We start from the raw sequence: 230501 nt of genomic DNA on the forward strand, positions 1-230501 counted from the left end.
GAACATATGAAGCTGCCATACAAGATCTGTCCCATCTTAAGACTTAGGTACAGTGCATGATAGTCGATTTAAATCAAAACCAGATAGGCGGGGTAAGGGCAGGGAGAGGATCCTGGTACCAGACCTTCCCATTCTCACTAGGGTGAGGTCGTTGCTATTGAACTGACCTAGCTATAGAAATTGATTGGACACTTGGGTGGGTAAGATAAACTCTAAAAAGCATAGCAGGGAAAGTCAGATGCCGGGCAGAGTGGTGGGGAGTCCAGATGGTGGTGAACATTCTGGAGGTAGATGAGTGGGATCGTCATCACCCTCTAGATTAACCACTGGTCAGTAGAAGTACAAAGAGTCACATTGTACAAAGTAGAAGTACATTGTACAAAGTACATTGTACAAAGTAGAAGTACAAAGAGTCACATTGGTGGTTTCAGATTTTCCACTAGTCATGGTTTAAAAAGTAAAAAGACCAGGTCCCTGGGTGGCTCAGTCGGTTGAGTGTCCGACTCTTGACTTCGGCTCAGGTCATGATCTCGTGGTTCATGAGTTTGAGCCCAGTTCCAGGCTCTGCACTGACAGCACGGAGCCTGCTTGGGATTCTCTCTCTGCCCCTTCCCTGCTGGTGCTCTCTTTTTCTCTCTGTCTCTCTCTCTCTCTCTCAAAATAAATGAATAAATCTTAAAAAATAAATAAAAAGCAAGAAGACATAGGCAAATTAATACTATATTTTGTTTTGCCCAATATATCCAAAATATTATTTTCAATGCCATGGATATAAAAATATTAAGACATCTTGCCTTCTTTTTTCCCCAGACTAAGTCTTCCAAACCCAGTGGGCATTTTATGCCTGCAGCACATCACTAGCCGTATTTCAGGAGCGTGATAGCCATATGTATCAGAGTGCTGTAGATTCTAAAAGCACTACCGCCGAGTGGTAGGATCCCAAGCCACAGGCTGGGTTGTAGGTGAGACTCATTTCTGGGGAAGAACATTGGCGGGAGCAAGGCAGACAATCAAGGGTGTTTGGAGAAATGCGCAGGACAGGCCTGAAGAGGAAAAAGTGTTCCAAGTGAAGACAGAGTGAATGCAAGGGACAGAGACCCATTTAAACCTGCTTAAGTAGGGGTGGGATGGTTGTTCTGCATGGTGAGATTCCTTGGAAATGAATTGTAAGAAGTCACTCGTGGACCAGGAGTCCAGAGGGAATTCTGGTCAAATAATCACTCTCTTTGTCTCCCTCTTTGGGATTATGAAACCTCATCCCCATTTTAGTTTGTCTGCTTTGTTAGTCTCTTTCTACTCACTGATTTCCTCATGTCTTCATCTACTTGAACCTTAAAATGTCTTTCTCAGGTGCCAGCCCTACAACCTGTCAACCCAGCTCCACACCACTAAGTCTCCCACTGTCCCCATTTCAAGTTCCAAGGCGATAAAATCGGACTGGCCTCTTGATCAGTCATCTCATAGCCAGGAAGCCAAGCTCACCTAGTATAAAGAGGGCCACCCAGCCTCATTCATGATATCAGGCAGTGGTTCTCAAAGTGGGTTCTCCCCACCAGCAGCATTAGAAATGCAAATTCATGGGCCCCACCCTAATTCGTTGAATTAGCATCTCTGGGGATGAGCATAGAACACTATGTTGGAACAGTAGGTGAGGGCAGATTCCTTCAGGAAGGGATGTGGGTAGGGACTACCATCAAGGGCAAGAGCAAAGTCAGTGGCCTGGGGGGAATCCAGACCTGGAGAAACACAGGTCCCAGATGTGACCTCAGTTTCCATCACTGGGAACCAGGTCTACTGGGAGGGGATCAGGGAAGGGGTCATAAAGAACAGCTTGGAACGTAACCTAATTCTAAACCATGTCAAGACAGGACTGCCCACGAGGGTTTTTAGTAAACCCAATTCTCAGTACCCAGGACAGGCAAAGGCAGAGAGGAAAAGAGTGGGGATAGGAGAGGGAGAGTCAGGTTAACAGCTATAAGTACATGGGAGTTCTGCTTAGCTGCTTCGTTAGTTAAAGCGAGAACTAGATACTACATTAGATTAAATTAAATTCATGGTATTTTAACCATTAAAAAAAGTTGAATTTTAAGCAGTGGTAGAAACTGCTGAGTGCTTGACGTTTGCTTTTTCCATGGTGCATAAACTGTATTAAATTAAAAATTTACGCTACAAAAATAGCTTCAAAAAAATGGCTTTCACAGGGGTACCATTATTAACATAACCTTACCTCAGACAGATTTTTTATTACTGGAGACAACTCTTCTATGTAAAAAATATATTAATGGCGGGAGCAGAAGAAAAATACCGACTACAGATGGTAAGCATTTTCTTGCAAAGTCACATCAAATTTAACATTAGCCTTGGAAAACAGAAACATGTTTCAAACAAAAGGTTTTAAATATTCTTATGACCGTGTGTAGATTTTCACCTCTGGTCTAGGATTCCATCATAAAGAGTGCAACTTTAAGTGATTAAAATATGTAAATAAAAGAGCTTAAAATTTTTGCGCCAAAATGCTATTTAATGAGTTGTTGTTATAGTATTTTCACTGCAAGTTTCTAGTAAGTGGCATTTATGGAAAAAAAGACTTATTTTATTAGTAGGAAATAGGTGGAGTTAGTAAACTTGAGACAGATGCCTAGAATAATGATTTGATAAAAGGTGCACAATTCTACCAAGAGCAAATTAGAAGTCCTAAGGGAGTAAGATCGCTCTGAAAAGATTTTCTGCAATCCTCACTCCCATTACAGACATGTCTAGGTACAACTTATGTCGGAAGTGGATTTCTATTTTAGGAAGAAAGAAAAGGGTGAATTCCCTAAGAATTATTTTTCCTCCCTTTTTTCTCAAACTTATTATCTAAAAGTGTTGCCATGAGGAAGCAAAGCATGCTCCTAATGCTGAATGCTGAAATTTAATCTAATGAAAGTTTAGCTGAACAGTACGGTTTTATAGTGTTATTCTCATCTGACTCTTTTGTTTTACACGATGAGATTTAAACTTATACACAGGCAAGCCTAAACAGAGTCCTCCTCTGCGTATTAAGCACGTATACACTTTTCTGCACTGTTACTTACGTATCTGAACTTACTGCTTTAAACTTCACAAAAGGCTGGGGCGCCTGGGTGGCTCAGTCGGTTGAGCATCCGACTTCGGCTCAGGTCACGATCTTGCGGTCTGTGAGTTCGAGCCCCGCGTCAGGCTCTGGGCTGATGGCTCAGAGCCTGGAGCCTGCTTCCGATTCTGTGTCTCCCTCTCTCTCTGCCCCTCCCCCGTTCATGCTCTGTCTCTCTCTGTCTCAAAAATAAATAAGTGTTAAAAATAAATAAATAAACTTCACAAAAGGTAGCTTCCCCAGCTCCCCCACCATTTTCTGAAATCCTAATTATTGCTTAATAATACAAAGCTACAAATGATGTTAGTGGGTGGTTGGGAACGTAGCGTGTGCCATAAGAGTAAGGCAAATGTGTATTTATCTGTCAGTTTGCTAATTTTATTGCCATTGTCCATCCAGTCTTTCAAATTGTGATAGCAGCCATTGTTCAGATTCATTAGTGTAACTTCAGAGCTTCTGTAGTGCAAAGAAGCATTTCTCGAACTTGTTCACTGCTTTGCACATAGTAGGCACTTAGTATTTGAATTTGAATGAATTTCTAGTACCCTCCTTTGAATTTATTTTATTTTTTAATCATTTATTTATTTTTTAATTTACATCCAAGTTACTTAGCATATAGTACAATATTTTCAGGAGTAGATTCCTTAATGCCCCTTACCCATTTAGTCCATCCCCCCTCCCAAAACTCCTCCAGCGACCCTCTGTTTGTTCTCTGTATTTAAGAGTCTCTTAATGTTCATCTGTTTTGTATCTTAAAGTCCTCATATGAGTGAACTCATATATTTGTGTTTCTCTAATTTTGCTTAGCATAATGCCCTCTAGTTCCATCCACATAGTTGCAAATGGCAAGATTTCTTTCTTTTTGATTGCCGGGTAATATTCCATTTTATATATATCACACATCTTCTTTATCCATCCATCTGTCGATGGACATTGGGCTCTTTCCATACTTTGGCTACTGTTGATAGTGCTGCTACAAACATTGGGATGCATGTCCCTTTGAAACAGCATACTTGTACCCCTTGGATAAATACCTAGTAGTGTAATTGCTGGGTCTAGGGTTGTTCCATTTTCAATTTTTGAGGAACCTCCATACTGTTTTCCAGAGTGGCTGCACCAGCTTGCATTCCCACCAGCAGTGCAAAAGAGATCCTCTTTCTCCACATCCTCGCCAACCTCTGTTGTTGCCTGAGTTGTTCATGTTAGCCATTCTGACAGGTATGAAGTGGTATCTCACCTCCTTTGAATTTCTAGTCTAACTTGTAGAACTTTATATAATTTTTTGGATACTTTAATTGTAGGGCTGTAGCCAGACTGATGTGATGCTCTTGGAGGTACTTCATCTGGAGAATGAAGAGACATTACTAATAAATTGAAAGTAACGACCTGGGGCGCCTGGGTGGCTCCGCCGTTGAGCGTCTGACTTCGGCTCAGGTCGTGATCTCACAGTTCCTGAGCTCGAGCCCCACGTCGGGCTCTGTGCTGACAGGTCAGAGCCTGGAGCCTGCTTCAGATTCTGTGTGTGTCTCTCTCTCTGCCCCATCCCCACTCATGCTCTGTCTCTCTCTGTCTTAAAAATAAATAAAACATTAAAAAAAAAGTAATGACCTGACACTGAGCATTAAAATATATTAGACTTTACTAAATTTTAAATTTTTTTAACGTTTTTTAAATTTATTTTTGAGACAGAGAGAGACAGAGCATGAACAGGGGAGGGTCAGCGAGAGGGAGACACAGAATCTGAAACAGGCTCCAGGCTCTGAGCTGTCAGCACAGAGCCTGATGCGGGGCTCGAACTCACGGACCGCGAGATCATGACCTGAGCCGAAGTCGGCCGCTTAACCGACTGAGCCACCCAGGCGCCCCAGACTTTACTAAATTTTAAAATTGCATTAATAACAACCTTAAGCAAAACTAACAAAGCGCGTATAAAAATCTCCCGTCTCCCCCAGTTATCCTTAGTTTTCATTGTCCTAGATACTTTTGCATGCATACAACCTTTTGTTCTGCTTTTAAACTTTATTTGTAAACTGTTCATTTCAAGCTATTATATGATTTTCATAATTACCATTTAAACGGCTGCATAAAAATCGATGCGGATGATGTAATATCATTCATCAGGAGGCTGCTCATTCATTCCCCTTTTGTTCTTAACTGAACTTTGCAAAGAACATCTTCTGTATTATTATATATCAAGAATAAATTCCCAAGAGTGCAATTACAGGGTCAAAGGGTAAGGTACACTCATTTCATTTTCTATTTTTCCTCCTGAGATAACGAAATACAGTACTGTATGAAAAGCTTTTCATACATTGCTCTCCAAGGTTTATCATGTTGATACTCCTTTCAAGCATTATTATCAATCTCCTATCCTTGCACTACAGCTGGAAAAAGAGCCCGAGCAAGCAGGTAACCTGATCCCGTTCACCAGGTGAGTCCTGGATGGAGGTGGCAACTACCGTACCAGGAGCAAAACATCCCAGGAGATTTGCATTAGCCCTCGGTACGAGAACAGTGTCTTTTTCCTCACCCCAGCGACGCTAAATTCCCGAGGGCAGCGGACTCGGTTCCAACCCTGCTCGCCTCAGTCTCTCTGAGCGTCCTGCACGCAGTAGGCGTCTAATAAATGCAATCTGCGGTGCACGGACAAAAGCTCTGCCTTAAGTGGGCAGGACACTAAGCCCCTCCCGGTGCCACAGAGCTCCGCGCCGCCACTTTGTTCTTTTGCCCTCTCTCTCCCCCAAGTTCTGTGTGGGACCCTCGGCTGCACCGAGCACCGCCCCCCACCGCCAGAGCCCAGGCCCGCCCGGGCTCCGCGCCCCCGCGCCCCGGGCACCCTGCGCGCGCCCGCCCAGGCCCCGCCCCTCCGGCCCCGCCTCCCGTCTCCTCCCCGCCCCTCGGAGCCGACGAGTGGCGGCGGCGGCCCCAGGACCCGGCTCCCTCAGACAAGAGGGCGGGTGGAGGAGGAAGCGGCCGAGCCCCGAGTCTTGCTCCGGCGCCGCCGAGCACCGCCCGCCTCGGCCGAGCAGCGCCGTCGGCTCCTGGGCCTCGCCGAGCCGAGGGAAAGGCGGAGGCGGCTGCGTGCGGGCGGCGGGGGCGCGGGCGGAGGCGGCGCGGCCGGCCGCGGCTGCCGCTTTGTTGTGCGGCCCGGGCCGAGGAAGGAGAAGTGGGAGGAGGGGGGAGCTCGGCGTCCCGCTCCCTCCGCGGCTCATGGCGACGACGCTCGGCACATCCGGGACCCTCCGGCCGTGGCGGCCGCGGCGCCGGCTGCTCGGGCCCCAGCCCCGGCCGCTGTGGTGACTCCGCCGCGCCTCGCCGTCGCCCCCGCCCCGCCCGCCGGCCCCGGGCCCCGCGCCGCGGCCGCAGCCCCGCCGCCGCCGCCGCCGCCCCCGCCGCCGGGGACATGTCTAACCCTGGGGGCCGGAGGAACGGGCCCGTCAAGCTGCGCCTGACAGGTGAGGGGGGCGGCGGGAGCCGGGCCGGGGCAGCCGTGGGGTGGGCGAACCGGCGGGGGGGTGCCTGTGGCCTTGGGAAGGGCCAGGGTCGTGATCAATGGTGAGTTGGGGGTCGGGGACGTGGGAAGGCCTAGTTCAGGGGGAGTAATGGCAAAACCACTCGCCCTTGTGGGGAAATTCTTTAAAAAACCGACGGTGTCTCGGGGGTCTTTTGTTGAGGGAGGGCTGCTCCGGTTGGAATCGCAGGCGGAGTGGAGGTCGGAAAGCCTTGGCCGAGGAGCACGACTCTCTCCCGGGCCTCGGGGAGCAACCCCTGGGTTGCTGCCCAGGTGGGGTCGTCGGGGGGGATGAGGAGCTCCTGTGGCGGGGATTATTGAATCCGGTCGCTGACTGCGCGCAGTAAACACTCCTTAAAGATGGAGCGCTTAACGGGAGGGTGTGTGTGTGTGTGTGTGTGTGTTCCCCTGCTTGTTAACTTGTTCGCCCACTTATGCCCGCGTGCAAAACCTTCATTCTCTGCCGCCAGCCACAGCAGCTGGTGCCGCACACCTGAAACGCACGACTCGGGGACGGGTGGAGACCGAGGTGGATGATTTTCCGGTGTGTCCGCCTGATCGGATGACTCCGGCTCATTGTACACTCTGTGTTTTGGAAGTGTTTGATTGTAGGGTAGCATGTTTGGGGTTGTTCCTTGTAGGCCGCAGAACTTGTGTCTCACTTCTAACTCCAGACCTGCTTTGAAAACACACTTTTTTTTTTTTTTTTTTTTTTTTTTTTGGTGGACATTTCTAAGTATGTGCTCATACAGACTTGCAAGCGAAGTTTTCTCCCTCCCCACCTCCTCCCCTTCCCTTTTCTAAATGGAAAAGAATGTCTGGAGGGGTTGCTAGGTAGGAGGCTTCTCTCTTACAAAGTGCTTATGATTCCAAGTGCATTAAATCTTTGACATTACAGGTACACTTTGCTTACACAGTGCCGTTTTCGGTATTCTTACATGGTCGTGTCCCCCCATTTTAAGGACAAAATTATTTTTGATTTGAAAAGTGGAATTGAAATCAGTGTAATTATCCTGGTTTTACCATTCACTAAGTTATCCACGTCGATGTTCGAATGTGTGGTGAGAAAGATGGTTTTTCTTAAAGGTCTGGGTGTGTGTGTGTGTGTGTGTGTGTGTGTAAGAATAAACTGTAATTATGTTTGCCTACAGTGGACGTAGAGATTTATATGGACTAATTTTGTAATTGAATGCTTGTGTGTCACATCCCAGTCCACTGGCTGAACTTTACAGATAAAAACTTGCAGTGAACTTGGTTTTTGAGAATTTAGCCTGACTGTAAATTGGCTGCAACTTAAAAAATATATTACTTTTATGACAGTGTTACTTTTCCTAGGGAAAATTGCAAAGAATCATTAACTGAGTTGCTCTTTAAAAAAATTTTTTTTTAACGTTTATATTTGAGAGACAGAGACAGAGGGTGGGCAGAGAGAGGGAGACACAGAATCTGAAGCAGACTCCAGGCTCTGAGCTGTCAGTACAGACCCCGACGCAGGGCTCGAACTCACAAACCGTGAGATCATGGCCTGAGCCGGAGCCGAAGACAGACAGTTAACCAGCTGTGCCACCCAGGCGCCCCTTCAGTGAGTGGTTCTTAATGGAAAACCTGGATTGGGGATTCCCCGCCCCCCTCCATTTCCCCCATTCAGTTTCCTTGTTTTCTTATGAAACCTTTATTAGGGATCTTTGTTGCTTTAGAGTTTATCTACAGCTGTTCCTCTGTAGACCCAGTGCTGTGTCAGTGATCATGGGAAGAACCTGTGATTCCAGGTTTGCAGAAAGCATCGGAAATAGGCTGTTGGCCATTTACTTCTTTGCAGGCTATATGCATAATGAGAAAATGAGGGAGAAAACAGGTATTTTAATTTTTTAAAATGAGTTTGAGATTTTTACTGTGACTCAGTAGATCTTAAAGTGTTTATCTGTGGTTTCCTTACAGCCTATGCTACATTATAAGAATTCGTGAGTTCACTCAGGAGAAAAGATGACACTTCTTTTTTGCGGGGGAGAGGACACATTGGACTAAATTTGTAGAGTGATTTTGTATTTTTAGATTTTTCTGAGGAATATTAAATACACTGTGTCCCCTTGATTGTAAAAACAGTTGGAGGTACTCTCAATTTTTTAAAACCATTGGGAATTTGTCTCTGTCATATTTCAAGAAAAAACTGTTCAAATAATAAAAACATTGCCCTCTACTTTTTGGTTACATTTGGTGGATTCTCTTCTGTTTTGCCAGGAAAGTTAACTTCTATTTTTTTCATTTTAGTCCATTTACAAATTAGATGGTATAGATTTTAACAAATAGATTTCAAGAGCTGGATTCAATTAGCAGCTTTTTAGGACATAAACATTAAAGGGTTAGATGGAAAAGATTGTTTTGACTGACTGGATAAATGACAGGGCTGTGTTTGATGTGCGTCCAGGAATTGGTCTGGAGCTGGTGCCCAACTTTTCAGTCCATCTTGAGAAGCCAAATAAAATATTTAACCTAGGCCTCGTTTTGTTTAAAAAAAAAAAAAAAAAAAAGGTTGATTCTTTGTTAAGACCTTAAGAAATGTTTGGCATACCTTTAGACTAAGTGTTTAATAGTTTGTTTAGATCCGGGTTCCCTAATAGAGGAAGATCACTAAAAAAAATAAAAAAGTCACATCCCAGAGTGGATTTTTATTTGGTTTATAATACACTTGGGCTGTAAGATGCTTTAAAATTATTGTTCTTTGCTTTAAGACAGTACCATACTAGTATTTTAAATTTATAGAGTGCCTTTGATTCCAAGGTGCTTTATGAACTGTACTTACTCAATTATATCTTTAACATAGAGCTGTCTCTTTCCTGAAAGGTGTAAACAATTTTTGCCTGATGACGTGCATGCACACGCACGCATACACATTCTCTCTTTCTCTCCCTCACTCTCTCTCTCTCTCTCTCTCTCTCACTCACACACACACACACACACACACACACACACACACACAAACTGAAGAAGAAATATTTGAATCACGAGATCTCTGCCCATGACAGATATTATACTTTCCCCTGTATTAGTCCTTAGCCCACAATCACCTAGTGAACTGTTTGGTATTTTTGGTGCTAAGAAGGTAGGGTTAATTGAATCCCACATTTGAGATTCCTCAGGCCATTGGTGTTAAAATCTGATTTGGTTCATCAAGTTACTTCGGTTCTTATGACACATTAACACTTAATCATTAAAATGGGCTGTATGGTAAAGCTACCAATTTCAACTATTTCTATAGAAAATTGGTTAGAAAATGTAAAATTTGTGTACATGATACTTATGAATATCTGATACAGGCTTTTCTTACAATGCTTTGGATAGAAAATATTATTTGTATTTAGTTACTATAAAAAATTTGGGGCAATTTTTTTTATATCATTGATGTTTTTGAGAACCAAAGACTCAAAAAAGCAGTTTAGTATAATTTCTAATATTTCAGTGTCTTAGATATGGAGAAATAACTGACTTACTTCTCCAGAACGTATATTGCAAACCTTTTTGTAATTTAAATGTTTTTATATGCAGTTCCTCATGTTATTAATTTATAAAACCCTTGGAAGTAATGAGGTTAACCCTGTGTGTAGCTTGAGGAAAATCAACATTAAAAGTCTCAGTTTAGATATGCTGGTATCTTAGTATTGTTTTATTGTATATTTTATTGATTCAAGGCCTTAAAAATTACAACTTGAATTGTGTCTCATGGGTTTCTAATTAAGGGTGCTTGTAATTTGAGTGTCCCCATTTTATTTTCTTGGTTTCTGAGGTAGCTTAAGCTCCTGACTTTTCTCTTAAGTTACCTCTTCTAGTCTAACACTCAGACATGCAGTTGAACCTGTGTAGGTGCCTCGTGTAGTTTGGTTTGCATTGGTGAGTAAAGGGTGTTTTAATCATGGATTCTACTTTTTTCCTGTTGGTGGAACTGTAACTATCATAGTATATACTAGCATGTCTTTTATTTAGCTTATTTATCATTTAGCATGTAACTCAATTTTCAAGGTAAATGAAGGGCCACACTTTAGGCACACAAGATTTCTATTGTCGCCATTTTTGATGTCTTTTGAAAATTTTGAAGGTTTTCAAAAGTTGTAATATGTCCTACTTTTTTCATGTAGACCATATTTAACAGAACTTAATGTTTTATTTATGATTTGGTATCATTATGAATATAAATTATGGTATTGTAATGTGTAGTATGAGGCTATCATCATGGTGTATACAGAGAACTGTTTGACCCTGGCTACATGGCAGTATGTTGTTTAACCCCATTCTTACTACTTTTTCTCTTTTTGGTCTCGTTTTTTGTTTACTGTTACTTTCTCTGTTCTAAGAAGGCTAGACCCTTGAAATACACTGTTGTAATCAGCATTGTGTGTTTCTGTATGACTGACATATATTAAATGCTTATTAAGTGCCAGACATTGTACCAAGTTTATATCTTTTATCACTTTTAATTCTCCGAGAGGTAGCTCCAAGAGGTAGGAAAAAACTTGGAGAGGTTAAGTACATGTCAGAATCCCAAGTTGTCTGTCTAGAGAGCCTGTTACAAACGTCTAAGATTTTGTGTGGAAAAATAAAATATACATTCCATTTATTTGGAATTACCCTTGCCCTTGAGATTCTGGCTCATCTTTTAAGGTTCAACTCAAAGCTTACCCTTCTCCCTAGAACTTTCCTTGACCTGAATTGGCCTTTCCTCTGTGACTAAGAGGCTCTTCCTCTAGTGTCAGACCCAGCTCACTGAAGGGCATTTGTTGTTTCTATGCTGTCAGCTCTGGGAAGCCAGAGTCTTTGTTTCGGCTTGGATTGAGGGTTTTTGGCATTTTATTGAATGAACACTGGAGGCGTAGAAGTATTTCTCTGTCATTCTATATGTGTTCTTTGTGGCTAATGCACTAGGTATGAGTGGCAAGAGTTGAGGCTATAGACAGGGACCAACCCATTTAGGAACTTGTTATATTTTGCCAATTTTTTTTTTTTTTTTTTTTTTTAGGAGGAAGGATTGTAAGCTTTCATATCTTTGATGTTTAGAAACATTATTCTTGGGTGGTGCTTGGGTGGCTCAGGTCATGATCTCATGGTTTGTGAGTTCGAGCCCTGTATTGGGCTCGTGCTGACAGTGCAGAGCCTGCTTGGGATGCTCTCTGTCCTTCTCTCTCTGCCCCCTCCCCCACTTGCACTATCTCTCTCTATCTCAAAATGATACACTTTAGAAACATCAATCTTGAGGCAATGGGATGATGGGAACTCTGAAGACTGCTTTTAGGATAACCAGTTAAGAGGATGCTACAAAACTGGTTCTTCTTTTTTTCTTGTTCTAATTTTTGTTTCTAAATTTTTATTACAGATTATTGCCCTAAACATCTTGGTGTAGATAACTTTTTTTTAAGGATTATTTTTCTAGGATATTTCCATAGAAAGAGTGCTTTGCGTTAAAGAGTGTGAATCTTTTGTTAAGTTCTTGATAAATTTTTCCTCATGCTGCTTCCTGTAAGAATTGTGCCTGTTTAGGGAAGCAATGAATAAATAAACATACATTTTTATAGTACTGTTGCAAGCATTGGCTCTTGTTTTTAAAATTTTTTGCTAATTTCATGGAATACAGTATTTAAACATTAACTTGTGAAGTTGAATATTTTCCTGTTTATTATATTTATTTTTGTTGACTTGTTTGGCCTTTTCCTACTTGTCTGTTAGGGCCTTCGTATTTTTCTTAATGATTTGCCTGAGAATTAAAAAGATGTTAATTTGTTGTTATATTTGCTACAAACATTTTCCCCAGTCTGTTATTTGACTTTTAATTCTGGCCATTTTTGGACATGCACAAATTTGTTGTTTTAGTTAGGAGTCAAATCTGTTCAACTTTTCTTTTGTTTTTCTTATTCTATTATTTGGAAGGCCTTTTCCGTTAAGTTTAGTAAGTATTTAAGTACATTTTATTTTAGTGTTTCTAAAAAATGGTTTAGGAAGATATTCCTTCTCCCCACCCCCGCCCCCAGTTTCTGTTTAGTCATCTCATCATTATTTATTAACTAATTCTTCCTCTTCACAGTGATGTGCTATCTTTTTAGTTATGTTAAATTAGTTATAATAGAGTCAGGTTATCTCTTGTTCACTGCCATACTCTTTTCATTATTATAGCTTTATAATTTAGTTTAATACACTCATTGTGATGGATTTTTTTTTTTTTTTTTTTTTTTTGCTATTTTTACTTATTTGCTCTTCCACATGAATATTAAACTTGTCAGGTTTAAGAAAAAATTTCCTTGGTGTTGTAATCAGAATTGCCTTGCTTTGGAGGGAAAAAGAGGCATTTAAGTGTACTTAATTTCCTTCCTAGGAGGACGCTATTATTTTACATTTATTTAAGCTTTTGTCTGTATTGCTCAGGACAGTTCAGGTATTTTCTATGTTTGAATGTAATTCCAGCTAATTTATATTTGTGACATTTTCACTGTATTTTCTAATTTTAGTTATTATATTTAGGAACACAGCAATAGGTATTTTGCTTGATTAGAGCAATTTTGTTGCAAGCTAATCCTGTTAGTATTTCACTGAATGCTAGTTTTCTGGGTATGAGTACTTGGCATTTTTTACAGTAAAATCTTTACATTTAAAACATTTCTTTTGAACTTTTCCACTAATGTATAATTAATTGAACAAAAAGAAGAATTTTATGTTTGTTTTAGAATAGCTTCTGAAGGCTTGAACTGCTCTTTTTTTTTTTTTTAAGGAGGTTCCAGGCTGGGTGCAGGGCTGGAACTCACAACTCTGAGACCAAGATTTCAGTTGATACCAAAAGTTGGATGTTTAACCGACTGAGCCACCCAGGCAGTCCTGGCCTACTTTTTTAAAAACCACATTTGATACACTAAGAAGTATTGATGTGTATCTTAAGTTTAACAGTTTGATTTCTTACTAAAAATTGACAACTGACATAAAACTCGTTTTAAAATGAATCTTGGGGCTCCTGGATGGCTCATTTGGTTGAGTTGGACTCAACTCAAGGGTTGGTCGGTTGGACTCTTGATTTGGCTCAGGACGTGATCTCCCAGTTGGTGGGATTGAGCCCCCAGTCAGGCTCTGTACTGACAGTGTGGAGCCTGCTTGGGATTCTCTCTCCCTTTCTCTCTGCCCCTCCCTTGCTTGCACTCTCTCTTTCTCAAAATAAATAAACATTAAAACAAAGCAAAACAATAAATAAAATAAGTCTTGATGATAATGAATCTAATAGTACCTAAAATGTTAGGTAGGATTTAACTACATAAATTGCACAAAGGTTATTTTTCCCAGAAAGTTTCCTTATGCCCCTTCACAGCCAGTCTCCTCCTATCCCCAGTCCTTGACAACAACCACTTTACTTTCAGTCACTAGGGTTTTGCCTTTTCTAGAATTTTATGTCAGTGGAATCCTACAGTATGTAGTCTTCTGGCCCAGACCGCTTTCACTTACCATAGTGCTTTTGAGATCCATCCATCTTGTGTATCAGTTGTTTGTTTCTTCTTATTCCTGAGGAATGTTGCATTGTGCATGTATGGCTGATTTTGTTTGTCCATTCACAAATATCCACAGATATTTGTTCTTTCCAGTTTTTGGCCGTTACAAATAAAGCTGCTGTGACCATTCTCTTTGCGCGAACATGTTTTAATTTCTCTCCAGTAAATGATTAGGGTTGTTGGGTCATATGGTAAATATGTGTTTAACTTTTAAAAAAATCTGCTAAAGTGATTTTCAAAGTTGTGCCATTTCCAGCAGCGATGCGTAAGAGTTCCAGTCGCTCCCAATCCTCGCTAACACTTGAACACGTACTATTGTCGTCTTTGGTTTTAGCCATTCTAATTGATGTGTAGAGAGATTTCACTGTAGCTATGATTTTAATTCCCTTATTGACCTGCAGGGTTCAGCATCTTTTCATGGACTTACTTGCCATCTGTTTATCTTTGGTGAATATCTGTTCAAATATTTTGCTCATAATTAAAAATTTTTTTTCATTAAGTTGTGAGATTTCTTTTTGTATTCTGGATACAAGTCCTTTATCAGATATGCGTTTTGTGAATATTTTCTTCTGATTTGGGGCTTTCCCCCAATAGTGTTTCAAAAAGCAGAAGTTTTGAATTTTGATTGAGCGCAGTTCATCAAGTTCTCATTTATGATTCATGCTTTTTATGTCCTAAGAAATTAAAAAAAAATTTTTTTAATGTTTATTTTTGAGAGAGAGACAGAGACACAGAGCATGAGTGGCGGAGGGGCAGAGAGAGAGGGAGACACAGAATCCGAAGCAGGCTCCAGGCTCTGAGCCGTCAGCACAGGGCCTGACGCAGATCTCGAACCCATGAACTGCCAGATCATGACCTGAGCTGAAATCAAAGAGTCGGACACTTAACCGACTGAGCCACCCAGGCACCTCATAAGAAATCTTTTCTTAATCCACAGTCCTAAAAGTTTTCTCCTGTATTACAATTTTAGCTTTTACATTTACATCTGTGGCTTTTCTAAAGTTAATTTTTAAATATGATGTGAGAGGTAACGGTCAAGGTTTTTCCCCCCCCATATGGGTATCTGATTTTCCTGGTGGCACTATATGTTCACATACCTTTGTTTCTTCCATTGCATTGTCCTGGCACCTTGGCTGAAAATCAGTTGACAATATATATGTAGATCTATTTCTGGACTCTGTTCTGGTTCTTTTAGCTATAATTCTTTTGTTTTTTGTTTTTGTTTTTAATTTGAGAGGGGGAGGTGAGGGAGGGGAAGAGGGAAAGAGAGAATTCCAAGCAGGCTCCACGCTCAGCACAGAGCCCAGCGTGGGCCTTGATCCCACAACCCTGGGATGATGATCTGAGTCGAAATCAAGAGTGCAGCGCTCAACCGACTGAGCCACCCAAGCGTCCCACTTTTTGCTGTAATTTTGTCCTTTCTAAGTTTATCATTTATGAGCCACACTTTCTTGATAACTATAGCTTTAAGTCTTCTGATTTCAAACAATGATTAAAAAGTTTTTCATAGACATTTTGATAACAGTTTGATAAGCATAATTGAGTCTTTAATTTAGAATTTTATAATGTGTTGGAGCCATTATTTCATGTACTCAACCAACAAATATTTATCAATTTCTTGACGTTTGTAGGCATTGATTATTTTTATTATATAGTACCATGAATGGAGATGTAAGAAATCAGAATAAACTTAGATTAGGGTCTGTATTTTTCTCCTGAAAATTTCTGTTATGGACTTTTAAAAAATTTATTATTTTAGAGCTTGAGTGGCAAAGAGGGAGAGAGAGAGAGAATCTTAAGCAGGCTCCATGTTCAGTGCAGAGCTTGACACAGGGCTCAATCCCATGACCCTGGCATCATGACCTCAGCCGAAATCAGGAGTTGGATGTTCAACTGACTGAGCCACCAAGGTGCCCCTAATTTATAACTATTTTATTTCTTACTGATTGAAGTGAATTGCAACAAGTGTGAATTAACAAGGGATGCCTATTTATGAGTTATCAGCCCCTTCAGATCATTTTTGGGAAAAAGTGGCATAAAAAGAATAAACATAAAGAATGGAGCAATAGAAAGGAAATGGCATATTGTTACAAGTGTGTTGGGTTCTGGGTATTTTTCGGGTTGCATTATATTATGAGCAAGTATTTTCTGCAAGACCAAGAAAGTTAATTTTATTAAAATCTAAGCCGACTTTTTTATTTGACCATAATACATTCTTAGGAACTGTCACAAAACAGACATCCATAATGTAGATCTTATTTACTCTGTAAGATATACTTGGTAATTTTTGGGAGGCAGTTGGAATGTTATAGAAAGACTAGAGAACTTGCAGGCAGAAAATTTAAGTTTAGATCCTAGTTAGGCCACTGATAAGCTTTATGCCTTTTATCACCTACTTTCTTGGTGCCTGTGCTTTTAGTTTTAAGGGCATGCTTAAAATGATAATATTACTTATTTTAAGATTCTCCTGGGTGAGAAGTATGTGAAAAATACTGTTCAAGTTGTAAAGTGTTAATGAATTTTGTCATTTTTGACCAAAGACTTTTAAAAATAAGTTAGTCATCGGGTTCCTGGGTGGCTCAGTTGATTGGGTGTCCGACTTTGGCTTAGGTCATGATCTCACGGTTCCTGAGTTTGGGCCCCGCTGTTGTGCTCTGTGCTGATAGCTCAGAGTCTGGAGCCTGCTTCGGATTCTGTGTCTCCCTGTCTCTCTGACCCTCCTCTGCTCATGCTCTGTCTCCCTCTCTCTTAAAAAGTAAATAAACATTAAAGTTAAAAATAAAAATAAATTAGTCATAACCAATTATACGCTGTTATCTGTAGGAGCAAGTACAACATTAATAAGGATTAATATAGGTTTCTATTTAATTGATATCATGTCTTATGGGCATAGATGTCTTGTATACCTTGGGGGTGCCCAGTATATCAAAGAAGTCATGTAGTTAGATTAGCCACTGTGTTATAACTTTTGTCATTAACTCATATTGTGAACATTTAGGCAATTAACTGTGTTCTCTTCCCTCCCCTGTACCTATGGTGAAAAGTAGAAGAGCTTTGGAGAGTAGTTTGAATAGTTCAGGGTTTTTGGAGGTGGCGGAACTGTGTGGATCCAAATCCAGTCTTTAATGACTTAATACATTTCCCTGTAGTTTGCTGGTACTTTCAAGAATGGCTTGTAGTTTCACCTCTTGTCAGTAGGTGGGGATATTTCGGCACAGGTAGATGTCAGGCTGAGTTAAGACCTGTGAAACTGAAACCTAAAGTCCAAATGAATGTACTTGAAATAAATGGAGATGGAGAATTAGAATCTATCATGAGTGACACTGGCATATTTTAGGATAAACTTTATTTTATTTTTTAAAGTATTCTGAGAGAGAGCATGCGCACAAAGGGGGTGGGAGGATGGGGCAGAGAGAAGAGAGAATCCCAAGCTCCATGCTGTCAGCCAAGCTGTACTGGGGGCTCGATGTCACTAACCCTGAGATCGTCACCTGAGTGGAAATCAAGAGTTGGACACTTAACTGAGCCACCCAGGTACCCCTAGGGTAAACTTTCTTATATAAACTGTATGCTACATGTGTTGTAGGAACAGATACAAAAATTCTTTTTGTTATATTAGAATTGCAAACAGTAGTTAATTCGGTTTTCATTTTTTGTGTATGATCTTATGTCATCAGGCTTTAAATATAACTATTTCCCTAGTGAACAAAGAAAACTTATTGGTTGGTCCGATTATTCAGAATCATACGAATTTAATACTATAAGGTTAAATTTTTTAAAAATTGAATTTTGGGAATTTTGTAAAGGAAGAAGTATGAGAATTTTTTTTAAAATTTAAGAAAAGTAAAATGGCATTTAATACATGTGATACATTCAAAATACCATGCCTAAAGTAGTACTTGATACATAGTATATCTTTAGTAAATATTTGTGAATTAAAGAATGATTGAGGAAATTGAAAAAAGCTTACATGGTCTGTAGGACCTCATTTGAAACAAATAATAGGATCTCTTCTTGTGATGTCATTGAATTAACTGACATTTATACCTTAGTAATTTTGACAAAAGTTATGAAGGACAAGAGGACTGAAGTATTCCTGCAAGTTAATATTTGACTTCATGAATAGAACTCTTTCATCATACTCAGCAAAATTTACTTTTTTTTTTTTTTTTTTTTTAAGATTTTAGGTAATCCCTACACCCAGTGTGGGGGTGAAACTTAATAACCCCGAGATCGGGAGTCACATGCTCTGCCAACTGAGCCAGCCAGGCGCCCCAAAATTTACTTTGTAACAAATATCAGTGTGATATTCACCGCAAAGAGATCTGTTTTTGTAGCATCACCTAAGAAAATTCATGTATATAACACGTCTGTCAATGTTAGGGAGATGATATTTTTCCAGAGCTCTATAGTTTTAAAGTGTTCTCATTTATAATCTAAGTACTATTCACATCCCAACTTTATAAGTATTCTGAAACAATGAAAGTGAAATGAGAACCTTTATCTGATGAAATTTTTTATTTTGAAATTTTTTTCTTAAATCTCATGAATAGTAATAGATTTTTGAGGAAACAATTGGTACGACTATTCCAGTTCTGTATAAATGAAGTTAGTTGAACCAAAAGTCCTTTGGAATGAAATATAAATCCTTTTAGAGGTGCCTGGCTGGCTCAGGCAGTGGAGCATGTGACTCTTGATCCTTAGGGTCATGAGTTCGAGCCCCAGATTGGGTGTAGAGCTTACTTAAAAAAGAAAGAAAAAAAGAAATACATTTTAGTTTTGTTACTTTCTATATTTTAGTTTTCTATTTTCTAGTTTTGAATTTTTCTTTTTTTATTTGAGGTAGATAAAAAAGCTTAGGTAGGAAACTAACCTTTTTAGTACTTTAAAATGGGATTGGTGATGATATTTCAAATTTTTTCTGATTTCCAGTTTGGTTAACTCTTAAGTGTGTTTTCTCTAACTAGAAAGAGGATGTGGAATGTTGACAAAAATATTTACATATTCATTCAGGGAACATCTGTTGAGAGTTTTACATGTACCTAACATTGAGGTGTAGGTACTGGGATTTCAAGAAGAGATTTGGACCTTGATCTTGCTTTTGGGGAACTTGCATTATAAACAGAGACAAGCCTTGATGGATGAAGTAACCAGTTAGTGCTAGAGTTAGTGGTACACACAATGAGGGTGAAATACAAGAATGAAGGCCTATGGATAATTTTAAGGGAGCTCAATTTCCAGATTCTAAAGTTGATCAGTCTTTAAAATTTTCTTCTACTTTACGGAAGAAAGGTACGTCTCTTGGCCACCCCAAATAGTACAGTGTCCTGTGGTGAGAAGCATTCCAGGGCATCAAAGAGACAAATCAGAGTACTGGTTGGGTTGTTGAGAAGGCAGTGACTCCAATGACTGATTAACATCTTTTCCCAAGTCAGGTACTCTAGTCCTTAATTTTAAACAAAATCGAAGGACTTGATCAAGTTATTAGCTAATCATTAAAAATAGTTTTCATAAAATATAGAAATGTCAAGTAAATGCCATTATTTTCCAGAAAGTTAAAAAAGTCATGATTGTGATTTTTTTTTTTTTTGTCCTGTAACTCAAAGAATTAAAATAATTTGACAGCATGGCTCTAATAAAACCCCTTTCATTCTCATCTACTTATTTATGTGAATAAGTTTTCTTAGCACTGATAGTTATAAAAATGAAAAAAATAGGAATAGAATATTTACAATAAATATTCACTCATAGATATGTGAACTAATTGAAAATAAGAAAACCCTATCCATCTCATGAAGAGATGTATTTCTGCCTCTTTTCCTCCTCCTTCCCCCCCCCCTTTTTTTTTTTTTCTTTTGGACTAATTGGTTCTAATCAGGATGCAGGAGAGGTCTATGTATTGTTCGGTTGGTATGTCTCAAGTCTCTTTTACACTGTAACCCCCTCAGCCCCTCCCCCCACCCTGAACTCCTCACTCTTTCTTATGCTTTTCACATTTTCTCCTGTCTCCCAAATTTTTGACAGTGTTGTTTCCTTACTTTCCTTTCTTAATAGTCTTCCTGTCTAATCTACTCACCTATTAAGACACAGCTGAAGCATTATCTCCTCTGAGAAGTCTTCCCAGACTTCCTCAGGCAGAGTTAGGTGCCCCTTTATCAGTTAGAGTCCTGATAGAAAATAGGTAACATTCTCACTATAGGTGAAAGTGAACGTCACGAAGGGACCACTGACAAGAAATGGACAGGGTTACAGGAATACGACAAGGTGTAGTGCAGCGCCTAGGGACTAGCACCATCTTTGGGCTAGCAAGGGCAAAGGAAGAGAGTAGTTACAGGAACCCAGAGAGACCCTCACTCTTGCTTCTTATTCACTGAACCCAGTTTGAAGCCAGGGGGCAAGGGAGCCTAGTTTGTGTAGTCCATAAAAGTCAGCCTCTTGGGACACGAAGTCCTAGGTGAAGGGTGGAGAATGATCTGGAGGAACAAATGGAGAACATCCAGTACACCCTTATTTATACTCCTACAACACTTAAGCACACTTCATTGTGCCATGTATCATACTGACTTAAAATTCCTTGGTTGTATTTATGTTTTCCTCATAGCACTGGGAGCTGCTTTGTAGCTGTGAACTATTTCTTATTCTCATTTGCGTACCTACAGTGCTCATTAGGTATTTGTTAATTAAATGAATAAAAGTTTAAAAAGAGCTGGATGAGATACATAAATTAAAAGGTCTGTCTCTCTTAGTGGTAATGTGTGATGATTCTTTAAAAGAGAGTAAGCCTAATAATTTTTGCATCATTTGGCAGTTTTGATGCTTCTGCAGTAATTGGCTCACTCATTTTAGTTGAAGAGAGGCCAGGGATTGATTTGGTCTGTTAATAAGTAGCTAAATTTAGAAGGATTATAATGCAAGACCCTGAGTTGGCTGCTTGGTGGCGTGGTAAGTATATTTATGCACTTTTCTTTTGCTATAGGGGAATCACGATGCAGGGCGAGAATCTATAGAGGCTGTAAGGCTAATTATGTTGACTTTAGGAAGAATGTGCCTTACTAGACTTTCTATGGGTTATGACATAGCTTTTGCAAATAGAGCCGGGCTCTATCAGGAAAATCCTCCCTCACTGCTCACCAAACAAATTTTTTCTCTCCCCCTAATTAGTTGAAGTAATTATCATATTTGCTATAAAGGCTTGTTAGAATTGCTGCATAAAGAATTACCGCAAGGGCACCTGGGTGGCTCAGTCGGCTAAGCATCTGACTTTGGCTCAGGTCATGATCTCGCAGTTCTTGAGTTTGAGCCCCCCATCGGGCTCTGTGCTGACAGCTCAGAGCATGGAGCCTGCTTCAGATTCTGTGTCTCCCTCCTCCAATCTCTCTTTTCTCTCTCTTTTCTTTCTCTCTCTCAAGGATAAATAAACATTTAAAAAAATTGCTACAAAACTTAGAGGCCTAAAACACAAATAATAATTTTATTATCGCATGGTTTCTGGAGGTCAGGGGTTTGGGAAGGGTGGTTTTGGCTCAGAGTCTGTCATGTGTTTTATTCAGATGGTGTCTGAAGCTGGAATAGCTGGGGGTAGGCTGGGCATTTGTCTCTCTTCAGGTCATCGGAGAGCCTTTCCATTAGGCCTCTCTGCATAGGCTAGTTTATGGCGGCTCTAGGGCAATCACACTGCTGGCATGACAGGCTCAGGGCACCAGCAGTAGTCCTGAAAATAAGGTAAAGCTGCATCTTCTTTTCTGAAGTAGTCTAGGAAGTCCTTGCTGCATTTTATTGGTTACAAGCAAGTTGGTTCATTACAAGCTCCTCTAGATTCAAGGGGAAAGAACATAGACCTCATCTCTTGATGGAAAAAGGGTCCAAGAATTTGCAGCCATAAAAAATTGTCATAGGAGGCAGCTGTTGGCTATTTCTTTTTGTTTTGTGGGTTGGACTGCATACTCTTTGGTATCCTAATCTACTAGATAGCATTTTTCAGCTTTTATAATTTATTTTATGTTCTGCCTTTGAAGTTTCCAGGAATTTTATTAGAGAACACTTAACAAGTGGCATACTCAACAGCTTCTAGAAGAGTTATGATAGTTTGTTATTAAAGTATATTGGGGTGCCTGGCTGGCTCACTTGGTAGAGCATATGACTCATAATCTCAGGGTCCCATGTTGGGGTTAGAGATTACCAAAAAAAAAAATGTGTGTGTGTATGTATGTGTGTGTGTATCTATATACATACACATATGTGTGTATGTATGTGTATATGTGTATGTGTGTGTATATATACGTATATATATGTACGTACATATATGTATGTGTATCTATATGTATGTGTTTCTATATGTATGTATATGTATGTATCTATATGTGTGTATATATATGTGTATATATATGTGTGTGTATATATGTATGTATATCCATAGATTTTGGTAAAGCATAAAAAAGATAATGGAAACAAAAGCAGACTGGTAAAAAGAAAGAAGGCAGATACTGTTTGAAAAAAATTATGCAAAGATACCAATTCTTTAATTCTCTGGAATGATTTTTATATTGAAAAAATTTTATAGTTCAGGGCTAAAAGTTAAATAATTTTAGTATTCTCCCATCAGATCCATGTTATTTTACTTTAACCTTTTTTAATCCATTCTCCACAGAGTAGCTTCATATGTTTAAAAAAAAAAAAGTGAATTGGATAATTTTCCTCCCTTCAAATCCTCCAGTGGCTTTCCATTATGCTTTAAATGAAGTAGATAATTATTTGCATAAGATCCTGTACAATCTGGCCTCTGTTGACTGGTCTTTCCTTTGCTCATTATTTTATAATCACATTGATTTTGTTTTAATTTCTTGAAAAGGTCAGTCTCTTTCCCATCTCAAGGACTTTATATGTATTTTCTTTTGTGGGGGGAAGGAGGGATCTTTTTTTTTTTAATGTTTATTTTTGACAGAGCATGAGTGGGGGAGGGGCAGAGAGAGAGGGAGACACAGAATCTGAAACAGGCTCCAGGCTCTGAGCTGTCAGCACAGAGCCCGACGCGGGGCTTGAACTCAGACTGCCAGATCATGACCTGAGCCGAAGTCGGACGCTCAACCAACTGAGCCACCCAGGCGCACCTCTTTATCTTGTTGCTTATTTTTATTTTTCTGTGTCATCCTAAAGAATTCCTAAGTATTCTGTCTAAAGTAGCTTCTACCCTCATTGTCTATTGCTATATCCTGTTAAGTTCAGAGGATTTAATAAATTCACTTTTGTATTAATTTCTTTACATGATTATTGTCTTTTAAAGGTAAAAATACCTTTAATTTTAGACTAGTTTTAAAACTACAAAGATATGACAGTGTTCCTGTATATTCCATACCCAGTTCCCCCTGTTATTAACTAATCTTACATTAGTATGGTTCATTTATCACAATTAACCAATAATGATACATTATTATTTACTAAAATCCATACTTAAATTTTCTTAGTTTTTCCTAATGTTGGTCACTGTCATTTGTCTTTACTAGATTGGGAGCTCCTGCAGGCAGGGACTGTGTGTGTTTCATTCACCTAGTATAATACTAAATAAACACTTGGGAGGTACTCTGTAAATATTTCTTGAAAGAATGACCGCTAGAAAGATGTCTTAGAGTTATAGTCTAATCTCTTTCCCATAGGTGAGTAACTTGCTTAGGGACATCATGTGTGTCTTCTCTAAGTTCCATGGCTAGTTGGCAGGGTGGCTTGTGATATCTAATCTGCTATATATAGAGGTGAGTTTACTATGAATCTCATGAAACTAGCGAAATTCGTGAGACTAATGAACGTTAACTTTCAAGATTCTATCAGAGGGCCTGGGAGGGACCCTAGCAATGAGTTCACATGGTCACTTTAAAAAATCTTTAATTGCTGGGGCGCCCGGGTGGCTTAGTCGGTTAAGGGTCCAATTCTTGATTTTGGCTTAGGTCGTGATCTCACAGTTAGTGAGATCAATCCCTGTGTCAGACTCTGCGTTGTCAGCGTAGAGCCTGCTTGGGATTCTCTCTCTCCCTCTCTCTCTGTCCCTCCCCTGCTTGTTCTTTCCTTCTCTCAAAATAAATAAACACTAAAAAAATCTTTTATTGGGATATATTATATACATGGGCAAATGCAAAGATCATAAGTGCAGCTTAAGACTTCCTACAAACTTAACACACCTATATAACCAGCTCCCAGATCAAGAAACAGAACTTCTGTACATTATCACATAGTTATGAAGAATTTGCAAATGTAAGATATCCTGAGCACAATCAATCAAGATTGCTGTCTCTTTTTTCACCGACTTCCCCTCTATCATACTTGTCCTCATGTTGGTGGCATTGGAATGGCTGTAGGCATCTAGGACATCTGGGGTGGGGGAAACTGACATTGGGGATACATTTAATTGGGTATCAGCAGGATTTATTTATTTGGTTCATAGTCTGTTTATGTATTGTCAAGGTATTGTTAGCCATCCCAGTATAGGGATAGTTTCTAGGAGTACTCTGTGTTATGTTAACTCACCTGGCATTGTGACATAAATGTGCAGACTTAGGAATGGTACAGTAACATGAATGTGTCCCATGGTATCTGGCACCTGAAGTATGTGGTTAGTGGAGGAAGAGCAAGGTTTGGTGCCAAAAGCCAATTGGTGAATATTCTTCCAAATCTTAAAGCTTCGTATGAAAAAGACTGAAGAGTTTTCCCAAGTTTCACCACCATCCTAAAAGTTTACATAACATTACCAATAATGGCCCTGTGCTAGAAGAAATTTTTCTAAGCTGCAAACAACAAGAAAAATAGGTTCAAGTATGCTAGAGGAAGGACTGAATTATTTTTTTGTTATCTCTGTGGAAGTGGCAGTATAAAACTCTTGAGAAAGTGTGATACTGGCACAAACATTGACAGGTCAATGCAATAGAATCGGGAGTCCAGAAGTAAACTCGTATACTTGTGGTCAGTTGATTTTGACAAGGTTGCCGAGACCATTCAGTGGGGAAAGGTTAGTCTTTTCAACAAATGATGTTGGAAACAACTGGATGTACACATGGAAAAGAATGAAGTTGAACTGCCACCTCACGCCAGGTGTAAAAATTAACTCAAAGTGGGTTAATGTCCTAGTGTAACAGCTAAAACCATGAAAACTCTTAGATGGAAATATAATACCTTGGGTAGGAAATGATTTCTTAAATGACACCATAAAGCACAGGTAACCAAACAAAAACCCAACAAATTGGATCTCATTAAAATTAAAACATTTGTGCCCCATTGGCAAGGATTCTCATACATTGTTGGTGGGAATTGAAAATGGTTCAGCCACTGTGGCCAAAAGTTTGGCCGTTCCTCAAAAAGTTAAACATAGAATTAACATTTGACACAGCAGTTCCATTCCTAGGTATATAACTAAGATAATTGAAAACCCTAGGTTGACACAAAAATTTCATACCAACATTATTCATAATAGCTAAAATAGTTCAGTGGAAGCAACCCAAATGTCCATTAACTGATGAATACACAAAATGTAGTGTATCTATATAATGGAATATTATTCATCCATAAAAGGGAATGAAGTAGTAATGCATGCTCCAGCATCAGTGAATCTCAAAAACATCCTGTGTGAAAGAAGCCAGACACAAAGGGTCACCTCTTCTATGATTCCAGTTGGCAAATCTGTAGAGACATGAGGTGGATTATTAGTGGGGTTGCTAGGTATGGAGTTTCTTTTTGTGGTGATGGGAATGTTCTGGAGTTAGATAATGGTGGTGGTTGTATAGCATTGGAAATATACTAAAACAAATTGAACTGCACAATTTAAAATGGCATATTTCATGTGATGTGAGTTTTATCTTAATAAAACAGAATGCAAACAATCTGTCATATGGGAAGAAATAAAGAGTATGGGGCTGGAAAACTAGGAAAAAAGGTATTATAGGGCTATGTCATTAACAAAAATACTGTTGTTTTCTGTTTTTATGATGTGGTATTTGTCAGGTTGTTAAAATTATGATTTTCCCATTTTGAATTGACTGTTAGGTGTGAAAGCAAATTCTACATTCTTATTCTTCAAGTTGGGCCCCTCAAACTATAAACTCCAGGCTTCACAAAACCTGGATGCACCCTAGGATATATATTAGCATCAAATAAAAATCATTCAAGAGCTTTTGTCTTTTTACGCATGGGGGATTGAACAAACATTGATTTCTGTTCTCTCCCAAAACCCCGTTCCATGAGAGTAAGGGGATGAAAACAACGTACACTTAAAAGAGCAAAAAGAACAGAAGAGAAAAAAGCAAATACATGATGTGAAAAAAATTCAGGAAAATGGAAGGTGGTTGGAGTAGGTGATTTAGCTGAGAAAGTAGAATATATAAAATATCTGTAGTTGGATATACCAGATTCCTTGCAGTATTCCAACTAGTTCATATCTAGATCTCTACAAGAGGCTCAGGAATTGGAGGCACTCTATCTCTGAGGCTCCAGGTGAGATGTAAGGCTGAAAATGGGAAATGGTTTAGTTTGTAGAAGGTTCTCTATGTACTTCATCCCAGGCAGCCAGGTGACTGTTCTTCCTCAGCCCTCATAAAAAGTTAGTCTTACTTTGTGGAGAAAGTGAACCAAACTGGCTGTTTTAGAAAATATTGGACAGCTCCAGAGAAAACACAAATACTCTACTAAGCCTCTTATTGAAACAGGTCACCCTGCCAGGCACCCTACAGTGAAAGTTCTCAGTTGCCAGTGGTGGGGGCGGGGTGGGGGGAGCCTCACCACTGAGTCCTTAAACTTTCAGTTTCACGTAAAGAATTAAAAATGGCACTGACTTCTCATGGGGAGCCTGGGTGGTTCAGTTGGTTGTGTCTGACTCTTTATTTTTAAGTTTATTTATTTTGAGAGAGGGAGGGAGAATAAGTAGGGGAGGAGCAGAAAGGGAGAGAGACAGAATCCCAAGCAGCGTCAGCGTGGAGCCCCATGTGGAGCTCAAACTCACAAACCACGAGATCATGACCTGAGCTGAAATCAAAGTCGAACCCTGAACCGACTGAGCCACGCAGGCACCCCAAGTGTCTGACTCTTGATTTTGGCTCAGGTCATGATGTCACTGTAGTGAAATTGAGCCCTGTGTCCAGCTCAGCTCTGGGCATGGAGCCTGCTTAAGATTCTCTCACTCCCTCTCCTCCCCCCACTGCCCCCTTTCCTTCTTGCTTCCTCTCTCCAAAAAAAAAAAAAAAAAAAAAGGCACTGACTTCTCAACAGCAGCATCAGAACTGAGAAAAGAGTTGAGCACTGCCTTTGGTATTCTGAGGGAATCTGATTTGTAGCCTAGAACCCAACCATTTGTTCCATCAAGTATGAAGGCAGAGTAAAGGTATTTTGCATGCCAGATCTCAAAAAAATCGTGTCCACTTATCCCTTCTTAGCAAAGTACTGAAAGATATGTCTACCAAAATGAGGAAGCATACTATGAAAGAGGAATACATGGGTGATTGTACCCTTGTACACAAAGGGAAAGACAGAAGGAGGCAAAGTCCTAGGACAATAAACCTTAACAGTCCAGGGTAGGAGACTCTCCCTTGAAATTTCATGCAATATCTTGTGTATTTTTTCTTGAGAGAGGGTATATATTGGGACTCTTGTTTATAAATGACTGAAAACCAAACTTGTGAAAATACTTTGGCCAACTATGAACATTATCACTTAAAAATTTTTTTTTAATGTTTTATTTATTTTTGAGAGGGAGAGACACAGAGAGCACAAGCAGGGAAGGGCAGAGAGAGGGAGGGAGGGAGGGAGACAGGGAAATGGAGACACAGAATCTAAAGCAGGCTCCAGGCTCCGAGCTGTTAGCACAGAGCCTAACGCGGGGCTGGTAGCTGTGAGATCATGACCTGAGCCGAAGTCAGACACTTAACCAACTGATCTACTCAAGCGTTCCCAACATTATCACTTTTTTAGGATTTAGCAATTCTGTAGGTGAGAGAGATGGTATGCCTAAAAATTTTTGAGTTTGAAAGTCTTTTTTTATTAGGCAGGTTAATCACTTTTACTGTCAGAACTTTTTCCTTTTTCTCTGCTTTGGTCAATTACCTTATGGCTTTATTGCTAAAATACTTGCTAGTAGAAACACTCAAGTTTTAAAGCTGGCCGACAACCAAGTAATTACATTAACCTGGTATGTAGATATTTAAGAAGTCTGTGGATTGGTTCCAGATTAGCACTGTGAATCCGTTGAGTTGTATGTAAAATTGTATATGCGAACACTTTTTTTTTTCTTCCTGGTATCAGGTCCAGTTTCATATTACCGAAAAAGTAGTTCAGGGAGGTTAAGTGACTTACAAAGCTATGGTCTCCTCACTCCTGTTCTGGTGTGCATTCCTGTTACATCATGCTGTCTGCAGAGTCCTGAATTAGTGTAGTTTTTATTATATGATTGATTTTAAATTTCTTCAACAGTGTGTTTAACGATTAAGATGAACCTAAGAACTGATGTGGGTTTCTCTTCAGTGATACATTATGTTAAAACATCTGAAAGATTAAAAAAAAATGTGACAACCTAAAATAGACATTTCAAATAGTCCTGAACATTATGGAAAATAAAAATTTTTACACTTCTGTTTTGCAGAAAAATTCTGGAAACAGTCTTATAGGGTTAAAGTCTGCGTCTCACACACATTTTATAAATACGTGTATTTTGGAATTGCTGAAGAATGAGTATTTAGGGACAACCTGGGTTCTTTGTCTACTGTATTGGAACTTTTTTGTAAAAATGTAAATCTCCTTTTTTGCCCTAGTTAGTAATATCTTAATGACTGTTTCAGGATCTTGCATTCTTTAGTTTGCATAATCAGTCTGAATGCATTTTAGCATTGAAGCCTTAAGTAATCTAGGAAATTGGGTTGGACACACATTACATATTCCTAAGCTTTTGGTTAATTTTGGAGATAGAGTTTAAGGGCTAGTGTACCTTTCTGTGACATACCCCTTGAGCAACTACTGAGCTTAGTGTTATATCTAGGCGGAAACATACTTGGTAAGGAACTTACTTTAAGTAATTTGTATCAAACCTGTAAGGAGAGTTCAGAGCTTGTTTATTAAATAATAAAACCTGAGTTTAAGTCCATTAGGATGTATTTTAAAGGCTGAACTTGTCCGTTTTATAATATCATTTAAGAAAAATTGATTAAAAAATAATAGAGATGTATTTTAGAAGTTTTGAAAATTACTGTAAAGTACTTGAAAAAGAAGACATTACCCAGGGATTACCTTATATTTTGGAATTATATTGAAACATTTTCTTTCGTTAATCATCTGTGGCCCATAAGTGTGCTTTAATAGGGAAATTACTTTAAAAATAGATTTATATTGATAGGCAAAGACATTCTTTGCCTTTTTCTCTATTTAACAGTTTTTACTTTTACTATATAGTGAGACGGGAAAAGATCAGAGTTCCCCTGGGGTAGTAATTTAGCTTGAACTATGAAGAAGTCTTGCTGCTTGTTCTGCTCTTGTGATTGATTTGAGGTGAGTTGTTACCTGGATTTTGTATATTTTGTACGTAATTATAAAAAATTTAAAAAATGAATGAGCTAAATGTATATGCATGGCAAATTTAGCTTGTACGAAGCTTACACAGTGAAATTATTAATTTCCTTCTGCTGCCTAGTTTCTTAATGTGTCTCCTCCAGATGTAATCAGTTACCAGTTTTATTGACTACTGCTGAAGTAGAGGATGCTTGCGGGTTTTGTCCCCTTTTCTTGTTAACCTGTTCTATTCCTTTTGATAGCCTCTTCTGTCCCATTCTCAATCCAAGTCATTCCAGTGTTTTAAGCCTGCTGCTAGACTCAAGCTGTTCTAATCTTCAGGTAGAGAAGCATGAGCTAAAGCAAAGGATATAAAATGCCAAGTTATATGTATGGAGTAGGGTAGGGAGGGGAAGAAACGAAACACCCGAGGTCAGATTGTACAGTGACTTAAATGATAGGGTAAGGAGTCTGGATTTTTTATCCAGTAGGTAGTCAGAAGTTAATAAACATTTCCAAACAAGGGAGAAATTTTGGATTTATAATTAATTCCCCATTCCTCCCAACCCTAACTGTCAAGCCCTGCCTTTTCTGGCAAGCCCTGCCTTTTCTGCTTTGAAATTTCTCTTGACCCATCCCTTCCTTTTCCATTCTTGCTCATTCCACTACCATAAGTCAGTCTTTATTACATCAGACTGAGATTGTTGCTGTAGTTAACAAATGGTTTTTCTGCTTTGAATCCTTGCAGTCCTTTCTGGACATCACTCTCAGATTAATCTTACCGAGAGCTTCACTTTGATCATGTCTTTCTCCTCAGAAAGAAACTTTTAATATCTCCCTGTTGTTGACAGGGTAAGATCCAGACTTCGTCTGCCATTCAGGCCATTCCAAAAAATAACCCGGTCTACCCTTTTTAAAGCCTTCTCTTTTTCCCTTCATTTAACCTAGGTTTTAGAGAACTTGCAATGTTTCTTTTTACCCTCTCATATATCTTGCCCCCTCCATTTAAAAATTTTGTCTGTTTCTTTCCCCTGGGTTATCTCTTCTCTAGTCTCATCTTGACTTATTAAAAATCATACCCATCCTTAGAGTTAAAATTATACCTCTTTTGCACAGCTTCTTCAGATAACTTAGAAGCTAGTTTGAGTTCTTTTTTCTGAAATCTCAGAATTCTTTGCTTGTACTTAAGGCACTTGTTTAATGCTTTCTATTGTGCTTGTTTGTCTTAACTGTGCTTGTTTGCCTTGCTGGATGCTAGAACTTTATGGTGTTTATTTTCCACACACAGTGCCTTCATATACTTGGGTGCTTGATAAATACTTGTTTTGTTAATTGGATTTTCCTATTTTGGACTGACTTTTGTGCTGATGTGTTTTGGTAGTTCAGTTTAACACTGTTTAACACTAAACACAATTAACACATCTATCTAGTTTGATAGATGTTTAGTCATGGGTTCCCAACTAGAATATAAAATTCTTAAGGGCAGGAAATATGTCTAATCTGTACTTCCAGAATCCTTTCGTAGCGTATGCATAATGTGCTTTGTCTTTTAAAAATAGGGCTGAGATGCTTCTGCCTGGCATGAAATATTTGGCAACTGATTATGGGACTTAGAGTTTTTTTAATTGAAAAAATTTTAAGACTGGTTTCTCAAAACACATTTTAAAAATATATTTGTATGACAAGTAAACACAAATATGGAATGTCTGTGGCATTAGGTTAGGTTATATTTTAAGGAAACAGGTTCACGTAGCCTTTTGTGGCTACACATACACACATATACGGTGTGGTGCCCTTTTCTATGTATATTTTGTAAATATAATCTGTAATTTTCTATAATTTATGTTTGTGCAAATAATCAAAAACTTATGTACTTGTATAGGAGTTAATCTGTGACAAGAGTATCTTTTTTTTCTGTGTTTTGAATTTGAATTTGATGGGATGGTTGGTTTTATGACTACTTTTATTTTTTTGTTGTTGTTGACAGTTTGTCATAATGTATCCTGTATTGCTACTTAGTAAATATATTATCTTTTTTTTTTTTCTATCTTTGAGGAGGTATGTGTATATGAGAATTTATATACTAATGAGTTGAATAATGTGTATTCTTATGTCTTTGTTTTTGCCTAGTGATTCTTTTTCTTAAAACCACAGAAAAATCAGTACCTTTCATGTAGGTACTGATTCATGACTATTAGGCCAGTCATCTTGGAGTTAGGACATAAATAAATTAAAAAACAACATAAATACATATGAACGTTTGACAAGGTTCTTGGATTGTGTGGCCGGCTGTCTGGTTTTGTAACGGACAAGTGTTAGTATGAAATAAAATTGCAAACATAGTCTGCTTTTGAAGTGGAATTGAGAAGTTTGTGTTCAATTTTCAAAAGCTTTAAAACTATTCAGAGAACAAAAGGAGAAACAATTTCGTACATATATAATTATTTAGAAAACTAATATTATATGTCAACTACACCCTAATAAAAAAAAAGTTTAGATAGGGGCGCCTGGGTGGCTCAGTCAGTTAAGCATGCGACTTTGGTTCAGGTCATGATCTCGCAGTTTGTAAGTTAGAGCCCCACATCAGCCTCTGTGCTGACGGCTTGGAGCCTGGAACCTGCTTCGGATCCTGTGTCTCCCTCTCTCTACCACTCCCCCCTCTCATGCTCTGTCTCTGTCTCTGTCTCTTTCTTTTTCTCTCTCTCTCTCTCTCAAAAGTAAATTAACACTAAAAAAAAAAAATTAAAAAGTTTAGATTAAAAAATAATCTTGACCCATTGTTTTAAAAACTGCAAATATAGTCTCTATAATGCAAAATTTTGAAATCTAAATTATTAAAAAACCCAGAAAGTAGGAAATGTTCAATATTTTAATTTTCATTGTTTAATTACACATGTATACATGGTCACTAAAAATTTCAAACAATATAAAGGTGTATAGAGGTCTTTGAATCTCTCTTCCCTAGAGGTAACCACTGTTCATAGCTCATTGTATTTTTCTAGATTTGTTCTATGCATTTGACTTACACACACTCACACGGTTTTTTTCTTAATAAAACATGGAAATGGAATCATACTGTACAGGTGTTCTATGACTTTTTCATTTACTTTGTCTTGAAGTTATTTTAACCATACTACAAATAGTGTAAAATACAATTCAGTGATTAAAAATAGAGGACTCTGGTCTTCTTTGCTGAATATTTAGATTGTCTCTCTTCAGCTGTAATAAATAATGGCCCAGTGAACATTTTTGTGTGTGCATCTTTTGGTTCATGTTTCAGTATGTTTACAGAATATATTTATAGAATTCCTGAGAAGGGTAACTGAATTTTGAATATTGTGAGATAGTGCAAAATTTCCCTCCAAATATTAATTTACATGCATATTTAAAAATAATCTGTTTCTTTATAACCCTGAAAAACATTGAGTTTTAACAGATCTTTATAATTGTTGCCAATTTGATGGGTTAAAATGTTACTATGATATTTAAGTTTAATTTCTTTGATTCTTAATGTGGTAATCATATTTTCATTTTTTTCCCCATGTTTATTCATGTTTGAGAGAGAGCATGAGTGGTGGAGGGGCAGAAAGAGTGGGAGACACCGAATCCAAAGCAGGCTCCAGGCTCTGAGCTGTCAGCACAGAGCCCCATGTGGGGCTCAACCCATGAACTGAGAGATCATGACCTGAGCTGAAGTTGTTTAAAATTTTTTTTTTTTAATGTTTATTTATTTTTGAGACCGAGAGGGACAGAGCATGAACAGGGGAGGGTCAGAGAGAGAGGGAGACACAGAATCTGAAACAGGCTCCGGGCTCCCAGCTGTCAGCACAGAGCCCAATGCGGGGCTTGAACCCACGGACCGCGAGATCATGACCTGGGCTGAAGTCGGACGCCCAACTGACTGAGCCACCCAGGCTCCCCTACCTGAGCTGAAGTTGGACGCTTATCCGAGTGAGCCACGCAGGCGCCCCCATATTTTTTTATATTTTTATCTGCCTTTTCCACTTCTGCAAATTCTGTGTTTATGTTGTTTTAACAATTTTTCTATTCTGAATTTTTTTTTTTTTTTTTTTTTTTTTTTTAATTTTAGAGAGCGAGAGAGAGCATGAGCAGGGGAGAGGGATAAAGGGAGAGAGAATCTAAGAGAATCCGTGCTGAGCATGGAACCCAATGTGGGGCTTGATTCCAGGTTCCTGGGATCATGAACCAAAATCAAGAGTCGTACACTCAACCAACTGAGCCACCCAGGCACCTGCCCCTATTCTGAATTTCCCTCCCTCCCTCTCTCCCTCCTTCCCTCCCTCCTCCCTCCCTCCCTCCCTCCCTCCCTCCCTCCCTCCCTCCCTCCCTCCTTCCTTCCTTCCTTCCTTCCTTCCTTCCTTCCTTCATTTATTTATTTAGAATACAGGAGGGGCAGAGAGAGACAGAGAATCCCAAGCAGGCTCCACACTGCCAGTGCAGAGCCTGATGCAGGGCTTGAACCCACAAAATATGAGATCATGACCTGAGCCAAAACCAAGAGTGTAGGTTTTGGATATTAATCCTTTGTTATACTCTGTTTTGTTTTTGTTATACTCTATTTTGTTTCTGTCATTTCTTTTAAAATTTTATTGTAGGGGCACCTGGGTGGCTCGGTCGGTTGGGCGTCCGACTTCGGCTCAGGTCATGATCTCACGGTCCGTGAGTTCGAGCCCTGCGTCGGGCTCTGTGCTGACTGCTCAGAGCCTGGAGCCTGTTTCAGATTCTGTGTCTCCCTCTCTCTCTGCCCCTCCTCTGTTCACGCTCTGTCTCTCTCTGTCTCAAAAATAAATAAACGTTAAATAAAAAAAAAATAAAAAATAAATAAAATTTTATTGTAACTTTTGCCATACAGAACCATAAATTAACCGTTTAAAAACAATTGTGATGAGATTCACATTTAATATTGCATAAAGATCTAGTCTGGCATTATAAAATTGACATAATTACTATGCCAGATTTTGACTTCTTAAGAAAAGTTTAATAAAAACTGATCATTGCTTCGTTTTATTTTCTTGCGTTATATAACACGGACACTTAAAAATCGTACTTCTCAGTATAAAGTTGCATTCAGGTCTCCTTTTGTTCCTAATTTTAAATAATGAGGATAGCAATTTAAATGGTTGGATTATGTCCAGTGATACTAAAATGACTTTTTTTTAAAAATTTTTTTACGTTTATTTATTCTTGAGACAGAGAGAGACAGAGCATGAATGGGGGAGGGTCAGAGAGAGGGAGACACAGAATCCGAAACAGGCTCCAGGCTCTGAGCTGTCAGCACAGAGCCTGACACGGGGCTCGAACTCCCGGACCACGAGATCATGACCTGAGCCGAAGTCAGCCGCTTAACTGACTGAGCCACCCAGGCGCCCCCTAAAATGACTTTTAAAGGCAGTAGTTTCTGGATAGCTTTTTTTTTAACTTCTTTTTTTCCCACACGGGTGATTTCATTTAGAATTGATACATTTTTCTGAAAGGTAAAAGAGTAGAAAATTTGTTTCCTGTGGAAAAAATGTGGAATTTTTGATCTCTTTGGACGGAAGCCTCTTTTTTGATGTTGTAATAAGCATGTAAATATGCTACTTGAACAAGAGATTGATTCTAAGCGTATATAAAGAGAATTTGTGGTCTCTTCAACAAATTTGAGCATATTTTTTGTGTGGGTACTCTGAAGGAAATTCTGTCCTAAATAAATGATTAGTAAACTGATTCTAGTAATGTTTAACTCCTTTCAAAAATATGAAATAATCAAAGCTAGAAAATGACAAAAGATTTATCTTGACCAAGTAGGTTTTTTCCAAAAATGGAGGGTTAATTTAACTATAGCAGACATGTTAAGTGATCATTACATTAACAGAATAAAATAGGAAAAGCATATTTTCATCATGATTGATCCAGGAACAGATTTTAACACCCACTTATGTTAAAAAATGCTTAGAAAACTAAGCCTAGATGAATTTTTCTTAACTTGATAGTGGATTATTATCTACCAAAATCTTAAAGGAAAAATCACACTGAATGATCAAATGGTAGAATTAGGACAAGGGGTAAGTTCGGAAAGTCCAGTATTACCGCTTTTATTCATCATTGTACTGGAAGTAATCGACAGTACTTACGAGGCAAGAACAACAGGAATTAGAAAGGAAGACCTAAAATCACAAATGGCATAAAAACCTAAGGCTAAAGACAATACTGTGGGATAATGACCACCGTATTTGAGGGTAGAATAAAGGACCCAACAAGAGTTGCACTGAACTGATTTGTAAACTTAAATGTGATAAACATTTCTGCCACTGTATTTGATAGTTTGAAGTTTTTCATTTACTTTTAATCTTCAACGTTTGCCTCATTTTGGGAGTAAAGCACCAAGAAGTCTTTTTGTGTCTAGGATGTCATTTTTAAGTGTTAAACAGAGCAAGCCACAAATGATTTTTGAGATTACTTCAGGATGTCGTTACACTTCCTTGGCAAAAAAGCTTTACCTAGTGGTATTCACGGTAATTGGTGAATTTGTAGTTCTCAGTTGATTCTGAGGTAAATTATCCTCATTGCCTGTCACCATTCATTCATTCATTCATTCATTCATTCTGTTGCCTACTTTGTCAAAATAAGGCCCTGAATGTGGTATTGCTGCTATATGGATGTATGGAAAGATGAACGAGGCAATCTCTCCCTTCTGGAGATCAGTTATAGCTTTAGTGACAAAAATTATGTAAACAGATGTTTCATTTGTTCATGTCCCAAATGATTCATTTGGTATATGTGCTATTTTTATATGAGGGATATATATCAAATATATTATGGGAAAACAGTGAAGTAATTGGGTCTGTTTTTGGACTTTTTATTCTGTTCCGTCAGTCTATTAATGCACCAATACTGATGTCTGTTTATCTGTTAGTGGTTTTAATTATAGAGGCTTTGTAGTTTGTTTCAGTATCTGGTAGGACTACTCTCCTTTCCTCCTATAGCTTTTCCTTTTCTGTGTTTTCCTAGCTGTTTTGCGGTATTTTTCTTTAAAAAAAAATTTTTTTTTAAGGTTTTTGTTTTTGAGACAGAGAAAGAGCATGAGCAGGGGAGGGGCAGAGAGAGAGGGAGACACAGAATCTGAAGCAGGCTCCAGGCTCTGAGCTGTCAGCACAGAGCCCGACGTGGGGCTCGAACTCACGGACTGTGAGATCACGGCCCAAGCTGAAGTTGGATGCCCAATCGACTGAGCCACCCAGGTGCTCCTGTGGTATTTTTCACGTGTACTTAGGTATCCATTTTTCCAGTTCCAGAAAAAAATTGCCAGTATTTTTATTGGGATTTCATTAAATTCATAAATTAACTAGGGGCGGTATTTCAATGATGATGAGTGAAACATTCTAATCAATAATAAGGGATTTCATTTCATTGATTACATTTAATTGTTTTTCAGAGATGTTTGTAATGTTTCTACTTTATAAATGTCCGATTTTTTGCGGGAGGGTGGTCCTAATACATGATCAGTTTCTGTGATGGTTTTGTGTGTATGTGTGCTTAATATTACCTGTTTTCAGAGTGTTATATGTAAAGTCTGTCAGAACATACAGTATTTGTATACTGTGCTTTTACCTATGTTCCTGCCTTTGTCTTCTTTGGAATTCTTTAAATACAATAAAATGCTCAGCACTTTTTTTTTTTTTTTTTTTTTTTTAAGTTGCTTTAGTTACTTATTTCTTGGATGAAGCTCATCCTGTAGTTAGCCTCCTCAGGAAGGGTCCGTGGATAGAATATTTCTTGAGTTCTTGTACATTTGGAAAGAACTCTTTTTTAAGTCTTGATACTTGAAAGATTGTTTTGCTTGATGTGAAACCCTTGGCTTGCACTTTCTTTCCTGTATTTCTTGAAAACGCTTCTCCACAGTTGCCTTGCTATGGGTTGTTCTTGAGAAGTTGGATATCAACCTGTTTTCTTAGGAGTATTAATTTGATCTTGCCTGGTATCTCTGGGGATTTCTTTGTCTTTAAAGTCTAGTCTTACTAGGATAATGTGTCAGAGTTTACTGTTTGAGTCAGTTTTCCCAGATATACTATGGGCTGTTTTCAATAGGTAGAAAACATGTGTAGATTTGCTTTCTCTCATTTCTAGAAAGTTGTTTTGTACTGTGACTTTAAATACTAGCTCTAAAAATCTTTTGTTTTCCCTCCTTAGATTCCTAATTATATGTGTAGGTATTGACCTTCTCTGTCTCCTTTCCATTTCAGTCTCTTTATTTCTGCCTGCCTCCTTTTATCTCATTTTTGTTCTCTTGACTGTCTTCCTCCCTTTCTTCAGTGACCCTTACTAGCTTTTCATTTGATTTTGTTCTCCCATGGACGCTGTGTTATCCCTGCCCCCCTCCATTTCTGCAGTGGTCTTCTCATTTTTCAGTTTCTTTCCTGAGTTTGGTCAATTACTGTTGCCCTTTTCCTCTTCCTCCTCTTTCTTACTGTTTTCATCCTCTCCTTTTCTTTCTTTTTCTGTTCTTTGTTTTTGTACATCTCCAAACTCTTGAGCATATTTAATTCAACTTGAAGTGTTTTGTTATAGTTTTTTTTTTCATTGTGTTTGGTTTTTTTTGGGGGGGGGGGCACAGTTTTCTGAAGTGTTTTATTTGCATTTTCTGTTTTTATAGTATGTATGGAGAATATAAAATTCTTCATAGCTTTTTTTGGGCTAATTTCTTGGTAGTTGTGTATGTTCTTAAGTTACCTCTAAATAAAGTATAGTATTGAGAGTTGTGTGCAGTGAGTGTTTTAAGCATGCTGTTTGTTAAAGCCTCAGAATTGTAGAGATGAGAATTTTACTGACACCCCTGATGCCACTAAATAATTGAAGTTTGAAATCATTCATGGCATGTGAATAGCAAATCAGTGAAGGTGGTTGAGTCCTGGAATTTAGGCTTGCAGTACAGTGACTATGACACATTTAATGGTTATTCTTCTGTTGCCTGGTAAATGTATGCTAAGGGGTTTATGTAAATGAATGTACTTACTATTTTTACCCAGCTAATGCAGACATTTCACTGGGATCAAATGACACTGTGTGTTGGGGGGGTGTCAGTGAAAAGATGTTTCTTGCCTCTGCTTCTGTTTTCATACTGCACTTACTCTTTAAAGTTGTTCTCTCTGATTTTAAGGGATTCTGATGAACTCCCAACACTGGTTATAGAGGAGTGAGGAGTCTCTTGTTAGAGATTCTACCTTTTATTGTAATAATAAATACCATGTATCTCTGTGGCCAAGTACAGGTTTCCCCTTCTTATCCAAAAGTAGAGCATTTTTGTATGAAACCTTTCATAAGCTGAAAAATTGGATTAAAACAAAGAAACAGTTACCATTTTGTAAAATCGAAAATCCTCAGATTTCTCTTGGTTAGTGAAAACAGATAGTGATATAGTTCTGTTCTAAAAGTTTAGTGGGGATGGGGCGCCTGGGTGGCGCAGTCGGTTAAGCGTCCGACTTCAGCCAGGTCACGATCTCGTGGTCCGTGAGTTCGAGCCCCGCGTCAGGCTCTGGGCTGATGGCTCGGAGCCTGGAGCCTGTTTCCGATTCTGTGTCTCCCTCTTTCTCTGCCCCTCCCCCGTTCATGCTCTGTCTCTCTCTGTCCCAAAAATAAAATAAAAAACGTTGAAAAAAAAAATTAAAAAAAAATAAAAGTTTAGTGGGTAAAGCAAACTTTCAGATAGTGGAGGAAACTTGTATTAAATTCTTTACCTATATTCTCTCATCTAATTCTCAAAGTAATCCTATGAAGTAGGTAGATACAAATATTATCAGTATATCATCATCAGAAAACACTGATGATTATTAAGTCATTTGTATAAGGGCTCAAAGCTAGTAAATGTGGGGGAGATAGAATTTGAATGCAGATGTGTTTTGCTCTCTAAGGTTTGTTTTATATGGTCTTCCTAAATCGCTTAGATCTCTTGGCAGGTCTGGAGTGGAGGCCTTTGAGTAGTTTTTTTTCCCCTTCCCTAGGCAGTTTTTTGTCTCACTTGTCCCTCCAGCCAAAAAAAAAAGGGGGTGGGGGTGGACACAGCCATGTTTGTAAGTTCATTTAGAACCAGGTTTTAGGTCAAATAGACTGAGTGAGCATTTTGAATTAAGAGAAGTTTTTCGTTTTTTTGTTTTGTTTTTTCCCTGCCCATGTCTCTTTCTACAGCTGGCGTAATCAGTTGGAGATTCATTTTGTTTAACTGGTGAACTATTCCCTGGGAGGGTTGATGTTATGAGTGTGTTGGGGCACAGGGAGTTGTTAACCATGTGGTGTGGATTACACAGGACACTTTGGCCATTTTACCTTTAGACTTATGAACTAATGGAGGAATTTGTGATTAATATGTCAAAAGTTAATCAAGTCAAAACTTCTGGAGATTGAAATTTCCCTTTTTCCCCTTTTTAAAAAGAAAGTCTTAAAAGAACAGTGGAGTGATGGGTGGCTAATAGATGATCTGAGAGGCAGTATCTGATAGTGAAGCACAGGGTGACCATATGTTGATCTTCTCTAAACTTTCATTTGCTTCTGTAGAATGGGAATAGTATTATTAATCCAGAGAATTTTTGAGCTAGTTCCTATGAAGTACTTAGCACAGTGCCTGAGAAGATAGTAAGCACTCAGTGAATATTAGTTATTATGTGAGCACTTTCTCTACTTGATAGAGTATATGAAAATGAATTCCAAAGTAGAATTAAGGATCTTGTCATATTTCACTGTTTATTTTGTTTTTATTTTTTTATTTGGGGGTGGGGGTGGGCATTGGTTAAACGCCTTTTGTCTCATGAAAGAGTAGGTCAAGGAGCTGGTGTTTGAAGGAGAGCCATCAAGAAGTTTGTTGCTCATTTGTCAAGGCTGGTTAATTTTCCTTTTGGATTCTGAAACTTGGCCCTATCAAGTACCCTCTTACAATTATCTTAAATATCCACATATGCCTGTCATATTAAAAATGCCTTTCTTGATGGGTATTGAGGAGGGCACCTTTTGGGATGAGCACTGGGTGTTGTATGGAAACCAATTTGACAATAAACTTCATATATTGAAAAAAAATGCCTTTCTTTAGCCCATTTCTTTTAATTTCTGTTTCTTCTTTTCAAGTTTGACTTTCAGAAAAGAGCAGTCTTCTCTCATTTCTATCCACGTATCACCTTTCATTACGCGCTAGTCCAGTCTTTGCTCAGCACTCTTCCAAAGCTGCTCTTGGTGAGGATACTGGTGACCTCATTGACAAAAACAAAAACAAATGGACTTCTGTTTTAGCTTTCTTGACCTCACAAATTCATTTGACTAGTAGTTGATTTTAGGAATACCCTAGAGCTGGTGAAAATAGGGCCTCGGGGATGTTGAAGTTCTCTTTTGTCATGTACAAGGAAAGCTCTTAGCTGGAGCTTTCAGGAAGTTTGTAAAAGCAGTTTGTTCTTCGTCGGTTCAGCTACTGAGAGGCAAACTCTGGGCAATTCCTCTGGTTTTCTGAGGACAGTTTAAAAAACCTATTTGGGGTACATTTGGTTGTGTTCTATTCTGGTTGGGCTGTCATTTGTTTTCTCTCCCATTGTGGTTGTCCTAGAGCCTTTAAGTAGAAATTTTTAGGTCTGATTGTATTAGCACACAGTTCTCCTGCCTTACTGCTTACACCAACCTGTTGTACCAGTTTGGGTGTGTTGGTGGGAACTAACTTCTTGTGTTTTGGCAGGTTAGCTCTCTGCGTGCTTGTGGACCTGCAGGTTCCCTTTCTTTTGTGGCATCTAATTTGAGTAGGATCATATAATTTTAGAAATTCCCAATTGACTGATAATCTCGCAAGTGAATTGGTTTTCTGCTTGATGCAGGCATGACTTTGGAAGCCTCTTGTAAAAAAAACAAAATCTTCTAGGATCTTGGGTAACCACTTAATCTACATTAACTTTATATTTCACAACCTAGGGGCAGAAAAAGCAGATGATTATTTCCTCCAGTCACCTCAAGTGGTTAGTCTTTCCTGTCATTCTTTGTCTTCTTTCGTAAAACCACCCTGTTCACTGAGTTCAGATTTATAGCCAATCTTCATACATATGAGAGCATTTCTGGGTTCAAACTACATATAGTTGAAATGCAACTAGTTTCATGTCTCTCAGCTTGACGCTTGTTTAAAATATTAAATAGCTCCTTCCAGGAATCTTTTGTGATTTCTCAGGTCATTCTTCTAAACCGAACTAACACTTAGGGTTATTGTCTTTATAGGTTTTATCGACGTCTTCTGGGTCTAAGCCTTTACTTTCTCCACCAGGAGCCTATGTTTTTGGATAAGTATTTTTCTTGCAGTCAGGTCACCAGATTAATTTCCTGTAGACTGTAGGTCAAAACTGTCGTCTCAAGGCAGCCTTGTTTGGTGGGTGTTCTAGGCTCTTCCTGTAGGAGGTTTCTGACTAGGCTTTCTTTGGTTCTGAATAGTTTACCTGTTTATTATCATGATTGTTTTTCCTGGCCTCTGTTCTCTTACTTCTGTTTTTCTGTTTGCTTTCTGTCTCCTATTGCTATGTTGTTTTTAAAATTCTGTTAATGTTGCTGTTCTTCTTAGCCTCATATTCTTAAAATTTGTCGTTCTCTCTAGCCTTTCTTCTGTATTACTAAAAGGTCTTCTTTAAGATTCTGACTTAGGACACCAGTCCCAGTCTCCCAAGATTCTTTCTCAGGACATCACTTGGTTCCTCTGGAAATTTTGTCTTTTTAGAAACTTGTGGCTTAACACTGATCTGGTTGTCTCTTTAATTCTGGTGCAATGAAATTGCTCTAACTTGTCTTAAGGATTCTTAAATACTCTTTACAGTTTATAATCATGTTTTGCAGAAGGATAAAGTTGCCACAGTAGAGGAGGGGAGCTATTTTCTCTTTAGATTTTATCCATAAGTAAACAGCAAAATGTGGTAGAAAGGGTATGGATCTTGAAGTAAGAAAATTTTGGATTTTAAGTCTTCCTTTTCCGGTGGGTATTTTTGAAGCTGTAAGTCTTTTTTTTCCTCACCAATAGAATTATATCCACCTCCTAAGATTGTTGTAGGACTAAAAAGGACAGCTCTTATAAAAGATGATACCTAGAAGATAGTATCTATATAAAAAGTTTTTTTTTTTTTTTCCCCTTAAGGAGTGGACTTCAGTTGTCTAACCTTATTGTGGTAATCATTTTGCAATATGTATGTGTACCAAATCATCAGTTGTGTACCTCAAACTTACACAATGTTATGGGTCAACTGTATATTAATAAAGCTGGGGCAGGGGAAGAAATGGACCTCTTAGACCATTAAAGTAGTGAAATCCAACATCCTGAGAGCACCATTCATTCAGTAAAACAATATTTATTGGGTGTTTGATCTGTGTCAGACACTGTGGTAGGAGAAGAGGTTTAACATCTTTGTTTCTAAGGTAGTTTACTGTGTGTATTTCAGTATATTTTGGTAAATGCTATGATAGAGATAAACACAGTACCATGAGGAGACTGAGAAAGGAAAATCAAACTGGGCCAGTAACTCAGTAGATGTTAAGGATCACTTTCTGCTGGGAAATGATGATTGTGCTCAATTTTTAAGGATTATTAGGATTTAGCTAGGTATATAAGCTGAGTAGTAGTGAAGGAGTATAGTGAGATTAGGCTTGAGAAGATGGTGTTCAGGAGTCAAATTATAAAGTACCATGTGTGCTAAGGTGTTTTGGCAAGTCATTGAAGGATTTTAAGCAAGTGAATGTTACAGTCTGAGTTATTTTAGAAATTTTGCTATGGAAGGTGTATGGATGATGGGTAAAGGCTAATTTCCAAGCTTCCTTGTTGACTGTGTGGATTGGTTGATGCTGTTAAACTTGAGGAGGAGAGGGAAAGATAAAATTTGATAGTGCGGAGAACCCTAGACATCATTACTAAAGACAAAAATAAAGACTATTAGAGATCAAAAATTGAGCATTGAATTAAGAACTTTTATTGCTAAACAGGGAACCTGATCTAGCACAGAGTCTAGGGGGGGCTCTGGAAGACAGCATTTGAGGAGCGAGAAATGGAGATCTTTTAAAGTGAAAGACTATGAGGTATCTCTGTTTCACACTAGGAAAGCAAAATGCTGTTGATAGGCTGGTGACATGGCTTTGCTGGTCAGAGAAGCCATAGACTGGCCAGAAGGGGTCTGTGTATGTGTCTAGAGTATTTATGGATGTGCCCATCTTGAGATTATGGTGGATAGCCAGCGGCCAATGCATAGGCTAACCTGCAAACATATGTTTTGACCATACAAGGAACTAAATCTAGTTAAACTCAGTCTCACTATGCTAAGAGAACACAACGACCACTTGGTATTTGATTTAAATCACCAGAAAAATATTAGAACAATCATTTTTTAAAAAGAACCAAGCATTCTATGTTTTGTTCCAGTATCTTGTTTAGAAGTTGTTGTATGTGCAGCCATCAGCTTGATCTGTGGTTCTGGGGCAAGTTGTGTGTTGCTTGGAGTCGTCTGCTTCTGAAATTATTTTAGTAAATCCACTGGTTTGGACTGGTAGCTTGTTTTCACTATGACACATAAACATACACATCAGCACCTTGAAGCTTGACTGTAGTTGCTGTTGACAGGAGGACTTGAAATGGACCTTTTAGGTGAGGTCCTTTACAGAGGAAAGGGAACTTGTATTTCTTGGGGTAAGACTGAGTAACTCAGGTTACCCTCCTCAAAACTCTCAGTATAGTTTCACACAGTTTTTAGCTATATTTGTGTATAAGGGTATAGAATAAGTTTTTAGTGGATTGGGGGCCCAGTGGTGTTGGGCATATTGTAATGATTTCATAGGGGAGAAAGTCTATGTAGGTAATTAGTGCTAGTGGCAAAACTTTAGGAAGAATGAAGGGTTTCTGAAACTTGCGGGATCATATGAACAGTGGAGTTTCTAAGAGAAATATATTAGAGTTTCTGTTTAACTCCTTTAGTGAAATGAATTCCTTGATCATTTGATAGGAAGGTAGGGATTCCCTGCATTTCATTAAACAGTGAACCTGCTTCAGTGGCTACATGTTCAGTGGTAACAGAGTATCTTGCATGGGGAATGCCTTTGTCATTTTTAAGGTAAGTTGTTCCACAAACAGTATTAAATCAGAATTGACAAAAGGGGTATCTATAGGTTCAGAGGTGGGCATAATTAATTTTAAAGTTAATGCTAAGCAATCATGTAGTTCTCCTTTATTTGAGGAGGAATTGATACTGTAAGAGTAGGTTTTGAACAGAGTTGAAAAGTGTTACACAAAGTGAACAAGAAAGGATTTCATAAGAGGTAAGGTGGTTGATGGAAATGTTGACTCTTGCTCAGAAGTAACAAGAGGGGTGCCTGGGTGGCTCAGTCAGTTAAGTGTCTGACTCCTGATTTCAGCTCAGGTCATGATCTCACGGTTTGTGGGATCGAGCCCCATGTCAGGTTCTGTGCTGACAGTATGGAGCCTGCTTGGGATTTTCCCTCTGCCTCTCTGTCTGCCCCTCCCTCACACGTGTGAACTCACTTTCTCAAAACAAATAAGCTTAACAACAACAACAAAAAGTTTTAAGGAGCTCTTGGGACCCATCGAATGAGTAGAGAAAGTGCTACCAAATGCAAACAGGGATGGGATGTCTTAGCAAGATAAGCAATAGGCTTCTGGCGTCAACAGTGCTGTTAGATTACGTATGGAAGGAATTGAGGAAAGTGAGGTGTTTTGTTAAGAGTTATTGGGGATTCTAAGGATCACGGTTCCATTGATGCCCTGAAATCTTGAACAAATCTTTAGTCTTTTCCATTAGTTTTCTGAAGGAGCAATAGGGCAGTATTACGAAAGGCAATACATCTTTGCTATAATAAAGGCTCAATATGAGATTTATTCTTGATAATCACTTCAGGTTTAAATATTGGGAGTAACTGAGGGACGGACCCCTGGGTGGCTCAGTCGGTTAAGCATACGACATTGGCTTAAGTTATGATCTGTTCATGAGTTTGAGCCCCACATCGGGCTCTGTGCTGACAGCTCGGAGCCTGGAGCCTGCTTCTGAGTCTTTGTCTCCCTCTCTCTCTGCCCCTTCCCCACTCACTCTGTGTCTGTCTGTGCTCTCTCAAAAATGAATAAACTTTAAAAAAAAATTTTAAAAAATTTTGGAGTAACTGGGGCAGAGTTTTGTAAAGATGAGTTTGCACTCTTACTGGAGTCAGCACCATGTATTCTACCTGTGTCAGTAAAAATGTTTAGCCCAAAGAGTACAGGTATCTAACAGTGGGTTAGGAGAGGCCACTAGGCACAAGACAACAAGGGTGTCTGGGGCTGCTATAATTTGGTTTCGTGCACTTGTCATCTGGGATCTCTAAACATATGCCTTCTGTAGAGCATTTAATTTGATAAGAACATGCCTCACCCTAGCAAATTATACAGAGTAGAGGTCACACTAATGGAGACTCAGAAGATAAGAGAGTTTTTGGTGATAACTATTATTATTATTACTATTATTCTTTTAGTACAGTGAGGAAGAGTAGAAATGAATTTAAGGTAGAAACAGAAGACCCTATACCTACTAGGAATTTGTAGGTCTGTTCTTGGACAGAAAATGGTTTTCATCTTGTCTGGTAACAGCAGAGAATGTAATAGAGTATTATTGAGATTCTCAGAGGCATGTTTGTACTGTATCTCTAACTTGGATTGTTGGACTCCTTTCTTGGCTTTTAAGGGACACTCGGTTGTCTAGTACCTGAACTCTTTATAGATTCAGCATCTCCCTTGGGACAGTTCTTAATCTGCCATAGGAGGGAGTACTGGACTTTAAGTAAGTTGTTTACACTGAAGGGACGTGTTGGCTTCCCCTACCCTTTTCATTATTTTGTAGTTTTTTGATAATAATTTGTTGTAATTATTTACAGATTATTAAATCTGTTTGCCAGTCTGGTTATTTTTAGTTTTAATCTGTTAAAGAGCTGAAAAGACCTTGTGGTGGTCTGGTGGTCTATATCAAAATATTTCCTAAAATTCCTAAAACCTTCTGTTTATGATGATTTTGCTTGCAATTTTAGATTTTGGTCCAATCTACTTTGGTAAAAAAGGCTTCTGGGATGGCCAGAAGTACTTTTCTGTGTCTTTAACTTTCTTTAAATGTTCTTCTGACTTGGGATATCTGATCTGCATTAGGATCCTACCTTGTTTTTTCGAATTACCTCTGACATTCTGTTGGGGGAAATTAGTAGTCTGTATAAGCTTGTGAAGTTCTGGAAGGCTAGGGAACATAAGTGTCTAAAAGTATTCTAAATTCCTGAGAAAACCTTTGGTTCTCAGTGGGCTTGGGGATTCCCTCAGGGACTAAAGTTCAGAAATAATAGCATGACCTTCTTTTGAAGAGTGATAAGTCCTTAATGGAAATTGCACATTGTCTATGCCTCACTATATGAGTGCTCAGCAACAAGGGAGGAGGCAGGACCATCATGTTTAAGGGAGGAAGATATTAGGGAAACCCATGGTGATAAATGGAGAAAAGTATGAGGTTTTCATCTGAAGAATCAGAACATTAACGTTTTAGAAGATGGAATAAAGGCTGAGCTTTACAGGCAGGAAGTTAGGCACAGAGAGTAAGCTGCTTTTTCCTTTGCTTTTTCCAGGCAATCCTTCAGGGAAGTTAGTTATGAGCTATTGAAACAGTAAGATGTCTTGGTGTACCAGTTTAAAAAGGTAGACCTATTGTCTTGGGGGTTTTACCTCCTTTGGTTCTAAGGCATTTGCAGAAGTGTAAGTCTTTATTGAAATCATAAGTTCCCCAAAGTGGCTGCTGCCATTATAAACTATCCATGGTGTAATTATGCCATATTATTAGAAACGCACATGAACTTAGACTATAGTGAGTATACGTATACTTGATTCTTTGAGCTGACAGTCCCTGCGACAAATACGAAAAAGGAGATTCCTTTACCATTTGGTAGACAAAAGTATATACAGAGTGTTTAGGCAGTTGGGAGGGAGCCAGTATTCTAGTACCTGCAGTCCTTGAATCTGGCCCAAACTATGAGTTTTCTGAAGAATCTTAGACGAGACACAGGTGGACTGACAATAGAACATATACAGGACACATCCCCTCTCTTTGTGTCACTCAAGAAAGTGACCATATTTCCTCTCCATCTGTATCCATGAGAAACCAGATGGCTCTGAGCCAGAATAAACAGAAACTTGTGGGACAGAATAGAACAAACTCAGAACTGAAATCAGCTGAATCACTCTCCGAAGGTGTCAGAAACTTGCTAAATCCAGGGCTCAATAGGTTCTTAAGTGTCAGTGGTCTGTCAGCTTCAGTCGGTAGCTCAATCATATCTCTGTGGGACCTTCAAACTGTTAAAGCATAGCGACTCTTAGAGACCAAAGACCGAGCACTATATGAAAAAGCTTTATTGCCAAGCATGGAACCTAATCCAGCCCAGGGTTGAAGCAGGCTCTCAAGGATGAGGTTCAGGGCAGGAGAAATGGGGTAGCCAAATTTAAATCCAAAAGATCATGAGTTATCTTTCGTACTAGAAAAGTCCAATCTGTGGGGCACTGGGTGGCTCAGTTGGTTAAGCATCTGACTCTTGATCTCAGCTCAGGTCTTGATCTCAGAGCTGTGAGTTCAAGTCCTGAGTTGGGCTCCACGCTGGGTGTGAAGCCTATTTAAAAAGAAATAAAATAAAAAGAGCCAAATCTTTTTTTTTTTCAGTATATGAAATTTATTGTCAAATTGGTTTCCATACAACACCCAGTGCTCATCCCAAAAGGTGCCCTCCTCAATACCCATCCCCCACCCTCCCCTCCCTCCCACCCCCCATCAACCCTCAGTTTGTTCTCAGTTTTTAAGAGTCTCTTATGCTTTGGCTCTCTCCCACTCTAACCTCTTTTTTTTTTCTTCCCCTCCCCCATGGGTTTCTGTTAAATTTCTCAGGATCCACATAAGAGTGAAAACATATGGTATCTGTTTTTCTCTGTATGGCTTATTTCACTTAGCGTCACACTCTCCACTTCCATCCATGTTGCTACAAAGGGCCATATTTCGTTCTTTCTCATTGCCATGTAGTACTCCATTGTGTATATAAACCACAATTTCTTTATCCATTCATCAGTTGATGGACATTTAGGCTAAAAAGAGCCAAATCTTTGAGTGTTGTTGATTGCAGGTGATATCTGGGTTTGTTGGTTGGTAAACGCTGACTGGCTGGAGATTGTCTGTAGCATATGTGTGGTACAGAATTTTGTCTAGCTGCCTCTGTTTTTGTACTTTATATGTGTGAGTTAGGAATATGTCACCCATCTGCATCACTGGTATCAGGCTAGGTGGCTAGGACAGGGTTTATCAAGACTTGAGTAGTTTTTTGGATATGAGGGGGTGGGTATTAGGAGAGAGGTCTGGGTGTGGTGCTATAGCTGTATACTTTGCAGTGTGGTCTAGTACAGAAAAATACCAGCTTTCATGGGTCTTAATCTGTTCTTAACTCCTCTAGTAGTGTTCTTATTATCTGTTGATGTTCAGTAAACCACTCCAAAACTTAGTGGCTTAAAACAGTGACGTTTATTTTACTTGAGAAACTGCAATTTGTACAAGGGGTGGCAGGCTCGGTTTGTCTGTCTCCCACTCAGCATCAGCTGGGTGGCTTAAAGGCTGGGACCTAATGTTATCTTAAGATTCACTAATATTCACTGGCAGTTCAGCGGGCTGTCAGCTGGGGCCTTAGCTGGGACTCTCAGCTGAAGTTCCTACAAGTGGCCTCTTTATGTAGCCTTGGTCAGTTCCACGGTGAGTACTCAGAGAACCAAATGACTTCCAAATATGATACGTTGGGGAATAGGTTTCAACATACCAATTTTGGAAGGAGACAAACATTCAGTCTATAGCATACTTATTTTTCAACTATATCAAAATTATGCACTCTGATTTCCATAAAAGAAAACTTTACTAAAAATAAAACAACATTATTTGAGATTTTCTAAATGTGGAAATAGAGGTTTATGAACTACAAATAATGAAAAAGTATAGCTCTTCATTTTTTACAGATTTTATTATAGGGCCTGTCACATTTTAGTTGCTATGATAGATACTCTTGAGGATACAAAGACCTAATAACCTTTTGAAACAAAAAGCCTAAATATTCTGCCATTGCAGGATTTATCCTGTCTATCCATAATGATATTTAGATCATTATGTAAAAGTGATATGCATCTGAATTTTTCCAGTGGCCCAGAGAGCTTTCAGAGAATGAGTTTTCTCGGGGTGCCTGAGTGGCTCAGTCGGTTGAGTTTCCAAGTCTTGATTTGGGCTCAGGTTGTGCTCTAGGGGTTCGTGGGATCAAGCTCCGCATTGGGCTTTGTACTGACAGCACCGAGCCTGTTTGGGATTGTCTCTCTCTCTCCTCCTTTCTCTGCCCCTCCCCTGTCCCAGCTCTCTCTCTCTTTTTCTCTCAAAATAAACTTAAACAAGCCATCACAAATTAGTGCATATTGTAGTTATGTAATAGATATAAAGTTGCTTTGTAGAATCATCATCCCATTGTAATCTTGGCTTATTTTTGCATGTGTTTGAATAGGCTATGAGAACATGTCTTCACCTTATAATCAAACCATGTAAACATGAGACAGTATATGCTTATGCTTTTTCCTTTCTACATACTACATTTGTTTATAAATCTATAAAAATTTGTATATTACTTAAAAAGATTTATAGGGCTGCCTGGGTGGCTCAGTCGGTTAAGCATCCGACTTCAGCTCAGGTCATGATTTTGTAGTTTGTGGGTTTGAGCCCTGCATTGGGCTCTGTGCTGACAGCTCAAAGCCTGGAGCCTGATTCAGATTCTGTTTCTCCCTCTCTCTCTCTGCCCCGCCCCCACCTCCCCATGCTCTGTCTCTCTGTCTCTCTCTCTCTCTCTCAAAAATAAACATTAAAAAAGTTAAAAAAATTTTACAAAAAGATACTGGTAGGTTTCAGATGCTTTATTTTATATACATACTGAGTGTTTGAGGGGGCATTGTATATAAACAAGTAACAGTAGATTTTTGGCACTTTCATTGTCAGTAATTTTTCTTCTGCCAGTGTTGGTAAGGATTTAGCATTATGCCTTTCATTTAAACTCTACTTAGTCAAAAATGATCATTTGAATAGAACTTGGAGAGGGTGATGTGAATGGCAGTATGCCATTATAGAAAGAATCTAGGAAATGTGATGGCTTAGTCATTTGCGCTGAAAATTTTACTGGGAAATACTTAAACTTTTGGCTTGCAGTGCAGTGAGAGGGAGGAGAAGTGGAAAAAGGAAGCCTTTTGTTTATTGTAAAACAATGCAGTGAATTAGCCATAGTGATGTTAGAATAAGAGTCTAAACATGACGCATCTAGGCAAATTTCATCGGATGGCAAGTTCTGTTGTGACTCAATCCTGAGCCCCCTGTAGGGCTTCAGAATTTGTAAGACCTCAGTATTTGTAGAGGTTATTGAAGGCATACTCTGCACAATTTTCTAGTCTCTGGGGATGCAGTGGAGATCAAACCTCATGGCGTTTAATGTTCTAGTGGGGAAAGACTTTAGGAACTGAAGGGTTAATCGAACTGTTCACGTTTGGAAAATGTGAGTCTTTATGGATGTTTAAAATTGGTAATTCCCAGGGGATCCTGGAGAAGTGACTGATTCTAGGGCAGGGGCGGAGAACACACAAGATGAACCTGGAGCATTTTCTAGTGTCAGAAAGTATGCAAGTGTGCGCGCTCTTCCCACAGTGATGCACGTTTGTCAAAGGAACACAGGAACCAACTGCAAGAACTCCCAGTGGCCAAAGCTGGGACAGTTTGAGCAACAAAGTGAAGTAATACTGGATTATAACCCAGAGTATAAAATAAATATTTATGAGTCCGTACTGGTATAAATAAATGGTTGAATAAATAGATAAATGGAGAAGGATGGACAAATCTCCCATGCAGAATTCCAAATAATTTATGTGGACAGTCCACTGTTAAGGAGTGGGAAAATAACTCCCTGGCTCTTTAAAAAAAAATTTTTTTTTAAATGTTTATTCATTTTAGAGAGACCAAAACAATGTGTGAGCTGGGGGGGGGGGGGGCAGAGAGAGAGGGAGATACAGGATCCAAAGCAGGCTCCAGGCTCCAAGCTGTCAGCACAGAGCCCGATGTGGGGCTCGAACCCATGAACTGCAAGATCATGACCTGAGCTGAAGTTGGAAGCTTAACTGACTGAGCCACCCAGGTGCCCCAATAACTGCCTGGTTCTTAAATCAGGGGGATAGCACATAGTGACTTCCTTCCAAAGAGCACAGTATGGAAAGGAGGTTAAAAGAGTACCTTTAGAGTAGAGAAACGCTACAAACACTGCTTCAGTCACGTCAAGGTTAGTATCAACAGTGGTAAGTCACATTGATAGTATATGCCCTTGACGTGATATTATGAGAATGCACCTTTACCATTGTGGTCTTCTTCCCAATGACCCATAACCCAGAATAATCATGAGAAATCAGACAGATTCATTCTACAAAATACCTGATGAATAGTCCTCTAAACTGTCAAGGTCATGAATAATAAGCCTGAGAAATAATAACAAAGTCTGAGAAACTGCTGTAGCCACAGGAGCCTAAGGAGACATGATGACTAAATGTAACATGACTTCCTCAATGGGATCTTGGCACAGATAAGACAGTATGTGAAAACTAAGGAAATCTGAATAAAAAATGAACTTTAGTTAATAATAATGTATACTGATTCATTAAATTGTGATCCATGTACCATACTAATGTAAGATGTTATGAGTAATGGGATAATGGGTGTGAGGTATATGGGAACACTGTACTATCTTTGTAACTTTTCTGTAAGTCTAAAATTATCCTAAAATAAGTTTATTAAAATTAGTAATTACCTATCAACCCAGGAAATACTTCAAAAGTATGAAATTATAGAGAAGTTTTTTTTTTGTTTTTGTTTTAGTTTTTTAATGTTTATTTATTTTGAGACAGAGAGAAAGACACAGAGGGAAAGGGGCAGAGAGAAAGGGAGAATCCCAAGCAGGCTTCACACTATCCACATAGAGCCCAATGCGGGGCCTCATCCCATGAACTGTGAGATCATGACCTGAGCTGATATCAAGAGTCGGAGGCTTAACTGACTGAGCCACTCTGGCAGCCCTATAGAGAAGTATTATTATAAATCACAGTGCTTTTTTTTTTTTTTTTTTTATAGTTGCAGTCTTCTTTCCTATTTGTATTAGTAGCTTGTATTTACAAATGGGGTCTGTTCGGGAAACTAAATATCTTTGGCACTTTGCTCTGTTAGAGTAGATCATCAGGTATTTGAGTGACTACCGTTTTTAGAAGCTAGAAGGATGCGGAATACCTGAGAGCTCATTCTTATTGTTGTAGAAATAAGGTTAATATAATTGGTGGTTATAAAAGGTGGTAATATACCGTTTTATTGTATATGAAATCTGTGGTTTGTTTGTTTTAAGTGATCTCTACACCCAACATGGGGCTCGAATTCACAACCCTGAGATCAAGAGTCACACATTCAACTGACTGAGCCAGCCATGCGCCCCTCAGTGAGATCTGTTTTTAGGAAAGGGCCCTAAAATAAGCAGTGGTTACAAACAGTTGAGAAAGCCACCCTGATTTCAACAAAAAGACTTGCTAGGTTCAGAGAAGTAAAGAGTGAATTTTATTCTTTACCTTTTAGTTTGCTCATCCTTATACCTTGTCGGTTTTCTGAGGATTTTCATGGATGTCAATAACTATTTGAGTGCATATCATGTTTATGATACTATATGTATAACTGTAGGAGAAATAAAAATAAATCATGGCTTTGTCTTTAAGAAATGTATAGCTGGGGTGCCTGTCATCTAGTAAACGAGCTTATTAGGCATTTTGAATCCAGGCTCTACCTGGATTCTATAGAATCAGCTCAGGTCATGATCTTGTGGTTCATGGGTTTGTGCCCCGCGTCAGGCTCTGTGCTGACAGCTCAGAGCCTGGAGCCTGCTTCGTGGATTCTGTCTCCCTCTCTTTCTGCCCCTCCCCTGTTTGCACCCTGTCTCCCTCTCTCTCAAAAATAAATAAAACATTAAAAAAAAAGGAAATGTATGTTTTAGTGGGAACATAGAGGGATGGAGAGAATATCACGTGAATAATTTAATTTTTTATTTAATTTTTAGAGTATGAGCGGGAGAGAGGGGCAGAGGGAGGGAAAGAATCTCAAGCAGACTCCATGCTCAGCACGGAGCCTAATGTGGGGCTGGATCCCACGATTGCGAGATCATGACCCGAGCTGAAATCAAGAGTTGGATACCCAACTGACTGAGACACCCAGGTGCCCCACGTGAATAACTTTAATACAAGTATAGTGAGAAGGGACATACGAAACAAGTAGAGTCAAAGTGTTGTTGGAAATTCATAGGAGGGGAGAGAGAAAATCAGATTGTGAGAAAGGAGGAGATCAGAAAAAGTTTCACATGAAGTTGAGATTTGAATGGATAAGATTTTGAGGGTCTATGGTTAGAATAATAACACTTGAAGTAGGAGGAATGTTTTGAATAAAAGCAAAGGCAGAAAAGTCCTGGGTTTATTTTAGGGGACAAAGAGGCTGGTATTTTCAGTCTAGGGGTTAATGAGAGAGAAGGCTGGGATAATTGACAGCCTTCTAGATGAGGAGTGTATAGAAAAAGAAAAAAAATCTATAGAATCCAGGTAGAGCCTGGATTCAAAATGCTTATTAATAAGCTCATTTACTAGATGACAGGTAGGGCAAGCCGTAGCTCTTAGTTGTAGTTTACTTTTCTGTGGATATTAGAACATAACTCACAAACTTGCAAGGATCAAGCAAGAGACTCTGTGGAAGTTTTGGGGAGCACATTATAACATATTCTAGAAAGGGGCACCTGGGGTGGCTTAGTTGGTTGAGCGTCTGACTTTGGCTCAGGTCATGGTCTCGCAATCCGGGGGTTTGAGCCCTGCATCCAGCTCCGCGCTGACAGTTCGGAGCCTGGGGCCTGCTTCAGATTCTGTGTCTCCCTCGCTCTCTGCCCCTCCCCTGCTCGCTTGGTCTCTCTCTCCTCTCTCTTTCTCTTTCTCTCTCTCAAAAATAAATGAACGTTAAAAAACAATTAAAAAAAGAATTAAAAAATACTCTAGATGTGTTACTTAAATGTGAACATTGAAAATGGAAATAGGCAGAGTGATCTGTATATGATACCAGATATAATCTGGCAACTGCTTTAGATGTGCAGTGGTCAGGGAGAGGGAGAGATAAAAGAGACATTTGCTTTCTGGATTATTGGAAACGTGGTACAGTTCACAGAACTAGGAAGGTCAAAAAGAAGAAGAGCTGGTTCAGTAGGGAAGCTGTTTGGTTCAATTTTGAATAAATACAATTTTCAGTGCTGGTGAGATATTCAAGTGGGTATGTGGGGTAGGCAATTGAAATGTGGGTTTGGAGCTTGGGAGAAGAGTGAGGCTAGACATATACCTTGAGACTCACTTATCGATACATACTGAAAGCTTAAGTACAGAAACTTTGTTATAGACTGAATGTGTCCTCCCAAATTTTATATGTTGAAGGCCTAATTCCCAATTTGATGGTATTTGAAGGTGGGGTCTTTGGGAGGTAATTAAGTCATGAGAGTAGAGCCCTCATGATTGGGATTAGTGCCCTTATAAGAAGAGACTCAACAGAGAAGATACCTCTCTTGGCCATCTGATGATAAAGCAAGAAGGTGTCTTCCTGTCTACAGAACAGGAAGATGGCTCTCACCAGACATCACATCTGTTGGCACCTTGATTTTGGACTTCCTGGCCTGTGGAATTGTACAAAATGTTATTTTAAGCCACCCAGTGTATGGGATTTGTTATAGCAACCTGAACTAAGAAAAAAATTTTTTAATGTTTATTTATTTTTGAGAGAGACAGAGACAGAATGCGAGTGGGTTAGGGGCAGAGAGAGAGGGAGACACAGAATCGGAAGCAGGCTCTAGGCCCTGAGCTGTTAGCACAGAGCCCGACACGGGGCTTGAACTCACGAGCTGTGAGATCATGACCTGAGCCGAAGTCCGATGCTCAACCGACTGAGCCACCCAGGCACCCCACTTGCACTTAAATTTTAAAAAGTTTATTTGTACACCCTAATCTTGTTTCAGTTTTATTCGGTTAAAACACACTTCTTTGGAAAATTCTTTTGACCAAAATCTTCATGTGTTTGAAATTACAAGAAAAACTGTTTTAGTTGTTTGAGCCGCCTGGGTGGCTCAGTCAGCTAAAGTGCCCAACCCTTGGTTTCGACTCAGGCCGTAATCTCATGGTTTGTGAGTTCGAGCCCCACGTCCGGCTCTGGGCTGACGGTGTGAACCCTGCCTGGGATTCTCTCTCTGTTTCTCTCTCTGCCCGTCCCCCATCTCAAAAATAAAGAAAATAAATAAAGTTGTTTGGTATGAGTGAGCTGGAAAGGTTGCCTTTAATTGGTTCACTTGAGAACCCATTTTGCCTTTGGTGAAATATTTAAATGCTGACAGTTTGGTTTTTTTAAGCAAGAATATTTACCTTGTTATAGTAGAACCTTTATCTTTTAATAAATCTAATACACTAGTTTCATGAACTACCTGCCAGGTACTAAGTATATTATGGTAAACTTAGTGCCCCAGTTTGTTTTGTAACATGCATAAAACAAACTGCCTAAAATTCCTGGATTAAATGGCACTGTGGCAAGATATTTAGTTAAAAGCAGGTCTAATATGACTGTATAGGTAAACTGTTATATATCTGTTGAAAGAAGGAAATTGCTAATTTTTTTGGAGAAGGCCCTTTTGCATCCTAAGTTTCTGTTGACCATTTTGTGAACTTGGATCACGCCAGTAATTGCTTTAACCAGCGTTAAGTTCCCTTATAAAGGAAGAAGTAACCTGGGAGACTGTTTCATTTTATATATGATGGTTAAGAGACTGGATTCTGTAATTAGTCTGTTTGAGTTGGAATCTCAACTCTAGTACTTACACTGTAATCTCTGGCAAGTCTTTATGCCTGAATCTCCATTTCTTCATTTCTAAAATGTAGGTAATAATACCACTTTCTTCACAGAATAGTTGGCATATACTCGCACAGTAAATATTCAGTAATAAATATTCAGTGTTAGCTAATCTTCTTATATTCCTTGCTAAAATTATATTTTATTAAATGTATTTGTAAATTGACTTTTAGTGTTTTCAAGAAATATTTTCTTGTCAATAAATATATTTACATAATTTTAATGGATGTGTAATAATATTGCAGCATGCTGTTTGTCATCTTTAACTGTTTCATTTTTGTTATGTGCATAGGGTTGTAGCTGACATTTTTGCTCATTGCAGCATTTTGTAATAATGCTCTTGAATGTGAATCTTTGTTAGTGCTCCTGTTTAAAGCAATAAGTAGAATACGTACATGGAAAAATTTGTTTATGAGTTTTCTAAAGAGCTTAAATTTCCTTTTCATTCCATGTGTAGGAGTTGGGGTAGAGGTTGTTTCTTGGAGCAGGAAAATCTAAATTGCTGTCATGTGCTAGCCATCAGGAAGGGTGCGTATTAGTAGACATTTTTACAGTACTAGGCCATCTTGTTGGTATATGTATAGGATTGTTATCCTGAACTTCAGTTTTAATTTACAATGATAATATAAGTTCAAGGAAAAAAAACAGAGAAATCTACTCTGTTCAAAAATAGTACAACTTTTGAGTTGCAGGAACAGTATTATAAAATCTGTTTTCGTGGGGCGACAGAAGACGGGATGTCTGAGTGGTTTTTTCTTTCTCTCAAGCAGTTTCATTCCAGTCGGCAGTGTAATTGGAATGCAGCTCTAATCTGGAGGAGGAAGGGGAATTTTTGGCAAGAAGATACTGAACAGTTGGGAGTTTTACTCAGATTAAGCATAGACAGCCATTCATTATGAGTACAACTCAGTAAGAACAGCAATAGCATTCTGTTTCTACAGCTGGGATTTACTCTGATATTACTACATGGTGTGTTGCATATAGATAACTCCTATCCAACCATAAAAAAAATATTGATTTAAACAGTAATATTTACTGCATCTGCACTTCTGCAAATGGTTTTCTCCAGTCACTGCCTCAAATCAAATATACTAAAGGAGATTTTTCAAAATTTAAAGTCCTTTCTTGAGAAAACAACAAAAAAAAGGGCATTGATGGGGAACTTGGGTGGCTTAGTCGGTTAAGCGTCCGACTTCGGCTCAGGTCATGATCTCATGGTTTGTGGGTTCGATCCCCATGTCGGGCTCTGTGCTGACAGTTCAGGGCCTGGAGCCTGCTTGGGGTTCTGTGTCCCCCTCTCTCTCTGCTCCTCCCCCACTCAGGCTCTGTCTTTCAAAAATGAGTAAATGATGGGGTGTCTGGGTGGCTCAGTCGGTTGAGCGTCCGACTTCGGCTCAGGTCATGATCTCGCGATCTGTGAGTTCGAGCCCCGCGTCGGGCTCTGTGCTGACAACTCAGAGCCTGGAGCCTGCTTCGGATTCTGTGTCTCCCTCTCTCTCTGCCCCTCCTATGCTCATGCTCTGTCTCTCTCTCTCTGTCAAAAATAAATAAACATTAAAAATAAGTAAATGTTAAAGGAGGGGGGCGGGCATTGGTGGCACGATATAGGAATTATATCTGACCTGCAAGCTCTGAGAGCAGAGTACTAGGTCTTACTTATCTTTGTATCTGCAGAATCTATCATAGCACTTGGCACAAAGTTGGTGCTTAGGAAATATTGAAAGAGTGAATGATATAGGAAGTGCTACCTTCTTATTAAGCCTCTCAAGATGATCACATCTGCTTCCCTGTGAAATAGGACCAGGACACCAACAAGGCTCATCTTAGTTTATTTTGAACACCTCCTCTACTGATTTAAAACCATTTATCTGCAGAAGAGGTGAGCAGAATAGAACAGGCTAGGTTTTAGGTGTGTAGTCTTAAGAATGAGGAATGCTTTGAAGGAATTTGAGAAGGGTAATAACGTGATCAAAGTAGTCTAGTGAAATTAATCTAGTGCAAATCTACAGATTGAGTGAGACCTGGTCCCCAGTGGATTCTGGAGTAACGGTACTATGCTTAATAATGCCACATTTGTAGTTAGCATTAATCAAAATTAATACATGACTGCTAAATATCTGGAGTCCAGTGTAATGTTTTTAGTACAGAAATCAGTGAAAATTCATTGAACTATATAGTTAAGATTTCTTCACTTTCCTATATGTATTACTTCAATGGAAAGCTTACTAAACATTGAGAGATACTGAAATATTGATAACTGTCTAGGAGAAAGTCTGTACTCCTTAGCCTTTGTTCCAGGCCTTCCCAGCTTATAAATTGTCTCTCTTGCCAGTCCCTTCCTGTAACTTAGTCTAGCATTTCTCAACATTATTTTTATCTCTCTTCCTGTAATGATTGTTTAGAAAACAAAAATAAGATTTCCTTCGTAGTGGTACCCCTCCCTCCCTAGCTGCAGGATTCCCAGTCTTGGCTCAACTTTCTATAGTTTATGCTTCACAATAGGATAGGTTTACAAATACAAATTCATATCAATATAATTATGAATTTATGTTACAAACATAAAATTACATTATAATATTGTATGTACATTTCCCAGGAGATTCTGATACATACCTCCTTGGTTGAGATTTTGTTATGGTGACAGAGAGGAGTCTGTCTTGTTGAAATTCACCAAGTCATTGAGCATTTACTGAGCTCTCATAATTGGTACTGAAGATGGAAAGAGCAATAGGCTGTGGTTCTAGTACGCAGAATACATTCCCAAGAAAAAGAACAGTACAGAAAAGGCTTCTAGCTGTGAAAATTATTTATTTATGCAAATAGCTAAAATTACCAAATCTCAAATCATGTTTAACAGTCTCTCTTTTAAAACTTGCAAATGAGAGTTTTTGCTTTTAGAGTATAAAAACAGTTGAAGCAAAAACTGGCTGATGCTTTTGAGGTCTAGTGTTAAAGTTAGCAATCTGACCAATCTTGATATTTATGTTTTAAGTTAATCTTGTTTCTTCTGGAACCCTGGTACTGGCTTCCTAGTCTCTGGATTACTAAAATTCAATTTATCTTTAACTTTGAATCTGACTTTAAAGTTATTCTTTCGTGGGGTGCCTGGGTGGCTTAGTCGGTTAAGCATCTGACTCTTGGTTTCCTCTCAGGTCATGATCTCACTGGTTGTGAAATCGAGCCCCGTGTCTGACTCTGTGCTGACAGCGGGAGACCTGCTTGGGATTCTCTTTCTCCCTTTGCTTCTCTCCCTCGTGCACTCTCACTCTTTCTCAAATAAGTAAACTTTAAAAAAAAAAAAAAAAGGGGTTTATTTTTTATTTTTTATTTTTTATTTTTTGAATGTTTATTAAAAAAATTTTTTTTTAACATTTATTTATCATTGAGAGACAGACACAGAGCATGAGCAGGGAAGGGGTAGAGAGAGGGGGAGACACAGAATCTGAAGTAGGCTCCAGGCTCTGAGCTATCAGCACGGAGCCTGACGCTGGGCTTGAACTCAGGATCTGTGAGATCATGACCTGAGCCGAAGTCAGTCGCCTAACCAGCTGAGCCACCCAGGTGCCCCTAATGTTTATTTATTTTTGAAGGAGAGACAGAGCGTGAGCAGGGGAAGGGCAGAGAGAGAGGGAGACACAGAATCCAAAGCAGGTTCCAGGCTCTGAGCTGTCAGCACAGAGCCTGATGCGGAGCTTGAACTCACGAACTGTGAGATCATGACCTCAGGCCGAAGTTGGTTGCTGAACCGACTGAGCCACCCAGGTGTGCCCTGTGCCAAAAAAAAAAAAAAAAAAAGTTAAAAAAAAAATTATATTTTTTATTTTTCAGTTGACCTTTGAAACTTATATTAACAATATCTTAATGATTTTTAAAAGAAAATTTGTCAAATATGATCTGACTACTTTGTTTTAAATAAAAGGAAACGATAAAAATAAAATTTCACAAGTTAAAATTATGATTACTTGAGGATTAATTTATCTGTCACATAAAAAGTCCTCCTTTCAATGAAATTTTAGATTATTTTAGAGTCTGTTTCATTCATCCAGTAAATTTATTGAGCACCCATCAAATAACTGGTGCAATGTGTGCTTGTGTGCCACTGAGGCAGACCTGATTTATGCTGTATGGTGTTTACCACACCCATAGTCACAAGTGGTATTCTAAACTTAAGCATTTATAATGAAGTGTGAGGAGTGCATGTTATAACTGGGGGATTCTGTGAAAATACAAATGGGTGGAGGGTTGAGAGGAATATGTTCTAAAAGGTTTCCTTTCCCTTTTGAGATGATTAGGTGAAGAAGCCTGGGAAAACTGTTTCGGGCAGAGGGAATGGCATATGACTCTCTGGGTGAGGGATGGAGTTTGTTTGAGAAAGTGGAAGTTTAGTGTGGTTGGATCTTGGACTTAGGTTAGAGAGGAGGGGTGGTAATGAAAGATAAGATCAGAGAGGTAAGCAGGAGCCAGGGCCTGAAGGGCGTTGTTAACCAATATAAAGTTTGGGCCCAAGAACCTTGGGACTGTTTTGAAGATGGAGGTCAGCTACCTCCAGAGTGGTAGGTTGGGTGTGATATCCAGAGCACAGATGGAAGGATAGTTTTGAGGAATTTTTGAAGGGTATTTTGGAATGTTATTAGGAGGATGGGACATGTATGAAAGGCCTTAATTGTATTTTTAAAATTTGGGTCCATTGCAAAGAACTGGTGGAGGCTTGAGGCAGGGGACTGATTGGGAGGCTGGTTTTAGTGGCCTAGACTAGTTGATGGTGGCCTGGACAAGGGTGGTGGCACTGGTAATAGAAGTGGGCAGATGAAGGATATTTCAGAGGTGGAATTGATTAGAATTGGTATCTGCCAGGAGGTGGGGAGAGGGAGGAGTAGTGAAGGTTGCTATGGAGGTTTCTGACTGGAGCAGTGGAGTTAAAAGCAAGGATGTTTATTGAAAGAAAGTAAACCGGAAGAGCAGTTTTTGGGGAGGGAGAGATGGTGATTTTATTTTGGGGGCATATTTAATTTGTGTGGACCTGAAGTTCAGGAGAGAGTTAAGTTTGGGTCTTAATATTTAGGTGTCACTAAAATGGTAAAGGTCAGGGAGAATGCATGAAATGTGGCTCTTCAAATTTATTTATATTTTTTATTAAAATTTTTTAATGTTTATTTTTGAGGGAGCATGAGTGGGGGAGGGGCAGGCAGGGAGGGAGACAGAATCCAAAGCAGGGTCCAGGCTCAGAGCCTGACACAGGGCTCGAACTCATGGACCATGAGATCGTGACCTGAGCTGAAGTTGGACGTCCAACCAACTGAACCGCACAGGTGCCCCTTCAAATTTATTTTTTAGAGAGCAGAAAGAGCTTTGTTAGTCTGTTAAGCTACGAATTTTCTACTAGGAAAAATGTGGGTTCTTCCCCCAGAAAAATACACATACATATAACAGTTTACATATAATTCCAAGGTTTGCAGAGATGGGCATCTGTGCTTCTCAGGTTATAGAGTAGAAGAGGATCCAGGGCAAAAATCCCGAAGAACCTCAACTTCCGTGGATGGAATATAGGAAAACGATCTGGCAAAGAGGATTTAGAATGTATTTTATGCCTGGTATAAAACCAGGTGAAATGTGGTGTCAAACAGAAACCAAAAGAAAAGCGGGGTTCCAGAAGAGGGGGTGATGGCAAATCTCCTCAGGTGTCAAGTGTGATAAAGAATGAAAGATGTCCATTGGATGGATTTAGTAATTAATGTCCCCTGGGCTTTGGAGAAGCCACGTAGTGGCAATGGTGACAGAGGAAGCCAGATTGTTAATGAATTGAGGCATTAGTGGGAAGTGAAGAAGTTGAGTCAGTCTAAATTTACTTTGTAGAGAGTTTTTATCATGAATGGGTGTTGCACTTTGTCAAATGCTTTTTCTGCATCTATTGAGATGATCGTATGGTTTTAATCCTTTCTCTTGTTAATGTGATTGATCACATTGACTGATTTGTGAATATTGAACTGCCCCTTGCATCCCTGGAATAAATCCCACCTGATTGTGGTGAATGATTTTTTTTTTAATGTATTGTTGGGTTGGGTTTGAATATTTTGTTGAGGAGTTTTGCATCTATATTCATCAGAGATACTGCCCTGTAGTGTTGTTATTCCTTTTTTTTTAATTTTTAATTTTTATAGTGTCTTTATCTGGTTTTGGTTTTAAGATAATGCCAGCCTAATAGAATGAATTTGGAAGCTTTTCTTCTTCTGTTTTTTAGAGTAGTTTGAAAAGAATAGGTATTAACTCTTCTTTAAATGTCTGGAATTCACAGTGAAACCTGGACTTCTGTTTGTTGGGAACTTTTTGATTATTGATTCAATTTTGTTAGTACTTCATCTGTTGAGATATCTATTTCTTCCTGAGTCAGATTTGGAGTTTCTTTGTTTCTAGGAATTTATCTATTTCTTCTAGGTTGTCCAATTTGTTGGCATAAAATTTTTCCATAATATTCTCTTAGAATCCTTTGTATTTCTGTGGCATTCATTGCTATTTCTCCTCCATCATTTCTGATTCTATTTATTTGAGTCCTCTCTCTTTCTTTTTTTTTTTAATGTTTATATATTTTTGAGACAGAGAAACAGAGCATGAACGGGGGAGGGGCAGAGAGCGAGGGAGACACAGAATCTGAAGCAGGCTTCAGGCTCCGAGCTGTCTTCACAGAGTCCGACGTGGGGCTCGAACCCATGGACCATTAAGATCATGACCTGAGCCGAAGTCGGACACTTAACCGACTGAGCCACCCAGGTGCCCCGAGTCCTCTTTCTTGATGAATCTGGTTAAAGTTTTATCCAGATAAAATAAAGTACTGTTTGTTTTTGTTTCTCAAAGAACCAGCTACCGGTTTCATTGATCTTTTCTATTGTTTTTTTTTTTCAGTCTCTTTTTCATTGATTTCTGCTTTAAACTTTATTATTTCCTTTCTACAGACTTTGGGCTTTGTTCTTCTTTTTGTAGCTCCTTTACATATAAAGTTAGGTTGTTTACTTTTCTTGTTTCTTTTGGTAAGCCTGTTTTGCTATAAACTTCCCTCTTAGAACAGCTTTTGCTGCATCTCAAAGATTTTGGACCATTGCGTTTTCACTTTTATTTGTCTCCATATATTTTTTTATTTCCTCTTTGATTTCTGGATTGACCCATTCATCGTTTAGTAGCATGTTACTTAGCCTCCCTATGTTTGTGTTCTTTCCAGATTATTTCTTGTGATTGATGTCTATTGCTGTGGTAGGAAAAATGCATATGATTTCAGTCATTTTGAATTTATTGAGACTTGTTTTGTGGCCTAACCTCTGGTCTATCCTGGAGAAAGTTCCATGTGCACTTGAAAAGAATGTGTATTTTGTTGTTTTTGGATGGAATGTTCTGTGTATATTTGTTAGGTCTGTCTGGTCCTGAGGCGGGGGTGGGAGAAGTTAAGAGCTTTTCCTCTAAGATCAGGAATAAGACAAGGGTGTCCACTTTTACCACTTCTACTCAAAATAGTACTGGAAGTCCTAGCTGCTGCAATCAGACAAGAAAAAGAAATAAAAGGCATCCAAATTGGTAAGGAAAAAGTAAAACCTTGACTTTGACTATTTGTAGATACCATGATAGCTATATATATAAAACCCTAGAGACTCCACCAAAAAACTAGAACTAATAAATGAATTCAGTGAAGTTGTAGGATACAAAATCAATATACAGAAGTCTGTTGCGTTTTTATAATTTTGTTTTACTGTTTATTTACTTTTGAGGAGGCGTGGAATGCGTGTGAGCAGGGGAGGGGCAGAGAAAGAGGGAGACAGAAGATCCAAAGTGGGCTCTGTGCTGACAGCAGAGAGCCTGATTCTGGGCTTGAACTCATGAACCTGCGAAATCATGACCTGAGTGAAAGTTGGATGCTTAATTGACTGAGCGACCCGGGCGCCCCTTAAGTAGTTACATTGAAGGAGAAGTAGGATGGTGTCTGGAGAGTATGTGTAAATGCTGATGAGGCCATAAGTAGAGGAGATGGGAGAACAGGTCCCTGAGAAAGTGGTGATTTGCATATAAGATCTAGAACACAGGGGGAAGGACAGTGTGAGACAGGACGGTGGATATTATAAGCAGAAGGAAGACAAAACGAATGAGTATCAAAACATAACTTTGTAGGGTTAGCAATAAGAAGTTGGAGAATTCGCATATATTTTTGGTTTCTCTAAAGTAGGATGTGAAATCAGTTCACTTCTGGAATCATAGGACGGTGGTTTTTTTTTTTAATTTTTTTTTTAACGTTTTTTATTTATTTTTGAGACAGAGAGAGACAGAGCATGAACGGGGGAGGGGCAGAGAGAGAGGGAGACACAGAATCGGAAGCAGGCTCCAGGCTCTGAGCCATCAGCCCAGAGCCCGATGCGAGGCTCGAACTCACGGACCGCGAGATTGTGACCTGAGCCCAAGTCGGCCGCTTAACCGACTGAGCCACCCAGGCGCCCCCGGACGGTGGTTTTAAAAAAAGTCATTACCTCAGCAGTACTGAAGATTAGAATTTGGATTCATATATGTGTTGTAAATGTATTGATCCTGAGTATTCTGTACGGTTTATGTGGTGATAATGAAGGTTAGAGAGAAGTTCTTCTAAATCCAATTAGTGATTTGGTACTCTCAGTTACGGCTCTTAGTTTTCATATTTGAGTTTTTATGTTTTTAAAAATAAAACTGTTTCTAAGACAGGGCCTAAATGACTCTGGGTACTAAATCACTATCTTGTACTTACTTAATAATTTTACTCATTTACCAATGGCATCTCTCTCTTTTTTTTTTTAAGTTACTTATTTTGAGAGAGAGAGAGAGAGAGAATTGGGAGGGGCAGAGAGAGAGAATCTCAAGCAGGCTCTGCTTGACAGTGCAGAGCCAGATGCAGAGCTTGAACTCATGAACCATGAGATCATGACCTGAGCTGGAATCAAAAGTCAGATACTTAAACCAACCACTAAACCACCCAGGTGCCCGGCATCTGTCTTTAAAATAATTTTTATTTAACTTTTTTTAAAAGTTTATTTATTTTGAGAGAGAGAGAGAGAACGAGAGCACATGCAAGCAGGGGAGGGGCAGAGAGCGAGGGAGAAAGAATCCCAAGCTGACTCCGTGCTGTCAGCACAGAGCCCATGAACCATGAGATCATAACCTGAGCCGAGATCAAGAGTTGGAGGCTTAACAAACTGAGCCACCCAGGCTCCCCTTTATTTGAACTTTTAGAGTGATTAGTTATATATAGACTTATTCCCAAGGTTTGTTATGTTAAATAACACTAAACTTCCAGACCATTTCAACCGAGTAGAAGTGGGTAGAAATTAACCAAATATTACATGTATAGATATTTTATAAGTTATAAACCATACAGAAATCGATGTTTTCCCTTCAATTTTAACAAGTTTGAATTAAACAAGTTAATTTTATAACTCTATATAAGCAATAATTTTTTAAAGTGACATGTAACCACAAACTATAAAATTCACCCCTTTAGAATGTGCAGTTCAATGGTTAAAAAAATTTTTTTTAATGTTTATTTATTATCTTGAGAGAGACAGAGAAACACAGAGTGCAAGCAGGGGAGGGGCAGAGAGAGAGAGAGAGACAGAGAATCCGAATCCAGGCTCTGAGCTGTCAGTACAGGGCCAGACGCAGGGCTCGAACCCATGGACCACGAGATCACCTGAACCGGAGCCACCCAGGCACCTCCAATTCAGTGGTTTTAATATATTCGTAAGGTTGTGCATCCATCACCTTACGAGTAATAATTTCATGCAGGGTAATCCAGAGAATGTGGCTTTGGGATATCTACTCAGTGTATTAACTTTTAATTTTTGGTAGATACAGTAATCTGTCTTGTCATTGAGTGATGATTTAGAAGAAGGTAATTTATCTCTCCTATAAAATTTCTGTGGAGTTAGGTGGAGACTAAATAACAATGTTATTTTTAAAAAAATCTCATCTATATCAAGAAAGCTTTATTTTATTTATGATCTTCAGTATAAAATTATTTCATTAAAAAATGTATATGTCAACCTGAGTTTGCTTATTTTTTTCTTGGAACTATTTTCCCCTTTTCACTGAGCTGCTCTGAGATAAATCTTAATGGAAGATTGATTGGAAGTTGGTCCTTATTAGAATACCAGATTTATAAATTTTCTGGCTGTCAGCTGTTATGAGTGATCATTGCTAAAGTTGGAACCACTGGTTCAGCTGTCTTTTGCTAGTCTTTAATAAAAGCTTGTGATCATATTTCAAACCTTGCTATAATGTTTATCATTCACTGGTACTTTCAGTGTTTTAAAATGAACGTTTTGACAGTGCAGTCTTACCATTTTAATTCTTTCCATGTATTTTTTGTTTCCTTTACAGTACTCTGTGCAAAAAACTTGGTGAAAAAGGATTTTTTCCGTAAGTAAATTAACTTTAAATCTTGTATGTTGTGTGTAGACTTTTTGGATAACTTTTCAGAATTGTCTGGCTTTAGTGATTTCTCTATTCAGAAATATACTTCATACTATTTTATGAATGCTTTGGTTTGGACCCTTTTGGCAGTACTTTTTTTTTTTAAGAGGACTTTGTGCTTTTTAGCCGTTCTTCCTTTCCTTTTATCCACCCCTCTCACATATTTGTGTGAAATGTATATGTGTATAGGTGTGTATATGAGACATGTGTAAAGAATATCGAGGGTGTGCATACTACTAGGTTTCTAGAAAGGGTGGAGGTTATTTTGTAAACACTTTTTCTTTTCTAACATTTTATAGGAAATTTTATTCAGGCATTCACCATACCTTGGAAAGGAGAGAAGTTATTCAGCCTGCTTAGAATTTCCAGAGTGTAGGAAAGAAATCTCTGCCACATTCAGTCATAGATGCTCTTATGTCTCGGCCTCTAAAGCAGACATTTGGTTCCCCTATTTGCAGTCTCTTTGCCAATAAGTAGTCAAATTTTTTTGTGGCTTTATTTAGGATTAAGTTTTGTGAAGGAGGATTGGGAAGAACCCCTCACGTGTGTTTAAAATCTTTACCCTGTAATCTCATACTTCACAATAGCTTTAAGGTATTGAGTAAAAAAAATAAAATAAACATATATAAATAAGTAATTGAGTCAAAATGATATAACTTTTAGTAAAGAACTCGAAGCCAACAAAGTATTATATGTAATATATTTGAAGTTATAAATTGAGAAGATTCATTAGATTTTCATTTTTTATTTTATTTAAAATTTTTATTTTAGAGAGAGCATGTGCACACTCACAAGCAGGAGAGAGGGGCAGAAAGAGAGAGAGAGAGAATCTTAAGCAGGCTCCACACTCAGTGTGGAGTGATCCCATGACCCTGAGATCATGACCTGAGCCAAAATCAAGTGTCGGACACTTAACCGAATGAGCCACCCAGGTGCCCCAAGAAGATTCATTAGATTTTAAAATTCAAGTTCTACCAGCCCCCAGAAACTAGGTGTGAGTGCTAATTTAATACGATATTACTTAATTTTCAGGGGTTTCATTAAAAGAAATAGTAAGCTCTTGATGCATTTTGAAATCATACTTCATTCATCTCACTTGAAATTTTCTTCTAAGATATCTAGAGTAGAACCAGAATTAAAGCTTATAAAATAACATAAAACTGTATAATTAGAAATTTTTCTGGTTTCTGTGCTTATATGGGAAAGCAGTTAAATAGGATGCTGTGGGACATAGTTAAGAAAGTTTTAAGCAGTCTCCAATATGTGTACCAGGTGCTGTCTACCGTACTGCGTATCACAGCGGGAGAGGCCAGTGGCCTCTCTCCATGCTGCCACCAAATTCTGTCTTCACAGGCTTTTTCTGAACTACCTACTTCATCCCTGTCACTAATAACCAGTGTATACTCTTTTTTTTTTTTTTTTTTTTACCATTCTTAAGGTTGATTTGAGGTAGGATTAGTAGGACTGTGAAGTGGCAAATAGGATTGGGTAGGTAGGTGACAAGGAGAAAAGGGAGACGAGTGAGGCATGCACTCTCTTATAGCTCCTTCTGCATCCTCCAAGATGTCTGCTTTGGTTTTACAGATGAAATCTAACATTGTGTCTCCCAGCCTTCCTTCCCAAGTTCTTTTCTTTCCTCCAGAGTCCTAAGACACAGTTTCTCAAGTATAATACCCAGATCTACTTGTCTGAGTTTTCCTAGGAAATCTAGGAGAATCTTTGATTTTTGGTAAACTTTGGAGAGCCAGTTAATATCAGTTATACGATCTTTATCTGCCCTTACGTTGGAGGTAGGAAAAAAAGTAAGAAAGGACTCTTTCTCTCTTTCGTTAGTGTAGGCAGTAAAAATTGATAAAAGTTTTCTTAAGAGTTGTGAGTTTGCTTCTAGGGATAGGGAAATTAGGGGAAACTCTATGATTATCTTGAAAACCTAGAATGGAAGAAACATTTGATGGCTCTGGAAAGGGAAATCGGAAAGCCAATCTTGAGGCCTTCAGAAGGTGCTCAGCCAGGGATGGGCTATCACCTGGGTTCACAGTGGGAATGGCCTCTGCTGACAAACTTAAGTTTGTCATTGATCTGTTTATAAGTTGAAGGTTGCCCACATTAATTCCAGAGAAAAAATTGTAGTACTTCCTAAATCTCTTCATGAAATTTGAGTGAGAGTGTGTTTATTGTCAGAATGCAGTTATCATTGATATCAAAAAGTAGTGTTTGCTTGTAATCCAGTTTAAATCATGTTGAATGAGAAAAGTAAACTTTAATATCAAGCATGACTATAGGCTGATGAAACATGTGTGTGTATATATTTAATTATAGGAAAAAATACACTGCCAAGTGCTGTCTTGTAATTTGTGTATTAGAGATAATACTCTTTATTCTGGGTATCTACCCTTGCTGAGAAAAAATTTGCTAACTTTTTGGAATTGTTTTCAAGCTTATTGGCTTTAAAAAATAAACTATTTCCCCCTCTCCCCAAAATTTTAGAAGGAAAACTTTCTAAACGTATAAGAACATGGAAAAGTTTTATAGTGAATATCCACCATCTAGATTCTACCATTAACATGATCCTGTATCTGTCTTTATCCATTATCTGTTTCTTAAAGAATGTTTTCATTAGTATAATTTTCTTCTCTTTTATGCAACATTTGTTTGTTTATTTAAGTTTATTTATTTTGAAAAAGAGTGAGAAAGAGAACAAGTTGGGAGGGGCAAAGAAGGGGTGGGGGACAGAGGATCCGAAGCGGGTGGCACAGAGCCTGAGGTGGGGCTCAGACTCACGAACTGTGCCATCATGACCTGGGCCGAAGTCAGATGCTTAACTGACTGAGCCGCCCAGGTGCCCCTCTTTTATGTAACATTTAAATAAAAGATTTATGTGTAAGATACTGTGTTGAGTCACTATATTTAGGGGCCAAATTGAAGTCACTCAGAACCACGGTGATTGGTGAATGTTCTTTTTCTTCCCCCAATCAAAATAAAGCTTTATTTTCTCCAGAAAGTAACACACTTTTAAGTTGAAATTTTTGTTTCATTGTTATTTGCAGCTCAAGTGCATTTGTATAGCGAGGAAGTCTTCAGCTTTAGCTATTTTTGTATGACTCAGAAATGATGGGGATGATTGAGAAATTTTTAAAAATACAGAAAATACCTTAGCCACTTGATATTTACCACTAGAAGCCTCACTAACTTCAGAAAACTTGATAGCTTTTGATCACATCACAGTAACTTGGCTCTCAAGGTAAATTTTTGTGGACTGATAGAAACAGGTAAGTTGAAATATAGGTACTTTTTGTTGTTAGGGCATAGAGCTTGTGTTTTGTATTATTTAACAGAAAAGAAACATAGGAGGTTGGGACTCAGAATTTCATAGTTAATTAAGGACTTGGAAACCATGCCTAGTGTGTTTATGTGGAAAAGTTGTTCCCCTTAGTCCTTAATTCTTTAAACAACATCTAAAAGGAAAGCTTGAAATGTGATTTTTGTTTTTGTTTACAAACATACATTTGTATGTTTGCTGAGATAGTAGAATCAAAAGAAAAAGAATAGATTCTTGAAAATACTTAATGTTATTGAAGGTAGTGGGAAAAATATTCTTCCATTAAACACTTTTAAAAACGGTAGGTATTACTGAAATAATATGAATAGCAGTAAACTTCAAGAATATAGTTAAATACATCAATACCCTAACTTCCAAGTATCTTCTTAAATACTTAACACTCTTAAAATTTGGTCCTCTCTTATTTGAAGTTGACAGATCACAGAATCATAGGATTGGGGAACTGACGATGTGATTTATGCCTGACCTCGAATCTTGGCACATACGTATCTTGACTTTAAAAAAAAAAATTAGCATAGATATCGAGGTGCAGAATTTCTCCAATTATCAACCCATACCAACATTTTGTTCTAGTATTTTCTTTGTTTAAAAAAAATTTTTTTTAAATGTTTATTTATTATTGAGAGACAGAGAAACAGAGCATGAGCATGGGAGGGGCGGAGAGAGGGAGAGACACAGAATCTTAAGCAGGCTCCAGGCTCTGAGCTGTCAGCACAGAGTCCGACACGGGGCTCGAACTCACAAACCGCGAGATCGTGACCTGAACTGAAGTTGGGCGCTTAACCGATTGAGCCACCCAGGCGCCCCATTCTAGTATTTTCAACTGTCCATAGGAGATCTATGCTATCCCAAAATGTCATTTTTGTCTCCTTAACACTTTATTTAGTTCTACCTTCTAACTTTTTTTTTTCTCCAAAAGAACCACTGTTTTCATTGTTACTTAGGGCTGAAAACTATAGTGTCATCTTTGACCCTAGTTTCTTATAAACTTGTATTAGATCTTTCAGAGTAGTTTATTACTTCACTGTCCTTTGCCTTTTCCTGTGACTTCCCTAGTTCAGAGTCTGCTCATCTTACTGTTCGTTTATCCTACTGTGTGAAACTTATGACCGCTTCCTAGAGAGTCTCTGTACCAGTCTTCCCTTCTCCCAGTCCACCCTGAATACCGCTAATAGAAAAATATGACACCCTATTATCTACCTCAGTCACTTTCTGATTTCTAAGCCTCTCTTACCCACAGCATTTACTTTTAACATCGTAGCACAAATGATTTGGTTAGATTCCTCACAGCCCTTCAGATGCAGTCGTACCTTTCTTGTTGATCTTCCTGTTTGTCCTTTAAAGCCCAATGAGTCCCATCCCCCCCCCCCCCCCAAAAAAAAAGCCTTGATTTACTGTTCAAACTCCCCAACAGTTCTGTTTTTCTGAACTCTTACTTGTACTCAACTGTTGAACTGCATGGTACGTGAGAGGTATACTATAGTATAGTAGTTGAGAGCATGAAATTGAGAACCAGATTTATGTGCATGGGTTTAAAATCTAAACTTCAGACCCTGGCTCTCTCACGTACTATCGTTTGTCCTTGGATTAGTTAATTAACCCCTTTGTGCCTCAGTTTCCTCATCAGTAGGGTAGAGACTATAGTAACATTTACCCCATTGGATTATTGTGAGGAATAAGAGATTTAATATATGTAAAGCATTTAGAATAGTGCCTGACATAGTGTTAAAAGTATTTTCTTTAGAATCTATACAAACATCTGTTTGTTCTCTGGTTTCCCTCTCCCCCAAGGCATTCTTAACGTTTTAAGGCAGGGTATTTAATTTTTTGATTCAGTTTTTCATCACTCATGGTAGTTATTCAGGAAAACTGTTTGGCTAATTTGATTTCTCTGTAGCCCATATTCTTGTGTGAAAACCTGTAAGAAGCTCTTTCTTTAAAAATGCTACTAAGGAGGACCTTGGGAAGGCCCTAAGAGAACCAGAACTGTTTTAATCTTCCTGGAGTCAAAGGGCTGGTAAAGATGTATAAACACTTCCCTATTATGAGGTAACCTCTAGTCTTTGGTAGTTTAAGAGAATGTTTTGAGATAGCAACAAGAAAAACGTAGCTTTTGGTATTTAATGTAGAATTAACTTTAATCTTCGTTCAAAATGGACCACTTTTCATTTATAGCTAAATGTTACGCTTTTTATAAAGAATGGAATAATCTTTTGTAGCAAATAGTAAGTTTTATATAATTAATCTTCTATTTTCCATGTCACGTTATTCTTTAATTAAAAAAGAATTCTTCCCCTTTTTCCACAGGACTTCCTGATCCATTTGCTAAGGTGGTGGTTGATGGATCTGGGCAATGCCATTCTACAGATACTGTGAAGAATACACTTGATCCAAAGTGGAATCAGCATTATGACCTGTAGGTTTAAATGATTCATTTGAAATGAAACATAGAATCGATATTATTTGATATAGTATTTGAAAAGAATCACTGAAAATTATCAGAGTTTGATCTGTGGTATAATTTGGTCTTCACAGAGGGGCACAAAACCTAGTGGGAAGGTACTGTGACTTATTGATAGCTGGTTTTGGAAGATGAAATGCTCTTAGTAAGCCTATGGAGAATAAAACGTATATGCAGTATAGAGCAACCCCGTCCCATCTTCTTTCAGTTAAATAAAGGTATTAATTTACTTTAGGTCAATTATGAGTATAAAACCAGAAATCGTAATTGGAGTGCACTCATAGACATTCTTTGTGCTTTTATAGGGATGGTTTCTTTTTTTCCAATTTTAATCACAGTGCTATATGCACCATTCTAAAAAGGTGCATAATACTGTAAGGCTTTTTTTTTTTTAATATTTATTTTTATTTTTGAGAGAGACAGAGGGTAAAAACAGGGGAGGGGTAGAGAGAGAGGGAGACCCAGAATCCGAAGCAGGCTCCAGGCTCTGAGCTGTCAGTGCACAGCACAACGTGGGGCTCAAACCCACAAACAGTGGGATCATGAGGTGAGCCCAAGTCAGACGCTTAACCGACTAAGCCACTGGGGTGCCCCAATGTTGTAAGGCTTGTATTGGGAAACTACAGTTTGCCACCCCATCCTTATTCCTGATTCCCATTCTCAAGGTAACTAGAGTTACTTTGATTGTTTAGTCTGGTATTTTCTTCTCTTTCTAGATCTCATGCTTACTTTATACATCTCTCTGTATATGGGGTGGGGGGGGGGGACGCAGAGATTTAGTATATGCATACTTTTAGGTATTATTTTTACATTTCTTACCATAGAAGAAGATTTAGCTTTTACAACTGATCTCTCTCATCCCTGTTCCTACAGCACCCACGTGGCCCTTCCTTTCTCCGAGCCCTCCATTTGAACCTTTTTGGTTAAATCATTGTTCTGTATTTACATTATGATCATGTAACTATTCATAACTGAGTCACATGGTGTGCAGTGATTACATTTCCTCTCTTGATAAATTTTGTTTTTCTGGAATTAACTATCTTATTTTGCCATTTGTTTAGTTTTCTATCTGTCTCATTAATTCCTAGACTCTCCTACAGGACTGGACATTTCTGCATATATTCAACCGCATGAGCTATTCTGTTGGCTTTGTTTCCTTGTTGGAGATCTCCCTCCTGAAACCTTTGGCCTCTTCCTCCACGCTGGTCTGGTGGTCTAAGCTGGTCTAGGACCTGCGGCACAACTGTCCAGGAACCTCCTTTATCATTATGTTGGGAATTTCCTTTGTCTCTTCTGGGTTCAGTGATTTCCCATTTTTTGTTATTCCCTGTTTCGATGAAGTCTGTCTTTCATGGTCATCTTGAGAAAGAGTACAAAGATAGGGAAAATTTCTTTGAGATCTTGTCTGAAAATGTACTTTGTCTTTCTCAATGGATAGTTTGATTATAACCTTCTAGGTAAGACACGCACTTCTCTCCAAATTGTGAATATACGCTCCATTGTTGTCTAGGTCTAGGTCAGCACTTGAACAGAAATATAATGTGAGCCACAAATGGAAGCTTGTCTGTAATTTTAAATTTTGTAATAGCCACATTTTAAAAAGTTAATAGGGACACCTGGGTGGCCCATTTGGTTAAGTGTTCAACTCTTGATTTTGGCTCAGGTCATGATCTCACAGTTCATGAGTTCGAGCCCCATATCAGGCTCTGTGCTGACAGTGCAGAGCCTGCTTGGGATTCTCTCTCTCTCTCCCCCCCCTCTCTCTGCCCCTCCCCCACTGTCTCTGTCTCTCTCTCTCAAAATAAATAAAAGGTAATAAAAAAGATTAAGCTTAATAAACATATTTAATTTAGTATAGCTGAAATATTCTCATTTCAACATGTAATCAAGATAAAATAATTATGGTCTTTTTTTCTTATAAATAAATGCATAGGTTAAAAAAATAAACATTTCTCAGCTAAGTCTGAGATCTTAGGGGTTTGTTTGCACTTACAGAGTGCCTCAATTTGGACTAGCCTTAAGTACTCAATAGCTCCATGAGACTGGTGACTGCCCTTTTGAATAGTGCAGTTTCAGAGTATCATTAATGGCATCCTGATTTTGGTCTTTCTTGATTATTGTTTTCCACTGGAAGATTTCAGGGTATTCTCTTTATGCTGTGTAATAAATTTTTTGATGATGCACTTGGTATATATGTTACATAGTGCTTGGTACTTATTGGGACCTTTTAATCTGGATAAACTCTTTTTAAAAAAATTAAAAAGTTTTTAATTCCAGGATAGTTTTTTTATTTTTAAATTAAAAAAATTATTTTTAATGTTTATTTCTTTTTAAGAGAGAGAGAGAGAACAAGTGGGGGAGGGGCAGAGAGAGAGGGAGCCACAGAATCTGAAGCAGCCTTCAGGATCTGAGCTGTCAGCACAGGGCCCTACGGCAGGGCTCGAACCCACGAACTGTGAGATCATGACCTGGGCTGAAGTTGGATGCTTAACCAACTGAGCTACCCAGGCGCCCCTAATTCCAGTATAGTTAACATACAGTGTTCTATTAGTTTCAGGTATACAGTACAGTGATTCATCTTCCATTTATTACTCAGTGTTCATCAAGATAAATGTACTCTTGTGGCTCCTTGGTGGCTAAGTTGGTTGAGCAACTGACTTGATTTCAGCTTGGGTAATGATCCCCAGGGTCATGGAACTGAGCCCTGCGTTGGGCTCCACACTGAGCGTGGAGCCTGCTTGGGATTCTCCCTTGCTGTCTCTCCCTGTGCCCCTCTTCCTGCTCATGCTCTTTCTCAAAAAATAATAATAAATAAAAAATAAATGTACTTTTAATCCCCTTCACTTTTTTCACCTGTCCCCCCATCCACTTCCCCTCTGGTAATCATTTGTGTGTTCTCTATAGTTAAGAGTTTGTTTTTTGGTTTGTCTGTCTGTCTCTCTCTCTCTCTCTCCTTTTTTTTTTTTTCCTTTGTTTTATTTCTTAAATTCCACATATGAGTAAAATCATTTGGTATTTGTCTTTCTCTGTCTTATTTTGTAACATTATACTCTCTAGAGCCATCCATGTTGTTGCAAATGGCAAGATTTCATTCTTTCTTATGGCTGAATAATATTCCATTCTTTATCCATTCATATCTTTATGGACACGGGCTGTTTCCATAATTTGGCTTTTGCAAATACTGCTGCAATAGACATGGGGGTGCATACATCCCTTGGATGTTTTCATATTCTTTGGGTAAATACCCAGTAGTGTGATTACTGGATTGTAGGGTAGTTCTATTTGTAACTTTTTGAAGATCCTTCATATTGTCTTCCACAGTGGCTGCACCACTTTGCACTCCCACCAACAGTGCATGAGGGTTCTTTTTACTCCATATCCTCACCAACACTTACTATTTTTTGAATTTTTGATTTTAGACATTCTGATAGGTGTTAGGTAATATCGCATTGTGGTTTTGATACACGTTTACTTGACGATGAGTGAGTTTTCATGTGTCTCTTGGCCATTTATATATCTTTGGAGAAATGTCTGTTCATATCTTCTGCGCACTTTTATTTTTTAATTATTTTTAAAAAATATTTATTTATTTTTGAGAGAGTGAGAGAGAGCAAGCATTTGCGAGTGAGGGAAGGGCAGAAATAGAGGGAGACAGAGGATCCAAAGTGGGCTTCGTGCTGACAGCAGAACTCAAAAACCATGAGATCATAACCTGAGCTGAAGTCGAACGCTTAACCGACTGAGCCACCCAGGCATACCTCTTCTGTGCATTTTTAAATTGGATTGTTTGTGGGTTTTTTGATGTTGAGTTGTGTAAGTTCTTTATATTTTAGATACTAACCCTTTACTGGGTATGTCATGTGCAAGTATCTTCTCCCATTCAGTAGGTTGTCTTTTTTTTTTTTGTCTGTTGTTTCCTTTTCTGTGCAGAAGCTTTTTATTTTGATGTAGTCCCAGTAGTTTATTTTTCTTTTGTTTCCCTTGTCATAGGAGACATGTCTAGAAAGATGTTGTTATGGCTGATGTCAGAGAAATAACTGTGCCTCTTCTGGATGCTGAAACTCTTTAGTTATGAGGAAATTTTGTCTTTTTTATTTGTTTTTTAAAGATTTTATTTTTAATCTCTGCACCCATCGTGGGGCTCAAATTCACAACCCCAAGATCAAGAGTCGCATGCTGCACTGACTGAGCTAGCCAGGTGCCCCTGTCTTTATTTATTATAGGTGATTTCTTCTCTATTTTCTATTTCCTTTCCTGGAACTCCTGTTACTTGGATGTTACCCCTTCTGAATTGATTATCATTTAGTTGTCCTATCTTTTTTCTCTCATATTGTATCTCCAGTGGAATAAAATATTTTTGTTTCAGTAAAAAATTAAAAACTATGATGAACTATCTGGGCTGTTTCCCCTACTTAGTTTTCCAACATTCCTTTTATTGTGATTTCTGCTCTCATATTTTTAGCTTGCAAGATCACTTTGCTTATTGACTATCTGTTTTTCGTAATTTTGTCTTATTTCTTGGATGCAAGAGAAGTGAGTTTTGTTGCTTGTATTGCCTCTCTTTTGTCAAGGTTCCTTTTTTTTCTGTTAGTTTGATTTGGGTTTCTGTTTTTTTATATTTAAGGGGAGGCACTTCCATGTTGATTGGAAATTCTGTGCCCATGGGTAGAGGTAGTCCGCTTGCTAGGGTAGTCAGGTGTGGCTGTGACATATTCATTGCACAGAATTCTGCTGTTTCCTGCCCGGGGCTATATATTCTTGGATGCTAGTGTTCTTGGAGCTGAAAAGTTTAAGAATGTTAGGAGGTCTCTCTGTTGACTGTAGTAACCTCTTCTTAGTATCCATGCTTTTATAATGGACTTTTACCTTCTCCCTTAGCTGTGCCTGGTGTCCCTGAGTAGAGAACTTTTCAGAGAGTAAAGCGTACATCTCCTGCTGGGGTTGAGGATGACCTGGGTCAAGGAGGGGATTCAGGAGGGCTTTCCATTCCTTTTCAGTAATTTCACCAGTCCTTCTGTTTTAGCCCCACCGTCACTGTTAGAGTATCTTGGGCTAATAAGTCGGAAATATTTCAGGGATGGGGTGGCAGTAATAGTCTTGTTTCTTATCTGTTGTTCCCTGCAGGTGTAGGTGTCAGTTTTCTCCAGGTTGCTAATTCTGTTACTATATGTTTTCTATACCTCTACCATTTTGTCAGCATATCTCATGTTATAAACATGTTAACTGCCCTGATATCCTGACCTTTAAGTCTTTGGTCTTTTAAGCTTTTTGAGCTTTCTACTTCACTCTTCATCAATCTCAGTTTTTCTTCAAAATGTTCCACTTGCCTTACCTACAAAAATGAATTTTACATCTCCCATCAAACGTTTATGCCTGACACCTCATTACTTACTTCTAGACAATTAGTTCTAACCCACCCCCCTAGCAGAGTACCCAGCTCAGCCTAGACTCTGGACAGTTATTTAAATTTGACCTTCTAAACCACATGTGAACAAACATGTTTCTCCTAAAACATTGAGATACTGAGAGGCAGTTCAGAATAAGGCTTTTTTGTGTGCCCCTCAGTGCTATGGCTCAGTGACTCCAAGTTAGTAGGCAAATAAATAGGAACTAAAAAAGTAGGCAATAGAGAGAAGTGAGACTACCTGGCTTCCCACCCCCCAGCCCCCCACTTATTTGTGTGATCATTAGCTCAGTGTTTAACCCCTCGTGTGTCAGTTTCCATTGGTGACAGCAACAATAATGCCTACTTTAGACGACTGATAGGAAGATGCAGTGAGATAACCCCTGCAAAGTGTTTAGACTAGTACCTCACAGGTAATCTCAAATGTCAGACGCTTTTAGTAAATATGTTAGGTCGCACCTTTTTTATTACTTTATTTGACCTGTGGTGATTTTGAAATCCCAGCTGTAATAAGCTACTGTCTGTGTAACTGACTCAGCTTTTGAGTTCTTAATCAGATTGTTTTAAGCCGTCTCTTTAAGCTTCAGTCACATTTAAATTCAGCCAGAGACCCAGGTATAACAGTGCATAAGATGTAGTCTCACAAGCTTTCAGCTAAGTGGTGTATAGACACAAGTGAATAGGAAATTATAAACAGTATGATAAGAATATGGGGAAGTATAGGTGCCCTGGAAATACACAGAACTTTTTTATATGAATTTAGGAGCTAAGGACAGCTTCCTAGAAAAGTGGCATTTAGGCTTAGACCTTATGTGGGAGTTAATTTGAAAAAAGAAACGGGGGATGGCTCTAAGCAAAAGTAGTCTGTGTGAAGACCCAGAGGTGAAAGAGAACATGACTCTGAAAACAGTTGGGAGGGGCAGCATTGGGGAGTTCACGTCAGGTAAGGGGAGTTCGGCATAGGACAAGCAAAGAGAGGCGAGTAGGAACCAGCTCGTGAAGGTCCTTGAAAGCCTACTAATAAGTTTGAATGCTCTCCTCAAAGCAGTGGGGAGCAATGAAAAAAGGTTTTAAGTGGGGAAATGCTATCATCGGGTTTATATCCAAGAGCAGACACTTAGGCGGTAACCGTGGAGAAGGGCTTTGAGGGAGACAAAGATGGCAAGGAGACTCGTTCCTACACTGTGGAGTGTGGGGCGACCTGATCGGGTGGGGACAGCATGGATATAGGCAGAACAAAGGAGGTAGTGAATCCACTGGATACGCTGCAGGGGAGCAGGGGGGCAGGATAGCAAAGGAAATACTGTCTGCCAGGAGGCAGTCAGTGGTGGGGGGCTCTAATTACGGGGAGGGAGTGTGGGAGTATAGGAACATACGGACTTTTCCTTTTTTGGTACCTGTGCCTGACCCTAGCCCATTGGCCGGCTGGGGTCTGTGGATATTTTGAGGTGGGTCTCTTCATGAGCCTTTGCATGCAGCTGGGTGGTCACTGTGGTCGGCCCCTCTTACCTTACTCAGGTTTTCATTGCTCAAGCTTGTTGCCTAAAAGGGGCCCCTGTTTTCCCCCCTGACGGGTCGACAATCACAAATCTTTGGCATTTGGGCGGAGGGCTCATCTTCAGTATCTGCTTCATGCTAGACCTAGGGGAGGGGTGTCCCTACCTAAACCTGTCAGTCCGTCAGGGGTTCTGTGCAGTTACAGACCAGAGCGTGGTATTATATTAACGTGCTGATCAGCGAGATTCCCTGGTGGCCAGGTCCATGGGATTTAGGGGGAGGGGACTCTGATGGTATGGGCTGGAATTCTTGTTGGACCATCATTAGTATGTGGAATTGTTGGGTCCAGCAAATAGAAATGATGACCTTATGTTAGAAAAGTGGTGATGTGAATGTAGACATTCTAAATAGTTGATTATGGCCTTAAAACTAAAAAAAAAAAATTATGTCACCCTATATACACTGAAATCACACTATGTTTTGTGCTCTGCTGGGTTTGGGTCACAGGCTGTGTTTGCTGACCCCTGCCTTACACGCCTTGCTTCTACAGTCGTCAACACAGCAGCTAGAGTGATGTTGTTAAAACATATTTCAAATCTTGTTACTCCTTTGCTGCACGTCTCCCGTTGGCTTCCTGCCTTACTTGGAGAGAAGGCCAGAGTTCACACCATGGCTGACAAGGCCCTTTATGATTTGTGCCTGATTGGTTAGAGCAGGCTAACTGATGGAATAGGCAAACCCAAATTGTCAGTGGCTTCATACAAGGGCAATGTATTTTGTATAAAAGTTCATTTGGCAGGGAGGTGATTTCACTGTCTCACAGTCATTCCAGGACACAATTGACAGACGTTCCTCTGTTTTCAGTGTACGTTCTCAAGGTCTCTCTGGGCCTTGACAGCATAAGGGTGCTTATGCCAGTGGTGGGCTGTTCTAAGGCACGGGGATCAATACTTTATCATGCTGGGGAATCAGGCTTGGGGAACTGATTTAATGTGATTTTGTTTTAATGCTTGATCTGGGGGTGCTGTAGCTGTTTAATAATTGATTCTGGTTGTAGAATTTTGATACACCATGCAGTAGGTACTTGCCAGGTTAGGTCTGTTAGGTCTCTTTGAAAATTGGTGCATGCATGTTGGATGTTTTCGACCAGAGTTTTCCCATTTGTAAGCAACAGAAATGAAATTCAAATTGGCTTAATTTTTAAAAAGGGAATGGATTAGCTTGCGTAATTAAAAGTCCAGTAGGGATAGGCATGCTTTATGCACAGCTGGATCTAAGTGTGGTTTCCCTGTTTCTCATTGAAAAGTTTTAGTTCTCACTTCAGTGGTTTTGGCTTTTTTACGTACTAGGTGAATTTTTCTGATATTACTGCTTTACTGAATGACATTTGAAGATCAAGGTTGCTGGACCAAAAATTTGACCACTTAGAGGCAATGAAATATAGTTAGGATTCTACTGATATAATTATGTTATTTTATTATATTTTTGCATGGGATGGCACCATGTGAACAATTGGCTGTGGTAGAGCTCTTAACGTACTTGCAGGTATCCGCACAGACAAGTGTAGTAACGCTTTCCCCTGCTCTGCTTGTCTGCAGGCAGTGAAGTGAAATCTGCAAGAGTCCTGCTCGCTCAAGGCCTGCATACAGGAAAGAAGCAGGGGAAAAGCGTTACAATCAGCTTTTGTTCTACAGCATTTTAAAACCCACCAGGTATGTCAGATTTTTGGTCTGTCAGCCTTGACAATGCCCCTTGAAAACTGAGTACTCTTCGAAATGATAGGCCATGTCATTGAAATGTTTTTTAAATGTGACTGTGATAAAAGCTCTTGTAAGATTTTTGTTCTTGGAAAGAAATATCAGAAACCTGTAGTGTTATTTGACACTAGCTACTAAAATAGTTTTTTTACTACCACATTGTTAGCCAGTCTGAGAGTGGCAGATGTGATGAAGGATATATTAAAAATTCTTTATAGATTTTTACTTACAAGATTTTTAAAAAAATTAAATTCAATCTTGTGGGATTGATTGAACTCAAAACATATTTTGCATTATCTAACCATACTCTGAAACATTTGTGACTTTAGACTACAAAAGCAAAAGAAAAAATTTTACATTCGCTACTTGTAGTTGCCAAGTTACTCATTCAGTTATGTTGTTTTTTAGGTATATTGGAAAGTCTGATTCAGTTACGATCAGTGTATGGAATCACAAGAAGATCCATAAAAAACAAGGTGCTGGATTTCTTGGTTGTGTTCGACTTCTTTCCAATGCCATCAACCGCCTCAAAGACACTGGTTGTGAGTAGATACGAGTGTTTTTTAAAATATAAAAATATAGGGCACACACATTAGGCTCTGTGCTGACAGCTCAGAGCCTGGAGCCTGCTTCAGATTCTGTGTCTCCCTCTCTCTCTGCCCCTCCCCTGCTCGTGCTCTGTCTCTCTCACTCAAAAATAAATAAACATTAAAAAAAATTTTTTTTTAAAAATATAGGACACTTACATGGCTCAGGTCATGATCTCATTGTTCGTGAGTTCAAGTTCCATATCAGGTAGCTTGAACCCCACTTGGTGTGAGCATGAGCCCTGCTTCAGGTAAAAAAACACGAGCCCTGCTTTCGGTGAGCCCCACCTCTCTCTCTCTCCCTCTCCCTCTCTCTCCCTCTCTCCCTCTCTCCCTCTCTCCCTCTCTCCCTCTCTCCCTCTCTCCCTCTCTCCCTCTCTCCCTCTCTCCCTCTCTCCCTCTCTCCCTCTCTCCCTCTCTCCCTCTCTCCCTCTCCCTCTCTCCCTCCCTCTCTCTCTGCCCCTTGTGAGATTCTCTCTCTCTGCCCCTCGCTCACTTGTGCCCCCCCTCAAAAAAAAAATATGTATGTGTATGTTTGTTTTTGCGGGGGGGGGGGAGGGCAGGGATCCAAAAATTTAACTTCCTATGTATGTTTGAAACATTGGTAAAAATACTTGTTTAAATTTATTTTATGGAGTTTATAAAAAGAATGAAACATTTAAAATGATTCAGCTGAACTGAATCAGCTGATACTTAGTGTACAGTGAATTTATAAGTGTTAGGAAATGTTTGATATCCAAGAGTAAAAAGAAGGGTGTCAAAGTGTATATGCCTTTTTAACATTTCTTAGCACCCTTCTCTGGTTTTGGTGGATTAATGAGATAAAATGAGTTTTATTTAGGTGACTGGAGTGTTTAAGGTGGCAATTAAAGGGGAATTATTAGTGAATAAGAATGATATATAAAACTAAAAAAAGGTAAAAGTTCTAGAAGGGTAAGACATTGATTGTAAGACAGCTGTGTTAACTGCTTAATTATAGCTTAGTTTTACACTAGCCTGGGCATTTAGAAGATCAGACCAAGGTTAAGACATTAGAAATGATTTTCGTATTGGATTGGCAGTAACAAGGTGACAAAAAATCTTTTTGGGGGTCTTTCTTTTGGGACATAGCTGAAGATAACTTTTTTGACAAAATTTTTTGTTGTTTTTACAGAATTCTTTTTCATATAATGTAAAAAATATTGCTAGTCATTCATTGTCATGGGATTTTAGTCCAGATACCTCTGCTAAACAGAAATTCACATGGAATCTAGCTAAAGAAATTAATAAAAAAAGAGTAAATTTTTCTTGGAGTATTAGATACATTAAGAGATAGTCCCTTTTACTGTAGTATGATACCACAGTCCAGATATATAAGTATTGATCTGTTAAGAAAAAGGGAGAAAATTGCACCAGAAGCTCTGAGTCAGGGGAATTTAAAGGCACTTGAGAATTTCTTGTATTTCTGAGTTGACGAGGTGGCTGACCCAAAAGGAAATAGAGGACGCTGGGATGGGAAGAGGTCTTATAGTATATAAAAATGAACTGTTTTATTACCCAACCCAGCAGGCAAACTGAAGACTTACAGGCCACATGGATGACCTTATCTTTGGTTCAGTTTAGCCAGCATTTATCAAACCTTTAATGTGCCAGGCACTGTTCAAATCCATGGTGGATGTAAAGGTGAAAATGGGATGGATCCTGTCCTCTGAGAAACCAGGGCAAAGGCCTGCTGGTCTGTGCTGGCAGAGGGAGCAGGACACACTGGAAAGACTGAACAAGAGAAGAGGAATTGCCTTGCAGAAGTCTACTATACAGTTGATTTGGTAGCGTCCGTTTATTTTGCAAGGGGAAAAAATGTCTCTTTTTGGCTGGATAAATCTGGTGGGACACAGATTTTTCTTTGTGCTGCCTGTGGATGTTTCATTGCATTTATTTCCTTGACCTTTTTGATGTGTAGTAATACTTAATTTATCAAACATTTATTGAGCACACTGTACAGCGTTCTGCCAGTTAGGAGCAGAGAATTCAAAGACTAATGTATGGTCTCCTCCTTTTTATCAATTCATGACTTCTTTGAATAGATGGCATGCATATATATATATGTGTGTATATATATATATATATATATATATATATATATATATATATATATATATATATATATATATATAGCTGTAAAAGAATTCAGTTTTAAGTGCTATAATCAAAGTAAAAAAGTAAAAGCAGCGTGCTGTGGGTGACACTGTTCCTTCCTGTAACTGGCCAGGTCAGTGTTATGTCTGTTCTATTGATGAGGCATGAGAGAATAAATGAGTTGCTCCTAAATGAGTTAGTAGAACTGACTCAGACCCTTATCTTACAGTTTATACTTGGCTTCTTATTAATATTTACTTTATGTGTATGGAGGTCATTTGAAATGGTTAGATAAAAAATAACAGTGATAATAACTCACATTTATTGAACACTTATATGCCAGTTACCTAAGAGTTTTACATAATTACCTGATTTGATCCTTCAAAAATATGAGGTGTAGGTACTACGTGAGAAAATCAAGACTCAGGGATAAATTGCTTAAGAACAACAGCTATTAAGTGACAAGCCAAGACTCAAGACAAGTGTCTGAAATCTTTGGAGAAAAAGTAATTGCATGTTGGCAATGTATATACACCAGTGACTTAAAGTTTTTGAAATCCAAATTTATCAAAACTGTTGTTAAGACATTTGTACCAATTATATATACAGTTAGAGATTTTAAATGTTTGTTTCATCTTTAAAATGTTATTATTTAAATTATAGGCCTGGTTGCCATTGGATTATGGAAATTTACCATCACTCTATAGATGTTAGAAGCTCTGATATCAGCTTATTTTTTAATTGCTTTTTTTGTTGATTTCAAATAGATCAGAGGTTGGATCTGTGCAAACTTGGGCCAAATGACAACGATACAGTTAGAGGACAGATAGTAGGTAAGTGTGGAAATTTAAAGTTATGTGAAATTTTGGCATCATTCAGACTGACCTAAACTCTGTGTATCTTTTAAATCCAAGTACACTAACTATAGCTTCATTGTATTGGCTTAAATTAAATGAGTCCCATAAAATATTTCAAACAGTGGATCCAGGTTCCTGGCTACCTTAATTTAAAAAATTATTTAAAAAAAACCCTTCAAATTATGAATAATATAAAAAAAATAAAGGCTCCTGATGTAAAGAACTATTGATCCCTTAGGCATTCATTTAAAGTATGCGAATGTATGGTAGCACACTAAAATAAACTTTTACAGATGATCTGAAAGTTTTCTAAAAATAATCCTTAAACTGGTTTTTGATAAGAATATTCTATTGAACTTTGTTTAATGCTTTACAGTTTTATAATAATTGTGCTAATTGGAAAAGAAAATGAAGGATAGTATAGCACTGATTGAAAAAGGGGAGAAGCTATTACTTTACTCATAAGGTCTGTCTTGAATTGATTCAGAGGAAGGGCTTAAAGGTAAAATTTTCTGAGACCTAAGAATTGATGGATTGAGCTTTGATCAAGATACATAGTGTGGTAGGGGTGCCTGAGTAGCTCAGTGAGTTAAGCGTCCAACTTTAGCTCAGGTCAGATCTCACGACTCTTGGGTTTGAGCCCCGCGTCAGGCTCTCAGAGCTTGGAGCTTGCTTAGGATTCTGTCTCCCTCCCTCCACCCCCCCCCCCCCCCCCCCGCTTGTGTTCTTTCTCTTTCAAAAATAAACATTAAAAAAAAAAAAGATACATCATGTGGTAGGACACTGATATGGACTCCTTTAAGGCTTCTTAAAAACAATAAAATGCAAGTGGGATCCCACCACTTCACTACAGAGCAGAATTTAGGATAAGTTGATTGCATTATGAACCTGTCAGAGGTTTCAGTTACTGAAGTTACTTTTGAAGGGCTTCATTTTCCCAGGAAATGAATTGGGTTCATAATGAATTGCCAGAGTAGCGACCTAACAAAGCCCTGTTGTAGTTACCACAGGGAAGTATCTACACTGCAGCCTTATTGAGAATTCCTGTCATTCTTAGATTGAGAAGGGAGTAAAAAAAAACCTCAAAAATAAATGCTGGCATATAAAACTTTAAGAACAATCACATTTAATTTGATTTTGCATGTCATATAATAATTTGCCAACTAATGTCCAGTAGTAACAAAATAGTTTTACTAGGTGTAAATTGGCATTTATAAAAACAACCAGCTTTCCTTTGTCAGCAATTAGAAATATATCTATGGAGTATACTGTATAAAAAAGTAATGTTTTACTTTAAAATGTGTGCATGTGTAGTCCAATTTGAAGCTTTTGTATGAATTTAGTTTTCATAGTAGAGATGAGTTGGACTCACACATTATGCTTCATGATCCTGCCATTTAAAAACAGAATGAGTTCCAGTTCTTGCTGAATTGGACCTTTGCAAATAATTATAGGGGTACCTGGGTGGCTCGTCTGTTAAGTATCCAACTCTTGATTTTGGCTCAGGTCATGATCTCATGGTTTGTGAGTTTAAGCCCTGTGTTGAGCTCTGTGCTGACAGTACAGTCTGCTTGGGATTCTCTCTCTCCCTCTCTCTCAGCCCCTCCCCTGCTCATGCTCTCTCTCTCCCCCTCTCAAAATAAACATTAAAAAAATAATTATACATATTCGTAACACTTTTTGAGAAATGAAGAAAAGTATGCTAGAATACTAATTTTAAAAAATATATATCCCTTTCTAGTAATTTTATATACTTTTATATGTGTATATTTTTTATGGTTTTGGTTCAGTGAATGTAAAATTTTTGTTTTCCTTCACTTACTGTAACCATTATTAGTGTTCAAGGGGTGAATTATATCAATATATCAAAACTTGATTATTGGACGGTTAAGTCATTTTTTTTGCTATTATAACATTGAAAGTTGTAAGCATTTTTGGACACTTAGCTTTATCCTTTTCTTGGAGTGTTACCTTAGGAAAAGATATCCCAGAGGTGCCTGGGTGGCTCACTCTGTTGAGCGTCCGACTTTGGCTCAGGTCATGATCTCACAGCCAGTGAGTTCAGGTCCTGCATCGGGCTCTGTGCTGACAGCTGAGAGCCTGGAGCCTGCTTTGGAGTCTGCGTTTCCCTCTCTGCCCCTCTCCTGTTCATTATCTGTGTTTCAAAAAATAAAATGTTAAAAAAAAATCTACCAAATTGAGATGACTGATTCAAGTTTATAAATCTTTTCCCTGTTACGTTTAAAACTGTTACTCCGTTCTTCCCATGTCTTGTGAAGTTTTTCTTTTTTTGTTATAATATAAAAATAGAGAAGATAAGGAACACCCATAATATGCCATCATTGTTATTAGCTTGATGTATATACCTTTTCTGTTATTTTTAATGAGATTATACTGTGCAGAACTTTAAATAACCTGTTTTAATCTGTCCTAAACATCTTTCGTTGTTGCTGTTGTTGTTCATAGATTTATTTCTAAAGCATTTTTGAAAGAGTGGGCTTTTTTTAATGTTTTTAAAATTTATATATTTTTTTATTTTGAGAGAGAGTGCAAGCTGGCGGGTGGGGGGCAGAGAGAAGAGAGAGAGAATCCCAAGCAGGCTCTGCAGTGTCAGCTTAGAGCCTGATGCGGGGCTTGATTCCGTAAACAATGAGATCATGACCTGAGCAAAAATCAAGAGCCAGACACTTAACTGACTGAGCCACCTAGGTCCCCCATTTCTATAGCATTTTCAATGTTGTATAGTAGTCCATGGTGGGCAAATAATTAATGTAGCCAGTCGATTATTGCTGTTTATTTAGATTGTTTCTGATGTTTTAGTGCTAATGAACAGCGCTCTTATAAACATAGTACTTCTGTGACTCCTTATATTGCTAGAATTAGACCATTTAAAAACACAAACCCACCTAGAAATTGCTTAGGTGTCTTGTAATATAGCATTCTGGAGCTGAAGCTCATGAAATCCTTAATTTTGAGCCTTAATATTATTCTAAACAATGCTAATGAGAAAGTACATCGTTTTTACAGTGATTATACATTGGTAAGCATTTCACTTAGCTTTTCTGTATAAAAACTGGTTAATGTTTTCTAGTACAACTTTCATATAACATTTTGCTTATATTCACCGAAGAGAGGTGTATTACCATGTTGTCACCTATAAATGATACTCATATAAAGGAGTGATGTGTTGAACTTTCTGATTTTTCAAAAGTTTTACAGAACTGGATGATTTTAGAATTTTGAGATCCTTCCTAGAATGAAGGGTCTTAAAATATCATACTTTATGTAGTAACTATTTAGGAAGTTAGGTTATAGTTGGGGTACCGGGTGGCTCAGTCAGTTAAGCATCTGACTTCGGCTCAGGTCATGATCTCACAGTTCATGAGTTCGAGCCCCACGTTGGGCTCTGCGCTGATGGTGCAAAGCCTGCTTGGGATTCCCTCCCCTCGCCCTTCCCCCCGCCCCTCTTTCTCGCTCTCTCTCTGCCCCTCCCACCCCCTTGTATGAGTTCTCTTTCTTTTTCTCTCTCTCAAGAGAAATAGACGTTAAAAAAAAAAAAAAAAGTTTGGTTATAGTCAAATTTGCCTGTTCCTTTCTATCTTTGAGGAGAATTACCAAAAATAGAATTAAAGAATATTAAAGCAGCAAGGAAGGACTTCAGGCTTATCAGTTAGCCTAGCTTCCTCATTATTTAGATTGGGATTATGTAAACTTTTAGGATTTTAAGTGTTTTGTTCAAGGTCACAGTGCTAAACTAGGTATTAGAGCCTGGTCTAGAGTTTACGTCTCTTGCTTCCAAATTTATAGTGGTAGTTTTACACCACACTAGATACTGATGTAGGGTTTTGACTTATGGAATCTAAGTGTTGCCCTGTTGCCAGAATCTGGTGTGTTTTGTTAAGTATTTTAAAGATGGGTCAAGAATTAAACCCAAATTGATATGAACTTTTCCAGTTCTTCTGTATGTGAATATACCTTTAATGCCTCTCTTAAGTATAGTAGGAGGCTTGCATTGCCCCATTACAATGGGCAGAAAGGATTTAGACTCCCCTCCATGAACATGATAAAGCATAGAAAATCATAAAATTCTAATATCACTCCTAAAGGGAAACATCTCATGGAAAAAGAAAATATAGAATTTATTAGAAGCTAAAGAATCCATTCTAAAGTATTAAGATAAGCCAGATGTCTTTAAATATACATATTTTAAATTGTAGAAAATCTTTCTGGTAATTATTCTTAGTAATTTTTTTGTTGTGTTATAGTAAGTCTTCAGTCCAGAGACCGGATAGGCACAGGAGGACAAGTTGTGGACTGCAGTCGTTTATTTGATAATGATTTACCAGATGGGTAAGCTGAAATCATTAGAGAAATGTGTTGATAATGTCCTTCAAATAATGACAAATAAGTTGACATTTATTGTATACTTTAGAAATTTGCTGATCAGTTCCAGAATCTAGATTTTCCTTGTACTTGGAAAATTAGCAAGGAACCTTGTCAAGTCAAATTTATAAAATAAACCATGAATCAAATGTGTTACATTTATTTTTTAAGAGTTTTGACTAGGAGACCATCAAATTTCTTGACAGATATCTCTGTCTTGTAAATACTATGTATTTAAAAGAACAACTTTTTTGCATGATTAAATTATTCAAAACAGGGCATATAAATGCTGAATCTGAGACATAACTCCATTTAGAGGGATGGAATAGAGATTTGTGGAGTAAAAATGACAAGAACATAGGAACATTTGTTGAGTATGTGTGTGTCAGATACCGTTGTAAGCATTTTATGTCATACGTTAGATCGTTTAACTCATATGCATGTGATTCTGGAATTAGACCATCCGGATTCCAGTCCTTCCTCTTCTGTTTACAAGCTTTATGGATTTAATCAGTTCATTTAACTTCTGTGAGCATTGGTTTATATTTACTTCTAGAAGAGGATGGTGATAATAGTGTATATGCCATAAATTGTGAGGATTAAATGAGATCATTCGTGTAAAGCACTTAGCACAATGTTTGCATATAGTAAGTGCTTAATATATAGTAATATATTTTATATTATAAATATATATAATATTAAGATAATATATATAAATGATCAGCTACTGTTATTACTCCTGCCACTACTGTTGTTACCCTCATTCATTCCACAGATTAAAAACACGGGGTCAGAGAAGTAAACTTGCCTTAAAGGCCACATAATGGATGGTAGACTGGAACACAGACTTAATTAAGCCTTGATTCCACATCTCATGCTTTTGATCACTGCTTTCTCTGTCTGATACTAGTGCTGACACTTTCTGACTTCATTTTTAACTTGAATGAGGTGTAGTTTACGTACAATGAATTATTTCAAGTATATAATTTTGAGTTTTGACTTCAATTATTTTTGATATGGAATTTTACATCCAAGTCAGGGTATTTGCTCACTTTGTTTAAATTCTTCAAAATTGCCATAATTTAATTCTATTTATACCTCACGTTAGCTCCTTGATCTATATGTTCACTTTTGTGGATGGGATGTAGATTTTGGTAATTTTGAAGGGGAAGTTTGGGACGAAATAACTAAACAGTGTTAAGAGATTACAACAACGCAAGGCTTATTTTTCTAAGCTTTTGGTTCTTTATCGTACTTTTTTTCCCATTTGTTTTTATGATGTATCCTTTAAAAACTTGGTGTACATTTTATAATACAGTCGTACATATGTATAATTTACAAATTAATTGATAAGTAATACTCCAGTACTGTATTCTGATTGTAATCACAGGAAAAGACCTCTTAGCATTTCTTTATTTCCTGGTTTTTATGGCCTCTAAACCTCTGCTTGGGTTTTGGTGGAAGTATTAATATTATTACATTTCTGTGGTCATTTGCCCTTTTCTTTTATTGTTGTTACATGCATTAAAAAGTTATTGAGGAGGAAGTACCAGTCTTTTTAAAAAATTAATTTGGATAGGCTAAATGTTTTAAAAAGTTTTATATGCTTTAATGTTAGATTTAATTTTAAAAGTTAGATGTGATTTTTATTTTTAGTATGGCATTTTTTTTTTTTTCCACTAAATTCTGAAGAAATAGTGTAATTTAGTTGAGCCTTAATGACATTATTGAAAAGTTCTGAGTTTGGCTGATGGAGAATGTTAGGCACACCTCAGTGTAAATATTGTAGAAGTTTCAGAATTCCAGAAGATACAGTGTACATTTTAAAAATAAGTTGAAAAACATTCCTGTATTCTGTGTAATGATTTTCAGTTTGTCATTCCTGATTTATAACAGCAGATGTCTTCCTGGCTCGGTTATTGCCTTAAAAACATTCTGTATCCACCTTCTTATTAATGCCTTATCTCTCAATTTTTATTTAAGCTGGGAAGAAAGGCGAACTGCCTCTGGAAGAATCCAGTATCTAAACCACATAACAAGAACTACACAGTGGGAACGCCCAACACGGTAAGAACATACAAATATCTTTCCCTGGTTGTGCTGTTTGCCTTCCTGAAGTTGTCACTTTCTGTTTATCTGTCAGTCTTACCAGATTTCCTTTCTTGGTTTATACTGCTCAAGATCAGTAGATCTTACAGCGAGTGCCATTATTATTTTTTTTTAATTTTTTAACGTTTATTTATTTTTGAGAGAGACAGAGTGTGAGCAGGGGAGGGGCAGAGAGAGAGGGAGACGCACGCTCTCTGGCTCTGAGCTGTCAGCACAGAGCCCGACGTGGGGCTCGAACCCAAGAACCGTGAGATCATGACCTGAGCTGAAGTCAGACGCTTCACCGACTGAGCCACCTGGGGACCCCTAGCAAGTGCCATTATTATTTTCAAAAAGTAATTTTCGATGAAGGTTGTTTAGCAAGTCATCCTGTTATTGCAGCTCTAGGGCCTGTGAAGGTAATTAGTAAGTATTGATTAAATAAGTTAACTGAATAAATTGAGAAGCCATCTCATTTCTGGGACTGTTAAAAATTTTTTTGAGTCTGTTATTGAATGGCTGTAAGAGAATATATATACCGGATCTTCATTTGTTCAGTCATGTAGGGGTATGATTATATCATTATATTACATCTAGTAAGGTCTGTGATCAAGATAAGAATGCAGATGCTCTGAGACCATAGGGAGGGCCCCTAACTTAGAGCAGGGAGCAAGGGGATGGTAGAAATTGCAAAGGAAAACTCTGAAGGAGGGGAATTTCTGAACTAAATCCTGAAGAATGTTCGAATTTAACCAGGTGAGGGGAAGGCGATAAAAAGTGTTCAGAACGGTGGTAACCGTGATCATTCAGTTCACCAAATGGTTCTATGCCAGGCACTGTGCTCATCATTTGCTCTGTTACCAGGGAACGAGGCCGAACAGCCTTCATGGAGCTTAATGTGTAGAGACATGAGGAAGTAAGAGAATTTTTGGAAATTCCAAGAAAGTACTTTTTAAAGTAACTGATAATGAATAGGATAAGTGGCTGAATTTCCTTTTTTGCTTTTAAAGTCAGAACAGAGTTTATTTGCCACTTCTAGTGAGTGTTTGTTTAGCCCTCCACCCCCTTTTCCTAAGCAGGTCTGGCACCAGACATAGATCATCAAATGGTTCTCTAAGTTATACCCACTTTTATTTATTGGGGATTGATTGCCGAACTCATTAAGTCACAGTTTTCCCTATTATATTTTGATTCTCAGGTAAAAGCTTAGCTCACGTTGGCATTTTAAAAGATGCTTGAGAGTTGTATTTCTAGTATTAAACTGCCAAGGATTTTACTGAAGTCCAAGAACATTTTACTGTATCTGAGTGTAAATGAATGTGTACCTGTGTCAGTGCTTTAGTGAAGTCCATTTCCTTCTAACTCCTTTAACTGATGAAATTCACTTTAATTTCCACCAGTATAAAGTTGATTGTGGTTGTAAATGTTAGTTTAAAAATTAACTCTTGGGGCACCTGGCTGGCTTAGTTGGTTAAGTGTCTGCCTTTGGCTCAGGTCATGATCTCACGGTTTGTGGGTTCGAGCCCTGCATCAGGGTCTGTGCTGACAGCTCAGAGCCTGGAGCCTGTTTCAGGTTCTGTGTCTCCCTCCCTCTCTGCCCCTCCCCTGCTCGTGCTCTCTATCAAAAATAAATAAACATTTAAAAAAAAAATTAACTCTTGATTATCCTCTTACATTTTGGATTACATACCAGTATACTGGAAGTTCTTTGAAGAGTCACATCATCATCTTTATTCATTGTGTGTGTGTGTGTGTGTGTGTGTGTGTGTGTGTGTGTGTGTGTGTGTGTGTATGCCAAGCACTGTTCCAGGTACAGAGGATATATATAGTGGGAAATGAACCAGGCAGACTTTCTTCTCTCAGTAAATATTCTAGTAAGGGAAAACAAGGGTACAGATTTAAAAAAAAGTGTCAAATAATTGCTATGCTGAGAAACTAGGGTGATGTACTTACCAAATGCCTGGGTGACTACTTTAGGATTGAAGGTCAGGAAAGACCTCTCAGACATTTAAGCTTAAGCTATGATTTGAATGACCAGGAGGAGCCTGTCTGGCCTAGGGAGAATAAGAGAAAAAAGCTTTTGAGGTGGGAGGAAGAGCTCCTTTCCAGCACTAAAGGTAAACTGATCTTGGCAAGTTCAGGGAACAGGAAGAATGTCCAGAAGTGGAGTGAGAGAAAGGTGGGAAGTCAGATCTGAGAGGCAGGCCGAGGCTAAGTCAGGTAATGCTTTGTAAACTAGTACTCACATCTGTAAATATATGTGGATTTTGTATACAATGTAATTAAAATCAGTATAAAATGATTTCAATAAATAACTGACCTTCTGCTTTATCATATGAGTTTGTACTTAGAGGTGTCAGGTTTACTTTGATTCAGAGTTCTTGAAATCATTCTATTTGCATTGATCACTCCATTTCCTTGTGATTGTCCCTGCAGTACATATGTCGTCTAGAGAACTCTACTTTCGATATCGCACTTGGGTAACTTTTTTTTCCCTGTTACTTTTCAATAGACCAGCATCTGAATATTCTAGTCCCGGCAGACCTCTTAGCTGCTTTGTTGATGAGAACACTCCAATTAGTGGAACAAATGGTGCAACGTGTGGACAGTCTTCGGATCCCAGACTGGCCGAGAGGAGAGTCCGGTCACAACGACATAGAAATTACATGAGCAGGACACATTTACATACTCCTCCAGACCTACCAGAAGGCTATGGTATGACTAGCAGAGGAAAAAATAAAGTGTGATTTACTGATTTCAGCTTGCTAAGAAAGCCAGAAAATCAGCCGTAAAGAAGTTATTAATCTGGGTTTAGGGATTCGGCATGAAAATAAGTGTGTAAAACCTCCCAATCTGAAAAGTCTTTGAAGTGGTAGCGGACGGCCCGCCCAGCGGTTTGACTTGGGCTGGTCATTTAACCTCAACCCTTTGGCACTTACTTTATAAAGAAATGAGGTGAGTGACACCTCTCCTGGTCACAAAGCTGTTGCTAAGAGTACACGGAACAACGTGAGATTACTTTGCCAATAGGCACAATGTAAAGGTACGATGGTAGAGTTATCGATGATGATAATCTGAAGGCAGACCCACAGTGTGATTTTCTAGACCTGCATATTTAGAAGTGACTTCGAAAGCATATTTCTGACGGTATCTGTATATTTGTGTGGTCTATAATTTTGGATCATCTGAATGATTTGGGTTCGTGTTGGAAATGACTTAGTCACTTCTATGTTTGTATAAAATTATTATAGTCTTATATAATTTCCTAAATTGTAGAATTTCACATGGAAGATGACTTAAATCTTCTAGTTGAATACAGAACTTTCTAAAGTAGCCACAACTTGTGAATGCTCTTGTAGATACTATGAACTTGTCTTTTCCTTTCTTGCTCAAAGTTAACCAAAGGAATTACATCCTCGCCCTCTCAGCTGCCTGCAGATAAACCATTCTGGGCTGATGGTGACACCTAATGACCAACATTGGGAATCGCCTGATCTAACTTGTATTTTCTTTTTCCTCTACAGTATGTTGTAAACTGTTCTGCAAATGCAGAATTCTAGCTTTATTTTTTAAATATATTTGAACTCTTTAAAAAAACCAATTTGTCCATTAATTGTGCTGTGCTACACAGTTTAATGACCCAGGTAGCACAGTGATGAGAGCATATGGACTTGGGAGACAGACCTGGGTTTATATCCTGGCTTTGCCACATGTTAGTTGTGTGACACTGGGCACATTAATTTCTCTGAGCCTCAACTTATCTTCCACAGAATGGGGAAATTGATAGTCCCAACCATGTAGGTTCGTTGCAAGAGAGGAGGGGTGATTGCATGTGAAGTGTCTGACACAAGGTCCAGCACAGGAAGCACTTAGTAAACTCTGGCTGTTATTATTAATGTTCAGACCCTAGAATAAAGTATCTTCTGTCATTTCTCTGTAATTGAGATTATAAGGCAAGCTGTTTGGAGTGGGGTGGTTATATTTTTATTTTACTTGTGTGATTTGAATTAAAAACAAATTTTGTACACCTGAAACCTAGGAGTAAAGTGGGCGCCAGGGCTGAAGTTTTTGCAGCTGTCATCTATCACCGATTTTAGACATTTTTATGTTTATAATTTTAAGAAGCATAAACTTTAAATTGATTGACTTTATTGTAGGCTTATGAACAAAGGCATACTGATAAATAGTAGTAGTTTCACCATTTCATATGTTAGAATTTTTCATTAGATTTTGTTTAAAGACAAGTGGTTCTGTTGCTTAAAAACACAAATAGACTAAAAACCACTGTTGAAGAAACTCTTCAGCAGATACCTCCTCTTTGCCCTGACTTCCTTATTCTCTTCCCAAGAGCTCGGAGTTCATTTTGCCTTTGACCTTTTTCTCCCCAGAATGCATGCCTGTTCTTTTAGTCCTTCTTTTTCCAGCTTGCTTATTTTTGTATCTTTGTCTATTTTTGACTATAGAGTGTCTCTCCTAGTGGAGTATTCCATCTTTTTGCCTTTGTTTGAGTCTAAATATAGTCTTGAGAATATACCTCTCTGAAGAAAAGAAAATACATAAGTTTTGGTATAAAATTAGGAATAATAAACAACTATTACCAGCCTGCAGACCCTTTGATAGCTTTTGCAAGTCCTGTCAGCATCTCCCACAGTTGGTTAGCCTCTTCCTCTGAGCTTTCTTTTGTTCCGCTCAGGCTCCACTTTAAGAAAAATAAAAGATCATTTCTTCATGTTTGTTTGGTTTAAATATTGGTACTGTGACAATCTTGTTTTCTGTTTTCCATAGCAACGTGTTTAGTATTTGAGCCACGTTGTAAATTTGTTGGATTTTAGATAGCTGGCCTCTGGCTCTCATCACCATTTATGAGGTTGTTTTCCAGGAGAAGATGTATTGAGTTGAGAAAAAAAATGATTTATAAAGCACTTTTTTTTTTTTTTTGGTAATATAGTAAATTGGTAATTTGGAGAATTTATTAATATCATTCTAGTATCTATAGCTGTCTTTGATTTGGACTTTCTGAATATGTTTTTATTAGTGTTTCTTAATTTTACAGAGCAGAGGACAACACAGCAAGGTCAGGTGTATTTCTTACATACTCAGACCGGTGTGAGCACGTGGCATGATCCAAGAGTGCCTAGGTAAGAATATATCCAAACACGCTTCACACCACTGGATCCCTGTTTTACCTGGGATTTCTTTGATTATTTAATTTTCAATTTGAAATGGTTTATGTAAAAGGCTGTTTGTGACAGTCGTTTCAGGTAACATTTAGTGGAAAGCCTTTCCTGTTTCTCTGGAGTCCCACCCCAGGGCCCTGCCCCTAACCAGCCCCCAGTCCTTCTACCCTCTCACCCTGAAAAAAATCAGGGTGAAAACATGGGTCTCTGTGAGTTTGAAAATTGACCTGGAGAATAACATAAACCTTAAAATTATACACCCCCCTCCTTTTTTTTTAAAGGGTAGCAAATTGATATTTTTATTTCTGGTTACGCTTTTTAAATTTATTTTTATTTTTTAAAAATGTTTGTTTATGTTTGAGAGAGAGAGACACAGCACGAATGGGGGAGGGGCAGAGAGGGAAAGAGAGAGACACAGAATCCAAAGCAGGCAGGCTCTGAGCTATCAGCACAGAGCCTTATGTGGGGCTCAAACTCATGAACTGAGAGATCACGACCTGAGCCGAAGTCAGACGCTTAACCTGCTGAGCCACCCAGGTGACCCTGGTTAGGCTTTTTAAAAAAAGGTTTATTTAATTTAACCTAATATGAGAATATTCAGTGTTCTCTTATGTATTCCTTAATCAACTTTTGTTTTAATGTATAAAGGAAATAACCTAAATTATATTAAAAAAATTTTTTTTAATGTTTATTTTTGAGAGAGAGGCAGAGTGCGAATTGGGGAGGGGCAGAGAGAGAGAGGAACAGAATCCAAAGCAATCTCCAGGCTCTGAACTGTCAGCACAGAGCCTGGTGCAGGACTGGGACTCATGAACCATGAGATCATGACCTGAGCCAAAATTGGACGCTTAACTGACTGAATCACCCAGGCGCCCCTTATTTATTTACTTAAAACTTTTGTCCTTTTTTTTTTCTTTTTTTTTTTTTTTTTTGGTATCAATTGGTACTATCGTGATTTTTCTTTTTTAATCTGTTAATATGACCGATTACATGGATAAGTTTTCAAATATTGAACCATTCTTGCACCCTTGAAATAAACCTCACTTGGTCATGGTGTCTCATGAATTAAATTTCTTTTAAATACCAGAACTTGGACATTTAAACTGTAGGCATTGTTGAATGCATTTACTAACCAAAATGTGAGCTATCTTTTAACTAAGAAGATGGAATGACACACAAGTCAATTTAGTAATTTGACATAACTTTTGTTACATCTTAGTATCAAATAATAAGTTTTCAAACACTATTTAGCTCTCAGAGGAGATATTATTTTCTAATGAACAGATGCAAAGTGTCAGGTAATTCAGCTGAAACTGCAAAAAAGTTGAGTTCTAAATTCTAAATCAGCTTGATAAGCCGCGCATACACTTTTGTGAGATGAAGATATTTTATATTTTAAGTGCAGCATTCCCCTCCTCCCAAAAAAAGACCTATGGAGGGGTCAAGAGATCTTTTTCTGCCTAAAGCTTGTACTCAGAGCTCTACTTGTCAAGCAGTCATGTATTTGAATCAAAAACAGATGTGACAAGCTGATGTTGGATTGCTTTGATACTCTGTATTTACAGTTGACCCTTGAACAATGCAGGGGTTAGGGGCACCGACCACCCGCACAGTTGAAAATCTGTGTGTGACTTCTGACTCTCCCAAAACTTTGCCAATAGCCCACTGTTGACTATAAGCCTTAACGATAGATTAACACATATTTTGTGTGCTATTTAAAGTAAGCTACAGAAAAAATGTTAAGGAAATCATAGGGAAGGGAAAACACACTTTATAGTAAGTACTGTACTGTAAAAAATCTGCATATGAGTGGAGCTGCACACTGTAAACCTGTATTATTCAGTGGTTAACTGGTATTTATAAATGAAGCTATTATAATGTAAATGTTTTACGTTGTGATACAGCTTAATTAGAATCTTTCAAGGTGGCAACCAAAGAATGTGTTTTATCATTAATTATTCTATCAAGGTTGTCATTTCTGTGTCTTGATGATAAAAACTGTTTAAAAAAATAGTGGGGGAGAAATTTTTGTTTTGTTAATAAGCTCACTGAAAAGAAATCCAAGGGCCTAACTTTGAGAAACAAGAGTTTTGTTATGTAACTTATGAAAAGAAGTGTTTTGGAGTCTGTGTATACAATTGTAGGTCAATAATGAGCTTTTCTATAAAGTTATTTAAAATCATTGGCAGGAAATGTATAGAAGAAAAATGATTGTGTTTTTTTTTTAACTAAATTATTTATAGTGAGAAAGTTGATCTTTTGAGTTATCTGTTGAAAGAAAAGTGTGGAAGCTGGCATCAGAAGTTGAGAGAGATCTTGTTACCAGTGTTGGTAATGTTTCTTATTCCTAAGGAAACGTCAGTTTTTCATTAACGAGTAAAGGGTTTCTATAAAGGTTTGAGAATATTTTGAGTATCGAATAATGACTTTATAAAATAGTGCTCTGGGTTATTTTTCTTTAGTTTCTGTGTTCTAAGTTGTTAACCCTAAATATGTGTATCATATCTTTTGGAGGATCCTTTAAGTAAATATGCCTTTTGTGTGGAGAATCTTGTATCAAAGCAGATTATTATTATTTAGGTCGATTATTTAGGTTATATTAAAAAACCTGTTCAAAGACGTTTATAAAGTAGTATAACTCAGACACTTTTATTTAAAGGTACCCAATAAACTTAGATTTATCTGAGAAGTCCCATTTCATCATCTTTGGCGTTTCCCTTTAACACAGTGATGAATGCCTTGTTGTTCATTACTCTGCACACGATGTAGTCTTGCAGTCCAGATCGGTATTTTTATGGCTGCATAACATTCCATTTTTCTTTAATCATCTCCCGATTGGACATAAAGATTGCTTCCAGTTAGCTTCCTTCTCTTTTAATCCATTCTTTAGAGCTCTTCCACGTATGACTATGAATTTATAAAATTCTGAATAAAATGATTATATAATTTTCACTTTATGTCATTTGGTTTTGTAAACCAAATTCTGCATTATATCAAAAGAATTATTCATTCTTTGATTTTAGTAATCACTTTTCATTTCTAAAAATTCTGTGAAAAAAATCCATGTGTTTAATTGTTCCTTTTTTAAGTTTATTTTTTTTGAGAGAGAGAGAGAGAGCGTGTAGGAGAGGGGCAGAGAGAGAGAGAGAAAGGGAGAGAGAGAATCCTAAGCAGGCCCTGTGCTGTTAGCATGGAGCCCAACACGGGGCTCAATCTCAGGAATGTGAGATTATGACCTGAATGGGAATCTAGTCGGATGCTTAACTGACAGCCGCCCAGTCGCCCCACCCAATTTTATAAAATTATTACTAAACGTTGCATAGCCTAGCCATTCTGTTTGATGTAATTTTGTGGTTTATTGTTTCCACTCACTCTTAATCATCATGTCTTCGTTCAGGAGTATGTGGTGCTCTTGGTGAGTTTGTTTGATCTTAAGTGGTTGGAGGTCTGTGGACCTAAAGTGGGAAATGAGGAAGTTTTCGTGGACTCATTTCATCTCCCTTTTGAGTTCTCAGTGTAGTAGGGAAGTTCCAGATTTCCTTTTCCAAACTTGCTGCTGGCCTGGGGCTGAATTTCCCAGTTAACTACTCTCTGACAGCCCCGCCCCCAGCTGATGGCACCAGCTCAAGTCCCTTTTTTTTTTTTTTTTTTTTTTTTTTTTTTTTTTAATTTGAGGAGGATCCTTGAAACTTTTCCTCCTCTTTGGAGACTGGCGTTTTTATCTAAGCTTCAGTTTGTAGCAGAAGAGTCTCTTGGAGCACCTGTAAGCACAAGTCAGATCACTGTTGCGACAAATCTATGGGTGCTTATGTGTGTCTGCCATTATGTTTCACCTTGACCAAGAAGAGGTTATTTCAGGAAAAATCTTTTTCTAGTTTAACTTTTAAAACACAATTTTGATGAGATTTATCAGTATAATTATCTGTTACAGTTTAAGTTTACATTAGACGCGTTTTTATCTTATTCTTTAAGGTCCTGTGAATCTTTGTTTACATACAGTAGTACTTTAAGAATGTGTGGTACAGTAACAATGGTCTTTGATCCATTAAAAGCCTTTCTGCTTTTTTTTACTGTATCAGTAAGCATTAGAGCATTCTTCCCTGGGTGTCTTAAACAGGTTCTTCATTCACTAGCTTTATAGCTTTCAAAATTCCCAGTGGAGCAGTTTTCCCTTCAAATATACACTGTGATTATTTTCAGGATCTGTAAATTAAATAACGTTTCCAGTTTTGCTTTGTTAGAAATTAATATGGAATAAACATTTATTTATACAAATTTGATGGTGCAATAAAGAAAAATAATTGAAGGGAGAGTTTAGAGAACATTTCATTCCTTATGTCACTGACATTTGTAAAACAATATTTTGTCAGACAAGTATTGAAGTATAGTTTATGTTGGCAAATGTTGTGATTGCTTTTATATTAATTTGAAATCTGTATTACATTAAGGCCCAGGAATGAACTTACTAAAAATGGAGGCTATGTGATAAGTTCCTGAGCCATTTATGAATTGGGTTTTGAATATGCAAGTTTGTTAAACCATTGGGAATTAAAGATTCTAGCTGGACATCTCAGGTTTCTGGAACAATACGTTTTCTCAGACTTCATGGAATTGTTCTGTGTCATTTACACTTGCTTGGCTCAGCAGGCCCAGCAATGAGGTATTTTTTATTTTATATTTGTTTTTGCAGGGATCTTAGCAACATCAATTGTGAAGAGCTTGGTCCATTGCCTCCTGGATGGGAGATCCGTAATACTGCAACAGGCAGAGTTTATTTCGTTGACCATAACAACAGAACAACACAATTTACAGATCCTCGGCTCTCTGCTAACTTGCATTTAGTTTTAAAGTAAGTTTTTGAAACAATACATGTTAAAATGCAAGCCTGAACAAGAGAAGACTGAAAATGCTTTTTGTAATGTGATGGTAATATTGCTCTCTCCAGTTGTAAGTTACTTTTGTTGGACAAAATTTTGAGACTATGACAAGTTCTACTCTGATACAGAAACATTTTAAGTCCACTGTACCTAAGTAGCCCACTGCACTTAAGTAGGAACCTGTTCTGAAGCATTAAGGAAAGGGTGTGTATCAAAGGTGCTTATAGCACACTTGAAGAGACAGGATGCTTTCTAGGGGTGAGGTTTTTTATCTTTCCCCTGAGTACATCAGACGTAGCTCCAGGATGGCTGAATCCATCCCAGGGGTTTTTTATGTTTTTTTGTTAAAAATTTTTTAAAAGCTTATTTATTTATTTTAAGAGAGAGCATGCCACTAGCAGGGAAGGGGTAGAGAGAGGGAGAGAGAGAGAATCCCAAGCAGGCTCTGCACTGTCAGTGTGGAGCCTGACATGGGGCTTGAACCCACAAACCCTCAGATCACGACCTGAGCTGAAGTCAAGAGTCAGCTGCTTAACCTGCTGAGCCACCCAGGTGCCCCCATCCCAGGTATTTTTTTTAATCACCCTTATTGAAATGTAATCGACATACAATAAACTGCGTATTTAAAGTGTTCCATTTAAGTTTTGACATATTATACGCCTATGAAACCATCACCACAATGTAGATTGTGAACATATCTATCACCCCCCAAAATTCCCTCATGCTTCTTAAGTCTTCCTCCTGTACGGCTGCCATAACAAAATATCGCACACTGGGTGGTTTAAAACAACAGAAATGGGTTCTCCCACAGTCTGGAGGCCAGAAGTGTAGGATCAAGTTGTCCTCAGGGCTGGTCCCCTGTGGAGGCTCTGAAGAAGAATCTGTTCAGTGACTCTCTCCTAGCTTCTGGTGGTTGCTGGAAAAACTTGCTGTTCCTTGGCTTGTAGACACATCATCTCCATCTTTGTCTTCGTCTTCACGTGGCCTCTTGTGATCTGTTTCCACACACAAAACCTCTGACTCCAAATGGGTTTTTCCCTCAAACCTATCAGTTCTCCAGATCTCTGGACACCAGCTGGATATACGATGAGTGAATTCAGTTCTGACACTGCCTGTGGTTGGCGCCAGACCCCACAGGTTAAGGGTTCAGTCTCACGAGACCGTTACCGCTTCAGACACCAATCCCAAGTCCAAGGACTTCTCTGGTTCTTATTGACCCGCTGTAAATCGGGGAGTTCTCATGACTTCGTTCTGGGGTTCAGTAATTTGCTAGAATGGTTGGCAGAACTCCTGGAGATACTTTATGTACCATTACCAGTTTATTATAAAGGATATAACTCGGAACCACCGAATGGAAGAGGTGCATAGGGCAAGGTGTGGTGCTGGGGGAGCCAAGAGCTTCCAGGCCTTCTCTGGGTGCTTCGTCCTCCCAGTGCCTCAGTGCATTCACCAACCTGGGAGCTGTCTGCACACTGTCATTTAGGGGGTTTTATGGACATGTCCTCACCTATGTGTGATCAGTTATTAACTCAGTCTCCAGCTCTCTCCTCTCCTCAGAGGTTGGGAAGATGAGGCTGAAAATTCCAGGCTTCTAATCAAGCTTTGATTTTTCTAGTGACCAGCACCCATTCTGAAGATATCTAGGGCCCCACTATAAGAGTCACCTCATTAAAACAAAAAATGCCCCTGGGGCGCCTGGGTGGCTCAGTTAAGCATCCAACTTCAGCTCAGGTCATGATCTCGCAGTTCGTGGGTTCGAGCCTGGAGCCTGCTTCAGATTGTGTCTCTCTCTCTCTTTCTCTCTGCCCCTCCCCTGCTTGTGCTCGCTCGCTCTCTCTTGCTCGCTCTCTCTCTCAAAAATGAATAAACGTTAAAAACAAAACAAAACAACAAACCAAAATTACCCAGGAAATTGTAAGGGATTTAGGAGCTGTGTGTCAAACTGGAGGCAAAGACCAAATATTAGAACAAAGGACACTCCTGTCATCTCTGCCACACCGGAAACTGAAAGGATTTTAGGAGTTCCATGTCAGGAACCAGGAATGCCAAAGTACATTTCTTATTCCACACCTTTTTGTGTGTCTGGATCCAAATTTCCCTCTTTTTATAAGGCTACCACTTGATTGCATTTAGGGCCACCCTGATGCAGTATGACCTTCTCTTAGTACATCTGCAGAGACTCTAGATAAGGTCACATTCACAGGCATCAAGGGTTGGACTTCCACACATCTTTTTGGACACAGTTCAGTCCACAACACACCCCATCTTCACCTAATCTCTGGTCTGCTTCCTGTCACTATATATTCGTATGCATTTTCTAGAGTGTTAGATAAATGGATTCCTGCAGTATGTAGTCTGTTTTGTTTCTTTTACCCAGCATAAGTATTTGAGATTCATCTCTGATGTGCGTATAATTTATTTTCATTGCTAGATGGTATTCCATTATATGGATATACCACAATTTATCTCTTTCCTATTGATATTTGGATTATTCCCTCTTTTTGGTTATGACAAAACTATTATGGACATTTATGTGTAAGTCTTTGTATGGACATACGCTCTTCTCTAAGATAAATGAGCGCCTAGGAGTAGAACGGCTACATCGTATGATTTACGTTTAACTTAAAAGAAATGGCAGGTTGTTTTTCAGAGCTATTGTACCATTTGCCATTCCCTCCTGCAGCGGGTGAGACTTGTAGTTGCTCTGTGTCCTTGCTAACATTTGGTGTGGTTCACCTTACCACTTGTAGATGTGTGGTGGCGCCCCCTCGTGGTTGTAATTTGCATTTCTCTACTAACTAATGTGCATCTTCTCTGCTTATTTGCCGTCTTTGTATCTTATTTGGTGAAATAGTTTGCCTCCTCTTTAAAAAAATTGAGTAGTTCATTAATTTTTTGAGTGTTTACTGTTCTTTAGATATTTTAGAGTGCCAAAATACCAGATAAGTGCTTTGGAAAGATTTTCTTCTAGTCCATGACTTGTCTTTTCATTATCTGAACAGTATCTTCTGAAATTAAAAAAAAAATTTTTTTAATGGTTATTTTTGAGAGAGGGAGAGCAAGAATGTGATTTGGGGAGGGGCAGAGAAAGGGGATAGAGGATCCGAAGCGGTCTCTGTACTGACAGCAGAGAGCCCATTGCGGGGCTCAAACCCATGAGGTCATGACCTGAGCCAAAGTCATCCGACTTAACTGAGTAGGCACCCTTCTTTTGAAATTTTGATGAAGTTCAGTTTATCCATTTGTTCTTTTATGGATTGTACTTTTGTTGTCATATCTAAGAAATCAGCCTAACATAGGTCATGAAAATTTTCTTCTGTGTTTCAAAAGTTATATGGCTTTCAGTTTTACATGGAGGTCTGATTGATTTTGAATTTAATTTTTGTATGTGGTATGAGGTATACCCAAGTTTGTGGGGTTTTTTGTTTTGTTTTTGGCATAGGATTAGTACAGTTGTTTAGGGAGTATCTTTAATACTCTGTTTTGCTTTTGTTTATATGTGTGTGTAAAAAACACCTTTCATGTTTATGAGAGTAGTAAATAGTGGTTTGTGATTTTCATCAAAGCTGCATTTTCTTTGGGTAGATACATGTTTTAGGAATACAGTTTGGCCTGGTACATAAGAACCACTGGTTGTAAAAAAAAAAAAAAATCATTTTGGGTGATTTATTAGAAACCTTAAAGTTAATTTTGTTTGTTTTATTATGGCTACCATTGCCCTTTACCTTTAAGTTAGGAGATGATGCTCCTATCTGTTGTGTGTAAAGTTAAACTCCAAGATGATTCAGTGCCTGCATGGATATCCATAATGAATTATCAGACTTTTTATTTCCTGACAGCTTATTGGAATTAAGTAGTTCATTATATCATAAGGTTCTTTAAAAAAAAGTTCTTAGGTGTAACTTACAATACTTTTGCTGGGAGAATAAAAATATCTCTAGGTAATGTGTGCCTTTTTTGAAAGTATTCTATTTCTGCTGTACTTGGGAGATTATTTTCTTGTATTTGTAGTAAACCATGTATGTGCACACTTAGAAGTCACTTTAGTACAACAATGTGAATGTACTTAATGCCACTGACTATATTAAAAAGAGGTTAATACAGTAAATTTTATGTGTTGTATATTTTACCACAATAGAAAGAAAGAGTAGTCACTTTGTAAAGCATTTAGACTTGCTTGTAATGTGCTCATTTCTCTGTGCCAGTAACTTACATGTGACTTTCCACATTCTTGTGGTCTAGACTTAGCACGTATAGGAAAGGGGACTCCTGCCAAACTGCCAGCTCCAACTGTTTGTCTCTCCCAGAGAGACAGACTCGAGATAACAGGCACAGCGTTTGGCATACGCCTGAATTTTAAAATGGCTGATGGTAAAGTATGCAGAAAAAAATGGAGATGGCATTTGAGAAATTTGTTCTTAGCAGCTGTACAAAGCTGGATGGGTAAAACTCCATTATCCAATGCCATAAGTGTGTGTGGATTCTGAGACGTAAACTTCGGAGCTCGTGTATTGTCATCACAAATGTCAAGCAAAGAATATCGTAAGGACTGAAAATCGTACAGGCAGACTTGCTTTATAGGATGATGTTCTTTTAAATGTATAACCGCAATCTCTTTCATTTCAAATAGTCACATTTCTGTTTCCTTTTAGTCGGCAGAACCAGTTGAAAGACCAACAGCAACAGCAGGTGGTATCGTTATGTCCCGATGATGCAGAGTGTCTGACAGTCCCACGGTACAAGCGAGACCTGGTTCAGAAGTTAAAAATTTTGCGGCAAGAACTTTCCCAACAACAGCCTCAGGCTGGTCATTGCCGCATTGAGGTTTCCAGGGAAGAGATTTTTGAGGTAAATGGACAAGTCTTATTGTAAAACAGAGAAAAATTACAGTGTTTCATTCTGTTTTCTAAGAATGCTTTCTGGAACTCCTATCTCTCAAGAATGGGAGAGTTTTTACTAATTTCTGTTTTAATTGTAGGGAGTAAAGACAATAATATCAGAGATTTAGTATATAAGATAAACATTTAAATGGGATGAAGAGGGTGAAATATTCCAGTTGGTTCAGCTTAGTCTCTGCGTTGCCAATACTTGTTAATAAATTTTAATATATGTATTTTTAAAGTAAGTTCTACACCCAGTATGGGGCAAACTCACAACCCCGAGATCAAGAGTCGCATGCTCATACCAACTGAGCCAGCCAGGTGGCCTTGCCCTGTTGATGGACTTTAAAAGACCGCAAATGGTATCCATCCCTTACCTTCTAATTCTTCCAAAAGATGAGGGACTCTTAAGTCAAAAAAATCATTTTAATTATTTTTGGACTACTTCCTTCATTTATTGAAAATCTTTCTTTCTAGTATATTCTTTTATCTTTGGACTTGATAGCCCTAGAGGTCCAAGGCAGGGGTTTCCCACTCAGGATTTGGGAGCAAAAGATGTTTGGGGATTTGATAACCCTCTTCCTAAAAGATGAACTTTTTTCTTTTTCCTTTTTTTTTTTTTAAATTTTTCTTTTTGACATTTTCATTTTATTTGAGAGAGACTGAGCATGTGTGGGGGAGGGGCAGAGAGAGAAGGAGACACAGAATCTGAAGCAGGTTCCAGGCTCTGAGCTGTTAGCACAGAGCCCGACGACGTTTGAACTCACAAACAGTGAGGTCAGTGACCTGAGCTGAAGTTGGACACTTAACTGACTGAGCCACCCAGGTGCCCCTGAACTTTTTTCTATTGGAACAGTTCTGACCTTGTTTGCAAGTCAGTCATTTGTATTTTAAAATAATATGAAGATGCTGGCTTAATGAAGGTCACATAAATGACTCGTCTTGTTCTTTTGAGCTTTCTTTTTCTCATCTTTACTTTCTGTTGGTACCTATGACCTAAAATTAGGTCAACCAATTTTTTAAAATTTGGTACTTTTATGAAAAATTTTTTTAATGTTTATTTTTGAGAGAGAGAGAGAGACAGCATGAGTGGGGGAGGGACAGAGAGAGGGAAACACAGAATCCGAAGCAGGCTCCAGGTTGTCAGCACAGAGCCTGATGTGGGGCTCAGATTCACGAGACACGAGATCATGATCTGAAGTTGGACACGCAACCAACTGAGCCACCCAGGCGCCCCAATCAAATTCTGTTTTTAATGTGAGTGTAATAAACCACACTCAGATATCACCTCACGCCAGTCAGAGTGGCAAAAATGAACAAATCAGGAGACTATAGATGCTGGAGAGGATGTGGAGAAACGGGAACCCTCTTGCACTGTTGGTGGGAATGCAAATTTGTGCAGCCACTCTGGAAAGCAGTGTGGAGGTTCCTCAGAAAATTAAAAATAGACCTACCCTGTGACCCAGCAGTAGCACTGCTAGGAATTTACCCAAGGGATACAGGAGTACTGATGCATAGGGGCACTTGTACCCCAATGTTGATAGCAGCACTCTCAACAATAGCCAAATTATGGAAAGAGCCTAAATGTCCATCAACTGATGAATGGATAAAGAAATTGTGGTTTATATACACAATGGAATACTACATGGCAATGAGAAAGAACAAAATATGGCCTTTTGTAGCAACGTGGATGGAACTGGAGAGTGTGGTGCTAAGTGAAATAAGCCATACAGAGAAAGACAGATACCATATGGTTTCACTCTTATGTGGATCCTGAGAAACTTAACAGAAACCCATGGGGGAGGGGAAGGAAAAAAAAAAAAAAAAGAGTGGGAGAGAGCCAAAGCATAAGAGACTCTTAAAAACTGAGAACAAACTAAGGGTTGATGGGGGGTGGGAGGGAGGAGAGGGTGGGTGATGGCTGTTGAAGAGGGCATCTTTTGGGATGAGCACTGGGTTGTATGGAAACCAATTTGACAATAAATTTCATATATTGAAAAAAAATAAACTGATTGTCAGAATGAAACGCAAAAAAAAAAAATAATGTAAATGTAGTGATTGCTGTGGTTCATAGAACTTAAGTGTGGAGTTTTGCCCTTAGGCTTTTAATATATTTGTCAAATGAATTAATTTCAGTAGTATTAAGCTATATCCATCTTGTTTTTAGAAGTTCCATGAGATTTCAAACACTTAGAGCTTATCTATTGGATTATTGAACACATTTTATCTTATTTTAATAAATGTACATTTTGTAGGTAGAATGCGAGGGAGAGTTTAACAAGTTAAAAGCACCTAGTAACAATAGTTTATTAAAATTTTTTCAGGAATCATATCGGCAGGTCATGAAAATGAGACCAAAAGATCTGTGGAAGCGATTAATGATAAAATTTCGTGGAGAAGAAGGCCTTGACTATGGAGGGGTTGCCAGGTAAAGACTTGCTCCTGAGCACATGACATATAGTTACATTTGTAAGTTTAAGATGCTTCCTCTGGTGAACCTTCTCACTGATAATTTATTTTCTGGTGTAACATTCCCAAATGTTTGCAATACAGACGATATCCTAATAGATGTATTCACGCTGAGGTTGGGATAGTAGAGCCGTCACAAGGGTAATTGAGAACTCCCTAATGGCTCGTACAGCCCAGTGAGACTTTCTCTGAAAACTGGCTGCAGCTGTACATGGGCCATGTTAGGACCTGCGGGCTCTGTATTTTCTCTCTCTCCTTCAGTACATGTTATTCCTTCTGCTTTCCATTGTTAGGAGCCGTGTTGAGATTTTAATGACATATATTCTGAACTGAATGCTGTTTTCCTTGGCTTCCATTGCCATGCTTTTTGACCTTGTTAAAGTAATGTTTGCATGTGCATGTAAGTACATGTAAAAATGTGTGAACATACGTGTATATCGTAAATGGTCTTTAAAATGTTTCCATACAGGGGCGCCTGGGTGACTCAATCAGTTAAGCATCCGACTTTGGCTCAGGTCATGATCTCACGGTCCGTGAGTTCAAGCCCCACGTTGGGCTCTGTGCTGACAGCTCTGAGCCTGGAGCCTCCTTCGGATTCTGTGTCTCCCTCTCTCTCTGTCCCTCCACTGCTCGCACTCTTGTCTCTCTCTCTCTCTCTCAAAAATAAACAGACATTAAAAAAATTTTTTTTAGATGTTTCGATACAGAAGCTAATATTTATGATACATTCATACATATATATTTTTTACAGGTGTGAAAATTCACTTTATGTAAATGTGGCAGAAACATCATACCTTCTGTACTGAAACATCCTAGGGACCATCATGATAATTTGCTTCCCCCAATCTAAATGTAGCCTAAATTTAAATTTGCGTTTCCACCAAGTCCCATAATTGTTACTTAGCATTACTTGTTTTTACCTGTGTTTTTGTTCTGTGGCCTTTTTACCTATAAATGGGATAGTTTGTTTAGTTTAGATTTGTAGAGTTGATCACGTGTACATCATACTTAGGACTTGCTAGTTTCTGTGGAATTCTTAGGAGTTACTCATCACTAGATTTGAATGCTTGTCGAGACAGCTTGTTAATTATCTGTTGATAGACTCTAAATGCTGTAATTCTGTGTAAAGTCAAATAAGTAGTTGTTTTTTTGTTGTTCATTTCTTAACCTCACTACTGTCAGGGTTTGGGCAGACTGCATGGGATGTGACAGTGAACTGCTTCATTCTGATCTTTATTGCATAGTAGAACCCCAGAGTAGCTGGAATCTGCTTATATGTGTGTTCTAAATACTTGGTAAAACAAAAATTTGGGTTAATCCATAAAAAAACCTAGAAGACATTTCAGGTAAGTGTTAGGTGTGGGGGTAAGCTTGCTTATATGGAGACCACGTTTTTTTTTTTTATCTTTAGAATTTTTCGAGTATGACATAAATGGTGGTGATTTGATTTAGACTCCATCACTTACAGAACTTTGAGACATTTTTCTTGCAAATCGTGTTTCACTACATTTCCTAAAAACATATTACTCAGTCTGTTTAATCCATGATATCGGAACATATTTAAATACCTTTCCTAGTGGAAGAATGACAGGAATTGAGACTAGAACTACATCTTTTCAGGTCCTAGACTAGTGATTTTATTTCTCCAAGATGAATAACAAGTTATCTTTCATACTTTGAAAAAATAAAGAATTTAATAAGTTTAAGGTGATAGTACTGTCTATTACATGCCTTTTAAAACACCAATGTACACTTGAAACAAATGAGTAGTGTGGAGCCCACCCCCCCAGATGCAGGCTTGCCTTGTGTTCCTACCTGTACCAAATGCCTTGCAGCCTCTGACCACTTATACTTTTAAAGTTCACACAAAAAAGATGATGAAATGGGATCATTTCCTTACTAAACAATACCAACAACAAAACACACCCTTGTCCAAAAGAGAGTAAATTAACGCTTTGTTATGTATCAGTATAAATCTGCCATGATAGGAATGGACCAGAATAGTATAGATCACATGGATGTTTTGAAACAAAACCATATTCTTCTCTTCGTTTTGTATTTATCCTGGATTAGAAATGTATTTAGTAATTAAAAGTTAACAGACCACTAGGCTGCAGCATCTAATGAGTAATTGGCACTTCTGAATAATACTTACCCTCTCTGATACTGAAATGTCATAAAATTGCCCAAAATTGAGTGAGAAGTGATTTCAGTTTAACAAAACAAGAGTCTTCATTTGCTTTTTGGGGCATGATAGATTTTTCCAGTGTCATTTTATATAACTAGTTAGTGTTTTATGTGCTTTTATTTAAAAATTTCCTTGCTAAAATGATGAATTAATAGCATATCTTAATAAAAACATTCATTAACAAAAAGTTTCCTGTGTTCCATCTTGCTTTCTAGGGAGTGGTTATATCTGTTGTCACATGAAATGTTGAATCCTTACTATGGCCTCTTCCAGTATTCAAGAGATGATATCTATACGTTGCAGATCAATCCTGATTCTGCAGTCAATCCGGTAAGATTGGTGGTTATGACGATGTGAATTAACCTCTGACCTGCAGTGCTTTTGATGTTGAAATGTCAGTGTGGTTTATGATGAAGCGTCACTGTCCTTGTCCTAGCACAAGCTTGGACTTAGCAAGTTCTGTTGTAGAAGATTTTCTCAAGTAAATGATTACGGGTGTGTGCAGTAATTTGTGCTTTGGGATGTTTGCTGCATCGTTGTTTATAGTAGCGCTAACTGGAAGCAGCGTCATTGTCCGTAAGAGAGGGGTTGGGTAAATGATCACATGACGCAGAATTACGGTAATGGTTGAAGAGGAAAGGTTCTGGAATTAGAAAGATGTGATATCATATCCTGGTCCTATACTAGCTTTGTGATTAAGGCTCCATTTTATCACTGCTAATAATAATAATCTTAGCTTGAAGTTCAGAGAAGCGTCGTGACAATTAAACGGGACCCTGCACATTAGGTATTAGGCATAGCGCTGTACATTGTTAACCCTGTTACATACTGTTGACCACTCAACAATAGTTCGTAGCTCTTATTAATTTGTTATCTTTCCATAGAATGGCATATTATATAGCCACTAAAATGACACTCTGGGACAATAGTTAATGACTTAAAAAGACGGTATTCATGATATATTAAGTGAAAAGAAGGTTACAGAACAGTATGATACAATTTTGGTAGATATGTGGGTGTATGAACGTTGAAAAGCTCTGTAGTATCATACTGATGGAGGTTATTTCTGGGTATGAGATTATGGGTGATTTTTTGTTTTTGCTTGTCAGTATTTTCTAAATGTTTTCTTTTAAAGAGAAACAAAAGCTATTTTTAAGCTAAAAGGGAGGTTTAAAGAGGAGCTTAAGGGGCACCTGGGTGACTCCTGATTTCAGCTCAGGTCATGATCTCACAGTCGTGACATTGAGCCCCGTGTCAGGCTCCACGGTGGGCGTGGAGGCTGCTTAAGATTCTCTACCTCCCTCTCCCTCTGCCCCTCTCCTGCTTGCGCTTGCTTCCTCACTTGCTCTCAAAAAAATTTTTTTTTAAAGAGCTTAAAGATTACTTACTAGCCGGAGAAGTAAAAAGAGTTGAAAATGCAAATATCCAACTAACAGTTTATCATGATAGACAAATACATCCAAACATGCTAGATTCATTGCAGGGAACCCCTTATAAAGTTGGGAAGATTTCAGGTGAAGGTTGTGCCTGGGGAGCCCATTACGCCAGTGTAATTAGAGCTTGTGTTTGTGAGGTGTTTACCATGTGTTAGGGCAGAGCCAGGATTGTAAAGGGCTCAGCAGGTAAGATAGGAGAGGAAGACGACGCATCTGTTGAGTGGTTTCATGAAGCGACAGTGGGAGTGTAGTTTGGACTTCATTTCTAAAGATAATTTTTACAAAGTGACTGTACTCTCTGGGAGAAGCATCGTCCCTGGTGTAATAGTTTAGCAACGGAGAGGATCTTGAACGTGTGCTATAGAAACTCTCCCTGATGATTATTAACCTTTGCTATGATAGCCTACTCCATATAAATAAGTTATAGAATGTATAAACTGTTACTTATAAAAAAGATGAATGTTGCGTATTTAATTTTTATTAAAAATTCCCTGTGTAGTGTCTAACTTGAATATTTATATGTAAACTTCTCTCAATTTCAGGAACATTTATCCTATTTCCACTTTGTTGGACGAATAATGGGAATGGCCGTGTTTCATGGACATTACATTGATGGTGGCTTCACGTTGCCTTTTTATAAACAGTTGCTCGGGAAGTCCATTACTTTGGACGACATGGAGTTAGTTGATCCAGACCTTCACAACAGTTTGGTGTGGATTCTGTATGTATTGGGTCTTGTGTCCGCTCCTTACGGATAGAATGTGAGCCTTACAGATAACCGTTTCAAAATGCATGTACTGTTTTTTAAAAAATTTTTTAACGTTTATTTTTGAGAGAGATCGAGTGCAAGTGGGGGAGGGGCAGAGAGCGAGGGAGACACAGAATCCGAAACAGGCTCCAGCCTCTGAGCTGTCAGCACAGAGCCAGACGTGGGGCTCGAACCCACAAGCTGTGAGATCATGACCTGAGCCGAAGTCAGGCGCTTAACCGACTGAGCCACCCAGGCGCCCCATCAAAATGGATGTACTTAAAAAAAATTTTTTTTAAATGATGTACAGAAAATATTGAGAGAGATTATCTGAGTCTTAGGACCACGTAAGACTGTCCCTCTTTCTGTTGCTTTCCTGTGTGTTTCAAATCCCTAAAAGTTAATGTTACCACTTTAAAAAGGGGGAAAAAAAAAAAAAGGCAGTATATTCTGTTTTAAAAATTACCACATGTAATGATTTTCTTGACATGGTACAAGTTCTGTTCCAGTCCCGCACGTGTGAGAAGAGTAAATTCCTGCTGAAGTAGTGATTGTTGAAGCCATACTTTAAAAAAGCGATCTGTAAGAATGAGTTCTGTTTTGTCAGAATATTTATTTACGAATACACATGGGCCATACTTACTTTTACCAAATACATGAGTAGCTTTGTCTTGGGACACTCAGGCATTTGGTTGCTCGGGAATACCCGGATTCAAATAAGGCTTCTTACCTAAAAGCTGAACATAACCTAAGTTTTCCCTGTTTGTAAAGTCCAGCTTTGGGCAGGGCTCTTTGTCCTTACTCAGGAAGTAAAACATTTCCTGTGTGGATGAAGGTTAAAGCTCTTTGACTTTTGTGCGCAAGAACTGGGAGGTATGGTAGCATAAGTACCAGCAGAAGGAATCTGATCTTGTACTTGTTATGTTCTAAAACAGTCTCATTTTATCTGTCTCCCCAGTTAAGAGATCGGAAGGATCTGTATTTTAGATTTTCCAGTTAAATATCTTCTTCTCTTTTTCCTTTCTAGTGAGAATGATATTACAGGTGTTTTGGACCATACCTTCTGTGTCGAACATAATGCATATGGTGAAATTATTCAGCATGAACTTAAACCAAATGGCAAGAGTATCCCTGTTACTGAAGAAAATAAAAAAGAATATGTCAGGTAAACACTTTTATATTTTCAAACCTAAGAATTGTTTTAATGCTCTTGAACGGCTGTACGGAGAAACACTGAAGTATTTAGGTAGCGTTACTTACTGCTACAAAATAGGCCTCTGCAGAATTTAGTGTCTTCAAAACAACCACCATTTATTTTTTCTCACAATTCAGTGGGTCAGTAATAAGGATAGAGAACAACAGCGACAGCATTTTGCTCCTCCCTGGGGTGTCAGCTGGGGCTCACATCAAGATGGCCTCTTTTTTTCACATATCTGATGCCTCAGCTAGGATGGCTCAAATGGCTGGGGACTGGCTGGAATGGCCACTGGCTCACCCTCTGGGGTCTACTTCTCACTGTAGGCTGGGCCTCCCTGGTTATCTCCAAGTGGTGCCCGAGAACCCCCCCCCCCCCCCGCCCATCTTTTTAAAAAAATGTTTATTTTTTTAACAGCGAGAGCGTGAGCAGGGGCGGGGCAAAGAGAGAGGGTGCCAGGCAGGCTCCATGTGTGTGTGGAGCGCCATGTCGGTGTGGCGCTCTGTGCAAGGCCCGATCTCATGACCTGAGTCGAAATCAAGAGTCAGGTGCTCAGCCAACTCAGCCACCCAGGTGGCTTCTTAATGCTCCCCATGGCTTCTCTCTTCCCAGCGAGATAACCAGACTTCTTATGGGGTGGCTGGTTTCCCGGAGCACAAGAGCAGAAGTTGTCAGATCTCTTTAAGGCCTAAGCCTGGAACTGGCCAGATCACCTCTGCTGTGTTCTTTCTGTTAAAGCGAGTCACAGGCCAGTGCAGGCTCGTGTGGAAGAGGGGCGGTGTAGAGGCAGGAACACCAAGAGAGGTGGTGCATGCAGCTAGTTGTCACGTAGCTGCCGCAGCCGGCTGACAGTACTTCTGGGCTGTGACACCAGCCCTCGTCCTGTTTAGAAGTAAGCACATTGTGAGTTTAAGGGATAAGTATGAGAAAATACTCTGCAAATTTTACATAATCACCGGAGGATTTAGGAATTTAGAAGTTGGGTTAGATCATTTGGCCTGTGGTAACTAAAGTTCTTCTAAACATAAAACCGTGGTAATCAAATATGGGAGTTTGAACTCTGTTTTACCACATGTACACAAGAAATGTCTCTCAGTCTCATTGGCTTAAATTTTCCTGGTTGACACATGAGGCCCAACAGTCTGTTGGAATAGCTTTTTTTTGGAAAGGAATTTGATAACAGCTACCAAAGTGAAAATGCATCCTCGTTAGTATGGTGGTGAGTAACCTTGCTTGTCAAAATGAAAATGCATCTGCCTTTCAACCAGCAGCCCTGTTTTTAGGAATCTAGTCTATGGAAACACGTTAAAGAAATAAATTTAAGGATATTCAATTAAATATTACTTGTGAAAACAACTGAAAACTGGTGGAATGTTTTTAGGTGAGAATGATTAAATACATACATTCAACAGAATACTATATGAATATGTAGAAGAAAGAGACTGATATTTAGAAGAAGGAGACTTAACTGACTGGCATCCAGCTCTTGATTTCGGCTCAGGTCATGGTCTCACGGTTCAGGAGTTCAAGCAGGGCATCGGGCTCTACGCTGACAGTGCACAGCCTGCTTGGGTTTCTGTCTCCCTCGCTCTTTGCCCCTCCCCCACTTGCTCTCTAATCTTTCTCTCAAAATAAATACAAATAAATAGACTGTAGAAGATGTCAGATTTAAAAAGCAAGTTTTAGGGGCGCCTGGCTGGCTCATTGGGAAGAGAATGTGATTCTTGATCTTGGGGTCATGAATTCAAGCCCCACAATGGGTGTAGAGATTACTGAAACAACAACCACAACAAAACACTTTTTTTTTTTTTTTTTAAGCAAGTTTTGTAAGAATTCTATAGGGGGAAAAAGTCTGTGTTGTTGTTTTATAATTATTCGGAAGATGTCCAGGAAGACTGCATACCAGGTCAAATGTTTGCCTGGGGTAAGGGGGTGCAGGTGCCAGGCCTGGAAGTAGAGAGGGAGAAGAGGGTAATAGAACGGGCTTTCAGTGTTGACTCTTTGTTCACATTTAACGTTTGATTTTTCCTTACATAGAAAATAAACATGTATTACGTTTCTAAATTGGGAAAGAAAAGAATGGATGGGAATTTCCTGAATTTCAGTAATGTGTCACTTTAGGGTCCTAGACCCCATTTGCCAAGACTCCGTCATGCTTTCAGCACGCTGTCCTATCTCTTACCAGATACAGTTTTGGGAGAAAAAAAAAGTTACAGAGAAAGACTTTTTATGGAGGTGTCATTTTGCCCTCCTCTTAAACAGACAAAAAGAAGATCCGCCAAAGGGTCTCATGTGAAGTAACTTATTACTGAAAGTAGAGAATCGTTTCTCCAAGCCAGGAGGAAATGTTGACATATTTGGCAGGGGAATAGTTCTGAGATTTTTGAGATGGAGAAGTTTTCCTGGGTAGACAGATTTTTTTTAAAAAAGGCAATTCAGTTATAAGTCCAAGTAAAAAATATAAGTGAAGCTATACATTAGGTATAGTTTGGTGTACTTTTAAGATTTTATTTATTGTACTTTTTATTTATGTACTTATTTAATTTAGTTACATCTTCCAGTTTTTATAAAGCTCCAGGGAACAAGGAGTGTGTAATCAGAAAGTGCACACTGTTGGCTTGACTGTTGTCATTTTGTATCGATAGGAGGAGTGTCTTTACCTCCTGTCCCCGAGCCACCACCCCCAAAATAGAAGCAAAACACCCAGCACACGCAGATGACATTTTCAAGTGAAACTAGAAAAATAATCCGTTTTGGTTGCACGGGCTGTTTTTTTTTTCTGGTTGGTGGCATGCATGCTAGAATTCAGAGAGAAGTTTCGTCCAGATTTTAACTCCAGACCCATCGAATCTCTAGCCGCCTTGCCATTGACCTGCCCTCTCTGTGATCTGCAGAGTTGCTTTGTTAGCAGAAGGTTTCCACCTTTTAACTTACAGTGAACTGCCTCACAGCACGGCCTCCAGCACGCTTGGGAATCTGAAATTCCTTTAGACTCTGGACTAAATTCTTAATGCCAGGTGCTTGCGATGTGCAAGATTGCTGATGTAGAGATTCGTAATAGTTACTCAATCTGAATATATTCGATCATGTGAAACCCCTGGCCAATGTTTACAGGCTCTACGTGAACTGGAGATTTTTACGAGGCATTGAGGCACAGTTCCTGGCTCTGCAGAAAGGATTTAATGAAGTAATTCCACAGCATCTGCTGAAGACATTCGATGAGAAGGAGTTAGAGGTCAGTGTATTAATGTCATGACATCATTTAGTGTAACAAGGAAAGGTTGGGGATTTTCTGTTAACTTAGTTTTAGAGGGAAGTCGTATTGCTGGTGCTTTTGAAGCTTCACGGTGCGCTGCTATGAGAATTGGTATTCATGGGAAAAGTCTTTCCTGCTTTGGAATTGCTACAAATAAGCCATCTCTCTTACACTGTGAACATTCTTAACTTATTTGGCCATATTATCCTTTCTCGTTTTCAACTGATTTCATGTCTTAGGTGTACATTCTTCTAATGTTGTTTTCTCTTCCCTAATTAAGTGGCTGTTGATTTAATTAAATAAAACTTCATTACTTCGTCTCTACCATATTGCAGTTTATTTGAATTAGAAGCCAAGTCTCAATTGGTTTACACTAACTTTTGCAAGAAAGCATTTGATAGTCGAGACCATAGAGGCAGTAGTTAAAACGCTGAGGATAAACTGCATCTAAACATCTTTCCTCTCTTTGGAAATATTCATTACTAACAATAGCAGTAATAAACAGTTAACTGATTTGTTTTTGTTTTTGTTTTCTTTAAAGCTGGTCCTTAAAGCACCTGTAGTCTGGTTTTATAATTAAGACCTTTAACCAAATATATCTGAATTTCCACTGAACTACTTTGAGAAAACAATGAGGTTTTATTCTTCCAGGGGCATATTTTAATTAGTGGCTAGGGATAGCATAAGTATTTGAAATCTACAAATAAATGTAAAATCTGATTTTATTCATGAACTTCAGTGTGCTTTCTAAACTATAAATCTTGTAACAGACCTGTTAGCAAATCTCAAAAGATTGGTTTGATTCAGTATCATCCCCATTCCTTTCATGATTGAGCTGTTCCTTAGGGAAATGGCCAGGAGGAAGTGGTCAGGAAGAGGAAGAAAACATAGCAGGAATGGCAGCAAAGTTGAAATACAGTCCATTTTTATCTGTTCATACAACAGATGAGGAATTTGGCCTTATAATTACCATTCCTCTGGAGAAAAGAATTTAGGAAATATTTTTTGTGATATAAATAATTCTGTAATCCTATTTGGATCACCACCTCCCTGTTGAGTGTGGCTATGATTCAGTAATCTTTCTAGAACCCTATGAAAGCTTTGGTGGAGGTTTTATTCAGTAGGCCTAAGGTTTGTTACATACTTTCTACTGCTAATGAAATTAAAAATCTTTTATTAAAGTGTGTGTATGTATGTGTATATATATGTATATATGCATGTATGTGATATGGGATTAGAACTAATTATAAAATAGAGGATGTGCAGCTTGCATTATGCTTTACATTGTACCCTATCATCTTTCACTTTTCTAAACACATGATTGAGGTGAGTTAGTCTTGGGTTCTAAGGATATGTGAGTATGGATAGTATCAGAGTGATTTCGATACAGCTCATCTGTGCTGACCCTACATCAGGATGTCAGGCAGAGCTCTCTGTCAGCACAGTCGTGTATTTCGTACTTTGAAACAACTTGAAGATGATCAGGACTGCTTATTCAACACCCATTTCTTGAGTTCCTGAGCGAGCAGTACGGTTCTTTCACAGGATGGAGCGGAGCAGAGGAAACCGCTGGCCGAGGGAGGTGAACCAAATTGTCCAAATCCCCAAGCGAATAAGTGTTAAAACCCATAGTAGTATGATGCAGGTATTAAGGAAGGCACATGCAGACCGTAGTTACTCTCTGAGTCTAGTTTCTGTCCATTAAACAGAATTTAGAATTCTGTGGAAATTCGGAGCTTTGATCTTGTCATGTTTGTGAGCGTGGTGGTTCTCAGACCCTGGGGACGGACCTGCAGTAAGTAGGGACCCAGGGAGCTTTTTAAGTCCAGATCCCTCCTGTCGCCCCAGGCTCCCAGAATCTGAACCTCTGAACGTAGGACCCGATGGTGTGTGTATGTTGAAAAGCTTTCCAGACGACTATGATGTGTACCCTTGATGCTAAAGAACCGCCATATGAGAGCCAGCACTACAGATCGAAAGTTCTGTTTTGAGGAATTTTTGGCTTGACTTGGATTTCCATTGGCTCATTATTTGTGCAATATTTTAACAGCTCATTATTTGTGGACTTGGAAAGATAGATGTTAATGACTGGAAGGTAAACACCCGGTTAAAACACTGCACGCCAGACAGCAATGTCGTCAAGTGGTTCTGGAAAGCTGTGGAGTTCTTTGATGAAGAGCGAAGAGCACGGTTACTTCAGTTTGTGACAGGATCATCTAGAGTGCCTCTGCAGGGCTTCAAGGCTTTACAAGGTAGAAAAGCCAGAAGAAACACGCGATATGGTGTCCGAGGATTGGGGGAGGGCGTCGATATTTGGGTTCCATAGTTTACAAGCCATGGGCTTATAAACACATCTCTTCATTCTGCCTTGTAGCTATAGCTCTCGTATCTTGATACCTTCTCCTTCCTTTCCTTTGTTCCCTCCCAAGAGCCTCTGCTGCCGGGGTTCTCTGTGGTTGTAGTGAGTGCCGCACGCTAGAGACCATACGTGACGATGCTTGCCTTTTCTTTTCGGGTCACCCTGCCCTTAACTCATATCGCACATTCCTGTAGGGAAAGCCCGTCCCCTTCTACCTTCACACCTCAGCCCTGCAAAACCTACACCCACTTGGGATGCCTCTTCCCTCTACTTTTTTCTTCTTTTAATAGAAAGAGGCAGCATGAGTTGTGGAAGCTGTTTGGCCAGAGCACTTCCATATTGCATGGCATCAGACCATTCATTTACAAACCTATTCCATCTGTAAGAATTGTTTTCCATGGAATAGCGGTTTCGTTTGGGGGAGAGTTGGTAATGTTGCTAATGACAGTGGAGCTTCACGCAGGGGCGGCTGCTTCCTTTACCTCCGAAGCTGCTGGCGGTGACTGAGGACGCACACGGCAAGACTGATGCATAATTCAGCAGTGTTGGCCTCAGTACACCTGTCAGAAGTCCATGGGGAAAGCGCGCTTGGAGTTGTGCTCACATTCCCCATTTGGAGAGCTCTCATTAGCCGACTACCCAGATGCGTAAAGTGAAGCTGTATTTCTGCATACCCGTTGATGGGGTGCCTTACGTGAACTGAGATTTATTCCATAGGCTGCTGATCTTTTGTTCTCGGCCAAGTTTGAGGCATGAAACCTGAATTTGTATTTAGGTTGTCATCTTTTTGAGTTTGTGTGTGTGTGTGTGTGTATTTGATCTTGGATTTGTCCATTTACTTTTCTTCTCACGCTTTTGGCACATTGATTTTTTTTAGAAGATAGAAGTTGGTGAAGGATTTCCATCCTGGACTGTTTGTCAAATGAAATGCTAGCATATTAAGGAATCCAGTGTTTGCCAAGGTCATTTCCAGCTTTCAAAACCCAGGTTCTTTGCCTGCTGCCCTTGGCAGCTTATGTGGAGTCACCAGTATCCCCATCCATAGGCCCTGTGGTTTAGGTACCAGTTTTCTTCCGAGATTTGGGAGACCAGTGCAGGCAGGTGTGGTGACGTGACCCACATTTACTTGTTTTGTAGGTGCTGCTGGCCCACGACTCTTCACCATACACCAGATCGATGCCTGCACCAACAACCTGCCAAAGGCCCACACGTGGTAAGCTATTTTTGAAGCTTTCCCATCCTTCCATGTATGTGCGTGTTAGTTTTAAACCGATGTTTCATTTTCTGTTCTTATTACTAAAAGGACCTCTAAAAGGAATGATAAGCAGTTTTTAAGTGATTTAAGATTATTCAGAAATTGGTAGGAAAACCCAAAAGTGGCAGTTTCTACTTTAGAGAAATACAGCCTTTTTTTGTAATTTTCTGCGTGTCACAAAAAGTGATATGACCGTATTAGTACACACTTAGGAGGCCAGTTTGCTGACTTTGAATAAACTGCGTTATATCTGATGTGCTTATTTCCAGCTTCAATCGAATAGACATTCCGCCCTATGAAAGCTATGAAAAGTTATACGAAAAGCTGCTAACGGCCATCGAAGAGACATGTGGGTTTGCTGTGGAATGATGAACTTCACGGATTTACCCCGGACTCTATTTATACCCTGACCGACAGCCTCCTTTCAGCAAAGTTGCCCGGAATGCTGAAATACAGGAAAATGCCCCACCCCCCCCCCAAAAAAAAAAAAAATGTTTAGGACACTGTGAGGGGAAAGGACAATTTTGAAATTCCTTTTCAAGGAAAAAAGAGGTCTTTATGCTTTGCCATGAGGCCACACTCAGCTGCTATTTAAAATTAATATCTTGAACCTAAAGAATGCTGACTTTTCCTACATTTCCAGAGTTAGGCAGTATTCTACACTTAAAGACTACTACTATTTTTATAAAAAGGTAATCTATTCAGATCGCTCCACAGATTTCAAGTCTCTCAAACATCAAGACAACTCCAGCAGTCGGTACACATCACATTTCATTTGGATCGAATACATGATTTCGAACAGTTTCTGTACTTGCTCTTTGTAAAAAGAAATAAAATTATTTTGAACGATTCTACCTTTGTAAACAATTGGCTAAAGGAATCATTATCTTAAAAAAAAAAAGCCATTTACACGTTTAATTACATTTTTCTATAGCAAAGCATTATATTTTAAAAGCATTATATGTTTCAACCTAGCCTAAGCGAGTCTTTTGTATTTTTTTCAAGCACGAATTTCCTGGAATACAGCTACATAATTTTGGTTGTCAGATTCCTAATGCAACCATTTAGTCTAAACTTACTAGCTTATTTGATACAGTAAGATGCATTCAGGGCTCCTTGTTTTTAAGAGACTTTAAAAAAACCCTAATTTTTTATCTTGAATCAATATGATCAGGTATTTTGGATTTACTTTTCATCTTAAATGGAAATACTGCATTTTTATTGCTCCTCAGATCATGTAGATGGGATGGGATTTTCATTCTTTTGCTGGGTCAGCTTATCTTTAATACAGATGCTGTTTCTGTAAACCAAAGTCTCCTATAACAAGTGCACCTAATTTATATTATATTTGAATTACGGTCTGAGTTTCTATCAAGTAAACCATCCAGAATCTTTGTTTAGCTGCTCACGATGTTTTAATCAGCTAAAATTACAAAAAAGGAAAAATTTTATTTAGCAAGCTTAGAAAATCCTGTTTTTACCTAATAAAGTGGGCATGGGATGGGGCCGGGGGTAGGATTACTGAAGCAATAGTGATTCTGGATCTCTGGTATAAATTACTTTAGAACCAGGGAGTTCACTTGGGAGGTGAGGGAATCCCAGTTCCCTGGGTGTTGATCAGCATCTGATTTTGAAATCTCCAGATTCGGCTTTCAAGGTGTGTGACCCAGAAGGCAGCCAAAGTTCTGGAGTGAGGGATTGAAAAAATCTGAAGTCATGGATGAATTTTTAAATTCAGCTATCAGAAATCTGCACTATATATATACATTTCTTACATCGATGTGAATCAAGGGCAAATTTTAACAAGAGAGCTCTGTTTAAATTTTGCAGCTTAATGATCAAGTGATAGGTCCTTTGCGTTCTTTCGTTTGATGGATTGGTTTTCAGTCTGTGTCCAGGAGCCAAGGGGTTCCCGCGAGATGCATCAGAAGTACTGGCTTAAGACAGGAGGGACAGAGAGGGCGAGGAGGGCCTCGTTGGTCCTTGGGCAGGAGCCGCCAGCTCCCCACCCCTACCCCCTTTCCCCAGAGCAGCTCCCACTTTGTCTCTTTTGTGTATTGGGATTCCAAGTAAGCTTTCATGGGGTGGGAGGCTGGGGAGGGGATAAAGGAAGCGGAGATTTTGACGTTTAAAACAAACAAAGCTGAGAACTACCTGTGTGGTTTCTAAGTATTTGCATCCATTTCATTCAGCCAGATCGGACTGCTACGTGCAGGTTAGTCATAGTCATAACTGTGCGGGGGTAACGGGCTGACGCGGACCTTTTCCTTCCCAGGCACTTGGTGTTTCCCCGCTGCGTTGTTCGTAGTACCTGAGAACATCTTGAAATGTACAGAAAAGGTTTCTGAGCTATTGGATGGTCAGTGTTCAGCTCTCACAATAGTACCTTACTGGTTGCGGGTCTGTCTGTCTCATATTAAAGCACTAGTGCAGCATGATTGTGCCCACTCTTCTAACCTTCTAAAAAGTAAGTACGCGAACGCTTTAGAGAAATCTTGACTGACGGATGCAGCGATAAATGCTACTGTCATAATGGACAATAAAGCAGGCTCATACCATTGCTTCTGAGTGCCTTTTTAACTTTATACTAATGACTTAATAGAGCTTTAAAAGAAATCCACCCTAACGGTCTATGGTATCACCAACATAATTTATAAAGACACGACTTAGATTTCATTTTCAAAATGAGGTTACCTGATTTCTTCCAAATAGGTGCTAAGCAAACCAAACCCCCCAATGTGTCATTGAATCTTGGACTTGCACCTCATGTTTAATGTGAATATTTATTTCCACATATCCCTCTTAGCTGGGCTTTTTCCCAATCTCTTCCTCTGGCCGTGCTATTTCCGGTATGGGAGGTCACTTTTCCGTAACCCTGCCTTTCCATCATGAATGCTTAAGTATGAACTTTTGAGCGCTCATGTGCAGTACAGAGGTGAGTTTTGTTGCAAAGGGTCTTACTTCTTGATTTTTTTAAATAGTGCTGTGTATAGTGTACATTTTGTTTTGCACATAGTTTGTTGCCCTGATTGGGTTTTATTTTCATCGTCTTTTTTTTTTTTTTTTTTTTTTTTTACCCCCCTACAGTTCAGAGCACAGATTTCCTTTCGTTTTAAATCCAAGGTAATTTGCTTTCTTTTACAACACTAAGTCTGCTTTGACCTTCCAGTGCATCGAACTGGTTGCACTGTTGGGAGTTAGAGATTGTTCCGGTCGTCGTTACGGTTTGATAGAGCAGCTCTTTTCTGCCTGTTTTGTTCAGCTGCAGCACACGGCCGACAGGTGCCATTTGTGGTATCGAACGTTCTTACGTGAGGGTGACGATTGTACCAAGCGCTGAGTTGTTTTGTTTCTAGATGTAATTAGTCCACTTAATGTAATATTCTTCCTTCTCTCAAACTGACTTTAAAAACAAAGTTTTATCGTTTCATTGTACTTGTATTTATTACAGAGTGTTTTAGCTTTGATATTCTTTGTATTTTCACTCCGTTGTTACATGAGCTTTATCAATAACATCTGTATAAATGGTTTTTAAAAATTAACTATGTATGTGCCCATGCCGAAGTCGAGCAATAAAATGAATGCTGTTTGCACTGTCACAGCATCGAAGTTTTTAAAGAATACGGAGTTTATAATGAATTGCTTTGGACAAAAAAGCTTCACGACTGGCTTTGCAAAGAGTGACAGCGTATGAGGCATCAAGTGAGGAGTTTAAGGGGATTCACGTGCCTGCCTTAGTTGTGGCCCATGTCGCGCTGCAGCGCTCCGGAGCGCCCGGGACCCCGTGTCTCCAGGTAGAGCGGGGAAGGGGCTGGTGTGCTCCTGCCGCGGCACGTCGGTGGGCTGGCAGGAGCCGTTGGGAGGCCGTGTGGAGCTGGGTGTCTGAGGCTGCCCTGGGCTCGCTGGGGAGCGAGCCATCCCGTGACCGTGCCTGTCCGGGCCCCTGGGGGGCCTCATTTGCTCCCGTGGCGTTGAGCGGTCAAATCCTCGAAATGAAAAGGAGAAACCAATTACATTTTTCCGAGAAACCAAGACCTTAAGGATCGTGATCCACAACTCTATAAATGATAGTGGATGAAAGTCCACTAAATATATGGGTGGAAAAAGGAACGGGTGCGATGTTTTCCATGCAGCGTGTAGCCTGTGTGAGTCTCTCCGTAGCACAGGCCAGAGAGGAAGGTCGGGAGATGCGGTGTGAGTGGTAGTGGCTTATGACAGGTCACAGGACGGCATAGTGTCCGTTTTTTACATCTTTTTGAAAAATTTTTTTTTGCTTTGTCTCACATTGCCACGTTTACTGGTTATTATCTACAATTTGTAGTGTTAGTATAGTAAGGATTTTAGTTTTTTTTTTTTTTAATATTTATTTTTGAGAGAGAGGAGGAGACACAGAATCAGAAGCAGGTTCCAGGCTCCGAGCTGTCAGCACAGAGCCCAACATGGGGCTCGAACTCATGAACCATGAGATCATGAGCTGAAGTCAGACGCTCAACTGACTGAGCCACCCAGGTGCCCCAGCATTTTAGTATTTTTATAATCTGTAAATTACCCAGAAGTTTGATTTGGTATGTGTTCCGTTTTTCTGCTGTGGGGCGACCTAGAAGCTTTGTCTCTTCATTATAACGAAGCGTAACCTTGGTACCCACTGCATTTGTTTGTATTTTATATCCCAAACGCTTAGTTAGGATATATAAAACAGAACAAGAGCCTCCTAACGGGATCGAGGTAATTCTACAGAAAAAGGTTACATTCCTATGTTAACACTCCTAGCAAATTGGACAAGCCAGATTTTACAATTACATTTTATTAGGTATTTGCACAGACCTTTCTGTTCATTCAGCAGATACCTACTGTGCTCCTACTACGTGTCAGGCTCTGTGCCAGCTGCGGGGGATATGGCTTCTTCCTTGTGTTTGTGTTCATTATACAGTTGGCTACGTTTCCAGGGTAATGTGCTCAACGGTTGCCGATCGCATACTTTTGCGGGTATTTGGGCTACGGTTTATCTAGATTCACATTAGTCTATAATATGAGCTGTAAACCCCACCGGGTGGGTGAGGGACCCTTCTAGGGTGTTTCTCCTGCCCGCACCCCCCCCCCCCCGCCCCCCGCCAGGTGTTCGCGAAGTGTTCTGACTTTCAACACAGGAACTGGGAGTGAAGACGCACATCAGACTCCACCTTTCAGACGCTCACTTCTCCTGGAGATGATGCCGGCGCGGCCAGGTGCAGGAGCGAGACCAGACGGGCAAAGTATTTTTTATCTTTAATTGAGGTATAACTGACCTGTAATGTTAGGTTCAGCTGTACAGCTTTCTGATTTGGTGTGTGTATAGATACGGAATGATCACCACGGTAACGTCTAGTATAACATCCGTCACCACATACAAATTTTTTTGTGGTGAGAACTTTTAAGACCCAGTAGCAACTTTCAAATATGCAATACAATATTAACTATAGTCGCCATGCTGTACATTAATCCCTGTGGCTTATTCATTTTTAAAAAATTTCTAGGGGTGCCTGGGTGGGTCAGTCGGTTAAGCGGCCGACTTCGGCTCAGGTCATGATCTCACGGTCCGTGAGTTTGAGCCCCGCGTCGGGCTCTGTGCTGACAGCGCAGAGCCTGGACCCTGTTTCAGATTCTGTGTCTCCCTCTCTCTGACCTTCCCCTGTTCATGCTGTGTCTCTCCCTGTCTCAAAAATAAATAAAATGTTAAAAAAATTTAAAAAAATTTCTAAATGTTTATTTTTGAAAGCGAGGGACAGAGCACGAGCGGGGGAGGGGCAGAGAGAGAGGGAGACACAGAGAGAGAGGGAGACACAGAATTCGAAGCAGGCTCTGGGCTCCGAGCCGTCAGCAGAGCCCGACGCAGGGCTGGAACCTGTGAACCGCGAGATCATGACCTGAGCTGAAGTCGGACACTTAACCGACTGAGCCACTCAGGCGCCCCGGCTTAATTTATTTTATAACTGGAAGTTTGTACTTTTTGATTCCTTTCACCCATTTTGTCCCCCACCTCTGGCAACCACCAACCTTTTTTCTGGTTCTATGAGCTCCGTTTCGTTGGTTTTTAGGTATTTGTATTTCTGACCTATTTCACTTAGCAGAACACCCTTGAGGCCCATCATGTTGCAGATAGTAAGATTTCCTTTTTTTTTAATGGCTGAATAATACTGCATTATGTATAAATACTGTTTTCTCTTATTGACACTTAAGTTTCCATATTTTGGCTATCGTTAAAGCTGCAAGGAACAAGGCGGTGCGTGTATCTTTTCCAGGTAGTGTTTTCATTTCTTCAGATAAATACCTAGAAGGGGAATTGCTGGGCCACGCAGTAATTCTATTTTTAATTTTGGGGGGAACTTCCGTATTTTCTGTAGTGACGGTGCCATTTTACGTTGCCAACAGTGCACAACGGTTTCCTCTCAATCCACATCCTCACCCACGCTTCTTTTTGGTAACAGTCATCCTAACAGGTGTGAGGTGGTTTTGATTTGCATTTCCCTGATTAGAGTCGAACACCTTTCCGTGTACCTGTTGGCCCTTTGTGTGTCGTCTTTGGCAAAATGTCTTTTCAGTCCCTCTGTCCATTTTTTATTCGGATAGTTTTTTTGCTACTGAGTTGTATGAATTTCTCTATTTTGGATATTAACCCCTTATCAGATTTATCTCATTTGCAAATACTTCCCCCCATTCAATAGGTTGCCTTTTTGTTGGTTTCCTTTGTTGTGCAGAAGCAGCTTTTTAGTTTGATGTAGTCCCCCTTATTGATTGCTGCTTTTGGTGTCAAATCCAAAAAAAAATCAAGACCAATGTCGAGGGGCTTACTACCCATGTTTCCTCTAGGAGCTTTATGGTTCCAGGTCTTACGTTCAGGTCTTTACTCCATTTGGAGTTAATTTTTGCGTATGTATTGTTTTGCATGGAGCTGTCCAGTTTTCCCAACACCATTTGTCGAAGAGACTGTCCTTTCCCCACTATATATTCTTGGCTCACTTGTAAATGAACTGACCACGTATGTGTGGGTTTATTTCTGGGCTCTTCATTCTGTTCCACTGATCTGTGTGTCTGTTTTTATGCCAATACCATACTGTTTTGATTAACAGCTTTGTAATATAGTTTGAAATCAGGGAGCATGATGCTTCCAGGTTTGTTCAGAGGACAAAGTTTTAAAGGCAGAGGAGTTTCATGTTTTTTTAAGACAAGAAGAAATCGGTCCTATCAATCCAATTAGCTGGGTAAGGTTTGAATGGCTGAGAATGCCAGATAAAACAGGTTTCAGCACGTCTAGATTTGTGATTTTAACAGATCTTTTAAGTTGCAGCTCTAGCCCCAATTTTGGATTCTTCGGGTAGTTTATGTCATTTCTCTTAATGACACTCTTCTGTCTGCTGTGCCCTTCTCATTCTCTCTTCATTTTTTTATTGTGGTGCTTCTTGCCGTTGCAAATAAGTTTTCCCTGTACCCTCAGCCCCCTCACTAACGCTCTGTTCTCTTGGCTGACCTCCACGCTGGTTCTTCCTTTTCCTTCCCATGTTTTTCCGAGGAGGCAGCTAATTCTCCAGCGCCCCACCATACGGTAATGCATATACACAGCTAAACATACAAAGTTTGTCATATACACTTAAGAACCTTAAAGAAAAAAGAAAAACAACCTTCATCGCCCCTCCCCCTGGCCCCAGTCTTGCTTTCCAGATGGCATTAATCCCAAATATTCGGTCAGCTCTGATGTTTCTTCCATGTTTCTAAGTGACATGTTAATATTACTCATTAATTTTAAACCGTCTGGTTAGTTTCCTTTTATGGTAGTTAAGGATTTATAAACTCCCACCAATCCGCCTCTTTCCCTCCCTACTCATACGTCATATCGCAGTTCTAAGTACATTTTCAAATGCATGCATGATCAGGAGCGTTTCCTGCGTTCTTCCCTCTCCCCAGGCACTTGGATGGAACCATCTACTTGCTGAGTTAGCACTTCATTTGCTTTCTGTTTTTCGAAAAGAAGTTGGCATCTTTCAATGTGTCCTCCTCTCCTATTCTTTGACCTTTGCTTAGCAGGCCTATCCTTTTCCTGCTAAATTCCCTCACCCATTCTTTTTGGTTATTCCTAGTTATTTCTTAGCTTGGTAAAGAGCTGGCAGAACTAGCAACTTAATGTAATATTTAAAAATAAAAGTATCATTATACTTGTTTTAGCAAATTCAAATAGTATTAAAGTATATTAAGCACAGAATGAAAGTTTGTATCACCTATCACTCAGAGTGACACCTATTAATGTTTGGGGCCTATTCTTCCAGACGTCTCTACTGGTTATAGTTGTTGACCCTTGAACTACCTGGGTCCATTTATACATGAATTTTTTTGTACAGTACTAGAAAATACTATAGTATTTTAATGTTTTTTTTCTCTAGGTTTATTATAAGAATACAGTATATAATACATATACAAAATGTCTTAATTTTTGTCAGTAACGCTTCTGGTCAGCAGTAGGCTATTAGTAGTAAAGTTTTTGGGGAGTCAGAAGGTATACACGGATTTTTGACTGCACGGGGCCTTGGCACCTGTGGTCTCCACAGTGTCCAAAGGTCAACTACATACTCCATTATATGGGAGATCCACCCATACCACAGCTTTTAAAGTAAAATAGTATCACGGTGTATAGTTTCATTTGCTCATTTTACTCAAATATATCGTGGATAACAGATCTACTTTCATTTTTTCTCTTCATAACCATTTTTAGAATTCACGTTGTAGCCCTTACAGACCTAGCCTTGTCTTGTGCACGTCCCCGATCCTTTCCATTCACCTGCACTCACTCCCTTGTCCTGGTAGAGCACAGCTGTCTGGATGTCTGTCTGCAAGACCAGCGGATCCCACGGATCATGCTCCCAGGGCCTCTGTTGTTGTTCATCGCCATTGCTACTCTCTACGTTCCCTAACCGGAGCCTCTCTTCTCCCCTTCAGTCCTTTCCTGGGGTCCCGTGCCATTCTCTGGCTCTGATCAGCAAAGTCCCCCTGTCTTCAACTGCTCTGGAGCCTTCCTCCCCACGGAAGGTGTGGTGCCTTCCTGCTGGGTGTGGGGTCTTCTCCTCCTCCACGCCAGAAATAGGCTTGGTGTGCACTTGCCTACTTCCAGTCCACTGCGCCTCCTCCCCACCTGCAGGCACGAGGGCTCCTTCGAGGCACACGCCTTCTGGCTTTCCACACTCCGCCTCTTCTCACGCCGTCCCCCGACAACGAACAGAAGCCACGGCCACAAATTCTCACCTTCCAGCCACCAGGTGAAAAACCTACACACACGTGCTCTTTTAAAGGTTTAACCCCAGCTCCCACTGCTGATGACGAGCCCACACTTACAGCACTTTTCTGAATTAGAGATTTGTATTGTTTTTACCGAACTACAGCAATAGGTTTCAGGAGCTTGCTGCTCAATCAAGGCCTATTAACTAACTGCTTTGGTGCAAATATGACTAACGAAGAGTGTGTGCCTTTATTCCCTGCCCCCCCCCCCTTAACTTATAAATTCACAGCAGTGTACTTCAAGAAAATTTTTATTTAAAAAAATCATGTCATAAAAAGTACTGGAATGAATATATAAGTAAAGCATTTGGAAAGGAGTCTCCTGGTTTAGAGTGTTTACTGGCTCAGTTCTAGCTCTGTCCTGGTAACGTCCTCCAGAAACTTCACTTACAAAATCTGGTCTCATGGGAAGGGATTTTTACTGTACTGAAAAGAAGCCAGATGAAGGCGCGATCTGAAGCGCTCAGCTTCCAGTTCCCGGAAGAAAGCATCGTCGTCATGCTGGGTGATCATGCACTGAAGTTGTTGAATCTCCTTCTCCATCTTCGACCTCAGCTCCCTCTTCACCTTATGCAGTGTCTGCAAGAGAACTCACGTCACCTGCTGTTCACGTGTGTCCGGGCCCAACTCTTGTTACACCCTCGCCACTTTCTAGCTGCTCCGGCCCCGGCAACTGCAGGAATTTAGCAGCAGCTCTTACAGAGACGTCACAGGTAAAATGAACACATGATAAATCCTATTTATCAGATTAACCATAGGATAAATGTTTTGGATCGTAGATGGATCTTCTCCATTTCCCGTAAAACGTGTACTGTAGTTGTTTTCTAGTTCTGAAAACTATAAATCAATGATTTCTATTAGTTATTACCTGTGCCTGGGATCTCTCTCTGGCTTTGAGTTCCTGGCGTTCTTGTGATATGGCTTCTGCCAGCAGTGAAAACTGTTCACAGAGAGGACAAAAACCAAATGTTTTACCTACAGCCCAAATATAACAATTCTTATATTGAAAGTTCATAGACTTAACATCTTTTTTTTTTTTAAGTTTATTTCTGAAGAGACAGGGAGTGAGAGTGCAAGCTGGGGAGAGCAGAGAGGGAGACAGAGGATCCGAAGTGGGCTCTGAGCGGTCAGTACAGAGAGCCTAATGCAGGTTTGAACTCACGAACTGGGAGATCAAGACCCGAGCCAAAGTCAGATGCTTAACCGACTGAGCCACCCAGGTGCCCCTTAAAATCTTCAACAGGACCAGGGCGATGCAGATTCTGTACCGTGGTCAAGGACTAGCTTACTGTGAATCACCAGTGCAACCTGTATGGACAGGTTCTGAATGGATACATGGAGGCTTTTTATTAAACATACAAAGCTGATCTCTGACACAACGTGGTCAGGATTAAGCACATTAGGATGTGAACAAGCGACAGCGAGCCCACCTGGTCTTTATAGTAGTTCTCCATGGAGTCCAGTTCATTCTGGTGCTGTCTCTTTTGTTCAGCTCGCTTTTCTTTGGCATAGTTTCTTAGGTCTCGTAATCTTTGCTTTTGAATTTGTAAACCTTCTTCAAACAACTTCTTAAATATCTGTTGTTAGAAAAGTAAAGTTAATGCTGAACTTTTCATGGAGGAACAGAAACATTTTGTCCAACTGGTCCAGCTACACTGATCGTATTTCACAAAGTCTTTTTAAGTAACAGCTTTGTTGCGATACAATCCACATACCATAAAATTCACCCTTTGAAGAGGTACAATTCAGAAAGTTTTTGTATATTCAGACTTGTGCGACCAGCGTCACTAACTTCAGGACATTTTTATCATTCCAAAAAGAAACCGTACGCCCATTAGCAGCCACTCCTCCATCACCCCCCGACTCCCTGCAACCACTAATGTACTTTCCAGGTCTATATACCCTGGAGATTTCATGTAAGTGGAATCCTAAAATATGTGGCCTTTTGTATGTGGCTTCTTTCACTTATTAGCATGTTTTCGAGGTTCATCTATATTGTAGCAGGTATCGATACCTCATTCCTTTTTATTGCCACATAACATCCTATTCTATGGGTATATCACATTTTGTTTATCCATTCGTCAGCCGACGGGCCTCTGGAGTTTCTTTCTTCTTTTCAGGTATTATAAATAAGGTGCTATAGCTTATTTGCGTGAATATGTATCTAGGAGTGAAACTGCAGAGTCCTACAGTAGCTCTGTGTTCAACCTCCTGAGGAACTGCCAGACTGTTATCTAAGGTGGCCGCACCATTCTGCCAGCCCTGCGTGAGGGCTGTAACTTCTCCATAACCTTGCCAACACCTTTTTTATTTTAGCCATTTTAGTGAGAGGTTTCCCATGGTGGTTTTGATTTGTACTTCCTTAATGACCAGTGGTGTTCAGCATCCTTTCCTGTATCCCCAGAATTCTTTACTGCTCTCAGAAAACAATTCTCAAGGAGTCATGTATATAGGGGAAGAACCCCAGCCAGAGAAGGAACAAATGGCGCATTTACAGATGCGCACAACTGAGGGTGAGGTGGTTATCTGAGCCAGAGGAAAACAGATTATTCAAAGGATTTGGATATGCCCACTTTCGTTATGGCCACGCATTCATCAGTCAGCGGTGTCAGTCAAGTTACTTAACCTCTCAAAGCCTTAGCAGCATCATTTAGTAATGCTAATAGTAGCAGCCCAGTCAACTATAATTACCTCAATGTTTTACTCTAGAGATGAAATTTACTACCAGTTTGTACTCTCAAAATATTAAGCATTTCAGCTTAAGACAACAACCTACACTCCTTTTCTGATTTTATGTGGAATCCAGCTCATCTAGTCACACCTTTGATTCCTGTTCCTTCTAACAGGTTCGCAACCCCCTTATAGCAATTGTCCCGGAGGATAAGTGCAGAACAGAGGGAATGAAGGGCTCACGTTCAGACGAGGGCAGTGGAGACTGACAACAGACTGGGAGGCACCACACAGGTAATAAGAAACTTTCGTAGCCAGCACCTGAGGATTTGCATTTGGGTTATGGATTCAAATTGGGACAGGAGTCACAAAGAAGGTCGTCCTGAAAGGTAACAGGTAAAATTCATCCTTTTGACAGGGGTCGGATAAAAAGCCACATTTACCATTTCTTCCCGGGTCCTCATTCTCATCATTTTGGCACGCAACTGAACTCTATACTCATCGTAGTATTTTCGGGCACGGACAATCTGCTGCCGGTTTTCCTTTATCTTTGACTGTGTCAACCTCTGCCTATGAATGCGGTCCTTGAAGTCTTGCTAGGAAAGGGAAAGGGAAAAAGAGGTTTAAGGACAAGAGGAAGACAGACTCTGGCATTCTTAACTGCCCTGTTCTGCACCAGGAGGTCCTTGTAAGCCAGGCCTGCGGAGCCAGGGGCCTATCACCTGGGCATAGGTTCTGAAAAACTATTGGCCCCCAGAAGCCTTCCAGCCTTTGGTAGGTTCATCACCAGTCTGAAGGGCCACCCCAACGAGCCCCCACTGCCGCAGGTGATCCAGGTGGAACTGAGGATCGCATGGCCCCATGTCCACCAGGGGGTCACCTAAGCCCCACTCAGATGCCAGGTTAAAAACAGTAGAAAAAAGGCATTCTGACTTTCAAGCAAAACTTGTTACCAAGATTATTTACATCGAAACTAAGGAAGTTAGACTATATCTTGCAAAGCAGAGAGGATGAAATAAGGTCATCTACATAAAGCCCTCAACTCAGTGTTCAGACTCATACTTGTTTTCAGATGGCTTCCCTTTCTTTCCCTGGAACTGTTTAGGATTACAGTTGTCATTGCTTATCTCAACCAAGAGTTTTAAAATCTCCTCCTCTGGCATACTGTCTTTGACCTCTGTCCACTCCACTATACTCAACAGAGGATGGTGCGCCGCGGACAGTTCTCAATCCACATTATAAGGGAAGGTGCTAGGCTACCTCAGCTCTCTACTTATGACCTGAGAAAGATCAGAGAGGACAAAAAACACTAAGTTACAACCACCTGGTACCTCGAAGGTGCTGTGGAAGTAGAGACAGACCTGAATTACCACAACCTGGCCCCTTGCTGATCACAGTGGGACCAAGTGTAAGCATCTCGAAGAAAACATCTGCATTACGTTACTATAAAGACCAATGAAACTGTCTATACTAGCACCTTCCCCCCTCATCAGTTTTGGTTACAGCCCTAGATGCTTCCACAGGCAAGTGTTAAAGGTAAGTCTGTGGGACTATCACCCAGCTGTACAAATCCAAGTAATTAATATAACTTATAAAGTCAAAATTGTAATATTCAACTTGCTCTTAACATACCAGTCTCTTGTTATGTTCATATTCTTTCTTGACAAGTACAGTAAGGAGGTCATGCTTTTTTAAGGCTTCTTCTATCTTTAGGGGGGAAAGGAAGGAAGGAGGTTATAATGCTATTCACTAGATTCTAAAAGATTAGCTCTTCCCCTTTCTCCTTTCTAGTCCTATGCCTGAAATTGACAGGTAACTTACTTCATCCTGGAGTTTCTTCTTTGATCGATTTTCTCTATATGCATCTTTTCTGAGCTGTTCAACCTGTGTAATTTGCTGTTTCCACATTTTGCTTAGTGTTTCACCAGAAACATAGAGAAATGGAAACTGTTCCAGCATGAGGGGCAAGAGGCTGTGTTCATTCACTTTCACTGCAAGGTAAAAACAAAACAAAACAAAACAAAAAAACCCCAAACCCCCCTTCACCTGAGAGATTTGCTGACAGCTTTTAACAATAACTCTCATTCTACCTTCCTGGTAGAGCAGAGCTTATCTAAGTGATGCAGTTCAGATCCTGAAAAGAATACTTCCAGAAGTACGTCATTAACTTTTGCCCTCCTTCTCTGATCCCAGCACACCAACTACCAGAAAGGATGAAAATAAGCCCAAGAGATCTGACTGATGACACACGGTTCTCATGAAGTCCGTCCTGACTGCTCGGCTGACTCAGCGACTGGGGCGGACGCTGTGTGTGTGGTCACACACACGCTTCCCGGCCCTACTGGGTGGCAAAGTCTGTGTCTGATGGGATGTAGTCAGGCCAGCAGTGTTTGAAACTGAACCCTGGCATTTCACATGACTTTGTTTTCCTTTTAACAGGACTCTAATGCTCACTGGCACCAACTGTCGATGTAACAGGAGCTGGATGGGCCATCTGCTTGCTTTGGACCTTCTCTTTGGTTCTACCAACTTGCCAGAAACAAAGATAAGGCAATTAAAGTGTGAGTGAGCAGAGTGAGGCTGAAGCTGCAGCAACAGGTAGCAGCCCTACCCTGTCTCTGGTACCAATATATAGGCCTCCCTAAGGTATTAAGAGTTTTAAATAAATGCCTTAAGAGTTTTCTCTCTCTCTACAGAAATCAAGCATATGGCAGTGATAAAAGAGGGCACTTTCTCCAGCTAACTGGCAGAAGTGAAGTTTTCAGTGCTGTGTCCCTTGGAATGTAGCACACACTTTCAAAGGATGCCAGTTTTCCGTGAAGCACAATTTTGTGGTTCTTACTTGGAACTGCTTTATTTGGCTTTGGCAAGCCACCTCTTGGACTTGGAGTTGTGGTCTTTCTAGAGTAAGTCTTCCAGGGCTGACTACGTTTTGGAGTTCCTTTATGAACAGCTTCTCTGTATATTTTTTCCTTGGAAGCAGACATAAAACAGGATAGAAATAAGATAGAAGTCTAATAATTTTCATATATTATCTTAAGTATTACATATTGATAAAAATAGCTAACCAATCCCCAACCAAACTGTCGTACTTTACAGTTCTAAAATCTGGTTAGTGTTTATCCACTCTAAGTTAAAAGCGTCTTTTGGCTTCTGGCACCTCTTGGAATTTGAAAAAGCGCTGCATCTTTTTTGAGTTTCATAGTCACCAGAGTCCCACACCCTAAATACAACCACCAGTAATACTTCGATGTACTTGCTTGACGACTTTTTCCACGTAGATTAAAAAAGTGCTTAAATAACATTTAGTTGCAATCATAATGTATTTTACATCCTGTTTTGTTCACGAACATTTCAGCATAAGCATTTGTCCTGTTTTCACTTAGTTTCTGTAACCATCCTTTTGAAAGGCAATGAAAATTTATGCTTTGGGTTTCTTCTCATCAGGCATAGAACAACTGAGATTATCTAACTCCCCTTTAACCTGTCAGCCTCAACTAGCTTTTAAACTACTGGTCAACTGCTAAACAACAGAACCACATAAGAACTGATGGCAGTTTGGGGCAGGAAGGAAAAATGCTAGTATTCTCTGATACCATGTCTTGCCACATTTTAGCAAGTTGGCTACCCTATAAATAAGAGAAAATCCTGCTTCATGAAATCCTTTTTCTAAGGAGCTAATGAGTAAGGCCCTGTTCTTTTTTCCTTTTAAAAAGATCATCTCTGTACTTGGCACTGATCTGATCAAATTGCATTTATTACAGTAGAGACTTTTACCCACTGTTTCCTCATCATTGTTTATTCCTAGAGATCCAATATTCTCTTGAACTTTATTTCTTCTTAGCTCCCTTTCAAATGCTTCCGTTATTACCTAGAGGAGAAAAAGCCATATATTAGAACTATTAAAAACGTATACAAATGAAAATATAAGGAACAAAATTCGCCTAAGTTCCTTGCAGACTCCACTATCCTAAATGTACATTATTTAACAGACATGTAATTGGGACATGAAGTTTTACATAATACACTTTTTTGTTCTCAGGTTTTGTAATTATTTTGATAGTCCCTTGAGTGGAAGTTACATGGTGAGTTGAAGTTACATGTCATTATAAGACATATGAATGCATTTTAGTTTTTCACTAATTATAAAATATACTATAGCAAACAATGTAAGCGTTCTAAATTTATGCTGCATTTCAAACTCCCTGTTCCACAGCAGAAGTCTTCCTTGGTACTCATGCATTCTCCATGTTGAATTTTAACCACCTCCTCTCATTCCTGTCTTGAGCACTTAAATCCTATCTGTAACTCAGCAGGCCGCTCACTTTTAACCCACCTCAAATTCTCATCCTCTCTGAAGCACTCTGCAAATATCAACCCACATTGATCTACTCTTTCTGAATCCACTGGAGTGCTGGATTATATGTGACAAGGTTAGTTTTCTTAGAGTATCACAAGTTTTATGGCGCCTAATGGGAGACATAAAAGCTCTGCCACATCATTTCCTATCATTCACTTAGTTCAAGAATATTAAATGCAATTGAAGCATGTTCACTGTAGCACTTGGCTGAGGGTAAATGGTATTGCCTGCTACTCAACAGGAATCAAGAGATGGGCTGTACCTTTGCTTGGAATTGGTGGATATCTGCCTCTTTAGGCTTTCGCTGCCGTTTTCTCTCCATATGGAACTGTGTGTTTTTGTTAACTGGAGATGGAGAGAGCGAATGAGATCTGTAGGGTGGCCTTCTATGCATAGGAACTCCTGAGACACGGAAGAGACATGCACCATTAGTTCCTGAGAGCCAGAAATAGTAAGGTGGATATCTAAGTTGACTTTTACCAAATCCAAAAAAGAATGACTGTGAATGTGCTAAACATACTCTCTCCTGTAACGAATTCGTATTTATTTATATGTTTAGTCATACCAAGTAAACAGATAAAGGCACATAAATGTATACAGCCTAAAAGAAGTGGAAGGAAGTGGTGGTGGAGGAAGAAAATGTTACACCATCCAAGCTGCGTGTCTGCTATCCCTTTATACCTATCTCGGTCCTGAGGAGGCAGGACGTAAGTATGTATACGTCTCATCCCTACGAAGCAGCACGCTTAGAAGACAAAGTTAATGTAGGTCAGCATTTTGTAAGTCAGTCTCAATTTTGCCCTACTAAGTAATTTAGCCCTCCTAACAATTGCACACTGCCTAAGACATCTAACAAACCACTTTTCTTCACAAATGTTTTTAATGCTCCACTGTGTATAGTTGTGCTAGGGCATCTGGTAGTTGTGTAGAGGGGGACTCCATGCCTTTTCAGAAAAGTGAGTAATTCTAAGATCAAGGAAACTAGTGTGGTATCTTGCTAAATAAACCTTCCAAGAGAACTAAAATTTCCCTAAGCTTTTATTTTTTTCAGTCTTTGAATTCAAATCTTTTAAATTCACTTTGAATGTAAGGTATTAAGGGCGTGCCTGGCTGCCTCAGTCAGTGGGGCACATGACTCTTGATCTCAGGGTCGTGAGTTCAAGCCCCATGTCAGGCACTGATATTCGTAATTTAAAAAAAAAAAAGATACTAAGAAAAACTGACTTGCACAATTTACTTTTTAATTTTTTTTAATCTTTGTTTATATATTTTTTTTATTATTATTTTTTTTTTATTTATTTTTGGGACAGAGAGAGACAGAGCATGAACGGGGGAGGGGCAGAGAGAGAGGGAGACACAGAATCGGAAACAGGCTCCAGGCTCCGAGCCGTCAGCCCAGAGCCTGACGCGGGGCTCGAACTCAGGGACCGTGAGATCGTGACCTGGCTGAAGTCGGACGCTTAACCGACTGCGCCACCCAGGCGCCCCTAAAGTTTGTTTATATTTTGAGAGAGTGAGTGAGGAGGGGAGGTGCAGAGAGAGACAGAGACAAAGAAAGAATTTGAATCAGGCTCCAGGCTCTGAGCCGTCACCACAGAGCCTGATGCAAGGCTCACACTCATGAGCTGAGCCATGAGATCATGACCTGAGCTGAAGTCAGATGCTCAACCAACTGAGCCACCTAGATACCCCCACAATTTACTTTAAATGATGCTTTCATGACATCTTACTATGTCCACAATGTATTCTTTAGAAACTGAAGATCCAATTAAAATAGCATTGTAACTTACTATGAGTTTTCAAAATAGGATAGATGTGTATGTGTATAGCAAGCGAAACATGTAGCTTACTAGGTGAGGCTTACCTAGAGATTACTTGAGAAAGTTTAAGAGGCGGGGGAAGATGAAATAACCAAGGGAAGAAAGTAATTTTGGGGTAAAAAGAAATTCTACTAGATGTAGATCCCAGAGAAACTTTCTTTAAAAAAGTAAACTGTACCCTCTACATGGGGCTCGAACTCATGACACTGAGATCAAGAGCTCCATGCTTTATAACCTGGCCTGGAGATCCTAGAGAAACTTTGCACATTATAGGTTGTTCATTGCAAAACTGTAGTTAGGAAAAGTAGAAACAATCTACATGTGCTGAAATAGAGGAAAAGGGTGATCTATATATATTCATAAAATGGAGTATATCATATGAACTTACAGTTCATTCATTTTAACTATGTATCTGTATCAACAAAGATTTCCAAAACAAGAGAAAAAAGTTACAGAATAATACAGTATCTATATAAATTTAAAAACAATAGCATTTATAAATATGAGCTGTTACAAGTATAAAAAAAAGGGATGAGAAGGTTCCAGTTTAAGATGGCAATTTAGAGGCTCCTAAATTCACCACCTCCCCAGGATGCACTCAATTTACAGCTACATAGATGGAACAATTCCCTCTGAAAGGAATCCAGAAACTAGCTGAATGACTTCTACACCTGAAGTGAATGAGAAAAAAAATCCCAACCTCATCTTCTGGGAGCCATTAAGAACAAAGACGGCAGTCTGACAATCACAAAAGTTTGGCACAATCAAGAACCAGGGACGGGCTGAATGATGAGTGCTCTCCTACACAAGATGACTCCTTAAAGCCTGGGAGAGGTGGGTGTTACCTAGTGCACAGAGACCGACACAGGAAAATGAACAAAAAGAATATGTTGTAAACAAAAGAATAAGACAAAACTCAGACCTTAATGAAACAAAAATAGGGATTTACCTGATGAAAACTTAAAAATAATGGGCATAAAGAGCCTCCACAAGGTCAGGAGAACAATTTCACAAGTGAAAGTGAGAATTTCAACAGAGATAGATAATATAAGGAAGTACCAAACCAAAGTCACATTATTGAAAAATACAGTAACTAAAGTGAAAAATTCCATACAGGGGTTCAACAGCAAACTAGAGGAAGCAGAAAAAATAACTACCAACCTCAAAGACAGGACGGTGGAACTTATCCAAACAGATGAGCAAAAAGAAAAAGAATGAAAAAGAGTGAAGACAGCTTAAGGGATTTGTGGGACACCATCAAGTGGAGCAATATTCACACTACAGAGGTCCCAGAAGGAGAAGAGAGAGAAAAAGGCAGAAAGCTAATTCAAAGAAATAATGGCTGAAAACTCCCCTAACCTGGGTATAGGAAACAGACACCCAGATTCAGGGAGCCCAGAAACTTTCAAATAAGATGAATCCAAAGATCCCACTCTAAGACACATTATAACTAAACTGTCAAATTTAACTTGAGAGAATCTTAAAATCAGCAAGAGAAAAACAACTTGTTATTTACCAGGAAACCCCCATATGACTATCCTTAGATTTTTCAGGAGAAGGTTTGCAGGCCAGAAGGGAATGGCACAATATATTCAAAATGCTGAAAGAAAAAAATGGCCAAGGAAAACTATTTTACTCGGCAAAACTGTCCTTTGGAACTGGAGAAATAGTTTTCAAATAAGCAAAAGCTGAAGCAGTTCACCAACACCAGAACGGCTTTAAAAGAAATTTTAAAGGCGCTTCTTCAAAAAGCAATAAAAGGGTGCTATTTAGTAACAGGAAAGCATATAAAAGTAAAATCTCACTGGTAGGAGTAAATATATAATTCAGGAAAGTCCAACATTGTGACAGTGGTGGGTAAAGCACGTGTAAATCTGGCATAAAGGTTAAAAGAAGTAGCAAAAACAACTACAATTATTTGTCACTGGATACACAACATGAAAAGATGTAAATTATGGTATCAAAAACAAAGTATAGGAGCAGGAAGAGAAACCTACAATACACAAAAAATAAAGAAGTGTAAGCATACCCTTAAAGAAAATCATCAAATCACAAAGAAAGCAAGAGAATGAACAGCGGTATTACAAAACAGCCAGAAAACTAACCAAATGGCAACACTAAGTTGACACCTATTAATAATTACTTTAAATGTAAATGGAGTAAATTTTCCAATCAAAAGACACAGAGTGGCTGAATGGATTAAAAAGAAAACACAACTACACACTGACTCTAAATAGAGACTCACTTTAGGTTCAGGGACACTGTCCACGCAGAATAAAAGTGAAGGGATAGAAAAAGGCATTTCACACAAATGGAAACCAAAAGAAAGCTGTGGTAGCTATACTTTTATCAAACAAAACAAACTTTTAAGACAGAGACAGTAACAAGAGACAAAGGCGACTGTTATATAATGATGGAAATGTTATATACTGTTTATGAACACTTCTAAGTATGTATCCAACATAGGAGCATATAAAGATGCTTAAATTCCACACTTTTGACCAGATAACAGACATTTACAGAATATTCTATCCCAAAGCAACAGAATATACATTCTTCTTAAGCATACAAGAACATACTCCAGGACCAATCACATGTTAGGGCACCAAACAAGTCTTAAGTTAGAAAACTGAATCCTATCAGGCATCTTTTCTGACCACAATGGTATGAAATTTAGAAAGCAATTACAAGAAGAAAACTGACAATCAGTTCACAAATATCTGGAGATTAAACAACATGCTACTGAACAACTAAAAGGTCAAAGAAGAAATCAAAGGAGAACTTTTCAAAAATCTTCAGATGGAAAAGGAAATACAACATATCAAAATTAGAGGATGTAGCAAAAAGAAGTTCTAAGATGGAAGTTCATAGCAATAAATGCATACGTTAGAAAACAGGAAAGATAGGACACCTAAAGTATAAGCAGCAAAATAAAAAACAAGTGGAGCTACATCAAACTAAAAGTCTTCTGGAATGGGGAAAAAATTTGCAAATTAGAGATCTGATGAGGGGTTAATATCCAAAATACATAAAGAACTCATACAACTTGGGATGCCTGTGTGGCTCAGTTGGTTAAACCTCCAGCTCTTGATTTTGGCTCCGGTCATGATCTCACTGTGAGATTGAGCCCTACATCTGGGGAGCCTGCTTGGGATTCTCTCTCTGCCTCTCTCTCTGCCCCTCCCCTGCTCACGTGTGTGCTCTCTCTCACAAACTGAAACCAAAAAACAAATGCATACAACTCAATAGCAAAAACCAAATTTAAAAATGGGCAAAGGAACAGAATAGACATTTTCCAAAGAAGATCTACAAACGGCCAACAGGTACATCAAGTGCTCAGCAGCACTAATCATTACAGAAATGCAAATTAAAACTACAATGAAGTATCACTTCATGCCTATTAGAATGGCTACCAACAAAAGACAAGACATAAAAAGTGTTGGAAAGGATATGGAATAAAGGGAACCCTTGTGCACTGTTGGTGGGAATGTAAACTGGTACAGCCAGATGGCAGTTCCTCAAAAAATTAAAAATAGATGCATTACCATATGATGCAGCAATTTCATCTTTTGAAATACATCCAAGGAAAACAAAAACACTGCTGAAAAGATTATCTGCTACCCCATGTTCACAGCAGCATTATTTATAATAGCCAAGACACGGAAACATAAGTGTACAATGATGGATGAATTATTCAGTCATAAAAAAGAAAATCCTATCATTTGTGACAAAATGGGTGGACCCTCGGAGGATTATTGTATGATCTCACTTGTAGGATCTAAAAGAAAAAGAAATCAAACACTTAGATGTGGAATCTACAAAAAAAAAAAAAAAAAAAAAAAGCTAAACTCATAGAAAAAGAGACCAGATTTCTGGTTATCAGAGGCAGGGGGTGGATGGAGGAATTTGATGAAGGTGGTCAAAAGGTACAAGCTTTTAGTTATAAGATAAATTAGTACTGGGAATATAATGTAAAACATGACTATAGTTAATTCTGCCATATGGTATATTTGAAAGTTATGGTAGATCCTAAGAGTTCTCAACACAAGGGAAAACTTTTTTTTCTTATATCTATAGGAGATAATGGATATTAACTTATTGTAATCATTTCATATGATAGGTAAATCCAGTCACAGCACCATATACATACACAGTGCTATTTATCAACTAGATCTCAAAAAAATTGGGAGAAAAAAAGAAACAACATCTCAAACAACCTAAATTTACACTGTAAGGACCTAGGGAAAAAAGAACAAAGCCCAAAGTTGGAAGGAAGGGAATGACAATGATCGGAACAGAAATAAGTGAAACAGACAACAACAACAAAAGAAAGGTCAGTGAAACTAAGAGCTGTGTTTCTTTGAAAAAATAAGGATAAACATTTATTTAAATTTTTTTAAATGTACGTATTTATTTTGGGAGAGAGAGAGAGCAAGCAGGGGAGCAGCAGAAAGAGAGGGAGACAGAATCCCAAGCAGGCTGCACACTGTCAGCACAGAGCCTGATGTGGGGCTCGAACTCATGAACCATGAGACCATAACCTGAGCGGAAACCATGAGTTGGATGCTAAACCAACTGAGCCACCCAGGTGCCACATAAAATAGAGATAAACCTTTAGCCAGACTTACCCAAGGGAAAAAGAGCAAAGACTCAAATAAAATTGGAAATGAAAAAGGAGACATTACAACTAATAAATACCACAGAAATACAAAGGATCCTAAGAAACTACTATGAACAATTTTATGCCAACAAATTGAACAACCTACAAGAAATGGATAAATTCCTAAAAACATCAAATGTACCAGGATTTAGTCACGAAGAAATAGAAAACCGGAAAAACTAATTACAAGTAAGATTACATCAGTACTCAAAAACCATCCAACAAAAAGTCCAGTACCAGACAGCTTCACTGGTAAATTCTACCAAACATTTAAAGAAGAATAGCAGTCCTTCTCAAACTCTTCCAAAGAACAGAAGAGGAAGAACACTTCCAAACTCATTCTAGAAGGCCAGCATAATGATGAACATCAATGCAAAATGAATATGGATGAACACTGATGTGAACGAAAATCCTTAACAAAATAATTAGCAAATGAGTTCAACAGTATATTAAAAGGATCACACACCATAATGAAGTGGGATTTATTCCAGGAGTGCAAAGATGGTTCAACATCCACCAATCAATGTGATTCACATTAACAAAATGTAGGATAAAAATACGATCATCTCAACAGACGCAAAGAAAGCATTTAATAAAATTCAACACCCATTCATGGTAAAAACTCTCAACAAACTGTGTATAAAGGGAATGTACTCAATATAATAAAGGCAATGTTTGATAAGCCCACAGCTAACATTATAGTTAAGGGTGAAAAGCTAAAGTGTTTCTTCTCATTTCAGTAACAAGACAATACCTACTCTCACTACCTTTATACATATACGTATGTTGTATATATACACGTATACAATATAGTAGTGGAAGTCCTAGCCAGACCAATTAGGTAAGAAAGAAAGCATTCAGGGGCACTTGGCTGGCTCAGTCAGTGGAGTATGCGACTCTTGACCTCAGGGTTGTGAGTTTAGGTTGCGTGCAGAGATTACTTAAAAATAAAATCTTTAGGGGCACCTGGGTGGCTCAGTTGGTTAAGTGTCAGACTTCAGCGCAGGTCACGATCTCATGGTTCATGAGCTCGAGCCCCACAATGGGCTTTGCACTGATAGCTTGGAGCCTGCTTCAGATCCTCTGTCTCCCTCTCTCTGCCCCTCTCCAGCTCACACTCTTTCTCTCAAAAATAAACATTAAAAAAATAAATTAAAAAACAAAGCTGCAAGATACAAAATCAGTATACAAAAATCAGTTACCTTTTATATGCTAATAACTATAAGAAAGAGAAATTAAGACAACAATCCCATTTACAATGCTTCAAAAAGCCATAAAAAAGAATGAAATCTTGCAATTTGCAACATGGGTGATCTAGAGAATAGAATGCTAAGTTAAATCAGAGAAAGACAAATACCATATGATTTCACCTGTATGTGAATTAAAAAAAAAAAAAAAAAAAAAAGACGACAACAACAACAAAAAACAGACTCTTAAATACAGAGAACTGGTGGTTGCCAGAGGGGAATAGGAGGGAGATGGGTGAAATAGATAAAGCAGATTAAGAATATACTGATCTTGATAAGTACTGAGAAATTTATAGAATTACTGAATCGCTATACACCTGAAAGTAACATTGTATATTAATTATACTTGAATGATAATTCAGAAAATAATAAAACACCTAGGAATAAACTTAACCAAGAAAGTGAAAAACCTGTACACTGAAAGCTATAGGACACCGATGAAAGAAAGACACAAATAAATGGGAAGATATTCCATGCTCAAGGATTGAAAGCATTAATACCATTACCACCCAAGTGATCTACAGACTCAATGTAATCCCTATCAAAATCCCAATGGTATTTTCACACAAATAGAATAGTCACAAAATTTGTATGGAACCACAAAACACCCCAAATAACCAAAGTGATCCTTAAAAAGGAGAACAAAGCTGGAGACATCACACTTCCTGATTTCAAACTGTATTACAAAGCTATAGTATCAAAACAATATGGTACTGACGTAAAAGACACACAGATCAATGGAACAGAATAGAGAGCCAAGAAATAAACCCCCATATATATTGTCAATTAATTTACAACAAGTGACCCAAGAATATTCAATAGGGAAAGGAGAGTTTCTTCAATAAATGGTGCTAGAAAAACTGGACAGCCACATTTCACAAGGATGAAACTGTAACCTCTCTTACGCCATACGCAAATATCAACTCAAAATGAACTAAAGATTTGGATGTAAGACCCGAAATCATAAACTCCTAGAAGAAAACAGGGGGTAAGCTCCTTGCCATTGGTCTCAGCAATCACTTTTTTGGATTTGACACCAAAAGCAAAAGCAACAAAAGCAAAAATCAGCAAGTGGTCATACCAAGCTTCTGCACTGCCAAGGAAACTATCAACAAAATGAAAAGGCAATCTACCAAACAGGAGAAAATATCTGCAAATCAGATATCCGATATAGGATTAATATCCGAAATATACAAGGAACTCATACAACTTAATAGTAAAAAAAACTATCCAATTAAAAAAACGGACAGAGGAACTGAATAGATATTTTGCTAAAGACAACACACAAAGAGCCAAGAGGTATGCGAAAAGGTGTTCAACATCACTATCAGAGAAATGCAAATCCAAATCACCATGAGATGTCATCTTACGCTGATTAGGATAATGACTATTACCTTTTTTTTTAAGTTTATTTTGAGAGAGCAAGTGAGCATGCGTGCGAGTGGGGGAGGGGCAAAGAGAGGGAGAGAGAATCCCAAGCAGGCTTGAAGTGGGGCTTGATCTTATGAACCGTGAGATCATGACCCGAGCCAGAATCAAGAGTTGGACACTTAACCCACTGGGTCACCCAGGCGCCCCAGAATAATGGCTATTATCAAAAAGACAAGTGATACCAAGTGTTGGAGAGGATGGAGAGAAAAGGGAACCCTTGTGCATTGTTAGGGGGAATGTAAATTGGTGTAGCCACTAAGTAAAACAGTATTCAAAATAAATAAAACAGTATAGAGGTTCCTTAAAAACTTAAGAACACCAAATGAGCCAGAAGTGAAAAGAAATCACTACCTCAAAAAGATACATGCACCCTCATGTTCACTGCAGCATTATTTAAAATAGCCAAGATGCAGAAACAACCTAAGTGCCCATCCACAGATAAATGGATAAAGAAAAAAACATATATAAACAGATATTATTCATCCATAGAAAAAAAAGGAAATCCTGCCATCTATAACAGCATGGATGGCTTTGAGGGCATTGCGCTAAGTGAAGTAAGTCAAAGAAAGACAAATAACGTATGATCTCACTTATATGTGGAATCTAAAACACCAGACTCACAGACACAGAGAATAGAATAGTGGTTGCCAAAGGTGGGCGTGAAGGTGCTCAAAAGGTACAAACTTCCAATTATAAGATAAGTAAGTTCTGGGGATATAATGTACAGCATGGCAACTATAGTTAACAATACTATATTGCATATTTGAAAGTTGCAAAAAAATCAACCTTAAAAGTTATTAACAAAAAATTTGTAACTATGTGAAGTGATATTAACTAAACTTACTGTGGTAATCATTTTGCAATATATAAATATATCAAGGGGCGCCTAGGTGGATCAGTTGGTTAAGTGTCTGACTCTGGATTTTGGTTCAGGTCATGATGTCATGGTTCATGAGTTCCAGCCCTGCATCAGGCTCTGCACTGAAGTACAGAGCCTGCTTGGGATTCTCTCTCTGCCCCTCTCCCACTCTTGCTCACTCTCTCTCAAAAAAAATAAACGTAAAAAAAAAATACATACGTATGTGTGTGTGTGTGTGTGTATGCATACACACACACACACACACACACACAAACATGTCAAATCATTACACTGTACACCTTAAATGATTTTATTACGTGTGCTGAAGCAAACACCTATACACCTTAAACAAATATAATGTTATATGTCGATTTTATCTCAAACAAAAAATCAATAAACAATAAAAACTGGGATAAGAAGATATCAACTTTGAGAGAATTGTTTCTTTGAAGGAGGAAAAAAATGGACTGCAGGGAGGACAGAGGGGATTCTAACTCTTATTTTTAAACACAAAAGGTGTAAAGCACACATAATTGTTAGCATCTGCTACTTTTAGATGGTGAAGATAGAGCTATTATTTTTTATCCTTTTATGTATTTCTAAAATATTTAAAATGAAAAAGCCAGTCATTATAGACCAATGGATGTGCCTGCATGGTTCCCTAGGACTGCATCCTGGCTTCTCTGGGAGAAGAAGTACCTGGCCTTCGCTTCTTCGGCCCATACTCCATGATGCTGTCACTGTGTTGAGACAGTGTCTCATCATTTCCACTCTCCACCTCTTTATTTCCAATATCATCTTCTTCGTAGCCAGTCTTTTCTTTAATTCGATCACCCAGAGCACTTTTTAACATCTATTGAGAAAATACTTTTTAACATCTTTCATTGATTTCAGCAGAATTCAAGTAAGAAAGAGTAGATAGAATCTTTAAAAAGCTTCTTCTCGGGGCGCCTGGGTGGCTCAGTCGGTTAAGCATCCGACTTCAGCTCAGGTCACGATCTCACGGTCCGTGAGTTCGAGCCCCGCGTCAGGCTCTGGGCTGATGGCTCAGAGCCTGGAGCCTGCTTCCAATTCTGTGTCTCCCTCTCTCTCTGCCCCTCCCTCATTCATGCTCTCTCTCTGTCTCAAAAATAAATAAAAACGTTAAAAAAAATTTATAAAAAAAAAAAAAAAAGCTTCTTCTCATAATTAGGTATTAATAACTTTTAGATACTTATGCATATTTAGTTTATCAAGTGTGTATATTAACCAGTGCTATGGACTATTCAGTTTCAATCAACTTTAGAGTAAGTCACACAAGGATTTAATACATTTATTCAATGATACCCCTAAACTGTAATACTGGATTTTGTGAGAAGCAGAGATCTAATTTTATACCAAATCTTAGATGTGTCTAAAATAAAGGTTATAATGTAGTTTTCGGGGTGCGTGGCTGGCTCAGTTGGTAGAGCATGCGACGCCTGATCTTGGGGTTGGTAAGCTTGAGCCCCATGGTGGGTACAGAGATTACTTACAAATAAAATCTTTAAAAAAAGTAAATAATTAAAAATTTTTTTAAAAAAGTAAATAATTAAATGAATAGCTTTCATCAGAATTCAACAAAAATCTGGTTAAATCCATACCAAATTTGGTTATATCATGAAAGGCTAGGTGGAGATGACTTCTCATCCTATGTCCTATCTGCCTGATTAATGGAACATTTTTACAATAATTAAGACACAACTAATTTTAGTACCTTAGCTTAGCTTCCATCTTCGACTGGAAGACCACTTAAATACTCACCAACTATGGCAACTGCAATATAGATAAAAAACAAGACTTGCCCAATCTAGTTCAGAGAGCCGTTGAGAGAGTTTCTCGGAAACTGCGTGTATTTCTTGTTCTGTTAACCTCTTCCTTGCCCTCTGGGAGAAGGGTGAATCCCAGGATGAGACTGTAGGTCTACCTTCATATCTGTAATAAAATGACCATGTGACATTTAAGTAGCCAAGTAACATTACTTAGACAAAATAACTGTAATGCATGCTTTAACAGATTCATACTGGTCTTCACAGCTAAGGTCAGAGAGTACACACCTTTCTTCAAATCCCTTTGCAAACAGACTGAAAACAGAGTGCAGTAATATTACCTTTTTCCTGTGGGAAGTTTCCTTGTCCTAGGGCTTTGGATCTGAGCTGAAACCATTTCCTGTTTGCTATCTTTAGGCAACTTAGAAGTTAAGATAACTCTATTATCTGATTCCTGTTAAAAACAAAAAAGAGTTGATTTGAAAAGGATACAAAGATGGCACATAAAAACATTTTGGGGGAGGAAAAGGGAGGTCCTATGGCACACAACTAGGTACCTTTATTCTCCACGTTTTACTTTTTTAAACGTATTTGTCAAAAATACTCTCTTGATCCTCAATACCAAAGGAACAAATGTCTATAAACATGTACTCAGATAAAAAGTGTGGGTCAGGATGCCATTCAAATATAAAGGCAGGTGAGGTGTTCTCAAACAAGAAAATTCAAGGGTTATGGCTAAACCTGGACAATGAAAAAGTGATCAAATCACAAGTGGTAAGTACTAAAATAATTCTCTTTGGTATCAAGAAGTCAACAGAAACTGTCTAAAATTGAAACAGTTAAAAATCAAACGTTATGAATATAAATGCTTAACATTTTTAACAATTTATTTCTTAACTTCAGAGGAAATCTTATGAAGAGACATTTGATGTTTAAGAATCTCTTCAATTTAGGGTGCCTGGGTAGCTCAGTCGTTTAAGTGCCCGACTTCAGCTCCGGTCATGATCTCATGGTTTGTGGGTTTGAGTGCCACGTCGGGCTCTGTGCTAAGAGCTCAGAGCCTGGAGCCTGCATTGGATTCTGTGTCTCCCTCTCTCTCTGCCCCTCCCCTACTTGTGCTCTGTCTCTCTCTCTCAAAAATAAATAAAACATTTTAAAAAGTTAAAAAAAAAAGAAAAAGAATCTCTTCAACTTCACTTATGTGTTTCTTGTGTAAGTAAAATTAAATTTAACACTTTTTAGTAAATAACAACTATAAAAACAATCACATTTTAAAAAACTTATTATTGAAGTTTAAGTGTCCTGCTCAAGAATTATTTCAAAAGGAGTATTCCCATTTAAATGCCACTCAGGTCAGGAAATAGAATATTACCAGCAACTCAGAAGCCCTTCTACCCTCCTCTCTAAAAGTCCCCCAAATGTAATCATAATCCTAGGATCCCTTTTTTCTAACTTATCCACCTTCCTACCTGAATAGATGCACAGAATGTTTAGAATGATGGCCACCTAATGCTAATGATGCTCATTTCATCTTCGTACTTCTATGTACTCTCTGAATTTTTTAATAATGAAAATGTATCATTGTTTATAAATTCACCACCTGCATATCCCTACATGTTCGTTTCTAGGAGGATAGGGACAGGATAATTATAAAAATGGATTTTTTTCTTCCTAAAGTACAGTAGAAGCAAAAAGACCAAGATATTACTAGCAGTTCACACTGGATAATAGGAATACGGATGAAAGGTTGTTTTTCATACTTTCTTATTAAATTTTCAGTGATTTAACTAGGGACATAGAATACGGTTTCTGAAACTAGAATACCGAATTCAAAAAAAAAAAAGGTGTTTTTTTTTTTTTAATGTTTATTTATATTTGAGAAAGAGAGAAAGTGAGAAAGAGCGTGCGCGTGAGCACGCCTGAGCAAGAGAGGGGCAGAGAGAGACAGAGACAGAATCGGAAGCAGGCTCCAGGCTCTGAGCTGTCAGCACAGAACCCAACAAGGGGCTCGAATTCATGAGCCGTGAGATCATGACCTGAGCCAAAGCCGGACGCTCAACCAACTGAGCCACCCAGGTGCCCCTAGAATATGGAGTTCAAATCCCGACTCTACAGTTGTTGTGTGACCTCAGACTAGATACTTAATCTCTTTATATCAGCTTCCCCTTGGGAAATTAAAAAATAAATAAATAAATAGTACCTACTCCACAGCTGTTGAGGAGTAAATTACTCAATACCAGTAAAGTACCTAGAACTGTGCATGACACAAAATAAACAATGTGTCGTTAGCTCTTACTATTTTCCTTTCTATACATTCATCCCCACTGTTCTAGAGTAAGAACACGTAAGTATACCCAGAGGCAAAATTTAAGAAGTACAATGCTTGGATTAGTGCAGTATCTATAATTACCATTCTAGCAGAGACGTCTTTAAATTGATAGACCTCCATCTCATTGAAAGTAAGCTTTTCCACTTACCACAGAAAATGCAGTGCCCTCTCCAGTAGAATTCACAGCAGGGGAGATGTGACTTGAGCGCAAGTATTCTTTTCCTATGGGACAGGGTGCTCGAGGCTCTGAAGGGTGGTAGGGTGGATGTAAAGGAATAGCTGATTGAATAGGTTCCCCTAGTTTCCTAGCACTTGGAATCACATCCACAGAAGGAATTTCCACTAAGTAGCAAAAATAAAGTAGACATTAAGATGAAACTGTAAGAAACACATCATTTGATATATATACATGCCTATAGGTACTAAAAACCTAAATGGCTGGAATAACAGCTACAGAAATTATGGTTCATCCACAGGTTATACAGCTAGTTCACCATTAACAATGACTTTATGTAATACTAACTAATAAAAATCCCAGACATAACAGTAAGAAATGAGAATATTTTTCAAATTGCTATGTTTTGTCATTCCTTAATAACTGGAAGACCGTAAACTGATGTGCTAACATATGAGAAACTTGTATTGTCCTAAAGTCTTTGAGAGAAGAGTTAGAAAATAGTAGATGCACAACATGTGACCAAAAACCATCTTAAGAAATCAGAACTCATAATAGGAAATGTTTACAAATATAATCATAAGCGTAAAGCAACAAAAGTGAAAAGACTAATAGCATCCGAAAGTATCCCAGGAAATAACTTTTGGCTCTAACTCACAGCAGTAGTCTCACTAATAACACGTTACTACTCACTGTCTTCAACAAAGGATGTCCTACTCTTGGACAAAAAACTAGATGAGGGAGGGTGTAGCACTTCTTCATGTAATAGAGTTGGGGCTTTTTTGGACTGCATTTGGTTAGGGCCTTCGGCACCTAGAAAAGAAAATATTAAAAAGAATTTTTTTTACTGCCGAATGATATACTAAAAACCAAGAATTTTGTATCCAGAGGATATAAATCTCAGGAATGACGTAATCCTAGAACTATGTTGGTCTGATTGTTCAAACTACCCATTACTTTTAATAACCACCAGAGAGTAAGATCTAGTTCTATAGCCCAGAACCATTTATACAAATTAAAAACAAAGCTTCACATCACATTGCTTTGCTTTAGAAAAATAGGTGCCACAAAAAAAAGACACATAGATCAAAAGAACAGAAAAGAGAGCCCAGAAATAAACCCCATGCTTATATGGTCAATTAATCTACAACAAAGGAGGTAAGAATATACAATGGGGAAAGGATAGTCTCTTCAATAAACGATGGTAGGAAAACTGGACAGCTATATGCAAAAGAATGAAACACCATACACAAAAATTACCTCAAAATGGATTAAACAACTAAGTGTGAGACATGAAACCACAAAATTCCCAGAAGAAAACATATGCAGTAATCTCTTTGACATCAGCCTTAGCAACAGTTTTCTGATAGGTCTCCTCAGGCAAGGGAAACAAAAGCAAAAAATAAACTATTGGGATTACACTAAAATAAAAACTTTCTGCACAGCAAAGGAAACCATCAACAAAATAAAAAGACAAACTACTGAACAGGAGAAGATATTTGCAAATGATATATCTTATAAAAGATTAATATCCACAATATATAAAGAACTTTATAACTCAACATCAAAATCCCAAAAAAATCCAATTAAAAAATAGGCATAGGACCTGAGTAGATGCTTTTCCAAAGAAAACATACAGATGGCCAACAGACACAAGAAAAGGTGCTCAACATCACTAATCATCAAGGGAAATACATATCAAAATTACAATGAGCTATCACTTTATACCTGTTAGAAAGGCTTGAATCAAAAAGACAAAAAATAAGTGTTGGCAAAGATGTGGAGAAAAAGGACCTCTTGTGCACTGTTGGTGGAAATGTAAATTGGTACAGCCACTATGGAAAATAGTATGAGTGTTCCTCAAAAAATAAATAAATAAATAAAAATAGAAATCCCTTATGTTCCAGTAATTCCACTACTGCATATTTACCCCCAAGAAAACAATAACAACTAACTTGAAAAGATACATGCACCCATATTTACTGCAGTATTTACAATAGCCAAATATGGAAACAAACCCACTGTCCATTGATAAATGAAGGAATAAAGATGTGGCGCGCGTACACACACACACACACACACACACACACACACACACACACACAGAGGACTATTAGTCATAAAAAATGAGATCTTGCCTGGGAATGCAAGCTGGTGCAGCCACTCCGGAAAACAGTATGGAGGTTCCTCAAAAAACTAAAAATAGAACTACCCTACGACCCAGCAATTGCACTACTAGGCATTGATCCACGGGATACAGGTGTGCTTTTTCAAAGGGACACATGCACCCCCAGGTTTATAGCAGCACTATCAACAATAGCCAAAGTATAGAAAGAGCCCAAATGTCCATCGATGGATGAATAAAGAAGATGAGGTGTATATACACAATGGAGTATTACTCGGCAATCAAAAAGAATGAAATCTTGCCATTTGCAACTACGTGGATGGAACTGGAGGATATTATGCTAAGCAAAATTAATCAGAGAAAGACCAATATCATATGACTTCACTCATATGAGGACTTTAAGAGACAAACAGATAAACATAAGGGAAGGGAAGCAAAAATAATATAAAAACAGGGAGGGGGACAAAGCATAAGAGACTCATAAATGTGGAGAACAAACAGAGGATTACTGGAGGGGGTGTAGAAAGGGGGATGGGCTTGGGGCGCCTGGGTGGCGCCGTCGGTTAAGCGTCCGACTTCAGCCAGGTCACGATCTCGCGGTCCGTGAGTTCGAGCCCCGCGTCAGGCTCTGGGCTGATGGCTCAGAGCCTGGAGCCTGTTTCCGATTCTGTGTCTCCTTCTCTCTCTGCCCCTCCCCCGTTCATGCTCTGTCTCTCTCTGTCCCAAAAATAAATAAAAAACGTTGAAAAAAAAAATTTAAAAAGAAGGGGGGATGGGCTAAATGGGTAAGGGGCATTAAGGAATATACTCCTGAAATCATTGTTGCACTATACGCTAATTTGGATATAAATTAAAAAAATAAAATAAAAAAAAAGGAGAGCTTGCTATTTACAACATGGGTAGACTTAGAGAGTATCATACTAAGTGAAATAAGTCAGAGAAAGACAAATACCATACAATTTCACTTACATATGGAATCCAAAAAACAAAGCAAAAGAACAAACAGAAAAAGAAGAAAAAGATGCATGAATACAGAGAACTGATGGTTTCTATACAGGAAGTAGTAGGGGGATGGGCAAAATGGGTAAAGAGGAGTGGGAGGCACACAGGCTTCCAGTTATGGACTGAAAAGTCCCAGGGATGAAAGGAACCTCATAGGGAATATAGTCAACAGAACTAATAATAATGTATGGTGACAAATGGTAACTATACTTGGGGTGAGCATAGCGTAACATATATAGTTGTCAAATCACTATGTTGTACGCCTGAAACTAATGTAATATTGTGTCAACTATACTTCAACTAAAAAAAAATCAAAATAACAAAAAAAAAATGGAAAAATATTCCACGCTCCTGGATAGGAAAAACAAATATTGTTAAAATGTCAATACTACCCAAGGCAATTTACATATTCAACGCAATCCCTATCAAAGTAACACCAGCATTCTTCACAGAGCTAGAACAAACAATCCTACAATTTGTATGGAAACAGAAAAGACCCCAGGTAGCCAAAGCAATCTTGAAAAAGAAAACCAAAGCAGGAGGCATCACAATCCCGGACTTCAAGCTGTAATCATCAAGACAGTATGGTACTGGCACAAAAAAAGACACTCAGATCAATTCAACAGAACAGAGAATCCAGGAACGGACCCACAAACGTATGGCCAACTCATCTTCGACAAAGCAGGAAAAGAATATCCAATGGCATAAGGACAGTCTCTTCAACAAATGGTGCTGGGAAAACAGGACAGCGACATGCAGAAGAATGAACCTGGACCACTTTCTTACACCAGACACAAAAATAAACTCAAAATGGATGAAAGACCTCAATGTAAGACAGGAAGCCATCAAAATCCTTGAGGAGAAAGCAGGCAAAAACCTCCTTGATCTTGGCCACAGCAACTTCTTGCTCAACACTTCTCCAGAGGCAAGGGAAACAAAAGCAAAAATGAACTATTGGGACCTCATCAAAATAAAAGGCTTCTGCACAGCGAAGGAAACAATCTGCAAGACTAAAAGGCAACCGACGGAATGAGAGAAGATATTTGCAAATGACACATCAGATAAAGGGTTAGTATCCAAAATCTATAAAGAGCTTATCAAACTCAACACCCAAAACACAAATAATCCAGTGAAGACATGGGCAAAAGACATGAATAGACACTTCTCCAAAGAAGACATCCAGATGGCCAACCGACACATGAAAAAATGCTCAACATCACTCATTATCAGGGAAATACAAATCAAAATCACAATGAGATACCACCCCACACCTGTCAGAATGGCTAACGTTAACAACTCAGGCAACAACAGATGTTGGCGAGGATGTGGACAAAGAGGATCTCTTCTGCACTGCTGGTGGGAATGCAAATTGGTGAGGCCACTCTGGAAAACAGTATGGAGGTTCCTCAAAAATTGAAAATGGAACTACCCTAGACCCAGCAATTGCACTACTAGGTATTTATCCAAGGGGATACAGGGATGCTGTTTCAAAGGGGCACATGCACCCCAATGTTTATAGCAGTGCTATTGACAACAGCCAAAGTATGGAAAGAGCCCACATGTCCACTGATGGATAAATGGATACAGAAGATGTGGTGTATATATATACAATGGAGTATTACTCGGCAATCAAAAAGAATGAAATCTTGCCGTTTGCAACTATGTGGACGGAACTAGAGGGTATTATGCTAAGCAAAATTAGTCAGAGACAAATCTCATATGACTTCACTCATATGAGGGCTTTAAGACACAGAACAGATGAACATAAGGGAAGGGAAGCAAAAATAATATAGAAACAGGGAGGGGGCCAAAACATAAGAGACTCTTAAATATAGAGAACAAACAGAGGGTTACTAGAGGGGCTGTGGGAGGACGATGGGCTAAATGGGTAAGGGGCATTAAGGAATCTACTCCTGAAATAACTGTTGCACTATATGCTAAATAATTTGGATGTAAATTAAAAAAATTTTTTTAAATTAAAAAAAAGAAAACCACATAGATCGCCCTGCAAAAAAAAAAAAAAAAGCAAAATAAAATTACTCATGCCTTGCCTGCTTCAGATTCTGTGCCCCACCCCTCCACTCCACCCCTGCTTGTGCTGTCTCTTTCAAAAATGAGTAAACATTAAAAATTTTTTTTTCTTAATGTTTATTTATTTTTGAGAGAGAGAGAGAGAAATGTTTATTTTTGAGACAGAGAGTGAGAGAGACAGAGACTGTGCGTGGGGGAGGGGGAGAGAGAGAGAGAGAGACACACACACACACAGAATCTGAATCAGGCTCCAGGCTCTGTGCTGTCAGCACAGAGACCGATGGGGGGCTCGAACCCACGAATGGTGAGATCATGACCCAAATGGAAGTCGGACACTTAACTGACTGAGCCACCCAGATGCCCCACTGTATGACTGTATTTTAAAAGAACATATGTGAGGGGCGCCTGGGTGGCTCAGTCAGTTGGGCATCTGACTTCAGCTCAGGTCACGATCTCACTGCTCGTGGGTTCGAGCCTTATGTCGGGCTCTGTGCTGACAGCTCAGAGCCTGGAGCCTTTCTCTGATTCTGTGTCTCCCTCTGTCTCTGCCTGGCCCTCTCCCGCTCACACACTGTCACTTTCTCTCAAAAATAAATAAACTTTAAAAACAAATAAAAAAGAACATATGCGATGCACATTTGCATATCCGTAAGTAAAGAAATCAAAATGTTAACAGTGATTTTCTCTAGGTCAGAGGTTGGCAAACTATGGCCCAAAGTCCAAATCTGACTCACCAACTGTTTTTGTAAATAAAATGTGTGTGTGTGTGTGTGTGTGTGTGTGTGTTTTAAGATTTTATTTTTAAGCAATCTCTACATTCATCATGGGGCTCAAACTCACGACTCTGAGATCAAGAGTTGCATGCTGTACCGACTAAGCTAGCCAGGTGTGCCTAGCTTGTGTTTTACTGGAATATACTCATACAAATAGGTGCGAGAATTGTAGAAATGCTGTTCTGTGGGTATATCTCTGAGCTACGAATCCTGGTTGATACCATAATAAAAAATTTATAGGTCAAACTGTTTTGTCTAAGTTTTGAATGCTTAATATTTAATCAGCTTTATAATGTTATTACATAGAGAGCTGTATCAAAATAGTTCTGAAATTGAGGGAATATCCACTTTGCTCCCTTAGAAATCTACAATACATAAACTTCCCACAAACAAAACAGACTTATGACTCCTCCTCTACAAATGACTATTTATCCCTTCTTTAATTTAATGAAAGACTTCACCATAAACTTACTCCTCACTTTGAAGGTATGAGAATGTATCCTGAAAACTCAGTTACTAAAGTGGTTAACTGACATAATCACACTAAAAATGAAAAATTCACCTTGCACAAACTCCATGCAATGTATTTCAAGACACTGCATATTTTAAAATGTCTGACATTCATTTGATGTCTCTTAAAATCCAGCAAACACATCTTTTTATGCTCTCCTTTTCCACAACCCAGTGCAACAGGGCCATTTTCACATCAACATGCTTAAAATATGTGAATCTCACTCCATAACTTCATATTTTACACCAAGAGCATCTAAGATCTAATATTCAAAATTCATAACGTGGTCCACAATTTCTCTACTACCTAAACTAAATTTGTCATCAACTTGACTCCAGGCTAATTCATTTTTACCTGAGTCCATTTTTTCTTCAGTTTCTTGGATGACAAAGAAACTCATATGCTGTTTCTTTTTGATAAAATTTCTCCAAAATTTCATGCTTAGTTAACATTTGGCACTTTTAATTTGTCAGACTGAAAGTGACACACTCAAATTTCCTTATAGTTTTTAGACTGTTTTAGGATATACTGTTTTATTACTGAAAAGTCTCTGGACCTGTCTACTGCAAGCATTAATAAGTATCTATAATAAACATATATGACATTTCATAAATAAGGGGGAACCCTGGGTAGGAAAAAATGGGTGAAGATGGTCAAAAGGTAAAAATTTCCAGTTAAGTCATGGGAATAAAATATACAGCATGACTATAGTTAATACTATAAGTTGCTAAGAGAATAGATCTTAACAGTTGTCATCACTATCTGTGGTGACAAATATTAACTAGACTTTTATTGGGACAGTCATTTCACAACACATGTAAACATAAAATCCATAGATTGTATATCTGAAACTAACATAATGTTACACGTTCATTATATCTCAATTAAAAAAATAAGATTCATAGCCCAGAAATTGAAGCCTAAGTTAGATGCCTATAAATGTATACGACGACAGTTATCTGATGACTTAAATCCAAATATAAAAGGAAGCTACCATAGCCCTTAATGACACCAAACCAAAACACCTCAGCCTGGCTTTTCTCTCAACCTTTTCTCTTTTGCCTTAATTGCATTATAACCCAAATAGTTAAAATCTGAAAACAACTCACTTCTTACAGATGCAACCTTTCTACACGGTAGTTGCTATCACAGAACACCATTTCTAAAATCATAGTCCCTTCCATCTTCTGTCAATCCACTTGACTCTCTTCCTTCAAGAAGCATTCTTTTGTTACTTTCAATTGACTCTGGTCATTCTGTTACTTCGCTCATCCCAGTGGCAAGTACATGCCTTTAGTCTACTGTCTAACCTTCCATATTGAGGTTCTTTGAACATTAATTCCTTGGATTTCAATGTATATTCTTTGGAACCAAAGTACTAATGCTCAAAGGGATTTCTCAGATGGTTTTGCTGAATTCTCCAATTTCACATGTTAAGAAACGGGCTCAGGAAAGATAAGGGCCTTGTCCAAAGTCACATAGCCAGTAGCAGAGTCTGGATGAGAACTTGGCCGCTGGATTCCCAATTTAATATACTTACTGCCTATCCAGCATTCCTGTTCTTCCATTAAAAAAATACAAACCACAACTTATTTTGGGCTTGGTGTTTTGAGAAGCTCTAAAACACTAAGATGAATATGAATAATTTTACTATGTATCTCACTTACTTGTCTTACTTATTGGCCGCCTCCCCAAGCAGAACACAAGCTCCGTGAGGGAAGGGATTGGTGTCTATTTTGTTAACCACTATAACACCACTGCGTGGCACAGGGAAAGCACTAAATATTTGCTGAATGAGTCTGGTGTGGTTACTGTCCCTGGAACTCACAGTTTATGAAACAAACATACTCAAAATTACTATACAATGTGAGAATAGTATTACCAAAATAAGATGAGAAGGCCACAGTGTAGAAATAGAGCCTCAGAATCTAGGCATGTGGGGGAGGCTGGGCTTTGTAGGGTGAATTTGCCAGGAATAGAGATGAAGAAAGAGCACCCCAGCAGAAGAAACAACATGAAGGCAGAAAAGAGCATGACAACTAAGGTAGGCAGGACAGGAAGTGGGATGAAGGACAGCAAGGTACGAGGATATTCAGGCTTACTGTGTATGAGCAGCAGACTCTTGGAAATGTAGCCTGATGCCTGGAAGAACTGCCACTGACTTGTTGTTTGAAACCATGAAAAGAGTGAGTCATCCAGTTTAGGAAAACTATACTTAGGGGGTAATCTGAATGTGAGTAGACTATTAAGTTGCATTCAGAATTCTCTTCTCAGGGTATCAGGTCTCACATATTATATGACAAACTTGCTCATGTGTCTATAACTCCTACTTGTTTGATTTCAGGTAACTGTTCATATTTAGGTTAATCATGGTATACTCTGGAAATTCAACTCTAAGGTCGAGTTACAACCCTATTCTTCTCAACTGTAAACATTCCTAAGAATAACTATTTTTATTTTCATAGTTGTATGCTGAATAACAGGTATCTGAAGTTTACTCACCATTACTTCTTAGAGAAAAGGTGTGTGCTGTGTCTCCGAGTCTAATTACTTCACCAGTGGATTCTGTTTCATCTCCATCCCAAGAGGGGCCCAAAGCCTCAGATGACAAGGAGCACCTGAAAGAATTCCCTTACTTACTTGGGCCCAGCCTAACCAGAGGGCCCCTCCTGACGAAAGCTGCTTTAAACAGCCTGCCTATGAGTATTCAGACTGCTCATGGCTACGTGCAGAAAAAGGGCAAGACACTCCCTTCTGTTGCTTATCACTTTTTGGTGTTTATCTGTTTTAACTCATACACGTATGGTAGAAACAGCCGTGTAGAAAGTGTCAAGGATTAAATGCATAGGAGAATACACACAGAGAACAATAAACATTGGATACTCGACGGGTGTGGGGGTGGAATCTGGGTAGGGTATGAATTTTGCATTAAATATCCTTGCATTGTTTCACTTTTGCACTGTAAAAAAAATCTAATAATAAAAAATAAAGTCAAGAAATTCATCTCGTGGTGGTCTCCTTTAAGACAGGTTTTCCCCAATGTACTATACCTAAACAGGAAGATATTGCCTGTGTCTTTCAAATCAGGACAAATTCCATAAAAAAAATGGAAAGTCATACATTTAAAAGTCATAGCATTATGTTCAACCCGTAGTTAGAACTACCATCAAATCTGTAATGACATTATATTTTGTCTATAAAAGTTGCAGGTATTTTAAAACTCTGATATTTGTTAATGAGTTAATGTTACTGATTCATGAGGATACAGTAACGAGCAATTTTATACTGCCGGTGAGTGTATAAACTGTCATGGCCTTTTTGGAAAGCAGTCTGGCAACTTCTAATAGGCTTATAACATTCATACTCTTTGGATGTAGCTTAAAGAGCAAACAAAAGCATGTATCACATTTTCAAAAACTATAAAAAAACCCAGAAACATCCACCTCCACTTTAGAGGAGTGGTTTAGCCCATTGTGAAGCACCTATATGGTCTGTTATACAGGGATTAAAAATTATTACAAAGAATTTAACAACTCGGAAAAAGACTTGATATGTAAAATTTTTAAATGCGGGAAACAAAACTATGTAAACAATATGACTAAATAAAAAAAAAAACGTTATAAAAAAGACTCAAGTATAACAAAACATTAACAAGCCCTTGTTTAGTTCTGAATGGTAGAGCTCATCTTTTTTTTTTTTCACTTGTTTTTTATTTCTTCGTATTTTCCAGGATTTCTACAGGGAACATAAACTATTTTGATGACCAAGGGAAAAATAAAAAAAATATGCAGGTGCACTTAACCAACTAAGCCACCCAGGCGCCCCACTAAAGACGTATTTTGGAAAGGGGCACCTGGGTGGCTCAGTCAGTTAAGCATCCGACTCCAGCTAAGGTCATGACCTCACTGCTCATGAGTTTGAGCCCTGCGTTGGGCTCTGTGCTGACAGCTCAGAGCCTGGAGCCTGCTTCCAATTCTGCATCTTCCTTTCTCTGTCCCTCTCCCACTCACGCTCCCTTTTCTCTCAACAATAAATAAATGTTTAAAAAAAAAAAAATTTTTTTTTTTAAAAGAAGTATTTTGGAATAAAAGAACTAACTAGGAAGAAGACAATACACAGGTGTTTAATACTGAGACTTAAGTATTACATATAGCACAAGGTTCTTAAAATTCCATCAGGGAGATTTAAAATATGAGAAGGTACTGAGATTTTCCTATCAGTTTGTTTTGATTTTTGCTGCCACTGTGGTATGTTGTGTGCCAATTCTTAGAAGGAAAAAGCATAACTTGTTTTGATTAAATTCATAGACATTGAGTGCTACCTCCCAAAAGAAACCTTTTTCCATGATGATTTGGATTCCTTAGTACTTTCTGGCTCTTCTAAAGGTTCTCCTTGATGGAATTCTTTAAAACTCTGTCCAGTTTCACCTGTTTAGAATAGATAAAAACAACACCAAAAAACCTCTAAATTAATAATGCTATTTTTATATGGGGGTGGGTAGAGGTAAGAACAGTTAAGCACCCTCATCTTCTCCTGGTAAACTGGGCTTTTGTGAACATGAAATTAGAAAGAACCAAATTATCACCTGTGAAGACCATGTATTACTTGGGTAACAGAAGCAAGATAAATGGTGCTTTAAAAGCAAGGTCTACAGTTGTACTAGCAATGTTTTATTTTTTAAGATAGGTGGTAGGTTTATTTTTTATTGTTTATAACCTCCCTGTTCAGTAAGGGATGTCTGAAGCAAGAGGACTAGGCTGTGGCTTCAGAACACAACTGTGAGCCTCAAGCTCCAAGACTATCCCTCCCAGGCTAAGAGTCAGAGTACATCAAAGCTCGGCTGAAGTTCCCTTTCAAACTATCACTCCTTTTTCAACTCAACATTTCTGAGGAATACACTTTCGCCAGCAGCAACACACTAGGGAATTGATTTCAGGAGGTACGTGGGTGAAACTTCCTATGATTCAGATTGACGCCTCTGAATATTCCCATCCCCATTTCTAGAGATTTCTCTATTTGAGCATCTACCTTCATTTTTTTCTGTTTCTGTATTCAAAATAACCAACACTGTAATAACATTAGTTAACATTCACTGCGCACTGACTCGGAGCTAGGCTTGGAACTAAACTATTTATATATCTACTTACTCAACCATCACTATAGCCATGGAAGAATTTCAAATGAGAACACTGAGGCTTAGAGAGCTTCAAACAATGAGAGGCAGAACTTAGCATTGACGCAAAGTCTGCTTTCAAATCCCTGTTCTTCAGTGGTAAGTTAATGATAATGCTAGCTCAGGTACCAGGAAAAAGCTGCTCTGTACATGATGTGACTCATGATAATAAAGATTGACTTCCCATTATTAACTGGCATTTTGAAGACTCTGATTAGCTCTAGGTAATGCTGCCGTATCAACTTGGACCTGCAAAGGTGAGAATCACACTTCAGAAAACATCATCCAACCACAGTACTGCTGCGCTGGGAGGTCCCACCCCTGCAACCCCCTCCTAGCAGCACTAAGCTCACCACATTTTACTGACCTCCCCTGGAAATCTCCCTCCCGCATGCCCTGCCTCCGCGTCTCACTATTACCAGACTCACATTTAAGTATCTCTCAGTTCTGCCCTCCTCTCGCCATCCCCACTGCCCTACTCGTGGTAAAGCCACTACCATTCCTCTTCTACCTGAAATCAAGCACTACATTGTAAAAACTGCTGCTGTTAGTGTAAAACTTCAAATTAATCAATTTCCACCAAAGGTAGTTTTCCATCTCTTAATCTTGTCGCTAAAATGGTTAAAGCCACCAAGCCTCAAAATACCTACTAAGTAGCCTTGAATTAGGTAAATTTCACATGTCTTTCACTCTCCCCCAATTCTCCTATAATGGTTTTTATTGTTTAACAGTCCCCCCCCCACCCCCGAGGGATACGTTCCAAGACCCCCAGAGGATGCCTGAAACCAGATAAGATTGAACCTATATATACTATGTTTTTTCCTATACATACGTATGATAAAGTTTAACTTCTAGATTAGGCACATTAAGATAAGCAATAGCTAATAATAAAATAGAACAATTATAAAAACACACTATAACAAAAGTTATAGAAATGTGGTCTGTCAAAATATCTTATTGTACTGTACTCACCTGCTTCTTGTGATGATGTGGGATGATAAGATGCCTACGTGATGAGACGAAGTGAGCTGAATGACACAGGCATTGTGATGTAGCATTAGGCTATTAATAACCGACCTTCTGACAATACCTCAGGAGGATCATCTGCTTCTGGACCAAGGGGGACTGCGAGTGGAAAGCAAAACTGCATCTAGGGGGACTACTGTATGCAGTTATGGCTGTCTTCCTGACTTAAGTCAGAAACTTAGGTTTCTTTGAGAGCAATAAAACATGGCATGCAATTATGAATCCTAGCGAACCGAGGCTGGTACATATTTAACATATTTCAAACACTCAAAACACTCCACACTCAGAACACTCAAGTGTTTGAAATAAGAAATATCCCCTGTGGCAGTTTTTCCCTCCAGGCCAGACCTACATTTGCCTTTAAATCTTTTCAGCAACAATGATAAAAGGTAGAAAACTATCACTGAAGAGTTTAAGGCCAGATGTTATCACAACCACGTGAGAAGTAGGAACGATGAGCCTACCCACATTTTTTTGTCTTCATTCATATTAGAATTTATGTTGTTATTGCTGCTGAAAACTTGTTGGATAACTTTTTGGAGAACTGGATTACTCAAAGGCTAAAATAAAACTTTCAGGCTGTCACAAACCTAAACATAGGTTAAAGACAAAAACACTCCAATTCCTACTGTTAATGCTTTAGCAATATCCAAATTTATAACAAAAATGGCAGTTCTGACAGGAAATTTTGGAATAAGTCATTTCATGCAATAATAGGACAGTAAGCAACTTTAATCAGAACTTTTTATAGATTAGCACATCCAAACTGACAAAGGACATGATGATAGTCTAAGATAGTTTTTTCCAACCACTTAGAACAGTTAAGAAGTGAGATTTAATTTACCAGGTATATGCATTAGTTATTCTAATTCCTTTGAAGAAAAATACACAAAAAGAAAAGAGGCAAAAAGGGACATGATGTAGAATATAAGCCAAATCAAATTACAATTTTAAAACTTACTTTTTTCGTGAGATGTCTCACTGATGTGTTCTGTAAGATACTCCAGCAACCCATCAAAGATTTCTAGCAGATTCTTAATAGATTCTTTATCTCCCTTCACTATATTTTCTCCTAAACACAAGATAAAAAGCTATTAAAAATATTAACCAAGAAACTAAAAGTCTCAAAGTTTCAAAACAAATATACCACTGTGTAAATACTGTTCAGATAAAAGAATTACAAATTAATTCAGGAAAACGAATAATATTATAAATATTAAAAACATGAATGTCTTGATACCTAATTATATTTGAAAAAACAAAGGAAGCAGTCTTGAATATAAAGTTTGGTAATTAATTAGCATATTCCTTCCTTTACCAAGAAACAAAATAAGTAGACTTAATAAAACATCCTCTGGTAAGATTTATACCAAGATATAAAGTATCTAAGCAGAACTTTTTTTAGGCTGGTGAAAAAAAATGGCAGGAAGCAACACAGTTTCAGATCGTGGGATCCTACTTCTAGATAGTGGTTTGTTTTGAAGATAACAGCAGTAGAGTAACATAAAAACAAAAAACTTGTTGGGATACTTTCATCAGGAATTCCTCATTTTTTCTATTTGTTAACTCCTATTCATTTTATATAGGTTATGTCATTTTTCTTAATTTAAAAACTGCCCATGTGGGATGCCTGGGTGGCTCAGTTACTTAAGTGTCTGACTCTTGACTTCAGCTCAGGTCATGATCCCAGGGTCCTGGGATCGAGCACCACCGCCCCCCCCCCCCCCCATGTCAGGCGTGGAACCTGCTTGAGATTCTCTCTCCCTCTCCCTACGCCCCTCCCCTGCTCAGACCCAGGTGCTCTCACTCTCTCTCTCTCTCTCTCAAAAAATAAATAAAATACTAATTTTAAAAACTTGTCCATTCATACAAATTTCCAATTTATACAGCTTTGCATACAGTTTGTATAACTTCCAGTTATAAAATAAATCAGAGATGAAAAATAAAGCATAGGGAATAACATCAATAACATTGTAATAGCGTTGTAAGGTAGTGGTCGGTTACTATACTTATTACAGTGAGCACTGTGTAACATATAGAACCGTCCAATCACTATGTTGTACATCTGAAACTAATGTAATTTTGTATGTCAACTAAACTTCAATACTAAATTTTCTTAAAAACACTGGCCATGCACGTAAAACTTTTTAATCTCACCTCAGTCCCAACTTCTCCAGCCTCACCTCCCACCACATCCACTTTACACCCAGGGGTTACTCTTTAAACAATTCCTGGCACAATACTTGTCCCCTAATAAATTTTTAATACATGCTAAATTGATATGTTGACAAGAAATGGGTTGGTAAAAGCATGGAAACTTAGCATGCTTAATATCACCTAAAATGGACTCTCATCAACATCAGGTATGGAAGGAATGTAACTCTTGAGACAGCTGGGTTGTCCTTTGGGAGGTCATGCCTGCATTCTCTTAAGTTCAAACCAGTAAGGGAAAGACACCATGGAAACTTGATATTTGAGAGAATCTAGCCATTCAAAATTTCACTCATGATGCAAAACAAACCTAAACCAGAAATACGATGTTTTACAAAATTACCAATACAGATAGACAGTATTTGACAATTTTTTTTTTTTTTTTTTTTTTTTTTTTTTTTTTGGTTTAAAGCAAACAAATCTTCTTAAGCCTTGTTTTTCTGGCTTAACGAGATACACAAGTATACCCCAAGGGCATACTCAGAACTTCTCAGTTGCCAGGATGGGGAGCATCCTCTGCCAACCCAGCAACTAAGGCCGCCCACCAAAATGCAGTGCTTCATGGTACAGAAGAAAGTATTTTAAACTGAACAAGAACACAACGAGTAAAAAGCTGCTTTGCAGTATACTGGAGGAGATAAGCAGTTCTGCAACTTTTCACGGGGTGGGTGAGAGTTGTTAGGAGCAGCTCTGCATTAAAAAGTTACATAAGCAGATACAACTATGCTATAGGTTTAAAAAGAACAAATACCAGAAATTACCCTATTCCAGTGATAAAGCAATTCTGAATTGCAAAAGAACAGGAAAACCCTGGGATTATCCCTCAAAATGAATTCTCTTCAAACTAATTTACCATTTTTACTCCTAGAACTGCACTCAAAACTTAAGACAGAGTATTTTTGCAAAACTTGTCGTCAACATCACATTGAGAGATGTGAGTGACCAATCCTGATTAACATTTAACTGCCCGAGAACAAACCAATGGTGTAAGCCTTCTCTAAGTGATTCAAATGTAGGTTCAAATGCACAGATTCCCTCTTTTCCTTAGCTTGAAATAATTTACTGGAATAATCCTCATTTTCTATCTAGAATACAGGGATTTACAAATATATTTATATTTGGTATGTTTGGCTTTAGAATACAAGCACGATATACTCTATTTTGGAAAAAGTTTCAAAAACAATTTACAGTTTTATTTATTTTGAATAGAGAAAATATTCATGAGGCTTAAAATTCAGGGGCGCCTGGGTGGCTCAGTTGGTTGAGCATCTGACTCTTGATTTCAGCTCAGGTCATGATCTCACAGTTTGTGGGATGGAGCACCATGCCGGGCTCTGCGCTGACAGTGTGGTCTCCTTGGGATTCTCTCTCTCTGCCTGTCCCCCATTCACGCACTCTTTCTCTCAAAATAAATAAACTTTAAAAAAACAAAATAAAATTCAGGAAGTATAAAAGTTATATAACGAAGTCTCATCCCACCCTCGTCCTGCAGCCCTGAAGTTCCTCTTACTGGAAGCAATTGGCATTACAGGTTTCTTGCACATGCTTTCAAAGAGTCCTTCTGCAAGCAATCAACTGCATATTTCCTCTCCTTACCTTTGTTTTTATAAGCAGCACCCTACTCTGCACATTATCATTGTTAAGTGCACATCTTTCTGACATTACACATATTGGAGACTGTTCCACTAATATGGAACATTGTACATAATGAGCGTCATCAATCATCTTTTACAGTAGCAGAGTAATTCCCTGCACGGAGCTATCATAACTTATTTAACCTGTCCCTATTTAATGGATATTTAGATGTAGCTAATTTTTAGCTACTACAAACAAGCAGCATGTTAGCTTTAAAATAACAAAATAACAAAAAACATACCTTTAACCACCAGCCAGAATTCTTACATCTCAGACTCAGGTCCATCATAAACTCAATGTTTGACTCTCCTAAAAAACCTCTTAAGAATGGCTGCCTTAACTCTACCAGTCAATTTGTCTTGGCTCAGTCTTGCCACTTGGTTTATTTCATAAGCTTACTCATTTGGTTAACTAAACAATGTCTAGGATTCTACCCAACAAATTATTTTAGTCAAATGCAAAATTATCTGATGGTTAAGTATACACCAACCTGTTATGTGAGACAAGCTGACTTGCAGGTAATCCAAGGCCAGCGAATCAATTACTGCTTGTACATTGTGAGCTTCATCCTCTTGACTCCTGGGAATAGCTATGAGGTCTGTGGAAAAAAGGCTACACATTTTTCATCTGAGGGTCCAAGTTTTCATCTGTCTCTGACCAGGCTTCTGAGTCAGGTTAAGTGCTACAAAAGTAAGCTCTACCCAAACAGAACAGGCTCTAAAATTCAGATAAAGCTAACAGAGCCTGATTCCACACAGCACCTTTAGTGGTTGAATACTTAGTCAATCAACATATATATTAACATGTTCTACAATAAGCACCATGCTACAGAAAGATAAAGAGGTCCCTAAATTCAAGGAGGTGCTAATACTCTAGTAAGGGAAACAATAATGGAGTGAGACTTTAACCCATAATCATGGGATGCTTTCCATGAGAGGAAAAAACCCCACAACCTTCTGAAGGTAACCTAGTAGGAATTAATGGCATAATGATTTAAAAGGTCAGTATATAAGGGTGTCTGGGTGGCTTAGTTGGTTAAACGTCTGACTCTTAATTTTGGTTCAGGTCATGAGCTCAGGGCTTCTGAGATGGCATGGAGCCTGCTTAGGATTCTCTCTCCTTTGTTCTTTCTCTGTCCCTCCCCCACTCATACACACACTCTCTAAATAAAAACAGAGGCCCCTGGGTGGCTCAGGTGGTTAAGTGTCCAACTCTTGATTTTGGCTCAGGTCATGATCTCACAGTTCCTGGGATTGAGCCCTGAATCAGGCTCCATGCTGACAGCATGGAGCCTGCTTGGGATTCTCTCTTTACCTCTCTCTGCCCCTCCCTGTACATGCTCTCAAATAAATAAACTTGCACCAAAAACCATAAAATACCTAGTAATAAATCTAACCAAAAGCATAAAAAATCTATACACTGAAAACTACAGAAAGCTTATGAAAGAAATTGAAGAAGACACAAAAAAATGAAAAAATATTCCATACTCCTGGATAGGAAGAACAAATATTGTTAAAATGTCAATACTACCCAAGGCAATTTACATATTCAATGCAATCCCTATCAAAGTAACACCAGCATTCTTCACAGAGCTAGAACAAACAATCCTACAATCTGTATGGAAACAGAAAAGACCCCAGGTAGCCAAAGCAATCTTGAAAAAGAAAACCAAAGCAGGAGGCATCACAATCCCGGACTTCAAGCTGTAATCATCAAGACAGTATGGTACTGGCACAAAAACAGACACTCAGATCAATTCAACAGAACAGAGAATCCAGGAACGGACCCACAAACGTATGGCCAACTCATCTTCGACAAAGCAGGGAAAGAATATCCAATGGCATAAGGACAGTCTCTTCAACAAATGGTGCTGGGAAAACAGGACAGCGACATGCAGAAGAATGAACCTGGACCACTTTCTTACACCAGACACAAAAATAAACTCAAAATGGATGAAAGACCTCAATGTAAGACAGGAAGCCATCAAAATCCTTGAGGAGAAAGCAGGCAAAAACCTCCTTGATCTTGGCCACAGCAACTTCTTACTCAACACATCTCCAGAGGCAAGGGAAACAAAAGCAAAAATGAACTATTGGGACCTCATCAAAATAGAAGGCTTCTGCACAGGGAAGGAAACAATCTGCAAGACTAAAAGGCAACCGACGGAATGGGAGAAGATATTTGCAAATGACACATCAGATAAAGGGTTAGTATCCAAAATCTATAAAGAGCTTATCAAACTCAACACCCAAAACACAAATAATCCAGTGAAGACATGGGCAAAAGACATGAATAGACACTTCTCCAAAGAAGACATCCAGATGGCCAACCGACACATGAAAAAACGCTCAACATCACTCATCATCAGGGAAATACAAATCAAAGCCACAATGAGATACCACCCCACACCTGTCAGAATGGCTAACGTTAACAACTCAGGCAACTCAGGCAACAAATCAGGCCAACAGATGTTGGCGAGGATGTGGACAAAGAGGATCTCTTCTGCACTGCTGGTGGGAATGCAAACTGGTGAGCCCACTCTGGAAAACAGTATGGAGGTTCCTCAAAAAATTAAAAATAGAACTACCTTCTGACCGAGCAATTGCGCTACTAGGTATTTATCCAAGGGATACAGGTGTGGTGTTTCAAAGGGGCACATGCACCCCAATGTTTATAGCAGCACTATCAACAATGGCCAAAGTGTGGAAACAGCCCAAATGTCTATCAATAGATGGATAAAGAAAATGTGGTGTATATATACATATGGTGTATGTGTACATACATATACCTATGTATACATACAAACGGGTATTACTCAGCAATCAAAAAGAATGAAATCTTGCCATTTGCTCCTATGTAGATGAAACTCGAGAATACTATGCTAAGCAGAATTAGAGAAACACAAATATCGTATGACTTCACTCATATGAGGAATTTAAGATACAAAACAGATGCACATAGGGAAGGGAAACAAAAATATAAAAACAGGGAGGGGAACAAAACATAAGAGACAAATATAGAGAACAAACAGAAGGTTGCTGGAGGGATTGGGGGGGGGGGATGGGCTAAATGGGTAAGGGGCATTAAGGAATCTCCTGAAATCATTGTTGCACTATATGCTAACTTGGGTGTAAATTAAAAAATAAAAATATAAAACAAAGTAAAACTTACTTTGAAATGCAAATAAACTTTAAAAAATTAAAAATAAATCAAAATAAACTTAAAAAAACCCAAAAGGTCAGTAAAGACCACAGTGAGGAAAGATTTTAACACTGAACTTATATTTGGAGTTTCTCCTCTGGCACTGAGGGAGATGAACGGGGGAAGGAAGAAAAAAGTACTTTATTTTTTAAGTTTTTCTTTTATTTATTTTGAGAGAGAGAGAGCAAGTGAGCAGGGAGGGGACAGACAGAGAGGGGCAGAGAGAGAATCCCAAGTTGGCTCCATGCTGTCAGCACAGAGCCTGATGTGGGGCTCAAACTCACGAACCTTGAGATCATGACTGGACCCAAAACCAAGAGTCAGATGCTCAACCGACTAAGCAACCCAGGTGCCCTGAAAAAAGTATTTTAAAAGACTGGTCTAATAACTATAGGCCTCTGTGCTCAAATGAAGGTTAAGACTAGCATCAAAGATACCAGCTAGAGGCCATCTCCATTATTCCAAGTGATGAGGGCACTAACTCATGGTAACAGTGGGAAAGGAAAAGAGACTACACAGAGCTTTAATACTAATGGTTATAGCAGAGACAGTAGAGATCTATGGATAAAGACTCTGAGCTACTCAACCAAGGATGCAGTACAATCATCAATTCATATCCATAATACTGGTTAAGCAACAGGACCCAATAAGTTTCCAAGTTCTACTCAATTTTAGAATTTTTGAAAATATATGTACAGAAAAGGTGTGACTTTCACAAGGTATTAGCCATGATTGACACAATGACCAAGACCACTCAAACTGATTTGAACAAGGCTGTTACTATATGTGGGTCTTTATTATGGTAACGAATGCAACAGTTACATGCAAATAAAATGTAAACAAAGAGAAAATACAGGATTTTATAAACACCACAGGATCTAACTTAAGGCACTCAAAACACCTGGCCTAACATATAGTCACTATTACTCCCACTTTTTAGTACCCTTACCTGGTACCTTTTCTCCCAAAATGGATTGATAAAGAGCAATAAAAACATTAGCATCACAGTCTTCCAGTTCTCGGATCCTCAGGTGTATGTGACATTTCAAAAGAAGGTTATTGGCAACGGTTATCCACTCTGTTAGGAAAGGAAAAAGATAAGCCTTAAATAGCAAAAGTCGACCCCACAAAGACAGACATTGAATGAAGCACAAGATAAGAAATTTGGTTACTATCTAGGTTCAAAGGCCCTCCAAGGCATGAATTTTGAAAATACATTATTTAATTTCTAGCACTCGAAGTGCTAGAGTGCTAGAATTTCAACGTAGTAAAAACTATGATGCAAATCCAATTTCTACCGTTATAAGCTAAAGTCCTAAGTTATGCACCCTTTTCTTATTTTACAAGCCACACAAAGCTGTTTTTATTTAAAACATACGTATAAGTAAACAAATATTATGTCATAAGCAAGACACTTTGTTAATGATAGTCTGAGGCTACCAGAAACTAATTAATGAATGCTGTTTCAAATTCCCAATAGCGTTAGTCATGTTTTTACCCAATTATCTTGTGCAAGTCAGAATTTCTCTGGTGCCCAATAGGCTGATTAACGCAGGCTGTTAAGAAGTGAAGTAATGACACTAACACTACAACATTTGTTAGTTGTTAATTATATTTAATGTGTAAGAAGTAAAACATAGAAAATACCTAAAAATGTCTCTAAATTCACAGCTAGCACATTATCAACACTGAAGTTTCCTGTGCCACCGCAACCCACCCCCAGACACCGTTGGAATTATAGCAAGCACACTTCAAGGGTTTCTCGAACAATTCAGAAAGCTTGAAATATTTGTGCCCTGAAATAATTAGCAACTAAAGAGAAAGTTCTGTTACTCTGTATCTGACATGCTCAGCAGGTTCTAAAAATGTGTCTGTATTCAAGGCACATCATCTCCCTCTTCCCAGAAACAAATGAGAGTATCTTCCAAGAATCCCGTTCTCTCTCTCTCCCCGTGCCCAGTTCTCAAGCTGACCAAACCAAAGGGTTTGAAGTTTGAACGCTGCCTGGAAGAAAAGGATGAAGGCGTCCCAGGCAACCCAATCAACTCGCTTCTCGAAAGCGGTTGCTAGAAAAAGCCAGGTAACGACACAGCACCGAAGAGAAAAATCCACCACCGTTCTACTTTGGCAAGGGCATCAACAACACCGTAAGAGTGCCGTTGCTCAAAATTTTGTTCAATGCACAGGCAGGTACGGCCTCAGTCTCCACAATGCAAGAAGCAGAGAGCGCGCTGACAGTGGCTGGATTCCCGAGAATACAGGTGCCAGGAGGACACGTTCTGCTTTCTGACTGCCCTCTTTGCAGCCAGGCTGCAGGCGTGCTGCGGGCCCTCCTCTTCACACCCCAAAATCGCGCTCGATGGCCACTAAGCGAACCGAGAGCGGGGCTAAGAGACCCAAACCCGCCGACCACGACGGGGTGTCTGTGACGAGCCCCGTCGGCAGGCCAGACCAGTGAGTCCAGCCGGAGGACTCGAGATAAAAGGAATAGGGGCGTTCGGGTTCTTAAACGGTTTCAGTCCACACACACCGGGGCTCCGGGCCGAGACTCACCAGCCTCTGAGCCGGCCATGTCACGGAGGCAGGTTGCCGCTAGACTCCCAACTGGGCGCGCGACGGACGGCGTCCTGGAAGGGCCGAACAGCGCAGACGCACCGCCGAGGTGGGGGAACGAAACGAAAGGGCTTGGGGAGAAAGAGGGTGGGACTTTAGAACGGCTTCTCGCTGCTGATTGGTCATCACAGGAGGACTTCCTTTCTCAGCACAGGCCGAGGCGGCGGTTTGTGGGCTCTAGATACCTTTCGCCGCGGGCAATATCCCGCTAAGGGATTCTCAGGTGGGTGGGTTTGACATATCGGGTCACACCCAGCAGCCCAGGTCGGTCTCCCGGGGGCATTGGTACGGAACTTCCGGCGAGCTATTTCGTTTCGTATTCCTCCGCCGACGCCAACTGGAGATGTAGTGCGGTCCGCTTACCCCATGGGCGGGAGCAGCCACGTGACAACGTCTGGCTCCGCCTTCCCGTCTCATTTGGTTAGAGGCGTGAGGGCTCTTTGGAGACGTAAACATCTCCAAGTGGGCTGAGTGGGTTGGCTTGTGCTGGCCATTTTGTTGGGTAGGCTGAACCTGGAAAAGGGCAGGGTGGCCTCCTTGAAGTGTGGAAAAACGAGAAAAAGGTAAAGAATAGAGTGTAGGCTGAGACATCTCAGTGTGGGTGGGTGCAGCCATGAAAGGGGCCCTAAACCGGCGATTCCGAGGGAGGGGCGGTGGGGGGTGGGGCGAGAACATGGCGGATCCCGGAACGCCGGCGGGCGTTGCGGCCTCTGCGCAGGGGCGGAGTGATTAGGTCATAGAGCGGCTCCCAGCGTTCTTTGCGGCGGAGGAGGCGGTCCAGACTATAAAACCGGCTGCCGGGACGCGGCCGGCACCTCATTCATTTCCACCGGTCTCTCGTTGAGCAGCTCCGGCCCTAGTCATCGCCGCTCCTCCGCCGCTGCCGCCCCCGCAAGGCTTTGCTGTCGCCAAAGCCACCCGCAGCGACTCGTCGCACCCGATTCTCTCCATTTCGTTCCCCGCCAACCGCAACCATTGACGCCATGTCGGGTTATTCGAGTGACCGAGACCGCGGCCGGGATCGAGGGTGAGTGTGGGAACGGACTTGTCAGGCCTGGCAGTGGGGGATGGGAGGCCGATGAAGGTGGCGGGCGGGGGCGACAGGAACTTGGGTTTCTCAGCCTATCCTTAGGCTTTTGTGACCGAAGGCTTGCGCCATTTTGGTTTTTGTCAAAAACTGATTGAAAGCTGTTATTCTGTTAACGGTTTTTAAGGTCGCCTTTTGTTGGCGGGCTGGCGGGGGGGGGGGGGGACATCGAAGTTTCCCCGGCGATTGAGCAGCTGTTGGGAGAATTCGGGGGAGGGTATTTCGAGGGGAGGAAAGCGCGACGTTTCCAAGAGGATGAAGTCGTCGCTATTAGGTGCAACCCTTCGAGATGTGGTTTAGGTGCCCCGGGAATTCTATGAGAGCCGCCGGGCTCGTCTCCGAACCCGTTGATGTGACAGGGGCAGCAGGGTGGCCAGCGCCGCGGGAATCGGCCATGTGGTTGGGTCGCGGGTACAAAATGCCGGCGTCGGACATGGCGGCGGCGCCTTTGTTACCCCGCCCGGCGGAGGAGCTCAAAATGGCAGCGTCGAGAAAATGTGGCGCAGAGAGAAATGCGAGACAAAGGGGGAAGCGCCGCCCCAGCGGGAACGCCGCCCGGTCCGGGACTCCTCCCCCGGTAGTTGCCAGCTCCTCCTCCTCTTTTTCTTTGCGTTATATAATTTTGCTATCAGAATCAGGAGCCCTTCCGCGGGATACCCCCAAGTCGATTGGCTTGCGTAAGTGTCCCTGAGACCACCGTCCTTGTTCTGTTCTCATTGCTTGTGTTGTCCCCGTTATTCCTTAAAATCAAAGCTTCTTCGCTTGAAAACAGTTGATAAGTAATATCGCTGTTAAGCTCCTCCCTTGTATTGTCTCTTTCCCAGACATTTAATTCCTAAGCTTACGGGAAAGGCTAGTAACCATAAGCTGTTGTCTACCCTTGTAATCGGAACTTCGGGCGTTTGGGCAGCCAGGTTCCGACCTGCTATCTCCCGGGCTGTTGACTTGGCTTTAGTAGTGTGTACTTGGGACAACGGGAAGGGAGAGAGATGGTGCTAATGGTGGCTTTTGATAGCATGACCATCACCAAGGGCAGTGCTAAGTCTTCAAACTGTGAAAGTCATTTACCTTTAGTGTGTGCCAAAGGATGAAAAGTCTGTATGTAAATCACTGTGTAGACACTTGAAAATGTGAGGTTTTTGTTTTTGTTTTTCCAGGTTTGGTGCACCTCGATTTGGGGGAAGTAGGGCAGGGCCCCTATCTGGAAAGAAGTTTGGAAATCCTGGGGAAAAACTAGTCAAAAAGAAGTGGAATCTTGATGAGCTGCCCAAATTTGAGAAGAATTTTTATCAAGAGCACCCTGATTTGGCTAGGCGCACAGCAGTGAGTAATTTCACATGGTTTTATCAGCCTATAATTCAATAATGACTTAAATCAAAATCTGAATAGAGAGGTCTTGGAAATGACCAAATTAAGGGAAATTCACACTTTTATGGTAGCTAAGAAAGAGGTGGTACTTATAAAAACAAGTGGCTTGGGATTTTTCTACTTCAGAGTTGTTGACCTATAACCACAATAGGTGAATCTTGTGCTGTGTGGTGTCTGTATGTGGATACAGGTTTAAAATCCCATTAAGGTTTGTTAATCATTTAAAAAGTTAGGGACCTGCTGACTTGCATATTAGTGAAGGTTGTCATGGTACTTAGTAGATCATTAAAATTTGTTTTTTAGCAAGAGGTGGAGACATACAGAAGGAGTAAGGAAATTACGGTTAGAGGTCACAACTGCCCAAAGCCAGTTCTGAATTTTTATGAAGCGAACTTCCCTGGTAAGTGCCTAGTTTTGAGGTCCCCCCCCCCCCCACTTCATTTATTCTTTTTCTTCTGGTTTCGCTAATATTTTATTGAATTATTGTTCCTAATTTTAGCTAACGTAATGGATGTCATTGCAAGACAGAATTTTACTGAGCCCACTGCTATTCAAGCTCAGGGATGGCCCGTTGCTCTAAGTGGATTGGATATGGTTGGAGTAGCACAGACTGGATCCGGGAAAACGTTGTCTGTAAGTTTGGGATAACTCTTGAGTTTTATTCGGTGGTGATGTGCTAGAGAAAACAAATTGAGAATATAAAGAAACTGGAAACATTTTAACTTAATTCCTGTTGTTTGCCTCCCCCCCCCCCCCCCCATAGTATTTGCTGCCTGCTATCGTCCACATCAATCATCAGCCATTCCTAGAGAGAGGTGATGGGCCTATTGTAAGTAGACATATTTTCATTAGCTTTTGCTTAGGAGTATGATGGAGAGATTTGTAGCAAATGTTTGTATGTAGCAAAAAACTCGTGCTTTTACATGGAGATGTTGTCTTACTCAACTTAGTCGGAGACAAAGCTGTCTTTACAGCAAACATCAATTACCTGCCAGCATAATGCCAGTAAGTTTAAAACTAGGATCCAGGACTCTGTTAAAGTCTCCTCTGCTTTGTGTTTCTTTTAGTGCTTGGTGCTGGCACCAACTCGGGAACTGGCCCAACAAGTACAGCAAGTAGCTGCTGAATACTGTAGAGCATGTCGCTTGAAGTCCACTTGCATCTATGGTGGTGCTCCAAAGGGACCACAAATTCGTGATTTGGAGAGAGGCATGTAACAATAATTTTGTCAGTGTTGGTTCTAGAACTTCTACACTACGTGTTGTAGTTACATCATGTGTTTCATTGAAGGTGTGGAAATCTGTATTGCAACACCTGGAAGACTGATTGACTTTTTGGAGTGTGGGAAAACCAATCTGAGAAGAACCACCTACCTTGTCCTTGATGAAGCAGACAGAATGCTTGATATGGGCTTTGAACCCCAAATAAGGAAGATTGTGGATCAGATAAGAGTAAGTTAGCCTTTAAAAATGTTTCCTTTTCAAACTTATCTCAAAGATTTATTCTTAGAATACAATGCTTTTTTTTAACCCAAAATTCTTCAGCCTGATAGGCAAACCCTAATGTGGAGTGCAACTTGGCCAAAAGAAGTAAGACAGCTTGCTGAAGATTTCCTGAAAGACTACATTCACATAAACATTGGTGCACTAGAACTGAGTGCAAACCACAATATTCTTCAGATTGTGGATGTATGTCATGATGTAGAAAAGGATGAAAAGTAAGTTTTCTGTAGAAGTATTGTTCTAAAAACATCACTGTACAAATTCAGGAGTTAACCGTTTGATAGGTTATCTTAAAAGTGACTGTCAGTTGGGTGCAATGTTGGGTGTGTTTGTTTAAAATTAGTCTGTCGATCCTTATTAAAATACTTTCATTCACGCAATTGGTTATCACTATATAGCAAAGAAGGAAAAGGAACTCATTCTTTATGGGTTAAGGACCAAGGATAGAATTGCTTGACACAAGTGTTCAAGCAGGTGTTTTTACTTGAGTTGTGTAAATCGGAGTTAGTGATTTCACTGACCATAAATATGTGTCTGTAACTGTGGACTTTTATTAAAATTCACAATTTGTTTTTCCAAGACTTATTCGTCTAATGGAAGAGATCATGAGTGAGAAGGAGAATAAAACCATTGTTTTTGTCGAAACCAAAAGAAGATGTGATGAGCTTACTAGAAAAATGAGGAGAGACGGGTATGTGGGCTTCTTCCATTGAAGCAGGTGTATGAGAGCTGAGTTTAGAGGGAGAGGCAAACAGATCGAAAGTAACAGATTTGAGTTTCATGGATGGCAGTTATATCTGGTGTAAATAAAACTGTACATCAGGTAAAACTAAAGGAAATTGTGATTAGTTTTTTAAGCAGTCTAAAATCTATCAGGTTTTAAAGGTGAACTTACTGATAGTTTTTCTTTAATGTAGGTGGCCGGCCATGGGTATCCATGGTGACAAGAGTCAACAGGAACGTGACTGGGTTCTAAATGGTAAGTCAAATGAAAATGAAAATTTTTTTATTAAAACCTGTCATTCTTACATTATTGATGATAGTTTTTCTTTCACAGAATTCAAACATGGAAAAGCTCCTATTCTGATTGCTACAGATGTGGCCTCCAGAGGGCTAGGTTAGTAAAAACTCGAATTCGTGGCTCGGTTTCACAGAAGATCTCCATATACTTTTTTAAAGAAAGTTTATTGCTTTCTTTAACCTCTGCATTTTTTCCAAGTTTTTTTCATATAAAGGTGCAGCCTTTGGCAAGGCCTAGGCATGACAATCGGAGGACTCGAGGGGGATGGAGGACTAGTGGTCGGCTGGCTGCTTCCAGTCGATTAGAGAGGTGAAAAGCTGAAAGTGTGCCAGTAATCTTCAAAAGGCAGAACATACCACCTCTGCCCCGTAAACTGTTCTCTCCGGGGGAAAAAAGTGCAAGTTATCCTCACAGTTCACTGCCGTGGTATTTCTTCTGTCCCATGCTTTGCATGACTGCCATGGTACAGCACTGTTTCAAACTGTTTACTGTGATCTGTGGGTCTTTGAGTTTCAGTGAGTTGGCTGAAATGTTGAAGAACAATTTCCAAACTTCAATGTTCAATGAAATTTTTGTTCAAGTTTGAAATGGAGAGAGCAGCTTTAAAAGGTACTAAGCCTTTTACAAATTGGTGAGTACTGGCACATGAGATCTAGAGCAGGAGCAACTTCTCACACTTAGTCAGTGGGAAAGGAAAGCAGTGCTTTGAAAGTTCCTCCCTCACCTACACAGTAGTCGTCATGTCGAGACCTGCCAGAGAGAGACACATTCTCAAGTGAATCCTGGCTTCTTGGAAGCGCTTGCCTAGACGAGACACAGTGCATAAAAACAACTTTTGGGGGACAGGTATGTTTTTCTTGCAGCTGCGGTTGTAAGGTCTTGGCAAGACAAGCAGTGTGGCCAGAATTTTGAACTTCTGATGAGTGTGTAATGCAAAGGACCATGTACATTTTTGTTTAAAGGTCCTCAAAATGAGCACATGAAGAGGTTGCTGTGAACCTTTAAGTGGCCCTACTGCGCAGAAGCATTCAGATGTCACTTGACGATCTGTAAGGGGACTTGTTGGTTTGGGAATATGTTAGAGAATACACGTCTTACTGACAGGCTGTCTATCATTTGGGTGGGTAATGAGACATCCAGGTAGATGGTGTGTGTGTTTTTTTTTTTTTTTTTTTTCTCCTTCCCCCTTCTCCAATTTCAATGGTATTCCTACAGGGAATGGATAACCATTTTAACTGTATTTTTTGCAGCCCGTACCTTCTTGGGAATACAATTGTCTAACTTTTTATTTTTGGTCTGGCTGTTGTGGTGTGCAAAACTCCGTACATTGCTATTTTGCCACACTGCAACACCTTACAGATGTGGAAGATGTGAAATTTGTCATCAATTATGACTACCCTAACTCCTCAGAGGATTATATTCATCGAATTGGAAGAACTGCTCGCAGTACCAAAACAGGCACAGCATACACTTTCTTTACACCTAATAACATAAAGCAAGTGAGCGACCTTATCTCTGTGCTTCGTGAAGCTAATCAAGCAATTAATCCCAAGTTGCTTCAGTTGGTCGAAGACAGAGGTTCAGGTAAGACCAACCTTCATTAAGAAATGTTGGTGATTTGGGGTCACATGATGGTCTACAAATCCATTTAAATGGGATTGGCGGGTGAGTAAAAATCTTTAATCTGAAACCGAGAAACACTTCACAGAGTGAATAGAGCTACTTGCTACCTAATTCCTTTTTGTGTCAGTAGTGATTTGTGGCATGGAAATAATCAGCATGCGATTATCTTTTTTTTCTTGACAGGTCGTTCCAGGGGTAGAGGAGGCATGAAGGATGACCGTCGGGACAGATACTCTGCGGGCAAAAGGGGTGGATTTAATACCTTTAGAGACAGGGAAAATTATGACCGAGGTTATTCTAGTCTGCTTAAGAGAGATTTTGGGGCAAAAACTCAGAATGGTGTTTACAGTGCTGCAAATTACACCAATGGGAGCTTTGGAAGTAATTTTGTGTCTGCTGGTATACAGACCAGTTTTAGGACTGGTAATCCAACAGGGACTTACCAGAACGGTTATGATAGCACTCAGCAATATGGAAGTAACGTTCCAAATATGCACAATGGTATGAACCAACAGGCATATGCATATCCTGCTACTGCAGCTGCACCTATGATTGGTTATCCGATGCCAACAGGATATTCTCAATAAGACTTTAGAAGTATATGTAAATGTCTGTTTTTCATAATTGCTCTTTATATTGTGTGTTATCAGACAAGATAGTTATTTAAGAAACATGGGAAATGCAGAAATGACTGCAGTGCAGCAGTAATTATGGTGCACTTTTTCGCTATTTAAGTTGGATATTTCTCTACATTCCTGAAACAATTTTTAGGTTTTTTTTGTACTAGAAAATGCAGGCAGTGTTTTCACAAGTAAATGTACAGTGATTTGAAATACAATAAATGAAGGCAACGCATGGCCTTCCAATAAAAAATATTTGAAGACTGAATTAAGTGGAAATTGTACTTTATTTTACATATATAATGTCATGTAAAACTTTGCTTAGATGGTCTGTTTTTTTAACCATAAAAACTAAAAAGACTGCTCCTTTCTATAATTTAAGTTTGGGAAGTGGGGAGATCAGAAGGCCCTCCTTAAAATGGTCTATTTATATTGCAAGAAGTAAAATGAGTTTAAATTTATAATTTTAGGCAAAATTGCATCAAGGCTTTTTGTGAGTACCTCATCAGGTGAGTCATTTAATAGCCTGGTAGCAGAATGGTAAAGTGAGATTAAGGTAGGAAATAACCAACTGTGTAGCCCCACCCTCAAAGTGCTTCATGTGAGAGCAACATGGAGGACTTTATTCCTTTGTAAAATTTCATCATTTGAAAAGCTCCAAATAACTTGCTGTTTCAGAATAGATTATATTTTTGCTCTTGGCTCTACTGTGAATTAACTGAAATGGTGATTAAAGCTAAAAACTTTACACCTTGTAAGACGTTTGGCTAAGAGCTAAGTTTCAGTTCGTGTAGATTGTAGTCTTCAGGCTTGCTGGGGCTCTTCGCTAGTTATATGGGAAATCATGAATATCTTTCCAATAATTCAGGGAATTCTAAAGACTTCAGACTGGAGGGTCTATTCATAAACAAAAATCTCGTTGAAGTTAATAGTTAACCAAGAGGAGGCAACATAACCAAAAGCACAGTGACCATTGTACAAGTCTTCTTAGGGTCAACCTGGGTTTTTATTTCTAGAAAGGTCAAGGGAGGGGTGGTGGTTTTCGATACAATTTTGGCTCACCAACCTTTCTAATACTACATTTCAATTATGACTAGAAATAGGTCTGAATGTCTTCCCAGACAGTCTGGTATTTATGTTCCTTTTTGTCAGGAGAGGAGAGGTCTTAATGAGACTTCATTTAAATTTTGATTATTAAACTGAGGCTTTAATTGGTGTCAATGCCTTATCTCTAAAATGTAAAACTTAACTAGAATTTGCTTGGGGTGGGGGATGGGGATTGGTATTTTTAGGACTAATAACATTGAAAACTGATTCAGCCTGTCTAGTAACTGAACAGTTTTCAATAGCATGGTTAGTCAAATTCATTATGACTTTTAACTTAAAAAGCTTTTGGGGTAGGTTGGAGTATTTATTACATATTTTACTGTTTAATGTCTAACGGCCTTTTAATTTGTAAACATTTATTGAAATGATTGTGGGGCTGTGGAAAACATTTACCTATTTACCTTTGAAGTAAGTTTTAAGACAGTCCACTTTTTAGCATGTGTGTTGTGTCCAGCCTGTGGTTGTCTGAACTAATAAATGTGATTTTTCTCCCCGTTCTCGCTTTTATTTATTTGTGTATAGGCCTCTTCCCTGGTGTTTCCTGATTGGAAAACACGTTGATAGAGCCCAGCTTTGCAGTTCTTGTAATAGAATTACAAGCAATACACAATACGGTCTTAAAGCTTTTTACAAACTAATGCACATGTGCTTGTATGGAATGATTTTCTGAGCCTGATAAATTTTAACTATTGTTAGGTTAATTCAACTGCCTCAGCCGTTGTACCCTCCTTTCACAAACTGCCCTTTGGTGTAGTACAGTGAAATCCAGTTGCTTGTGTCTTACAAGGCTACCCTAACTGCTCTAAGGGAGGCTTAGAAATTGGGAGTTGTGGGCTTTGGGAAGCAACAATTTTCCTCAGTGGGCTGAGGCACCTTTCTACCATTTGGGCAATTCTAAAGGCTCTAAGTGTGGAAATGAAAATTGTGAGGTCTTAAGTGCCTGCTAGGTAATCCTGGTTTGGTTTTGAGACCGGTAATCCCCCATTACGCTTTGATGGACCTGTGGAAGGATCCTCTAGTGGGAAAACTTGCCTCTACCACTGATGATCAGTGTGTCTCCACATCCACCTGGAGGATTTGTTTAAAAGGTCACAGGGCTCCTTTTCCAAAAGTGTTCCCAGGGGGTGCAGGCACTGCTGGCCGAGGACTCCCTTTTGAGAACCACTCCCAAAATGTGAAAGATCCATACCCTTCCCTGTCGCACAACCCCAACCCCAGAGAGCAGAGAACCTCTTTGTGGGTAGGTAGGTACCATGGCGGCAACATTTACAAGGAGTTGCAACTAAAGCTTGTGTCTGTAATCTATAAAGGGCTCAGACTTTAAAAGAGGTAACGGTTATTTACGCAAACACCTGAGATTGAAAAGGTGTATTTAAATGGCGATTTGGCGAACTCAAGTATTTTGACGTGATTTGCAAAACACTTGAGAAGCAAAGCGGACTTGGTTCAGCACGATAGTGAAAAGTAGACGAGGATGATCTTTATCGGTGCTAATGATGGCTAAAAAGTAGGGGCCGAACTTGGTTGAGGCGAGAAACGGTACCGGGTCTGCGCCGGCCATAGCTACTGGCCTAGGCCTGCAACCGCTACAACCGAAACACGGGCGCGCTTCCGTGGGCGTGGCCAGCCGGGCGTCCGCGCACTTCCGTCGCGCCTGCGCAGTTGGCTCCTGGGCTCACGTTTGTGGCCGTTTCCCGGGACCAGCCAGCTAATAGGATACTGCTGTTTAACTCCCGTGGGCGATGCGTTCTGGTGCTGCAGTCAGGGCCTGCCAGAAAGTCTGCAGGTGCCTATTGTCTGGGTTTGGAGGTCGAGTGGATGGGGGGCCGCCTGAGCCTTTGACGGAAGGGAGTAGCTCCTTCGGAGTGCCCCTGCGGTCGCAAGCGGAGCTGCCCCGGGGGAGCGAGCCGACCGAAGTCCCCGAGTCCGGTGAGGGGAGCGAGGAGCTGCTAGAGATCTGTCAGAGAAGGCATTTCTTCAGCGGCAGCAGGCGGCAGCTTAGCCGACATTCTCTTCTGAGCGGGTGCCACCCCGGCTTTGGCCCCTTGGGCATAGAGTTGCGGAAGAACCTGGCGGCAGAATGGTGGTCCTCCGTGGTGGTGTTAAGGGAGCAGGTCTTCCCGGTAGACGCCCTCCACCATGAGCCAGGCCCTTTGCTGCCCGGGGACAGTACCTTCAGGTTAGTTTCAGCAGCAACTCTACGCGAACTCTTGCAAGACAAAGAGCTGAGTAAGGAACAGCTAGTAGCATTTCTTGACAACTTACTAAAAACTTCTGGGAAACTACGGGAGAACCTTCTTCACGGTATGCTTCACGATTTCATGCTTCAAAATAGACGGGGTGGAAAGGCAGTCTTGGTAGATTTCGCGAATTGCAACAGGCCCTGTATTCACGTGGGAAGGAAATTATCTGGTTCTCATCTTTTTGATGTAGTTGGGTATATTCACTTCCTACCATGGAGAAAACTGGTCCATTTGACTGGACAACACTAGAGTTCAATTGAGCAGCTCCAGAATTCGGGCCTAAATTAAATGATGTGAGTCATTTGTTCGACGTTACTAAAACGTTTGTAAATACTTTGTTATCTTTAATTTTACACACAATAGACTAATCAAAAGCTTATTTTTCTAGAGCAAAATGAAAATCCCCCTCCCCCAATTTTTTCTTACAGAAAACTGGTCTACGTTGTTTGAAGTGCCCCTTAAGTGATTTTTGAGTCAGTTAAAAAAATAATAGTACTAATCAAGCTTTATAAATAATTCTTGAGTGAATACACAGAAATTTGTAGGTCACAATTTGCCCTTGGAGTCAAATAGAACATGATAGCGGAGATTCTGAAAAAAGTAAAAAAAAAAAAAATAATAAAATAACAAAAAATAACGGTTCTTTACAGGACAGACTTGCAGCCACAGCTTCTCATCTTTGCAAAATGCTATCCTTGCTATTTTAATTAAGTGGCACTATAAAGTAACTTAAAATAACCCAATGTCCATGGTTGTCTGAAAATTAGTACCCATATTTTAAAGATTTCCCTAATAAAACAAACTGGTGAGTATTTGTGACAGTTCTCATTTGTGCTACTTTAATTATTCCATGTCTTTTTTCTGGGGGAGTTAAATCACTACTTGTTACTATGTCCAAAACACATCAATGTTTTCTTCCCTATTAGAAAATGAAACTTAGCTCGCTTAGATGCCCATTCATCAAAACATCTTTTGATATATCAGACCTTTTCTTTAGCAAATTTAAAACCACTTATTTGCAGAATCCTTTAATTGACTGGTGTTTTTAGCTTAGACTTACCCAGTTTGCTACTTTCTATTCCCAAGGTCCTTGCTTTCTTTATTTCATGTCTGGACAACTTTGGTAGCCTCTACTTATGAATAGCTTTTTAAAATTCTCAGCCATTATGTTTCTGGATATTGTTATTGTCTTTTATGTTTTTGTTTCCAGATATTGTTATTGTTAATTGTCTCTTTCTTCTGTCCTTCTGTGACAAATTGCACGTGTTAAACCTTTTCCCCCATCTTGTCATCAGCTTTCTTGAACACAATCACATTTTAAAGTCTGTGTCTAATGACCGAGATGTATCTGTTTCTAGTGTCTGTATCTCCGGCTTTTGGTCATTGGACTTTTCTCCTGATATTCTCTGTAATTTGTGTATAAGTTGGAGAGAGAAATTGAGATATTGGTGGTGTTTTCTTCTTCCTGGGAGGATTTACTTTTGCTTTTGGCAGGCAGCTATCGTGGGAGCATATCTTCTTAATGCAGTTCAAGATTGAGTTTATTGGAGGCTGGTCTTAAGTGTTTTCATCTTTGCTCCTACACTATAGCTCTTTGAATGTCCCTCATGAAAGGCTGGAGTGTTTACCTTGGCACTTCCTCCTTCAGGAGCCCGGAACTACAATTTTTGTACTTTCCAGTCCCATAACTTGTCAGGAAGTTCTCAGCATTTCAGCTTCTCAGCTCTGCTACTTGAGCATTAGAAAAGCAACAATCACTGTTGGGTTCACCTCTCTGCTCTACCCTTCTCTCCATGTTTTGGACCCACAAGTCTTTACTGCCTTGATAGTCTTTAAACAGATTTTTTTTTTTAATTTTTTCTTAATGTTTATTTATTTTTGAGAGAGACAGAGACAGAATGTGAGTGGGTTATGAGCAGAGAGAGAGGGAGACACAGAAGCAGAAGCAGGCTCCAGGCTCTTGAGCTGTCAGCACAGAGCCCGACGCGGGGCTCGAACTCACGAGCCGTGAGATCATGACCCGAGCCGAAGTCGGATGCTCAACCGACTGAGCCACCCAGGCGCCCCCCAGCTTTTCTTATCAGCAGGCTAGTGTACTATTATCAGAAGTGGAAATTTCAAGTAATTTGAACACAATGCTGTCATTTAGTGGGATGCCATCTCAGTGCATAAAGAACCACAAAGAACTCTTGAATTTAGATTTATTCCAAATAGAAATGTTGGAAATAGAATTCTGAAGCTGTTTCATATATGTTAGATGATAAAGCAAGTAGATGGATAGGTTAAGGTTATTAGGAACCAAGATTTTCGCTGTAAGAAAAAAGAGATACAAATATAATATAAAAGATACAAATATAAAAGAAGGCAAGGATAAACTTTGTAATGTTAAATTTGAATCAGCAATATTATATTAATATTAGTATGACCTCATAATTTTGAAAAACATTTCTTAACTTTCTTCATTTTGAAAGGACCTAGAAGTGATGACAATAGCAATAAACACAACTAGTACCCAGACTTTGATTTTTAAAATGAACCAGTGCTTGGAGAAATGGCTAATCCCAGATCTGGGGCAGGGAAAGTACAAAGTGAGTTTGAGACATTTTATGGTGCTAGAAAGCAAAGAATTACTTGAAGACTAGTAGAGTTATATCACAAGGACACAGATAATGGCTTGAAGGAGAATCCAGGTGAATATTAATTAGTAATAGTAATAGATTATAACACATTAAAAATAGAAATTTATAGTGTTAATCAAAAAAGAAATAGTTGAGACTGCCGGTAGGGGAAAGGGATGGAAAAACATTGTTTTTACAGAAGCTATGAAATAAATGTAGAAGGAAAGACAGAAAAGTCACCTTTTAATGATTTTGCAATCCCCAGTATAATGATTCAAGCAGGATCATGAATGGATTCTAAAATGTTGGGTGGAAGTTTGTTGAGCAGGATGTTGTTGGGGAATGGATATTACTACCTGATCAGGTAATCAAATTTGGTTTCATTAATATGGGATAATCTGAAATTATGTTCCTCCTGTTAAAATGCAAGAAGACCTACATATCAACTATGTAGTATTTAGTTCTGTTAAAAATGATTTACTCCAATTAATGAAACAATTAGCCAGATCTTGAGTATGACTGTCCTGGACTCCAGTCAAGTTAATGTCATTAAAAGCAAAGTTAGAGAAGGAGGGAGGAGCAAGGGGACATGTTCTAGATTAAAATAGATTAAAGAGACCTGGTAAAAATGCAGAGCAGGAACCACAGCAATAAATGACATTTTGGGTGACAATTGGAGAAAATAAAATATTGACCATGTGTTAGATGAAATTGTGGTATTACGATTAATTTTATGGTGCAGTAATGATAGAGAATAATTTCAGGAGCCACATGCTGAAATGTTTCGGGGTGAACAAGAAAACATGGCAGAATGTTGACAGTTGGTGTGTCTAGCTGAAGAGTTTACAGATATTTATTGTACTATACTTTCAACTTTCTTATTGATTTGAAAATCAAGAAGTTGTGGGGAAACCCCCTAAAACTAAGTGGTAATCAATTAAGATCTGCCTCAATAGTTCCATGCTACTTGTACCGCTTTGCTGGCATTATTATATTGTTAACTTGTTTATAAACTGACCCTTATGACTTGGGGATATGGAATAGATTGATATGATGATGAATTTATCTTTTGACAGGTGCGTTGGAGCACTATGTTAATTGCCTGGATCTGGTAAACAGGAGGCTGCCTTATGGCCTTGCTCAGATTGGAGTGTGTTTTCATCCTGTTTCTGATACTAAGCAGACACCTGATGGTGTTAAAAGGTACAAAAAAATAACAAATGACATGGCCTTGTATTTAAGTAGTCAAGAACCAGTCACTCTCCCTTTGATCCAGATAGATTATGTAATTTCCAAGTAAGTAACTCTGATATTTCTGATATCCAAAGAATCGGTGAGAAGACTGAGGCTTCACTGGTTTGGTTTACTTCAGCAAGAACTGCAGGCCAGTGGCTTGATTTCTGGTTACGTCATCGACTCCTGTGGTGGAGAAAGGTACCGTTAATTTAATAGTTAATAGGTAGAGTGTCTTAGTGTGTCAGAGATGATATTTCTCTACGATAAAATATTTTATTTGGTGTAGCTACGTTATGCTTGTAAGAGCTATAACGAATAGATAAATGCAAGTAAAACCTCTTTGTAATGATTTTCATTGTCGCATATAAAAAGTTTCTTTGGTAAAGATACCTGTTGATGTCTGTCTTGCTCAGAAGCTTTTGTTGAGTAAGCATTTGCATTCGAGATAGAGTTCAAGTCCCTCACTTGGCATTCCTGGCTGCTGTAGAGTTTGACCCTTGCACACCCTACAGCCCCAACTTTTGTACCCTGCCTCCATGAACTCTGTATTTGTCAAAATGGTTCTGTAATTTATAATTAAGTTTTAGTACCTGCTGAAGGGAAAACAGTTGAAGTAAGCATGTGTGGCTCACCATTGTCTTATCTCTCTCCAATTCTTAAAATCCCAAACACCCACTAAACTGAGTGGAATAATTACAAATAATCACACTCTTCACAAAGGATAAGAATGGTGAGTATACACTTTCTTCTTTACCCCACTTAGTTTACGGTCACCTTCCCCTCTTACTAACTGACCTCAGAAAGGTTACATAGCTCCAACAGTTTTTCTCTGTAGTTCTTTCAAACTAAAAACAATATTTTTAGCAATATATTCACTCATTTAACTAAACTTCATAATTTTTATTTGGAATCTGACCAATTTCATTCAGTTCCTGCATAGAAAGTCTCAGGCAGCTTTCCTTTTTTTTTTTTTTTTTTTTTTTAATGTTTATTTTAACTTATTTTGAGAGAGTGAGAGCACAGGGGAGGGGCAGAGAGAGGGGGTGAGAGAATCCCAAGCAGGCTCTGCTCTCTCAATGCAGAGCCCAATGCAGGGCTCAAAACCACACAAACCATGAGATCATGACCTGAGCTGAAATCAAAAGTTGACACTTACCTGACTGAGCCACCCAGGTGCCCCACAACTTTTCTTATTTAAAAATTTTTTTTTTTTAAGAGACAGAGCATGAGTGGGGGAGGGGCAGGGGCAGGGACACAATATGAAGCAGGCTGTAGGCTCTGAGCTGTCAGCACAGAGCTGGACACAGGGTTAGAACTCAGGAACTGCGGGATGATGACCTGAGCCGAAGTTGGACGCTTAACTGATTGAGCCGCCCAGGCGCCCCTCAACTTTACTTTTTAACATTTATTTTAACAAGTTAATAAAACAAGTTTCTTTTCTAGTTTGCCAAGAGTCCATCTAACTTCAGCAGCAGTGATTGTCAGGACGAAGAGGGACGAAAAGGAAATAAACTTTACTACAATTTTCCATGGGGAAAGGAGCCAATCGAGACCCTGTGGAATCTAGGAGACCATGAACTTTTAAACATGTGTCCTGGAAATGAGTCTCAATTACACGTATGTTTTATATTAAGCTCCTGTATATTTTTTACCCAGGTTCTCTAACTGATCTTTTTTTTTTAAGTTTATTGATTTATTTTGAGACAGAGACAGAATGCAAGCAGGGAAGGGGCAGAGAGGGAGGGAAAGAGAGAGAATCCCAAACAGGCTCTGCACTGTCAGCACAGAGCCCGATGTGGGGCTGGAACTAACAAACCATGAGATCATGACCTGAGCCAAAATCAAGAGTCAGCCAACTTAACAACGAGCCACCTAGGCACCCCTAACTGATCGCTTCTGAAACCATTTGAGAATAAATTGTAGACATGGGGCCCCATGACCTCTTAATACTACAGTATATATGTCTGAAATGCAAGGACACTCACCTACTTAACCACAACACAGCTGTCAAAATCTGGAATGTAATGATAATCTAATTATTACCATCCAATCCACTTAATCCTTCAAATGTTGTCCTAATGATGTCCTTCATAGGTCCAATATCCAATCTAGGATTTCATGTAGTTGTCATGTCTCTTTAGTTTCCTTCAGATGAACAGTTCCTTTTATCTTTGATGACCTTGACATTATTTTTAAAGATTTTATTTTTAAGTAATTGCTACACCCAATGTGGGCTTGAAATTACAGCCAAGAGATTAAGAGTCGCATGCTCTACTGACCGAGCCAGTCAGACGCCCCATGACTTTGACATTTTTGAAGAGTATATGTCTTTGCAGTTACTTTGTAGAATGTCCCTCAATTTGAATTTCTCTCATGTTTCCTTATGATTTATGTGTTTTTGCTAGGAATACCACAGAAATGGTGCTGCCCTCTCAGTGTATCATATCACAAGGCAAATGATAATCAGATTTTTTACTGTGGATGTTAACTTTTATCTCTTGGTTGCAATCGTGCTACCAGGTTTCTCCAATATGAAGTTGACAAATACTTTGTACTTAGTAATTAATGAGCAATTAATATGTCTTTTGTGGGCAGACAGTTTAAGACTATGTCAATAACCTGTTTCTCACCGCATTTTGACCTACCAGTTGGAGCATGTGTTGATGTTTCTTGTGTAAATCAGTGGTTACTATGAGGGTTGCTAAATGGTGTCATTTATTATAATTATTAATTGTATTGCTCTATTAGATTTGTTTTTCAACAGTATACTGTGGGGTAGAGTTTTCTCCCCCTTTCTGTAAATATGGACTTACCCATTCCAGTTTCTCTCAGAGGGTTATAATCTGTTACTAGCATTATTTATTTTGATGCTGAAATTGCCCTAGACTTGGCCAGGGTCCTTTTGACATACCTCTATCATTCTCTGAGCATTTCCTTACTTTTTGTAGCAACAAGTTGTACCAGGATCATCTTGTTTCTTGGCCTAGCTGTGGAGTCAGCCATTTCTCCAAGGAACCTTAATTCTTATTAGAGGAAAATGTATTTAAAAACTGAGATTTTGCTACAAGATGTACTCCTTGCAAGTGGGTATCATTGCTTCTGGGCCCTTTCTGTGGACCCAGCTAAGAAATATTTGTAGGCGATTCTGTACATACATGTTTACACACTCACCTCTATATTTGTGTCTGTATTTACCTGGTAAAAACTAGGAGTGCACACCAGTTCTTCAAGTTCTAGTCTAGTGTCACAGGGTTTATTCTAGCTTCACCTCTTTCCAAATTTATAATTCTCTTCTCTGACAGTGAGAAACCTGGCTCCCAGTATCTTCAGTTACTGATTTTTCATTTCTTGTATGTAACCAAAGTCCCTACCATTGTTATACAAAGATCAGCCCTGATACATCCCTCTTCCCACCCCATCAGACACTCTAGGTGAGTGTTTGAAGCAGGGGAAGGAACAAGGAAGAAAGACTAAAGAACTTGACTGTAGATATACTGTTGCCCGCTCCCTTTACAACCCCCATCACTAGGTGCTCTGGTGAGAATATAGAGAAGGAGGATTAGTTAGAAAGCCTGGCTTTGGGCCTCAGTGTCCCCTTCTTTACCAGTCACACTGGCTAGAAGTTGGGCCCTGGATCTCTCCCAGTTGGATACACTAGCCAGCTGACCAAAAACTGAGCCCTGGCCACAGAAGAAAGGTGCTTCATTTACATCCTAAAAGGAACAAAGTTTTCAAAATTTAAACAGGTGATATAGTTTTCTTAGAGAAGGAACCTTGCTTTTCCATCACACAGGGTTCTTTATAAATGTCTATAATATTTTTCAAGGTACCCATGGATACAAAGTTTTAGAAGCCACATGGATGGATAGAATTGTGGCTGAGCCCTCTTATATGCTGACCCAGTCTTTCATTTAATTTTTTTAAAGTTTATTTATTTTGAGGAGGGGAGGGGCAGAGAGAAAGAGAATCCCAAGCAGACTTTGCATTGTCAGCACAGAGCCTGATATGGGGCTTGATCTATGAGATCATGACCTGAGCAGAAATCAAGGCTGGGATGCTCAACAGACTGAGCCAGCCAGGCACGCCCACGCTGACCCTTTCTTTAAGTTTATTTATTTTGAGAAAGAGAGGGCGGTGGGGGTTGAGAAGGGGCAGAGAAAGAGGGAGCGAGAAAGAATCCCAAGCAGGCTCTGCACTGTCAGCACAGAACCTGACGTGGGGCTTGAACCCACAAACCATGAGATCATGACCTGAGCTGAAACCAAGAGTCAGATGCTTAACCGACTGAGGCACCCAAATGCCTCTATGCTGACCCATTTTTGAGCTGTTGCAGATTTGAATGTTTAGATTTTCTGATTGGCAACGGGTGGAGTTTTTATGTGCTATTTGGTGACTAATAGAGTCTTCTCGTTGTTGAATATTTTCCCATAGCACCAACAACACCATCACATTTCATTTGGGGATATTCAGCACTCTTATGAAACCTGGTTAGCATAGTCATAGTTAAATAATCATTATTATAGTTAAAAACCAATCAGTCTTGTGACTAGGAATTTAATGTTTTTAGGTCTTTTTTTTTTTTTTTTTTTTTTTTTTAAACGTAATCGCTACACCTAGTACGGGCCTTGAACTCAGATCAAGGGTGGCATGCTCTTCTGACTGAGGCAGCCAGGGCCCCAGTCTTATCACTAGAAATTTGAAGATAATCTCTTTGTTATGGCTATTAGTCTCTTAATTTTTGTTCATTTTTTCACTATCTCCATGAAAAATTTTCCATACTCACCGTTAAATTGTTGCCCTTCCATTTCCATGGTTCTCAAAATTGCTCATCATTAGTTGAACATGTTATAAAATAATAAGTAGAATTTCTGCTATTTAGTATGTTTTTTTGAAAGGCTTTTTTGAAAGGCTTCTTGGGCCTTCTTGGTGTTTGTTTTTAGTAAATTTTACAGTTAACATCTAAGTACAGTCTTGGAGGGATTTTTTTTTGAGAATCGTGAAGTAGATCAGCAACGTCTGAAGAACAAAGTGAGTATAGAAAGAAGTTTATTCTGGATGGTATAAGAAATCAGATATTCTAGCTAAGAAGAGTTACCATTGGATACCTTGGCATCCTTGGATATCCAGTTATCAAAGAATTAGAAAACATTACCTGCATCTTGTTGGCTCAGTCAGTAGAGCATGTGACTCTTGATCTCGGGGTTGTGAGTTTAAGTCCCACGTTGGGTATAGAGATTACTTAAAATCTTTGGGGCATCTGGGTGGCTCAGTTGGTTGAGCGTCTGACTTCAGCTCAGGTCATGATCTGGCAGTTTGTGAGTTCAAGCCCCCTGTCGAGCTCTGTGCTGACAGCTCAGAGCCAGGACCCTGCTTCGGATTCTGTGTTTCCCTCTTTCTCTGCTCCTCCTCGGCTTGCTCTCTGTCTCTCACTCTCTCTCAAAAATAAATAAACTTTAAAAAATAACAATAAAAATAAAATCTTCATTAAAAAAGGAAAACATTAAAGCCTTCCTAATACTTAAACACAATTTAGTCTTTTTTTAATTCAAATGGCACCACAGAAGCTTGCAGTGCCTCAAGAGTTATATTAAGTATCATATCTATAAATGTGTACAAGATGTCAATTAATAGAGTTATAATAGAATCCCAGATTTCAGGAAGTTTACTGCCTTTTGAGAACAAATTTACATTAATCTTTACGGTACCATATGCCATAAAAATGGGTTTAAAATGTCAGTACATATATGTATTAGTGAAAACTATGCTTGATCATGGATAGTAGAAGTTGAGGATTGACAAATTTTTTAAGTATCAGAATTACATGAATGTTCAGATGACAGTGATAACAGTAAAAAAAAGAATGAAGGTAGAACTGTTTATATGCAGAACCTTTTTAATTTTTAGAATTGACATTTTAAAAATTTTGAGATGGTTGTTTATCAGCTTAAAAGGAAGGAAAGAGGGGTACCTGGCTGGCTCATTTGGTTAAGCGTCCGACTTCAGCTCAGGTCATGATCTCACAGTTCGTTGGTTCAAGGTCCACATTGGGCTCTGTGCTGACAGCTCAGAGCCTGGAGCCTGCTTTGGATTCTGTGTCTCCCTCTCTTTCTGCCCCTCCGCTGCTCATGCTCTGTCTCTCTGTCTCTCAAAAACAAATAAACATTAAAAAAAATTTTTTTAATAAAAGGAAGGAAATAATTGGTCTCTTATCAGTATCTGATTTATATCCTGCATTATGGTATATTTTACATTCTTAATTGTAGCCTTAAAGTAATAACCCCAATGCAGGTTTTCAAAAGATGTTTGCTTCTTATAAGAACTTTACATTTACATAGATTATACTCCAAACCCCTATCCCTAAGTGTACCAATTGTTTTTTTCTCTAAGGGCCCTTCTGAACTTTATTGTAATATTATAATCTGTATTATAACACTCATGTAGGGAGCACTGGAAAAGTAGTGATGTTGGGGTCCCACTCTTGTCCAGGTAGTTGAGAACCTCTGGGAGTGGGGCCCAACACAATACCTTTACATTTTATTCATTTATTTATTTTTAATGGGGTTTGTTTGTTTTTTGTTTTTGTTTTTGTTTTTGTTTTTTTTTGAGAGAAAAACAGAACAGAGGAGCTGAAGCAGGCTCTGTGCTGCCAGCAGCAAGCCCTTTTGGGGCTAGAACTCACAAACTGTGAGATCATGACCTCAGCCGAAGTCAGATGTTCAACCGAGTCACCCAGGTGCCCCAAAACCTTTTACATTTTATAATTCAGGGCAGTTTTATGGGGCCCCTGGATGGCTCAGTTTTGAGCCCCACATTGGGCTCTGTGCTGACAGCTTAGAGCCTGGAGCCTGCTTCAGATTCTGTGTCTCCCCCCGCCCCCCCCCCCCCCCCCAGCCTGCTGCCCCTGTCCTGCTCATGCTCTGTTTCTCAAAAATAAATAAACATTAAAAAAAATTTTTTTTTTAATTCAAGACAGTTCTAATACATAGTCAATTGAGACTTAATGATCTAATCTAAATCCTAATCTCCCTGAAAGCAGGAAATGTGTCATAACCATCTTTGTGGGTCCAGTGACTAGTATAGGCCTGGCCCAGAGTAGATACTTTCTTAAATGAATTTGTAAGTTTGTGTTCTGATTCTCTAAGTCTATAGTTTTAAGAGATAGCTCTGCTAAGTGATACTTTATTTTTGTTCTACTTTTCTATGAAGGGCCGAGATGGACGAAAAAATGTGGTTCCTTACGTTTTATCTGTTAGTGGAAATCTAGACCGAGGCATGCTGGCTTATCTCTACGATTCTTTCCAGCTAACAGAGAGCTCCTTTACAAGAAAGAAGAATCTTCATAGAAAGGTGCTTTTAATATTTCAGAGATAAACTTGGGAAACTAGAAGCATATGTTTTTTTCACTCATGTTATTAGTATACTTGGTTTCTAACACAAACTGTGAATAATAAATTTCTTTTAGTGCAAGTTATTTTACTGGTTTTCAGATTTTTAGAATCTGGCCACAGGAATAATAAGCAGGCTCTCACAGAATAGAACAAGGCATTCCTATTGGGTAATCCCAGAGGCATTTCTGTTTGATCCTGGCAGACAGGGAGACAGAAATCTCTGATTCTTAGCTCCTGAGCCTTTCCCTCAGGTGGCTTCCATTTGTATCAGAGTGTTAAGTAGGATTATGTCACACTAGTAAGACTTGTGGTATTGACCTTACTGCTTCTAGTCCCCAAGTGGCTATTGAGTAGATCATAAGAGCTAGCTATGGGCCTGGATAAAGGACATTTTTAAGGGCTCAAAATCAAGAGAGAGGAGGAAAGAAAGTAAATGACTAATGGAGCAAGATTTTGGAAGAAACATGAGGAGTCAAGGCAGGATCAAGAACACAAGTGGGAGGGATTGGTCTTGAAAAGGAATTATTTGAAAAAGCAGGGAGGAGAGAAATGATTGTATAGATAGAAATAGGCTACCAGGGCTGGTTAGCCTTTGAAGGAAGTTTTCCTCATACCCTCTATTTTCTTAGGGAATTAGAAGGCAGGATTATTAACTTAAACTGGGGAGGAGTACGGTTTAATTGGCAAGAATTTAGAGTATTCATATCCCCCTTGAATGCAAAAGGGAGCTGCCCCAAATCAATTTCAACATGTTGGGTACTCAGCTGGGACTGGAAACTGAATTTGTCCTACCACGCTGCAGAGCTAAGTGATTTATTATGCAGTGTTCATTTAGCCTGATAGGCCCCTAAAGTTAGATTATAGAATTAATTGTTCGGGGGCTGGGATTTATAGGATGTATAGCAAACAAGGGGGATCCGTTCCTTCTCTCATATCCCACATCCAAACCGTCAGCAAAAACCGTCGGACTCTGTCTTCAAAATATATCCTGTGTCTGACCATTTCTTACCACCAACTGCTTCCGCTCTGATCTAAGCCACCACCATCCCCTCCCTCTGGCACTGAATGACCCTTTTCAAAGGTACGTGTTCCTTTGCCCGGCTGCTCAGAATATTCCGCTAAACTCCTCCGCTCACTCAGATGAAAAGGCAAAGCCTCCCAAGTGTTTCACAAAACCCTTCGCTTTTGACCTCACACGCCTGCTCCAGCAGCACAGACCTCCTTGCTGTTCCTGGGACATGCAGGTCACGCTTCCATTTGGCTGGGATGCGCCTCCTCCAGGACCCACTTGCACCTCTCAAGTCTGCCCCAGTGTCACCTCAGAGAGAAGAACTTCTCTTACTACCTTATTTAAAATTGCAGCGGTGCCTGGGTGGCTCAGTCAGTCAAGCACCCGACCTTTGATTCTGGCTCAGGTCGTGATCTCCCACGTCACAGTTCGTGAGTTTGAGCCCCATGTTGGGCTCTCTGCTCATGACGTGGAGCCGGCTTGGGATTCTGTCCCCCTCTCTCTCTGCCCCTTCTCCGCTCATGTGCGTGCACCCTCGCAAAAAAAAAAAAATAAAGTTAAACTAAAAAAAATTGCAAACAGCCTCTCCAAACCACCACTCACCAGCACTTCCTGTCTCCTCCCATACCACCTTCAAATATATGATTTACTTGTTTATTATCTGTCTATCCCCTCCATGAGGGGCAGGGAGTTTTGTCCCCAGTACGTAGAACTGTTTCTGGCACTAAGTAGCTGTTCAATATTTGTTGAGTGGATGGATGAATAAGAAAAGTGGTAAGTTTTGGCAAAAGAAGAGTCCAAACAATAAGCCACATGGCTCTGGCTGGGTAGGGAAGGCAGTGATGCCAGGAAGGGGCATTTTGATTGAGGGAAAATAGAGTTGTCAGAAAATGGGAGAGTAGCAAGTGAGCTTATTTCTGCAGAACGTTTAAGTGGGGAAGTCAATGAGCACCTGGATATAGCCAGCTAAGTACATCATTACATGATTTTTTTCTGACCTCAGCTAGCTTCCGTTTTCATACAAGATTGTACTGTTTAAGAAGCTCTATGTTTGTTAGTGCTTGTGTTATGTTTAAACAAGGTGTGCTGTCCTTTCCCCCCCCCCCCCTCTTTAAATTGCTTTTAGGTACTTAAACTTCACCCTTGTTTAGCCCCTGTTAAGGTTGCTTTGGATGTGGGAAGAGGCCCAACAGTGGAATTAAGACAGGTGGGTTAAATGAGTTTTAATGTCATGATTTTAATTATTACCATTATTTCAAACAAATGGGTAGCTTGCCATTTAAAATTTTTGATTTGTTTGATTTTTTAAATTAATATTTTTTTATTTGAGAGAGAGAGAGGAAGTGGGGTAGAGGGGCAGTGGGAGACAGAGAATTCCAAGCCCTGGGGATAGATACCATGACCCTGGGATCGTGACCTAAACTGAAATCCAGAATTGGACACTCAGCTGACTGAGCCACCCAGGCATCCCTCATTGGCTTCTTAAAAAATTTAATTAAATGGCTATGGATAAATTCTGTGGTTAATTATGGATAATTGGAACTATAGTATATAAAAGAAGCTGCATACAGTTCAGTGGATTTTACTGTTAAGTCATGCTTAGTGATAGTTGCATTTTTTAAATGAGTGTGCATAGTTTTGGTAATCCAAATATTTGTACAGATGTCTAGTGAGTTATTTCTTGCCTACTTACAATTTTAACGTAACACTTTTGATACCTGTTGATATAAACACAAGTTCTAGATCTGTAATCTTGTTTTGGTTTCTCTAATCTATCTAGCCTAATGAAATACTCTTGAGAAAAGCCAGGAGGGTGGTTTTAGTTTCTTTTAAGACCCCCCTTTACAGTGATGCTGGGTCCTGGGTGACTCAGACCCATCTAGCAACTGAGTGAGGACCCTAGCAAGATTCACCCAGCTTTTTTCTTCAGGGTCCTGTGGAGAGGTCTTGAGGGGAGGGGCAGGTAGTGCACACAGAGAAAAGGAAGGTAATGGTTTAACTTCCACTTTTCCCCCTGGGGTCATGGCGGACTCCCCAGCACCCTTGTAGGTAGAAGTTCCTTGGGGTTTTTTGCTTGAAGGACAAAAAAGAACTCTGCTCCTTAAATATTTGTCATTGTAATTGCAGGCCTTGTTTTGTTTTGGTTTTCTTTACGTGTAAGAATATAATAGTATTGTGTCCCGTGGGTGTTTTTAATTTACCAAAAGGGAGCATGTTGTATATCTTACTCTGTTTCTAACTTTTTTCCCTCAGCAGTATGACAGAAGTTTCTGGGCTATGCAAGGGTTTTTTGCCGGTTATATACATGAAGATGGGATTACTGGATAAAATGGATATGAATCCTTAATTTCACTATGTCAGTGAGATTGTCTCCATATCGGCTGCATGGTGTATTTGTATTCTCACTCATGGTGTGGGGATTGTCATTATCCCATGTCTTCAGCACCTAATCATGCTTAGAGCCATTTCTCTTCTACCTTCCAAAAGAGCAAAAATTTTTTAAGTTTATATATAGCGGGGGGTGGGGGGCAGAGAGAGAGGGAGAGAGAGAATCCCAAGCAGGCTCTGCACTGTCAGCACAGAGCCTGATGTGGGGACTGATGCCACGAACCACGAGATCATGACCTGAGCCGAAATCAAGAGTCGAACATCCAACCTAATGAGCCAGCCAGGTGCCCCAAAAGAGCAAATTGTTTGCTGTCAACCACTAACCTGTTAAAATCCACAATTATGTTTACCTTTCTCTGTTAACTTCTTACTTCGATTTATTAATATTTATATTCTCACCTATCCCCAAAATATCAAGTACCTTAACACCCACCTACTTAGTTACGGTCTTTCCCTCGGAACTTGTTAGAAATGCAGATTCTTGGTCTTCGCGGCAGAGCTGCTGAATCAGAAACTCTGGTGATGCCACATGTGTTTGACAAACCCTCCAGGGGATTCTAATGCTAGCTGAAGTTTGAGAAACAGTACTGTCGCTCAGGCACTCCCTCCACACTCCCCAGTTCGAGATGGTCAACCTCCCCACCAGGGACATTTGGTGTTGTCTAGAGACAGCTTTGGTTGTCAGTTGTGGGGAGAGGAGTGCTAGAGGTATCTCGTGGAGGCCAGGGATGCTGCTAAGTATCCTGCGTCAGCATTCAGAGGGGGAGAAACCCTTCTCCAGATTGTTAAGGATGTTTAAAGTTTTTGCTCTGTTTTGCTTCACCATTGCTTGTTAAGAAAACTGTTTATTATGTAAATTATGTAATATTACCCCTTACTATTTCTGTATTTCCAGTCAGGCTTTTGTGTACAGCGTCCCACCAAAATCAGTCATTCTGTCCTGGAAACGTTTTCTTTAGTTGGCTTCAGGAACACTGTTGTCCCCGTTTTCATCATGTTCGTCTGACTACTTCTCCCTTGTTTCCTCTCTGCCTGACATGGTTGTACAACCCTGGGGCTCAGTGCCCTGCTCTCAGATGAGTTCACAGCACAGCGCTTTGGACTGTTTTTTCTCCAACAGAATCTGCTTTGGTTTTGTTAGTGTTTTGAATGATAACGATGATGACAAAAATTCTTGTATTTGGTATAAAATTTTCTCTCAGAGAATATTTGCATTTAGTATTCAGCTTTGCAGTGCTTAATTTCTTCATTTCCAGAGGAAGTATGCAGCTTATAAGTATATAGTATGTGAATTGTGAACACTATTATCACATAACTAAAAGAATTTATGCCCATTTTAAACACTGGAAAAGGTGATTAGTGGTTTCATGAAAACAGGGTAATCATCCTAGTTACTTTTACTTCCTTCATATTTGAATTTTATGTATTTTTTCTCAGGTTTGTCAAGGACTATTTAGTGAATTACTAGAAAATGGTATTTCTGTGTGGCCTGGTTATTTGGAAACTGTGCACTCCTCACTGGAACAACTTTATTCAAAGTAAGAATTGTCTTTTTTTTTTTTTTTTTCCCAACATTTATTTATTTTTGAGAGAGTGAGAGAAAGAGAGAGAGAAACAGAGCGTGAGCAGGGGAGGGGCAGAGAGAGAGGGAAACACAGAATCTGAAGCAGGCTTCAGGCTCTGAGCTGTCAGCACAGAGGCCAACATGGGGCTCAGACTCATAAACTGCTAGATCATGACCAGAGCCAAAGTTGCACGCTTAACCGACTGAGCCACCCATGCACCCCAAGAATTGTTTGTGTTCAGAGTTTTTGATCCTGTGATGTTTCTTTATGAGTAACAGAAATCTCTTCTAAATATCCTTCTAAATATCTATCTATTTATATCTACATAAAATTATTCCTAACTCTCCCATTTATAGAACCATGTGCCCCTAGTTAATTGCCATAGCAGGAACAGTATTCATCAGGTATATCTGAGCACATACTATGTGCAGCTTTAAGACTTAATGTCATGGACTGTGTGTACCCGAGTTTATCATTTTATCAAGGATGCATTTATGTGTATTGGACACATTTATTGAATTAGGACTGAGGGAACATGAGTGGAGTGCCTTTTCCTTGCTTGTGTTGTGGTTCATTCTGAGGCTGAGTGGAAGATAATTCCATCCCAGACAAAGGACAGAGGACTGGTTTCAGTGATCAGCACCTCTGTTCACCCAGTTGATCCAGACACATTCCTGGATTTATCGTCCTTAACTCTTTCCTCTTCCTTACTTTTCACCTCCAGTTCATCACTACATGCCAGCCTGCTTCCTGAATAGTATCTTGGACCCATCTCTCGATCCTTAGTTCACTGCCCAAGTTAAAGTCAACAGTGTCTTCTGGCTGGTTCTTGCAGTAATCTCCTGATCTTTTTTTTTTTTTTTTAATTTTTTTATGTTTATTTTTTGAGAGAGAGAGCATGAGTTGGGGAGGGGCAGAGAGAGAGGGAGACACAGAATCCAAAGCAGGCTCTAGGCTCTGAGCTATTGGCACAGAGCCTGACACAGGGCTTGAACTCACAAACCACAAGATCATGACCTGAGCTCAAGTCGGACCCTTAACTCAGGCGCCCCTCCTGATTGATCTTCTGTCTCTAGTCTTACCCCCTGCTATTTCATTAACTTCTCTTTTTCAAATAATCCATTCTTCCCTCCTTTGGGTTTATTTTGTTATCTTAATAACTTTTTGTGTTGACTATCTTTTGGGTGAAAAGTTGGGAAGCTTTATGTTTTTCTCTTCAGTTCTCTAGCAACTTGTTAAAATACGCCTTTCAGATGATGTCAGAGGAAAAACAGGTTTCTATAGATAAAGCAAGTAATGGTTTCACTGTATGTAAAACTGAAAGGTGCTGCTTGAACCTGCCAGTCCTGTGAGTTCTAAAATCTTATCCTTTGTGTCATTAGAGGATAATTGAATATTATCAAGTTACAGTTGTTTTTGAATGGTAAAGCCCAAGAGCTTTTTAATGGAATATTTATTAAGCACACTTACTATATTTTGGGCACTTTGATAACAGCAATAAACAAGACAGAAAAGATTCCTGTTCTTATGAAGCCTATATTGGAGTGGGACAAAGTAGACAGTAAACAAGTAAATAGATAAATAGGATAATTGCTGATGGAATTCTAGAAAGAAAACAATGAGGTAGTGTAACTGGGTAAGCAGAAAGAAGGCCAGTGCGAATATATTCAGTTATTGCTGAACTAGAAACTATAAGTTAGCATACTAAGTTCTGTATTAAGCAAGCATGGTTTGGGTATAATGTATTGTACTCAAGATCTTTGTTACAGTAGTATTATAAGAGAATTTAGTCTAAAGTAATTTTTCTTGAATTGTATCCAAGTACCAAAAGGCTACAGTTATTCTGAGGTTCATCCATAGTTTCGCCCCAAATGATGCAGTGAGGTACCAGTGTTTATTTCTCAAATTTTAGTTTTTTTTATGACTTTCCATCTATTACAATAATTCAGAGAAACTTTATGAAAAGTTTACTTTGAATACAATTTGGAAACTTTGAAAAAGTTTTTTGGTCTACCTTTCAAGCCCTGCCTTTGAGTTTTGTGACTCTGGAAAGTGATTGGGTTCTAAAGTAATTAAAGCTGGTAGTATGGCGAATTTACAATTTAATTTGTGCTCATGTGTTTTGTTTGACTACTTTTTCCCTCAGATATGATGAAATGAGTATTCTCTTCACAGTTTTGATTACTGAAGCTACTTTGGAGAATGGGTTAATACATCTGAGAAGTAGAGACACCACGATGAAGGAAATGATGCATATATCCAAAGTAAAAGACTTTTTAATCAAGTATATATCATCAGCTAAGAATGTATAGATTTTAATATTTATATAATAAATATTCTTCCTTCCTAATTTGATTGTCTTCTATTAACTTAGATTTGTTTTTAGCACCTTTACACTTATGAAGTAGACATTTTCAGTGCTTTTTGAAAATTCAGTTTTTATTCCTTATATATCTTGATGTATTCCATTCTATCAGAAATATGTTCAGCTACAAGAAACAAAAATCCCACTATGTTGGGTGCCCCTAGTTGGCTCAGCTGGAAGAGCATGTGACTCTCGAATCTCAGGATTGTGAGTTCAAGACCTACAATGGGTGTAGAGATTCCTTGAAAATCAAATCTTAAAAAAAAAAAACCAACATATTGGATTAAGCAAATTGTAGTTTGTTTTTCTCGTAACAAGAAGTCCAAGGGGTGGACTGTCCAGAGCTGGTATAATTATTTCAATTATACTTAGGGACCCAGGCTCTTGATATCTTTCTATTCTACCATCTTTAGTATTTTGGTTTTTATTTTTGTACTTGCTGCTACATGCTCATAAGGTGACTCCCGTCTAGGCTTCTTGTCCACATTCCAGTTAGGAAGAAAGTCAAGGAAACAAGAGCTAACCAGCCAAAACTCTTTCCTTTTTTTTTTTTCAAAAAATTTTTTTAATGTTTATTTATTTTTGAGACAGAGACAGAGCATGAACGGGGGAGGGTCAGAGAGAGGGAGACACAGAATCAGAAGCAGGCTCCAGGCTCCAAGCTGTCAGCACAGAGCCCGATGCGGGGCTCGAACTCACAGACCATGAGATCGTGACCTGAGCCAAGGTCGGACGCTCAACCGACAGCCACCCAGGTGCCCCAACTCTTTCCTTTTTAATTGGGAAAGTAAAAGCTTTTCCAGGCATCCCAATTAGAAGACTTATTTACATTTCATTGGTCAGAACTGGGTCACCTGGTCACTCGTAGGCCAGTCACTGTCTGAGGGGATGAGAATATCATGATTAATTTGGATCAAACACAGTTTATTCTTTGGGGCTTTAGTAGTGTCTTCTCTCTGAAATGGGTTCTACTATCAGGAAAGAAGGAGTCTTTCTAGAATCTGCCACACGTATATTGTCAAATACTGAAGATTAACGTAAAACTAAACTTTCAAAAATTAGCACATTTATTTTTAAAACGCAAAATAAAATGTTAGATGGCATAATCTAGTGTTACAGCATATTTTGTGTCTGCTCATAGATAAAAGAAATCTTTAGACTTTTGTGTGCTGATTATGTTTGTGTTAATTATGCTGTCATTACTCACTTGGCAAAAATTCCAAATATATGGACAATAGTGTAATTGACTCCAAATACTGTGGCCCAGCACCAGCAACCATCAGCCTGTGAACATCTTGCTTCCTCCCCCTAACACCACATTTCCATTCCAGTTTGAAGCAGATTACAGGTATCATTTCGTCTGTAAGGATTTCAGTTAAGTATCTTGTTAACCGTTATCCCACCTAAAAACATTAATACTTGATGATATGAAGGAATTATTGACAATTTCCTTGGGAGTCTGATGATGGTATTATGGCTTTTTTTTTTTTTTAAACATCCTTATCTGAAAGAGACACATACTTAAATATTTTTGAGTGAAATTATATGATATCTGAAACATGCCTTAAAATTCTCCAGTTTAAAAAAAAGTGGTGGAATATAGATAAAAAAAAATATCTCTGAGTTGTTGGAGGTGGGTGATGGGTACATGGAGGTTCATTGTAATGCTTTTCTATTTTTGCATATGTTTGAGAATTTTCATAATAAAAAGTTTTTAAAAACAAATTCTTTTTTCTTTTTTTCTTTTTTTTTTCTTTTAATGTTTATTTATCCTTGAGAGAGAGCAGGAGAGGAGCAGAGAGAGAGGGAGACAGAGAAGCCAAAGCAGGCTCTGGGCTATCAGTGCAGAATACGATGCAGGGCTTGAACTCAGGAACTGTGAGACCATGACCTGAGCCCAAGTTGGATACTTAACTGCCTGAGCCACCCAGGCACCCCAAAACCAATTCTTTAATGTCAAATATCCACTTGATTTTCAATTGTCTCATAATTTCATAAAATTGAAGTTGATTGTTAGGTCTTTTAGTCTCTCTTATCCCATAAATTTGAGCTCTCTCTCTGTTTTTCCTTTTTTAAGAAATTGGGCTGCTTATTTTACAGGCTTTGTCACTGTTTGGACCGTGCTTATTGCATCCCCATGAGGGTTTAACCTGTTCTTCTCTATATATAATTCCTGTAGAGTGGAAGTTGAATCCAGAGGCTTGATCAGTTTCAAGTTTAATTTGGGGGCGGGGGCGGGGAGACAAGATTTTTCCTAGGTTGTGTTCTCCCATCAGGAGGCAGTTAGGTCTGGTGGTTTCTCTTTTGGGGATGCTAGCAATCAATCGTTGATCAATGCTTAGGTCAGTCAGTTCATTAGAGGTGGCAAAATGGTGATATTCTGATTTTCTTACATCTTCATTCATTAGTTAGAATACTTCTGTAAGGAAAAGCATCTCTTACTTGCTTAGAGGTATGAGAGAGGTAGGATAAATGCTGATTCGTCCCCTTTAAAGTTGTTCCTTTTGATGTTCAAATTGTCCTATCTTTAGCCAGTGGGAGCTTCTTCAAGTTGGCCTGGAGTCCTTTTGACATAACTTTAGTAGTGTTTGATAGCTTCCTTGGTATCTAATGTCTGATCTAGAAATTGTATATTTCAGAGTTTCTCCAAGAAACCCTGGTTCCTTTTAATGGAAAACAGTATTTGGATGCTGTACTCTGGGTACTAGGGGTACTGATAGTTAGAAAGTGGACTTTGTGTCTAGGCCTTTTCAGTGTTCACAACTAGCGTGTGTGTGTGTGTTTGCGTGTTTGTGTATGTATATGTTTTAATCAGCTTTATTGAGATATAATTTATCTTCAATAAATTTACCTATTTTAAGTGTACAAATTATGCGTTTTAGGTAAATGGGTAACTACTACCAGAGTGACAATATAGAACATTTCCATCACACCAAAAAAGTCCCCTCTTGCCCTTTAGGACTGCAGGGGTTTTACTTAATCTCTTTTATCAGACATCTGTATTCCCATTCCAAAATCCCAGTTCTCAGGACTATTGAGGGTGATGATAAAATTAGAAAGCCACATCTCACAACTGCTCATTTGTTTTATTTTACCTTAATTACATCAGTCTCAGAATTGCAATACCAATATGACCCCTGTACGTCTACTTAAAAGTTTAAATTTCGTTTTTTGCAATTTGGGGTTCAATACTTAGTTTTAATATAACTAAGAATTTTTTAAGTTTTAAAACATTTTTCTAAAGCTCTCCGTTGTACTGCCAGGTCCCTTTATTTAGGTACCTTTTCCTTTTAGGGGCCTCAGCCTTCACAGGAGATTGTATTCCTGGTTTGACTGCTAAGGCATCTGCACTGATGGGCAACGTAGAATGTTTACACTGCAGGTGAGGTAAGTAATATTTATGGAGGTTTTTCCAGATCACAGATGTCCAGCTGGAGTTCTACATCAGAATCCCCTGTGGAGCTTTTAAAAACCTGAATATATTTGAGCCCTATTCTTTCTGATAACAATCTCTGACCGTTGGGCCCACACAAGTATATTTTTAAAACCTACAGGTGATTTCTGACGCTCACTGCAGCAGCAGTTCCCATTAAATCTGTCCGAGAGCTGCACACTTGCATGGCATTGTTTTGATGTATTTTCCCTCCAATCCAATTATTTTTAATACATTTGTTTTTACCAAATACCCTTCTCACGTATTACACCACACCGATATCTATTGAAAGATATTACTAAGAAATAGTCCTGTGAACTCATTGTTGATTTAGCCATAAAAGAGTGTTTTTGGAGGCATTTGTTTGCTGTTATACCACATCGTCCTGTAAGGAAACATGGGAGAAATTTCTCTCAGATAATTGTGCTCCTCCTGAAGACCGGCCTGCTATTGTATGTGTTCTCTATTTATTCATCTTGTTCATTCAAAAAGGCTTTCTGAGCACCTGAGTCCCAGGGACTGTAAGTGTTAAGGACGTGGTGGTGAACAACACAGACAAGTCCCTTCCAGGGGTGGGCAGGTGGGGACAGATGCTAAGCAGGAGGCACATGGACAATTTCAGGTAATTTCAGATAGTGATAGTGTTGTAGGTAATAGAACAGGATGATGTGCCAAATCGTGGCTGGGTAGTGTGTTTTGCATAGGTTGTCAGGGAAGCTTTGAGAACCTGACCTTCAAATTGAGGCTGAATGATACAAAGCGGTCAGGTGTGTGAAGATCTGGGGCGGTGGGACTAGCAAGAGCCAAGGCCCTTACGAGGGAAAAGGTGTGGAATGATCAAGGAGCAGAAAACAGGCCAGGGGAGCCGGAATAGATGAGCATAGGGGAGATGGGTAGAAGAGGTCAGAGAGGTGGCCAAGACCCACATCCCTTAGGGGCACTTGGGTGGCTTAGTCAGTTGAGCGTCCAACTCTTGATTTTGGCTCAGGTCATGATCTCATGGTTGGTGACTTTAAGCCCCCCATCAAGTAGCCTTATAATGTTTGCAAACCTTATGCACACCTCTCTTTCTGCCCCCCTGCCTTCTGCCATTTATGTTTACTCTATGAATGTTCTTGAATCTTACACCCTTTCTCTGTGTTCAGGTTTCTTCTTCAAGTATACGGCGTACTTCTTTCACTGAGAACGTGATTGGAAAACCTCCTTCTCAGTCTTTGTCTTAAAATGCCTTCACTGTACCCTCAGTCTTGATTGATATTTTGGCTAATGTGGTAGATTCTTTGGCTCTCGTAAGTGTCATCATGACCCTCCTATTTGGTGGCATCAGAAACCTAAAAAATTACAATGCCCTTACTGCCAGGGTGTGTGTGGTTGTGAATGTCTTCCACTTAGACACGCGTGCGTGGGATCTGGGAAGTAGAAGGGAAGGTGGTGGTTGTCGCTGAGAAGCAAATGTCTGCGGTGGCAGAACTCCACATCCCATGTCAAGCCTCCAGTTTCTGGGCCTGAGGCTGTTGTGGCAGGAGGCAACCAGGGTAACGGCAGCAGTAACTCTCCGGTCTCCAGAATGTAAGAACATCTACAGTTAAGTTATTTAAGTTGAAGAGAGTTCAGCAGGGTTGCTAAAGGATACAAAATCAAACAAAAAAAAACACCTGTGTTCTGTATATCAACAGTATGAAATAAAATACAACTTACAGCATCAACATATCAAGTACCTAGGAATAAATAAGATGTGGAACAAAAGATGTGTAAGATGGGTATGCAGGAAATGATAAAATGTTAAGAGAATCCAAGAAGACAAAAGCAGTGAGATGCTTGTAATGTGCAAGACTCATTATTATAACAACGTTAATGCTCCCCAAATGGATCTATAAATTCAATCCAGTATCAATCAAAATCCCTCTAATGTTCAGGGTTTGTTTTTGTTTTTGTTTTCTTTAAGAAAATAACAAGCTGACTCTAAGATTTAATTGGAAATGCAAAAGGTCAAGAATAGCTAAGACATTCTTAAAAAGAACAAGATGGGAAAATTTGCTTTTCCAGTTATCAAAACTTATTTAGAAGAGTATGGTGGCAGGGCGCCTGAGCGGCTCGGTCGGTTAAGCGTCTGACTCTCGGCTTCAGCTCAGGTCACGATCTCACGGTTCGTGATTTCGAGCCCCGCATCGGGCTCTGCACTGACAGTGCAGAGCCTGCTTGGGATTCTCTCTCTCTCTGCCCCTCCCACAATCACTCAGTATCTCTCTCTCTCACAATAAATAAATAAACTTAAAAAAAAAAAAAAGAGTATATGGTACTAACGCAGGAGAGATAAGAAGAACAATGAAACAATCTGAAGCGCAGAAGGAAACGCACATTGTACATGGACATTTGATTGTGCGACAGAGACGATATAGCAGTTTGGTGGGCAGAGGACAGCTTTTCAGTGGATGGTGCTAGAGTTGGCTATGTTCGTGCACGGGAGGGATGAACTATGATGTCCACACCATACACATCTGGGTGGATGTAGACCAAAATATGAAAGTCAAAACGCTTCAGAAAAACAGGCTAAGTAAGGGCCTCAAACAGGGATTTCATTAAAAAAAGAAATCCAAATGACCTATAAATATGGGAAAGTGTGTTCAACCTTATTAGTCTCAGGGAAACGCAAGTTAAAATCACAAAAAGATATTACTAGATGGCCACAAGAATGGTTCAATTAAAATGACTGTGCGGGGCACCTGGGTGGCTCAGTCAATTGAGCATCTGACTCTTGGTTACTGTGTAGGTCATGACCCCAGGGTCATGGGATCGACCCACATCAGGCTCATGCTGAGCATGATGCCTCTTTGAGGTTCTCTCTCTCCCTCTGCCCCTATCTCCCACTCATGCTCTCTAAATAAGTAAGTAAATTAATTAAAGAAATAAATAAATAACGACCCACATCGGACTCGTGATGAGCATGATGCCTGCTAGAGGTTCTCTTTCTCTCTCAGCCCCTCTCCCCTGCTCACGCTCTCAAAATAAATAAATACATAAATAAATAAATAAAATGACATCATCTACCATTCAAGGGAATGGAAAGGTGATAGAAAGGTGATAGAACCACTTTGGAAAATATAATGGCATCATCTCCTTACATTGGGGATAAACATGGGGATGAATCCCATGACCCAGTCATTGTATTCCTATACATATTCAACATAGTTGCACGCACATGAAAGCAGCAGACATGTTGTTGCATAAGAGCAGTCACAGCTTCATTATTTGTAATAGCCCCAAGTTGACAACAGCCCAAATGTTTGTCAGCTGCAGAATAGATAAGTTACAGTATATTCAAACAATGGAATACTATTTAGTAGTGAAATACACAATTAAAGCTGCATGCTGCAACTCACAAATCTCACAAATACAATGTTGGGCAGAAAAAAACCAGACACAAGAATGACTGCTCCATGATTCCATTTGTATTCAATGCAAAAACAGGCAAAACTAAAGACAGTATGGAAAAAGAACCAAAGTGAAGCTGAAATAGACCTGAAAACAAAGTAGCTATTGAAATGAAAGCTCAGTAGGTCTTTTCCTTTTCCTTTTCCTCTTCTTCCCTTCCTGAACAATTCAATCTGAAAGCCAGAACGTGTGTGGGGAGTGGGGTGGGGGGGGTGTGTGGAGTGGGAAGCCACAGGAAGTCGCAGCTGGATGGGGAGGGAATCGTGAGGACTATGGAAGCATATAAGGTACACAAAGCACTTAATAGCAGCTGGACACTGGTATGGCAGTTATTGTTTTCACAAAGGAACTTTGGCGAGATGGCGTAGCCACCACCTCTGTATCTTGTGTCACATCCTCGGGGCCTCACCTCTGATTCCAGCTGCATCTGGGACTTCGTTCACTTTGTGTTGACAACTTCTCACTTCAAGCGTGCAACACATATCACTCATTTTCTGCCCTGGTGCTTTGCAGTTCCCTGCATGAGACGCCCATGGAAACCCACTTGGAATGTCCACATGCACAGCCTAGAGGTCGGGGAGGCATCCCCTCCTGGGACACCCCTCAGCCAATCAGGGATGGAAGTCAATGGATAACCGCTTCTTACTATCAGTCCTTAGGCAGACAGTTCTAAGAAACATCTTCTCATTGCTAAGAAGGTTCCAGTGAGATCAAGCCCCAGTTGCCCAACTCAACAGTACACCCTGGTACTGGCTTTTCCTCCAGTACCTGATGCTTGCGTCACCTCCCAGATAAATTATTTGCACAGAAGGCCTTATCTCAGGCTCTGCTTTCAGGGCTAGCCCAGGAAAAGACAGGGTATCAGAAGGCCCTAGAAAGCAGTGCTGGGAAGCGGAATTACTCCTTGGATGGATGGCAACATGTCATGTTGGAAGGGGGTGGTGATAACACTTGCACGCCATAGCCTCCCAATTACTTTACTAAGACCTTCCCCTGCAGTGGGAAAGGGGACAGAGGTAGAAAGTGAAGCACTAGGCTCTTCCATGGTTTTAGCACTTGAAAGGCACAGGGCAATCGTAATTATATGGATTGTGGACTTGGTTGGCTTCTACTAAGTGCTTTAAAAGCTTTGCAAGGAGAAAATGAGAGGCTGTCGATTCAGGGCATGCTGTGAAACCCAGAGGCATTCTGGACTTCAAAACTTCAGAAGGTCTTAACTGGATCAAATCCAATTCCCAGTAAGGTTTCTAGCTTGCTGGCCCCTCCCCGCCCTGAGTTGACTTTCCCTCCTCTGAAATGTTTCACTGTACCTGCTCTCTCGCTCCCAGCGCCTGGGGTCACCTGACATATAGGCTACCTGCACCCAAGTCCTTATCTCAGGCTCTGCTTTAGGAGGGAGCCCAAGACAGAAGAGGCCAATGGTGACTGAGTTGCCAAGTTTATGACCACAAAGACTTCAAGATTTCTAAGGGGAGCAGCCAACTGGTATGACTCAAGAGTAAGCATCATACCACAAAGAGGTAGCCTTTTAAAAATTCTTATTATATGCCTGACCCTGTTCCAAGCCCTTTACATTCATTACCTGAACTAATTCTCACAGTGGCTCCATGATGCAGGTATTTATTTGTCTCCCCCACCCCCCACTTTGCTCTCACCCCCCAGATGAAAAAAAACTGAATCCCATAACTTATCCAGAGTCACACAGTTAAGACATGACTGAGCCTGAATTCAGCTCAGTCTGTTTGACTCCTTACTCTCTTAGCCTCTGTGACATACTGATTTCCCCCAAATACAAATATCAGCAGAGAAAGGGCAGAAATTATGCTCATGAATGCTGCCTTATGACAATACAATCCTCTAGTCTAGACCTGTGTGCACAGTATCCCTTCCCACCCTAAGAGGCATTTCCATGGCCAGTGCTTCTGCTGATCTTTGCTAGGACTGAACTCCCAATTCAACCACCACTAAGCTGTGGGTGACCTTGTAAAATTACTTACCGCATCTGAGTCTAAGTTTCCTTACCTGTAAAAGCAAGTTCATAATATCGGCCTTACAGAATGTTATACAGTTAGTGTCTAATAACTGGTAGCTGCGCTTTTTCTAGTCAGAGGTCCACTGTTGGGAGCGATTAAGACAGAGGTTCAGGCAACACCCAGAAGAAGAGCAGAGCAGAAAAATTTTGGCCATGTTGTTTTGGTTGTCTACAAATGCCTTTTGCCTTTTATTGGATGTTACTAATAACTCCTAGGATGAGAGGCTTAAACTAGAAACCATTTTGTCCCCTGTAGGGGTCTGAATGGGTGGCTCCCCAAAAAGATTAAGTCCATGTCCTAACTCCTGAAACCTGTGAATGTCACCTAATTTGAAAAAAGGGTCTATGCAGCTATAATTGAGGATCTTGAGATGAGGCCATCCCAGATTATCCAGGGGGTTCCGAGATCCAATGACCAGTGTCCTTATAAAAGAAAGGCAAAGGACGAGCAGGCCATGTGAAGACAGAGGCAGAGACTAGAGAGATGTTGCCACAAGCCAAGGAACACCAGGAACCACGGGAAACTGAAGCAGACAAGCAGGATTCTCCCTTAGGGTCTTCAGAGGGAGCCCAGCCCTGCCGACATCTTGATTTTGGATTTCTGGTCTCCAGAACTATGAAAATAAATTTCTGTTGTTTTAAGTCACCAGTTTGTGGTAATTTGTTAAAACAGTCAAAGTAATCCATTCTCCTTTCTCCCACACAACACTGTTCTCTCTACAGAATGCTGATGGGAAACATAAAGGTACGCCTTTGATATTAGCTAAGTCTTGAGGACTGAGGAAGTCCATGAAAATCAATATAAATGTTTTTGCAGCCTTCCAAAATCTGAGAGCAAACCAAAACAGCAATGGATAATAAAGGTGTACTTGGTGTGTAACTATAGGGACTGTTTTCTTCAGACACATTTTCAAAGGCACCAATTTTTGTTTTAGAATTTAGACACGAAAAGCACAGTGGTCTAACCATTACTCTTTTTTTTTTTTTTTTTTAGAGAGAGAGAGAGAAAGCATGGGAGGGACACAGAGAGAGAATCTTAATCAGGCTCCATGCCGAGTGGAGCCCCGGGGGAAACTCCATCTCACGACTGTGAGATCATGAGCTGAAATCAAGAGTCTGATGCTTAACCAACTGAGCCACCCAAGACGCCCCACAAGTACTCTTTTTTAATGATGTGGCAATGGGGAGAGAATGGTCCATGCCTAAAAATAGCAAAAGCATTTAAAATCTGTCACCAGTCAGGATCCCACCTGACAAAACTATTATCTGATGACAGGATTGGATGTACCCAAATAGGCCAAAGGAATAGTGTTTGATCATGAAAAATAGTAATTTATTTTAGGTAACCAGTGAGATATTTTTAAGTATCAGTCAAATTTGCTTTTTCTTCATGTAAATCAGCTTCATAAAAAGCATCTTACTCTGAGATGTAGCTTGTAGCTTTAAATGTCATCTTCTGATGAGCTCAGAATAGATAGACCCAGTTTTACAATCATTATAGGCTTCTGAAATATAAAAGAGAAAATAATTCAGTAAAACTAATGTATATATCCATAGAGTCTCTAAAAACCAACCACCACCACCCCTCAAAAAAAAAAAAAAAATCTCATTTTAGTAGCTGGGTGGATTGACAGAACCAAGAATTAAGTGGGTTTTTTTCCTGGACTGTATACAAGCAATTTATTCTTTAAGATGGTTTAGGAGTACCCCCGTATCCTCCTCTCTGAGTTTTTTATACGTCACTATGTCACATCGTTCCCTCTTCCCTACCCACCCGTCTCCCGATGTCATTTGTTAGGAGCTGTGGTATTGGTTGCTACTGGTACCCTGGGTGTGCACGTTGCCCCCATCTACCCCGTCCTTGGGCTTCTAAAGCCCCAGAGTATGGTGGCCTCACAGGGACCGCGGTCTCATTTTGTTAGCATCTCTTATCCCAAACTGTGGCTCACCACGACCTCCAGGTGCCACCTCCTGGAACATGGGGGTAGCATAATGTATCTCCTGGGAGTGTCCAGTTCCTGGGCAAAAGACAGGGAACAGAGTTACTAGGCCTGTCATCCGAATCTCTGATCACCATTTTGAGGGCAGGGTTTAGCCAGCTGCCCTCGAAATGGTGTGCAGCCTCTGGACTTTTCCCAGAGAGCACTCACCATCTTGGGCTGTGCGAACACACTGCCTTGGTTCCAAGCCTGGCACAGAGTCTATGGGAACGAGATAAATTGGGAGTCAGTGGTGTTTGCATAGTACAGAGCAGGTAATTTGCTTAGCGCCATGCCTGGGGATAAGGCCGGCCCTCAGTCAGTTGGCTGGGTTTATTCTCATCCTTACCAAGGCCCTGCCCTGGGTCTATTTACCATAAAGCAGTGTATGATGCCTGCGTTAAGAGGGGGTCATAAGAGGCTCTGGAACACCCTGCGGATCATTCCGAATTGACATTAAAATATCTCCACGATACGTTGTGAAGTGAAAAAAATCAAGGCGTACGATGGCATGGCTATGACCTGCTACCATATGCATAGAGTATCTGTGGAAGGATTTTAAAAACTGATGGTTAAACCAGCAGGGTGGAACTGGAGGTCATGGGTCGGAGGGAGCCCTTGTATTCTATAACTTTTCTTCATTTTTTTTTTTTTTGGTACCCGTGTGTCTGTACAACCTTAAAAAAATTTTAAAAAGACGAAACCTGAAACCAACCAACCAAACCAATCAAAATACCCAACAAAGTTCTCTTACCTGCTTGAGTTTCACAGACATTTGCGTATATTCCAATTTCCATGGGTGTATTTCCATTGTCTCTGGGTGCCTGATCTCTCATAGCTTTTCCTACGTAAATTGGTACAGAAACATTAAACCAATTCAGCCATATTTTTCTCATTTCCTCTGCCAAGGAGCCGAATCCCCCAAAGTTCCGAAACAAAGAATGACCCTGCTCCAATGGCCTACACTGTCATCCATTAAAGGAAAACCATGGGCTCAGCGAGGAATCCATATCACCCGCTTCTCCAAGCCAGAAGCCCTTCTGATTTATTTCTCTGGGTCTGCAAGGAACATCCTTTGCCCATCAGATTACGCAGATTACATTTGGGTTGGCCAGAGACACATTTTCTTTCCTTTGCTGAAAAAGAACAGTCTGTAAAAAGCTTTGTAATATCTGCAAGAGACAGTAAATTACCCAGCCGAGTTCTATTGAATCCTGGCCAGAAACAAGAATGCTAATTCCACTTTTGCAAGACCCTGGGCTTTTTGTAAGAAGGGAAGACAGGTTGTAAAAAGGTATAAGATGTATACATTTTGACATCTAGTTTCAAGTTTTGTGTCAACTGGGTCCCTGACTTCTCTGACTTAAAACTCTCTAGAGGAGGCACAGGGGGAGGCACAGGTGGCTAACATGCATCACTTAGGTCTCTCCCTAGCTGTGACAGTATCTCCCCATTCTACAGGTCAGAACACTGAGGCTCCAGCAAGTGAAGGAGCCTGCCCAACGCCCCTCGGCTCACTGGTACGGAGACATCCTGGTTTTTTGTGCAAATCTTGATATTCCTCCATACTTGTGGGCCAAGTGAAAAGGCCAAATTTCAAAATCTTAAGTAGAGGTGGTCCCGAGAGGTGACTGGCGAAAAGCAGTGCCTGGGGCTTGATGCAGCACCTGAGGTGAGGCAGAGGCATGTTGCTCGAGTTCATCTTCAACTACGGAGCTTCCTCGGAGGGGCAGGGCCAGCAAGGAGGTGGACAATTACAAGGCAAAGCTCTTGCCTTTGCGGAGCTGGCGGTCGGGACCCACCACCTCATTTGTAGGGCCCAGTGCAATGCAAACATGCGGGGCCTTTTGTTAAAAAATTTGTGTGCCCATGTTTACAGCAGCATTACTCACAATAGCCCAAAGGCAGAAGCAACCCAAGGCCCCACTGACAGACGAATGGATAAATTTAGCGGATATATGTATTTGTATCTACGTATGTATCTGTGATGGAATATTCTTCAGCTTTAGAAATGAAGGAAATTTCTGACACATGCCCAACATGGATGAATCTTGAGGACATTACGCTGAGTGAAATAAGCCTGTTACCAAAGGAGAGACACCCTAGGATTCCCTTAGATGAGGTCCCCAGAGTAGTCAATTCATAGAGGAAGAAAGGAGAACACTGGTTGTCAGGGGCTGGGGTCGGGGGAGCTGAATGGGGAGGGTTGAATGGGGACAGGATTTCAGTGTTGCAAGATGAGAAAAGTTCCGTGCACGGATGCTGGTGATGGTTGTGGAGCAGTGGCAGTGTCCTTATACTCAACTGTATACTGAACAGTGGTTAAGATGGTAATGTTTATTTTTTTATGTGTATTTTACAATTTTTTTAAATTTTTTTAATGCTTATTCATTTTTGAGAGAGAGAGAGAGAGAGGGAGGGAGAGAGGGAGGGAGGGAGGGGCAGAGAGAGGGGGACAGAGGATCAGAAGCGGGCTCTCAGCTGACAGCAGCGAGCCCAGTGCGGGGCTTGTACTCACGAGCTGCGAGATCCTGACCTGAGCCGAAGTTGGATGCTCAACCCACTGAGCCATGCAGGCGCCCCCTTCGTCGTATCCCATTTTTAATTTTCCTTTCCCTTCCTCTTCACCTTCTCTCCTGTTCTCTGTATCCCACGCCCATGGAAAACCGTGAAAAGCTGCCAAAAGAACTTACCTGCTCTGTACTTTGGTAGTATCCAAAATGTCAGAATTGGGATTATTACCATTAGCACCAGCAATAATCCCAGAAGCAGTAGCTGCAGACAGAAAGGACAGCTGCCTCCTCCTGGAAGAAGATAGCGGTTCATTGGTTACCGCACAGCTTTCTTTTCCAATGACATTGAACTGTAGAGTGTTCTGGAAAGGGCAGTTTACAACCGTCTCCTAAATTAACTAATTTAATTGCCTCAGACCACTATGGACACCTGCAACTCTTGAGAGGTAGCTTGTTAGTCAGTGAAGTTGTTAAAGTCACAACCAAATACATCTTCCACAAGGGGTCGCACAAAGGAAGAGAAAAAACAGCACAGCCTTGAACCAGATTCCTGGCAACACTGTTAGAGTCATAAGGCTCAGAACAGCCTGGCCACTTATTGGGCAAAGCCCTTAGTCATGTTGGCATGATTTATGTCACCTAAACAGCTACCATTCGTTATTAACTACACGCCAGATGCTGTGTTAAGCACTTTGCGTGCATTGCCTTATTTATCTCATTGATAGCACTCCCATTTTACAAATGAGTAAAGTAAGGCTCAGAGAGGATAGAGGACTTTCCTACAGTCACACAGCTAGTAAATGGAAGGGCTGTGGTTTGTAGGCAAAACCAGGACTCTGGAGCCTGAGTCCAACAGGCTGCCTCATCTGTTAGAACTTACCAAAGAGCAGGGTGTGGGCTCTGTTCTTCTGTGGATGAGGCTAAGTGAAGTGTTCAATGCCCAAGTGTGCCTACTGCCTTAGCTAACCTCATTTTTGTTCTACCCTCCTCCTAACTCGACAAGTGTCCCTTCATAAGGACCTGGAAAGCCAGGTTTGAATCTAGAATTCTCAGACTCCTCAGACTTCTGTGCCAGAATATGGCAGCATGAAGAGAGTCAGCCCTAGCCCCAGGCCCAGCCCAGCTTTCCACTCGGGCTCTGATGTGCACCCCAAGGGGCCTCGCCTGCACGTGGATCCTCTAGCCTGCATGTCCAAATGCTATCCACACCCCCCAAAAGCAGCCCCCTACACTTGAGTCTAGGGATGCTCCTATCCTTACCCTGGTACAATCTTGGGAGGATGAGCTGGGAACAAGACTTGTGTAGGCCCTGGAAGGAGGGTTCTGATCTGACTGGGTAGGGAATTCAGGTGCAGGTACCCAGAATATGGTTTAGGAAAGTGGAGATACAGGGTCCAGGTGGGCACTTTCTCATGTGCCCCTGGGCCCCTCGGCCTGTGGGAAGATACATGGCCAAGAAGCACCAAAGCAGTGCCTTCCAAAACACAGGACTGGGACAGGGGCCCTTCTCACCACAAGGGTGGTCCCAGAAGTCTAGACTCACCAAGCATTAGTAGTGGGCAAGAAACAGCCAAACGGGAGGGCACAGGCGTTAGAAGTCAATGAAAAAGCAGAAGGAAATCAAGACCGGGCTCCAAGCCCAAGAAAGATGCAAATTCTCATGTGCTAGCTTAGAACCTGGGCAGCGGGAGATCAAGGCAGGAAGCAGGGTCAAGTCAGGAAATCTCACTGCAAGGTTTCTTCCTGACCTAGCTTCTAGGCTTTTCATCTTCTTTTGGATGGCAGAAAGAAACCCCATCAGAATTTGTGTGGAACCTTCCAAAGGAAAGGCCTTTGGATGCGTACAGCCAAAGTGGGAAGTGCGTGGGCAGGGGAGAGGCTGGCTGCAGTTTTTGGAAGCAAATCCAGAGCCTGTCGAAAGAGTTCAGGTAGCCCTTACCTGTCCAGGGATTGATGAAGACTGGTTGACTGTATTTTGTGTGGTCAGGCAATTTGTTTTCAGCTTTGCACCTATACTCTTCCCTTCCGCCAGTGCTTTTCTTGGTTAGGTTGAATTCAGCGGGCTCCCTTACGTACTTGGAAATGGCTGGTGATACGGCAGTATCTTTTTCAAAGAAAGTATAATTGATGGGCAGAGAGCCGTTGAATGAGATGCAATGCAGTATTATATGTCGGTCTGTTTCTATTTTAACGACGTTAACATTCAGCACTGGTGTAATCACTGGGTCTAGGCAAATGAAAGTATGTGTTAAAGGGATGAGCAGAATGGATTCACCCACTCAGTCCACCAGCATGGATTGAACCTCTATTCCTGACTGTGGACGCAAAGGTAATGACACCCTTCTTGAGAAGCCAGGGAGCTTGCAGCCCAGTGGGAAAGACCGATGGTATATGGTTAGCTCCACTCAGTGTGGCACAAGCTGGGTGCTGAGAACACCAGAGGGTGGAGGGTGTCTCTTACTTTGAGGAATCAAAGCGCAAACTTGCCTTTCAGCAGAATTCTCCATCTGTTTATTGTTGACAACGAGTGTGATTCTGTCAAAGATCTAGTTCCAAGTATGAAGTTGAGAGGCGCTCTTAGTCCCAGTCTTTATAAGGCTACATTGTTTTTTTTTTAATCAAAGAAATCTAAAAATATAATCTTTTCTAACTGTATTTTTATTTATAGAATTCAGCTGAATGATTATCTTCTACTTCCTCCCACAAGCAGGAAGTAACTCTGATAGATTCAAGAGAACTTTTCAACAGGAAGTGTGTGGGTCTGCTTAACTTTGTCAGGGAAAACCCTGTGGTATGGGTATTTTGTGGGAGAATCCAGCTATATTATTTATTTAATAATTCAGTAATAAAGCAGTATTATAGGAAAGGAAGTATAATTGTTGAGTATCCATCATGTACCAGCCTTGCTATTCACATTACCTCCTTTCACTTTGTAACAACAGTACTACAAGCAGGATAATATCATGCCCATTCCGCAGATGAACCAACTGTGATTCAGAGAGGTAAGAAACTCACACCACTAGTAAACCAGCAGATCCAGGGCCAACTCTCAAACAGATTTTTTTTTTTTTTTAACAATATCAGTTTGGCACAGAAACAATGAAATACAAGGACCCAAGTATAAGTAAAATCAAGGAAAATGATTTAGTCTCCTTGCTCCACCCCTCCCTTGAGCAGAATCCCTGAAGCAACATCCTTGACAAGGCAGCACCTGGTTGGTGATGGTGGCCTCAGAGAGCAACTTTGGGAAGAGCACTGATAGGACATTCTTCCAATGGAACTGAAATCTATATCCTGTAGTGTTCAGGAAGGAGCAGTTGAAACAATTCATGAGAAATCAGGGCGCCTGGACTCCTCGCTGAGATGGGATGATCCAAACTGGACCAAGGACTGATATCTAAAGTGACTGGAAAGATGTAAACTTTCCTGAGAGTTTGTAAAAGGACTGGTAAAAGGGAGTCACAGCATCACAGTGATCAGAGTAAGGGGGTTGCTACTCTTCACTAACCCAGTTATATTTTTAAAAACTTCAAGGAGTCCTTTAAGACTCATTCAGCTGCCCCGTTTCCTTTAAGCCTTGCCTAAAGCCTCCAGGCAGAAGTGCTTCCTCTTCTGCCTCCTCTCGTCTTTGGCCCATCCTCTTATATGATACACTTGGGTGTCTCATGGTCCCCTCAAGTGTAATCTGTTTGAAACTGAACTCTAGCTGATCTGCTAGTTAATGAAAAATCAGTAGGTAGATAAACATATAACAAAATCCCATTCTTTAAGAAATGTTTTTATTTAGATATATATTCATTCATCCACCCATCCACTCATTCATTTACTTACTTTACCATGGTAAGAAGAGTTAACAGGAGATCTACTTTCTTAAATCTTTAAGTGCTCAATACAGTAGTATTAACTACAGGCACAATGTTCTACAGCAAGATCTGGAGAACTTACTCATCTTGCATATACCCATTGAACAGCTCTCCATTTCCCCCACCTCCCATTCTTCTAGTTTTCCCCATCTCAGTAAATGCAACACTCCTATCGTGGATCACATTAGATATCTGGAAATCATTTTGATTCCTTCCTCACCTTCACTGCTGTGAATCCAAATCCAATCATCAAACAAATCCTGCTGCTTCTTCCTCCAAAATATACCTGGAATCCATCCATGTCTGTCCGTCCTCACCATTGTTTGTCTCCTGGATGACTTCAAGAGCCTCCTAACCAGTCCCCAACTTCTCTTGCCCTGCCTCACCTAGAATGTACTTTGAAGATGATCAATTGGGTCATAGGCCCTGCCTGACTTGGCCCCTTCCCACTCTAGTCTCACCTGGGTTTACACTCCCCTCATTTGACCTTTGGCCATACCAACCTCCTATCAGGTCCTTCCCAACCAGCCAAGTTCTTTCCCAAGTTGGAGCCCCTGAACAGGCTAGTGTCCCTTGACTAGAGCCCTCTTTCTCTGTCTCCTTGCATAGCTAACTCCTCATTCTTCAAGGCTCTACTTCAATGCCATCCCCTTTGAGAGGCCTTCCCTAACTATCCTACCTAAGTAGATCACTCCACCATGCCTTGCCTCACTCCATCACTGTGCCAGTTTCTTTTTTCTTCATAACAAGCAATGCCGTTTGTGATTATGAATCTGTTTGGGTACTTGGGTTTTGTATCTCCCCAACAAGACTGTAAGCTCTACCAGAGCAGAAACTTAATGTATATCCAGGGTTTGGCACATTTGGGATATCATCAAATATTTGATGATTGAGTCAATAATTAGTGAATTTGTGTTCATGGCTCATATCCCTACTGGGCTGGGGACAAGAACATGTCTTAAGCATCACTGAAACCCCAGCAACACCCAATACCCAACACAATTACTTGCACAGGGTAAGCACTCAATAGATATCTACTAATTGGATCTAAATGGGGCTGAAACAGTCTTATAATCTGTCAAAATAGTTCTACAGGACAGTGTAGTTACCATGACAAATTGCAGGAAACTTGTGCATTTACTTGGAAGGCAGGATGTGGGAAGACTTTATACATATCTGTGGGACAGAAGCTCAGGAAATGAAGACTTGGGTTTTTTTTTAATCAGCTGATTTAAGGCTTCAGCCATCAAGTTCATAAACCATCTAAAACTGGGCTTATTCCTTACAGGAGTGTAGGTCCCCGTTATTCAAATGGAGGAAACCCACACTAATAGTGGGTCTTGACATCTTTTCTCACACTGAATCTCAGTGATTTGAAGGACAATCGTATGTTTTCTCTGCCAAGTAAGTGCCTACTCTCCTCACCCCATGCTGCCCACAATAGACTGAGATTCCCACCCAGAGTTAAAACCCATGTTAAATGGTATTTTACCATTTAACCCATTTTAATGATTGAGGGCTGGAGATATAGCAAAGGCGCATCTAAAGGGAATATGCAAAGTTGCACGGGAAGCCAGGGGTGCACAGGTTCCCCAACGCTCACCCCGTTGCTCTTTCTGCAGTACAAGGCGGCTCAGTCCAGCCTGGTGGCCTAGATGGACTATTATCAGCGGAGGGCCTGCCCTCATGTTATGTACCACATCCTAAGACCATGTTTGTAAGGATTTGCCCCTTCTTCACTCTTCTTCTACAATATGGCTTCTGTTCATTTTGGGTTCAAAACTGTCCTAAAATGGTTGGTTTTAACCTGGATCTCCTAAAAGCCTTATGCAGAGATTTGCATCTGTAATCTCATGAATATGTCTCAGGAAAAGTACCCATCACTATCATTCGATTGTTAAGACAGCTATAACCTAAAATGCTAAGAACCCTTGCACTAGAGCAATGGCGCTCAGTAGAACTTTCTGTAATGATGGAAACGTTCTGTCTGCACTAACAAAGCAGCCACCGGCCGGCTGTGGCTATTGAATACACTAAGGAATTGAGCTTTTTGCTTCATTTAGTTTTAATTAATTTGGATGTAAATGTAAATAACCACACGTGGCTAGTGGCTACTATGCTAGACAGCACAGACCTAGAGAATCACTCAAAGATTTGATCAGTGAGTCAGAGCTCTTATGTTTAGAAGCCTCCAGGTTCCATGCCCACATATTACCTGGAAACCCTCTCTCCCTCTCTCAGAAGTCCTTTATCAAGGTCACCTTTATAAATGAGACAATTAATGCTAGGTTGTGAGAGGCCTGGGTGGGAAGATGGGAGAGAAAAATATAGCAGTAATAAGATGTGGTTGGGCAGGAAGAGTGCTGGCTGGTGGGGCACCTGCTGGGTGGTCACTGCAAAGGGAAGAAGTTGGAAAAGACCTGGGGCTTTGAAGACCTTTGCCGCAGGGTCCAATACTGATTCTAAGTCTTCCTGCACCTTCAGAGAAACAGTGGTTTTTGCCTACGTGATGGGAATCCTAGAATAAAGCATCTAGAAAAGATCTCAACAATTTCCCAAATTGTTCACATAAGGCTTTTTGTCTAAGGCAATCAGGCTATCATTATTTGAAATAGCAATGAGTCTTTGGAAGAGGTATGCCGGATTGCCACGATGTCATTCCCCAAATACCAGCCGTGGCGGTTGGCCACCCTGCCTGCTATCTTCCACCCAGCCGAATACGACAGGCACATCTGTGGAAGCCCAGAAGGCGCAAACTGAGCGGTTGGTCATAAGACACCAACCTGGGGCGCCTGGGTGGCTCAGTCACTAAGCTCCCGACTCTTGATCTCACCTCAGGTCATGATCTCACCGTTTGGGAGATTGAGCCCTGCGTTGGGCTCAGCGCTGACATTGCAGAGCCTGCTTGGGATTCTCTCCCTCTCACCTTGCCCCTCCCCAACTCGCACCTTTGCATGCGCGCTCTTTCTCTCTCTTAAAATAAATAAGTAAACGTTAAAAAAAAAAAAAAAAAAAAAAGATCCCAACCTAAATGGGAGTACTTGCTTCAGTACAACGATCTGAGCCACAGAGGGCTCACCAAAGATCCTGCCTTAATTCATTGGGCCCTATGCAAGATCAGCAAATATCTATCCCAATCCCAAGACCTCACTCTTAGGAGCTCTGTTAGGAATTGGGTCCCCCTTCTTCTGGTATTATGTTTTCAAAACTGACAGAAATAGGAAAGAAAAACTTATCTAGGAAGGAAACTTGGATCGACCATTTAACATTTCATATTAAGTCTGGCAACGATGACCCTATGTATTATAATAGCTTAAAGAAGTCTATTAATCATTAAAAAAAAAAAGTCTTCAGAAGAGCAAGCAAAATGGAATTAATAAGAATAAAGATCTCAGTGACATACTTTCCAAGCCCTTGAGTGAGTATTCTCAGGAGAGCAGAGAGCCCATTCTAGGACAGGAAAGAATCCCACAAATCACAGCCCCCCCCCCCCCCAGGGATGAGTCTCTACTTACCAACAAAGGTGAAGTTGAACTCATGACTGTATTTGATAACTGAACAGTTAGAAACTTGGACTTTGCATTTGTAGGGACCCAAATCATGGGCTTCTGAGACACTTAGGTTAAAAATCATGGGTTCACCTTTGCCTTCCTGGGTTCTCAGGTGCTTCTCATGCCGAAACAAAAGATAGGTGATCTGTAGTGATGGGTTCCGGCTGGAACAAATTAAAGACACATTTTGACCCCTTGTGACTGCATTTGTTTTTGAGTTCAAACTTGGAGAAAGGAGTTCTGGAAAACAGAGTAACACAAGAAAAAAGTCTTTGTTAATGTCGCTTAATAACTAAGTGGTAATCTGGCCACATTTTGTGGGTCAAGGGGTAGAGATGCTCGTTCCTGGAGAACTTTCTTGTTGGCACGGCCAGGCTGACCAGTGTGTGAGGAAAGCCTCAGCACCTACAGAGGCTCCTTCCAGTGACAGATGGGTGGCCTTGACCAGCTCTTCCGTGCTTGCTAGCTCTTCTGCTGGTGAGAGCTTGAAGTGGACACTCTAATTTTTCCTTCTTTCTTTTTTTAAATTTAAATCCTAGTGAGGGGGCGCCTGGGTGGCTCTGTCGGTTAAGCATCCGACTCTTGGTTTTCGGCTCAGGTCACGATCTCGCGGTTTCGTGAGTTCGAGCCTCACATTGGGCTCCAAGCTGACAGTGAGGAGCTTGCTTGGGATTCTCTGTCTCCCTCTCTGTCTCTGCCCCTCCCCCACTCGCACTATCTCTGCCTCTCTCAAAATGAATAAATTTTTAAAAATTTCATTCCAGTTACTTAACGCGCAGTGTAATATTAGTTGCAGGTATACAGTTTGATAAAAGACACTCCCTTAAGACTGGCTGTGCTGACTTAGAGATATTAAAATTCCGGGGCGCCTGGGTGGTTCCGTCGGTTAAGAGTCTATACTCTTGATTTCAGCTCAAGTCATGAGCTAACGGTTCATAAGACCTAGCCCCTGTGCTGACAGCACAGACCCTGCTTGGGATTCTGTGACTCCCTCTCTCTCTGCCCCTCCTCCACTCTCCTTCTCTCTCTCTCTCTCTCTCTCACACTCTCTCTCTCTCAAAAATAAATAAACATTAAAAAAATTATTTTGAAATAAATATTAAAATTCTAGGTTCTCTGACCAAACATTATGTCTGGTGACCTTTTTGGACCACTATTTCTTTTAAATTTCTTATTTTGAAAAAAAAAATTATTTAAATTTTTTTTTAATATTTATTCATTTTTGAGAGAGGGAGAGAGACACAGAGAGAGAGAGACATAGAGAGAGACAGAGGGCAAGCAGGGGAGGGGCAGAGAGAGAGGGAGACACAGGCTCTGAGCCGTCAGCACAGAATCCGACAAGGGGCTCAAACTCACAAACTGTGAGATCATGACCTGAGCCGAAGTCAGAGGCTTAACCGACTGAGCCCACCCAGGTCCCTCCCCCCCCTTTTTTTAATTAAAAAAAAATTTTTTTTAATGTCTATTTATTTTTGAGAGAGAGAGAGAGAGTGAGGGGGAGACACAGACTCTGACACAGGCTCCAGGCTCTGAGCTGTCAGCACAGAGCCCGACACGGGGCTCAAACCCACGAACTGTGAGATCATGACCTGAGCTGAAGTTGGACGCTTAACCAACTGAGCCACCCAGGCGCCCCTATTTCTTATGTCTTTTTAAATCTGTAGATGTTTCCATCTTTTTCTTTCCCCCTGCAATTTATTTGTGGAAGATGGCAAGCTCTTTGTTCGATAGTGTTTTCCATGGTCTGGATTTTGTTGATCACATTCCCATGGTATCCTTTACCTTGGTCCTCTGTCCCTTGTCCCCTGAATTTAATAAAATTCAGATTAGCTTTTTTTTCTTTTAAGTTTTATTTATTTAAGTAATCTTTACACCCAATGTGGGCTTGAACTCATGACCTCAAGATCATGAGGCTCATGCTTTTCCTATTAAGCCAGCCAGGTGCCCCCAGATTAGCTTTTATTTAGCAAGAATGCATGAGGGTAGGGTGTACTTCCATTGTGAAGCACATGATGTCTGGTCATCTCTCTTTTTGTTTCTTAGTCGGCTTTGACAATAATCACTTGGAAGCATTATTTCATTAGAGGTTGCAAAATGGTGATATACTAATTCATTCCTTTTCCATTTATTATCTGAAATAATTCTATAAAGAGAAACTTGCCCCCATCAACTATGGTTATATGGAGATACGGTTTGCATTGAAAAAGCAGGATAAATGCTTGATTCTCTTCCTTTATTGACTGGTTCTGAAAATAATGAGTTGGTTTCCTAGCATCTTGTAACAGGATATTTTTCTTTCACTGTTGTTATTTTTTTGTTTAAGAATCATTATGAACTTGGGGCACCTGGGTGGCTCAGTCAGTTAAGCGTCCAACTTCGGCTCAGGTCATGATCTCATGGTTTGTGAGTTCAAGCCCCGCATCGGGCTCTGTGCTGACAGCTCAGAGCCTGGAGCCTGCTTCGGATTCTGTGTCTCCCTCTCTCTCTGTCCCTCCCATGCTCATGCTCTGTCTCTCTCTGTGTCTCAATAATAAATAAATGTTAAAAAATTTTTTTAAAAAAGAATCATTATGAACTCATAGTTTACATATTTGATGTATTTCAATCCATTGCAATTATTATTTTTATTGTCCCATTTTTTGGCCATGAGAAGCATCTCTATACCAGCTCCTGAGTCCTTTTTTGTTTTGTTTTTTGTTTGTTTGTTTTTAGGTAAGCTCTATATTCAATATGGGGCACAACATGGGGCTCAACACGGGGCTCAAACTCATGACCCCAAGATCAAGAGTCACATGCTCTACCAGCCAGGAGCCCCTCATGAGTCCTCTGATACTAGCTAGTAGTCTTTGATAGCTTGTATGTTTGTATTTTATTATTTTAAAATGCCAAGGAAAAAAATAACCCTCATCAGAAAATCTAATGTAAAAGAATAAAATTATTAAAGAATTAAAGAAATATTAGAAAATGTTTTCATATCACCTGAGAAGAAAAGCTCTTCCAAATAAGACACAAAAATTGGAGCCACAAAGAAAAGACTGAAAAATTGACTCCCCTAAAACTTAAAGCTTTTCTATGGCAAAATTAAGACAAGTGACAATCTAAAAGGAAATACTTAACATATAAATGAAAGCAAAGGATTTTTCATGTATATATATTTTCATATATGTATATAGATAGATAGATAGATAGATAGATAGATATGTCAATGGCAACTGAATAAGAAAAAGACAAATAAATGGACAAATAATATGAATAGGTAATTTCCAGAAGAATGAATGCAAAAGGCCATTAAATAATGCTAGGGCCACGGGACAGTTTGGGTAGAGGAGGAGTTTAGGCCCCTCAAAAATGTCATCAAGCTCCCTTGCCCTTTTTGATCTGGACAACTGACATTTTCTCAGCTTCTGTAAGCTCAGCTTCAAGATAAAGCCTCTCCTCTCCTTCCAACCAGACGGCTGTCCCTAAATTTCCTTTCCATAGAACTTCTGGAGCTTTCATGACCAATAAACATGAAGAAGATGCTCTGGCTCACATGTGATGAGGTCAAAATAGCACTGAGATATTGTTTTTTACTCATCGGATTGGCACAAATTTAAAAACAGGTTGTGCCCACTGTTGGAGAAGGCTGGGACACACTCACCCTGTGACTGGGTACCCGGTCTGCGTGTTAAGAAGGCAACTTAACGATTCAAATGTACATGCCCTTTGACCCAGCGATTTCACCTCCAGGATTTTATCCTCCAGAGATGCTCTCCCCCTCTCCTGTGTCCACAAAGGATGTTTTGTATGAGGATTTTCATTGCAGCATTGTTTACATTACAAAGAAAAAAATGGATAAATCAGTAAGGGGGGTGGTTACATGAACTATGGCTGAGTCACATTATGAAATGCCAAGCAGCCGTTGAAAAAAGAGAGGTGAGTCTACATCTACTGCTTACAAGGATTTCTGTGATGTATTGTCATCTAAAAATAGGACTGGGCCCCTGGGTGGTTCAGTTAAGCATCAAGACTCTCGATTTCAGCTCGGGTCATGATCTTGAGGGTCGTGAGTTTGAGTCCCACATGGGGTTCCGCGCTGACAGTGGAGAGCCTGCTTTGCGATTCTCTCTCTCCCTCTCTCTCTGCCCCTCCCCTGCTCTCTCTCTCTCTCTCTCTCTCTCTCAAGTAAATAAATAAACTTTAAAATAAATTAAAAAGGACACATCACAGAAGAGTTTGTTTCCTATGGTACCAAATAGAGAATGACTGTTGATAAGTGGTTGCTTCTGGAAATGGAGAATTGGAGAGCACAACAGCACTTTCATATTTCATCTAGTCACAGCAGCATGGGCTGGCATTTAGCGACAGCTTACCACATACCAAGTTCTGTGCTAAGGGACATGGCTTGTCTCACCGAGTCCTCGTAAGAACCCTCCCAGGTAGGTGGTTTTATTATCCTCACATCACAGAGGTAAGAGATTAAGGGTCAGGTGGTTACATCAGACACCCAGCCTGCCTGCTGGAAAACGGTAGAAACCGGGGTTAGGACCACAACCCTGGCTGGTCTAGCTCCATGATGGTAAACCACCTCCCAATATATATTTTTATTTTGTTGCTTGAATTATTTTACAATGATTATGCGTTGATTTTCTAAATTAAAAAAAAAAAAACAATAACAACAGAGAAAGAAACATTTCAGCGTAAAAGCAATCTCAACATTTAATCTCTGAACCTCAGCAAAGAGCCTTCAACTCCCTCCCTCCCATCATTTCCTTTTAAACTGTAGGTAACAGAAAAGGCTTGACTTTGGTTGTTCGTCTAAAAGCAAAGAAAGACTTATTCGTGAATGGTCGTGCTGAAAGCTGACCATCTCCACTTGTCGGTGAAAAGAGTTTTGGTAAAAGAGAGAAGGAAGTAAATGAAACTTACTGTTCCTCCATTCACAATCCAGGGCAGCTCTATGAACTGAGAGAGAGAAAAGGAACATGAGAAAATTCTTTTTCCACATCACGTTTTCGTTTGGAGACACAAGCTTCAAAATGGCAAATGAGCCATACATGCGAGAGAAAAAAAAAATGCCCTAAAAGAACAGTTTGTTGAAACAGCTCCAGAAGAAATTAGGGAGGAGGATACAGGAGGCATGATGACCCCATACTGGTGAGTCATTTAGGGAACTTCCTCTTTTTTGACAACGTAAAAGAAATTGGAGGTGCCTAGACAAGTTTGAAACAAAATATGATTGGTTGGTTTGACCGACCTGTGTTCCCCCAATGAGTTCTTGTACGAAGAGACTGGTGGTTCATGGGTTCAAGCCCCATGTCAGACTCTGTGCTGACAGCTCAGAGCTGGGAGCCTGCTTCAAATTCTGTGTCTCCCCTTCTCTCTGTCCGTCCTCCACTCACACTCTGTCTCTCTCTCAAAAATAAACATTAAAAAAAAAATTAAAAAAAAAAAAGAAATGCCTTGTATTAAATATTATATTAAACGCTGGTTCTTAGGCCCCACTCCAGACTTACTCGGAATAAAACCTGGGACTCTGAATTGTAACAAGGGCCCCCAGCAGTCTCTGAGTCTCTACGTTACAACCCAGAGAGGCTTGTGATTCACTTCTACTCCATCTAGCATTCTCCTGGCTCTGTGAAATGCATGCAGAAGTAGAGTCACATAGCGGCGCCTGGGCGGCTCAGCCAGTTAAGCATCTGACTCTTTTTTTTTTTTTTTTTTAATTTTTTTTTTTTCAACGTTTTTTATTTATTTTTGGGACAGAGAGAGACAGAGCATGAACGGGGGAGGGGCAGAGAGAGAGGGAGACGCAGAATCGGAAACAGGCTCCAGGCTCCGAGCCATCAGCCCAGAGCCTGACGCGGGGCTCGAACTCACGGACCGCGAGATCGTGACCTGGCTGAAGTCGGACGCTTAACCGACTGCGCCACCCAGGCGCCCCAGCATCTGACTCTTGATATCAGCTCAGGTGGTGACCTCGGGGCCATGGGATCGAGCCCAGGGCAGGTTCCGCACTGAACATAGAGCCTGCTTGAGATTCTCTCTCTCCCTCTCTCTCTCTGCCCCTCCCCTGCTCAAGCTCGCTCTCTCAAAACAAATAAATAAAAACTTAAACAAAAGAAGTAAAGCCACATATTCCAGTGTCACCAGTCT

At 39.6% G+C, this 230501-nt stretch overlaps 5 protein-coding genes, 1 long non-coding RNA gene and 1 pseudogene across 16 annotated transcripts; 4 read left to right on the plus strand and 3 right to left on the minus strand.

The window, feature by feature from the left end:
* The first annotated feature begins 5994 nt into the window (after positions 1-5994).
* On the plus strand, positions 5995-122335 carry SMURF2 (SMAD specific E3 ubiquitin protein ligase 2). 2 transcript variants are annotated; one of them, XM_019466513.2, is made up of 19 exons: positions 5995-6570; positions 67063-67101; positions 72803-72911; positions 82023-82156; positions 85084-85149; positions 89439-89523; positions 91540-91623; positions 94157-94359; positions 96698-96782; positions 101512-101670; positions 106351-106546; positions 108903-109006; positions 111451-111565; positions 113214-113392; positions 114447-114584; positions 117729-117849; positions 119921-120122; positions 121367-121442; positions 121754-122335. In XM_019466513.2, the coding sequence occupies exons 1-19, from the start codon at positions 6519-6521 to the stop codon at positions 121851-121853; spliced, it is 2247 nt and encodes a 748-aa protein (XP_019322058.1). In that variant the 5' UTR covers positions 5995-6518; the 3' UTR covers positions 121854-122335. The 2 variants fall into 2 exon arrangements, with proteins under 2 accessions (XP_019322058.1, XP_019322060.1); XM_019466515.2 differs by lacking the exon at positions 119921-120122.
* Positions 122336-125080: 2745 nt separating this feature from the next.
* Positions 125081-130963, minus strand: LOC128774161 (uncharacterized). The gene is made up of 2 exons (XR_008418568.1): positions 130642-130963; positions 125081-125470 (listed from the first exon to the last, which is right to left on the minus strand). It is a non-coding gene; the product is annotated as an uncharacterized LOC128774161 (long non-coding RNA).
* A 56-nt stretch (positions 130964-131019) lies between these two features.
* CEP95 (centrosomal protein 95) lies at positions 131020-174511 on the minus strand. The gene is made up of 20 exons (XM_019466503.2): positions 174364-174511; positions 172760-172888; positions 169100-169207; positions 165725-165835; positions 162886-162991; positions 161067-161182; positions 152816-152935; positions 152096-152289; positions 149960-150072; positions 149655-149784; positions 148531-148684; positions 138077-138216; positions 137236-137325; positions 136297-136426; positions 135276-135445; positions 135087-135161; positions 133898-134050; positions 132215-132361; positions 131653-131724; positions 131020-131363 (listed from the first exon to the last, which is right to left on the minus strand). Exons 1-20 carry the CDS (start codon positions 174380-174382, stop codon positions 131187-131189), a joined length of 2454 nt encoding a protein of 817 aa, XP_019322048.2. The 5' UTR covers positions 174383-174511; the 3' UTR covers positions 131020-131186.
* A 760-nt stretch (positions 174512-175271) lies between these two features.
* Positions 175272-183248, plus strand: DDX5 (DEAD-box helicase 5). 2 transcript variants are annotated; one of them, XM_019466517.2, is made up of 13 exons: positions 175272-175450; positions 176668-176833; positions 177182-177278; positions 177378-177511; positions 177642-177707; positions 177946-178087; positions 178169-178329; positions 178423-178595; positions 178961-179071; positions 179298-179359; positions 179438-179497; positions 180761-180985; positions 181208-183248. In XM_019466517.2, exons 1-13 carry the CDS (start codon positions 175407-175409, stop codon positions 181609-181611), a joined length of 1845 nt encoding a protein of 614 aa, XP_019322062.1. In that variant the 5' UTR covers positions 175272-175406; the 3' UTR covers positions 181612-183248. The 2 variants fall into 2 exon arrangements, with proteins under 2 accessions (XP_019322062.1, XP_019322063.1); XM_019466518.2 differs by lacking the exon at positions 175272-175450 and adding an exon at positions 175991-176187.
* Positions 183249-184031: 783 nt separating this feature from the next.
* Positions 184032-213106, plus strand: POLG2 (DNA polymerase gamma 2, accessory subunit). 8 transcript variants are annotated; one of them, XM_019466520.2, is made up of 8 exons: positions 184034-185055; positions 188689-188815; positions 188941-189046; positions 190292-190465; positions 196055-196195; positions 198372-198452; positions 201071-201171; positions 210942-213106. In XM_019466520.2, exons 1-8 carry the CDS (start codon positions 184494-184496, stop codon positions 211099-211101), a joined length of 1452 nt encoding a protein of 483 aa, XP_019322065.1. In that variant the 5' UTR covers positions 184034-184493; the 3' UTR covers positions 211102-213106. The 8 variants fall into 8 exon arrangements, with proteins under 8 accessions (XP_019322068.1, XP_019322071.1, XP_019322072.1 ...); XM_019466521.2 differs by lacking the exon at positions 210942-213106 and adding an exon at positions 203345-203548 and having other exon boundaries at positions 184035-185055; positions 198408-198452; XM_019466519.2 differs by lacking the exon at positions 210942-213106 and adding an exon at positions 203345-203548 and having other exon boundaries at positions 184036-185055.
* Positions 205009-229509, minus strand: MILR1 (mast cell immunoglobulin like receptor 1). Of its 2 annotated transcripts, none has more exons than XM_019466529.2 (9): positions 229275-229509; positions 224331-224606; positions 218892-219179; positions 217133-217243; positions 215194-215283; positions 214611-214661; positions 214410-214478; positions 213882-213965; positions 205009-208575 (listed from the first exon to the last, which is right to left on the minus strand). In XM_019466529.2, exons 1-8 carry the CDS (start codon positions 229402-229404, stop codon positions 213910-213912), a joined length of 1071 nt encoding a protein of 356 aa, XP_019322074.2. In that variant the 5' UTR covers positions 229405-229509; the 3' UTR covers positions 205009-208575; positions 213882-213909. The 2 variants fall into 2 exon arrangements, with proteins under 2 accessions (XP_019322074.2, XP_019322075.2); XM_019466530.2 differs by having other exon boundaries at positions 224331-224530; positions 229275-229379.
* On the plus strand, positions 223316-224334 carry LOC109277081 (NADH dehydrogenase [ubiquinone] 1 beta subcomplex subunit 4-like; annotated as a pseudogene).
* Positions 229510-230501: the final 992 nt, after the last annotated feature.

This window comes from Panthera pardus, unplaced genomic scaffold (genome assembly GCF_024362965.1).
Source record: "Panthera pardus isolate Hobbes unplaced genomic scaffold, ASM2436296v1 HiC_scaffold_3, whole genome shotgun sequence".
Taxonomy (NCBI): Eukaryota; Metazoa; Chordata; class Mammalia; order Carnivora; family Felidae; genus Panthera; species Panthera pardus.

What these genes read in the sequence shown, in the direction of transcription:
- CEP95 (XM_019466503.2), bottom strand. An exon ending in GCCGAAGAAGCGAAGGCCAG is followed by an intron (nt 138,217 to 148,530) that starts GTACTTCTTCTC and finishes TCCGTGTCTCAG; the next exon opens with GAGTTCCTATGCATAGAAGG. An exon ending in ATGAACATAACAAGAGACTG is followed by an intron (nt 134,051 to 135,086) that starts GTATGTTAAGAG and finishes TCCCTTTCCTAG; the next exon opens with CAAGACTTCAAGGACCGCAT.
- DDX5 (XM_019466518.2), top strand. Translation starts at nt 176,006, where the DNA reads ATGTGGCGCAGAGAGAAATGCGAGACAAAGGGGGAAGCGCCGCCCCAG. An exon ending in ATTTGGCTAGGCGCACAGCA is followed by an intron (nt 176,834 to 177,181) that starts GTGAGTAATTTC and finishes TTTGTTTTTTAG; the next exon opens with CAAGAGGTGGAGACATACAG. An exon ending in AGAGAGGTGATGGGCCTATT is followed by an intron (nt 177,708 to 177,945) that starts GTAAGTAGACAT and finishes TGTTTCTTTTAG; the next exon opens with TGCTTGGTGCTGGCACCAAC.
- SMURF2 (XM_019466513.2), top strand. Translation starts at nt 6,519, where the DNA reads ATGTCTAACCCTGGGGGCCGGAGGAACGGGCCCGTCAAGCTGCGCCTG. An exon ending in GATAATGATTTACCAGATGG is followed by an intron (nt 89,524 to 91,539) that starts GTAAGCTGAAAT and finishes TTTTTATTTAAG; the next exon opens with CTGGGAAGAAAGGCGAACTG. An exon ending in CATGATCCAAGAGTGCCTAG is followed by an intron (nt 96,783 to 101,511) that starts GTAAGAATATAT and finishes TTGTTTTTGCAG; the next exon opens with GGATCTTAGCAACATCAATT.
- MILR1 (XM_019466529.2), bottom strand. Translation starts at nt 229,404, where the DNA reads ATGTATGGCTCATTTGCCATTTTGAAGCTTGTGTCTCCAAACGAAAAC. An exon ending in CTTCATCAATCCCTGGACAG is followed by an intron (nt 217,244 to 218,891) that starts GTAAGGGCTACC and finishes ATCTTCTTCCAG; the next exon opens with GAGGAGGCAGCTGTCCTTTC. An exon ending in TGTCTGTGAAACTCAAGCAG is followed by an intron (nt 214,662 to 215,193) that starts GTAAGAGAACTT and finishes TCGTTCCCATAG; the next exon opens with ACTCTGTGCCAGGCTTGGAA.
- POLG2 (XM_019466519.2), top strand. Translation starts at nt 184,494, where the DNA reads ATGCGTTCTGGTGCTGCAGTCAGGGCCTGCCAGAAAGTCTGCAGGTGC. An exon ending in ACACCTGATGGTGTTAAAAG is followed by an intron (nt 188,816 to 188,940) that starts GTACAAAAAAAT and finishes TGATATCCAAAG; the next exon opens with AATCGGTGAGAAGACTGAGG. An exon ending in CAACAGTGGAATTAAGACAG is followed by an intron (nt 198,453 to 201,070) that starts GTGGGTTAAATG and finishes ATTTTTTCTCAG; the next exon opens with GTTTGTCAAGGACTATTTAG.